The 255991-nt window shown below is 42.0% G+C and overlaps 60 protein-coding genes and 4 long non-coding RNA genes across 68 annotated transcripts in view; 33 read left to right on the top strand and 31 right to left on the bottom strand.

Annotated features, from left to right (window-relative positions):
- LOC145711851 (uncharacterized) overlaps window positions 1-673 on the top strand; it is a 1563-nt gene extending 890 nt beyond the window's left edge. Inside the window, exons 3-4 of the mRNA XM_081789544.1 lie at window positions 1-318; window positions 360-673. The exon at window positions 1-318 is cut by the window's left edge and continues 19 nt beyond it. Of these exons, the coding sequence (XP_081645670.1) occupies window positions 1-318; window positions 360-488 (447 nt within the window). The 3' untranslated portion in view covers window positions 489-673. The remainder of the gene's footprint in view (window positions 319-359) is intronic.
- A 636-nt stretch (window positions 674-1309) lies between these two features.
- Window positions 1310-2412, top strand: LOC145710904 (Golgi-associated plant pathogenesis-related protein 1-like). Its single transcript, XM_081788617.1, has 5 exons — window positions 1310-1470; window positions 1515-1716; window positions 1761-1846; window positions 1890-2137; window positions 2221-2412. The coding sequence occupies exons 1-5, from the start codon at window positions 1421-1423 to the stop codon at window positions 2301-2303; spliced, it is 669 nt and encodes a 222-aa protein (XP_081644743.1). The 5' UTR covers window positions 1310-1420; the 3' UTR covers window positions 2304-2412.
- A 186-nt stretch (window positions 2413-2598) lies between these two features.
- Window positions 2599-4232, bottom strand: LOC145708477 (trypsin-like). The gene is made up of 2 exons (XM_081786150.1): window positions 3895-4232; window positions 2599-3847 (listed from the first exon to the last, which is right to left on the bottom strand). Exons 1-2 carry the CDS (start codon window positions 3897-3899, stop codon window positions 2719-2721), a joined length of 1134 nt encoding a protein of 377 aa, XP_081642276.1. The 5' UTR covers window positions 3900-4232; the 3' UTR covers window positions 2599-2718.
- A 946-nt stretch (window positions 4233-5178) lies between these two features.
- Window positions 5179-6583, bottom strand: LOC145708511 (uncharacterized). Its single transcript, XM_081786193.1, has 6 exons — window positions 6296-6583; window positions 6158-6250; window positions 5925-6114; window positions 5791-5873; window positions 5487-5749; window positions 5179-5443 (listed from the first exon to the last, which is right to left on the bottom strand). Exons 1-6 carry the CDS (start codon window positions 6532-6534, stop codon window positions 5286-5288), a joined length of 1026 nt encoding a protein of 341 aa, XP_081642319.1. The 5' UTR covers window positions 6535-6583; the 3' UTR covers window positions 5179-5285.
- A 575-nt stretch (window positions 6584-7158) lies between these two features.
- LOC145708551 (Golgi-associated plant pathogenesis-related protein 1-like) lies at window positions 7159-8301 on the top strand. The gene is made up of 5 exons (XM_081786239.1): window positions 7159-7406; window positions 7454-7652; window positions 7698-7780; window positions 7822-8075; window positions 8119-8301. The coding sequence occupies exons 1-5, from the start codon at window positions 7309-7311 to the stop codon at window positions 8187-8189; spliced, it is 705 nt and encodes a 234-aa protein (XP_081642365.1). The 5' UTR covers window positions 7159-7308; the 3' UTR covers window positions 8190-8301.
- A 312-nt stretch (window positions 8302-8613) lies between these two features.
- LOC145708500 (trypsin II-P29-like) lies at window positions 8614-10234 on the top strand. Its single transcript, XM_081786182.1, has 2 exons — window positions 8614-8999; window positions 9042-10234. The coding sequence occupies exon 2, from the start codon at window positions 9115-9117 to the stop codon at window positions 10159-10161; it is 1047 nt and encodes a 348-aa protein (XP_081642308.1). The 5' UTR covers window positions 8614-8999; window positions 9042-9114; the 3' UTR covers window positions 10162-10234.
- A 305-nt stretch (window positions 10235-10539) lies between these two features.
- On the top strand, window positions 10540-11755 carry LOC145711764 (mitochondrial basic amino acids transporter-like). Its single transcript, XM_081789453.1, has 4 exons — window positions 10540-10591; window positions 10644-10993; window positions 11034-11265; window positions 11337-11755. The coding sequence occupies exons 1-4, from the start codon at window positions 10540-10542 to the stop codon at window positions 11753-11755; spliced, it is 1053 nt and encodes a 350-aa protein (XP_081645579.1).
- A 363-nt stretch (window positions 11756-12118) lies between these two features.
- On the bottom strand, window positions 12119-13448 carry LOC145708522 (ubiquitin-like domain-containing CTD phosphatase 1). The gene is made up of 7 exons (XM_081786205.1): window positions 13309-13448; window positions 13135-13244; window positions 13024-13095; window positions 12777-12979; window positions 12544-12739; window positions 12298-12501; window positions 12119-12254 (listed from the first exon to the last, which is right to left on the bottom strand). Exons 1-7 carry the CDS (start codon window positions 13433-13435, stop codon window positions 12210-12212), a joined length of 957 nt encoding a protein of 318 aa, XP_081642331.1. The 5' UTR covers window positions 13436-13448; the 3' UTR covers window positions 12119-12209.
- A 91-nt stretch (window positions 13449-13539) lies between these two features.
- Window positions 13540-14582, bottom strand: LOC145708531 (serine/threonine-protein phosphatase 2A activator-like). The gene is made up of 3 exons (XM_081786217.1): window positions 14210-14582; window positions 13823-14172; window positions 13540-13776 (listed from the first exon to the last, which is right to left on the bottom strand). The coding sequence occupies exons 1-3, from the start codon at window positions 14577-14579 to the stop codon at window positions 13540-13542; spliced, it is 957 nt and encodes a 318-aa protein (XP_081642343.1). The 5' UTR covers window positions 14580-14582.
- A 76-nt stretch (window positions 14583-14658) lies between these two features.
- On the bottom strand, window positions 14659-18042 carry LOC145708541 (synaptophysin-like). The gene is made up of 6 exons (XM_081786228.1): window positions 17781-18042; window positions 17558-17738; window positions 17434-17516; window positions 14988-15273; window positions 14807-14941; window positions 14659-14776 (listed from the first exon to the last, which is right to left on the bottom strand). The coding sequence occupies exons 1-5, from the start codon at window positions 18040-18042 to the stop codon at window positions 14872-14874; spliced, it is 882 nt and encodes a 293-aa protein (XP_081642354.1). The 3' UTR covers window positions 14659-14776; window positions 14807-14871.
- On the bottom strand, window positions 17936-19005 carry LOC145708562 (charged multivesicular body protein 1b-like). The gene is made up of 4 exons (XM_081786250.1): window positions 18796-19005; window positions 18446-18712; window positions 18263-18401; window positions 17936-18173 (listed from the first exon to the last, which is right to left on the bottom strand). Coding segments are annotated over exons 1-4 (606 nt in total). The 5' UTR covers window positions 18994-19005; the 3' UTR covers window positions 17936-18171.
- A 25-nt stretch (window positions 19006-19030) lies between these two features.
- On the bottom strand, window positions 19031-20089 carry LOC145708593 (uncharacterized). The gene is made up of 4 exons (XM_081786282.1): window positions 19855-20089; window positions 19712-19812; window positions 19241-19438; window positions 19031-19196 (listed from the first exon to the last, which is right to left on the bottom strand). The coding sequence occupies exons 1-4, from the start codon at window positions 20087-20089 to the stop codon at window positions 19074-19076; spliced, it is 657 nt and encodes a 218-aa protein (XP_081642408.1). The 3' UTR covers window positions 19031-19073.
- Window positions 20090-21677: 1588 nt separating this feature from the next.
- Window positions 21678-25034, bottom strand: LOC145708466 (serine/threonine-protein phosphatase PP-X homolog 2-like). Its single transcript, XM_081786139.1, is given in 4 exon segments — window positions 21678-22204; window positions 23291-23990; window positions 24078-24127; window positions 24173-25034. Coding segments are annotated over 4 exon segments (1263 nt in total). The 5' UTR covers window positions 24537-25034; the 3' UTR covers window positions 21678-22055.
- LOC145711763 (uncharacterized) lies at window positions 25032-26236 on the bottom strand. The gene is made up of 3 exons (XM_081789452.1): window positions 25637-26236; window positions 25226-25589; window positions 25032-25068 (listed from the first exon to the last, which is right to left on the bottom strand). The coding sequence occupies exons 1-3, from the start codon at window positions 26136-26138 to the stop codon at window positions 25032-25034; spliced, it is 903 nt and encodes a 300-aa protein (XP_081645578.1). The 5' UTR covers window positions 26139-26236.
- A 337-nt stretch (window positions 26237-26573) lies between these two features.
- Window positions 26574-27384, top strand: LOC145708572 (uncharacterized). The gene is made up of 5 exons (XM_081786261.1): window positions 26574-26588; window positions 26652-26742; window positions 26781-26971; window positions 27017-27211; window positions 27258-27384. The coding sequence occupies exons 2-5, from the start codon at window positions 26652-26654 to the stop codon at window positions 27297-27299; spliced, it is 519 nt and encodes a 172-aa protein (XP_081642387.1). The 5' UTR covers window positions 26574-26588; the 3' UTR covers window positions 27300-27384.
- Window positions 27385-27885: 501 nt separating this feature from the next.
- LOC145708582 (uncharacterized) lies at window positions 27886-28619 on the top strand. The gene is made up of 4 exons (XM_081786273.1): window positions 27886-28000; window positions 28040-28224; window positions 28267-28460; window positions 28508-28619. Exons 1-3 carry the CDS (start codon window positions 27910-27912, stop codon window positions 28435-28437), a joined length of 447 nt encoding a protein of 148 aa, XP_081642399.1. The 5' UTR covers window positions 27886-27909; the 3' UTR covers window positions 28438-28460; window positions 28508-28619.
- Window positions 28620-36330: 7711 nt separating this feature from the next.
- LOC145708486 (rab11 family-interacting protein 4B-like) lies at window positions 36331-38773 on the bottom strand. Of its 2 annotated transcripts, none has more exons than XM_081786162.1 (8): window positions 38636-38773; window positions 38366-38589; window positions 38118-38320; window positions 37610-37840; window positions 37338-37546; window positions 37092-37179; window positions 36970-37052; window positions 36331-36538 (listed from the first exon to the last, which is right to left on the bottom strand). In XM_081786162.1, the coding sequence occupies exons 1-8, from the start codon at window positions 38671-38673 to the stop codon at window positions 36499-36501; spliced, it is 1116 nt and encodes a 371-aa protein (XP_081642288.1). In that variant the 5' UTR covers window positions 38674-38773; the 3' UTR covers window positions 36331-36498. The 2 variants fall into 2 exon arrangements, with proteins under 2 accessions (XP_081642288.1, XP_081642297.1); XM_081786171.1 differs by lacking the exon at window positions 36331-36538 and adding an exon at window positions 36624-36780.
- A 35697-nt stretch (window positions 38774-74470) lies between these two features.
- Window positions 74471-79057, top strand: LOC145708444 (rho GTPase-activating protein 17-like). Its single transcript, XM_081786118.1, has 8 exons — window positions 74471-74709; window positions 75367-75482; window positions 75526-75674; window positions 75902-76023; window positions 76069-76314; window positions 76541-77459; window positions 77500-77810; window positions 78473-79057. Exons 1-8 carry the CDS (start codon window positions 74634-74636, stop codon window positions 78574-78576), a joined length of 2043 nt encoding a protein of 680 aa, XP_081642244.1. The 5' UTR covers window positions 74471-74633; the 3' UTR covers window positions 78577-79057.
- A 25-nt stretch (window positions 79058-79082) lies between these two features.
- On the bottom strand, window positions 79083-80826 carry LOC145708455 (uncharacterized). Its single transcript, XM_081786129.1, has 4 exons — window positions 80418-80826; window positions 80181-80376; window positions 79321-80142; window positions 79083-79281 (listed from the first exon to the last, which is right to left on the bottom strand). The coding sequence occupies exons 1-4, from the start codon at window positions 80820-80822 to the stop codon at window positions 79178-79180; spliced, it is 1527 nt and encodes a 508-aa protein (XP_081642255.1). The 5' UTR covers window positions 80823-80826; the 3' UTR covers window positions 79083-79177.
- A 202-nt stretch (window positions 80827-81028) lies between these two features.
- Window positions 81029-83170, bottom strand: LOC145711762 (uncharacterized). The gene is made up of 4 exons (XM_081789451.1): window positions 82755-83170; window positions 82517-82712; window positions 81687-82478; window positions 81029-81132 (listed from the first exon to the last, which is right to left on the bottom strand). Exons 1-4 carry the CDS (start codon window positions 83157-83159, stop codon window positions 81029-81031), a joined length of 1497 nt encoding a protein of 498 aa, XP_081645577.1. The 5' UTR covers window positions 83160-83170.
- A 340-nt stretch (window positions 83171-83510) lies between these two features.
- On the bottom strand, window positions 83511-86364 carry LOC145711761 (uncharacterized). The gene is made up of 8 exons (XM_081789450.1): window positions 86333-86364; window positions 86286-86290; window positions 84894-86231; window positions 84557-84850; window positions 84373-84514; window positions 84018-84302; window positions 83919-83980; window positions 83511-83863 (listed from the first exon to the last, which is right to left on the bottom strand). The coding sequence occupies exons 1-8, from the start codon at window positions 86362-86364 to the stop codon at window positions 83511-83513; spliced, it is 2511 nt and encodes an 836-aa protein (XP_081645576.1).
- Window positions 86365-91054: 4690 nt separating this feature from the next.
- LOC145708973 (uncharacterized) lies at window positions 91055-93391 on the bottom strand. Its single transcript, XM_081786668.1, has 6 exons — window positions 93111-93391; window positions 92962-93058; window positions 92785-92918; window positions 92614-92747; window positions 92465-92570; window positions 91055-91282 (listed from the first exon to the last, which is right to left on the bottom strand). The coding sequence occupies exons 1-6, from the start codon at window positions 93155-93157 to the stop codon at window positions 91078-91080; spliced, it is 723 nt and encodes a 240-aa protein (XP_081642794.1). The 5' UTR covers window positions 93158-93391; the 3' UTR covers window positions 91055-91077.
- Window positions 93260-95993, bottom strand: LOC145711760 (uncharacterized). The gene is made up of 6 exons (XM_081789449.1): window positions 95713-95993; window positions 94497-94748; window positions 94132-94221; window positions 93895-94062; window positions 93471-93756; window positions 93260-93395 (listed from the first exon to the last, which is right to left on the bottom strand). The coding sequence occupies exons 1-6, from the start codon at window positions 95798-95800 to the stop codon at window positions 93260-93262; spliced, it is 1020 nt and encodes a 339-aa protein (XP_081645575.1). The 5' UTR covers window positions 95801-95993.
- Window positions 95994-97167: 1174 nt separating this feature from the next.
- LOC145699558 (uncharacterized) lies at window positions 97168-99040 on the top strand. The gene is made up of 7 exons (XM_081776833.1): window positions 97168-97424; window positions 97492-97745; window positions 97818-98179; window positions 98220-98378; window positions 98422-98556; window positions 98597-98707; window positions 98781-99040. The coding sequence occupies exons 1-7, from the start codon at window positions 97246-97248 to the stop codon at window positions 98922-98924; spliced, it is 1344 nt and encodes a 447-aa protein (XP_081632959.1). The 5' UTR covers window positions 97168-97245; the 3' UTR covers window positions 98925-99040.
- Window positions 99041-99223: 183 nt separating this feature from the next.
- LOC145711758 (sodium-coupled monocarboxylate transporter 1-like) lies at window positions 99224-103625 on the bottom strand. Its single transcript, XM_081789447.1, has 9 exons — window positions 103621-103625; window positions 101235-101319; window positions 101051-101183; window positions 100840-100843; window positions 100534-100778; window positions 100145-100491; window positions 99879-100107; window positions 99680-99841; window positions 99224-99639 (listed from the first exon to the last, which is right to left on the bottom strand). The coding sequence occupies exons 1-9, from the start codon at window positions 103623-103625 to the stop codon at window positions 99224-99226; spliced, it is 1626 nt and encodes a 541-aa protein (XP_081645573.1).
- Window positions 103626-104067: 442 nt separating this feature from the next.
- Window positions 104068-107324, top strand: LOC145711757 (uncharacterized). The gene is made up of 6 exons (XM_081789446.1): window positions 104068-104563; window positions 104608-104739; window positions 106636-106672; window positions 107101-107152; window positions 107219-107284; window positions 107316-107324. The coding sequence occupies exons 1-6, from the start codon at window positions 104479-104481 to the stop codon at window positions 107322-107324; spliced, it is 381 nt and encodes a 126-aa protein (XP_081645572.1). The 5' UTR covers window positions 104068-104478.
- A 26-nt stretch (window positions 107325-107350) lies between these two features.
- Window positions 107351-109091, top strand: LOC145712231 (heparan sulfate 2-O-sulfotransferase 1-like). 2 transcript variants are annotated; one of them, XM_081789928.1, is made up of 5 exons: window positions 107351-107596; window positions 107639-107774; window positions 107984-108237; window positions 108414-108687; window positions 108748-109091. In XM_081789928.1, exons 1-5 carry the CDS (start codon window positions 107363-107365, stop codon window positions 108945-108947), a joined length of 1098 nt encoding a protein of 365 aa, XP_081646054.1. In that variant the 5' UTR covers window positions 107351-107362; the 3' UTR covers window positions 108948-109091. The 2 variants fall into 2 exon arrangements, with proteins under 2 accessions (XP_081646054.1, XP_081646047.1); XM_081789921.1 differs by having other exon boundaries at window positions 107978-108237.
- A 7196-nt stretch (window positions 109092-116287) lies between these two features.
- LOC145711756 (uncharacterized) lies at window positions 116288-118479 on the top strand. Its single transcript, XM_081789445.1, has 4 exons — window positions 116288-116488; window positions 116532-117969; window positions 118010-118229; window positions 118268-118479. The coding sequence occupies exons 2-4, from the start codon at window positions 117070-117072 to the stop codon at window positions 118477-118479; spliced, it is 1332 nt and encodes a 443-aa protein (XP_081645571.1). The 5' UTR covers window positions 116288-116488; window positions 116532-117069.
- An 893-nt stretch (window positions 118480-119372) lies between these two features.
- On the top strand, window positions 119373-122536 carry LOC145711754 (uncharacterized). The gene is made up of 8 exons (XM_081789444.1): window positions 119373-119492; window positions 119959-120098; window positions 120319-120379; window positions 120438-120686; window positions 121134-121396; window positions 121493-121589; window positions 122357-122448; window positions 122510-122536. The coding sequence occupies exons 1-8, from the start codon at window positions 119432-119434 to the stop codon at window positions 122534-122536; spliced, it is 990 nt and encodes a 329-aa protein (XP_081645570.1). The 5' UTR covers window positions 119373-119431.
- Window positions 122537-128390: 5854 nt separating this feature from the next.
- On the top strand, window positions 128391-130187 carry LOC145711753 (sodium- and chloride-dependent GABA transporter 2-like). Its single transcript, XM_081789443.1, has 4 exons — window positions 128391-128457; window positions 128499-129117; window positions 129163-129765; window positions 129805-130187. The coding sequence occupies exons 1-4, from the start codon at window positions 128431-128433 to the stop codon at window positions 130185-130187; spliced, it is 1632 nt and encodes a 543-aa protein (XP_081645569.1). The 5' UTR covers window positions 128391-128430.
- Window positions 130188-132549: 2362 nt separating this feature from the next.
- On the top strand, window positions 132550-134162 carry LOC145711752 (uncharacterized). The gene is made up of 8 exons (XM_081789442.1): window positions 132550-132788; window positions 132831-132943; window positions 132983-133056; window positions 133115-133165; window positions 133210-133383; window positions 133422-133741; window positions 133781-133928; window positions 133974-134162. The coding sequence occupies exons 1-8, from the start codon at window positions 132550-132552 to the stop codon at window positions 134160-134162; spliced, it is 1308 nt and encodes a 435-aa protein (XP_081645568.1).
- Window positions 134163-134662: 500 nt separating this feature from the next.
- On the bottom strand, window positions 134663-138187 carry LOC145711751 (dynein regulatory complex subunit 5-like). The gene is made up of 7 exons (XM_081789441.1): window positions 138073-138187; window positions 137876-138030; window positions 137457-137801; window positions 136394-136594; window positions 135227-135352; window positions 134974-135112; window positions 134663-134926 (listed from the first exon to the last, which is right to left on the bottom strand). The coding sequence occupies exons 1-7, from the start codon at window positions 138167-138169 to the stop codon at window positions 134730-134732; spliced, it is 1260 nt and encodes a 419-aa protein (XP_081645567.1). The 5' UTR covers window positions 138170-138187; the 3' UTR covers window positions 134663-134729.
- Window positions 135829-136400, top strand: LOC145695694 (uncharacterized). Its single transcript, XR_014133768.1, has 2 exons — window positions 135829-135983; window positions 136256-136400. It is a non-coding gene; the product is annotated as an uncharacterized LOC145695694 (long non-coding RNA).
- A 30-nt stretch (window positions 138188-138217) lies between the features above and the next one.
- On the bottom strand, window positions 138218-139133 carry LOC145695690 (vacuolar protein sorting-associated protein 28 homolog). The gene is made up of 4 exons (XM_081772693.1): window positions 138900-139133; window positions 138670-138816; window positions 138462-138626; window positions 138218-138420 (listed from the first exon to the last, which is right to left on the bottom strand). The coding sequence occupies exons 1-4, from the start codon at window positions 139111-139113 to the stop codon at window positions 138350-138352; spliced, it is 597 nt and encodes a 198-aa protein (XP_081628819.1). The 5' UTR covers window positions 139114-139133; the 3' UTR covers window positions 138218-138349.
- A 4-nt stretch (window positions 139134-139137) lies between these two features.
- LOC145695681 (uncharacterized) lies at window positions 139138-142749 on the bottom strand. The gene is made up of 8 exons (XM_081772683.1): window positions 142596-142749; window positions 141775-142197; window positions 140909-141349; window positions 140023-140362; window positions 139739-139977; window positions 139483-139666; window positions 139339-139432; window positions 139138-139297 (listed from the first exon to the last, which is right to left on the bottom strand). The coding sequence occupies exons 1-8, from the start codon at window positions 142725-142727 to the stop codon at window positions 139270-139272; spliced, it is 1881 nt and encodes a 626-aa protein (XP_081628809.1). The 5' UTR covers window positions 142728-142749; the 3' UTR covers window positions 139138-139269.
- A 23-nt stretch (window positions 142750-142772) lies between these two features.
- On the bottom strand, window positions 142773-143767 carry LOC145695688 (UPF0193 protein EVG1-like). The gene is made up of 3 exons (XM_081772691.1): window positions 143611-143767; window positions 143034-143396; window positions 142773-142990 (listed from the first exon to the last, which is right to left on the bottom strand). Exons 1-3 carry the CDS (start codon window positions 143762-143764, stop codon window positions 142851-142853), a joined length of 657 nt encoding a protein of 218 aa, XP_081628817.1. The 5' UTR covers window positions 143765-143767; the 3' UTR covers window positions 142773-142850.
- A 62-nt stretch (window positions 143768-143829) lies between these two features.
- On the bottom strand, window positions 143830-144693 carry LOC145695691 (uncharacterized). Its single transcript, XM_081772694.1, has 3 exons — window positions 144533-144693; window positions 144401-144486; window positions 143830-144283 (listed from the first exon to the last, which is right to left on the bottom strand). The coding sequence occupies exons 2-3, from the start codon at window positions 144477-144479 to the stop codon at window positions 143907-143909; spliced, it is 456 nt and encodes a 151-aa protein (XP_081628820.1). The 5' UTR covers window positions 144480-144486; window positions 144533-144693; the 3' UTR covers window positions 143830-143906.
- Window positions 144694-144718: 25 nt separating this feature from the next.
- Window positions 144719-147316, bottom strand: LOC145695682 (CWF19-like protein 1). The gene is made up of 6 exons (XM_081772684.1): window positions 147028-147316; window positions 146382-146882; window positions 146097-146287; window positions 145794-146051; window positions 145233-145482; window positions 144719-144955 (listed from the first exon to the last, which is right to left on the bottom strand). Exons 1-6 carry the CDS (start codon window positions 147311-147313, stop codon window positions 144786-144788), a joined length of 1656 nt encoding a protein of 551 aa, XP_081628810.1. The 5' UTR covers window positions 147314-147316; the 3' UTR covers window positions 144719-144785.
- Window positions 147317-147777: 461 nt separating this feature from the next.
- On the top strand, window positions 147778-149021 carry LOC145695689 (uncharacterized). The gene is made up of 5 exons (XM_081772692.1): window positions 147778-147907; window positions 148220-148347; window positions 148474-148582; window positions 148629-148766; window positions 148809-149021. Exons 1-5 carry the CDS (start codon window positions 147822-147824, stop codon window positions 148990-148992), a joined length of 645 nt encoding a protein of 214 aa, XP_081628818.1. The 5' UTR covers window positions 147778-147821; the 3' UTR covers window positions 148993-149021.
- A 386-nt stretch (window positions 149022-149407) lies between these two features.
- Window positions 149408-151718, bottom strand: LOC145711750 (glycosyl hydrolase YngK-like). Its single transcript, XM_081789440.1, has 5 exons — window positions 151460-151718; window positions 150177-150955; window positions 150054-150129; window positions 149638-149986; window positions 149408-149596 (listed from the first exon to the last, which is right to left on the bottom strand). The coding sequence occupies exons 1-5, from the start codon at window positions 151716-151718 to the stop codon at window positions 149455-149457; spliced, it is 1605 nt and encodes a 534-aa protein (XP_081645566.1). The 3' UTR covers window positions 149408-149454.
- A 357-nt stretch (window positions 151719-152075) lies between these two features.
- LOC145711749 (uncharacterized) lies at window positions 152076-152911 on the top strand. The gene is made up of 5 exons (XM_081789439.1): window positions 152076-152081; window positions 152153-152324; window positions 152364-152641; window positions 152685-152793; window positions 152835-152911. Exons 1-5 carry the CDS (start codon window positions 152076-152078, stop codon window positions 152909-152911), a joined length of 642 nt encoding a protein of 213 aa, XP_081645565.1.
- A 916-nt stretch (window positions 152912-153827) lies between these two features.
- LOC145711748 (uncharacterized) lies at window positions 153828-154378 on the top strand. The gene is made up of 2 exons (XM_081789438.1): window positions 153828-154170; window positions 154212-154378. The coding sequence occupies exons 1-2, from the start codon at window positions 154032-154034 to the stop codon at window positions 154376-154378; spliced, it is 306 nt and encodes a 101-aa protein (XP_081645564.1). The 5' UTR covers window positions 153828-154031.
- Window positions 154379-154467: 89 nt separating this feature from the next.
- Window positions 154468-159436, bottom strand: LOC145695680 (multiple C2 and transmembrane domain-containing protein 1-like). Of its 2 annotated transcripts, XM_081772681.1 has the most exons (13): window positions 159310-159436; window positions 157531-157753; window positions 157388-157490; window positions 157117-157327; window positions 156964-157075; window positions 156658-156916; window positions 156232-156566; window positions 155910-155999; window positions 155654-155864; window positions 155542-155610; window positions 154953-155027; window positions 154767-154911; window positions 154468-154727 (listed from the first exon to the last, which is right to left on the bottom strand). In XM_081772681.1, the coding sequence occupies exons 1-13, from the start codon at window positions 159335-159337 to the stop codon at window positions 154510-154512; spliced, it is 2079 nt and encodes a 692-aa protein (XP_081628807.1). In that variant the 5' UTR covers window positions 159338-159436; the 3' UTR covers window positions 154468-154509. The 2 variants fall into 2 exon arrangements, with proteins under 2 accessions (XP_081628807.1, XP_081628808.1); XM_081772682.1 differs by lacking the exon at window positions 155542-155610 and having other exon boundaries at window positions 154469-154727.
- On the top strand, window positions 157809-159117 carry LOC145700643 (venom protease-like; the record flags this gene model as incomplete). Its single annotated transcript, XM_081777958.1, has 2 exons — window positions 157809-157879; window positions 158097-159117. Coding segments are annotated over 2 exons (1092 nt in total), but the record flags the coding sequence as incomplete, so codon positions are not given.
- Window positions 159437-159612: 176 nt separating the features above from the next.
- Window positions 159613-160935, bottom strand: LOC145695696 (uncharacterized). The gene is made up of 3 exons (XR_014133770.1): window positions 160807-160935; window positions 160571-160704; window positions 159613-159779 (listed from the first exon to the last, which is right to left on the bottom strand). It is a non-coding gene; the product is annotated as an uncharacterized LOC145695696 (long non-coding RNA).
- Window positions 160936-165865: 4930 nt separating this feature from the next.
- Window positions 165866-167315, top strand: LOC145711747 (equilibrative nucleobase transporter 1-like). Its single transcript, XM_081789436.1, has 6 exons — window positions 165866-165978; window positions 166022-166182; window positions 166223-166375; window positions 166416-166892; window positions 166940-167120; window positions 167165-167315. The coding sequence occupies exons 1-6, from the start codon at window positions 165866-165868 to the stop codon at window positions 167313-167315; spliced, it is 1236 nt and encodes a 411-aa protein (XP_081645562.1).
- A 1477-nt stretch (window positions 167316-168792) lies between these two features.
- On the bottom strand, window positions 168793-169650 carry LOC145711746 (uncharacterized). The gene is made up of 3 exons (XM_081789435.1): window positions 169364-169650; window positions 169041-169324; window positions 168793-168815 (listed from the first exon to the last, which is right to left on the bottom strand). The coding sequence occupies exons 1-3, from the start codon at window positions 169369-169371 to the stop codon at window positions 168793-168795; spliced, it is 315 nt and encodes a 104-aa protein (XP_081645561.1). The 5' UTR covers window positions 169372-169650.
- A 1855-nt stretch (window positions 169651-171505) lies between these two features.
- LOC145695685 (uncharacterized) lies at window positions 171506-173254 on the top strand. The gene is made up of 5 exons (XM_081772687.1): window positions 171506-171649; window positions 171766-172081; window positions 172126-172192; window positions 172236-172823; window positions 172900-173254. The coding sequence occupies exons 1-5, from the start codon at window positions 171624-171626 to the stop codon at window positions 173214-173216; spliced, it is 1314 nt and encodes a 437-aa protein (XP_081628813.1). The 5' UTR covers window positions 171506-171623; the 3' UTR covers window positions 173217-173254.
- A 179-nt stretch (window positions 173255-173433) lies between these two features.
- LOC145695695 (uncharacterized) lies at window positions 173434-176037 on the bottom strand. The gene is made up of 6 exons (XR_014133769.1): window positions 175697-176037; window positions 175554-175656; window positions 174922-175455; window positions 174730-174877; window positions 173700-173805; window positions 173434-173554 (listed from the first exon to the last, which is right to left on the bottom strand). It is a non-coding gene; the product is annotated as an uncharacterized LOC145695695 (long non-coding RNA).
- Window positions 176038-177394: 1357 nt separating this feature from the next.
- Window positions 177395-179288, bottom strand: LOC145695687 (uncharacterized). Its single transcript, XM_081772690.1, has 4 exons — window positions 179211-179288; window positions 178868-179111; window positions 177961-178823; window positions 177395-177865 (listed from the first exon to the last, which is right to left on the bottom strand). Exons 1-3 carry the CDS (start codon window positions 179265-179267, stop codon window positions 178135-178137), a joined length of 990 nt encoding a protein of 329 aa, XP_081628816.1. The 5' UTR covers window positions 179268-179288; the 3' UTR covers window positions 177395-177865; window positions 177961-178134.
- Window positions 179289-179663: 375 nt separating this feature from the next.
- LOC145695683 (uncharacterized) lies at window positions 179664-181447 on the top strand. Its single transcript, XM_081772685.1, has 4 exons — window positions 179664-179713; window positions 179759-179966; window positions 180008-180886; window positions 180927-181447. Exons 1-4 carry the CDS (start codon window positions 179708-179710, stop codon window positions 181394-181396), a joined length of 1563 nt encoding a protein of 520 aa, XP_081628811.1. The 5' UTR covers window positions 179664-179707; the 3' UTR covers window positions 181397-181447.
- Window positions 181448-185202: 3755 nt separating this feature from the next.
- LOC145695678 (cadherin EGF LAG seven-pass G-type receptor 1-like) lies at window positions 185203-200556 on the top strand. The gene is made up of 12 exons (XM_081772678.1): window positions 185203-185474; window positions 190318-190446; window positions 191522-192204; window positions 192535-193563; window positions 193611-193811; window positions 193855-194061; window positions 194161-194598; window positions 194722-194991; window positions 195109-195316; window positions 195462-199803; window positions 199849-200039; window positions 200083-200556. The coding sequence occupies exons 2-12, from the start codon at window positions 190440-190442 to the stop codon at window positions 200316-200318; spliced, it is 7812 nt and encodes a 2603-aa protein (XP_081628804.1). The 5' UTR covers window positions 185203-185474; window positions 190318-190439; the 3' UTR covers window positions 200319-200556.
- A 10437-nt stretch (window positions 200557-210993) lies between these two features.
- Window positions 210994-211691, top strand: LOC145695692 (uncharacterized). The gene is made up of 3 exons (XR_014133767.1): window positions 210994-211181; window positions 211266-211370; window positions 211559-211691. It is a non-coding gene; the product is annotated as an uncharacterized LOC145695692 (long non-coding RNA).
- A 171-nt stretch (window positions 211692-211862) lies between these two features.
- LOC145695686 (malate dehydrogenase-like) lies at window positions 211863-213637 on the bottom strand. The gene is made up of 5 exons (XM_081772689.1): window positions 212707-213637; window positions 212542-212661; window positions 212316-212499; window positions 212059-212273; window positions 211863-212014 (listed from the first exon to the last, which is right to left on the bottom strand). The coding sequence occupies exons 1-5, from the start codon at window positions 213107-213109 to the stop codon at window positions 211926-211928; spliced, it is 1011 nt and encodes a 336-aa protein (XP_081628815.1). The 5' UTR covers window positions 213110-213637; the 3' UTR covers window positions 211863-211925.
- Window positions 213475-215622, top strand: LOC145711745 (acetylcholine receptor subunit alpha-type acr-16-like). Its single transcript, XM_081789434.1, has 7 exons — window positions 213475-213505; window positions 213578-213890; window positions 213940-214314; window positions 214374-214469; window positions 214534-214706; window positions 214748-215200; window positions 215243-215622. The coding sequence occupies exons 1-6, from the start codon at window positions 213475-213477 to the stop codon at window positions 214981-214983; spliced, it is 1224 nt and encodes a 407-aa protein (XP_081645560.1). The 3' UTR covers window positions 214984-215200; window positions 215243-215622.
- LOC145711743 (uncharacterized) lies at window positions 215269-225010 on the top strand. The gene is made up of 7 exons (XM_081789433.1): window positions 215269-215418; window positions 215847-215853; window positions 216934-218394; window positions 218448-218821; window positions 219153-219207; window positions 222642-222907; window positions 222953-225010. Exons 1-7 carry the CDS (start codon window positions 215269-215271, stop codon window positions 225008-225010), a joined length of 4371 nt encoding a protein of 1456 aa, XP_081645559.1.
- Window positions 225011-225027: 17 nt separating this feature from the next.
- On the top strand, window positions 225028-229822 carry LOC145695679 (collagen alpha-1(XII) chain-like). Its single transcript, XM_081772679.1, has 4 exons — window positions 225028-225679; window positions 226823-226878; window positions 226924-227015; window positions 227057-229822. Exons 1-4 carry the CDS (start codon window positions 225028-225030, stop codon window positions 229632-229634), a joined length of 3378 nt encoding a protein of 1125 aa, XP_081628805.1. The 3' UTR covers window positions 229635-229822.
- An 89-nt stretch (window positions 229823-229911) lies between these two features.
- LOC145711742 (uncharacterized) lies at window positions 229912-232848 on the top strand. Its single transcript, XM_081789432.1, has 5 exons — window positions 229912-229933; window positions 229981-230261; window positions 231409-231862; window positions 231933-232210; window positions 232816-232848. Exons 1-5 carry the CDS (start codon window positions 229912-229914, stop codon window positions 232846-232848), a joined length of 1068 nt encoding a protein of 355 aa, XP_081645558.1.
- Window positions 232849-232975: 127 nt separating this feature from the next.
- On the top strand, window positions 232976-237753 carry LOC145699783 (uncharacterized). Of its 2 annotated transcripts, XM_081777046.1 has the most exons (4): window positions 232976-233163; window positions 235794-236981; window positions 237220-237300; window positions 237395-237753. In XM_081777046.1, exons 1-4 carry the CDS (start codon window positions 233115-233117, stop codon window positions 237751-237753), a joined length of 1677 nt encoding a protein of 558 aa, XP_081633172.1. In that variant the 5' UTR covers window positions 232976-233114. The 2 variants fall into 2 exon arrangements, with proteins under 2 accessions (XP_081633172.1, XP_081633180.1); XM_081777054.1 differs by lacking the exon at window positions 237220-237300.
- On the top strand, window positions 237741-242246 carry LOC145711741 (uncharacterized). The gene is made up of 7 exons (XM_081789431.1): window positions 237741-238524; window positions 238667-238814; window positions 238860-238978; window positions 239071-239178; window positions 239577-239672; window positions 240076-240192; window positions 240379-242246. Exons 1-7 carry the CDS (start codon window positions 237873-237875, stop codon window positions 242244-242246), a joined length of 3108 nt encoding a protein of 1035 aa, XP_081645557.1. The 5' UTR covers window positions 237741-237872.
- A 339-nt stretch (window positions 242247-242585) lies between these two features.
- Window positions 242586-243556, top strand: LOC145707719 (uncharacterized). The gene is made up of 3 exons (XM_081785288.1): window positions 242586-243037; window positions 243081-243281; window positions 243326-243556. The coding sequence occupies exons 1-3, from the start codon at window positions 242765-242767 to the stop codon at window positions 243506-243508; spliced, it is 657 nt and encodes a 218-aa protein (XP_081641414.1). The 5' UTR covers window positions 242586-242764; the 3' UTR covers window positions 243509-243556.
- Window positions 243557-244263: 707 nt separating this feature from the next.
- On the bottom strand, window positions 244264-245121 carry LOC145711118 (uncharacterized). The gene is made up of 3 exons (XM_081788847.1): window positions 244916-245121; window positions 244554-244774; window positions 244264-244508 (listed from the first exon to the last, which is right to left on the bottom strand). Exons 1-3 carry the CDS (start codon window positions 245047-245049, stop codon window positions 244291-244293), a joined length of 573 nt encoding a protein of 190 aa, XP_081644973.1. The 5' UTR covers window positions 245050-245121; the 3' UTR covers window positions 244264-244290.
- A 97-nt stretch (window positions 245122-245218) lies between these two features.
- Window positions 245219-248261, bottom strand: LOC145695684 (uncharacterized). The gene is made up of 8 exons (XM_081772686.1): window positions 248192-248261; window positions 247993-248144; window positions 247766-247944; window positions 247448-247666; window positions 247067-247406; window positions 246569-246928; window positions 246430-246521; window positions 245219-246386 (listed from the first exon to the last, which is right to left on the bottom strand). The coding sequence occupies exons 2-8, from the start codon at window positions 248078-248080 to the stop codon at window positions 246135-246137; spliced, it is 1530 nt and encodes a 509-aa protein (XP_081628812.1). The 5' UTR covers window positions 248081-248144; window positions 248192-248261; the 3' UTR covers window positions 245219-246134.
- Window positions 248262-251105: 2844 nt separating this feature from the next.
- The window catches only part of LOC145711740 (echinoderm microtubule-associated protein-like 1), a 6980-nt gene continuing 2094 nt past the window's right edge, over window positions 251106-255991 (top strand). The window contains exons 1-14 of the mRNA XM_081789430.1: window positions 251106-251115; window positions 251264-251356; window positions 251436-251470; window positions 251801-251903; window positions 251974-252102; window positions 252628-252812; window positions 252871-253062; window positions 253102-253195; window positions 253423-253542; window positions 253592-253633; window positions 253959-254027; window positions 254206-254295; window positions 254597-254720; window positions 254770-254851. Coding sequence (XP_081645556.1) covers window positions 251106-251115; window positions 251264-251356; window positions 251436-251470; window positions 251801-251903; window positions 251974-252102; window positions 252628-252812; window positions 252871-253062; window positions 253102-253195; window positions 253423-253542; window positions 253592-253633; window positions 253959-254027; window positions 254206-254295; window positions 254597-254720; window positions 254770-254851 — 1368 coding nt within the window. The remainder of the gene's footprint in view (window positions 251116-251263; window positions 251357-251435; window positions 251471-251800; window positions 251904-251973; window positions 252103-252627; window positions 252813-252870; window positions 253063-253101; window positions 253196-253422; window positions 253543-253591; window positions 253634-253958; window positions 254028-254205; window positions 254296-254596; window positions 254721-254769; window positions 254852-255991) is intronic.

The raw sequence follows: 255991 nt of genomic DNA, 5'->3' as shown, positions 1-255991 counted from the left end.
CCAAATTCCGAAGTGCATCCTATGCTCCGAGCTGGCACAGTAATGGAATGCACATCTTGTGAGGACAGAAATGACCGCGCCTATGTGAAGCCTGACATCGTCTTCTTTGGGGAAGGTCTTCCAGACAGGTTTCATGATTTGCTAAACGATGATTTGGAGGAATGCGATTTGATGATTGTGATGGGTACTTCATTGTATGTCTATCCAGTCGGGGGAATCCCAGATGGGGTTGGCAACGACTGCCCGAGGATTTTGATCAACAGGGAGCTCGTTGGAAGCTTCAAGGAGGACAGGAGGAGAACTGCTGATGCATTCTATGTATTTACCAACAGCTTGAATAGGTCTTAATTGGATTGTAGTGCGGCAACGCTGATGATGGTGCCCTGAGACTCGCAAAAGCACTTGGAGTGGAAGAAGAAGTGAAGGAATCGTACAAAAATTTGAAGGCTTCAATTGACAAGAAACGAGAAGAAATCAATAATAATTGAAGATAAGCTCAATTTAACAATGTATAAATTAATTTCAATCAAAAATAAAAAAAACAGTTACAGACGCCAATATTGAATAGTTGAGACGGATAAAGGAGCTGATAGTCGGGCGCTGTCTCACAGCCTCTGTCAGAATTAATTAATCTTCGGATAGAGCGCTTTCGGTTTATAAAGAGCAGGAAAACGCAGGGAAAGCAAATGATGATCAGGGCAGCAGTTTTTCTTCTTTTTTCTTTTTGCTTTTTCACAAAATGTAAGGCCGAAATTCATGAATAAGAGATCATGAATCAAGTTTTTCTCTCAGTGTTCATCCCCTTCAAACTCATAATTTTCATTAGATGCAGAGGCAACTGAGTGCCCTAATAAATGCCAAACTGACCTTAGTGCATGTCTGAGAAGCTGTCCTGGCGGAGAATGCAAGTTTTCCTGCATCACGGGATTCAAAAATTGCGTCGCGAAATGCCAAGATCCAGATTCATGTGACAGCTATTGCTGCGAATTCAGCAAAGGAATTCCGACGTAAGAGAGTGAGAGTATGTTGAAAATGAAGGCCCTTGTTTAGTTGCTCGAAGATGAAGTTTTTCTACGGCGCAAATATTTGCCAAAACAGCTGCTCTTCTGAATGCTTTCTTTGCATGGACCCCTTTTCCAATGGATTCGAGTGCTATACGGCTATGATAAAGTATACTATGATAAATATACGGTCAATGATAAAGTTTGTGACTGCGCAAAAATAAAGTGTTGAAACATCAGGCTTTTCAGTTTTTTGCGAAGTTCAGAGCATTCCTCTGCGGCTCGTTTCCGGTCTAAGCGCTAAAATATACTCGACCCTCTCATTCAGTCTATTTTCAAAGTCACTCGTATCTGGGTCGCTTCCGGTTCACGCACGTAAATACTCGTGGTGCCGGCCGAAGATATCGTTCTCCAGAAAAATGAGCGCCCTTGATACCGTTGAAGCAGTTGTAACAGCGTTAACAACCGCGTAAGACAGAGAACTTGAAATAAACTCGACTAAAGTACTTCAAGCCCAGCCGAGATCCCAGAAAACGGATATATCCTTGAAGGTATGCCGGATGAAGTCCTGCAAGTCGCTTATACCGTGCAAGACGCAATTGAAATTTCGCAGTATTTTCAACTTGACATGGAAGCTATTCAAGCTGGACGAAACAAAGCTCTTGAGTTTCACAACAAGAAGCGCGAGCTACACGAAGGGACAAATCCTATGATTGTATGATTAAAGTATGTCCTTTATTTTTATTTTCAATTGTTAAGCTCAACAAACATGCTAACAGAAGAGCACAAGATTGGGCCGATAAAATTGCAGCCGGTGAAGAATACGGCTATGATCCAGAAAACAGGTTATCGCCTACTACTAGTTACCTAATAATCGATTTTTAAAAGAGTCTGTGGAGAGAACATCGTCTTAATCAACCTGCAAAGTGACTTAGATTACATGACCTTGGCCGATTTCCAACATACTGGAGAAGATTGCGTCAATCGCTGGTACCAGCAAATCGAAGATTACGACTTCGAGAATCATACAAATTTGAACAACAAGAAAGTTGGTAGTTTCACTCAGTTAATCTGGAAAACATCCCAAATCCTCGGTGTTGGAATCGCGCTAGAGAAAGATGGCAATTATATCGTTGGTAGGGGCCGGAAATTATAAACAAAATATATTAATTAACAACATGATATCATTAAATTATTGAATATAAAATTTTATTTTAAGTTGTTTGCCGATACTTCCAAGAAGGCAATATCGTAGGTCAACGAGCTCAACAAGTCGGACAATTAATCGAGAGCTGTTCCTAAAAACCGTTCCTGGAAGTTAGCTACACTGAATTTAATCAATTCTAAATTTTGGAAAAGAGCGAAACCTGATGACTGTTTTTTTTTTCAATAAAATTTCTTGTACTCGGAATATTTGTTTATCAATGCAGTTATTGAATGTTCAAAAAAATACCAACAGAAAAAGAGAGACTTCAAGCGCTAAGACAGTAAACAATTTAATTGAAATTGAGATACCAGCCTGCGTGCAATAAACAAGACTTCTGATAGATCATTTTCATGTATTCATAATAAAGAGGAGCAGGTATGGCTATTTGGGGCCAAAACTAAGCTTATCACGAGACTCCCAAGAATGAGTTTAATTTGCTCGGGCAGGCTTGACGCTCAGAAGTTGTCGATTGAGAGAGAAGTGTTACAGATAAAAGATGGGCAAGTAATCTTAAAGTCCGTTTGCGGCGACAGTCTCTTGGATCCAACTAGAAGTAACGAAGGTCGAAGTGTACTTATTCGGAAATCCTGCCCAGGCGCAGCCGATTCCTCTTGAAACGAGACCGACCAGAGTTGCTTTTCCATTGGTTGGGCAGATGAGAGGTCCGCCGGAATCTCCGTTGCAAGCGGCGGCACCACCATCGAGCATTCCATCGCCATTTAGATCTGGTTTGTAGGCGCAGATGTCGTCAGCTTCGAGGAAGAAGATCGAGGGGGAATTCGCAATGCAGTATTCAGCGCTGAAGACATTCACTCCAACAGAGTGGAGATCTGGATTTGCAAATCCCCCGAAAAATTGAGATCCCCAGCCAGCAACCCAGCAACCGGCGCCATGTTGCTTGTCTGCTTTTGGGAGACAAGCAGCTTGAACTTTGCTGTCTGGGTCACTAGCGATGATGTCGTCGTTGAATTTGATCAGGCAGACATCGTTGTTTTTATCATAGGCATAATGGTCGTACTCGGCATGATTGAACCAGGCGCTGGCTTCGAGCTCGTATTCGTTGCTGTCAGATTCCATCGCCTTCAAATCTCCGAACCGCCCGACGACTCTCTGAACGTCCAGACAACAATGGGCGGCGCTGATGACCCATCTATTGGCAATGACGCTTCCTCCGCAAAGTCTCTCCTGCCCATCATTTAAGTCGAACTTCAACTGAGCAATCCAAGGCCACTCATTCTCGAGGACTTGGACTCCACCGACGATTTTTCCCATAGGACCTGCCAGTTCGGGGAAGTTCTCCGACTCGGAGCAAGTTTGAAGACCAGGGCTGATCGAGTTGCTCAGTGGGGCGAACTCTCTGCAAATTCCTGTCCAAGAGTCTTGCCACGTGATCTGATCGCTCCAAGTCGGCGCTTTGAAAAACACGCCTTTCTTCTGCTTTGCACAGATGACTTCGCCTTTCACAGTTCCATCATCGCAGACAACGTTGAATTTCGCCCTCTTTCGGCTGATTTCTTCCGTCAAAACGAGAGCTCCGTCCAAAATGTCGATCGTGTCAGCTTTGGCTTGACACGGATGAGGTGGCTTGACATCAGGAAGATCTTCAGCACAGGAGAGTGAAGTTTTTGAAGAAAGATTTCTTAAGAAAACATATATGATATATCGTGATCTTTATTTTTATCTTACTTCATTTCGATCTTTGGCGACTTGTAGCATGTTGCCTCAAGTTTCGGTTGAATTCTACTTGGCTTAGTTTGCCAAGTTTTTTAAATCCATCGTTGCATTGTGGAAAGCACTCCATCTTCGACTTGATCTCGTCGAGACTGGGACAGTTCCAATATCCATTTTGAATGAGTAGCTTGTCTCTCGTCTCCTTTATCTTATCCGAGCAAAGTTGAGCCCGCTCCGCTTGAACTTGTGCTGCAAAATTCTGAAATCTCTTGTCGTAATTGGCGGCAACGCTGGTGGCGAGAAGAAACTGTGAGAGCTTCATTTTTCCCTATTTTATAGAAAAATAATTTCTAATAGAGCAAATGTATAAAGATGAGCTTGTGAACGAATTCGGTTGATTATATACGGGCTCAGAGGTACAAGCCGCTGATGTTATGGCAAACATGACGGCGAAACTTCTTTGTTTCGAGCCGCTTAGACATTCCGTTTTGAGCAATCGTTAATTGAGAAAACGCATGTGCAGCACTTGTTAATTCGCTGTTCCAAGGACATGTCAAGTGTTTCACGGATGATTTTTAAAAAAATTTCGCGGGCTCGGAAATCGTCAAAAAACTTCTTGACTAGTTTTGAAGAGCTCTTCGAGACGAGTCGAATGATATATAAAACTCCAGATAGTTTTAAGATTTTCCGCCAAAAGTGATAAGAAGGTGTCTTATCAAAAATTTTCTGACCGGCGCCGTTTTTGTTCGAGAAAAGCTGAGGTGATGCTTGACCCCGGAAAATGATCCTCATGGTCTGGTCTATTCCGGCAAAAATTTCAGCTCGTCATCATTTACCCAGCCGAGTTTATCGTTAAATTTCATTTTCCAAGGAAAATGGGACTGTAAATTGGCCGGAAACTAGGAACGTGCAGCGACAACAAAATGCACTATTTTTTTGATTTTTCGCTGATAAGCACAGCAGGATATGTGAGGACGAGCTGAAATTTTTGCCGGAATAGACCAGACCATGAGGATCATTTTCCGGGGTCAAGCATCACCTCAGCTTTTCTCGAACAAAAACGGCGCCGGTCAGAAAATTTTTGATAAGACACCTTCTTATCACTTTTTGGCGGAAAATCTTAAAACTATCTGGAGTTTTATATATCATTCGACTCGTCTCGACGAGCTCTTCAAAACTAGACAAGAAGTTTTTTGACGATTTCCATGCCCGCGAAATTTTTTTTCTTCGTCGAAGAAACGATGTTGTCAAGACAGTGAAATCATACGTTGTCATACCAAAGCATAAAGTTGTCAATTTTATGCATCATTTATTAATTTAAGAATTTCAAAAATGATCAGGCCGTTTGATATACTGAAAGTTAAAGTCGATTACAGATTTTTATTTATTTCTTTTGTTTTTGATCATCACCATTTTGATTTCATCGCTTTTCCGCTTGGTGGTCCGCTGCTTGGGGGTCCAGTGCTTGATCGTCCGCTGCTGTTTTGATATTGGGGTTTCAGCGCTCCTACATTTCGGAACGCCATTTCTTCGATGTTGCCTTTTTGATAGTATCGACAAACAACTGAAATATAATTGAACAGTTGAAAAAGATCCGCATTTAATACCGTAAAAAGCTCTTCCATCAGGCGAAAGGGCGATTCCAACACCAAGAATTCTGGACTCTCTCCAAATGACCTGGGTGAAAGAACCGACAGATGTGTTCATGTGGCTTTCGTCCATGAGTCTCGATCGTTTTGCGAAGTCGTAGTTGTCGACCTGGTTATACCACGCCTCGACAGCCCATTGCGCAAAGGTGACAAACATTTCTGCATTTGCTGTTCTTACCGGATTCGGTAAAGCTGCACGGTAGATGTTTTCTCCAAAGGGTCTAAGGAAAAATGTTCTTGAATGTTTCAATAAAATTCTCACATATTTGGTTGATAACCAAATTGAGCACCAGATGCGAGTTGTTCCGCCCAATGTTGAGCGCCTTCATTTATTCGATCGCCAAACTTAATTATAATTAATTATAAGAAAAAATCCTTCTTTAAAATAACTCCTACTTTAGAAGCCATATCAGGAGTGTCCTCGTGACGACGACGCTTCTCATTGTGCGCCAATAAGCAGGCCTCTCGTCCAGCATTCAAAGCGTCCCTATCAAGTCGAAGGAGTCTGATCACAGCTTCGGTGTCCAATTCACTCTCGGGAACTTCCTCCGGCTTTTCAAGAACAATGGTACCTCCCAGGACAGTGCTAAAAGTAAGCTTGGTTATTCGTCCCTGGTATTTAAAATTACTTCTCGTTGGTTCCATTCAATCCCAAGGAGTCCACCAGTGCACCCATTCCTTCTTTGTCGTCGTCTAGGTCATTGCCTGTCTCATTATGTGGTCTTAAAATGAGCTTTACTATTTTTAATAAAAATGTATTCTCTTACATTTCATTATTGTACTTTTCATTCAGAGCATCGATCAATGCAGTAAGATCGTTCTTACTCATTCCTCTAGCCATCATTGCTTCAGCCATCTTTGGGTCTGCCTCCATTGCAGCAGCCAACATCGGGTCGTCAAGGGGGTCGGTACTGGTTCGGTTGTCTTTAGAAGCTTTTTCATCCTCTACTCCGGGATTTTTTGGGGGAGGGCCTTTAGGAGGAGGCTTGTTGCGTTTGTCGACCATTTTTCTCTTATTTTTGAGAGAGACGCAAATCAATCTTTCTACTCTTTTAGAAAATAAATTGAATGCGTACCGCAATATTATATATCATTTGAACAGGAAGCGACCCCGATACGTGAGCTTGAATTCAAAAAATAGACTTGATCACGGGGGTTCGTATATTTTGACGCTTAGACCGGAAAGGAGCCGGCAAGAAATGCTCTTAACTATGCAAAAATATGAATATGGGGGGTTCCAAGAGGGCGAAGTCCCCTAGACAAGGAGGTAGGGGTCAGGGACTGCGTACTTTTAAGTTAAAAGTTAAGTTAAAAGTTTTAACAACAGGGGTCCCGGGGAACGGAGGGGGGCTCGAAGCCCCCGGGTCAGGAGTAGGGTTAGGGTTACAAATTCACATCATAATTGGCCGAATTTTGAGGCCAATCAACCTGTCGCCTTATGGACCATAAGTTATGGTTAGGGTGAGGTGCAATTACAAAGAATGCGGCATGATAGAATGCACCAACTCAAGACTGTTTTATGATGTCAATAAATAAACAATTAACCGATTTATTGAAGATTGAAAGATTTTTACAACAACTAGAGATATCTCCGCCGGCTCTTTCCGCTTTACGCGCTAAAATATACTCGACCCTATCATTCAGTCTATTTTTCAAAGTCACTCGCATGTGGATAGCTTCCGGTTGAAAACTATATAATCATCGCGTCTTAATTCCATTTATCTCAACTATCAAAGAGAAAACCGAATCTCTCCATTTCGAGGTTCAAAATCTTCTGAAAATGCCGGCTGGAAATGGAAATTCTGGCAATGCGAATGCAGGCAATGGAAATGCGAATGGCAACGGTCCGAATAATCCCACGGAAGATGCCACTCAAAGGTAAGATAAAAAATAATTCTGGTGCAGATCTGCCAACTCATTTCAAGCAACGTCACGATAACCCTGGGCGAGACAGTTTCTGACTTCCCAGAGCAAGATGATGAAAAAGAAGAACAAGACGTGGAAATTGCTGAAATCATTCAATATTTTCACCTTGACGAAGATGCTTTGAAGGCCGGACGCGACGCCTGCTTAGCCGTGCATAATGCGAAACGTAGTCTTCACCAAGAGACTCCTGAAATGACGGTATAATAAGTTTGAAGAAGAAGACATCTCGTTCTCTTTTCATAGCTCGAGGAAAATCTAACTGCCGACGCACAACAGTGGGCCGAAAAAATCGCTGCTGGTCTTGAAACTGGTTATGATCCGGATACGTAATTATTTATTCAATTAAACTCGCTAGAATAATTTATAGAATCTGCGGAGAAAGCATCGCGCTCGTCCCTTATTCAAGTGACTTGACTTTCATGGTCAAGGGAGACTTCGTCAGCATCGCAGAATTAGTAGCGAACGATTGGTACAACCAGATCGGCAATTACGATTTTGGAACTCACGCAAAGATTGATGCTAATGGAAACAGCGTTTATTGCTTTACGCAAATGGTCTGGAAGAACTCGGAGTATCTTGGTGTTGGAATCGCCAAGACAGCTGATGGAACGCAGGTCGTTGGTAGGCGCTTCTCTAATTTTGCACAGAAGTCATTATTTTTTAGTTGTTTGCCGATACTTTCAAAAAGGCAATATCTCGGGAAGACGACCTGAGTTTGTCAAACCGCTGAAATAAAGAGAGAGAGAAAGCGAGCTGAATAATTCAAATTTCGAAAATTTCCCTTAAATTTGTTCAATTTTAAAGTCACTCTTGAAAGGAACTGTAGTTCTTTATCATTTAATAAACAATAATCAAGCGATAAAGTGTTTCTACAACGTGGTCTTTTCCAGTAATTTGAAAAGGGTACACCGTGTGCTATTTTTTTATCCGGAAGCGTCTGTGCGCCAACCGATTCGGTCAACAACGTGATCACTACATCAACGGCTTCCTTATCAAAGGATTACTTGTTCTCAACACGAGTAATTCCAGCGCTTTATCAAGACTTTCTCTAACTACAAGTACTTTATCAATTGATAGCAGCGTTTTGCGGATGCGTCTGCCCGCCTAATAGCAAGTTTTAGTTCCTCGTCGTGTTTACATCAAACCACAGGCGACTGCTATAAAATCCGCCGTTGTTCATCCACAAGATCACTTTCATCAGCTCAGAAAGAAATTGACTTTCAAGAGTTAGAATAAAAATGAAGTTTTCCCATTTTTTCTCGCCACCAACGCCGCAGCCAAATACGAGGAGAGGTTTCAAAATTTAGTAGCGCCAGTTCAAGCGCAGCGGGCAGCAACATGCTCGGATAAGCTAAAAGAGGCGAGAGACAAGTTACCAATCGAGAATGGACATTGGGATTGTCCTAATATCGATGAGGTAAAACATCATCTCCGGTGCGTCCCAAAATGCGACAGCGGATTTGAACCAACATGGCCTGTCAAGCCTGGTAGAAAACAACCAAAGCTCAACGCAAAGTGCTTCAAGTTCCCGAAAATCGTCAAAAAGTAAGATTCAGCAACAATTTGCACAGCACTTACTTTTTTTAGAAACATTGAAAAGGGAGCTTCCCTCTCCTGTGTTCCTAGAACACCTCATCCGTGTGAAGACAAAGCTGGCTCGATGGACATCCTGGACGGATCACTCGTTTTGACGGAAGAAATCAACTCAAAGAGAGCAAAATTCAACCTTGTCTGCGATGACGGAACAGTGAAAGGCGAAGTCGTCTGTGTTAACAGAAAGGAGCAGGTCTATTTCCAAGAGCCGGAATGGAGCAATCAAATCACCTGGCAAGACTCCTGGAAAGGTATTTGCAGAGAATTCGCACCGCTGAGCAACTCAATCACCGCTGGTCTCCAAACTTGCTCCGAAGCCGACAACTTCCCAGAACTTGCATCAGCTGAAGGAAGAATCGTCGGTGGAGCACCAGTCGCTGAGAATGAATGGCCTTGGATCACTTACTTGAAATTTGAGACAAACTCTGGTGATGAGAGACTTTGCGGCGGTAGCGTGATTGCCAATAGATGGGTCATCAGCGCTGCTCATTGCTGCAAAGAAGTTCAGAAAGTCGTCGGTCGATTCGGAGATTTGAAGGCGATGGAATCTGACAGCAACGAGTACGAGCTCGAAGCCAGCGCCTGGTTCAACCATCCTGAGTACGGACTCATGCAGGGCGATTTCGACACTACAAACAACGATGTCTGCCTCATCAAATTCGTCGACGACATCATCGCCAACGACCCAGAGAGCAAAGTTCAACCTGCTTGCCTTCCAGAAGCAGATAAGCAACACGGCGCCGGCTGCTGGGCTGCGGGCTGGGGATCTACATTTTTCGGGGGTCCTGCCAGCCCGGATCTGCACTCGGTTGGAGTTAATGTCTTCAGCGCTGAATATTGTATCGCAAAGTCCATCTACTTTTTCCTCGAAGCCGACGACATCTGCGCCTACACTCCAGATCTCGACGGAAACGGACAGATGGATGGTGGTGCCGCCGCATGCAATGGGGATTCCGGCGGACCTCTCATTTGCCCGACCAATGGAAAAGCAACTCTGATCGGTCTCGTTTCAAGAGGAATCGGTTGCGCCTGGGCAGGATTTCCGAATAAGTACACTTCGACCTTCGTTACTTCTAGTTGGATCCAAGAAACCGTCGCTGCTAACGGACTTTAATTTTACATGTAAACACAACTTTGTACGGCTTCTATCTGCAACAACTTTTCTTAGCTGCTGCCTATTTATATCAATAATATGAAAAAATCAATCAAAAACGAGTCTTGTTTATTAATTGCAGGCTGTTACTTTATCTTGAAGAGTAAATCACTCATAATTTCATCTTGATATTCGTGCCTCGCTCAAAACGAAAATCAAAATTTCTGGCGTTTTTTCAAAAATGTTAAATAAAAAAGAACAATCAGAAGAAATATCAAATTCTTAATTCCTGTGCATCATCATATTTACATTAGATCTTCAGGCGACTCTCAGTATTCAGAAATTTCGATGCCGCTTTGATTACACAAATTTCAGGCGTTCCCGAGTTTATATTTATCGATGCAGGCTGAGCCGGCCAAGCTATTTACTTCAAAGATCTTCAAAGAGAAAAGTCAGTTTTTGCATATCAGATTTGCTGTTTTTGTCGAAGAGGGATGCCATAGGATTCGTGTCAGCTGCCCGTTTCTATGATAAAAATGTTTCTCGAGGTGTTAATACGCGTCCCTCCCACTTCCAACGATTCAAAATAAACCCTGCGCTCAGGGGAAGTTGCATAACCACGAATCGAGGACTTTTTCCAGAACACCAACGCCAGAGAAATAACAACAAGAAATTTTCCTTAAAAGTGTGCCTGTCGAAAAAGGGGGTGAAAAAAAAAGAGTTCTTTTGGGAAAGTCCGGATGAAGTAAGAAAAAAGAGAAATGGTCGAGTTTATCAATGTCGTCGAGCTGGTCTCTGGGGGCACTGGTGCGGCGACTGGAGCTCTTTGTGGCTTTCCCTGGATACTGTCAAGGTAAGACGTTGAGGGATGTTGAGGGAATTGACCCGTTCAGGTTCGACTACAGTGCCAAAGCTCGAGCGACAGAACAGGCGCTTTTCGCGTCTTCAAGAATATCATCGCCAAAGAAGGTCCTCAAGGTCTATTCAAAGGATGGAAATCGCCAGTTTTCGGACAGTTTTTGTTCAACGCGATCGTCTTTTCTGTCGAAGGACAAGCCAATCGTTTCCTAACAGACAACTTCAAATACATGAGGGAGAACGACCTGACTCGATCTGCGTCTTCAGGTGCGTTCTATTTCTTTATAAGTTGTTCTCATTTTCTCGTTATGTATTTTATTTATATTAACACTAGACAGGAATGGTCGCTGGCGGCGTCCAATCCTTCGTCTGCGGTCCAATCGAACTCGTCAAGACTCACTGTCAAGTCTCTGGCGTTGGATCAAAGGTGCAAAAGTCTGAGATGAGCGTGGCTCGTGAGATCTACAGGAAACAAGGGCTGCGTGGATTCTCGAAAGGGCTTGGATTAACACTGGTGCGCGAGATTCCCTCTTTTGGCGCCTATTTCTGGGCGTACAACACCTTCCATAGTTACTCGATCGCGCAGTTTCCTGATTTTCCGATTCTGGTGACGATGTTTGCTGGTGGCTCGGCTGGAGTCGCCTGCTGGTGCGTTAGTTATCCCTCTGATGTGCTGAAAACAAGGTGGACAGCTGATGGAGTCAATGGGCCTCCCAGATTCGCGTCTGTTAGGAAAGGGATGATAAATCTTGTTTGAGAAATTTTGAATCACATCTTCATATTCAATATTAAAATTAAGCCAATTAGTCCTAATAACCAAATTATCATCCTTCGTAAAAGAGAGTGCTACCAATCAACAGCAAAAGAAGGCGCCCTTTGGGATCCAAGAGGCACCTTTTGGCGAGGTTTCGGAACAACTGCGCTACGAGCCTTTCCAGGTAAAGAAAGTTGTCCTCCATGATTTCGAAAAGAGATTTCAGTCAATGCAATAACCTTCACTGTCGTCAACCTGGTAGCCTCAAACATGTTATACGCAAAAGATGTGTACGATAAAAGATACAGTTAATCACCTCTCTCGCTGCTTATTTTTGTTGCCCCTTGTAAATTATAGATTTTAATAAATAAAATCATAAAATATCTATGGGATAAGAACTGCATGTATCCTTTGCATGCAGCGATTTATTATATTCTCTTTGTATTGCAGAGAACGATTAGGCAGTATCTTCGTCTCGAGAGCGCTTTCGTGATTTCAGAAACTATGAAAATAATTGTTTAAAAACGTCCCTGCTTGATTCTTACCTTTTCCCAGTTTCTGTGGTCGAGACTTTTGAAATCGTCAATATCTTTGAGAACTGTAAGGTATTTGGAAAGCTTCAGGAGCTCTCTATCTGTGGCTTGAGCGGTTGCAGCGTTTTTGAATGGGCGAATTTTTAGACCGGATTGAGGGTTCATCACGAAGTTCCGTCGGAGATCATCGAACATGATCGTGTTTTGTGGCCCCCACTAGAATGTGGTCAGCTGATTTGCAAGGAAAAGTAGAGAGACCTGTTTGTAGTTCTTCCAAATATAACCCAAGGGTTTGACTTCGATTACGCCGTAGGGCTCTGCATGTACCGAAATCATAGCTCTTGAATCGACCATGAAGGCAAGCTTGTAATCTAAATTTCCCGTGACTCCAAGCTCGTCCATTTTCAACTTGATCCATCTCATCGAAGTCGCCGACCAAATTACAATGTCATAACTAGAACAATCAATAAGAGCCTAAGGAAAGCCCTAACTTGTCTCGATAAGCTTTCGCCAGAAATTCGTGAAGATAAGGACGCATAAGTTGCATGGCATTTGTCGCAACACTTCTGTGGTCAAAGAGAGTATAGTCAATATCGAGAACGAGCAGTTTTGAACCAGGTCGAGGTTCGTTCAAAACTTCAATTGGAAGACTTGCGACGCGTTTGTCAATTTTCTGGAGATTTTCAACCCTCAGCTTTTGGTATGATTAGCAATTGTTAGATTATCCTGTGAACTTACTGTAATTGCTTCTTCGACAGCGTTGTCATCAAAATCATCGAGGACTTCCGGTGCATTCTCTGGCTTTCCCGCCTGCAAAAATTTTAAAAACTGGGATCAAGGAAGACTAACCTGAATTTTCGCGATATCTTTCTCCGCGCTACCAACCATCATCACCGGTTTCCCCTCCTTGAAGGACCCGAGAAGCGGATCACCATCTTTTCCTTTGATTCCGAGTAGCTCTCCATCGGTCTCGGCAAGAATTCAACCCCATCATCAGATGTTGCTACTTGCTGAGACCTGACTTTTGGCGACCTGCTAACACGTTTGTTTCTGTTTCTATTTTTGCCTTGAGTTCTTCAATTTTCGCATCCTGCGGTAGCTCATAATTGAAGCACTTTCCAGACCATTTTATTTTCACATTTATTGACATCTTAATCGTTTTCTTTCATTGTCGACAGCTTAGGATTATAAACAGCAAATAAATAATAGCAAGACATTTTGAAACTGGCAGGAAAGTAAACTTTAAAATTAGTTCTAGTTTGGACGAGAGAACACGTGCGTCATTGGTTCCAGGCGAAGGAGAGAGCCAAAGTAAAAGTGCTGCATGACTGGGAATTTTCCAAGCACTTCCGCCTTGTACATTTTCATGAAGCCATTGATTACTTTGTCCCAAAGGAGAACTCCCGAAACGCCCCAGAGAGTGCAGCTATGCTCACAGAATGGTCCGGTTTTGACCTTGTTGATGAAGTCGATTGCTTGAAGAAACATGTACTGAAATGTCGTTAGGAGGGAGATTCATAAACAAGCGTCATTTTACCTTATCTTTATGAGCTTCAACAACTTCTGGTTTAGGAAAATCCGCCGGTTGCAAATCTCCTTGAGAGCCCAACTGAATTGAGCCGTAGAGAAAGCAGAGAAACTGGTAGTCATCTAGCGAGTGAACCCCGTGGCTGCCAGCCGGCTCCATTTTGTAGTCGATTTGAAGGCGGCGCACCAGAACAAGATATCGCTGGAATAGGGCAAGAATCAAGGCTCTGTCGTCGCTTTTGTTTACAGCGCCCACAAGGTCCAAACAACACAAGAAAGCGATGAAATTTGTCTCGTGACCAGTGCCGTAGTCAATTCTTGTCGCATTTCCGAACGATTCGCAGAGGTAAACAGACAATTCTAAAAAGGCTGAAGAAAAGACAGCTGCAAATCTTACCATAATCAGCTCCTGGAAAATCGGCAAGAATATTGGCCAATTTTTCTTTTACAATTTCGTGCATCCTTTCAAACCATTTTCGATAACTCGGATTTCCGAACCTCACTGCGCCAGGTTTCTGTTCTTCCGGAGGAATTTGATCAATCGCTTCGTCCAAGCTGTCGAGTAATTGAATCAAGGACTGCACCGTCGGTGATATCTCCAGCTCTGTGAGCATCGTTGTGTTCACCAATGCTGAGCTCGTTCGACTGATGAATTTGATGAGCGTGTGGTAGCCTTGCGAGCGCTGGAATTTGCCGAAAACCATCGGATTGCTTATATGTTTTGTTGGAAGGATGTATTCATGCTTTGCTTTTCCTGCTTGTGCCATTCTTAAAGCGAGGAAGAATGAATATTTGTAGTTATGTGATTATTAACAAGGCAAAAGTCGGAATAAAAGATAAGTGAAGTTTTATCGCGGGTACATGTCACATGTGGTGTTTATAAAGTTGATAAGAAAAAGAGTTAATAGGTCAATAAAGATGGTGCCATTGGCTGAAAATAAAGCGGTAGAATTTTGAGCCCGGTCTGTGAAATTTCGGAAAAACGGTAGTGAACTTGAAAGAATTCGAAAAAGAAGATGAAGAAAAAAGATGTGAAACGATCATTTGGTACGGTCGGGCTTAGGCGGTAACTGGGGGAGAAGAAGCCAGAGGTGCTCGCTTGAAGAAGGAGGCTTCTTTCCAGACGAACCTAGAGCATTTCTCGTATTCAACGAATTTGATGATGATGTTCTTACCAAAGACTTCCAAGCCACAAGAAGAAATTCAAAAAGCCAAATGCAACCGACGCGTTTAATTTGACAAAAGTTGCCGCCGTGACTGTGCATTTATTCGGGATCTCGCAGAAATCTTTGAGTTCCGCTTCTTTGACGATGTTTCCGTGGGTAAGGATAAAGTCGAGCTGGTTCTTGCCCCACGCCATAGTCGATGTACCAGTAAGCCAGAAGAAGACGAGGACGCCAGTGATGACAAGATCGACGTTGTTGTAAGCAGGGATTTCGTCGTTTTCACGAAGATTTGGTTCTAGAAGAAAATGTTAACGAAGCAACTACCAGCTAGGATCGACAAATGCCCCCGAAATCCGGGTCGGGTTTTCGTCGGATTTTCTTGAAGTCTGATTTTTCCGATCGGGTTTTTGTCGGGTTTTCGTCGGGTTTTTGTCGGGTTTTTATCGGGTTTTTGTAGGGTATTTTTCGGGTTTTTGTCGGGTATTTTTCGGGTTTTTATGGGAGATGGGACAATTGTCCGCACACAAGCCATAGGCAGCGCTACCACACCGCGCTACTACACCTCAATAAGTAGCGCTCGAGAGTCACCCGCGCCAAATTGAAACTCTCTTTCCTCCCAAGAAAGCTTCGATCAAGAATTCAAATTCACGATTATTATTATTATTTATTATTTAACTTTAGTTAATAGTACTGGCTAAAATAAAGGTTAGGGTTAGGGGCACTGGGTAAAATGACAGAACAAACTCACCCGAGGGGGATAGAAATCTCTCCTCTATCTGCTGAAATAAAGACTTTTGCTGATAAGAACTTATTCTAGCTAAAAGTACTTTCTATTTTCGAGGTTAGGGTTAGGGGGCACTGGGCAAAATGACAGAACAAACTTACCCGAGGGGGATAGGCTAGGGTTAGTTAGGGTTACCGCAGGTAACCCTAAGTAACCCTAGACTAGACCCCGGCATCTTAGGACCTAAGGGGCGAAGCCCCGTGGTGAGGGGCACTTAGGTTCTAATATTGTATTTTTGATGATATATGTTCAAGAAATTCTGAGAATCTGTCCAATTCTGGCAGAACAACCATTCTTTATCTTTTTGTTAGGTGATAAATTAAAATTATTTGTTTAGATTGGTACTAGATAAATATATTCAAAACAACGAGAAGTGTTCTTTGAATCAAAGACTTTGATCCCTGCTGATGATTTTGATATCAGCGCGCGCTCCGTTGCGCCCCCATCTCTTGGCTAGTAGCGCGGTGTAGTGCAGCGCCTCATGGCTTGTGTGCGGACAATTGTCCCTCCATCCGGTTTTTATCGGGTCTTTGTCGGGTTCTTGTCGGGTTTTCACAACACTGAAGTTGAATCAAGTAATGAATCTAATTCGGCGAAAAAAAGACATATGTTTTTGGCTAACAGAATTTCGGGTACTGTCTTTAATCAAACTGATGAGTAGATACGAAGAGAAACCCGACGAAAATACATTACAAAAATCCGATAAATGACCCTACAAAAACCCGATTTTATAGGGTTGCCGAAATTTCAACATCGGATTTTTGTAGGGTGGGCAGAATCCTACAAAAACCCGACAAAAACGTCGGTTTTCGATCGGGTGTCGGGTGGGACTTGTCGATCCTAGACTACCAGTCTGAGTCTCCCACAAATATTTGCGTTGATTTTTTCTCGAATCAGAATAAAGCGCTTGAGGTGGAGATTTTTTGTTATTTTTAATATTTTAACTGAGTAACCTAGCTATGGCGTATTGGGGGTCTAAAAGACCTACAATTGAGATTCTCAGTGACATAGAATCGGAAGAGGGAATCCCTTATCTTGATCGTCCTTCTCCTCCGCGAAAAATTGATCCAGATGAAGACTTTTTCGAAAAATTAATGCAAACCTGCAATTCAAAGAAAGTCAAAATCATTGAAGCAAAAGAACAAACAAAAAATCTGAGAAACGAAATCACCTTGAACGAGAAAAAAATAAAATCATACGAGGAAATGACAGCTGCTCTCAAAACTGAGTATGTAGGAACTAGAAAAAGAGTGCAAATTTTGAACGACAACTTCGAGCTCTTCGATTTCGCTGCTGAAGAAGAAAAAGATGATGAGGAATATCTGGTGATTCAAGAGCGAATTGACATTTGCGAAGAGAGAATCCAGAATTTGAAGGATGATATTCATATCAAAGAGCAAGAGCTAGAATCAATCAAACAAAAAATCAAAGAAGATATTTCAACTTCGTCGATAGATTTAATTCCACACTGCGATATTTGCATGGAAACTTACAATACGAAGGATCACTGGCAAGCTTGCATTACATCCTGTGGACATATGTTTGGCCTTGCTTGCATTGAAAAAAGCTTTGATTCCAGCCCGCGCTGCCCCAAATGCAACAAGAAATTCAACAAAGAAAATATCATTTCCCTTTTCTGATCAGTAAACTTTCAAAATAAACTTTACTCACCCATGAAAACGTAGTATCCAAGAGCCAGCATACAATACAGAAACGCAATTACTCCCACAAAAACGTACCAAGACGCAGATGGACTAAAAGCATTCAAGTTTTAGCTATTTCGCTCTATGAATACCTGACATCTCCAGCAAGAGTGACAGGAATTTCAGTTTCGCAGGAATCGTCAAATTTGTGAAAGTCCTTGTTTGATTTGGCAATATTGAACGGGTACTCGATTATAATCTTTTGATCGGTCACTTTTGCTTCAGAATCATCTTCTCCAGCGGGAATACAATGAGACGTAAATGTAAGAGTTTCTAGCGCGATTCTTGAATTATTGGGGAAATGATCTGTTCTACCTGTATAACCAGAGCATGTAGCAAAGGCGACAATAGCCAAAACCCACTGGAGAATCCTTATAAACCCTCTCGGCTCATTCAGCACCCTGAATCTCCCAGCTGCTAGAATACTCTCGACATTCATAATTCTAAAACGAGCAAGATAAAGAGGCGTAAGAAGAATGTAATTTGATTTTTTTGAACTACGAGGTGATGTTAGCCGTAAACAAGAAAGAAATTCGAGAAAAGAAAGGGATGAAAAGGGTTGATTAGCTTTTTTCATGAAGTTTTGCAATTAAAAATGTTCAAAAAGGGATAAGGAAGGAGGAAAATTAACGAAGATGGCGGGAATCCCAGCGTAGTACGGTTACTTGGGTCGTCATCGAGGAAAAACGGTGTAATTTCAAGGCATCTTTCTTAGAGTTTTCAACCAAAAAGAGAGCCTTACCAAAGTGTAAGAAGCATTTTTCCCGTTCTCTTCATTTATTTCAAAACTCCTCCCTAAGTCTGTCTCAAAGCTGCCAATCGTTGGCTCAATTCGTCCTGGTCTCCAGTAGCCGTGGCGATTTGAGTTTGCGCTGCGCCGGGAATCTCCATGTTCAATTCCAGTCCGTGTTCGTCCGCTGTTTCTTGCATCAAAGACTAAAACAAACGCTTAAAAACCGAGCTAGAATCATGCTGAAAACCTGGACAGAAGCTTCTGGAACAGACTGGGCAGTAACGCCGCCGACAGTTTCCTCCATGACCTGCGATTGAACGTCCAAGTTTTCGAAGCTCTTTTCGAAACGGTCGAGCATATTGGAAATCTGCTCGAGATTCATGGATTTGAGCGCCCCTTCCATCGAGCGGACGACCGAGGTCATGTCTTTTGTCACGCGCTGCATCGACACTGCTGTTTGAACTCGAGAAGCTACTGCGTCAACGCGGGATGAAAGACGTAGAAAATTCAGCGCCTTAATTTTCAGGTACTTGTTGTACTGGCAAAGAAAGATAAGGTCAGGGAGAATGGCAAAGTGCAATTCTAAAGGAAGGGTACCTGATTTTTCTGGCGAATGGCATTTTCCGCATGAATTCTGGCACCTTCCATATTTCCCTTTTGAATCGCCTTCTTCAGCTTCGTCTTTTCTTCCGCCTCACTTTTGACGCATTTCTTCGACTCTCTGGCCAAATTTTTCGACGAAAACTTCAGGTTGAAAAGAGTATTCTCCAGCTGTTTGGATTGATCCGCTCCCATGTTTCTTGTTTCAGTCTGAAAATCGAAAAATTGAAAATTGAAGAAGCGGGAATTTTAAATTGCAGTTTAAGGCGCGAAAATCAACGGTTTGAATTTGAAAGTCTTTCGACGCTAGCTTTAATTTCTTCTAAACTTCGCGGATCTTCTTCTCTTTCTCCAACTCGTTTAATTTCTTCCAAATAATTTTCAGCTGGATTGATTTTCTGAGATCATAAAATGAATCAATTATTCAAGAAATTTGAAATACCAGATTTGCTCGACGCCATTCGGACGGCATTACTGATTTATCTTCTTCTGCTCGTTTTTCTTGATACTCGCGTCTTCTTTCTTCCAATTGCTTGTTTAGATAATCTTTCTTTGTGATGTTATTTTCGTAGAGATGGAGGATTTCTGCTTGTTTTTCGTATGCGCGAGCGTTTTGTTCGCGAGTTACGAATGCTCCACCCTGAATGTTATGAATCCTTTAAGAGGGTGTTATCTATCGGAGAGATAGTGCGGGACACCCTTAGTCTGGGCTCGGCAACCTCAGTAAGCGGCGCTCAATCAGTGATTGAGGGCCCCTGAAGAGTAAGGTTTAACCTACCTAAACCGTTAAGGGTTAGGATTAGGACGGTCCTAACTTAGGACCTACTCCCCCTTCAGCCTGAAGGCTTCAGGACCCTGACTCAGATTTCTTGCCAATTGAAGCAAAATGAGATTTGGACCATTTTCTGCTCACCTTATTAACCACTAGTTGATCGAAACAAGCATAAAAGAACCCAGCGGAGAATACTATCGCAGAAACCCAAAATCCAATACGAAACATTTTTGTATTCTCGTCTTAAAAACATGATTTGGAAATGCTTGGCTTCTCCTTTCTACCTGCATCAGGATCGCTCGTTCTAGCAGCTTTGATCTGTCTGAGCGAGTCTTCTACAGAGTCAAATCGTTTTTGGATCTCCTGAACGTTGACTTGCTCGAATTTAAGGGTGTCGATTCCATCTGGTCTCGGAGCTCCTTTGAGTGGCGCTTTTTGCTGGATATTTGATGATGCTCGCTCTGGAACTCGAGATCGAAGGTTCAGACTCGGTCGACTCAGTTTTTTCAGTCTCAACATCTGAATTGAATGTTATAGGGAAGAGAAATTATTAAAAACAAGAACATTTTGACAATTTTGAAAATATCTCTAGAGCAAAACTGTGTTTTTTTCCGGTCCTTCGAAATGCTTTTAGTTGAAAATGTCTTTTTCGGATCAACAGGGATTATACGGAAATGGTCCCGCGAACACCGAAACACCGATTGTTATAAATATAATTCAAGAACAAGCAAAACAAGCACTTCCGAGGCAAGCTACTGCGAATGAGCTTGCACTAGCTGAAGGGAAGCCCCAGCTACGAAGAGTTGCTCACCAGCAGAATCAAAGTTTGAGAAATTATCTTATTCCTAGTTAACTCCAAATTTTTAAGCGTATGGTTATTGCTCCGCAAAACAGCAGTGTGCGCTCATGATTTTTTCTCTGCTGTCTGCTGTCGTTACTGTTACTAGTATGTTTTTAATTATTATTATTTTTTCAGAATAAATTGAAAATATATCAAAATGCAAGAAGCTGTTCAGTTATCTCAACTTTTTGTCATCACAAGACAGATACCCTTATTTTCTTTGCAAAAAAGAAAGGTAAATTCCCCGATATTTCTAGAGCAGAAACTGTGTTTTGGTGACATTTCAAGATGATTTTAGTTTGAAAAATGTCTTATTTCGGGGATCAAGGGGGCTCACCAAGAAATGCTCCCTATCCAGCTTTTTATCAAGCTCCCGCTCAACCTGCTCAAGACAGGGTTCGAAATACATCGAAAAATCATTTCCCTTGAAAAATAAATACTAGTACCAGTTTTATGCATTTCTAACTCTGACCGAAGGTCCTCCAGTCGCGGGAGAAAATTTTGCACAAAATACAAGTCCCCCCAGCCCAGCACCGATCATAATTAAGGGGGTCCCCATTGGATTTTGCGAAACGACCTATTTTTCAACAGCGCTGATCAATAGATGCTCTTATATTTTTGAATTTTTACACTTCTAAACTGTAGATCTAACCTTCAACTAAAAATGTAATTTTGGAGAAAAAAAATTATCAAGCGGTTTGGGCGCTAGAGAGCTCGAAAGAGGTCTTACTCGAGAAATATACCGATTTTGGCTCATTTTCAAACACGCCTCAAGCCCAAAAAATAACAGATTTTTTTCAAACTAGCTATGCTTTTAGAAACAACTAACCTTAATCTAAAAAAGTAATGAAGGGTAGGATTCCCCAACAAATGTTTATGTAATATAGAGGATTTAAAAAAAGTACGATTTTGAAAATTTCGGCCCTTTGAATTGGCTTCCGGGCATGACCTAGACTCTTATTTTTTGGCATAAATAGAAAGCTGAGCTCAATTTGAGCTTTTAAAGCTTTCTAAAAATGTGTCGTATAAGGCATAAGGACTAATTTAAAAATGAGATAATTTTTTCATTTTCACACTTGAACATCAAAATTGGCCACTTCAAGGTCGATTTTCGGGACATTTTCTTGACAAAAGGGAAAAATGGTTAATAAATTTTTTGTTGCTCTTTACCTCAGCTTTTCAAAAATTATCAAAGGATTTTAAAATTCCGACTTTTGCAAAACCAATGGGGACCCCCTTAATGTCGAGCAGACAATTCCAATAACACCGGCGAAACAAATACTTCCGAGGCAGACTACCCGGCAAGAGGTTTCATCGGTTGAATCAAGCAAAGTAAAAGTGAAAAAAGGTAAGACTAAAACTTTGAGAAGTTTTTAATGAAATTTTTAGAAGAAGAGGGTTCCCAAAAAGGTGTTTTTGCATGTTTTTGTTGTTGGCTGTGCTTCGTCTTTTTTGCTCCAATCCTCGCTCCAATTCTGTCGAAGAGTTAACTATTCCCAAAATAAAAATTTTCGCAAGCATTTTTTATTGAGATATGAACAGGCATGTTTTGTTAAACAAAAATAATACAGGAAGAGTACTTGAGGTTTTTTAAAATTTTCAATTGAAAATTTCTATTTAGAAATAAGGCAGGAGGAAAAAAGGTTATTGTTCCATATCTTCGAACTTTTGCAGCGCTTGAACACTTTGGGTACCGAATGAAAAGGAAGAGCCTTGGCCTGTTAATCGAAAAAGTCTTGAGGGCGAAGGATCTCGGGAAACTTGAATTACTTGACTTGTGGGTCTTGAGTTCGCTAAAATACATGTAGAATTTCGGAGACAACGAGGAAGATAAACTTAGTCAAATGAGGATAGGAACGGATAGGGTCAGGAACAGGGTTCTAAACGGACATGTCCGTGTACGGATTTTATCCGTGTCTGTCCGGTCTTGTCCGTACGGACAGAATAGACTTTTAGTCTATTGGTTGAGGAAAAAACGGACAGCCTAGACCGGACTTTTGTCACGATCCGGACAAAATCCGTATTTGTCCGTATTTGTCCGTGAAATCCGGACAACCCCAGACTTTTGTCCGTGTTTGTAAAATCCGGGCAGAATCCGAAAAAATCCGTAAAAAAGCACGATTTGAAATCGAATTCGTTTAAAAAAGCCTGAATCAACGTCATTGTTTGATAAAATAAGCCAGGATTTCAGTTTAAAATTTAAAAATATCAAAATTTTTGACTTTTTTACGGGAAATATTGATGATAACTTGATGATATGTCTTTTTGATGGTGCGAAGCCGGAACTTTGAGGACCGAGTCTCAAGGAAAATTGGTTAAATTAAGAATATTAGGTCCTTCATTATTCCGCTCATTTATTGCCAGTCCTAATTAGGGACTTTCAAAAATAGCAATAACCTTGCGATTCTTGTCCCAGGCCAGTCCCTTGATTTTTTAAAATTGGCTTGAAAGGAACTCAATATTTCGATGTATTGTCTGCCGAATTTAATTTTAAAAGTTTTTTTTTTGGTCTTGTCGGGTTTATTTCGATAAAAATTCGTTTTTTTTCCCATTAAATTTTACGGGCATTAACGGACAAGACTTTTCAGACCAGACTTTTTCTTTAAAAAAAATGTGTCCGGATTTTACGGACAAAAACGGACAAAACGGACATGTCCGGGACTAGAGCGGACAAAAATCGGACACGGATAGACTAGACTTGGGATTTTGGCGGAGGACACGGACACGGACAGACTAAACTTTTAGATTTTGCCTCAAATTTCTAACCCTGGTCAGGAAAATAGGAAAAGAAAAAGAGCTCTATTTAGATAATTTTTCAGATTGAGTAGCGATAACTTCTTTATCGCTTATTACTTTTTTACTGTTTGTGTGAGTCTTACTGTTTAAACTTTCTTGGCCGCTGTTTCTGGGAGTTCCATTTTGCTGCTTTGCGTCAGAATCGAGTCTTATCGTTCTGATCTTGTCATCGTCGACGAGGATACAGGCAGCTGAGTTTGTGCCGCCGCAGTAGGAAGAAGAGGAAAATACAGTCAGGAGGGAGTCGAACTGGATCTTGAAGCCGTTTTGCTGGCATTCGTGAGCGCGGATTACGTATTGATATCCTTAGTGTTGGTTTTGATTGAATTTGACTCATATGATATCAGGTTTTTCAATTTTATAAACCATTCCTGTTCTTTTCAAGAACTGATTCAGCGCCTTTTCGGTGAACAAACAAGAAGTCCTCCTCCTCGTATTCTCCATAAAGGTCAATTCATTCTGCGCCGCTGAATTGTCTCCAGCTGCGTTTTTAATGTCGCCAGCTCTGGCCGGATCTGCCCACATCAAGTCCCAAGCAAGGGAAGACATTCCTTCCGGATCGCGAAGAGGATTTGGAATCGCGTTCACTGCGTTTTCGAAGGACGAAAAGTTTTCGTAAAAACGCGTGTTTGGAATGCCCCCGTGAGTGCAGAAAATCCGCCCGTCAACCACTGCCGAAATCGGCATCACATCGAACACTTGATTAATCAGCTCCCAGATGTCCTTGCCCGACTGATCGCCAAAGCGTTTGATACACTCGTCGTAAAATGTAAAATGCGACTGTCAGCCGAGATTAATTAACATTTATTTTCGTGGAAAATTGAGAAATGATTACGTTTCTTCTGCGTAAATAAATCTTAATCTTTCCTGGACATCTCGATGCTCGTGATTTCCTCTTATGAGGAACACCTTTGAGGGGGCTAAATTATGCTTATTAGGTCAATTCAAATACGCAAATGTCTTACCTAGAATCTTCTGCGCCAACAAATGCGCAACACACTCGATTCCCATCTGTCCCCGGTCAACGTAATCGCCGAGGAAAAGAAACCTTGCCGGCGTTACAGCGACTCCAGAACGATAGAGCAACTTTTCGAACATGTGGAGGTCCTCGAAGTTGCCGTGAATATCGCCCATTATGTAACAGGGCGCTTCAATTTTCAAGAGACGATTTTCTTGGTGGAGAATCGACAGGGCTTCTTTGCAGACGTGTTTGAGGCAGGAGGCGAAATTGCCACGAATCGAGTCTTGAAGAGAGCCCCAACTGAAGGTCCCCTTCGGATGGTCGCCACTTCTTCTTTCTTTGGCAAAGAAATTCAGCGCTTGCAGCATCTCGTTTGCGAACGATTTCTTGTCGAAAACCCGAATCGACTCTTGTTTTCTTATGTCTTTGCTTGAAGGACTATCGGTCGGAAATTTCGCTCCAGCAAGTTTCCAGACATCGGTGACATTACTGATGATTCCGGATTTCTTCAGCGAAATCGAGTGCGTCGCTAGAACGTAGTTTTTCTTCTTTCGCGATTGAATTGGCGTGGAGAGCGAGTCGAAATGAGCGTTGACTGAATTGTCAGATTCTGAAAGGTTGAGTCCATCGAGGCTGTTTTCTTCTTCGAAATCAGGATTGAAAGTCGTCCCGTTTAGTTTTGGCCTTTTGAGACTGGGACTGGAGCTGGAAGAATGATTTAGTCTGGGTTGAGGAAGAGAATCGACGTTTGAACTGGGAGAGTTTTGAACTGGCTCTTGAGAAACGGAGGCTTGTGCTTTCGGAAGGCGGAGGAGCGTCGATGTCCCACGGAATTTTAGCTTTTCGTAGGGTTAGAGATACTTTCAGATATTTTCCATCAGGTAGATAGCTCGAGAACTCCTATTACAGGGCTAGAAAAAACTGGCTCGAGAGTAAGATTAATGAAAATCCGGCCTCTGTGTTTACTCAGGGACTTAGATCAGGTTTAAAACTTCAGTTCAGCACCTAACTGAGGCATTTTTAACTAAAGAATAAACTATCTGGTTTTATCTTTAACCTTTTCTTCCCAATCACATCAATAAATACATCCCTCAGCGGTCCGGATCTGCCAGATACTCCAAACAAAATACAAGTCTGCTTGAAATCCTCAATATTTTCCTCAACGCGGGTCAAACTCTTCGTCTGGCAATAAAAAGCCTGAAATTCTTCGAAAGTCATTTGCTCCGTGTTTCGCGAGTAGAATTTGTACATCATTTTTGTCCGCACTTTGCCGCTTTGGCTTCCGTGGTTTTGTTCTAGATGAGTGGCGCAGAGGCCGCAAATGAAGTCGTCGATCGAGATGAAACGGACTGTGCGGGTTTGAAAGGCGCGCCAGAAGCACTCGATTACAGGACTTGCGAAGGAATGGTTCGCGAAGAATTCTGAAAATAGCGAAAATATGCCGAAGAAACTAAAAAGCTTTTTATACCTTTGAAAAGAGTCTGAAATGCTCGAAAATTGATGAATCGACTTGGATAAATGATCTTTTCGATCGCTTCTTTGAAGGTCTGTCTCTCTTCTTTCGTGTAAATCGGCTGGTCGGGATTTGTCGCTGTTCCCACGAACAGATTCTCCCTCTCGTCGCTTGTGTACATGCTTTCCGGATAAATGGCTAAAAGAATCGGGTCTTCCGAAGAAGGAAACGTTCTCACGCAGAAGTCGAATGGGTGAAGGTCGATCAGCGATCGGTACATGAATTCGTACGGCTCTGGCCCGGCGAACCAAGAAGAACCTTCCCAAGAGCAAAGAAGCTTTTTGAAGTCTTCGAGCAAAAAGAATCTGTATTTTTCGTTATTGTCCATCGTCGGCGAGTAGATATTCCCCTGGCGGACGTATTCGACGATGTAATGAGTGATTTCGTGATTTTCGTTCCAGAGCATTTTCAGAACTCGCCCAGGAACGGGTTTGTCGAACACTTGGACGTCGTCCATTATTGCTCGAATTGATTTTGCTTCGTTCCGACAAAATATTTTGAAAGGAAACCACCAGCCATTTTGCTGCTTTCTCAGCCAGCATCCTTCGGTGTTTCTGAGAACTAGGGTGGACAAAAGGTTAGGGTTGCAGAAGGCGTTCCTTGTATTGTGTAGTTCCCAAATTGGGAATCTCGATCAGAGGACACTTATCGGGCAGGAACGAAAAAGGGGCTTCCTAGAGAAAGGACTCCTAGCCTAGGAGTATGACTAGCAACACGGTAGTTTTTCTATTTGGGCTGAATTCAATCCGGTTTTATTGTCTTCGTTTTCTTTATTCTCTGTTAGTGCGCTTTCTTTTCGCTTCCTACAGGTTCTTTCACCCTTACCCTACCGGAAAACAAATACAATTTATCAATCCACTTTTCAGCTTCATAATCAAAGATCAGACTTGGCTCACACCTATCGGAGGTAAGTTAGAAATCTCCCAAGAGGTACATCAAGAGATTCGAGACAATAAATTATCCCTATAAGATGAGTTCTCCGAACAAATGGGGATGCTCTGGCGAGATGAAGAGGGCACACTTTCGCTGGATGATAAATATTCAATGGCTACTTCTTTCAAGTTATTTTTTTATTAAGAGTTATTGAAAATGAATTAAGTTCTTCTGATTTTGTCAATCGTTGATGGTGTTCGTGATAATAGAATTTGGTACGATGCAGTTGCCATCTCATACAACTTGGGCTCCGTTCTTATTGGAATGCTGGTTGCTGGATTTGGAACAAGCATTTACACTTCTCAGAAACAAGAAGGAATGGACATGGCTGTGAAAAAATCTATGTTTAATTTATTGGTAAGATTGCCATCAAGTTATTTTTGATAAGCTTTTTTTTTCAAGTCCCTGTTCTTCCTTTTTGTTCTTTTCGGCAACATCATATTCGATATAATCCTGAAACTACCATATGATTTGGACTATAATTATTATTATGATGGGGGTTATCTGGCCAAGCCACCGCTCTATGGGCTGAAAATTACCATCGTGGTTATCTACTTCATCCTTTTTATCATGAATCTCGTCACTCTGATCATGCAGGTAAAAGACCAATAATAAACATAACGGATATAAACGAAATTCATAGACTTGCTGCATATGGAACAAGAACGATCGCAACTTAGTTTGAAATGCCAGTCTCTCACTCAACATTTTACAGAAGATAAAAACTGTTACTTTGAATACTAATAGAATTAAAAAGATATCGAAAATTCTTTACTGGTGTAATGAGTTGATAGCAGAGCTTCTGATTGTCTAAAAACAATCTTCAGATAAGCTCAAACATCCATCCACCCTTCATCTTTCCTTGAAACTTTTGCCAACCCTAGCTGATAAAGAGCACTACAGTCACCCGTTCGGAAAGAGGAATCGTCGATCTTTCCATTTCGACCTTCAGCTTTAATTTTAGCTCCTTTGAGGGCCAATGACAGGTTATGATTCACATAAATAGTGGCATGGCCCCGACTCAGTCGGAGACCTGTGGCGGCCCAGTCGCCACAGCGAGGATGAATCACCACTAAAGTGGCAACAGCGAGGCAGATTACTTTTACTTTTACTTTTATTCTGAGGCTCGCTTTCTTCTTAATTCCTACAGTTTCTTTCAACCTAACCCTACCGAAAACAAATTCCATTTTTGTGCTGTTCAATCGAAGATCAGACTTGGCGTACACACTTGGAGGTAAATTCGAAATCGCACAAGAGGTATATGAAGAGATTCGAGAAAAAATAATAGAAATAAGATGAGTTCTCCGAGAAAATGGGGATGTTCTGGCGAAATGAAGATGGCACACTTTCGCTGGATGATAAACATTCAATGGGTTCTTCTTTTAAGTTATTTTTCTTAGTTAGAGCTATTCAAAATGAATTAAGTTCTTGTCATTTTGTCAATCGTTGATGGTGTGAATGAAAATGGGTACGGCGTTGTTGGAATCTCATACAACCTTGGCTCTGTTCTTATTGGAATGCTCGTTGCTGGATTTGGAACAAGCATTTACACTTCTCGAAAACAAGAAGGAATGGACATGGCTGTGAAAAAATCTATGTTTAATTTACTGGTAAAATTGCGACCAAGATATTTTTTGAAAACTATTTTCAAGTCCCTGTTCTTCCTTTTCGTTCTTTTCGGCAATATCCTATTCGATTTCCTCGTGAAACTACCATACGAATATGTCTATGATTATTATTATGATGGGGGTTATTTGGAGAAGCCACCGCTGTATGGGCTGAAAATTACCATCGTGGTCATCTACTTCATTCTTTTTTCATGAATCTCGTCACTCTGATCATGCAGGTAAAAGACCGATAATTAGCATAACGGATATATAACGGACTTTATAGACTTGCTGCATATGGAACAAGAACGATCGCAACTTAGTTTGAAATGTCAGTTTCTCACTAGACAATACATAGAAGATAAAAACTGTTACTTTGAATATTAATAAAATAAAAAAGATATCAAAAATTCTTTTCGGGTGAAATGCGTTGATAAGAAGGTAATCATAAAACGAAGTTTTTAAAAGGGCGCCTCTGATTGGGACAAGGCAAAAATAAGGGGATCTGAATGCCTAAAACAAAAAAAGGGCACTGAGATAAGATAAAAACAAGCACCCACCCTTCATCTTTCCTTGAAACTTTTGCCAACCCTAGCTGATAAAGAGCACTACAGTCAGCCGTTCGGAAAGAGGAATCGCCGATCTTCCATTTCGATTGGGACTCTCCATCCACTTTTCCGACCCTAGCCCTCTTTTCGCTAAATTTCTGAAAAGATCAAAAATGATTTTTTTATGAAACGAAGAAAAGTCTATTCATTCAATCAAAAGATTCAGATTCAAAAATAGAAGAAAAATGAATCAGATAATAAATAAATGAGAAAGAAGTGTATTTTTTTCTGAATAATAAGGTCTGAAATCTAGGAGCAGAATGAAAGCATTTGATGGACTTAGGAAGTTACTGGACAAGCAGGACTTTTAATAAATACATATGCTTAATCAAAATTTAAAAAATCTATCAAGCAGTTACAAATGAGCGAAGAAGAAGTAAAAACTGAAATCAAGGAAGAAAAGAAGTTTTATTTGTAAGAAGCTTTTGTTGATTTTTGCGAAGACTTACTGTAATTACTAATAATAGCCATGCCAAAAACACAAAATTAAGACATTCAACTTTAGGTTTTAAAAAGTGAATACAGAAAAGAAAGGACTGTGAGGTCTAAGTGCTTAAGTCGGTTAGAGATCTGATCAGGATCTCGCGCCGCGCTCTTCTCTGCCACTTTTACGTTCACTGCTTCAGTCCGCGCACAGTAAAAGTGCAGAATACACGCTTTTTCGGAAACTACCTTTCCTCGTGTTTTATTGAAGATACAGTAGAGGCTACGACTAGCTGCAAGAGAACCGTCTAGTATAGAGAGCATACAGCAGTACTTAGACGCTTACATCTGGTGACAATACGCTAAGCTTCTTCTTCACTGGACTCTTCCGAACCCAACGTTCGCCCTCATCACCGGCACTTCCCGCTGCAAAGCTAGAAGTGTTATTAAACTTGGTTCGACCACTCGCCAAGTCGATCGAGCGATCTTTCGCCGTTCCCGTGTTCGATAAACCGCTGGAGCTCGTAAATCAAGTCGCGTCCGCGCGCCGCACAGTAACCCTTCTGTGCGCTCTAACGAGGTCAGTCAAAGTTGTCAAACCCTAACTGCCGCATTTATCGCCGCAACACCGTGGAACTCGTCTCCGACCGCGCCTGAATTGCTCATTTTTTCGCCGCCGGCCACCTGGAACACACACACTACGTGAAAAAGTCGCCACGTGCGCCGCTCAAGGAAAACTCCAGTTACTTGAGCGCTCCGTAAAGGTACAATTTCTTCGTTGTGAACCCTTTACCGCAAATTCCGTTACGCCGCGCCGCCGATTTTGATCAGTCCCGCCAACGAAACCCCGCGAACTTCGCCGATCCATATCTCCAACGACATCTCGGCCCGCCAAAATGTCTTCTACCAGCGCCTGTTACGCGCTCAACCTCTCCGAAGATCAAATCAACTCGTGCACCTGCATCACCATGTTGACCAACTTCTTGTCCGATATCATGGATTATACTATGGAGCTTGCATCGGATCCAACCGAACTCTCAAGCTACACTGACCGGATCAACGCACGCAAAAAGCTGATCAGTGCCCGAATTGTTGCCTTGTCGAAGTCAGGATCTTCTGCTCAGTCCACTGGAATCTCTCGAACTCGCCAAATCGAGATCCAGAATTGTTTGGACAAGCTCGAAGTCCATGATTTCTCCACTGGTTCCGACGCAGAGCAGTTCATTTCTACGCTCCGAACGGCCAGAACCGACCACGTCGCCACTCTTCCAAAGGCTCATCAAGCCGAGGGCGATGAAATTTTGGCTCGCACTGCCAAGAAGTTCTTGGCCAACGATGTCAAGGTCACTTTTCAGCGACTTGGCCTCGAGACCCGGACCATCGAACAGCTGATATCCGCCATTGAAGACAACTTCAGTAGCAAGCTGTCGATCTTTCAGGAGCTCCGCAAGCCGCACGATGTCACTTTCGACGCCTCCAAAGGCCTAGGCGTCTACTTCAATGAACTTCAGGAGGCCTCTAGACACAGCTTTCGACAAGTTGAGCGCATGGCTCGTCGAAAAGCCGCCGAATCCGCCAAAACAGCTTCCGTCAAGGAAGAACCTGAGGTTTCCATAGTTGCCGAGGAGTCCACAAAAGCCGCTGATGGCGAAGCTATTACAGCTTCTGAGCTCAACGATCTCTACGCCGCCACGCTGGGTTACCTCACTGTTTGCCGCGCCTACCCAAATGTCGGAGTTCGACTTTGCGACACAATCGACGAGTGCTCCAACGCCCAGGACGTGTTTGTGAAGGCGAAAACTCTACTTGACCGTCTCCCAAGCAGCGTCACTTCCGAAGAATCTGTCGCCCTCGCTGGCAAGACCTTCGAAAAGACCTCTCAGCCCAACGACGAGATCGCAGCGATGCAGAAATGCATCAGAACCCTTACTGACAAGGTCAACGCGATCTCTAAAGCCGTCGTCCCCGCTAAGGACAATAACAAGTCCAACGGAAAAGGAGGCCAGGGCCACGGGCGCAACAAAAAAGGCAAAAACAACAACGGCAACAAGTCCAACAACAACCAGTCCGAATCCAAAGCCGGATGCGCTGCTACGAAGGATACCGACTCGGTTTTTCGCATCGAGAGTTAGATCGGCGCAGCTCTGACTCTCCCCTCATTTCTTCCGCGCAACTCACCTTCTCCAAACCCTCCAGACCCTGGTACGCTGACTTCACTGTCACCCTCGCCGGACATACTTTCACCGTCAAAAACGGCATGTTCGACACTGGCGCCGACGATGTAATACTGCCAAAACGGCTCATCCCTGACGAACTTTTGAAGCAACTGCAGAGCTCAAAGTTCACCGTCACTGGCGTCAACTCCGAAACCAAGGCCCTAGGCGAGTTCCGCACCACTATTAATTTCAGCGGCATCAAATTCGCTGGAATCCGCATTCTTGTGACAGATGGCAATAACGCGCCGCCACTCATCGGCAGAACTGTCACCGATCACGCCACAAATGTCTCCTTTGGTAGAACTGGTACCAAAGTCATCTTTCAACGACGAGATAGCCCTGGAGCAGAAATCTACACACAGGCACTCGAAATCAAGTCGTACGCTAGTGATCCTTGGAATGCACCTCAGATCGACTCTGGAACTTCCAGCAGCGCAGATTTTCGTAGTTATGCTGACGCTCTTCGATCTGATTCTCTTCAAGCTGCTCAAAAACAGCCCAAACCTTCTGCTCCAGGCCCCAATGCCTCTACTTCGGACCTTCTGAGCTACTTGCGAAGCCAGAAAGAGCTCGATCTTCCAGCCAACCACCACAACAAAAGCGAACTTCATGAACTCGCCCTTCGTTGTGTCCAGTATGAAGACGTCTTTGGAAGTTCTACTGACGAGCTTGGCCTGTTCTACAGACCCGTCCGAATCCCGACAAATGGTGAATCTGTCAGCCGCAAGCAGCACCAGATCCCAGTCAACTTCAGAGGCTCAATGGACACGCACGTCCAAGAAATGCTCGATACTGGCGTCACTGAGCTCTGCTCCGATCCACGTGGATTCAACTCGCCTCTGTTCTGCGTCCCGAAAAAGGATGGCTCCGCGCGTCCTGTGGCTAACTTCAAGAACACGCTCAACCGAGTCCTCGTCGACCCCGACCCGTATCACATGCCCAACCTGCGCGAGCTCTTCAACGAAATGCGCCCGGGCTACAAGTACCTTGCCGGCCTCGATCTGAAGAGTGGCTACTGGCAAGTGGAAATCCACCCCGACGACAGGCACAAAACTGCCTTTTCATGGAACGGTCGCACCTTCCAATATCGTCGGCTCCCATTTGGCCTCGCCACCGCAGGCCAAATTTTTCAAGGTGCGTTGGCGAGGCCCTAGAATCTCTCCCCGACACTTCTGGCATATTCTGCTACATCGACGACGTCTTGGTGGCAGCCAAATCCTTCTCCGACTACCTGGCGAAGCTTACCAGCCTGTTCGAAGCTGCCAGGCGATTTGGACTGCGTCTACACCCGAAAAAGTGCGAGTTTTTGGCGCCCCAGGTGAAATTCCTGGGTAGAATCGTCTCGCCTAAGGGCATGTCCGTGGACCCAGAATATGTCGCTGGAGTTGATGCCTTTGTTCAACCCACAAATCGCACTGAACTACGCGCACTTCTCGGCAAGCTCACCTTCATCCGAGAATTCCTCGAAACTCGAATGTCCGAGCGGATCGACACAAGTTGCTTCTCGCAGCTTGTTTTTCAGCTCAACCAGCTCAACAAAGATGGCGATTTCACGTGGACCACAAAAGCCCAGGAAGCTTTTGAGCGCGTGAAAAAGCGGCTCCGTACAAGCCCAGTCATCTCGTTTCCCGATCCCTCACTCGACTTTCTTCTCTGCACTGATGCTTCTGCAGTTGCCGTCGGCGCCGTCCTACTTCAACAGCAAGATGGATTCGATAGAATCGTCGGCGTCGCTTCTCAAACTCTCACTTCCGTCGAGCAGCGCTGGAGCTGCACGGAACGCGAGGCCTATGGCATTTTGTTTGGCGTCCGCAGATTTCAGTACTTCCTACGCGGCAAGCCCTTTGTGGTGAAAACCGACCATCGAGCTCTTCAATATATTGACTCGGTTGACCACAAGAACGCAAAACTGGCTCGCTGGATGGACGAACTGAGCGCGTACAGATTCATCGTCGAGTATCTCCCTGGCGAGCAAAACGTCTGGGCAGATCTCTTCTCGCGGCCCTTCGGTGTCAAAAGGACCCTCCGTCTGACAATCAGAAGTCAGCCGGTAAATTTGTCGACTTCGGTGGCCTCCGCGCTTACATCCCCAGCTGGTGTACTAAGGATACTGTTATCCCGCCGAAATCCTCTCCTCGAAACCGCTCCGCGAAGGTCTCACTCGCGCACTTACATGCTCCACTGGCGACGAGTTCACCCTCAACCAGAATGTCGAGGATCTACTTCAACTTGCTAATGCCCAGCGCGCCGACTCGGGTTTGGCAAAGCTCATTGATGCTCTTGAAAAGCACAAACGCGACCCAAAGCAAGTTCTACTCGACAAACGCGATTCTAACTACGAATTGTATCGCGTCAACTGGCAGCATTTCCGCATTTGTTCCCGTACAAATGTACTTCTCCACGTGCGCAATGGTAAAAAGCGCCAAGTTTTACCGCCTAAACTCGCGATCGAGCAACTTCGAAAAGCTCATGACAACTCAGCTCACCCTGGTGTACCTCGAGTTATTGAAGCTCTCAGCAGCTACTGGTGGCCTCGCTACATGGAAGATGCACAAAACTACGTGCAGAGCTGCATGATTTGCGCGAAGCGTAAAGGTAACCAAGGGCAAGTGGCTCTACCTCAAATGCAACATGTTCCCCGCGGCTCTAAGCCCTTCGAAACGATCATGATCGACTTCACCGTCTTCCCCAACTGTGCTGGCAAACGCTTCTGCTGCACCGTGCTCGACACATTCACGCGATTTTTCGTCGCTCGAGCTTGCACTGGGGAGCGAGCGATCGATGCTGCACGCACAATCGTCGAAGAGGTGGTTCTACGGCATCAAGTTGTGCCAAAAATCGTCAGTTCTGACCGTGGTACCGCATTCGTCTCTGCTACTATGAAGGAACTCTACTCTCAACTTGGTATCACGCCGCAGTATCACACCGCTTATCGCCCTGAATCTACTGGTAATCTTGAAAGGTCCCACAGAACCTTCAAGGACATGGTTTTTATGTTGACTCATGAGCGAAACATGACTTGGGTTGATGCTATCCCTTACTGCGTCGCCTTCATGAACTCTCACAGGAACAGGTCTACTGGTCAGGTACCTCATACTCTCGTTACTGGCCGTCGTCCTAACTTCACAGTTCCTGAAACTCTACATGACCCCGATGTACGCTCTAACTCGCCTGAATCTTACGGCAAAATCGTCAGAAAGCGGATTCAAATGCTCTCGAAATTGGCGAAAATCGCCAACCGCTCTGCTGACCTGGCTCTGGAACGCCAACATAAGCGTCTTCATCGCGCTCGCCTTCTCAAATACGGCGACATGGTTCATCTCTACAGACCCGTCACTAAGGCTGCCAAGGACTCCAACTGTAACTGGATAGGCCCTTACAAAGTCGTCAAAGCCTCCGAATCCGTGGTTAAAATCGTCGACGGAGCCGACTTTTGTGACTGGGTCCACCGATCTCATCTGCGTCTGGTACCTCCGCGCAAGGATCATCTAAAATCTCCCTCCGACCGTGCTTTAGAACAAGAGCTCATCTGTGGCGATGATCTTGATTCTCCTCAAAATCGACCGGTCGGCGCTTCAGGTTCATATTCCGAACCTCTAGCAAAATTACCAAAGGTTGGGAGGCCGGCTGCTGAAAAGCAAAATACAACCTCTGGCAAATCAACTAGAAAAAAGAGGAAAAGGGCGAGTCCCGACTCGTCACCTGATCCGAAGCGTCAAAATACTGCTTCAATTCCTCCCTCGACTGCTAGAAATTCGACCGCGCCCGCCCCATCAACGTCAACTTCAACTACGCCTCGCTCGACCGACTTGGTAGAAAATGATGTTCAAGATTTACCTGTTGAGACGACTTCTGCTCCTCGTTGTAGTGCGGCAGACTCTCTAAATGGACATCATTTGTCTTCGTCATCTTCGTCAGCTGATCTTTCTTCCATCTTCGAAAATTTGACCGTCCGTGGTGGCCGAATCAGGAAAAAACCTTCTCTGATTCAAGTTGACCCAACTCGCAAGAGTTATTCGTAGAAAAGGAGAAGTTTTCTTAAAAGAAAACTCGTCTCGCGCGAGTCTACTTCTTCTCGCGCTCTGATTGGCTGTCGCTGTCCGGAAATGGTTCGATCTTCGTCCGACTTTTCTCGACTTTTCGTCTCTACGCTGGTGCAATTCCGACGCCGCGCTGTGCTGATTGGCCGCCTTTCCTTTCTCCTTTCCCTTCTGCTCTACTACGATGACTCATCTTCCCGACTTCAACTCTTCAACTGAAGATTCTCGAAACGTCTCTAGAATCTGGGGAGCTGTGAGGTCTAAGTGCTTAAGTCGGTTAGAGATCTGATCAGGATCTCGCGCCGCGCTCTTCTCTGCCACTTTTACGTTCACTGCTTCAGTCCGCGCACAGTAAAAGTGCAGAATACACGCTTTTTCGGAAACTACCTTTCCTCGTGTTTTATTGAAGATACAGTAGAGGCTACGACTAGCTGCAAGAGAACCGTCTAGTATAGAGAGCATACAGCAGTACTTAGACGCTTACAAGGACAGAAAATACAAAATCAAATTTTGACACCAGTTACAATTAAAATTAAGGGTGTCAACAGCGATCTTCATCATCTACCAAAAGCTCTTATTTGATTGCGGACACCCTTAGTGTTTATTAAATACCACGTACAAGTATAAGTGTAGGTTTATTTGCGCTGTATAAATATAGAAATAACTAATTAAAATCATTTGATTTTTCTTAATTTAAAATCGCTGATAAATAAATGAAGATAAAAGGTAGGGAGATCAAAAATCAAGAAGCCTGCGCATAATTAATAATTTTTTTCAAGCGAAACTTAGCATGCAAGTTGTTAATTGCTTATCAAAAATGCATATTCTTGAAATTTTTATTTTTGCAACTGAGAAGAAGGAAGATGAGCGAGAAGATTGATACTTTGATAAATACAAGAAACAGTGTTTTTGAAATATGATTTTTGCGAAGTTTTTTTTCAGAAACGGAAAGTTGGAAAAAAGGTTTTTTCATGCCTTTACTGGGAGTACTTATTTCCCCTCAGTCTTTTCGTGGCGTTTTTCCAGCAAGCTAAAACAACATAAAATAACAAAAAATCGCATAATTTTAAAAATTGTTTTTGTCGAACAACGACGACAATAATCATAAATTACAATCACGCGTGTTTTCTCATAAAACTTTTGGCGTTTTATGATATTTCGGTGCGTTGGCGGGTTTTGGTGTTTCGATTTTTGCTGGATTATTTGCTGTTTAGGCTTCTTTTTTAGCCGAGTTAGGGTTATTTGTAGGGATTGGGTTGTTGCTCGAGGATGCTAAAATACAATGCTACGATTACAACACAATACTACGCTAGAATCAGCTTTCGACTCTCGGCCAATCAAAACCCTTGTTCAAGATGTTAGTCCAATCAAAATACTCGACCAGCTCCTGCTTGGTTTCGATTGGCCAGAGCGTCGAAAATAAAACCCTTAACTACGACTAAACAGCTAAAAAGTCGATACCTCGGATCTCGCTCAAGAATAGTCGTCAAAAGCGTGTCCAAATATTCTTGAAGCTGCTGGTGCTGACATTTCAACTCAGAGTACTAGAAATGGTCAGAGACGAAAACAGGAAGACAAATTACCTTTATTGCAATTTCATCAGCTTCCATGAGGCCGATTTCGTTGGCGAAAGAATCCTCCGCTTCTCCTGAGCGCTGGAAATCTTTGGCTGTTGCAAGTTTTTAAATTCAGCTTGGAGTTTTTCTAGTGAAATAATGAGAAACGAAAAGCCCCTTGGGTCTTCGAGTCTAAAATTATTTGAGCCGCGCAAAGTGCGGCTTCTCAATTTATTAAAGCCTTCTATCAAGCCTATTCTTAACTTGTTTCCTTTCGCAATATGCTGCTGTAAGAGTTGAAGGTTGAGATCTTCGATTTGCTGGGTCAGCTTATCATTTTCATCTTGCAGATTTTGGACTTCTGAAGGTTTTGCCTCGTCCTGAGTTTTGACCAAAGTGACAGCGTCGACCGCTTGTTTCTTCATTTCCTCGTATTTTGTCTGAAGCTGCTTGTTTTCTGCTTCTAGCTGGGCGATATGCGTCTTTTCCCGATTTTTCAAAAATGTTAATTTCAAATGTTGAATCTTGATTTTTGAAAAAAGTGCCTGAAATTGAAGTTTTTCGGTTGTATGCGAAGACAGTTGCTTCGTGTATCTTTCTCTTTCGTTGGAAGTCGACTCGTTGAGTTTCTGATACTTTTCCATTTGATCTTCGACTTTGACATGCGCCGCGTCGAGCTTGTCTTGCAAGGTTTCGAGTTGTTTCTTGTATTTTTCAGCTTTGTGGCGATACTTGTCGTTTTCCTTCGTTATTCGAGCGATTTCTTCTTTTTGTTGCTAAAAATGAGGTAAAAAAGGGGGGGGGCGACAAAATTTTGCCAAAAAAATTGCGTAGGTTGGTAGTCGACGTCTGATTGGCCAGTTAGACGGATTAAACTTTCTTATTGGCTAGGATATTTCGATAGACAAAGTTTCTTAGCCAATCAGATTCACGATTCTGTGAAGCCAATCAGACCTCAGAAAGCCGCCGGCGCATATTTTGTCGCGAATTTTGTGGCCCGCCCAAGCCCGTCAATTGACTCAATATAAGTGTTTTTCTGCTGAAGAGACTTACAGAAATGGTTTGATTAGCGAGTTCCAGTTCAAGATTCTTTTCTTTCTTCAATTTCTCGAGATCGTCTCTCGCCTTCGCTCTTTCGGATTGTTTCATTTCGTCGTATTTCAGCTGCAGATCGTGGTAGTTGTTGTCCAGTTCGTTGACGCGCAGTTTCAATTCCGTGTTTTCGATTTTTACTTGCTCCGTGTGTTCTTGTTTCGCTAAAATAGAGATCAGAAAATCTCGTCTTTTTTCGTTTATTGCACCTTGTCGTTCTTCTTCTATCCTCATAATCCTCCTGGACATCGTCCCCATGGCATCTGTTAAATCGTCAATGTCCGACTCAATCGTCGCATCATTTGGCGAAAGATTGCCATTTCCATTCGGAATCGACAAATTCGCATTTTTATCCGGCCTCGGTCGACGAAATCGCCCAGATTTTCGATTGATCGAGCGACGAAAATTCGAATTTCCGAACGGCGACGCATCGCTAGAAATTCCACTTGAGAAATAAGAAAGAAGAAAATGAATCTTACCCGCCGGAGCCGTAGTCTTCAAAAGATTCTTCAGCCATTTACAGAAGCATTTACAGGCACAGTTTGAATTTCGACTGGAAGCAGCGTTTTAAAAGGAAGACAATGATTCTGAAATTCGTCGGTAAAAATCGATGCCAAAAGATGACTGCTAAATTTTGAGCCAGGACCTTGGCGTTCTGTTTTCAGGGTCAAGGTCAGAGACAGGCTTTTTTAGTTAATTTCCAAAATTAAACTAATTTCAGGAAAACAGGTCAGGGCTTTTCTACTCAGGCCTGTATAACACTCAGGATTTTCACTCAGGAACGCATGTAAGGGTTCGCAAACAGGAATAAGGAGACTTTTTCTCAAATCTTACGCAGGACAGAAAAATAAGAGAGATCACTAGAATTCTCCATTTCAAAGCCTGATTTCAAAAAACAGGGTTCAAAGCAGTTTTTCCTGATCGGAAAATAGACTCTTAGACAGGTTTCTTACGGTATGAAAGGCCTTGAAAAGTAGACTGAGTCTACTAGACTCTCTTTGATGATATTTTCTATTTTCGCATAATTCTTCAGAAAGAAGCAAAAAAGTAGTTACATGCAGGAAGCGCGAGTTGAAGCAACAAAAGAAGGTCAGGCGGCAGTTTAAAATACGCGAAAGTGATTTTTAGTTGAAGCAGTAAAAGTGAAGCCCTCTTTCTTTCTCTTTTCGTCTTTCGCTGCTTTTCGTTGCTAGTAGCCGTCTTTCTCCAATTCTTCGAGAAAGGCGATTCTTTTCAAGGAGCTGACAACGAGCTTTGAAAATGACCCCAGGGCCATTGTCTTCAACTTGTTGATTATTTTTAACTTTTTCTCAGCGAAAATTATAAATTTGGAATAATGCTGAGTCGCAGAATCTCAGAAGCTTCTCTTTTGCTAGCCCCTATCTCCTAAAATAGAGGACCAAAATATTTTGACACCAAAGTCGAGAAGCCGCTTGCGGCTTCGAGCTAAAATAATGGAATAGCCGCGGGAGGCGCGGCTTTCATTTGTGATCATCAGAACAGACCATTACTATTACAATTTGGTCCGTTTTGGTGATCTCAAATGAAAGCCGCGCCTCGCGCGGCTATTCCATTATTTTTAGCTCGAAGCCGCAAGCGGCTTTTCGATTTCGGTATCAAAATATTTCGGCCCCAGTAAAAATTTAAGGAGATAGGGACTTGTAAAGAGAGGAAGAAATCTAAACCTCATTTGATTCTGATTGAAAATGGGATTTTCTCGTTTCAGCTCTTTGCCTGCTCTTTTTTCGGATCAAAAGACAGTTTTATATCTTTCGCTAAGTATCGATTTAATTGGAACTGTCTGCGAAAATCAATACAGTCATTTTTAACGACTAAAAATAATCTGGATCCGATTCCTGAAGGAGCGACTTCAACTTGTCCAAAGTCGCGTTGCATTTGTCCAGTTTTGAAGGCTGCTTCTTTTTTCCCGATTTTTCAGATTTGAGTTTTTTTCTGTCGCTCGTTTTCGCTTTCTTTTTTACCATCCGAAATTCAAAATTCTAAAAAAGACAAAAATTTTAATTTCTCCAATTTTTCAATAATTAAATTATAAATTATTTTTTTTCTTATTTTTCATAATGAATTAAATACAAAGATAACAAACAACTAGTTTAGTATTTTTTTTCTAAATTTCGCGTGTTCTCTCATCTCAATTTCGCGCTTCTGCTTCTGAAGTGCTGCGTAGGCTAATTCTAGAGATTTTCGTTCCTCAAGCAAAAACTTCTCTAAAATATAAATGCTTCGCAAATTCTTTTTTTTTTTCATTTTTTTGTCAATTTTCGCGATTTTTTCAAATTTCCAATTTCTCTGATTTTTTTCAATAAATTCTTCGAAAATCGAGTGAAGAAAAAAAGTGGGTAAGAATGTCAGAAGAAAAAAAAAAGAAGAAGAAAAGGGTTGATTTGGAGGAAAAGCTTTTTTTTCGTCATTTTTTGCGCCACCGTGAGTAGTATAGTGTGTAGATAGGCCTTTTCCAAGATCCATGTAGGTCCCATTGGTCAGATCCTACCTACGCATTTTCAAATTGCGCGCCCATTTACTGTCTATTTTTAGAACTGCCAAAGATCACAACAATGACGCAGATCATCGAAAATCAATATCGACTCATTTTTTCTGCCGAACACACAGCAACTGAACAAGACGTCCGATTTCTCTCGCTCCTAATCCTCTGTCGCTAGATGATGCCACTCCCTCGTCTTTATAATCGCAGAATCTTAATATCGCAGTAAAATGAGCGGAATAATGCCTCGAGATTGGCCGCCAACTACCAAAATTGTCGAAAAATCCAAAGACGAAATTGTATCGCTTGCAAACCAATTGCTTGCTAATCCCGATCTATATAGAGACATTCTAGTCAACTCAGGGGTAGTTTATCCGCCATCTGGCGGTCAATCATTTATTACTCAAGTGGGCTACGATATGACGCGAATAATAAAAGACAATTCCTGCTCCAACTCTGTTTGCCGAGTGAAAGATCGATACCTCGAATCCTTACTAGAGTCCGCGTATGACGATCCTTGTAATCACTATTACAATTACGATCTCATTATTTTCAACGCACTCGCAGCAACTCCAAAGAGACTCTTGCCAGGCTATCAACCAATTCGGTTTCAATCAACCAAAGCAAGTGATCATCCGGATCTCCTAGAAGATTCGTTGGACTAATCCAAGCAATCTGTTTTCCTATCTGTCTTACTGTCGTCATTAAAAAAACAAAAACCATAAATCAGTATTTCGAAGTTTTTATTAATATTTTAAGCAAGCAAGCGACATTGTCAATCTTAAGTGTACAGATAACACACGTATTAATACAGTTATAATAAATATTTATTCAAACTTTCCTCCTTATAATAAGCATCGATCTTATCGCTTGTCAAAAATCTCACCGGCTGAGCATAAAATCTAAAATCAATTCATCCCGCTTTGCGTAACGATTCTTCGAGGGCATTTAAGCAATGGCATGAAGCTTCTTTTCTTCACTTGATAAATATGCACGAATAAAAAACAAAATAGCCTCAACTTTTTTAAATGAGAAAATCTCGGCAAGCTGGATTGAAATAAATTGAAGAGAACCTTATAAAATGAATAACTTCTGGCTTAACCTGAAAAAAATATTCAATAAGAAGCTTCAAATGATTGATAAAATGAGTTCAAAATGAGTATTATGAATGACGTACTCCCTGTTATCTCTATTTTTATAAAATGATAATTCTAAAAAAATGATTCTGATTCCCTTGCATTGAATAGGTTTTCTGTTACATTGTTTATGTACTTTAAAATGAATATCATTATTTTTTACTCCAAAATTGATAAATTCAATGTCTAAAATGAAACAAAATAATTTGCAATCCATTGAAGTCCACCGAAGAAATTTTAAAATGATATCAAAATGCTGTTGATTATTTCGCATCACTTTGTAAAATCCGCTTGACTGTTTAGAAACGCTTTCTTTCTTAAAATGAACTTCAAAAATTCATATGTAATCCAGCCATACTTCTAGAGTAAATAAATTATCCCATTAAAAATGTGTTAACTTTATGCATCCGATAAGTAAAAATCAGCAAAAGCACAATTTGCATGCAGTCTTGCCAAAGAGCAAAATATCGGGTTTTTGTGCAGAAACATTGCCAAAGATAAAAACATATGCTTAAAGAATTGAACCTGCTGTCAATGATCAAAACATTTACCCAGTTTTAAAAAAGTGCTGTCAATGATCAAAACATTAACCCAGTTTTAAACAAGTGCTGTCAATGAGCAAAACATTGGCCAGCCATTATTTTTAACACAAAATTAAGAAATTTTCAGATGACTTTTTTTATTTTTTCGCATTTTATGATGAAAATAATACATAATGAGCGATCTATAAACAATTCGCAGCAGCAGATAAATAAACGCCTAAAATAAAGAACTGTTCAACATGTACAGTGCTCAGAATACAGAAAATGAAGGGTCTTTACTTTTTGTTCGTGGTTCGGACAGAACGTTTTCCCGTTGTGCTATCAGGCGGCTCATCTTGGGAGGGCGTTGGTTTTGATTTTTCTAACTTAAATAACTTTCATAATTTCACCATCTTGCTTACTTTCCGTTGGCTCAGCAGGCTCGATTTCCCCGTCTTCAAGTTGCGTGTCATCTGATTCTGGTTGCTTTGATGGAGGTGGCGGATTTTTCCGTGGTCGCCCCGGTCCACGTTTTGCAGGTGCTGGCTTGGATTTGCGCTCGGTTAGCTCCGCGAGATCGCTGAAGAGATCTTCGCACAGCTCCAAAGCGTAATTTGTGATTTTGTCCGCCACTCGCCCCTCTTCGTCACAGAAGTATTCCCGTAATATATTAAGGGATTCTTCATAAGAGTCTACGTAAAAAAGTTAAGCATGATCGTTTTAAAATAAATTACCGGATTCTGCAAGACGCTCTATTGTTATGTTTTTCTGATCCTTGAATGTTTTTTCAGTTTCCTTCTGGGGATCACGCGAACGTTTTGGTCGCTTTTTGGGCTCAGAACGTTCGTTCATGATAGCAGTTGGCTCGGTTTCCTCGTGGATTTTAATTTCAATCCGAGGCATACTAAAAGTGACACATTGATGTCATCGACAATGGTATTTAAAGGCGGCTTATACTACATATAGTTGCTAATCCGGCAATTTTAATTTACGGTGTCTTCGTCTTAATGTCAAAAATTGAGGATCGGTGGAGTATAAAAGCACGCTGCGAGTACAAATTTTCCGACAATGGCACATTTCTATACACTCAAGTGTCATGGTAGAAAATTGCAAATTGAAAATCAACCTTTTCCGAGAATACGTGAAAATAACCCCTTTTCGGCGCTTGAACTTGTCATCGGTACTTCCTCAACAGACACCGTAAGTCGAGTTGTATTCAGGGTGAGTCAAGAATACGACGAAGAGAAGAAAGCATGGTTCCAGGTCGTTCGTGCGCATCTCAAGGAAGTTTCAGAGAATGTTTTTTAATCACGCAGTCAGTATTTATGATTGCTAGGATTAAGAACATTTTAAGTGCTGCCGATTCATACATTTTTGAAAGGTTTAAATCATGATGAGTATTGGAGACGTACCCACAGGCTAGTGAAATTTGCCCATTGTGATCTCATGTGATAGAATTGGCCACTTTCACTAAGAGACTTTTCACAGTGGCATCAGCGGGCAACCGTGTCGGACGAACGAGAATTTGAATCAGATTTGAGCAGACTCTTTAATACTGACTCTGGATTTTCTGTTCTAAACTACAAAAGCCGCAGCTGCGGAAGTCACGATCAAGTGGTCATTTATCGCGATTTAGAATATCGCCGCCGCCTTGAGCCCCCTGACAACGATAACTTTCAAAACGAATCCAATTATACTGTTGATCTAGTTCGACAAAAAGTGGTGTACCGTTCGTTTACGCACCATTTTGCATGGCTCACAAGATTTTGGACCAATTTAAATTGCCCCTATGTTATAGGGGCGTATGTTTTATTTGCGGAGACAGTTGTTCGCGATTACATGTCACGCGATCGAAAAAAGCATTCTGAAGCGTACATTGATGGGTATATTAAAAGTCTCATTGATGAAATGATTCCCAATTTTAAATTTTTCTCACGAGCGCAATTAATTGGGCATCTCGAGTCACTTAAATATTTACAAGCTCGCCAAAATATCTTGGAAAAATACGCGTTCCCTAAAAAATATCTCGATAAATATATAAAAAAAGTCGAAATACTTGTGAGTGATGCAAGAGTAGATACCGCAAAAAAAGCACCCTCTGCGGATTCCGTCCTTTAAATAACCACTTAATTTATTTTTTTGAGAGTATGAGCGATTTGGTCGAATCAGCTGGTCAACTTGTTCAAAACGAAGATGCCAAGACCCCGGTCGATCCGATCGACGAGCATGTTCCGGACTCGGAGTCGGCAACAAGTGACATTGTAGCGGCTTTTGTCGAAGCATGCGACGCTGTCGATGATGTATTTACTCGCCCAATTGATCCGTCTCCTTCTTCGGGCTGTCAAAAGCCGAAACAGGCGGTCCAGGGGTCTGGAGCAAAGTTCATCCTCGAGAAAGTTGAGGATTTTTTTACAGAATCGGAACTTGAGAACTTGGAGAATTGCTGCCCTGATTGGAAAAGTAAGCTTTAGAAATGTCGACCACTTTCTTTACTTTTTTAAGATCTCAGCCTCGCCCGACGACGAGTCATAATCTGTGAAATTAAAGAAGCATCTGCTTATTTCGCTTATGAAGACGCAAAACGACGAACATTGATGGCGAAAAGCTCCCTGACTTTTTACTGAGTGTTATTGTCTTTTATTTTCTTTTTTTGTCAATGTCAACAATAAAAATGAAAAAATTTTCTAGAACACGGCTTTTGTTTTGATCTTTGGCAGAAATTTAAATCAGTTTGATTTTTGCAGGCTAACAACAACACTAAAATGAAAAAACAGGTAATTTTAGTATCAGTCAGGCAGAAATATTTTTTGTGGTAGAATTTTTCGGAGCTACGAAAAATTGTGGCCGAAACCAAACGAAACCTCGCTCGAATGGAACGTTTCCTCCAAGCCGAAACCCCCGAGATTCCGCGCTTGGATATTCGTAAATCCGGCAAGGAGTTGAAGAATAAAATTCGACGATCTATCGACGCTGTGCAACGAAACTTGCAAAGGCCACAAGGTAAATTTTGCGCTAATTGAATAAATTGAAAAAATTTTAAAGCGTTGGATTACGATCCAAACACAGCCGAGGGTCAACAAAACAATGTCGAAGAAAACGAGCCCGGTCCGATGCAGGGCGGCGAAATGGACCCCGGCATCGGAGAAGAGCCCATCGAATTTGGTGAGGGGCTCGACGCTCTCAACGGGCTTCCGGGAAATGCCATCAACGACCAAGAAGCGCACGAAGTCGGTAAGAATGTCCTTGAAACTTCATCAATCTTATAAAATGTTCAGACTCGCTCGTCAACGAGCTTGGAGCGAATCTTCGAGAGGAGGAGCGTGAGGCAATTCACAAGGAAGCTCTACGCCTCTGTGCACTGCGCCAAGATCACGCTTCCCAGCTGTACGACGATCTTCTGCAGCAACGAGTTAAAGTTCATATTCGAACCAAAGGAGGGCGTGGATTTAGCCTGAATGGCGAGGGTGTTGATTTTTAGCATCTGCAAACAAACTATGCGCTTTTAACACTGTATATCTCTCAAATTTACGTTTTAAGCTGCAATAAACAATAATAATTCTAGAAAATAAATTTTGCCTTTTTATGATAAAGAGTCAAAATTGGTCTTGTTGGTAGTTTATGTGATGTTAAGCTATAGGCATCAGTTCAAAAACTCAAATAGAGGCCATGCATTCATTTTAACAATTTTGTTGAATATCTACTGTGCTACTGTTGTCTCAGATCGATCACACCGTTATGGTTTCCCTTTTTTCTATCGGCAATTTCACACTGCCAATGATCAAAACAAAGCGTTATGCGCTCTTTTGAAGCAATATCCCGCTATTGTGTGAAATCGGTTGTATTTGATGGCGCCATTTTTATTGCGATAAAATGAGAACCAGACACTCAAGAAAGTATGGAACTTTTACGGATATATCGCGTTGAAATTTTTTCAGACTTTTCTGCCCATGTTGAATGGCACACTCCTACTCAAGTCGAGATAAATCTCTTTATGAAGCAACTAGCCATTTTCAAAGAACTTTTTGGCAAAAGTGAAGTTGAAATTCGAAAGCTGCTTATGCAGGAGCGACAATGGAAAAACTACAAGGCAAGGCACACCGTTCCGAAAAATGCAGACCATCCGGTTAATATAAAACTTCGGGCCAGAATCGATAAAGTAGAAGAAGGCTTGAAAAAATTCAGAAAAAGAAGAATCCAGCTCAGCAAGGCTATAACTCGAATCGAAAGTAAATTGTACCGCCTCATTCTTTCCTCACATCCCGACGATCAGCCACTTACCGCGATTGCTAAGATGAACAATCCTGTCAAAATTGATTCAAAACTGTGCACACTCAATCTACCTGCGATAAAATTTTAGCTCTTTTGCCTGCAATAAAACAAAAATATTTGATGTTGGAAGAATAAACGTGTTTTGCAGTATCAAAAGCCAGAACCCAAGGAACACCGTTCAATCCGGGTATTTCACCGTAGACGTTAGTGTAGAATTTCGCCTGTGTTGGTTTTGTAACATCCTTTCGGGCAATAACGTATTGATGCTTTGAAACGCGTTTCTTCTTGAAGAGGTCGATAGCAGCCTTGAATGGCTCGAGTAATCCCATTTTGCTGAAGATGACGCGGTTTGCACTCAAATCGGCTTCACTGATAAACGAGATGACTGCGGTCATGCAAAGACTAAAAATAAATCAAAAATGTTATTCAAATTTAGAGACTTACCGTATTGTTATTGACCTCTTAGATCGCTCGAAGAAATTGTGACATGTAAATGCAAGCGAGATCCCCTGATGCCTACGGCCATAAATTACTAATTGTTCAATTACAGGACTTTCAATACACGCGCTCCACATATCGTCGATAACAAGCATTGTATCACGCGTACTGTCTTTAAAAGTATCGTCTATCCAACTTTGCGTTGGAAGACCCGCCATGACAAAAAGACGCTGATGTGGAGCGGGAGTAATATCTAAGGGTTCTAATCGGGGCATAAAATAAAAAATTGTTTTGATAGTACCTCTGATTCCATTATGCTCTATCGTATTTTTTATAAAATTTGATTTTCCAGCGCCCGAGTGGCCACTCACCAATAAGCAACAGGGGTGCTCAAATCGCAAGTCTTCACAGTAACGAGCTAAATAGTTGGGCATGCTGTAAAAGCCCGGGCAACAAAGAGTCCCTTGGTTTTTCCCTCAGGCTCGTAGCCCGCCTTCTTACGATCCAGGCAGTCGGTGAGCCAGATGACGCCGGTTTTTCGCTTAAACTTCTTCTCAAGCGACTCAAAGTACGCTTTCTCCTCGGGGTTGTTCAAGTTGAAAGTTTGGTCGCTCACAAAGGCGGTGAATTCGACACCTTCTTCAAGACGATTGTACCAGGCAGGTAGTTTCTCGTCGATTCGCAAACCACCCTCAACAGGGGTCGCACGGACAAAGTATCGGGTAGGCCAAAGATCAGTTCGATAACCAGAAATCTCCGCTTGTACGGGCCAGCAGTTTTCTCTAGCTTCAGCTTCAACTGGATTCATTTTTTGACAGTCTTGCCAGATTTGCCGTTTCGCAGGGGTATTTATATGCGCGTAAAGGATTAACACTCGATGGCGCACGTTTATATACTATAAATTCTATGTATATCTAGTTTAACGTACAGACCGGAAGAGAAAGAGAAAACGTAAGCAGCATTAACAGACTAAGTATATAAATACTCGTTTTTTTAGCTTAATTATCATTTTCTAATGAAATGCCAAATCCGTACGCGTGCATCCCGCTTGACTGTATAGACCATTTTTGTTCCGAGTACGAAACAAATCCAGATACCGGTGAAATACGATTTACCGCTCCAAAAACAAAAGGCTCTCCCTATCCAGACTATGACGAAGAGGCGAGTAAAACGGCCGGCTTACTTGGACGAATATGCGACCGAGTTTATCCCGTTGGGAAATCGAAGGCTCTCGGAGAATTTGGCGAAGACTACGACGACTTTTCCGACTGGGACGACACTCCAGACGACCCCGAGTATCGCAAGAACGGGGTCGGTCGAGACACCCAAACCGATGGACAGCGCGTTGGCAAAGATCAAAACAAACGCGCAGCAAGTGGCAACGGGTCAGAACCCACTGGAAATCGCGGCTTCATGGCAAATGAATCTATCCAACAATCTGAACAAGATTGGAATCGGAGATCCAACGTCACCAACAAGCGCTTCGCCGGTAGTAGCGCCCGCTCTGATCACGCGAACCGGGGGAATTTCGTTTCTAACCATGATGACAGGCGAGAGCGAACCCCCGTTGAAGAAATTGAATCAGAGACTCCCAGATATTCAAGAGCTCCCCGAGAGCGACACCGGATGGTGGAATTCGACAGATCCGCTAATCGACGAGAATGGCACCCAACAGTGGTCGGAGAAGCGTCAAGGTTTGAGTGGCTTGCAAGACGCGAATATGCAAAGCGACGCCGACTCGAACATGAACTACGAATCATTCGGCAGTATGCAAACCAACAACGACAACAACGAAGACGTCGAGATGATGGATTTCGAAGAGTCAGATTTGAGCGAAAACGTGCGGCAACCCCAGGCCCGAGAGGCGACGACAGCGACGAAAGCAAGTACATTGTCATCAGTGACAACGAATCCGGAAGCGAACAGCCGCATGTTTCCTACGCAAAGGGACCAAAGAAATCAAAACGAGTGGTTACTGAATTCGAACCGCCCAGAGGATCAACAACTGCTCAACAATCGGACGAATCGGAGCAAAGCGAGCAGGGATCCACGCCTCATGAGGGGTCCCCGATCAGCGATGTGGAAAACTTTTGGCAATGAACCGGGCACAACATCGCCATCTGCAAATCTTTTTTACAATTTGAAAAACGCTTCTGCTTATAGTGGAATGGATCTTGCAAAATTTAAACGTCGTAACAAAACAATCTCAATGCACAAACCCTACAAATCACGTTTTCGCCGTAATCCCATTATTGCGACTGGACTTTATACTTGTCTATTTGCTGATACTTGTGAATGGTTCGCCAACGATGTTGAGATCAATAATGGCTACAGATATATTCTTGTTGTTGTGGATGGTTTATCACGTCAGAGCTTTGTACGCCCTCTAAAGCGCAAGACGGCGGAAGAAACGGCTGCAGCGCTTGAAGACATCATAAAGCGCTTGGATTTACCCGGTCACACGTTTCTTATGGTCGATGACGGCAATGAATTTAAAGGAGCCGTTTTGCCGCTATTGGAGAAATGGCAAATAACTCCTCATCAACTTCGAGGGCGTCATAAATCATCAATCGCAGAGCGCTTTATGTAAGTTTACGTCGCTGTTGAAGATTTTAATAAAATTTAGTCAAACGCTCGAGGGGAGACTGCAGCGTTATTTTGATGAGCACAATGGTTTGCGGCGCTGGATTCATGCCCTTCAAGATATTAATGCGATGTATAACGCAACTGTACACAATGCTATTGATATGCCACCAAAAGACGGATTTTGGAGCAAAAACGTCGAAATATTGGGGCCCGTAAAACAAGAACAAAATTTTACATCGGGGACTTGGTCCGAATTCCAGTGAATGCGCTTGGAAAAAATCCTTTTAAAAAGGGAGCAACGGCAAATTGGTCCGCCGAACTTTATAAAATTGTTAAAATTCATTGGGGCACATTTGTTCCGACGTTTACGCTCCATGATGCACGCGGCGCGGCGCTCAACCGGCGTTTCTATGAAAATGAACTTAACAAAGTCACAAGTGTTGGCGAAATCAATAAAGAATCTGTTTAGGCTGTGTTGGCGCGTTTTCATCAACAATTGCAGGGGCATAAGCATCACGCAAAATGGCAATTTTACGACGACGACGATCAACTTCGCGAGCAAGGAAGCAATTGAAAAGGAAAAAATCGTCCAAGAAGCCGCAGGCGAAAACACGGGTGGCTTATCTTGTGACAAGTGGTGGTGGCGTTATTCCGCTTGGTGGACGGCGAAAGCGAAAAATGCGAAGAGTCTCTTTCAGGCGATGAGAATGCATCCGCGGGATTTGGCACTTGTTATGAGCGCATTTTCTTTAATTATCTTAATTTTGATCCTTGTTGTAACCCTTGATAGCAAGATCGGCTTTTGCCAGAATTTGCTAAAACTGTTCAACGTTTTAAATAAAATATTTTAGGCACATGACAGAAAACTTTGGAAATCTTTTGTTCTACAATCGTGATGTTCGCTGCGATGACGATCCGTACAAAGGCTATAAAGTTCTTTCAAGAGCTGGCCAATTTGACTGTGGAAACCGCGTCCTTTTTGAAGTGCCGGATGACAAGTTTTCGCTCAAACTTTCGGAGTGCATGTTTCGGTTTCGATTGTCAATGCCCGAAAACTATGTACCCGACAACGATGTTCATGGAAAACTTGTAAGAAAACTGGATATCAAAATCCTGGACAACCGTATATTCTCATCATTTGACGATCACGAGCACGCTTTCTTTAGTCAAGCCATCACAAAATTGAATTATTCTCCATTGGCGCAGGATTGCGAGCTTTTTCCATATGGTCGATTCGATAGCTTGGAAGCGGATTCATACGAGCTTGAATATATAAAGCTCGCTCGGAATAATAAAACATTGGCTGAAAACCGGAAGCAATATGGACAAAAACGATGGGAAACTCATTCTGAAGCTGTCGTTTTTAAAACTGGTGATCAACCTCAAAAATACGAACGATGCTTTTACGACTACGATTTCCGAGCGCCAATAACTCATGGGCTTGCGCGTCAACCTCGCGTCTTACCCCCAGGCTCACGACCGTCGCTTGAAGTTACACTCAATTACATTTCGCGCGTGTTGATGGAATTGAGCGAGTTTCAACTGTGCCGAGTAAGCGAAGACGCTGTCTCAAATATGGAATGGCCCTTTCCAACTGGAATGAAGACTGTCGGTGAACCGATGGAGCATAAAACTGCTGAGGATTGCGATTGCACGGCTGCAAAATACGACTCTGGAGAATACACCGATTTGGAACAAGTTTATAAAGCTGGAGAGGCAAAATACACTGATAAATCGCTACTTTATCAAAAAACAAAAATAAACTCTGGTGATGCAGAAGCTCCGTGGAAGGCTCACACTCTTAAAGTCACAACGCCAATCATCTCACCTTGTCCAGAGGATGACAAAAAGAAGTACATTTGGATGAAGCATACACTCGATCCTGAAGATATTGTTGACCCCAAAAATTACATTATGGAGTCGGTATTCTGCGAACCCGGAAAATCGGAAAAGCCCGTTTCGACTGGTGTCAAAGGGGAGGGAGTGCTACCATTCTTTTATCCCCGAATGACGCGAAAATCGCTGTCCGGAAATTTGTCAACTTACGACATTGAGGTTAATACTGGTCCCCTTCCAAAAATGATTGTGCTGACTGGAATGCCTCACTCTCGCTATGAGATAAAATCCTTTCGACAGTGCCTCACCAAAACGACAATGGCCGATCCCGACTTCAAAATAAAGCAGCTGACCGTCTTTGTCAACAATGTGCCGCAATTTCGATCACCATGGACTACGGCGACAGATCATTATACAAATTTTATGAAGCATAATGGAAGATGGGATAACAAAGCTAACGCTCTTGGCCAGGATTTTTTCGTTTTCCGGGATTATTTCTGGATGGTTCCATTATTCTTTGACGATCGCGAAGGAAATACGGCAAACGTCACAATAAGGATAGAATTTGAGACACCGCTTGAAGCTACGTGGGACACGCTCATTTTCCGAATTCCGAGAAACGAACTGTTTCTGGACGCAAATCGAAATGGTAATTGAGCTTTACAGAATTGCGCATGTTAATTTTTTTTTTAGAAGCGACCGTCCTGGAGAAAAACGCCTCTGGTAAAAAACGGAAGTCTGCGGAATTAAAGGCTTTGGAAGAAAAGTGCACAAAGGATACAAAAGTCGATAGCACCACACGCGGCGTCAACAAGGGCAACTCCAAAAGACGAAAAGGATGATCGATAACGTTTCTTATATAAATGTCTGCACGTACAATAAATGTCATATTACTAAAATGAAACTTTCAAGATTCTATCCAGATAAAAAAACAAAAGAAGGTAAATTAAAGAGAAAATGATGTGATTACAAGTTAATCTTTGTAGGCTTATCCAATGCTGATAAAAACAAAAAACGGCGTTTTCTTGCTTCTTATGCGGAAGGAACGAAATTTCGAACTGGCACAGAAATGCGAAACATTGATTTAGAAACGACAAACATTTATCACGCGCTTTTATTTGGGAAAAATTGGTGGAATTTTCTTCAAAAAATTGCTCCAAAGGTGCCAACCACAATCAACCAAGAACTTAAGGACGATCTTTTAAAATGCAACACGTCAATGCTGGAGGTTAGATTTGGGCCTAAACCAACAAGAGCGGATTTGCCAAAAATTGAAGAGTTCTTAAATATTGATTTGTATCTATTGTATGGAGGAAAATACAGCCCACTTGGTATATCATACAGACCGAGTAGAACGGCTGAAGTGTTGAGCATTCGCAACGTTTTGGAAAAGTACGAGTCTGGCCACACCAACAACGAACATGTTGATCGACCGCTTGTTATTCTGCAAAGTGCTCGCCCCTATTTTCATACACTTGGTCCTTTTTACGTTATTCCAACACGAAAAGTCGCTGAGGAGCGGGACCGCGACTGGATAAATTTGTGGCGAGCTATTGTAAAATATCGTTGGCCAAAATTGAACAAAACCGAACAAGACGAAAAAATTGTCGAAGTCAAACGTGAGATGTGCATCGATGATCGCGAAATGTTTAGTATTGCCGACGGTGTTTTTCAACGCATAAGAACACGTTACCAATTGCCAATTCGTCTCTTTATTGGCAAAATTGTCAACGACAATGTTAACAACAAAGTGTGTTTCTACGCCACAAAACCAATCTTGGGAAAAAATCCGCTCAATTTGCTTGTTGGAAGTTATACTCCGGACGAATTCGAGATTGAATTTAAAAAATTTGCGGGAGTTTCCTACAACGAATTACGACGGAACCCGTGGCGCAATCCCGTTCTTGCAGCGGATGGCGAATATCAACGCGAGCGACGCCTTGACGCGGATCGCGGTTTTGCCGCAAATGTTATTGATGAAGGCGATGTGGATGCCGCGGGGCTTGTCGAAGGCGCAACTTATGAAACCGACGACAACGACAATGAAAGTGTTGTTCTTGATGAAGGCGAGTTTGAGGAATATGACGGGGGCCTCGGCGCAAACCCGTTTATTGACTCGATGGCTGCAGAAGATGACTGCAACTCTGACGGGACCGACGATTGTGATGGATATGACTCGTATGATGAGAGGGAAGATGATGCTGTTTATCGTCCGATTCGAAATTTGGCGGCACTTGTGCCAAATGTTTTTAGCGACAACACTCTCTGCCGAATTTTGCATCGTGGTGAAGTTATCGATATGCCTGTTTGCCCGACTAAAAACTGTCTTTACTCTCATCAAAAAGCGTCTTATATGCGTGCACACGTAAAAATTGCACAGCCGAGACATCCTGCAGAATTCGTCAATCAGTTCTTGGACCCCGTGTTATTGACTTTGTCAAAGAATTAGTCGATGAAAACTACTTACCGTCTGTTTCTTATACGCAGGATTATTATTGCACTTATGATATCGAATGTCTTATGAGCGAGGGAATGTTAAAAACGGAAACATGTGAATTTAACGACGAACGAAAATTTCACAACTTGGCGACTCTTGCCTGCATGACAAGTGATGGAGAAAGACGCGCTTTTAAAAGAAAAAACATGGATTATAGCTCGGTTCTTGTCATGTTGGCTGAATTTGTCAATTACTTGAAGCAACTTCGCGACAAGATGATTTCCGAAATCCCGCAAATGATCAAGGATGGAGTCGATTTTTATTCAAAAGAATTGGGCGATAAAGAGCAACGAAGCAAGTATTCGTTTGATGAACTCGTTCCGATGCGCAAAAAGCTAAATTATTTGCGTGATTTTTACAAATTAAAAATTTACTCGTGGTATGGGGAAACATACGATTTATGTGTTTTATATCCAATGCTTGTATCTGTGCTCTACGAATTTTCGGGCAAGCAAAGTCAGCAAATTTCAACAATCAAACGCGACGGTGGTTATATGCTCTTGGATGCGGCTGGGTTGAGCTTTCGCGATTTCAAAAACTACTCTGCACCAGGAAGTTTGGCCGATTTGGCGCGATCAATGGGGCTCAATCCCGACGAATACACCAAGGGTTCATTTCCATATGAATGGTATACCCGAGTTGATCAGCTGGAAGCTGCAAAACGCTTTCCTGCGTATACGTGCTTTTATTCGACAATGGGAAGTGGCGCACTCAACAAGGGCTCAAAATACGCCGCAAAGATCAATCTTATGATTCGGCAAAAGTGCGAAGACACAAGTGAAGATCGTTGGCAACGTGACGAAGCGGTTATATGCCAGCTGTCTGACTGGTTGTGCTTGAGAAATCTTCTTGACGATCCGGTGCTAAAAGAGTGGTGCGATAAAAATAACAGAACTCCACGATCAATTGTCGATGAGCATGTTAGATTTTTAGGAAAGAAATTCATCTACGACCCAGAGGTTCGATGCCATCAATGCGATCCAAACGATCCCGCGGTGCGAGATTTTTTTCGATTCAAACCAAAAAAATACAACGAAAATAAAGAATTGTGGGAGCGAATGGTTGCCGATTTGGAGAGTAAGAACCCCGGCGACGGTGAAAAAATGACAATGATGATATTCCTTATCAACAACAATTTCAACGATGTAAAATTATTGACGGGAAGTATTGACGCTTACGCCGAAAACTATAAGACAAAATTTGGTCTTGGAATTCATGCGGATTTGTCAATAGCGAAGATGGCCCAGAAAATTGCGCTGATGCAATATGACTCCGAGCTCCCGCCAATCTACTCTCCGCCACCAAAGGCGGCGTTTTACTACAAAGATTGTCGAGCAAAGCTTCAAGGTGGAATTTGCCAAGTTCTTCATCGCGCAATATATTTGAATGAAAGGCACGACGATCCGCGCATTCCGAAGGCCGCAACGCATGCGCCAAATGGCGAACGGTACGTCTATTTGGAAGGGCTCGACTTTAATTCACTTTATCCATGGGCTGTAGCTAGAAATCTCCCCCTTGGCCCTGGCATACTGTACACTTTAAATAGTGTTTTTGGTCACGTTAATAACTCGAGATTTCAAGCGCCCATAACAGCGAGCTCTGATTATAAAGATGGCGAAGTTCGTTTTTTCAATGACGGTCTTTACGCGCAGAAGCAAAACACATCTTTGGAATCTATTCGATGGCTTGAATATTTGAATTGGAAAACGTACAACGGTAAAATACAGCACTCGTACAATGGTGAGGAAAAGAAGATTGGCAGGCATCATGTTGACGGATACACTGTTTTGGATGAGTTTATTAGCGGGACAAATCGTCTCTATCATATTTACGGCGACGATGATGCGAACCCAATACGAAAAAAAGTTATTTTCGAATTTAGAGGCTGCTCTTATCATACGTGCCCGCATTGTAAGCGTAAACCTTGGCGAGGATGCAAAAAGAAGGTCGCATCAGTTGGTGGGAAGCCAATCTACAAGGAAATCACTCCAGAGCAATTGCAAGCAGAGGATGACGCCCGAATGCACGCCATTGTTGACACTCTTCGCGAAGAGGCCATAATGGCAGGTTACTTGCCCTTTGAATTGGATCCAATTTTTGGCGAGGACAAAGACGATCTTTTACAGCAAGAAGGTCCTCTTAATTTTCCTCATGAGATTGTCATTGTTTACGCGTGTCAATGGCTGAAAATTTGGACAAATGCTGAATTTGCAAATGAAGCGCCACACTCGCCAACTTATCCATTTTTGTATAAAGGAGCGAAGCCAAATTTTAGCGGCATGATTCCAGGCAAACCTGGTGTGACGGAAGAAGATTTTTTGGCAGCTTTGCGCGCGAAAAAATTCTTTGGACTTGCGCTTGTTGATCTTTCTTCGACGCAAAAAGTTATAGATGAAAATCCGTTTATTCCGCCCATCTTTGCAAAAACGGAGCTAACGACTGACACACTCAATGGTTATATGAAGCGCGTTCTTCCGCAAAAAACCGTGGAGCGACTTTATCCAAGCGAAGAAAATGTGTTTTGCTACAATGCAAAGAATTACATGGCAACCAGCGAAATGCTAGAGTTTCTTGATAACAAAGGCGTCAAGATTAAAGTTCACTACTTTGTCGAGTACTACAAAGGAGCTCCATTCAAAAAATTTGTTGCAAACATGGTCAAGGATCGCGTAACCGCTTTGAGCAAGAAAAACGCGGGTCTTCAACTTGTCATAAAATTAATTCTCAATGCAATGGTTGGCCGCTTTGCTTTGGCCGTCTACCGCTTTCTTTCTTGCTCAATTGTCGGCGCCGATAAAATGTACGATGCAATACGTTCGCCAATGTTAAAATCAACAAAACAGCTAAGAGTCGAAGATGTTGCATTAGATCCGCTGCATGAGATTGTTCGTCGAAAAAAGAATGTTACCGAAGATTTGGCCTTGCCGATTCAAATCTTTGTCTATCAGGAAAGGAGGACCGTGAACGATGGCCGAGTGGATATAGAGCTAAAGCAGAGCGTAAGGCGGCTAAATTTGAGCTGTACTAGCCCATTCTCCTTTCCCCTCTCCTCCCTCTCATCAGCCCAATCCCTGTTCCCTATTGCGGCGGTACTATTGAAGTAACGCGGCGATAGCGAGCAAAAGTACTCTTAGATTGACGCTTGCTGGTCGTAATGCTTACCCTCTATGTTCGAATCCCCTTCTCACAAATGTTTTTTCAAAAACCATAACAACCCTTTAAAAAAGATCTTTATAAATTTTTTTTAATTTCTGGCAATTTGAGTAAAATGATACAGGATGAACAGCAGGAATACCCTGACGCCATTCTACTAGGATTAGAAATGAACCCTCATTATCGGAAACCACGGCAGAATGATTCCTGAATTCTGTTGGTGCAAAATCACAATTGCCAAAGATCAAAACAAAGGCACCCTAGAACCACCAATGCTGCCAAAGAGCAAAACAAAGGCAACCCAGAACCACCAATGCTGCCAAAGATCAAAACAAAGGCAACCAAAATCAACCATTGCGGCCAAAGGTCAAAACAAATGTCATTTTCGACAAATACAATCACCATAACGCGCGCTTGTATTTTAGAAAAGAATTTCAAATTTTGTCAACCCAAACGCCAAAATGCTTTGCTCTACGCCTATTTTGAATAATATTCTGTAAGCTTGAACCCTCAATAACCACCACCAACCACCAAACCCCGCCACCAAACCCAACCACCACCAACCAACCACCCGCACCACCAACAACCAAAACTGCCGTCCTCCCTGGCCTGAACCTGGCTGGTGGCCGTGCCGGCCGTACGGCACGGCACGGCTCCATCCAGGCCTGGCCCGGTCGTCCGGAACCTTGTGCGACTGGGGGTTGGCCGTGCCTTCGGCACGGCAACCCCAGACCCCCGCCGGCCGGTACGGCCGGCAACCATAGCCCTCGGGGGCTCCGCCCCGGACCCCCGGACCCCGCCAGTCTCAGAGTGTCGATCCTCCTTCAAAAGAATTCAAAATTGTTGTTTATGCAATTTGAACAGATTTTGCGCGATTATTTGATGCCCGGCTCGTACAAGTTTTGTTATGCTGATACGGATTCCTTTATACTGGCGTTGACAAAAGACAGCGTGCACAAGTGCGTCAATCCAAAACTCAAAGACAAGTGGGAAAAGGAGATTCGCCCGGCATGGTTTGCCGTCGATGGTGACGATGCTTCACAAAAGGAGCCCGGTCTGCTTAAAAGAAGTCTCAATAAAATCGGGCTGGTTTTTGGCTCCGAGTCCAAAATGTTATGCCATGGTGGAGAAAGAGCCCTGCGATATGGACGGGCAAATTTGTGATCCTAAAAATGAGTATCGCGTTTTGGACATTTTGGCGCAGATGGAGGATGAGGATATTGTGCCAACAAAAGTCGTCAAAAAATCTGCCAAAGGTTGCAAGAAAAAGTTCAACTTGGGTAAGTGCAAAAACTGATTTGATAAATACACTGTCACAGCCATTACGAGTATCTTGCCGCCGTGTTTGGCGCCGATTACAATCGTCAAATCAGAAAGGATGTACCCGTCATGCAAATGGATCGCAAGCGAGACAGAATGCGAACATTTTTAATGAATCGTGCTGTATTCAACAATGTGCTTAAAAAACGTCTTGTAGCCGACGACAAAATTTCCACATCACCTTTGATCTACTCTGACAACACATTTGTCTAATTAAATGTTTTTGTAAGTAAGGTTTGTTCTTTTTTCAGAATGGGCTCAAAGAATACAATTTTCAATTATTTGAAACCGTCGGAAAAAGCAAATGGCTCTGTTGTTGCTGACACAGACGACTCCTTTAACAATAGACGATCATCATCATCATCATCATATGCGGATATTGAAGAAGGCGAAAACATTGTCGATTATATTTTCCGAAAGCGTCGGGATTCAAGACTTCGCGTCAAATTCAATCCGCCTGAGCGCTTCGTCGACTTGGATGAGATTGACGATCCGCGATTTAATTTGAGTCGCCATCAAATGAATTGGTTTTCCTGCGTCAAAAGCGGTGCCAGATTGGAATTACGAAGGCGATTTTCTCGGAACGGGGAGCAAGGCCAATCGCGAATTCTTGGACAAGCTGATCCCGCATAAAAACCCACCCAAGGGCTACTTTCAACCTGAAGAAATGAAAATGCTCACTGCGGCCGACTCATTACGATTTCCTCCAATTTACTATATACGTTTGTTTTGTAGGTTTTTATATTTGGAAACAAATTCAGGGCAATCTTGGCGTGAAAATCAACTCGAGTTGGGTGGCGATTATTATAGCCGCTATGCACAGCTCTGCAACAAGTATACAATTTCGCTGTTGAACGATGCCAATGTTCAAAACATTGTCAAGCAGCTTGCGGAAAATCTAAACGGCCTGTTGCGAATCTCGGTCGACGCGTGGTACATTACAAAAAGTAGCAACACATTTACCGACGAGAGTGGCGAGTCATATGTTGACACGCGCTACGAAATAGTGTACCCGAATACATGGGGAAGCCTAAACGATACAGAAATACTGCGAAACGAAAAGGACCTGGATCAAATGCTTGCCGAGTTGGAGCCGACTGCTTTTGCCGATAAACTGCTGCAAAATACGTTTCTCCGTCGAAATGTTTACAAAGAAAGCAACGTTCGACTTCACCGAATCCTTGGTTTCCAAATAATTGTACTCACTTATCCTCCCTCTTGGTTGAATCAATAAAAACGCTTTTTTATACAACGATTAACATTTATTTTTTCGTGTTTTTTTTTATAAAAGTGAACTTGTCAGGAGCAGGTTAGCATAGAAATAAATGATTTTACTGATAATTGTTGAACATTTGGTCAAAAGAGTTTTCTAAAGCGGCGGCGGCGGCGGCGGTGGAAGTAGAAGGTTGATAAACACACTCGTTGATGTTGTACATGTTCTCGTTTGACGATGGGCGAAAAGGAGGGACAACAGGCCTTACGGTAGGCCTAGACGGTACTGCAGACAAAGCTTGCCCTACGGCTTGCCCTACGGCTTGCCCTACGGCAGGACCTACGGCAGGCCCTACGGCGGGCCCTACGGCAGGCCCTACGGCGGGCCCTACGGCAGGCCGCACACTTGGCGGCGGCGGAACATGTTGCGGCGGCGGCATTTTATTTGAAACTGAAAGTAAATTATGGGAAGGAGTGAAAAGAGCTTACAAGATAGGTCTGTCGGTTGTTCGATTTTTGGAAGCTTGTCCACTCGATGACTGGGCGTGTTGTTTGACCCAGTAAAGAGTCGAAGATTAGAATTGGCGACCGCAGTTTTTACAATTTGGTTCAGCGTACTCTGTTCTGCAGTTGTGCATGCAGTACTGCTTACTGCTGTTGTTACTGGCGTGAGAAGGGACAGCGCAGTTTGTAGAGGCGGCACATGCAATTGCTTTTTTTCTTCACTTGATCGCGCCGCCGCGGATATTCTGCTAAACAAGAATCAAATATTAATTATTTGTATATTTGCACCTTGTGTCGCTTATCGACGGCTCAATGTCCAAGCTGACGTCCTCAATGTCTTGAATTCCGTCGTCTGTATCTTCACCGCTGCTACATATTGGTGTTTCAGGGTGATAATCACCGTCTTGACGTTTCCAGAGCGCATGTTCAATAACACTTCCGCTGGTTGATTCGAGGGGGCGCGCGCGATAAAGTTTGAAATCGGCACTGTCGTATTCACTTTTCTGTAGCAGCAATTTATATTGATGGCGTTTTACTGACAGATACTCTTCGTTTAGAATCGACTTGTGCTTGAGCAGCTCGTTACATCGTTCGTCCATACTCTCTCTCCGGGCGATTTGAAAGGCAACATAACGATGATGAAGGACACAAATTATGCGGCGCATGGTTTGTCTTTTGGGGTTAAACTTATCCATTATTCGTGATAGATAATCGATCGGTATAACCCCAGCCTATGTGAGTTGATTGCATCTTGGCGCAGTTTTTCCAGTCTTTTAAGCAAAATCTCACGACGCAGCCGCTCATCCGACGTCTCTTGATCGCCTTTTAATCGAGTCAAAAGAATTGCCATCTCCGATTTTGTATGTGAATAGACGAGATTCATGTGTCCTCTTTGCTGACGAACATATTCGGTGATAAATTTCCGGCAGACTTTTAGAGCGCGTTCTACAAATTTGTTTTTTTGTTGACAGAATTTTAGTGGAGCGCTTTCCTATTAAAAAGTTGATGTGGGCATTTTTGCACGAATCACGCAAAAGTGTAATCCGCTGTAATGCACGCTCGAGATCTTCTAGCATTTTGTGGACTTTTGGTAAATTTGTTTCCTCGCCTCGTTGTTGTTGCTGATCGTCGACTGTAGCCGTTGCAGCGTTTTCAATCAGCTGTAGCTTTTTGTACATGAGCGGAATAAAATTTTCGTCCTCCACCGTTGTCATATGCGCTGTTTCGGTTAGCGCGTCTGTTATCGCACAAATTGTGAGATAGTAGTCCAAAACTTGTGTTCGCCAAAACGCGGTCGTTTGAATATCGCAGCAGGATGTCGAAAAACTTGGCGATATTTTCGTGTCGTAATACGATTTTGTGCAGAGTTGACGGATTGCTGTAATGCATTCTTCTGAAATATCAGCGCCGATATTAAACTCGCTCTCGTGATGCCGTTCTGTATCGTCAAACATTGATTTTTTTTCGGCAACATCGCGCAGCGCAAATGATACAATGCGTACTTTGTTAAGGTCCGTTGCTTGGCTTCCATCAACAAGATACGACGGGACACATTTTACATCCAATATGACGGAAAATTCAAGAGTCGCGAGAGCGACGCTTTGTTGTTGAAACGGCGGATATTTCTCGCAAAGATTGGCATCAAAAAATCGAAACGAATCTGATTCGGACGCCGTACGGCTCGGTGCAGTGCGGCTCGGCTGCGGCGATGGCGGCAGTAAAGAATCGGTTTCGTTATACTGTCGGCCATAAAGCACACTTCCATCGATCAACGACGAGCCCAAAAGCATTTTTTTGATTGAATCCTCGGGTGTGTTTCTCATGATCGCAAGCGCCCAATTGATCCCACTTTCAGGATAGTAACGATTACCGCCGACGATATTCACGGGACAATTTTCGAATAAACTCGTTCGATTGTAAGCATTGTCCCAGATGGCTTGAAAGTACTCGGGCCAAGATTGTTCAAATATGGGGGTTTTCTGACGTTTACGCAGGGCGCGAATCGACAGCGATTTTGTTGCCGTTTGATTTTCGTCCTTTAATTCTGCATTAGCAATCGAATCGCCAACGCTGGCGCAACGGTTATAAGAAGCGCTAGAAAGACTGTTCCGGCTAATTCGTCCGCATATTGAAGAACTGCGCGAGCTAATAACTTCGCATTTTGCTAAACAGTCGATTATTATAGATTTTTGACAAAAAACTCACCCATTGTTTCGTTATCCAGCGCATCGGCTGCTCGACTTGTTGTTCTTGTTGTAGATTGTTTTGCGGAGGAAAGCTCATAGCCTGATTTTGCAAGATCAGACATTGCTTGATCGCCGCTATTTCCGTTCTTAGCCTGTTGAACTCTTCGTTTGTTGCTTCTCGGAAGCGAACCGCGCTGTCTACTCGCATCATTATTCGACGAAGAGTTCTGGGCGTCGGCTCTTGTTCGGCGGCTCGACGACCTTGTCGTTCTTGCTCTTGATGATTTGCTTGCCCGTTTAGCTGCGGAGGCCCCGCCACTAGCGGTTGCGGTCGGCGCATTCTCGGAGACAATCTCACACTCACCATCGAGCTCGGCCTGGCTCATGCAAAGTTCTAAACAAAATATCCAAAACAAAAATATAAAAACAATTAAAATTCAAAAATGAGAGCGAGAGTGTGAGAATGGAGCTAAAATTGGAGTGAACATAGATTGATGAGAGAGTGGAAGTGGTAAGTTTTCAAGACTCGAATCTTTTTGGTGCTTGCACGCGGCGGCCGTATCGTGAGAAGATAACTTTTTCTTTCTTGGGCGCCGAGGGACACTTTGGAGCCGCAATAACTGGCGACTCGTGATCAGACACAATGTCTGGAAGTGCGCGATGTGGTTGCTCTGGAGTTTGTTGTGGCGTAATTTCGCTGCAGAATGAGACATTGTCGCCGTCGTCAACGCCCTCGGCGGTGGCGGTGGTGTCGACGGGAAAAACGGTTTCATCAAAACCATTGAAAGCGGTTGTGTCTGCAAGTGCGACGATAGGCGCATTTTTCTCGTCAGGGTCGACTTCCGCCAAGGAGAGAGACGGGGCGGAGAAAGTTTGAACAGGAGTCATTTGTTCATTTTCAACTTTGACGCTTGGTTGGGCCAAGATGGTTTCGGCGGTTGGGGGCGACCAAGCAAGTTCTTCTTTGCAGTCTTTTTCATTTTTTATCTCGACTAAATTTATTTTTAAGCAGCGCAATTATGAAAATTAAATTACCTTTTGCGTCCGCTTGATGGACTGGAGCGGGGAGAGCCGGAATTAAGTTGAGTCTAGTGCACATTTTTAAAAATGACAAAGTGGCGGAAAGACTTACGCTTTGCCGAAAAGGTTCGAAACCCACGAACCCTCATTAGGTTCTTTTTTAATATTCTGGGGCGTATCCTCTTTTGTGATTTGTGTGGTTTCTTCCTCCGTTTCGATTTTCTATTAAACGAAATTAATTTAAGAAACAAAAATAAAGGCAGCTACCGTTAATTGAGGAGGTTTAGGGCGCGGGGGTGCCGTACAGCTCGGCGGCTTGTTGAGCGGCGAAGTCTCGCAACAGTCGTCTTCATCGTCCGATTGGGAAAACTCGAATTTCGGCTCATAGGTTTTGGGTCGAGGAAGAACAAGTTGCTTTGGAATGCGTTTGGGCGCGGGCTTAGACGTGCGGCGGCTGGCGCTTTTTCTCGCCGCGCGAGAGCGTGTTGGAGCGGGCGGCGGTGGAACTCGAGGCGGGCCGGAGCTTCCGCCGCGTTCAAATTCTTCCTCGATTCGCGAATTTTTAGGCGGTGCGTTTTTTGAACTTTTCGCGTTTCCTAGTAATGATTAATTGGTGAACAATCGACAGAATTTACCTCTGACGTAATTTGCATTCTCAACTACAGTCGGTCTTCCTCTGTTTGAGCTAGATCGTAGACTCAAGTCACGCGGTTCCAAAAGGTACCCGTCGCCTTGCTCGTCATCAATGTCCGGGCAGCAGGGACACACGGAGTAGATCCAATCACAGCCACTCTCCCAGGCATTGCACGCATAACGCTTGATATCCTTACTGCAGCAACACCAAACGGACACCGCTAACACGATCAGCAGCGTCAATACAATCCAGAAGCCGACACTGTAGTTGCTCGAATCGAAAGAACCGGTTGAAAGGTTGTAACCGGTCGTTTGGTTCAGCCTGAAAAAATTCGTTAGTCAGAAACTTTCTATGCTTTGAGATCCCTCCCTATCAGGAAATTCCTGCACCTTGGCGATACCTGCATACACCTCAAAATTGCTTCATTGATCTACGCGGGGGGATCCCAAGGTGCAGGTGTTTCCAGGTATAGAAGATCCCCAGCCCCCTAGAATTTTCTAGACAAAGAAAAATTTTTTATCGATTTTCTAGATTTTTATTGATTTTTTTAACGATTTTTTAGAATAGATTACGTAGGTTGAGATGTGTGAGTCATAAGAAGTGATAAGGAACCGGAGAGGGAAGAAAGTGAGTACGTGAGCGCGGAGCTGTAGGTTTAGGCGGTTAGGGTGTACGACCAGTTTCGCCCCTCGGCTAACGGAAACGAGGAATGCATGTCCTGCACGGGCCACCGGCGGAGCGTGGCATACCCATCGCTCTTGACGATGGGCTGTCTTCGAATGCAGTAAAGGAGTTCCTCTCTGTCTGGCTCGTTCTTCTTGGGCGAGTACTCGCCGACTTTTTTCTTGAGGATTTTGCCGAGTTTCTTGAAGACTGGAAGGCAGCTCATTGTTTCAAGTTGATCTTGTTCTTGTTTTGTTTGAAAAAGAATCGATTTTGATTTTGATAATTAGTTTTTGAGTCGCTCCCTTTTTATACCAAAGCAGGGCCTCGCATGATGGCGATCTTTGGTGATGCCAAAGTTCAAAACAAATGCGCTGTTCCCCAAAAAAAAGTAGGCCCCGCGCTCGAGGTAGGATATCAAACCGGCTGTTTGTTTATAATGAATTTTATTGCGGGCGGCTGTTTATACATATTGCACAAAAATTACCTTTGAACCGTTACATTCGGACTCGCAATTATTGTTTCGCTTTCCGGCAATTGAATCGTCAATGTTGGAATTGTTTGTCGACCGTCCGAAGCAGCGACTGTTGTTTCCGCCGTAGGCATTTCGGCCGTAGTAACAATTTCCTCCGTATCATTGCCGGGTAGCGTTGACGCGCCCATCACCTGAGTTGGCTCTTGACGGGTCGTAGTAGTTGACGTCGTGCTTGTAGTCGACGTCGTAGTTGAGGTCGTACTTGTAGTAGACGTCGTAGTTGACGTCGCGCTTGTAGTCGACGTCGTGCTTGTAGTCGACGCCGTAGTCGTCGTACTTGTAGTACTTGTGCTCGTCGTCGGCTCTCGCTTTACGACCTCCTCGCCGCGAAATTCGCGACAGAATTCCGTCGAATAATGTCTTCCGATATTGCAGTAGCGCTCGGCCTCTTCATATGTATGAGGTAGCGCGGCCACCAACGGGCTAACAAAGAAAATACTGACAATTCGCATTTTCTAAACGAGCGATTTTTTAAATAAATTTTAGTTTTTAAGCGCTAAATTTAACTTGGCAGACAGAGTGACATCAAATAAGCTAATGCTTTGTAATTGGAGGGCGCGGGTATGGAGCAGAATCTTTATAACGAGGGATTTGGTTGTCTTCAGCCGCTCCATAGTCGATCCGTCGCTTCTTGGCAAGCATTTTTTCGAGCTCTTCGCGCAAGAGATTGCCACCGTTCACCCCGGGTGCAGGTAACAGGGCTTCAACGGGAAGCGCCGCCCACCCCTGCCAGGACACGATATCAGCTGGAATAGTCGGCGCTCCAAACTAATTTATTTTTAGATCAAAAAAAGCAACATCAGATTAAACTTACGATGCGCATAAGCCTTGGATTTTCGGTAAATCGCACGCTAGCCAAACTTTGTAGAAAGCGACGAAAGAGCTCCCGTGAAGGTGCTAGCCCCTTGAGTTTCATAACTGGCGGAAGAGCCTCAAATAGCGTTCTAAACGCCTCTTCAGTGGGTCTCGCTGTTTCCTTGCTCTTTGCTGGAGCGTAGCCACCATCGCTAGGGCGAAAATGTGTCTCAAGAAGCCCAACCAGAGTTTTAAAGCGCTCTTCGATGGGGAATTGCGCGTCGGTTTCGCTTCGGGCGCGGAGAGTTTCTTCTTTAGACACAATCAAGCTTCGATAAAGCATGTTTTCGAGCTCCAAATATATTGTGTCACGCTGATCGTGAGCCATTCCGTGGGGTAATGGGCGAAAGACGCCCAACATTTCGCAGACCTATGGGAAAGATTTTATTCGTGATTTTAATGAGTTTTGTTTACCTCGGCTGTGAGCTTATCGGCAGCATCAGCGTACGGCGGGCGATGTGGAATTGGGACTAGACCCATCGTCAACAAGAGTGCACTTTTTTCGAGTGCGTAATCGCCCTCCTTCGGCCAAGGATACACTGTAGATGTAACATTGTTTAGCCCTGCAAAGGTGACCGCAGGATGACCAAGATTTATGTCGTGCAGCGACAAGAGTTTCCAATTGCTATCATATTTGACCTAAAACATCAAATAAATTTTTGTCAATGATGTAAACATTACCCAGACTCGGAAATCAACGGCGACAAAGTGGCCAAAGCCGTTGACGTTGAAAATAGGAAAAAGGGCCCCAATTTCTTTCCATTTTTTTACTGGAGCTGACGCAGACATTGGCTTTGTGTAAAACGAATCGTACATTAGCTTGGAGGAGCTCTCAAAGATAACTCGAAAGCGCGATTCGGGAGTTTCGTCTTTAAACAGTTGCTTGGATCGTTTTGCCAGATTCCTGGCGTAAATTCCAAGGCGAGTGTCGTAAAGCGAAGCGGCGACTCCTCGCATTGTCCAGTAAGATCGTGCGTAAACCTGGCGCAATTTGAGAACATTCATCGGATAAATAGCCGCATGTTTTTCGTATTGAGCATGGCGCTCTGCTTTTGCGGCTTCATCTGTATCGCTATCTGTCATCTCGGGGTCGAAAAAGGCAGCCACAGCGGGATCAAAGGGGATCGTTGTCGGAAAAACACTATCAGCTCCGACGATGAGGCTCGGTTCGGGCAAGTCGCTACGAGGCAAAACCGTGGAAGCGCCAGATTTGACTACGACAGTCTTGGCTGAATCTGGATGGTTTGTGTAAACGCTGTCGGAGATATGAGCGGCTTTGTCGTTTGTGAAATCTTGGATATCTCGTTGCCACTCGATTTGCGTAATGTACGACTTGGGCACGATTTTTCGGCGAACTCGTTTGGTCTTTTTACGCGCTGACGGGGTCTGATCTTCATCACTGTCTTCCGTCTCGTTTGCCCGCTTCTTAAGAGCTTTTGCCGACTTGGTTTTTTTCTTTGGAGGTTCTTCGCCAGCCGAGATTTTCTTTTTCTTCTTTTTCGAAGTTGGCACTTCTTTTGCCCCGCCGTCGATTTTGTCCTCCTTGGCTTTTTTCTTTTTCGCGCTCTCGTCCGCGTCCTTTTCTACAGACTTAAGACCTTCCAAAGTACGGCTAGCTGCGACTAAGGCTTTACCAGCAGGTTTCGTGGCAGGTTCATCTTGGCCAGTTGTGCCAGCAACTTCCTCTCCGGCGGCTGCCTCGTCGATGAGGAGATCACCCTCTGCCTCTGAATCTATAAGAGGCTAGATCAATCTTTTTTTAAGCACAAAAAAAAACTTGATGTAAGCTCTTACCTGATGAAAGGAGGGGCGCACTTCGCTTTCTCGCCGCCATCATTCCGTTGGATTGTACGCGCACAATGTTGTTGTACGCCTCAAAAGCTGAAGAACGATTAACAGGAGAAATACACAGCGATACGCTACCTTGTTTTCGCCTAGTCTCTCTATCAGCCGAACTCTCCTGTCTTTTTTTGAGTAGATCGGCTTTTGTTCTGGCCATCTAAAAACAAACAAATGAAAATAATATTTTTGTGTCTCTATTCGTAAAACAGCGTTAAAGGCGAGCAGCGAGGAGCAGGTTTCAATATGGAGTAAAAAACAAAAGATGTGCCAAAGTTCAAAACAATGGTTGGCAGGAAAAAAGCGCTCGTCAAAGATGTAAACAAATGCCGGCTGCGGCGATTCGAAGCGGAGTTTTAATCTAAATTCTGCGTAAATTGTGTGCATTTTGACTTTTCTTTACCTAGCTCGATGATGTTTTTGGCCTTCATAAGAGTTCCGCTGCCGGGAACCTTGACACGCTCGCCACCGCGTCGTCGAGATGTCACGGTGCCATCGAAGTTGAGCTTGGGCGCCTTGAATGCGGGCGGCTTTTTAAAGGAAAGCTGGCAGGGAGTGTGCTTGAGCGAGACGTAACCTTCGTAATCGCCGATCTGCCCTCCAAGGCAAATAGCTTTTGGACTATTTGCAAAGTCTAAAAGATCCATGTTTAACAGGCATTCAGTTTTTTTGACAGAACTTACTTTGGGCGGCGTTGAACGCGTCTTTCATCAAAACGCCCACTTTCTTCAGATGCTTCTGAACGGACTTTTTGCGTGGGGGAGAGTGTTGAGGAGAGCCACCGCTTCGTCGTCGCTTGCCTGGAACAGTATTGAATTGAATTCTTCTAGTTTTTAATTACCTCCTGCTCGGCGACTTCCAGCAACAAATGGCGCAGCGTAATGGGTCGCCATTGACGCAACGCTTGAAATCGCTTGCTGGGTGTTACGTCGGCATGCCTTGACAAATCGCCGCTTGTGTCCCACCATTGTTTTCTTGAAGCACGGCTGGGGCCTTAATTTTGATGGTATTACTAGCATAATAATTTTTACACTTACATTCGCGGGATAGGAGTCAAAGCCATGGTTTTTCGACTGAGCTTAAGCCCAGTTTTTGTCGGCTCAGGGGTGCTCACAGGGCGTCGAACGCTTCGGCGCTTTGTTGGAGTCATGTCTTAAGAAATTACCCGTTAACAAAAATTTTCCTTGCTCCAAGATAATCAATAAATAAACGAAAATCTGAGCGGGCACAGGCGAGTTCAGAGAAACTGATTATGACCGAGATTCTTGTCAATCGCATCGTCATGGTAGTAATCTTGACGGATGTTAACGGCGCGGCGATGATCAAGTTTTCCTTTAGCAGTGTTGATCGAGTCCGCTCTGTTAAATGGCGATTTCGGTCAACACCGCTCCTGTGACAAAGCATATTGGCACTTCATCAGTTGAAGTCAAGCAGCCAGAAAGAGAACCGACATACCCCCGAATAGAAAACCGTCGCACTGTTTCGACCACAATGTAGGGAGCTCGGCCGCGAAGATTTCGTCGAAGAGCCGCGCTGGGCACATTTTCGCCAAAAACACCCAGCTGTTCTCTCGGATTGAAATTGTGCAGCTCGAGGCCACTCAGATCAGAAAGACCCTTGAGGTGGGTTTGCTTTTCTCTTTCTTTGAAATTGGTCGCGGGTTCTTTGATTGGCAAAGTCTCGAACTAAACATAAAATTATTCAATTGCTGCAAGTTTTCAAGACTTACCCGTCGTTGACGAGGAATGCGAATATCGCGTGTTTGCCCCGACGCATTTGTGCCACGCAGCGTTTGTTCGTCGGTCTAAATAGGGTTTTTTAATCGACTTTGTCAAGCGGGCGGCATATTATTTAGATTTATGTGCTAATAATCTATTTGATTTCAAAATTGCACTTGCAATTATTACCCGTTCATTTTCGACGCTACGCCGACTTGCGCTCGGCTCATCCGTCGGCTCTTCAATAATCGTTTCTATGAGCTCGTCGTGGGTGGTATCCAAATCGACATTTCCAAACGGATTGTTCATTCTTAAACATTTATTGTCGGCATAAACAGACATGCAAGCGGGGATAATTTAGGGTTGCACAGATAATAAGGCATAAAACGGGAAAATAAGAGCTTTGTAAATGTATCTGTAGCTCCTATAACGCAAATGGTATAAAAAATCGAAACAGTTGCCATAAGGGGGAAAGGTTTTAAAAAGGTCGGTAAAGCTCTGGAATAATAGCGGTGATACGTTTGGTAAGTGGCACATAAATAAAAGAAACAAATTTTGCATTTGCGGGGTTGGGCGAATAACAATGGAACTTATGGAGGTATTTACTTATCTGTGTTTACGAGCGAAATAAAGCGTAAGCGTTTTTTACATGCGTTGAATAATTTATCAATGCACTTTTTTATAATAAGGGGTACAACAATTCAAGAAAGCTTTCCTTGAGCCGAATGAGCTTTAGAGAATGTCGACAGCCGCACCATCACCGGCAGCCCGTTCGTTTGTCTCACCAGATCCGCCTTCGCCGCTGCCTCGCTCAAGCTCTAAAGATTTATTTTTGATTTTGGCCAAAAAAAAAAAAAACATTTCTTACCCGACATCGTCATTGTAGTGTCAGCTACGGGCTGAGCGGTCGTGGCGGGAACGAGGGTTTCGGTCGACGAGGTTGCATATTCTCGGGCGGTCATGAACAAGGTCTCGTTCTCTTCGCGCCCATCGCCGCTGCCACGAAGAGTTTCCGCATACGTCGCTAAATATTATTTTAAGCCAATGGCGTTAGCGCAAGATGTGCGAGTGGCGCTATTACTTACGTGGGTCTTGGCGCGAAAGGACCTCCAAAAGGCGGTCCCTTGTTGTTGAAACATTTTCGCGGGCTGCAGTTCGGAGCTCTTCGACTTCCCGCATCAACACATCGAAATCGTCGGACTCGTCGTCGTCGAGCGTTTCTAATAAGGTTTTTAAACTTTGCTTTTACACTTTAAAAAATTACCGAGAGAGCGTCGTCGGCGGGTGCGAACGGTGGGGAGTTGAGGGCTTTGAACATGATTGAATCGGGACTCGGCTTCCTCAACGTTGACGCTGTTTGCGATGCATCGTCGGCCAGTAAAAAACGGAAAGAGCCACGTCACCAGGAGGACTAGGAACAAACCGAGGCCGACGCCCATCGCAATGTAGCAGATTTCCCGGGTGGTTGGGCAAGATCGCGCGGGCTTTATTTATTTTAAAAACTTGTTCCTTTTTTATTTTACTTACAGTGTAACCAACGCCAAGGGCCATTTGACGAAATTGCGCACGAGTAACTTTTTTCTGAGCGCCAAGATCGAAAAGCGTTTCGTCTCCTGCTTCACGATCAAAGTCGGACACAGAAGAAGGCGCGGGAGTCATTGTGGGCGTGATACTTGACGAGTTGTTATTTTCCTCATTAAAAGGCGACATTTTTACCTTGCAGGTGACACTTCTCTTTTAGTTCGAGCAGAGTGAAGTGAAGCAAGAGACCGGTTTTCTTCCCGAGCGCTGCGCTTGCTTGGCATCAGATGGATACTGCCCTCTTCAGGGTCTAAAATCAAAATCGATAAGAATGTGCTCCTCCCTAAAACCGGCCGTCTTAGAGGCGCCGATTTTGATAAATAACAGTGAAACGGCCGCGCCGATATCTGTATTTTATTATTCTCTCACAGTTTCTCTTTCAAACGGCAATTCTCTTAATCGAGCCCGGCGCCAAATAATCTGACAGGTTGCATTTCTCAATTTCAAAAATCTCGAAATGAAAAATCTCCAAATTGCGAAAAAAAGGGAAAACGCCCGCCGCTCTTTTTCGAGAATTGAAGTTCGCGTGATGACTTATCACGATTTCGTAGGTTTCTCGCATCCGCTTGAAATTCGGAAACAATAGTTCATTTTGATAAAATCTGCCTGCTAATTACTCTGCTAATCGCCTGACAAGGGCTGCTTGATAACGGTTTTGGCCTGCATTTTAGAATTTTTTGCGTTATTTAAAAATAATTGAAACGAGATTCTTTTCTTTTTATAAAAACAAAAGAATATTTTTTTTAACGAATATATCTTTTATTCACTTCTGTTGAAGAAGGGTTTCAGTTGTTTTTTACTCAAAGCAGGGAAAAACGAGCGCTTTTCCAATGCAAATCATCAGAGTTTTGAACTCAAGAACGCAGACGAACTCTCCTTGCTCTAGTTCTTGCTTGAGCTTGGCAAGATCTGCGTTGTCTTTCTCAAACATTCCACGAAGAATGGTCAGCGCATCGTCTAAGGTGTTGATATTGTGCCCTCGAACTTAAAAAAGTTAAAAACGGTTTTTAAACATTTTCTTACTGGGCGCGTTAAAGGGGAATGCGGAATAAGCGGCGCCTGAAGTTGTGTAGGAATCGCTGCACATTCTCTCCGTGAGGAATGGGGGTCCTTCTTCGTAAACCCGGATCAGATACTTGCCGGGTACAAATTCCCGCTCGACAAAGGGGATAGCTGCGTCAATTGATTCGGCCGGACGACCCTTACACAGAATTATTTACAAAATTTTTGATGGAACTACCTGGTTGAATTCTTGCAGCAAATTTCTTCTCGCTCGTTTTGGTGGCGAGGGGGTGTTTATTTCGGGCACTGGCTCGAAAATTGGCGACGGAGTGTCGGGGAGAGTGCTCGAATCCGAATCTTCAATCGCGTAGTACCGAACAATTTTTTTGTTCTTTTTCTTGATCCACGGAGTTACCTGGGTGCGTTTGTGCGCGTTTGCGCGCTCGTCATCCCGAATGGCTAAATGTGTTTTCATTTTTTATTGTTTTATTAATTTACCATTTCGAGCTTCATCGGTTCTATTTCCAAAGGCCCACCGACGCCGAGACATTGCCTGGTACTGTGCGCCACGATCGTCGGACGGTCCCATAAGCAAGTCGTTGTTGCCTTCCATTCCACTTTCAGAGGGCGCAACGTCGGGAGAATCTTGGACAAAAGTCCCGAAACTACGTCGGCTAGTTGGCGTAGGCGCTTGTTCTTAAAACTTAATAAAGGGGTTGAAAAATGCGTTTCAAACCTTCTCCAGGTGACCCGTCGCCAAATAGTTGATTACGAGGCGAGTTTGGAATAAGCTCGACTACCACTTGTCGACGAGCTGGAGTTGCTGGTTGATTTGGAGCCGCATTAGCTGGCGGCTGGTTGTTCGCGTCGTTTGGTTGTTGCGGGCTGTTATTTGCCTGCTGCTCGAGTTGGAATTCGCGATAATATCGCGAGTATTGCTATTTTGTTATTAACTGTTGTTGAACGTCAGCTTACCCGTGTTCCTGCGCGGCGGGGGGTTGGTGGACGATTGTTCGATCGCATTAAACGCTTTCGCCTTTACTTTGATTAAAATAAAACTGAGCTTTTTACTTTTTTTGATAAGATATAAACAGGAGTTCTAGAGAATTTACCTTCAAACCCGAGTTTTGCACATTTGTTGTGATCTTTGGCAAATCAAAGAGTCGTACAGGGTGTTTGTTTTGAACTTTGGCAACATCGATTGCAATGAAAAATGAGTGGAGATGACGTGAATCAAAGCTTATCGGCAACGAGCGTAGGCTTGCGATGCTTTCCAGTTTTTATTTTCCTCAAACTCTCGCACAAACGCACACACACACAACTCCACAGAGCACACAAAACTACAAAAAATGACTTTTTAAAATGAAACAAGATGAACGACAACCACATCTCGATGATTGTAAGGGAGAATAATAACTATATGAAATAAAATGAATAACCTTACTCGCTTACCTGTGTATTACATGTTTTCTTTTGATGGCAAAATGCAAGCACTGCAGAGCATCTTGAAAGGAAAGTTTTTGGAAACCATAAAAACAGATTTTTCGTGATTGAACTTGGTATGTACCTATTTGGTACAAATAAAGCTACCTCATACACCAGGACAGTAGTTTTGTGTTTGATTTATTACGGTAAAAGATGTTGAGGAGTTGCTTGTAGCGCTTTGAAAATGTACAGATAACGATTGTTATGGACATTGCGGAGATCGTCAAGAGAGCGCGGAATCATAGTCTGGATGAAGTCGGTCTTTACTTTGCACATCGGGTTTGAGCATGTACCGTATTCTAAGATTTGAATGAAATCGTAACCGGTCTGGGTTATCCAGGCTTGGCCGCCAAAGGGAGGGTGAACGAAGCCTGAATTCCTCAAAATACAGTTAAATTTTAACTCGTCTCTACACAACATTGCAGCAAAAGCTGAAAGCTCTTGCTCGGATTTAATGACAATTTTTGTTGTTGGCGGCCAGTTTCGGATATTACATCGTTTACTCATTTTTTAAAGGAAAATTGATGCCGATTGCGGATTTATATACTTGCCTCAAATGAGGTATAGCAGCATCTAGCGACAGGGATTAGGAGCGAGAGAAATCGGACGTCTTGCTCAGTTGCTGCGTGTTCGGCAGAAGAAATCGGCCGATATTGATTTTGGATGATTTGCGTCATTGTTGTGATCTTTGGCAGTTCTAAAAATAGACAGTAAATGGGCGCGCAATTTGAAAATGCGTAGGTAGGAACTGACCAATGGGACCTACATGGATCTTGGAAAAGGCCTATCTACACACTATACTACTACCGTGATTCACCAGGCGGAGGCGGCTCTTTTTCGCAAAACAAAAAAAAGGAAAAAAACTCTGGCGCTTTATTTTTTGCTTTCAATGAGAGACTCAGAAGCTCAAGGACGAGAAAATTGATGAGGAGAGAGTAAGAAGGAAAGAAAATAAGAAAAGAAATTCAGAAGAAATAAGAAGAAGTAATGGAGCGAGGAATAAGAAGAGCCCTGGCGAAAGCTGCTGCTGATGGGAAGGATCATCCGCTTGGAGATTATAAAGGTATCAAAGAAATGAAGAACAAGTAGAAAAAATTTAAATCCACAACTGTTCCGCTCGATTACGAATTTTTTCATCGGGTTATCTGATTTGTAACGCGGGTGAAAGTTTATATTCTTGACCTTTTAGCCAATAAGAAGGCTTCATGGAAACATTCGTTATTGAGATCCTGTACCGTAGAGGTGCTGTTCTCAATAATGAATTTTTCCATCAAGATTTCTTATTCGCTAGAAGTCAAAGATAGAATCTTTCCATTGTCTTATCAATCGAAATTCCTGATTAAAAGATTCTTTATACAAATAAACATTTGTAGATTTAAAATTTTTGTAAATACAGTGAAACCAGTAGAGCAATCTCAAAATTTAAAAACTGTATTTCGCGAATCGCGACCTTCGTAGAAAACCTGAGTCAAGATTTTGAATATCTTGCGAATCCTGACCCAGTTTTTCTACTCAGGTTAGGGGCTGGAGGCTTACAAAGCTCATATGGATCGGTCTAATGGACAATCTTTGTGGGGTCCTTTTTGTGTCCATTTTTCCCAGCTGAGTAGACTAGAAGAAGATTCTTTTTACAACGCTGACCGCTAAATCAGGGTCATAAAATGATTAATTAATGATTATTAGTTGTTTATTCGCCCAAACTACTCATGCTTTTTTTCAGTAATCCTGGACGACGTGGCTTCCTGTCGCGAGGGCTTGAAATCCGTGAACGAGTCGCTCTCAAAATTCTCCAAAAATAAATCTTCAGATGACTCTCTTTACAGCCGCCTTGGACAGGTTTTTCGTTTTTAGTTTTGTAATTGTCAATTTTGTAATTTAGGGCTTCGACAAAGCCGACCAGCACTGTTTCAAGCAGATGAGTCGGATTCAGACTTTTGGCCGAATTATGGGATTGATTGGCAAGAAAATGGAGCAAATTGGTCATTTGGAGCAGAGTCACCATATTAGGAGCAGAAATCTTGTTCAGGAAAAGATCAGAAAATTCAGTTTCTTTAGCTCGAAAAATACCGTTCTTTAGACTCTGACCTGAGTACTGTACCTCTTTAAAATTTGGGGAAGAAAAGTGCCTTGAGCTTGTCCCTGAGCTCGTCTAAAAATCAGGAAACAGGCCCTGAGTCAGGGCCCCTGACTTAGAATTTCAGACAGGTCAGACCCGACGACCTCTTGAACTTTTTCTTCCGATCTTTCCGAAAGGATAAACTGGATCCAGTTTCCTCCAAAGAAATTCCGGAGCTGGTGAAAGCTGCGTCCAAGCTGTCGACTTTCGAGGCAGATCACAAAATAAGCCTCGGTAAAGTGGAAAACGCCAAAGCAAGCTGTAAGTAAATGAGAAAAGTAAAAAAAAAAACGCTTTCTTTCGAAGTGGAAAAACTGAGACGAACTGGAAAAGCGACGAGCTCGGGTTTATTTGGAAAAACAGAAATGACGGAAGATGACCATATTGAGAAAATCCGAAATCTTGAAAGCGACGCGGATGCAGCTGAGTCCAAACTTCACGACGCCACGGAAAAAGTGAAGCTTGAGTTACTGGAGTTTGATGCGAAAACGGCGCTGGTTGGGGACTACTTTAGGATTTTGGTGAATAATATGCATATGTTCCACAAAGAAGGTAAGAACCAAATTGCGACTAGCAATCATTTCATTTCCATGAAATAGATCTATTCGACATCCTGTGTGGAAAAGCCTGAGTCAGGGTTTCAGCATCATCTTCGTTTGAGAACCCTGACTCAGGTTGCCAAGCCTTTTTATAAAGAAAGTGAACTTTTTGAGTTCACCATCTTTCCAATTCAATCAAATTTCTATTTTGAAGAATTTCAGTACTAAAAATTCTTCAGCTGCGGCGGCGTTGGAAGAACTCGTCCCACAACTCGACGATGAATTAAAACAATTTCAGCCGCAGTTCCGATTACATTCCGTTTCCGAGAATTGTTCCGAAAAAGCGCCCATTGCCAAGCCTCTTGAAGTGCTAGTCGATTTGTTGTTGGGCAACGAAGGTTTGGATGAACAAGGCATTTTCCGCCTTCCAGGAGCGATTTCCAAGGTCAAGCAATTGATCGCCGCCCTCAACGCGCCCTGCTACAACGAAGCAGATTTAGATGAATTTTCTCCTTGCAATCAGACGCTGGCGTCTGCTCTCAAGCAATTCTTCCGCGACCTGGAATATCCTCTTCTTCGCAATTTCATGGATTCTGGCGCAATTCAACACGCAGAAGGAATCCTGGATCAGTCGGAACAATTTGTCATGATTTCAGAACTGATCTCGAAAATGGCCACTTTTGACCGTTACAACTTGGCGTATCTCTGCCGCTTTTGCCGGGAAATCATGGAGAATCACGAGAAAAACCTTATGACAGCTCATGCTCTGGCAATCTGTTGGGCTCCGACTTTGATCGGCAGTACGACTACCTCCGGCCTAGGAACACTTTTCGTCCAGCGCTTGATCGAACAAGCGCAGTACTTCTTCCCCGATGAGGACTACCCGCTTCTTCGCAATCAAAACCTCGATTTCGGTTTCTCCGAGCGCGCTGCTTTCCTCCAAACTCAGAAGCAAAAGAAGGAAAACGTCAAAAATTCCGACTATGGCTTCCTCCCCCCGACGAGAAGTGATCCAAGCCCAACAAAAGCTAGAAAGAAGGCAGCACCAACTCCGCCAAATGGAATTTCGCTGCATTCCACGCCTCTGAATTCCTCTTCAACGCCCGGAAAAGTACAAATTTTACATTCTTCAACTCCGAATTTATCCGCCCGTCCCAGGTAAATAACCTCGCATGGAGCCATTTTTAACGAAAATCAGAACCAAGCCCCCAGAATTCATCGGCACTGCAAGCCACGTCGCTCAGCCCGTCCCATCCCAACGCCGTCCCATTAAATCGCCCAGTGCCACAACCGATTATACAGGATTCGGTCTCATGGAAGAAGATCCTGTCCAGTCCTCCTCCGAGCCCGCGGAATCATCCCGGGTGGGGGATACCAGCCTCGCCGATGAAATAACGAGCCAACTCGACAACATGTTCCGCGGCTCTTCGGAAAACAAGCCTAAACCGATTCGTCCGCCTAAGCCGTCGTCGATAAAAGAGTTTGAAAATCAGCCGAAAAGACCAGAAGGTGAGGAAAATGGAGATTCAGAGGGGGAGAAGAAAGTGAAACTCAGACACTCGAAATCTCATTCTTTTCAGCGAAAAAGGGATAGTCTTTAATTTTCCCTAAAATTAATTTTGATTGACGAAAATTATCCTCTTTTGAGAACCAAAAAATTGATCAAGAGAAAGGAAAGTCTCTATGTGAGTTTCTCGAGTATTTTCAAAGACAGGACGCAAAAATTTTCTTTGAAAAAATCTTTCTTGATTTCATGATTTTTGAAAAATCTTGCGAAGGGAGCAAATTTAGCCGCAGAGCGTCAATTATTTCTGCGCCTCAGTCGCCGAGAAAGATCGCTTCTGGTGATCCTTTTTTGATGGACTTGAAGTCTTCTCTCGGTCCTGTTTTTGAACCCGACGGGTCTGGCTCAACAGTTCTTGCGGAAGGGGCAGTTTTGGGAAATACAACTGTATTCTCACTTGAGACGAAGGAGTAAACGATCGAAATCGCGGCGACGGAAAAAGTCGAAAAGCAAGAGCAAAGAGTCTGTCTCAACTGCTCTTTAATTTTCTTACTGTGAGGGGATTTTCTAACCAAAGGATATCTAAAATCTATAAGCGGCTCAAACTAACAGAGACACAACGAAACTACAACCGTATTGAATGCCAGTTTACTCATTTTTACTTCAGGTGCACCTCCACCAACTCCGAAGCCGCGGCATCTATCTTCTGAAAGCGGGGAATATACGCAGGAACAGATCGAAAAACATTTTACTTCGGAAATTTGGAAGTAAAACTAACTAAGAATTTCTGTAATTCTGGTAAGTCGTAGATTTCAGATCAATTTTAATTCCATAAAATCCGTTATGAAAACACACCTCAAATTCTGCCATAAAAACTTAGATTCACATTTTTCTTCCAAAAAATCCACCGATCGACTTTTCGATCTCGATTAGCTTTAAACTTTACGCCGAATCAATTACGCTGACCTTCATGACTTCATCCTTCCCTCCCGCCCTCCTGGTTCAAGCCTCTTTCAAAAGTCAATCTGTGCAACATTTCACCAACTAACCTGTTCCATTCAATCCTATCCAAAGCCAATTTCATTCTTGAAGAATTCAATCGAAATCGATTTCACCGCTCATTCGCCTGATTAACCCTATTTCTACTGTACATTTCCTTATTTCTTCCTTATCTTCGTAATGCCGCAAATCAAAAGAAACCTAACCCTAATCAAAATTCTACACTGTGCAAAATAAATATTTATTAATAAGACACATGCCCAAAGATTTTTTGTTGCTTTATTCAAAATAAAAAACCTATAAAAGGAAGTCGCAAAAAAGACTTCGCCTGTAAAACTAAACGGAATGAATGTTTCTATTGGTTTTTGACAATTCAGATGAATAAATGAAGCTTGTTGCCATCCATGTAGCCGATATCAGATTGCTCAGGGTTAAGATTTTCTGACAAATCTTCGTATTTTGTGGTGCATAGTTCATCTAAATTTGTAAATTCTTAGGCGGGGAAAATCTGCCTACCAAGTTTGATAAGTGGCAAAGTTGCTTTCGCCGGGACATCACCAGGAAACCATTGACCAGGAAAGCTGAGCTCGCATGTGAACGTTTCAGCCTCGAGAAGAAGCTTTTTAATCTCGTCTATCTTGATCGTAAAAACCTTAGATTCGGTGTCGTATTGGTCCAAAACGAGATGCACCAATCCCTTGATTCCAATTTTGAGGCCTGATTTTTTCGTCAATTCGCCTCGTTCGAAGAAACAAAGATGCTTCAACAAATCAGGATGTCTTTCAAAGGTGTCAGTTAACCTCTCTTCTCGGTAAAAATATCCAAATACAAGGTATTTATCCTCCCCGCCATATGGATTGTCAGCTTCTCTCAGATAGTAAAGAGATGACTCGGAGAAACCATAGAACGCTGACGAAACAATGAATTGGTACGGTAATTGGTACGACTTCACTTCTTTCTTCTCCAGGTTGAAGAATAGTATCTTATCGTTGCCTTCTACGTCGTAAACATCGATCATCACGAGCCACAAGCCATCATCGAGGAATCTCGTGGTTATATGGCTGGCTTGGTAATATGACCCCGCGCGGACAAAGTCAAATGACCAGATCAATTTGCTCTCGCCATTGGAAAAATTCACAAAATTAATTGTCATTGGCATTTCATCCTTCTCCTTGTCTTCCAGGTGTCGATTCTCCTTTAGAATGGGATGAATATTTCTTTGTGGGTAAGCAGTGAGATTTCGCCATGTTCGTTGTCGAGAAATGTTGTGGTCAAGGAACTTCAAGTTACTGTCAGAGACGCACCAAGTCCATTTGCCATCCGGATTGCTTTCAATGCCTAAAATATGTTATAACTGACCTTGATTTTCAAACAACCTTTAGAAGTCTGAAGATAAAGCCACATTGAAACCATTTCTGATGAGTTATAAGGATTATCTTTAGTCAAAAACCAAGGATGGGCGAGTTCTAGCTTCGGTGCGGTGTTTTCTCGGTTTATTTTGAAGAAAAGCAAATCATCCTCCGAGTTCTTGCACTCGAATCCTTTCGGCTTCGATTCATTATTTGTAACAAGCTGAATCCGGTGATTAAAGTTCTCAAGTAGTTGCTGCTTACATATGAATGAGAGAATCTGACGAGCGGCTTATCCGTGCTGAACTTGATCGTGGTCTTTTTCTCCAAATTTTTCCTGTTGTTTCTCAAATCAATTCTTTTCTGGATGATCTGGGCGACTTCTGACAGTGTTTCGGGTTTTCTCTCGTTTTCTCTGTAAAATTCTTCACCAACAAGCGCCAGAATAGCATCACTTTTGTAATGACGATTGAGAGCGTAACTGGAGAAATCGGGGCTGAATAGAGAATCAAACGTGCCGTACCCATTGTCGGTTTTCTCCAAAACAATCGGCGCCATCAGGGCGAGATCTTCGAATTGCAATCGCTTGAAAATAAGTTCGAACAAAATTTGAGAATTTGGATGATTTCGTATCTTCTGAAGAGTTGACCGACGAAACTCCTCTGTCATTTTCACTCTGAATTATATATTTTTTACAAATATTCACTTTCAAAATCTGTCAAATATCAATTCTGAATTTCTTTCACAAATTTTCTTTTTTTTTTATTCTTTCACAATAAAATAAAAGCTCAGTTAAATCTTAATGCAATAAAGTCGCAAAAAAACTTCGCCTGTAAAACTCAACGGAATGAATGTTTCTATTGGTTTTCGACAATTCAGACGAGGAAATGAAGCTTGTTGCCATCCATGTAGCCGATATCAGACTGCTCAGGGTCAAGATTTTCCGACAAATCTTCGTATTTTGTGATGCATAGTTCATCTAAATTTGTAAATTCTTAGGCGGGAAAAATCTGCCTACCGAGTTTGATAAATGGCAAAGTTGCTTTCGCGGGGACATCGTACCACCAGTCAACATTAAAGCCGAAATTGCACGTGCACTCATCAGCCTCAAGAAGAAGCTCTTTTATCGGGAGTCACTTAATAGCGCCGCCTTGCGCCGCCTAGCGCCGCCTTGCGCCGCCTTGCGCCGCCCTGCGCCGCCCAGTCCTGCTTAAAATTTTTCTTCTCGAAGATTTTCGGCGTTTCAATGATGATTTTTTCTATTTTCTTATCAAATCGTTTATTCTGGTATATTTGAATAGTCTGACCATCAGAAAAAAGAAAACGTATAATTTAGGGTGTAATTAGCAGGAGTCAAAATTATCTCCATATTTTGGCATAAAATCATCAATTTATTAAGCACGCGACGGGCCAAAGGCCCTTACGCGCGCATTTTCTGTTAGAGAACTCATGGGGTTGGCGGGGCCCAACTCTCGCTCTTGTTCCGATCATTAAGTTTGGTCAGGATTTGGTCAGACGTGACCCGGTTTGTACCGAACCGGGCGGCGCAGGGCGGCGCAAGGCGGCGCAAGGCGGCGCTAGGCGGCGCAAGGCGGCGCAAGGCGGCGCTATTCAGTACCCCCCCTTTTATCTGGTCAATTGTGACTGTGAAGACTCGTGATTCAGTTGGGTCCATAACGATATGAATTAATCCCTTTGTTCCGATTTTTAGGACTGACTCTTTCGTCAAATCGCCTCGTTCAAAGAAACAAAGATGCTTCAAACAATCAGGATCAACCCAATCGTCTAGTTCTTCCTTGTAAAAATACCCCAATACAAGGTATTTTTCTCCGTCGCTGAATGAATAACCAACTTCTCGCACATAGTAAAGAGAAGATTCGTAAAAACCATAGGATGCTGACGCCACAAGAAATTGGTGCGGTAATCTGTACGACTTCACTTCTTTTTTCTCCAAGTTGATAAAGAGTATCTTATCGTAACCCTCTGAGTCAAAAACATCGATCATCAGGAGCCACAAGCCATCATCAATAAATCTCATGTTGATATGGCTTGCTTGGTAATATCGCGCCGTGCGGACAAAATCAAATGCCCAGATCAATTTGCTGTCGCCATCGGAAAAATTCACAAAATCGATTGTCATGGGCATTTCATTCTTCTCCTTGTTTTCCAGGTGTCGATTCTCCTTTAGAATGGGATGAATATTTCTTTGCAGGTTAGCAGTGAGATTTCGCCATGATCGCTGTCGAGAAATGTTGTGGTCAAGCAACTTCAAATTACTGTCAGAGAGGCACCAAGTCCATTTCCCATCCGGATTGCTTTCAATGCCTAAAATATGTTATAACTGACCTTGATTTTCAAACAACCTTGAGAAGTTTGAAGATGAAGCCACATTGAAATCATTTTTGATAAGTAATAAGGATTATCTTTAGTCAAAAACCAAGGATGGGCGAGTTCTAGCTTCGGTGCGGTGTTTTCTCGGTTTATTTTGAAGAAAAGCAAATCATCCTCCGAGTTCTCGCACTCCAATCCTTTCGGCTTCGATTCATTGTTTGTAACAAGCTAAATCTGGTTAATTTGAGTTCTGAAGTAGGCGCTGCTTACATATGAATGGGAGAATCTGACGAGCGGCTTATCCGTGCTGAACTCGATCGTGGTCTTTTTCTCCAAAATTTTCCTATTGCTTCTCAAATCGATTCTTTTCTGGATGATCTGGGCGACTTCTGACAGTGTTTCAGGTTTTCTTTCGTTTTCTCTGTAAAATTCTTCACCGACAAGCGCCAGAATAGTATCACTTTTGTAATGACGATTGAGAGCGTAACTCGAGAAATCGGGGCTGGATATAGAATCGAAACTGGCGTACCCATCATCGGTTTTCTCCAACACAATCGGCGCTATCAAAGCAAGATCTTCGAGTTGCAGTCGTTTGAAAATAAGTTCGAACAAAATTTGAGAATTTGGATGATCTCGTATCTTCTCAAGAGTTGACCGACGAAACTCCTCTGTCATTTTTGCTCAAAACTCTGAATTATCCAGATTTTACAAATGTTCACTATTGTCATTAGACTCTATTGAACAGATAATATCAATTATTCACTCTCGAAACCTTACATAAAGAAAAATATAAAAAATAAGAACAGCTCTTTGAAATTCGATTTGATTGGTCGGACTGATTCTCGGCTGAATAAGTCTGACTACTGACTCTATCACTTAGACCGACTAAGAGAGTTTGTTATCAATTTTATGCTCCCACCATGGACAATCATTCATTCGGGCTTCCTCGTCAATTTGAAGAGCTTGAAGTAGGGCAAAATATGTGCGTCAGATTCTCCTCCTTGTACTCAATAAAGTCAAGTTAATTTATTGCATAAGGATAAAAGATACAAAGAAAATGATCATGTTCATTGAGATTTTCAAATAGGCACTGGTTGTTGTTTCCATCGCCGCTGTCGTCTCGATATTTTCGGTGACGGTCGTCGTTGTCGCTGTCGACTTGCACTCGTAGTCCCGAATTTCTCCATTTATCTCAACATCACTGCAAACCATCTCATCGCCGCAAATGTTCGCGAAACTATCACAGATCGAACCTTGGACGCAAATATCCTCGACGAAAAACCATCCTGGCTGATCACAATTACATTTGTAGCTTCCGACAGTATTTTCGCAACTGTTGCCAAGAGGGCAAATATCGCTGTTTTCACATTCATTGATGTCTTCAACGAGTTTTTCAACGAAAATTTACCGAACGAACATTGTAAGACAGAAAACTCGTTCCTTCGCACTGCCCAATTTCCGCTTTTTTGAATCCAGACTTGCATTCACACGAGTACCTGAAATTAAAAACATGTTCTGATTTTCGTTTCTTACTCTGCTGGACCAGCAAACAAGCATTTCTCCGACACAGCATCGCATGGATCGTTTTTGCAAAGATTAATCGGGGAGCAATAGAAGCCATCGCCCTCGAATTTTTCATTGCAGGTGCAGCTGAGTGATGTTTCTTGATTCTCGCACTTTGCGTCTGGATGACACTGGTCAGGGCTTAAGGAGCAGAAATCGACGAAGTTGTCGATCTCGAGAGATTCCTCAACAGCTTCGATGATGATTTCCTCCATATCGGCAAATTGATCTTCGATGCTGTGTTGAGTTTGAAGACTAGTTCATTGTGTGAAAAATATTTGATGAAAAATTGGCTCGATATTTTCCGAAACTCTAATTATCATGCTCAGAAATATTTCGCTTGAAAGCATCTGGATTGAAAACTATGTCTTGTCGGGCGTTTGTTGGATCAACTGGCATCCATTCTTCTAGAGTTCCAGAGATTCCCTTTGTAAAGTAGTCGTAAGCTCTCTTTGAGCTCTCGGATCCTAAATTTTATCTAGTGAAAATGCTTCGACTTCTCTTTTTACCAGCGACATTGAAGTAAAGCTGGTCAATTGCGATTTTGGGTCGGTAAGAAAAGTCGATCCCAGCGATTTCGAGATCACGGATAAAGCCAAAAGTGAAGTCGTTTGCAAGGTCTCTGTCGTAAAAAGTATACAAAGATGAGGGCTGATTTGTCCACTTCCGCAGCGGAGGATGTCGAGATGAGAGAGAATCGTAGTGATAGTCAATATCGGTGAAAACATGGACCTGCTTGATTGAGTCAGCATCCCATTCAACTTCCGGGTCCGTCATTGTGAAAATGATTCCAAGCAATTGATCTGAAAGAGATTTTTTTAACACATAAATTAGAATTGCTCTGACCTTCAGGAGCATCTCCACCACCGTACATTTCATTGATCTTTGCGAAAGCAGCATCAAAAGCACTATCGAAAGAATATTCATTGACATCCTTGAGTGCAAGGCCAGCCTGGTACACTTTGTTTGTTGGCGAAGTCATCTCATTTTGAGTAAACAATCTGTCCGCGAAGAATGTCATTCCCATGCGAAATTCGAATTCATTATATTTTTCGTCTGTAGCTTGAAGATTTTGGAGAAATCGGACTTGATCTTTGAAAGCCTTTTTAGCATCTTCTTGGTAGCTTTTGTAAGAACCAGTGCCGTCGATGAGCCAAACGATGTCGATCTTCTTCTGGTCGCAGCGAAAGCCACCTTCTGTATTGATACAGTCGCCGGGGTTGGAACAAGTGTTCAGCTCTGGATCAACGCACTCATTGATATCAACGCAGACTCCGTCTTTGAGCTCGAATCCATCGGTGCAGATGCATTTGAATCCATCGGGGGTGTCTTCGCAATCATTCAGGCCGTGACCACAAGGAGGTGGATTTTGCAAGCACTCGCTATTTGAGTTGCAGGGATACTTGAAGCTGATTTTGAGAAGGTCGGACTCGGAAAATGGAGGCTGCATTTCGACTGGTGCAAGTTGACTTGGTCGAGAGGGAACATGAACGTTCGGTAGACCTTCTTCATCAAGATACGCCGGGTGATGCATGATCGAGCTGAAGTCGTAGTCATCGTAAAGCGCACCATATTCTTGTGGAAACTTGGAAAACTCAGTTGTCGTGGAAAATTTTTGATTCACGCCAATGTGTTCGTCTCTGTCGAATCTGCTCGATTCATGAGTAAATCCAAGAATGTGCATGAACAAATGAAGAACTCCAGTTCCATCATTCATTTTTGGGCAATCAGGTCGCATGTGAACGGTTTGATTCGCTTCCTGGCCCAAGAAAGCGACGCATGGGTAATCGGGATCAGCGATTTCGTCGATTTTAAACGCGGTTGGAAATTCGGAAAGATCTGTTTCAGAAATCTCAAGGAACTCAACACATGTATTTTCTTTAAATTCTTGCGCCTGTTTTCTGACTTCTGCTATCGCCGATTTCCCTGTGAAGAGATTTTGAAACTCGTCGAAGTAGGCCGTCTCTTCAAACCCCTCAGCGAAGTAGAAGGGAATCACGTACTTTTTGTACTTTGGATCCCAGTGATCGTCCCACAGAGCAATTTCGAGGATGTCAGGAGAAACGCTGCAATCTTCATCGCTTTTCAAGGTTGAAGGGATTTGCCAGCCGTGGTTTTCCAAGAACTTCGCCTGGCATGATTGAAAGTAGATGTCGTCATGAAGTACAGATGATGGGAATTGGGCTTTTCAAGTTTCAAAGAGAAAGCTTTTTTGGGCAACAAAAATCTCTTTAAAACTTTTCCTATCGAAATTCCTAAAAAAGAAGATAAAAGTTTCATCTTGCCTCTTTTGGCGGAATTTCGTTGCATCTGTCATTTTATAGGAAAAGATAACCACTTGAGCATATATTGACTTGCGTTATTGCGCCTTGATAAAAAGGACGCAGCACGGATGTGGCTGGAAAATTGCGCCGCAGCAGAATTGTGACGGCATAACTGCATTTCGAATTTAGTCCTAAGCTAACAAAATATTCTCTTCATGCTGCCATACTGTATTCGGATGTGCTCGACGCTTGAGAACGCCGGTCATTCAAAGTGTCAACATCGAGAATGTTGATGTCAGTTTGTTATCTCATGGGTTCGTTGAGTGACTCTTCAGCTGGCCTTTCCTATATGAGACAATGTTAGCCAGTTTTATTTAGATTTCAAGATTATTTGACTTGAAATATTCCTAAGGTAGGATGCTGAGTGTAAAAAGAAAATCATCCAGATATCCAAACATTTCAAAATGTTGTCGTTCACATGGATTTTAAAGATTAAAGCAAAACAAATACCCAGGCAACTTTCAAATACTGTGATTATCGCTTTTTATTAAGAAATGATCATAAGATAGATAAGATGATTGTTATTTCGATTTGAGATTCGGGCAATTAATTATATAAAGATGGAGAAAATAAGGAGTAAAGTCAGATCGATTCCGTTTTTAATGTCAGCACTGGTTGTTGTTTCAGAAGCTTTCGTTGACGTCGTTGTTATTGGTGTGGTTGTAGCAGAAGACAGTGTAGTTCTCATTGTGGTAGTCGTAATGGTGGAAGTTGTTGTTGTCGAAGCTGTCGTTGAGGTCGTTGTCATTGAATTAGTGGAGCTTGTTGTAGTAGTAGTAGTCGATGTCGTTGTGGTAGAAGTTGTCGTTTGTGTCGTAGTTGTTGTAGGCGTTGTAGTTGTTGTAGACGTTGTTGTTATTGGAGTAGAAGTCGTTGTAGTATTGGAAGTTGTTGTCGTGATTATCCTGCAATCATAGTCCCGGCTTGTTCCGTTAATCTGAATATCACTGCAATACATGTCGTCACCGCAAATATTCGCGAAACTATCACAGATAGAGCCTTGGACGCAAATATCATCAGCTAAAAACCATCCTGTTTGATTGCAGTGACAATTGTAGCTTCCGAAAGTATTTTCGCATGTGTTGCCAAGAGGACAAATATTGCTGATCTCACACTCATCAATGTCTTTCAACGAGTTTTTGATTCAGTCCATTAATGGAGAATATCAATAGAATTCTTATGAAACCCGTTTCTTCGCATCCGCTCCTATCGGCTTTCTTGAAGCCGGATTTGCACTCGCATGAATACCTAAAATGAGACTTTGCTTTTGTGACTATTCAATGAACATGTTACTCGTCGGGACCGGTAAATAAGCATTTCTCCGTTGCAGCATCACATGGATTGTTTTTGCAAGGATTAATCGGTGAGCAGTAGAAACCATCGCCCTCAAATTTTTCATTACAAGTGCAGTTTACAGTTGTTTCGTGGTTTTCGCAAGAGGCATTTGGGTGGCACTGATCAGGATTCACCGCACAAAAATCAATGAAGTTGTCGATCTCAAGAGATTCCTCGACGGCTTCGACGATGATTTCTTCCATTTGAGCGAATTGATCTGCAATGCTTCAATGAGTTACGTAAATTTTTTCATCGAGTATATCGAATTATCAGATAATAAGGGTTTTAATCGCTATCAGATTTAATGAACTCTGGTTATTATGCTCAGATATATTTCGTTTAAATGCATCCAGGTTGAACACGAAATCTTTGTTAGTCCTTGTAGGATCAACAGACATCCAGTTTTCCAAATTTTGCGGAATTCCATTTGTAAAAAAATCGTAGGCTCTTTTGTACGCGTTGTTTGTTCCTTGGCATATAAAAGTTAAGTTTAAATATGTGCTTTTACCAGCAACATTGAAATAAAGCTGAGAAATGGCAATTTCTGGTCGGTATGAATAATCAATAACCGAGCTGCTCAAATTTCGCACGAAGCCAAAAGTGAAGTCATTCGTGAGATCTCTGTCGTAATAAGTATACAGCGTTGAGGGCTGATACGTCCACTTTTCAAGGGGAGGGTGGTCGGACGAGAGGGCCTCGAAATGATAGTCGACGTCGGTAAAGACATGGACCTGCTTGATTGAGTCTGAAGCCCAGCCGATTGTGGGGTCTGTCATTGTGAAAATTATTCCAAGTAGGGGATCTTAAGGTTATGAATACTTCATATCTAATTATCTACATAATTTAGTTATTTACCTTCTTGATCATCTCCACCGTTATACATACTGTTTATTTTTGAAAAAGCATCATCATATGACTTATCGAAGGAATAATCATTAACATCTGTTAATGCCAGATCAGCTTGATAAACTCTTCTTGTTGTGGAAATCATCTCATTTTGAGCAAAACGTCTGTCCGCAAAAAATGTCATTCCCATTCGAAACTCAAACGAGTCATATTTTTCGTCTGTTTCTTGAAGGTTAAGGAGAAATTCGACTTGCTCTTTGAATGCACTCTTGGCTGCATTTTGGTACTTTTTGTATGGGCCAGTACCATCGATTAGCCAAACGATGTCGACTTTCTTTCGACTGCAGCGAAAACCGCCATGGATATTCCTACAGTCCGCAGGGTTTGCACACGTGTTAAAATCTGGATCGACGCACTCATTGATGTCTTCACAGGTTCCATTGTTCAGCTCAAATCCATCAGCGCAAATGCAGGTGAAACCGCTGGGAGTATTTTCACACAAGTTTGAGCTAATGCCGCATGGCGGTGGGTCTCGCAAGCATTCACTTGTTGCCAAGCAGGGATATCTGAGTTTGATTTTGAGAAGATCAGACGCGGAAAATGGAGCATGAAGATTAACAGGTGCTAGTTGACTCGGTCGAGGAGGAGCATAAATGTTTGGCAAGCCTTCTTGATCGAGGTATGCTGGATGATGCAAGATTGAGTTGAAATCGTAGTCATCATATAAAGCGCCGTATTCTTTGGGAATCTTGAAAAACTCCGTTGTTTTGGAAAATTTCTGATTGACCCCAACAAAATCATCTCTATCAAATCTACTTGATTCGTGATTAAAGCCAAGAATATGCATGAAAAGATGCAAAACTCCTGTTCCATCGTTCTTTTTCGGGCAATCTGGGCGCATTCGCAGGGTTTGATTCGCTTGTTTTCCCAAAAACGCCACGCAAGGAAATTCAGGATCGGCATTTTCCTCGATTTTAAAAGCAGTAGGATACTTTGAAAGATCAGCCTCGGAAATCTCAACGAATTTCACACACGTGTTCTCATTAAAATCTTGAGCTTGTTTTCTAATTTCTGCTATTGCTGAGTCGCCCGTGAAGAGATTTTCGAACTCGTCAAGGTAAGTTGAGTTTTCGAATCCCTTCGAGACATAAAATGGGATGACATATTTATTGTTTCTCGCGTCATAATGATCGTCCCATAGATCGATCTCTAGAAAATCCGGAGAAACGCTGCATATACCATCACTCTTCAGCTTTGCTGGTATTTCCCAGCCGTGGTTCTCCAAGAACCGCGCCTGGCAGGGTTCAAAGAAGATGTCATCGTGAAGAACGGACGAAGAGAATTGGCCTTTTTAAAGTTTTGATCCTTGTTCGAAATCGTTTAAATATCTGGTAAAATCTCAAACGTTCCTAGAGAATATCTTAGAAGAAACGTAAAAAGCTTCATTTTCGATCTTTGAAAGAAACTTTTTTTTCTGTCTTTCATTTTATAGGAAACGAAAATCACTAGAGCCTTTGTTCACTTATTCGGCTACAGATGGCTGCAGTTTCTCATGCTGACTTTTCGAAATGGACAAGTGCAGCATATTCATAATTTGATGGTGAACTTGAACAGACAATGTCAAGACGCCAAATAAGAATATTTTTTATAGAAACCTATTCAGGGTTGGATGTTACTGGCTATATTAGAAAAATATCTACGGATATGAATAAAGCAGGTCTCGATTTTGACACCGATCTCAAGCTTATGCGACCATATATATGTTTTTCGAAAAAAAATAATCGAAAAGCCCGAGCTTTTCATTTTTCTTTCCGAAAATTTAATCGTCCGACATTTCGAACTCAATTATTAATTAGAGCTAACATTTACGCTTAATTCACAGTTGACCTTCATATCTATGTCCTTTTTGCTTTACTCCCCTTGGTCAAGCCTTTTTCGAATGCCAATTAGTCGAATTTTAATATCGATTAATGCATAAGTGAGCTTTATGTCAAAGAGCGCAATGGAGTTTTTTGATATTTATTCACAATAAAATACAGTTGTTAATTTGACTGAAATCGCTTTCAAAAAAGCTCCAACGTTGATTATTTTCTCAGTTCGCTCGTAAATTTTCGTCTCCCAGGAACTTTTGAATTTCCGCGTTTGAAAATTTACGGCTGCCAATCGGGTAGGATAATTTTATTTCAATGTAGATTTTTTTCTGGAGGTTATTTACATCAGATTGGCGGCGGAACATGATTTTTTTGGGGGCAGGCAGGCTGTTTGGCGGGGACTTTCGGGAAATGATTTCATGACGAAGGGAAGGTGTAGCTATAGCTGGAAAATGCGAGGATGGAGAAATGTTGTTTTCATTTCTTTTATGGTGTTCAGAATTCGATTTCTTTAATTGTATTTTTGTAGAGGAGGTGAGGCGTTAAATTGCTGATAAAAACGTATAACAAGTATAATTATGACGCGGGGTAATTTGAATAAAAATACAAAAATAGACATTGTAAACACCATTCCTTTCGAATTTTCCAGTCCACTCAAGCGTTACAAGTGTTTCCCTTTGAAATGACTCTATCATTGCAACACTGGTTGAAGATTTTCTCGAAGGTCTTCCCGTTACAGCAAGCTCTCGTGCCCGTCGAAGCGTAAGGCATCCTTTCAGGGTAATTTCCACAGCACTGGTCCCACGGCGGACTTCCCACTTTTTCCGTGCAGGAAGTGGAGGAATCGAAAGCGCCCCACCTAGGATTAATTGAAGGAAATTCATTTTCAAAAAGGAAAATTTATTTTTCCGGTATTCTCCTCCGCGGTGGGAATTCTAAAGAAGGGGGTCGACGAGAATCGGGATTTCCGTGACCTAAAATGTGGGAAAACCTGATTAGATAGGCAAATTCTGAATTTACTGATGAATAGAAAAGGTTTCCATCAGTTTATTGTGTTTAACGTTTTCGAGCAAAGAGCTCTTCTTCAGAACACTAAAGAGAGTAGAAATAATTGGAACAGAAAAGTGGAGTAACCTGTAACCTTGTAAGGATGGGACTGACTGAAATTTTCTAGGTGTCATAAACTTTGGCAAAAAAAACAGAGCGTCTAGAAGATTTTACGTGCGCCGTAGGGGCGAGAATGACAGGGGCACCGGAGCGCGCACGTAAAAGCCCCCGTCATTTTACACAAAGAGAACGGCTTTGTGAGCGACTTGTTTGTTCAAAATTGGGGACTGTAATTTAATTTCAAGTGCTTCAGTGCGTTTTCTTTCTGTAAAAGGCAAATTTCGATGAAGTACCGAAAATCTCGTGCGGAGGAAATTATTTTACTTGCTTTTACGTGCGCGCTCCGGTGCCCCTGTCATTCTCGCCCCTACGGCGCACGTAAAATCTTCTAGACGCTCTGTTTTTGCCAAAGTTTATGACACCTAGAAAATTTCAGTCAGTCCCATCCTTACAAGGTTACAGGTTACTCCACTTTTCTGTTCCAATTATTTCTACAGTAGTCTCTCTTTTAGTGTTCTGAAGAAGAGCTCTTTGCTCGAAAACGTTAAACACAATAAACTGATGGAAACTCATACTTAAAACGTCAACACATACAAATGAATAGAAAAGGGTTGAAAAAATAAACCGGCGAAAAGTAGAAAAATTTTAGCCAGAAAAAATCGGTCAAAAATCCCGTCTGAGTAGAACCATTTTCTCGAAAATACACCAAAAATGGTCATTTTTTACAATTTTCTTAATTTCATCCCCTAAATCTTATTTTTATCGAGTGATTTTGGGCTCAACAGATTCGTCAGGATCTGAAGATTCCAAAAATAAAAGATTCATAGGCAAACCATGTGTGTACGCGAAATTCCGATCGACCCTGAAAAAATTCTCGTCGACCCCGATATTGAATGTGTCAAAGAAAAACCCGACTTTTTAGTCTTAAACTTACATTGGATCGTAATTGATGTTAAAAGTTTCAGTCTGTTTGGCGAGATTCATGGCCATTTGCCGATCACATTCGCAAATATTTCGCTGGCAGCTTCCCATCTCGTTTACTTAAAAACCTGTTGAGCCAAACATAAGTGTAAATAAACTAACGGCACTCGATGAACCGCTCGCCCGTTGTTGGATCTTGCAGGCCCATGAAGTCGTATTGCATCAGCGGGTCGCAGCTGCCGTCCGGATTGTCGTTCTTGATGCAGTGGTAGCACATGCCAAGCTTGCGGCAGGTCCTGAAAGTGTGAAAAAAGGGAGGAAAGGAGCGCGTACTTGTCAATTTCGTCTTTTGGGACGCCCTTGCCTTTCCAAAATTGAGTGTCGAAGGATTGGAAGCAATGGCAGCCGTATTGAGAGAATCGATTCCAGTCTTGGAATTCCCTTGGCTGCAAATACAGCATCATAAGCTAGCGAATTTTGTCAACACTGGTTTTTGAGATATTTTGGTACCTTGAGAAGCTGATACTTTTCGAGCGTCTGAATGCCTTCAAAATCATCCATTCGACCAGCGTTGAGCACCGCAAATTGGTATTCGGCGTATTCAAGACTTTTGGTAAAATTAGATTCACCGAAAAAAAGATGAAAACAAAGGGGCAAACCTATTTATAGTAGCGTTAAGGAAGGTTTCGTTCTCAAAGAAATCCATGGCGTTGTAGATTCTTTCCCTGCCGAACTTTTTGGTTGTTTGACGGGGCCAGGTTTGTCTCGAAACGGATGGAAATTTGAATTAACAGAATGATTTAATGATTTAGTTGTACACCCTCCTTGTAGTGGTTGTTGTTGTCGTGGTGGTTGTTGTTGTTGTTGTCGATGTCGTTGTTGTGATGACTGGCACTGTCGTCAAAACTGTTGGCTTCGTTGTTGGTCTTGTAAATTGGAATGTTCTGATAAAGTTCAAGCTGATTGAAGAAAAATCTGATTTATCAATATTTAAGCTTTTTCAATATCTCTTTTCAAACTCTTTCCTTGAGAAAGTCCCTCTATCCACGCCATTTTTCGACCCCTTCTTTTTCTGTTTCTTCGCATTTTTCCTCTTCTCCGAGTTTTTCTTCCTCTTCTGTCTTCGTTCCTTCCTCGCTTGTTTCTTGTCGACAGTCTCTAACTCAGCAAGTCCTGGAAAAGCTCCGTATTCGTCGTAATCGCCAGTTTCCGGGTCTCGATGAGCAAGGCGCCATTCTTTTCGGCGAATTTGTTCAAGTCGGCGGAGTTCTTTTCTTCTTCGTCGCGCGGCTCGGATTTTTTCACCTGAAAAAATGGTAAAAAGAGACTTCAAAAAAGAGTCAACAAAGAAAGAACACCAAAAGATAAAAAATATTCAAGAATCAAATTTTGATTCTGTTCCCTCCCTCTTTTTTGATTAAAAAAATCGCATGCGAAAATCACGTTGTTTCTGCTCTTCCGCAGTCAGTTTTCGCCCTAGGACTCTTCGATTGAAGCCCTTAACTTTTGGCACATTTCCTTCCCTGTCGCCTTTGAAAGTGATTCCCTTTCCGCCCTTTTCTTTTCTGATTTTCTCAATCAACTGCATCAACTCGTTATCAATCATGGTCACTATTAGTTAATTGAAAATAACGATCCAAACAATTTAATTTCAAGCGCTTGAAATTAAAATTGACAAACCTTCCTCGTCGAGCTTGGCATCGACTTCCTTGAGCTTGAATTTACTCATCAGACCGCGAGCGATTTCAGTTGAGAGTTCCTCGTTACTTTCTAATCCGTATTTTTAGAAATCGAAAGTCGAAATTAAAAATCGGTCATTTTTTTCTCCAAACATAAATTTCCTTTCCAGGATTTGGAAGGTTCAATTGGCTTTTAACCCTTTCGCGCATATTGACCAATTTGTTGGAAAATATCCTTTCGGTGAAAATAATAGAAAATTTTTGAGTCAAAAAGCGTTTTTTTCTCGAAAATTTCGCCTGAAAGAAATTTTTACCAATTTATTGGTCGATATGCTCGTAAGGATATAAATAAGCATAAAAACTTACGTTTCTTCGTGGGTGACTTATTTTTCCAGTATCCAACTTTCTTCTTTTTCTTTTTAATCGCCGATTTCAGCAGCGCGACTTGCCCAGAAAACGGGTCTTTTTCAAGCTCCTTCTTCAGCAATTCTTTCAGCTTCCGGAAAACCTCTTCTTCAGACAACTGCTGCTCCCTCATCGCGGAAAACTCCTTGACCTCTTCATCGTCGAAATCTCCCTCACGTCGGATCCGTGTTTTCGGCTCTAACCAGGCGAATGCTAAAAGAAACGGTTTCGTCATTATTAGGTCGCTGAAGCTGGCCGATTAGGTCATTGCCGATGTTAGAGGACGAGGCGGAAATAATGATCGAAAATCAAAAATGTCAAAAAACCGCAGTGCAAGATTTTGCGAACGCGGCAATTTATATAATTCTTTTTAAAAAAATGATGAAATTATGATTTTGGGCGGTTTAAATTATGAAATTAAGGTTCTACTCTCCATTATCATTTTTTATCTGAAAAAAGGCTGAATCGCAGCAAAGTAAAATTCTAGCTGCAAAAAAAACGAGAATAGTTCAATCAAAAGAACTGAAAAACCTTACATCTATGAGTAAGCTTACAGTAGAACAAGCCAATTAAAAAAAGTGGGAACTAATTAGTCTTTTCAGATTACATGCTTTTTGTGTCTAACAGAGCCTTCCAAAATAGTACCAAATGTCAGAGCGCTGCTCCTCTCTGAAGCTTGTTATTTTTGTATAAATTTCAGGGCATTTCTCACGAAGTCGTCAAAAAACGAAAGGTCAGCCAAAAATATAGCGAAAATTAAACCTTGTGTTTTTCCAAAAAAAACTCTATCTACGACGTTTTTCTCTGATGATTTTAATATTAATCAATATGCATCCCAAATGCTATACGAATTTCTTTATAATTTGATTGACGAGTTTAGTCAAAAATAACTAAGTTTGAAATCAAATTCTTTCGCCTCGATGAGAATCGTATTTAACCGTGAATAGAAATAAAACAATCCGAGCATGACGGTCTGGGGACAATTATGCAGCATCATTTGTGTTACATAAAAAAATTATATAATAAATTATATAAAAATTCTTTCCACATTGCTTCGTTAGCTAAACTTGACTAAGCACAATTTTTTCATCAGTCAAAGTTAATCAGGACTTTTCTATAGAATCTTCAATCATCATTTTCTTATTCAATCAAATTCAACGTTCTACAATCTATTTACCATCATCATTAGCCATATTCAAATTCGTCATATCCAACGACGCATTTGCCGTGGCCATCAAGCCTGCAAGTGTCGGTAAGAGCTTCATTTTTCAGCTACTCCTTCTCTCTATTCTTCTGCTTCTTTCGATTCTTTTGCTTCTTATTCTCTCTCTCTCTCCAAAAAATATATAAAAAATGGTACTTTTTCAACCAGCGTTTAGTTGCCTCTCCGTGGTCGTTTTTTCAGACGCGGGAAAGTCACTGTCTCAGAGCAAAAGGTCACTTATCGTTTCCACAAGTTGTCGGACATGCACACACGGTATATCGGACAGACCGCGGGTCCTCGGTGGCGGTGGTGGCGCACCTGCGTCATAGGCGAAAATTTTCAATGTTTGCTGCACCGAACTCGGATCTGAGTCGCTTTGTTTAAAATTGACTCGATTCTGATTCACTGGTTTACCGAAAAGGTGATTGCATTAAATTAATGATCAATCAAGACAATTTCTATAATTTTTTATTCGTACAGAAATTAACAGGAATAATTATGAAGCACTGTTTTTGGCGAGCTACTATGCTATGCTAAATATGGTAAAATACTGGCTGTTGTGCTCAGGGCCTCAGTATCTGAAGCGACATCTACGATAGTGACGCCCTCGCTTTCTAGCGACATCATTAGGAAACGTACAGAAGGTAGGGTATATAAGCAGCCTTCTACTTTCTTCGACCACAAGCAGTTTTTCTCAAACAAAGCATCAACATTCAAAAAACAACAATCGAAAATGGTCTCAATCATCAAAGCTACTCTCTTTCTTGCATCTCTCGTTGCTGGACGCGGAATGATGCCCAACAAGTGGAGGATGCAAAAAGCATTCCAGGAACGAATCAACAATGAGTGTGCCTTGGACACGATTTACATGATATGCATCGGGGGCTACCGACAGTCGAAGATGCAGAAATGCATGCGACAGAAGATTTCCCGCTGCTCTGGCATGCAATTTCATCAGTAAAAGTTCCAGCATTCAACTTTCTGATTTCCTTCACAAACTTTTTTTTTCATCTTAGTCATCATTATCAATTCCTTTCCCTCAAAACTGACTGTTACCCTCTTTTTATTACAAATTTTAGGACAATAAATGAAAAATCTTAACATTCGCGTTCATAGTTTATTCCTGCGCTTTTCCTAAAACCGTATTGTCAAGAAAATCTTTTATGATTCCGCCGACAAATTTTTTTATTGCCTTTTGCATTGTAAACTTTACAACGTCGCTCAGAAAAAAAGTACGAAAAAGAACCTGTTTTATCGTGAAATCTCATTTTTCAGCATATTTCTATCAATGAAGGGTTTTTTCTATATCTCCTCCATCTTTTTTATCGTGAAAATGAGTAGTTGAAGAATGCCAAAATTTATTAGCAATCGTGAAAAGAAAATGCCTCTGCGTTTACGACTTGAATGATCGCTCACTGGTACTCGTTTATCGCAAGGTTTTCGGCCAAATCGAGACTCTTTGGGTTAATAGCTTTCTTTCGCCAAAACAGCGAGATATAGAGAAAGATGACGGGATTTTTGGACGTCTCGAGATCGGAACGGCTCGTCGATGGGGAGTCCTCTTACCCAGAAGATGCTAACGACAACTTTGACTTTGAGCGAATCAACTGCTATGTTTACAAAGGCGAGCAGAAGACTTGGAGAGTTGGGCCAGATCCGACCAAGTGTGACTGCTGGATGGTCAGGTATGAAAAGAGGAATGGCCAATTTGTCATGAAATTTTGGCAAGAAAAGCGCTCATTTTCATTTCAGCGACTGCGAAGCGGCAACCTTCGACGAATTTTTCCGCCAAGTTCTCGAGTGCCACGATGGCATCAACTGGTGGGAGTACCGATCTGTCAGAGGCGAAACCACTCCGACCGAGTTCCGACGATTTCTGATCAAGCATCACTACGCCGACAAGTACGCGAATGAGTACAGTATCTCTCACAGCGCTTCTTCTCCCTGGAAACAGCCATTGATCGGGTTCTGGGATCGTCGAGAGTCAAGCCGATTCGGGGAACCAGGTGAGGCTTATATAAGAAAGTGAAATAAATTTATCAAGAATTATATAAGGAAAAATAATATTTATTTTCTAGATTATCTTATGCGACGTTGCCGAATGCCACGAGATCGAACCTGGTGTCCTGAAGGAAAAGTGCGAACCCCAACTCCTCCTCCACCAACTCCTTCTCCTGAGCCCGAGCCAGTAATTGAAGAACCAGTGAAGCGAGCTCCCACTCCAGAGCCGCTTTCGGAAAACACTTACGTCTACCTTTATCATCTCGGCGGACGATGGCGAATCGGACCCGACTACCGGGACAAGAACTGCTGGTTGTTCACGAAGAAGATGGCAAAGGAGCGAGTAAATCGATCAACTCAGTGGTACAGAGTTGATGATAATGACCAGATTGTTCCAACATCAGTGGAGATCGACCAATTGGATCAGCCGAACGAACGAGTAAGAAAAAACTGTCTCAATTCAAAAACCCGAACTTCAGATCCCATACTTTGCCGAAACCCCAGAAAACCCCGCAGGAGACTCCAAGCCTTTGCCAAAGAACGTTTCTGACAACCTCCTCGGCGCTTACACTCCCCATCGAGCCGCTGATGAAGTCTGGTACCACGGACCTATCATGTGGAAGGGAAAACGACTCCAGGTTCTTTTTTTAACTCAAGAGCGATCTTTTAACCTGAATGTAGCAATTCCAAAAAGATGTAGAAGACGATGAAATGGTCTTCATTGGCGATCGTAACATTAATCCATGGAAGAATGTCCACAACGCAGGTGTCACTGGCTACTATGATCTTGTTCGGGGCCGATGCATGGGCTCAACGGTACTTCCTTAATCATATTTTCTATCTTTATTATTTTCAGAGCGACATGTTCTACATCGCTCGACATACAACGCGGCCCGAGTACCAGAAAATCTACATTTACCGACTGGGTAGTCGATGGGCTGTCGGCCCTCAGAGAAATGGAGATCAGGAGCAGTTCAAAAAAGTTAAACATTAGAATTAGTTTTATTCTCTTGAAGAGCTTTTTTGATAACTCAAAACAGTCCAAAGTGTGGCTGTACTCGGAAGAAAACAATACTCATGTCACGGATCCAAAGTTGAAGTGGATTGAAAACGTCAAGGGCGAAACTCGCAAGTCTCACAAGAACATCAAAGTCTACCCTTGCGGCGTCAAATCTGCACTTTAAATTGCGGAATTCGAACAATTATGATATTCTTTTTTACTCAATAATCCCTGTGCATGTTTCAATTCGACTTTCATAATAAAAGAAGAAGTTTCTGGTGAAACAATTCGAATTAATAAGAACTGAAAAAATTTTGCGTTGAATTGTTTTCAATTCTTAGTGTTCGGCTATGCTTTGTTATTTTCAAGTGACAGTGAAAATTTGACTCCTTCAGATATCTGTTTCGAGTCCGAGTTTTCGTTCAATGGTTGTTCTTCGCTTCTCTTGAAGTTTTGATTTTTATGGCAGTCTGCATCTGATTTTCACTCTTGATTCCCAAAAAATCTTATCGGGTTTTTGAAAATCAATCCTAGTAAAAACGCATTCCGCAGAAAGTTCGGCCATTTGGGAGACGTAAAGAGAGAAAGTTGCAGATCCGGATTGGGTTCAGAATTTTCGTCCTTGAAAATCTTCGAGACAACAAAACTAACGCCGCCCATAATCGCCATAGAGAGGAGACCATTCCATCCGACTTTTGACACCCAAAATATTCTGTGCCACCAAGGATAGCTCGGTTCAATCACTTCTGGGGCAGGATCGAGAAGAACTGTAACTGAGGAAACATTGAGACAAACATCGGCTGTGTGATGAACCAAGTTTTGAAAAGAAGCAGGTTTGTGGAAGAATAGTTTTTGGCAGGAAAGAAGAGCCAGTGGAATTTGAGAAGCGAATGTCCCAGCTGAATATTGATCAGAAAAGAAAGCTTTTGCGGGAAATACCTATGATTCCGTATTCATTTGTAGAGGGGACGAGAATTCCGAGCAAGAAAATCATCGTCAACGGCGCTTGAAATGAGCCAAGAACCATCAACGCAATTGAAATGATATTTCCGGGCATCCACATAAACAGCATCGACAAACACGTGACACAAACTCCGAAAACTAAAAATATAAAAAGCATCGGATTAATCATTCTTACTGGTAATAAAAATTCGCATGTATAAAATCTGTTTCTCTTCCTTGATTTCGACGTTTCCGATCACAGACTTGAAAAAAATCGTTGCCCCGGAATTCAAAGCGGTTGAGATTGTGGAAAGAGTGGCGCTGTATGCTGAAGAAATAAAGACACCAGTCATTCCGGGAATCTCTTTGAAGATTTCCTGCACCAAATAAGGGACGATCGCGTCGATTCTCGGGATTTTCCCGCTCTAGAATCGCTGGAGAGAGAATTGAGCAAGATCTTACCTTGACTGGGTCGCAGCCTTTGAAGTAAGAAATACTCGCCATCCCAATCATTGGAATAAAAATCCCTCCAACAATTAGCGAAACACTTGCTCCAACCCAAATGCTCTTTTTCGCGTCATTCGGGGTCGCGCAAGAAACGAATCTTTGAACAAAATATTGTCCAAAGCCAATGTGACAGACCATCAGATTGATTTCATTGAAAAACCAAGCTGCGGAAGATCTGGTTGTAATGCGCCAATCGAAGATGTCCCCAAGTTTGTTTCCGCCGGATTCTCCAACGTCTGCTAGAATTTTTTCGTAGCCAAGATCGAACCATAATTTGAAGGAAACGGCGGCCAGAGAAAAGACTGAAAGAATTATAACTTCTCGTTGCAGCTTCTTTTTCTTACCTAAAACTCCAGATTGAAGCACATCCGTCCAAATAACAGCTTTCATTCCCCCAAGCATCGTATAGAACAGCGCTACTCCGTTGAGCATGAACAAACTCATCGGCACCGAAATTCCAGTGACAGTATTGAGCGCCAAAGCAGTAAGATAGCAGAGACACATTGTGTGAAAAATCATGGCAATGATTCCAAGAACGAGGGAAATGATCATGACTGCTTTTGAGCGGTTAAATCGCTGCTCGATGTAACTTTTTTGAGCATTTTAGACTGGAAGACATGGAAGAGTATATTTTGAGCAGTTCAAAATACTTTCCTGAAAATCGAAAAAGTCTTCAATTTATGAAGAAATGGGACAAAAGTTTCGTTCAAAATAATCGCACCAATAATGCCGCCAGCTTCGATTCAGGTCAAAAGATTCAATTGACTTTTTTTGTCATAAAGTTTTGTCAGTTGAAAATTTTGCCACGAGCGCAAATATTGCTCTATTTTTTGAACTCAAAAAAGAGTTCATCTTTTTGACCTGTTTCTAGTCGCCAGATCATTCCATTTCCATAGACGTAGATTTCTACAGGCATCGCGATTACAGTTAGGGCGGAGATTAGGGAGACGAAGATAGAAAGACCAGCGGCATACGGATTCATCGCGTCATTATTCTTGATTTTTATAATTCTTGAGCACTTGATCTTCTACTTTGAGACTCTTACCAAAAGATAAGCTTCCGAAGACTGATTTCTTTCTTGATACGAGAAGTAAATTCCCACGGAAATCGACACAATTAGCAAACATCTTCTTTGAGTTTCGAGCTTGATTATTTTCAAACACACTTTATTCTTTAGTATCAAAACCCTTAGCCAAAGACTGCATAATCCTGCCAGGGCAGACAATCTTCGCAGCTCATTTCCTTCTCTGGTTCTACAAAGACAGACAAATGCCCTGGCACTGCCCCCAACTTCCAAGTTTTGAAGGGACAGTTAAATCTTTACGAAGATATTATTCTTTGTCCGTCTCACTTTGATGCAATTTCCAAATGCAGTTGCTTCCAGAAACAAGCAAAGACTCTTTTATTTAGAGTTTCACAGTATCAGGATTGTATTTAAAATTTTTGAAAGAAAAAACTGTTTCCCTAAAAGGAATAATCATCAAATCATCAATTTCTTCTGTCAGAGTCTGACAGTCAGACAGACTTGCAAATATAGTGAGCTGAGTGAGCTGAGCGAGCAATTTTCAGAAGAGAATTTTCGCTGCTCAGCTCAGCTCAGCTCTACTCGATGAATTTTGAGACTAGTCAGCAGCTGACTGTCAGCTCAGCTCAGCTGGATTCAATGATTTTCTGAGAGGACCAGCTCGGCTCACACAATTTTGCTTCTTTTACTACAGTAAAAATCTGCTCAGCGCAGCTCACTCAGCTCAGCTCATTTCAAAATTGTGTCTGCTTAGTTCAGCTCAGCTCAATAGCCTTCGAAAAGGTCTACTCAGCTCAGCTCAAGTCAATGATTTCTCAAAAAGGCCAGCTCAGCTCAATAAGAGAAATTTCTACTCAGCTTGAGATATTCCGGCTTAGATGCAGTTCCAGCCTGTCAATCAAAGCCTATTAATAGCTAAACCAAGCCTCATTTCCTGTGCACCCAGCTGACTGTCTCGTACAGTCAGCTGTTTCCTTACGCTCCTCTTCTCTCCAATTTTATAATAAATCAGTCTAACCAAAACAAGAGTACTAGCGGCAACTACTCTTAGACTCCGATTCAGGCCAGAATATCACACTGGTGACTGAATAAAACAAAAACTTTTTTGAGAAAACGCCCCGAAGAAACCCAGTCAACCAAGAGAATTAAAAAATAGAGGAAACGATCAACGATCGAGCCAGTCAACAAAATCGTCATATTTCTACTCTTGTTCCAGAACCGCCGGTGCAGCCACTCGAAGCAGCCAATGCAACGCCTGTATCACTAGCAATGATGCTGACTTCTCCTCAAACAACCCTTGCTTCGCCGTCAATGACGACTTCTTCAGCACAACCAGTTCCGTCTCACGATCACATTGCTGTCAACTAAACTTCACAATGGTCAGTAGAAGTTCCCGTTTCAGCACCATCAATGACGCCTACTGCTCTTCCTACTTTCGCTTTATCTTAAGCACAATTATCAATGATGGATAGAGAGAGAAATTAGGATCTTATACACTTGGATTTTTACTATTTAAATAATTTTAGAGCCTTAAGTATATTTTAATAAGTGATTAATTAAAATTTTGAGTGATTAAAATTTTTTCATGAAAATCTTCTATGAATGAAAACGGTCACAAAAAGGAAGAAATGCTTAGCCTTGGATATGAATGTGAGGCTTCCGACCTTGTAGCTAGCCAAATCCTAATGTTCAAACCACACTTGCCGCGCACGAAAGTACTCTGTAATCGACTCGCCGCAGGGTATGATTTTCAAACTCATTTTTGCTGACCATTTTGTATTGCGGGGAGGGGAAAGGCGTGCGCGTTGACTACTTGCCCGACAAAAGTGCTATGTCGGAACCCACGGAACTAGCCACTGGTAATGGCGGGGTTAAACAGTTTCTGCAATTTGGTCACGGGTTTCGAAAATATACTAGCTTCGCACAGTTCAATTACATGGTCGATTTCGGCTATCATATTTATATACATAAAAGGCATTTTCTTAATTTTTATGTCTATTTTCAACAATGTTTTCAAAGAAACCAGACCATTTCTCCTGAAAAAAGATCAGACTAGACTTAACCTTCTAATTAGGCCCTCTTCTCTTTCTCTCTCCCATCTTTCTTTATATTTTCCTTTGATATACATTTACGTTGTCAAATGTTATTAACTGTATTTTCTTTATTTTCAGCCATGATTTTAAACACAGCCTTGATTGTCAAGGCCCTCTTTCTACTAACAACCTTTTTACCAACTAACCTCTGCAGATCATCCTTGTCGCTGATTCAATCACCGCCTCTGGTGCAATGCCCACGTTTGCTGAATGAACAAGATAGTTTACTACTGTACATAACTTCTACGATTATCCCTTATCTACGACTTCAACAAGAAAATCCCTTTTGTGTGCTTTTTGTGTGCTCAACTTACCTCATAGTGACTCACTATCAGTGAGGCTTGTCGACCAAGCTCACCTTTTCCCTTAGTGGGGGTAGGGTGAGATATTCCGGCTTAGATGCAGTTCCAGCCTGTCAATCAAAGCCTATTAATAGCTAAACCAAGCCTCATTTCCTGTGCACCCAGCTGACTGTCTCGTACAGTCAGCTGTTTCCTTACGCTCCTCTTCTCTCCAATTTTATAATAAATCAGTCTAACCAAAACAAGAGTACTAGCGGCAACTACTCTTAGACTCCGATTCAGGCCAGAATATCACAAGCTCAGCTCAGCGAAAAAGACCAAAGTTGAAACTCTTCTTCATAGTTTGGTTTTCATAAGCGACGCTTCTGATGATTTCCTGGTTCTTGATGTCACGATGAAAAAATAACATGGTCTCCCATCAACAAAAATCAAATTTTATGACCAGCCCCAATCCATAAAAGCGAGCACCTTATAATCATAAATAGACCTCGCTTATTAACTTTCTCCAAAAAGTAAAAATTACCTTATGCAACAAAAATAACACGGGTTACGTCTTGCCGGTGAATTACCACCGGCATCGGGCGATTCGGTTTCAGAACCGTTGTCCTAAAAATCCTCGTTTGGTTAAAAATCTCTGAAACAAAATCGGCAGAGGATTAACTTCTCGGCGGCTCAGTTCAACTTTTTTTGCTTTTTCGGAGCATTTTTCATTTTTTCTTTTTTGATAAGAGAGAAAACAAACGAAAAAAAACGAGTGCTGGAAAGATTGAAATTCCGAAAATTAAAAAAGTCACGCATAGTAAGTCAAAATTAATCACTTCCCGGCTAAAACATAAAACAAGAAATTACTTTTTTAAAGAAGCGAGGACAATGGGAAGCTCAAAGCAAGTGGAACAACCGAGTCTATTCGGCAGCTTCTTCAGGAGGTTTAGACGCTCTTTTGATAAATGCCAAGGTACTGTCCGAAGATTTTCTTTTCTTTTAGACATTTTTTGAAAGTTCTCCTGCTCATCATCATTTTGCTGCTGTGCAAAATCATCACGGACATTCAAGACCAGAACACGAAGAAACTGGAAGATATAACTTCGAAGAGACACGTGATCAATAATGAAATTGTTGTTCCAATCGCAGGTAACTGAGACTTACTTCAAGAAAATTTTAGGGTGACAGAATTACCTAAAGATTGACAGTACTTTCAACAGGGCTGCTTGTCGACAAACATGCGACAAAAAATTTGTCGACAAAAATGCGACAAAAAATTTGTCGACAAAAAATGCGACAAAAAATTGTCGACGAATTTTCGCGACAATTTTTTCTAAAATCTGATTGGCCTTCTGGCCGAATGCGGATATCTGATTGGCCTAAAAGTTTGCTCCGAATTCTTGATTTTTATTGATTTAAAACTCTGTTTTTTCCGACGAATTCTTGACTCTTTAGTAAGACTAAAAAAGCGGCCTCTTGAGAAAAAAATTTCTATCATAAATTTATCGCCCAAAGTCTCCCCTTATCCTTCACGTGGCCGAATTTCCCCCTCAAGTTGAGGGTCTCACCAAAGTTAAAAAAATAGCGGCGACCGCATTAATTTACTCTTTTACCAAAGTCGAAAATTGGTGGAACAAACACGCGGGCAAAAGCTGAAGCCGGCGAAAATGGCTAGAATTGAATAGATAAGCGGGCAACTGGTGGAGTTGCTCAGGAGACAGGGGCTCTCGAGATCGTGACGGCAGATTTTGAGTTGTCGGACACCGCCACCGCCATCTTTCGCCAAACATCTGGAAGAGCACCTCTCCGAACATTACGGCGCCAAAACTAGATTTCTTCAAACATTATTTTTTCATTAAAAAGAGAATTTTTACGAAGACAAAAAAGAAAAACCTTCATCAATAAATTCTTATTCACCAAAAAAAATTAAAAAAATCATTAAAAAACAAACTTTGAAAATATTCAAAAATGCCAAGTAAAAACCCCAAAAGAAGAAAGAGTTCGTGTGTAAAAATATCATTTTTATTTTTTCAATAAGAAAATACTAGGAAATCTAATTTTTCATGAACTTGATAAGAAGAAAAAATCATCAAGGCCTTCATTTTGCTTCTTCTTTTTGACTCTTCTACGGGTTGGGATCAATTTTAAAGAATAAAACTTTAACTTTAACAAATAATTTCTTCATCAATCCCAAATCGAAGCGAACATGTTTCGCTACAGTAATGATATCTGTAGCATTTGTCTTTTACATCCGAACAGTTCAGCTTTTGGAAGCCGAAAAAATTTCGAAAAAGTTTCTTCAAGGTAAATTTTGAAAGTAATTTATTTTTCTTGCGCCGGGGTGTTGATGCATGCGTATGAATGTTATCAGCATGTAGGACTTAATCTCGGACTTGGAGAGTAATCCTCCTCCACCAGCGCCTCCTCCAGGCCAGTTTGGGCGGCGAATGCTTTTGAGTTCCCTCCCCCGCTGACATTTATCACTACTTTCTTTTTCATTTCATCTTTTTTAACAAATCAGAGAAAAAAAAATCACAAAAACGCGAAAAAACTTGATCGTTTTTTTTCAATTTTTTAAAGAATTTTTTTAATTTTTGAATTATTGACGATTTTGAGTCAAGATCAGTCTACTCTGAATAAACATCAGAAAAAAAAAGAGAAGTGCTCGTTTATTTTCTTTACGAGCGCTTGGTGGAGCAATAAAAAAAGCAGCGAGAGTTGCAACTTGCACCACACTTCTCCTGGTGGTGCACCGCGGCTCCGCTCCAGCGCTGAGCCCTAGCGATGGGCATCCGTCGCACAATGGCTCACCATTTGCCCACCCAAATACGCCGTTTTTGCAGGCGCAACTCGACTTTCGTTTTGGCCAATTTGCTGGCTGCTGCTTTAGTCTGGTCGGCATACACTAACGGCTACGTGGAGGATATTCAAGAGACGTTTTTTGACACCAGAGATTATGAAAATACCGAAGCCCCTGGAGCATTTGAACGTTAGAGAGACACCCTTAAAATCCAAAGCAACAAATTTTTAACGACTTTTTTTCAGATGGAGCGAAGCACTCAAAACTGCAAGATACCTACAGGTAAGACAAACGTCAAGACAACCAGTGCTACAAACAAAATTACCCCTAACTCCTCATTCCACCCTTTTTTCCATCAAAAGAGAAGATGGTCTGTCTGTGGGAAGGATTCACAGACGGATTGATTTCGTTGTTGAATTTACTGATTTTCATTTCCATCGGCTTAATTTGGTTTGATGTGGTGGAGGTGACAGATCTGTACCACCGCGCCGCGACATTTCGGTAAACCGGTGTTCGTGCCCTCAGGGCAAACGCCTGAAAATTTATTTATCTCGAAATTTTAAACAAGCTAAACAAAAAAATTCATCATCTCTGACTCAAAACTTAAAAATCAAGTGAAAAAAGGTCACTACTAACCCTCCCCGTCGTAGTTTGACTTCGCTAAAGTCGCCATTCTCGGCTCAAAACCAACCCAAACTTAGAATTTCTAGCTATGAACCAGAAGATGATTCAAACCCACTGCCATCTCGCGAAGACTATCAGGTAAGCAAACCCTTCCCATGGGAAAGTATTACTAGAATGCTCAGTACTCACTGTCATCTTATTCAGTTGGAAGTGCGTCCAGTCCCAGTTCAGCCCGTCGCCGCTCAGCAAATTCAGCAGGCCGCAGCGCCCGCTCCCGCCGTTCCTGCAGCTCCAGCGGCAGCGCCTGTAGCTCCAGCCGCGGCGCAACCGGTTAACAACGCTGCACCAATGTATGAACAAGTACCGGCACAACCAGCAGTCGTGGAAGCAGTCGTAAAGAAAGCCTCAGCAACTGGCTGGATCGACCCTCCGAATCGAGGACCACCGGCAGTGGGAGAGGCAAATACACCGCCACCAAGCTCGTTTCAGGAAAATTTACCGGACATTTCAAATGCTGATAAATCTATCAAACCACCACTCAAGGATTTCAGTCAATATCAGTTTGCAACCAACTTTGACAGGGTAAGAACTTGAACAAAGATCATTTCCGATACAAAATTTTAGCCGATTCCAAACGAACAATTTATCTTCCACAACAAATTGCCCAAAGCCGGATCTTCCACGATGAACAACATTCTTATCATGTTGGGGCGAAAGAACAGATTCAACTACCGCAAATTGAACCCGCATAACCTCGAAGGTACTTTGTCGTGAGGATGAAAGGGTCTTCTCTTTTGAGTCAAAAGAAAAATCCTGTTTCTCAGTCACGTGAGTCACGTGGCAAAATTTTCAAAGAAATCTTATTCTTTGCTTTTTACAGTTTGGAGTTGACCTACTGATCTACTGATTTTTGTCCGGTTGAAAAAAAAACTCCATTTTTCAAAAAATCTACCCTTACCAAAGCCCTAGGTGACGGTCTAACTGCTGAAGGCCCGCTCGTCAATTTCGTCAAAAACAACGTCACTTCTTGGCCGTTTCTGCTTCTGAAGCATCACTTGCCTATGGATTTTGAAAAGTACAACATTCAGCAGCCGACGTATATAAATGTCATCCGAGATCCGGCAGATTGGTTCCAGAGCCATTACTATTTCGAGCGATTTGGATGGACTAGAAAAGAGGATGACAGAGGAAGCTTCAATGGAAGTGAGGAGGACAAGCAAAGAGTAAGTGCTGAATTAAGGTCTAATGAAATCGTTGTTACCAACCAAAAACAATAATTTAGGGGTTAATCGCATCGGTTAGGTTTTCATTCAGAAGCTCGAAAACAAATAAGATCTAATTTTTTCCGCTAAAAATTTGTTAAACATAATTTTCTCATAAACTTATTTTTTTCTTTCAGACAATCGACCAATGCGTCGAGCAGAAAAACGATCAGTGCATGGACCCAATCACTTGGAAATACATCGAGTTCTTTTGCGGCAACGCGTTTCCCTGCAATTCGCGCTCTGGAAAAGAAGAAGTGACAAAGCAAGCGATGATGAAGGCGATGCACAACATTGAACACAATTTCTTCGCCGTTGGTGTTTTGGAACAATTCGACGATACATTGAAGCTCTTTGAAAAAATGCTCCCGAGATTTTTTACCGGCGCTACGGAAGTTTATCATTCTGACAGTAAGTCAATAATGTTTTCTTATTTGTTTGGAAAACTCCAAAATTCATCAAACTTTCCAGGAATCGCGGAAAAGCGAGCTGCAACAAAAACAGTTGGCGCTGTTCCAATGAACAACGCTACTCGCCACTTTTTCGCTACGGGCCCGCTTCGCTACGAATACCAGCTCTACGCCTTTACGCGGCAACTATTCAACGAGCGCCTCAAACGAGCTGGAATCCAGTCGGTAGCCAGTCCTTATGGAGTGCCTCCGGTTAATTAAAACAAGAGCTGATGCTTTTAAAAGTCTTTAGAAAAATGATAAACTACAAAACTGCTGTATTAACTCTTTTTGCGCTACTTCTTTTTTCTGTAAATTTATGATGATTTAAAAATTATTCCGTTCTTTGTTCACTTCTGAAAAAATTGCTGTTTCACCATTTTTATTATACTCGATCTTCAATAATAAATATTATACTTATGAAAAACTTCTTTTGATTGAACAAAACGGGGAAGCCGCTGTCGTCATAAGGAAACATTTTTTATGGCAAATATTTGTTTTAATTCGAAACCATCGAGAGAAAAGTGCTTTTGATGAGATTTTCAAAAAATGGAAGTCTCGTCACATCCAGAAGAGTTGACGAGAGACAGTATAGAGACATGGCTGGAGCCATTTATGAAGACATTGAAGAGAGAGACGAGTAGAAATGACTTAGATAGACTGATTTTGTCTATTGAGAGAATGGATTTTGATGATGAGGATGATGCTGGATGGAAACACGTTGTTTATAAAGAAATCAATGGAGAATTTTTTGGTGAAATTTATAGAATTATAAAAGACAGAGACGACAAAGAAGAAGAAATTGCTGGATCAAAATTCAAAGCAACTCCACTCCAGACAGAATTACTTCAGTCTTATCAAAAGTCATTGCCTGAAAGATCATCCAAAATACGTATTGAGCGTTCGATGTTGACAGAAGAGGAAAAGGGAATGTGGGAGATGCGAGACAACGAGGAGAGAGAAAAATCGGAAGAAGAATTTATTTCTGTTGGAGGAGAAGCAATTGTTCTCAAAGCAAAAATAAATGATCTCGAAGTTGCAGTTCGAGTTCACGTTTTTGATCCAATTTTATTTTTTGAACAATGGGAAAATCTCAGCTTTAAAACTCACCTTTCGAAAGGTAACTGTATTAATCTCTGTGATAAAAGCCCGCGCGAACGTTCGATTCGAACGCCTTTTTTTACTAAAAAAACCGGTAGTACAAGGACCGATCGTTACTGCCCTACTTCCATCGAAAGATAAAACAGAATAAGTAAATTTGAGTCTAGATTTTTACATCGCCGACAACGACAACATCGATGAAAGCAAAGTAATTCCTGTTCACGAAAATGTCATCAAAAACTTTGCAAATATCGAGATATTTTCGATTGTAGACCTTTCTGACTGTATTGGATGGGTAACGATTATGGAGCTGTGCGATTCGAATTTGAGAGAAACACTAAAGAGAGGAGATTTGAGCCTGGAAGAAAGGAAAAAAATTGCCATCGGTGTCAAGGAAGGAGAAGAATATTTAGGACAGATTGGACTATTTCACTTCGACCAGAAACCAGAAAATATTCTTTTTAAAAATGGGAAACCAAAATGGATAGACTATGGCATTGTCGAAGAATCAACAAAAAGAGAAAGCTATCGTCAAATGGGTTATGTAAGAAGAGGCAGCAAGTTCATTAACTGGAAATATCTTTGTGAGTATTCTTTTCATAAACTATTGTCTGAGCTGTCTTCTTAGATGCCGGGTCAGCAGGTTTTACTGGAGCTATACAACTAGGATTAAACAACTTGGGCTACGAAATTGAAAGAAGTAAACTTTTCATTCTGATTTTGAGCGATTGGAAGACTGCCTGGAGCCTTGTTTTCAATCCAATTGAACCGACTAAAAGAAAGCATGTTAAAACGATTTTGAAGGTAGATTCATGAACTCTGTATTCTTCATTTTGACGTCAACTGTTACTAATCATTTAGACATGCAACGCCGAATGGCTTTCTAATGCGACTCCTCATTCTCATCAAATTCGAAATCTATCAAAAACTATTTTGTTATCGGATGCGTCTACTCACGACTGCTTTGATGATGAAAATCTAACGAAATCTCTATCGCTTGCATGTCTTAAACACAGATTGACAAAGCAAATGAACGAAATCTTCGAAAACCTGACCAAAAATGTTCTCAACCAAAAAGACAGCAATCTCTGCGTCCCTATTTCCGTGAGTGTTCTCCTTAAATGGGCCATCAAAAACGATTTGAAAGTAAATGATGAAGAGATGAAAAATTTCACAGTCGAGAGAATTTTTATATGTCTGATAATGATAATATATCCTCGAAGTTTAGCAGGACTGAATTATAACCCCGATAAAGAAGAACAATACTATCAACACACAAAAATCGACAAGATTTTGGAGAGGCTAAGACTCGAAACATACTTACACAAAAGTGGCTGGGAAATACTTGCGAGGCTTGGTAAAATTGGGAAAAGCATCTTGAACTGGCATGAAGGTAAAGAAACTTTTTTTTTTTAATAATCATTGATCAGTGCTTCTTCATAATAATTTCCAGTTTGGCCGACCTCTAACAGTAATTGGCTTATGTAAAAATTCACAAGGAGATATCTGTTATCACCAAATGACTTTGGATAAAGTGGAAGAAAAGAAAGGCGAAAGGAAATACGTTCTTCAAAATACTCAGTTTACCGACAAAAATCCTTCTCAGATACGAATCAATCTCAAGAATCCTTATTATGACATTTATAAAGGAGGAAATGAATCAACCTTTAATTTTACCGGTCCAAAAATGGAAAAACTCCAGTTAATAAATGGAGAGCGGAACATGATCGCCGATCAATGGTATCTCTATCCTTATGCTTATTCAATTACTTTGTCAAAAGCAGAAAACAAAGACAATCCCAATTCATCAACAGTCCTCGACACAGATCGAGATACGAACCCTGGTGCGCTTGTTTTCCCAGTAGACGTGAAGATATCGCTTGAATCAATTGTTGCAAAATTGAAGAGAACGAGTTCGCGTGATGATTTAGACAGATTGATACTCTCCATTGAACGCTTGAATTTCAATGACCCTGAAAATGCTGCCAACTGGGAATCTGTCATATTTAGAGAAAGAGGTGTCATTGGATATCAAAAGATATATGGAGAGCTCTTTGACAAAGATATGAAGAGCTTGGAGAAATTTGAGCTTACCCAATTTCAGAAAAAATATTGGAAGAGAATCCCCTCTTTCTGGTCGTCGACTTAGACGTGACGAGCTTAAAGAAGAAACAGGAGAATGGATTCTTGATGAATTTCTAAAACCCAAAGTCATTTCAGTTGGTGGAGAAGCAATTGTTCTCGAAGCGAATTTTGATGGAATTGAGACTGCCATTCGAGTACAACCTTTTGATTCCGCTCTTTTTACGGGAGTCGATCGTAATTTCACAACGAACATCAATGATCTGAACGGTAAAACTTTGATTCTTTGGTCGCGAATTTTTTATTTTTCGAGACAAGTTTTGCCAAGTTTGACCATATTTTGAAGACTATAAACCTGCAGAGAATGACTACAAGAATGCCAAAAATGTTATTCCGCTCCATCCGAATGTTATAAGAAATATTTGCAACATCGAAATGTTTCTTCCCGGCGATATTCACCAGGAAGATTGTATTGGATGGATAACAATTATGGATAAATGCGACTCGGATCTAAGAAGCAGGCTCAAAAAAGAAGATTTGAGTCTTGAAGAAAGAAAAAAGATAGCACTTGGAGTCATGGAAGGAGAAAAGTATTTGAGAAAAATTGGCATCACACATTACGATCTGAAACCCGAAAATGTTCTGCTTAAAAACGGGGAAGCAAAACTGATTGACTTCGGTATCGTTGAAGAAAGAACAGGAAGAAAAAGTTATCGCGAAACAGGATACACTAGGAGAGGGAGCAAGTACAGGGACTCTTATCATCTTTGTAAGATATGACACTAGAATTAAATTTTCTAGATACAATTCTAGACGCTGGGTCAGCAGGATTTTCGAGCAACTGGCAACTTTGTGGATTTAATGGAGGATTTCAATCGAGGCTGCATGTTTTCATTCTCTGTGATTGGAAGACTGCATGGAGTCTTCTGTTTGATCCAATCAAGCCAGATGAGGAGGAGAAAATCAAAGATGAGCTTCGGGTTTCTATTGATTCATATTTCAAATCTTAAGATTTTTCTTAGGATTGCTATGCAGAATGGCTCTCAAATGAAACACCAGCAGAGGAAGATATCCAAAAGCTGTCACGAATAATATCTTTAAAAAATGCGTCTTCTTATTTTAGCCTTGACGATCCGAACTTAACGAAGTCAATTGCGATGGCCAATATTAAACAAAAAATGACAAGACAAATCGATATCGATTTTAACAATGTGATGATGAATGTTTTAGACCAAAAAGAAAGCGACCTTTCTGTTCCTATCTCAGTCACTGTTCTCCTTAGATGGGCTATAAAAAACGACTTGAACTCTGATGATGAGATAATGGAAAGGTTCTTTACCTTGGAAAAAATATTAACAATTCTGGTAATGGTCGTTTATCCGCGAAGTATGGCTGGACTCAATCTCAATCCGCAAAAAGAAGAACAAGATTTTCAAACAAACGAGATTGAATTACTTCTTAGAAGAATAGAATTCAAAACCTATTTGACTGTAAGTGGATGGGATATCATCAGAAAGGCCTTGCCGCGGGATGAATTGAAAGGACACTTCCACTTTGAGCAAGGTATAAAAAGATACTTTACATTTCTACTAAGTTTTTTTATCAAGTCCTCCTTCATGGAAACTTCACATTCTCCCGTCCCCTGACTGTAACCGGCGCTTATTTGAATCCCGATGGATCCATATTTTTTCACCAAATGGTGCTCGACCGTGTCGAAAACTCCGAATTCATTCTTCAAACCACTCTTCTCGACCATTCCGGCTCGCAAATCAGAATTCCTCTTTCCAAAGAATTCTACGTTTCTTACAAAATGATGGAAGATTGCTTTAACTCCTACAAAGATTTTGTTTATTACGGAGACAACAACGAGTTCTTAGCTTTAGTCAATGAAAATTTCAACATGCAAACTGAAAGATGGTATCTACTGCCTCACGCATACTCAATTACTCTCAGTCCGGAATAAATAGTAAGTGAGAAATACATGTAACATGTAGTATTTATTTTCAAGATAAAAAAATCTCGTCAGATCCTTATGAATGTTTTAGCTACAGCCGCTCTTCTTGCCAAGATTCTTGGCTCATCACGTGATTCCTCCATATTGATTAGATCTGTAATAAATTTCGTAAAAATAATCTGAGTCGACTTTTTCAGTTGAACATTGATAAAAATTCCGTATAAATAAATTTCATCACAATATTATAGATTACAGTAGGTTCTTATTGAAAACGGTCATTTTCGGTGCAGCTGGTAGTTTTGACCCCATTAATGTTGTTGATTCCTCAATTGTCAGAATTTAATTTTTTTTTTGGAAAGGTGACCGTCTTGAAAGAATAGTTATGCACTTTGGATCAATACCACCGGTCCTAATTAATTTGAGCGGACATAGAAAAATCATTATCCAATTAATTTCTCATTCGCAGCAATTCTCCTCAGAAGTATGCAGTGAAACTATGAGAGCGCTTTTATTTTATCTTTTTTCTTGCTTCTCGGCCTCCGTTATCGATAAGCTTTTGGTGAATTATGATAAGAGAGTCCGGCCAGGTTATGGTACGAATAAACCTGTCAAAGTTGCCGTTAATATTTTTGTCAATTCTTTCGGCTCAATTTCTGCGAAAACGATGGATTACCGGATAAATATGTTCTTGAGACAGAGATGGACTGACCCACGACTTCGTAAGTTTTTTCATAAGATTACGTAACATCTACCGTGTTCTAGGGCACAATGTGAGGGGAGATCCAATAGCGCCAGATGCAACATATTTGGACAAAATTTGGGTTCCAGACTTGTTTTTCAACAACGAAAAGTCCTCTCGCTTCCATGATATAACTCTCAAAAATAAGCTCGTGCGAATAAGTCGAGAAGGAGAGGTTGTTTACAGTATGAGGATCACGCTCGTTCTCTCCAGCCCTATGTCGCTGACAAAATTTCCGGAAAGTTTTTGAAAAATTTTCGAAAAAAAATTATTTTTCTTTCTTTCAAAAACTCACTTAGATGGATACGCAAGAAATTTACATGCAACTGGAATGTTTTAGCGTCACCAACCGCGAAATCGACTTTGAGTGGGACGAGAAAAAAGAAGGCGGGCCTTTTCAATTCAATGAAATTGTTCTTTCGGAAGGTCTCAGGGTTTGTTGAAGAGTTATTTCTTTGGGAAACTGAAAATAACTCTTGTGAAGGACTTTTCTTTTGATCCTAAAGGGATTTTACTTGGGCAATGTGACAAGAACTACGAAAGTGGGACTTTCAGGACTGGTTTAAAATCTAAACTTTAGATTGATATAACTATAGAAAACGGAGCATTCCGAAACCACAAAAGCTGCATCGAAGCAAAATTTGTCGTCACTCGTCAACTCGGCTATTACATCATCAATATTTTCATCCCCACTCTACTCGGCGTTGTTCTCAGCTACATGAGCTACTGGATTGACCCGAGAAATTCCCCTGCTCGAATTTGCATCGGTGTTTTCGCTAATTTAGGCGTAAATACAGTAGCTACTTCAGGGTCACTTCCCAAAGTTTCTTATATCAAAGCGATTGATGTTTGGTTCTTTGCCTGCCAGGTTTGAAATCAAGGAGGAATACCGTGATTAATGTGCCCTAGATATTGACGTTTATTTGTTTGGTGGAATACGCAAAAGTGAATGTGTACATCCGAGATCATAAATTTCGCGAGCAACAAATCGAAATTGCCAGGAAAAAATATGACGCGCTTATTCAAGAAGAAGAATCTCAGGTTGAAAAATATCTTTCAAATTTTTTTTCATCGAAAAAATTAAGGAAGACCCAGACGACTGGTTATTTGAAATTATCGGCGAAGAACCCCCGAGGAAGAAAACTGAGCTTCCTGAGTTTCGCTACGATGAGCTTCCGCCTGTTCCGGATGCAGAGTGGTTGGATGAAAAATTCAGACTCTGGATTCCTGTACTGTTTTTGGTCTTTAATGTTGGTTACTGGTCATATTATTCATAAATAAAATGAGCTAGAAAATAAATTTGTCCTCATATTTCTTTGTCGAATTTCAAAATAACTTCGTTTCATTTGGCCGAAAGTTTGTTTTTTTCCTAGGATTAGTCCTAGAATAGGAGTGTGGGAACACACAAAGTCAAATTTAATGGCATATCAAGTTTTACAGATTTATACAAATTTGGGCGATAGTTGTCAATTTCGCCGGTAAAGGGAGACTCAACTTTCCCTTTTTGTAACTTGTTTCCGGGTTTTATATAAATTGAAAATTTTTTATGAACAGTTGTTGCGACAATATAAATGGAATTGCAGAATGAAATGCTCAGAGTTTTCTCGATTTCGAAGACTGGAAATCCACCTGCATGAAGGTAAAAGAGAACGTCAACTTCTTTTTTTGATTTCAAAATTTAGATCCTTCTGACTCTTTTTGGGTTGCTTGTTAGGGCACAACAATGCTCCTCAGGAGTCAAGGATCTTACAATGACCCCGGGATCAACTGGTGAAGATGTGGCTCGAGCGACTTATGGAAAAGTCTGGGCAGAGATCTCAACTTGGGATCCGAAATACGTAGATCGTGACTTTTTTGTTCGTTATGCTTACACAGAGAGTAATTTCGGTCATTAACAATTGCTTTCGACTTTTTAAAATTCATCATCTAGGTATCATTGAGCATCAATACGTTCAGCAAATATGGCCAATCGACGAGCAACAATTCAATTCAACCAAAAATTCTGGCATGAAAAGCGCTGTTTCGACTACGTTCAATGTCGACTGGGACGTGCTTGAGTACGATGAGCTGACTATTCCGACCTACTCAATGCTTGCGCTATTTCTGCACCTGGATGATCTTAATTATTTTCCGATTCCTTTCTCCATCGATGCTCAAGGTGCGATTTTCGAAAACATCACTCATCACACTGTCGACGGTTTCAAGGATGCTACTGATGAACTCGATCTGATAACTGAAAGTGAATGCTTGACGAAAGCTCTTGATATTGTCTTCGTCGTCGATCAGTCGGGGTCAGTCAGTTTGTCGGACTTTGAGCTGATAAGACAATTTCTTGAAGACTACGCTAAATCCGTCAATATCGGGAGTGATACAACTCGTATCGCAATTAGGCGTTACGCATCTGATACAACGCTCTACTTCGCATTGAATGACTTCAGAACAAAAATATCATCAATGAAATTCAAAATATGCCTAAAATAAGTGGTGGAACAAACACTGCCGATGCAATCGATGCTGCGCTCTTAGATTTCGGAGCTGACAGACCAGAATCCGCGAAATTCATGGTCACAATTACTGATGGTGCCAGTAACTCATTCGCAGCAACAAAAGCGGCAGCAGATAGAGTCAAAGCAAATTCGAAAAACATTCAATCGTTTGCTATTGGAGTTGCTGGAGCAAGAGAGGATGAATTGGAGGCCATTGCGACATCCCTTGATCACGTTGAAATGCTTGATGGATTTGGGGATTTCGAGCCAATCAAAAAGAATCTTTTGAGCAAAATCTGCACGGGCAATATTGAGAATAACAACGGAGGAGACACTCAAATTGGGGGAAGCACTGGTACGCCTGGAAAAATAACTTATAAAATTGGAATGACTGGAAAAGACAACTTCGACGTGAAAGCTTCTGGTCCTCTTACCTTCTTCTACCATCGAAGTAATCCTCAGCCCGGCCCTGCCGCTTACCAAAAGATGTTCAACGCGACTTCTAGTAACTTAAACACTTGGATCAACCACAATGTTGGCTCCGGTCACTCTTTCGTCTACCTCTCCGCTTACAACTACAGACCGTCCAAAGCTATCGTCTCTCTGCAAATCAAAAGCGGTGGATCATCTGTCCCACTTGACCCAGAACCAGTCATGTGTTCTGCTAATGCTTACTGCGATGGTGGCACCTGTGAATGTTTCCCTCAGTATTCACTAGATGGTTCTGGGAACTGTGTTTTTGATCGATGCGCGAATGTGGATTGCTTCAATGGATATCAATGCGCTGAAGCAACAGGAACATGCTTTTGCCCAGATGATCATCTCCAGTTAGACGGAAACTGCTATCCTGCGACTTGCCCAGATTCCGTTGTCAAAGTTCATGTAAGTGAAGAAACAAAAATATCGAGCTAGTTATTCCTAGGAAAATGAATTCGGCAATGCAATGGGCGAGCTAAGCTCCCCTTGGCGAGAACACGCAGTCGACTACCCGAGTAATTTCAACTGCACTTACGAGTTCGAAACTGTCAGAGCTGAAGGCAGCTGCTATGAAGTTCTGTTGGAAAAGCCTTTCGGAATCGAGGCTTCAGCAAACTGCCAAAATGATCGACTCGAGATTTTTGACGTCTTGAACGCGGATCAAGGTAAAAACAAGAGAAAACTTAGAACTTAACGATTTCAGTGAATATGGATCACTCTTCAACTCGACCTGCAGGTGCAGCAGTTATGTGTGGAGATGCATGTATTGCTGAAGGCGGCTGGGTTGGAAAAATCTGCGGGGACAAACTCAAAATCCGATTCAAGACTGATCATATTGCAGAGGACATTGGCTGGAAACTCAAATGGGTCCTTCGACCAAAAGAAGAATGTGATTGTCTTTGCAATCGACCATGAATTCCTTTTCAGCCTGTCATTTCGAAAAGTTCCTTTGATTAGAAAATTTTCTGCCGCAATAAAAATGCCGATTTTGCATCCCACGTTTGAGCCTCTTTTGGGAATCGCAGCTCATCTGAGCTTGCTTTCGCAGTTTCCTTCCGGCTCAGACCTCGTCTATCCGACAGCTTCACTTCAAGAAATCAATACTGCGTAAACAAGTTCCAAAAAAGCGAGATTTTTATCAACAGAATACCATATTGGGTCGGTCCTTATCAATGTGCAAATGCAATATGCCTAACCAGCTGGTAGTGAAAATATAAGCTCCTCAAGAATAGAAATCAGCACAGAAAAGGTATAAAATGAAATCTTAAGGTTTGCTAATAAATAGCATTGGTGAGTTCCAAATGTACGATACTGAAAATAACGGTTCGATCTCCCCGCTTCTGGGCTGGCACGTGTCAATATGAACAAAATCGGCGATTACCACTTCAAAGTCGACTTTTGGCGACTGGCGCTTCCTTCCGATGTCGTCGAAAAATTTCGTTCGCGAATAAATTATCATATCTTCAACTTGCTCTGTTGACCTTTTTAGCTATCGCTCGTTCTATTTCTTCTTTTATCGAGCGAGTTAGAAGTTCAAGATAAAATATTTTTATGTTAATTCAACTTGAAGAAGCTTTTTCTTTAGCATACTAAGCTTTTTAGCGATTTTCAAGCTTTTTTTACAATCTTGGATATTTTTTCTTTACAAAAAACAATAACGAAAAACCACAGTATTCCTCTGTGAAAGCTACAGTAATTAAAGAGTACCTTGGTTGTAATAATCCCCCTAAAAGCATCACTTTTCCGATAAATCTCATAAGAGTACAAAGTTGGTGGCGCTGTTGGCGCGAGGGCGCAGTGACGCGCCGCGCCTCGATCGTGAAAGTTTACGATCGTCAAGAAGCTGAGAATACAATTTAACGTCTCGATGAGAGATTTCACGAAATTTTGGGCGCTTTTCAATGCCGTCGAAGCTCTTTCTACCAAACGTAAGTTGAAGAGATAAATTTTTGGAAAAAAAATTCTAGCAATAAGATTTTCATAAGATTATTGATTTATTTTTATAAGTCAAAAAAGAATTTGGATTTCTTTCTCCGCCGTAATTAATTATTTAAAAAAATATTTTTTTTGGCGGAAAAACAAACAATTTTAAATTTAAATATTAATTTTAAAATTCATTAATTTGATTTTTTAAAATAAAATTTTTTACGAAATAATTTCATTTTACGTGAAAGGCATTTTTCTATCTCACTCTAGAACTCCTCAAAGTGGCCCTAGAAACACCGCTTTTAAAATTGTGACATGGCGAAGATATGCGCAATAAGTGTAGGGAAATGAGTTGTCCCTTGTCAGCGCAGTCACTCCCTTGTCGCCTTTGGAATGGCCCCCTTTGCGCGTCCTAGTGATAGTCGCTGACCTTCCAAACAAATATTTCGCTATCGATTCTCTTTTCAGCGCAAATTTACGGAAACTGCGGCGGAAATTATGCCGGCGTTTATGGTACTGTTGCTTCGCCTGGGTTCCCGTTGGCGAATTATCCGAAGAATTCTGCTTGTAAATGGACTGTAGAAGTGCCGAAAGGGATGATTGTCGAGGTAAGAGATCCAACTTCATTTTGACGAAGGAAATTTTTTGGACATGAAAAAAATTGAAGCTAAATTTCCGCAATTTTCGAGTTTTTCACACGTGTTTTGGAATCACTTCGGCGCCGTAATATTTCAAGCTCGAGTGTACCCGCGCTGTAGCGGATTTGTTCATTACGCCGAGTGAAAAACTGTTCACCAAAGCAGCTAAACCTAAACGTCACTTTTTCAGGTGGACATGGAATGGATGGATTTGGAGCCCGATCCGAGTGGATGCAATTTTGACTTTCTCGGTATCATTTATTTTCTTATCGCTTCTTTTCCTTTAGACACCCTTAAAATCCTTTCTAGCATTTTACGACCAAGGAACCAAACGAAGAAAAGAAAACACCTTCTGCGGATCCAAGCCAATTTTCCCCATCATTTCAAAAAGCAACCAATTCACGATCGAATTCGGATCAGACGGAAACGAGGAAAAATCTGGCTTCGCACTTCGCTGGATGGCTGTAGAACCGGCAAAAGAAATCTTCAACTGTGATTTTGAACAAGGAACATGTCTCGGGTGGGACTTGACTTCGATGGGAATCAGCGCAGAAGAAGGTGAGTCATCAGTTCTAGCTGTACACGTACAGTCGTAATCGCCGCCGCAAAGCACTTTTTTGTTCCCCACCGCAAAATAACGACCCGCGCCATTGATGTTTTCGGGAAAAAATCGAAATGAACAGAGTTGCTTGATTGACTGGGTTTTCAACAAATTGATGATTCAACTAAACTTTGTATTTGCGGTTCCAAAACTTAAGGAGCCCCCTGACGATAGAAAAATAAAATTTGCTTGAGATATTTTGCTAAATAAACCTCTTATAAGTATTGAGTCAATAATTTAACTCTATTTTTAAACCAAAAATCGAAATTTCATTTAAAAAATATTTAAATATATTTAAGAAACCGTCAATCAATTTAATATTTTTTCTCAGAACCTTTATCCTTGAACCTTCTTTTTACCCTTTCCACGTTTTGATGTGACTCAATAAGCGACTCGATTTTTAGAAAACTTCTACGCTGTGGCCGAACTCGATCTGTCTCCAAGTAACACCTCTTCCACAAGTTTCACCTTGGTCTCTCCCACCGTGTGGCCGACAGCGACCGACAACTGCTTCACATTTCAAGTCCGCCCAGGCTCCCTCGACTCCCTTCAAGTCATCGATTCCAGCGGCATCGAACTTTATTCCCAAAAAGTCGAGCTCGATCGAGGATTAGAAAATTGGTCGCTTGTTTCAGTTCCACTCCCGCGAGTGGTCGAGCCAGTTCATGTAACGTTACAATTTCGGAAGCTGATGATTAAGCTTTTATCGCTTTGAAAAAATATTTGAAAATTGAGATAGAAAATTTGAAGATGTTTGTTTTAGATCCGCATCAAGGGCGAGCACAGGGGAGATAGTCCAGTTCCAGCCGCGCTAGATGATTTCAATCTGGACTTTCAGAAATGCCCGATTCTCCGAGAAGGTAACGTGTTTTCGGAAGGATTTAACCTGTTTTGGGAAATTCACCAATAATTTTGTTCCGTGGAGAAAAGCTTTTTTCAATACAAAAACCTACAAATTAGCCGCTTGCGGCTTAAATTTCACATGAAAAAGCCGCAAATTTAGCCTGCGGCTTTTTTAAAATAATTTTAGCCGCAAGCGGCTAAAATATTTGATTTTTTTTAAATTTTTTTTAATGAATTTCTAAAGAAAAAATTAGGTTTTTTGTAGACTTAAATTCATTTAAAATTTTTCCGCGAAGAAAAATAGTCAGATCCGTTTGTAGAATCAGGAGCAGATTTAGCGGCTCGCGCAGGGCTCATCTGTCAACTGCTGGAGTCGCCATTACATGACAGATCTTTCCGGCGCGAATACGTGCAGGAAGTTTGAATCAGCTTCCCGAATTCTCAGATTTACTAATGACTGTGTTTTTAGCGTTCACATGCATTCATCGCTTTGATTATTTTTTGTTTTTCTTGCATGGGAAATTGAATATTCGAGTAAATAGTATCAATTTTCCTCGTTTTTAGAAATCTCGACAGCACCAGAATTTGAATTTATTATACAGAATTAAGTTAAAAATAAGCAAGTAATTTTTTATCAATAAAAATTAATCGCCATGGGAAAGAAAAAAATTCTAGCGCTAGGTTTTTTCGCTGCGGCTGGCTTTTCGAGTGTCAATTCCACAAATTGGGGGACTAATCATGAAGCGAAGGAATATGGAACAAAAGCTTGACAAAATGTGTTTAGATAAGCCGCCGTGCGGTCTTGGACTCTACAGATGTCAAAGTGGCAAGAATTGCATTCCCACAGAGTACATTTGCGATGGTGTTAAGGAATTGGTCCGAAAAAATATAGAAAATTCAAGATTTCATAAATTTTGTTATAATCTTCTCGGTATAGGAAAAAGGGTATCACTATGCAGCATAGTTAGGGTCAACGAGCAAAAAATCAACCCCCAAACCCCTTCAGGTAACTGCCCGAAACTTTGGGACTATATATATTTTGGCCCATCTTAAAAATTTGTAGTTGAAAATTTTTTGGTATGATAACGTTTTCGAGGGTCAGTAACACGTGATCACGTGGTCAGACCAAAAAATTTTCAATAACAATTTTTTTAGTTGGGCCCAAATACATATTGTCCCAAAGTTTCAAGGCTTTACCAAAAAGGGTTCTTGGGGTTGAATTTTTGCTCGTCGGCCCTAAGCATAGTCAGAAACTGGGCTTGATAACCTGTGTAGAAAATGTGAGTCAGGGTCTTGTCAAAACTATTTCAGGACCCTGACTCAGGTTTTTTCACAGGTTATCGAACCCAACTTTTGATAAAGCATGTTGACACCCTTACTTTTTCATTCAAGGTAAATTTTCTCGAACAAAAAAACAGGATTGCTTTCACGGAGATGACGAAGTCTCCTGTCAAAAACTGGAAATTCCAGCAACTCTTCTCTTCCCAACGCAGCTGGGCCCACAGCTCCCACCACAAGCGCTCCACCAGACACCACCACTCAAGGTAACAGTTTTCGTAAGCGATAGGGATTTACTGACACTAATTGCGATCTAAGAAAAAGAGTTGTTTTGACGAGCGAGCTCGGAATCCGCGAACTCGGAAATGCGAAATATAAAATTACAAAAGCTAAAAAGGACATGAATAGATTCGAAACTCTTAGAACTCAAAAGCTCGGCTAAACGTGAACAGCGCTAGAATTAACGAATCGTCATTATTTTTGTTCAGAAAATTACTGCGAAGAAAACGAGTACTCCTGCTTGGGGCGGGCGGGATGCATTCCAATCTCCTGGCTCTGCGATGGGACGAAAGGATAGGGTTGAAATTATGCCGGAGTTATCGAGGCTATCGCTTGGTCTTTTGGCTTTGATAAAATGCAAGCTTTAGAAAAGGCTTTCAAGGGAATATCTTTGAACCCAAAAATAGAATGCGCACTTGGAGATGACGAAGAAAACTGCCCCGAGAAAAAGGTAAAATTTATGGAAAAAATTCTTTCAGAAACAGAACAAACAACAACCACAACGGATTTCACGACAACAACCACTGTTTCTACATCCATCACAACATCGTCAACAACTCAAACTGCAACAACGACCGTGTCAATTAATGAAACAGAGTCAGAGAAGAGTGAAACGGATGTTGAGCTTCCACCCTTTTTCAAAAATTTCACCGAGTCCGGAATCGAAACAAACTCCTCCGTCATTCTCAAATCGCATCAAAACTCAACAATCATCGAAGAAGAACTCGAAATTGTCCAGCTCGTGCGCGTCGCTGCCCCAACACCAGATAGTGTCAAAGGAACATTACCGTCCCTAATTCTCTCGACAGTCATTCTCGTCCTTTTTTCCATCTTCTAAGTAGTCAATTTCTGCTCATGTAAATATTTTCTACCTCCTGCCCAGCTGTACAAAATAATCGCTCTGAAATAAAAATTTCTTTTTTTTTTCAAACAGTATCCAAATTCATTCAACGGAAACTGTGTCGACGCTCCCGATTGAAGGAAACTCCAAGGGCTGATAATTTCTCCATTTTTTCGTTTACGTCGTTGTCGTCAATCTGAGTTATTTTTTATCAAAATAAGAAAAAGAGACACTCACGGTAGATAAATCTGGATTGTAGTTATTCACGTTCAGAGTCCCATTAGTAGAATGGATCGAGTTTCTCGCGCCATAAAGTGGACCGATGGAATTTCTAGCGCTGTTGAAAGGCGCACGATATCGTTCTTCGGCAAAGTGTCGACCGATCAAGGTTTGGTTTTTGATAGAACGAATCTTTCTTTGGCAGAAATGACTGCATGCAGAGATGAAGTCCGCCACTAAAATTCAGAAACACTCATTTTTCAATAAGGGACAAATTGTCCCGGACAATATACCTGTCAAACCGATCGAAAGCAGACAAGTAATGGTCATGTAAAAGAGCGAGACTTTCTTTTCGGTTGGCTAAAAAATAGGGCAGCGTCAAAATAGCTCCTTTGAACAGGAGACCAAACCTTATTGACAAAGCATAAAATATTTTCATTCTTGTTGCACCACTGTCTAACGTAAACATCCTTCACAGGACAGTAGTACGTAGCTGGTACATCAAAGAGGCCAGCAAATGCGTATTCATGAGCGGCTCCGTATCGGCCAATGTTGTTCATATTCATCTTAATTTTTAATTTATGATAGAGATTCCGAATTACCTGTATCATCATCGAAAACGAAAAGAAAAAAAGCTCGATGCAGATTCTGCAAAGAAGATGGACTAAAAACGCGAATCGGATTTGTGGACTCCAGACAACTTCGACTACTTTCTTCCCCATCACTCGCAGTTTTCGTTTTTCTTTTCTTGCTTTCATCACTTCTCGATTCGTCAGCTTGGATGCTTCTGAAACAGATTCGTCGATTGTATGATCTGATCCGAAAATCGTAGATTTTTCTTCGAGCTTTCTTCTCTTCGCATCTGACAAAATTTCCATTGATCAATGCAAAGACGATACTGTACCTAATCGTCGTTTTCCATCCTCAAGATAAATGTAGCTCGTGAAAACAAAACTTGGAAAAAGCGTTGCGATCTTTTCAATGATTCTTTACGTGATGGAAGTCAAGGAAGAGTACAAATTTGAATCATTTCCAATTGAATTTGCCAAAGCTTGTCCAGTCCGATTGGCATAAAATTATTGTAGCAAGCATTCTGGCAACCGAATAATACCGTGTCACATTTAAAGTCCTCTAAAGAGCCTGTCCAGATCGCCGGACCAATCAAAGCAGCCATTCCTAGACGAAAGCCACCAGTTAGGACGTACCATAGGATGCCAAGACGGGTACTGTACAAAAGTGCTAGAAAATTGTCACGCGGAGAAGTTTATAAAGAAAACCTGTATTGGAGTATTCAATCAGTGTTTCTGCAAGAGCGAGCCCCATTTTAGTTGAATCTGATCAAAATTCGCAGCGTTAGGATATTCTCTCGTCAAGAGAAAAGAGCAAGGATTGAGGTGTATCCTGCTTTTATGGAGCAGGCCGTGGCTATCTAAACGTGTGCGCGGTAGACCGCATAAGAGGAATGAACATTCTCTTCCATTTCTTGCGAAAACAATAAGGGTTCATTATGAGGGGATGCCTCTCCCCAGATCGCCAATTGGCAATTGCCCAATTTGGGTGAGGGTTAGGGTTAGGGAGTATGATGGTCATAATTTTATTCATAACTTTTTTATTCGTATCAACAGAAACTACATTTGCGTTCTCGGTCGAGTTTATCAAACGATGTTCCAGTCGATAATTTCTCAGCTTTTTCGATGGCGGGTGCTTCATCAACCTTATTTTTTTACATTTTCAGAAACTAAAGAGCTCCTACCGGCGATATTTCGTGGTGGAAGCTTTCCCTGAAATACCCGTTTGGGACAGCTAGGGAACTTCTAGCGCTGGCGAGCGGAGCACGGTAACGTTCTTCGGCAAAGTGTCGACCGATCAAGGCACGATTTTTGATGGAGCGGATCTTTCGATGGAAAAAATGGCTGCATGCAGAAACGAAGTCCGTCACTTTAGCCAATGATAAAGGTCTTTTGTACAGATTCGAGAGTACCTGTAAGAGCAATTGAGAGAAGACAGGTGATGGTCATGTAGAAGAGGGAGATTTTCTTTTCTGTTGGCTAGAATTTTTTAAAGGGAGGACCTTTGGTTAAATTACTTTATTGACGAAGCAAAGAATGTTCTTGTTTTTGTTGCACCACTGTCTGACGTAAACGTCCTTGACTGGACAGTAGTAAGTGGCTGGTACATCAAATAGTCCGACAAAGGCGTATTGATGATCGGCTCCGTATCGCCCGATGTTGTTCATATTCAGCTGAATTTTCAATGTTTAGGAGGATAAAAATGGCATTATAATGGCAATAAAGGAACCTGGATCAGCGTCGAAAACGAAAAGAAGCACACTTCAACGCAGAGTCTGCAAAGAAGATGGACCAAAAACGCGAATCGAATCTGCTGGCTCCAGACCACCTCAACCACCTTCTTCCCCATCACTCGCAGTTTTCGTTTTTCTTTTCTCGCCTTCATTACTTCCCGATTTGTGAGCTTCGACGCTTCAGAAACAGATTCTTCGATTGTATGATCTGATCCAAAATTTGTCGATTTTTCCTCCAGTTTTCTTCTTCTCGCATCTGTAAAATTTCAAATCAGGAGAGCTAGACTCGAAAAGCCTAACTGTACCTAATCGTCGTTTTCCATCTTCAAGATAAATATAGCTCGTGAAGACAAAACTCGGAAAAAGCGTCGCAATCTTTAAAATGATTCAATTTTTTTCTGCTAAAATCAAGGAAGAGTACGATCCTTCGAATCCCTTCCAATTGAATTTGCCAAAGTTTATCAAGTCCAATTGGCATAAAATTATTGTAGCAAGCATTTTCGCAACCGAATAAAACCGTGTCACATTTGAAATCATCAGCAGTGCCAGTCCAGATCGCCGGGCCAATCAAAGCCGCCATTCCAAGTCGAAAGCCGCAAGTAAGGGCGTACCATAGAATGCCAAGGCGGGTACTGTACAAGATCGCTACGATACAGTAAGCGGGAAAAACTCATTCTGGCTTGAATAAAAAACCTGTGTTTGAATATTCAATTAATGTTTCTGCAAGCGCCAGCCCCATTTCAAAAATGATCCTGCGAAAATTGGCTTCAGTGGTAAACTCTCTTGCCAAGATAAAATGCAAGGTTGCAGATTCATGCTTGCTTTTATGAAGATGATCGCGGCTATCTAAACGGTGCGCGGTAGACCGCAAAAGTGGACTGTAGCTTCTGTTCTATTCCTAACGAAAACATAAAGGGTTCACTTTGAAGAGAGCGACGTTTATTTCAGAGCAAGACTAGTATTCAAAGAGTGAATTCAATTCTGATACGAAAGCGAGCAATTTCTACTTTCGCGGTATCTCCGGTCATCTGCAGATTTCTCTTTCCATTCAAATTTTATGGAATTCTGGTTGGAATCAAAAGACTTGCTCTCGGCCTAACAGGGTGAGTTTATTTTACTTATTCTGTTTTACGATGATTTAGGCTTCTGATCTTCGGCCTTCAAGAAATCCCAAACAAGTTCGGCTCGACACAATTTTTGGAGTTAAGAAGATTTGGAGTAAGCTTAAAGGAGCAACTTTATTTTCCGGAGATACTCCAAATCGGAGCAAAATTTCAAAGCCGATTTTAATGGTGTTAAGGGCCTCCCGGCCCTGTCAAACCCCGGCAAAAACGCGCCTCCGGGCCCGGACTTTCTTTTGAGCTATTCAGATACCCTTAAATATTTCTGCAACACCCTTAAAATCGGCGTTGAAATTTTGCTCCAATTTGGAGTATCTCCGGAAAATAAAGTTGCTCCTTTTAGCTTACTCCAAATCTTCTTAACTCCTAAAATTGACCATAGCCAACAAGTTCGGCAAGAATGGTTTCGCTGGTGTTTTTTATTTCTTTATTGCTATTCAAGTTCTCATGATAATATTTCCTATCAGATAGGACCTATCTGCTTCGGAAGAAAACTTTTCTCAATAAAAATTCACGCATGAATATTTTACTACAGTACAGTGTATTTTGTCGTCTAGTCTAGTTTCAACTTTAAAGTGAGCCTTTTCGCTTTTCAAATGACATTTAGAAAAAATCCACCTAGACAAGTGGCAGGAATATTATCTATTCAAAGAAATGACTCCGAAGAAAGACTCAGCAACAATGACATCAAGGAAAAAACCCAAGCCTCAAGCAATCTAGGTTGAAAAGCCAATTTCCGCTTACGTTAAATAATAAATAAATTGTTTCAACAAAAAAGTTCACTCACCATTTGCTGAAGAGAAAAAAATTCTGAAAATATGGATTCGAAGCCATCAGCAAGAATTGTAAGAACAGGAACGAGTTTAGATATTAGTGAAATTTTCAGAAATGGACGAATCAAAGAGAATTCGTCTTGACGGTAGCTGGTTGTTGCATTGGACTTGGAAATGTTTGGCGATTTCCGTACTTGTGTTATAAATATGGAGGCGGTGCATTCCTGGTCCCTTATTTTACCTTTGTTCTGCTCGTGGCAGTGCCGACAATGTTGCTCGAATTTTCAATGGGCCAGTTCATGTCGCTTGGAGGAATAAAAGTATGGAAAATTGTTCCGATCGCGAAAGGCATTGGCTTTGCTGGGATGATTCTTTCGAGCTGGTTCGCTATCTACTACGTGGTGATTCTCGCGTGGGCACTTTTTTACTTTCTCCACTCTGCAACCGGAAATTCTCCTTGGTCAAACTGTGACAACTCCTTCAACAGCCCCTGCTGTTCTTCGGAATATAATCAAAACGGAACCCTCGTCATCCCCGAAGCTTGCAACTCTACAGCCCAGTTGCCCGAAACAGAATTCTGGTTTCAGCGAACTTTGAACATTTCTTCTGGTTTTGAAGATGTAGGAAGGCTTCGATTAGAGCTTCTCGGCTGTCTTGTCATTATGTGGGTTCTTGTCTTCTTCTGTGTTTTCAAGGGGATCAAGTCAACTGGCAAATCTGCTTATGTAACAGGTAATTTTCTTCCAAGATTTCTTCCATCAACTTTCAATAATTCAGCAACGATGCCAATGATCATGCTCCTCTTCCTCGTTGGAAACGGAGTCTCCCTCCCAGGAGCTTCAATCGGCCTAAGATATTACCTCAAACCAGTTTACCATAAACTCGTCGATCCAGAAGTATGGCTTGCTGCCGGCAGCCAAGTCATCTTTAGCTACGTCCTCGGCACTGGAGTTCTTACAACGCTTGGAAGCTTCAACAAATACGATTATAACATTTTCAAATGGACCTCTCGGCTTTGCTTCCTGAATTGTTCCGCCTCGTTTCTCGCTGGAATCGCAATTTTTAGCGTCTTGGGAAACATGTCGTACGAAACAGGCATTCCGATGGAGACAGTTGGACGAAGTGGACCAGGACTGGCTTTCATCGCCTATCCCAGGGCTTTGAAAGCACTGCCGTATTGCCACGTCTGGTTCAGTTTGTTCTTTGGAATGTTGATCATTCTTGGTTTGGCTTCGGAATGCTCAGTTATTGAGTCGATTTCGTCAATGATCGTGGACTTCCATCAAAGCTGGTTTGACAAGAAGAAACATAGAAGACCCATCTTTGTGTTCTTTGTTTGCGTTTTGTTTTTCTTGATGGCTCTTCCACTAATCAATCAAGGTAAACCTTTAACGACAAATTTTTTCACTCCGATTTCAGGTGGAATCTTCCTCTTCAATTTATACGACTCATATTCGGTCTCTGGAATCTGCGTCCTCGTTGTTGTCATCAGCCAGAGCATCGCAATGGGCTGGCTTTACGGAGTCGAAAAATTCTACGACGATCTTTTTGACATGTTCGGCCACAAAATGGATCCCCGAAGACGACCATGGTCATTTTTCGGAATCTGCTGGAAATGGATTACGCCTGCAATTTGCTCAGCTGTTTTGCTTGCACAAGTTATTTCGGTGAAAAAGCCAAGTTACAGTCTTCCAAGTGGAATTTATCAGTATCCAGCTTCGGGAACTGCCGTTGCAGCTTTTATGACTCTGTCCAGTATTATTTGCATTCCGATTTACGCGCTAAAGAAACGGTCCCGTTGATTAATTTTCGTAAAATATGAAATGAAGCGACCGCGAAAATAGAAAATTATGAGTGAGATCAAAAGCCCTTACGGATTTAAAAGTTTTTCTCGAGCTTTCGAGCTCTTAACGCTGCCCAATCTTCCGGTAGATCATCCTTCAAGGTTTGTTACAGAGAGAATTGAAATCTAAAGGATTTTCAAGGCAAGAACTGAAGTTAATTGATGAACAAAAGTAACTGAACGTTCATTTACTGATTCAAAGCTTCCGCTCCAACACTTTATCTAAATAAATTTAATTACTGAATTCACAATTCTTTGAATCCAATCGCAAATATCAAACTGACTTGAGGAACGAACTTCATATTTACTGAGTAATTTGCCTGTACTTCAAAAAAAACCATCCAGTCAAATTGTTCCAACTTCAAAAATGAGATTTCCAAGCATTTTTATCTTTTTGGAGGGCGTTTTCGTCGCCGATTGCAGCTCGAAAGCTCGTCAGCGGTCGGATTTTCTTGGCAACGATATTTTTCGCACAAGACCACTTATTTACTCTTCAAAAAATGATTTGTATCAAGAAAATGTTGAATCAGAAGCTGTTGGGGCCAGCAAACCGGGATTCTCGAAAAATGACGATATCGAGAGAAGCTTTGAAATCAAGGAAGACGAATGCCCGTGAGTTTAGTATTTAAGGTTCGTGTGTCAACTCCTATTAAGTGATAAAGCCTTGCAGTCAGAATGCGAAGGTGTTTGCCGAGTCGAGTACAACAGATGCCGTCTTCTCTGCGAAACGGAGTACTGCCAGTCAATCTGTGACAGGGAATTCCAAAGTAAATAAAAATGAATGAATAATTTCCACTAATTCTAAGGTTGCCGCGACAACTGTCCCTGCGGAGAAAACTGCAAAGAAGGATGTTTCAACTGCGACAACGAAATTTGCCGGGGATGTTTTCAAAATTAGTTAGTCTGATTTTTTGTGACACCAAATGTTTAGGAGACAACAACGATAACTGTCATAACAACAACGATGCCATTATCTGAACAAGTAATTTTTGTGAAATAAAAATGATTGGTAATCTTTTCAGCACATTCTGGTAATTGGCGACAGTTTGAATGAGGCTTTCTCGATCTCTTTCGACGGGTCGACAAAGACGCCAAAATCAATCACAGGAAAAATAGACGAATACGTTCGCTCGGCTCCTCATGCTTTAGTCAACGGCGAGTTCTTTATTTTCGGTGGATTCATGGATTCTTATAAAGTAAGCAAATTTTTAAGGCATTGAATTAATTACTGTAATGATTTTAAGATTGCTAAATTGACTGGATGTAACTGGGAAGAACAGCCTCAAAGACTGACGAATAGATTTGGTGCTGGTTCCGCTGCACTCACCATTGAAGACAAAGCATTAATTTGCTTCGATTACATGGACAGAAACAATTGTGAAATTTACGATGGAAAGTCGGTAGTCTCCACTTACTCGGCTAAAAGGCATTACGCTGGCAAACTGGCATTCTTCAAGGGGCAACCGACAACAGTTAGCGGCGACTATAGTTGGTCTTCTGACTCAAAATTAGTGGAGACTCTTAGTTCCACCGGTTGGGTTTCTTTAGGCGATTTTCCGAGGTAGTTGAAAACTGATTCTTTTGAATTTTCATCTTTAGTGTAATCGCTTACCATGTTCTTATCGGGCTTCCGAGTGGAAACCTCTTGCTGGCAGGAGGAGAAATTTATGAAGACGACGACTGGACTACTCAAACAGCAATTTGGCTTCTTGAAAGCGACATTTGGAAAACAATCGGAAATCTTCAAAATGTAAGCTTCAGAATTTATAATTTGATATTCTTGAAGAACTAAGGATCTTATCTTAGGCTGACTACGGAGGATCCGGAATAATGATCGATGATTCAATTTTCATCGTCTCTGGCTACGAAAAGCCACACGCAATTCAACGACTCGATCTTAAAGGAGATTATCTGGTCAATCAAGAAGTCATTGGGAACTCTTTTGCCAGTTGGATTCCCGTTCTCTTGGAAGTTTCTGCTGATTATTGCCTCTAAAGAATCCTCATCAAATAATAAATCTTGACTTTGTTGAATCTCTTTTTTCCCGAGCAGTTTTCATCTGAAACTTTCAGACTGAAAGAACCTGAAGAAAGATTTATTTCTTCGGGCAAATTTGCGATAGACAAATTGATGAAAAAAGACGCTAATTATCTTCAATTATCCTCTTATTTTCTCGGAATTTCATCAGGTGAAGCGCCCGATACACCGATTTTATACGAACGCAAATATCAAATCGACTTGAAGAACGAACTTGACATTTACTGAGTAATTTGCCTGAACTTCAAAAAAAATCATCCAGTCAAATTGTTCCAACTTCACAAATGATTTTTTTAAGCTTTTTTATCTTTTTGGAGGGCCTTTTCCTCGTCAATTGCAGCTCGAAAGCTCGTCAGCGGTCGGATTTTCTTGGCAACGATAATTTTCGCCCTAGACCGTTTTCTAATTCAACTGATTTGTATCTAGAAGATCTTGAATCAGAAGCTGTTGGGGCCAACAAACCTGGATTTTTGAAAAATGGCGAGCTCGAGAGAAGCTTTGAAATCAAGGAAGACGACTGCCCGTGAGTTTATTATTTTTGGATTTCGTGTCAATTCGTTTTCAGGGATAAAGACTTGCAATCAGAATGCGAAGATGTTTGCCGAGTCGAATACAACAGATGCCGTCTCCTCTGCGAAACGGAGTACTGCCAATCAATCTGTGAGAAGGAACTTCAAAGTAAAAAAAAATTAGTGAAAAATTTCTACGTTTTCTAAGGTTGCCGCGACAACTGTCCCTGTGGAGAAAACTGTCAAGAAGGATGCTTTAATTGCGAAAATCATATCTGTCCGGTGCGTTGACGAAATGAATTGTTCATTAATTTTTTGAATCATAACACGAAGAATTCAGGAGACAATAACGACGACAGTCATAACGACAACGATCTCAACATCTGATGAGGTAAAAGTTATCAAGTAAGTAATCCTAATAAATTTTACTTCAAGCACATTTTGGTTATGGGGGAAAGTTTGGAAAAGGCTTTCTCTATTTCTTTCGATGGATCAACAAAAGCTCAAAAAACGATCATCGCAAAAAGTGACCGCTACGTTCGTGCAGCTCCGCATGCCTTTGTCAAGGGCGAGTTGTTCATTTTTGGTGGATTTAGCGACTCACGCAAAGTAAACGCATTTCATCATTTTGAAAAAATATTCTCAAGATTGCTAAATTGAGTGGCTGTGAATGGATAGAACAGCCTCAACAAATGACCAACATTTATTCTGCTGGATCCGCCGCACTAACTATTAATGACAGTGCATTAATTTGTTTCGATTACACGTTCCTTACTCAATGTGAAATATACGACGGAGAATCGGCAATCTCAACTTACTCGACCTCATCGAGGCATTACGGAGGCAAACTGGCATTCTTCAAGGGACAACCGACAACAGTTGGGGGCGACTGGTTTGGCTCTTCTAGCCCGAAAAAGGTGGAGACTCTGAGCTCTACTGGCTGGGTTTCTTTGAACGATTTCCCGATGTATTTCAAAAAATTTGATTCTTAAATAAAAATCTTAAGGATAATTGCTTATCATGTTCTTATTGGCCTTCCGAGTGGAAATCTTTTACTGGCTGGAGGAGAAACATATGAGGACAACTGGGTTGCTCAAACTGCAATTTGGCTTCTTGAAAACGACACTTGGAAAACGATCGGGAATCTTCAAAACGTAAGCTTCAGATTCGAATAATTGTCAGAGTTAAATTCATCTCAGGCTGACTACGGAGGATCTGGAATAATGATCGACGATTCAATTTTCATCGTCTCCGGTTACAAAGATCCACATTCAATTCAGCGACTTGATTTAGAAGGAGATAACCTGGTCAATCAAGAAGTCATTGGAGACACATTTCATAGTTCGATACCTGTTCTTTTGAAAGTTTCCGCTGATTATTGCGCCTGAAGAGTCCAGATCAAATAGTAAAGATTGATTTTGCAGAATCTGTTTCTTTTAATCGAGTATTTTTTTAGCAGTTCTCTCCTGCAGGCTACAGTTCCGCAGCATTAGGTTATCCAAATAAATATAAAAAGCACGGGAGGCTCTAAAACCCAAAACGCAGCTACCACCCGTCAATCGGTTAAAACACGATCGGTGTCAGGGAAAACACACAACCGCGGCCAAGTTCATTGCGCAGAATCAACGCATGTGCATGCCGCAGCCGTTTCACGCTTGCGTGGATTCAAGTCCAAAAAGAGTAAGCCAAACTTGCGCCAAATTATCCCTCGAAGACGCCACCTGAGATGCTCACCTAGCACCTTGATTTTTATATTGAAAAAATGCTCCAAAATTGTATGTAAAGCTCTTTTGATTTCGGCTTTTTAATTCCTGTCAGTTGTTAGTACTCTTTTTGATCTCAGCCCTGGGAAAAAAGGGATGAAAACAGTTGGAAAAGGTGATAAGAAAATAGAATATGTTTATTAGAAAAAATATAGAGCAGTAGAAAAGAGTTTAGCTTCGTTAATATTTTTTTTACAACGTTTGATTTTCTTCAACTTTGAGGAGAATCGCCTGTTCAGAATCAGGCGTGACTCCTGTCAATCTCAAGTCAATCGAAGTCAGAGTCGAGTTGCTCCGCATCGCGTGTTGAAGATTCTTGCCGGATTCTTCCCCAATATTGCAAGAAGCAAGCAACACTTCTTCAAGCGTTTCATTCTTCGACAGCACAGCTAGAAAACGCCGGAAATTGGGCACTTGAAAAATCAATAGTACTTACAGGAAAGTGCCTTTCCAAATCCCTCTCCGAGATTATTCGCAGCAATATGCAAGTTCGTCAGGGTCGAGTTGCTTTCGAGGGCGTCGCAAATGAGCTCTCCACCGATATCGTTGATAAAGTTTTGCGTTAAATTCAGTTTCTACCGATTGGGATTTATTTTTGCTTATTGTTTGCAAAGCTGTTTAGGTTCTTATCGATAACCCTAACCAAAAACTTTTCAAAACACGAAAAATCAAGGGGAAAAATCAAGGAAAAAATCCCAAGTCTTGAGTCTCGTGAGATCCTTCAAAAGCGAATTAGCAATCGCCCCAGCGCCTTCGTCTCCGATCTCATTGTCTTCGAGGATGAGCTCTTCGAGCGTATTCACCGTCGATACAAGCTGAAAAGGGGATTAAATTATCGCCGATGCAGATTACTGAAAAAATCATCTGTAGCGTGAAATACAATTATATTTTCAATAGAAATTTTCAACCGCAAAAGCTTCAAAAACTCCATCAAAAAAATATTACCCGAAATTGTCCCCCTTCCGTAAAATCATCCATAAGTCGCTAAACCTTCTACCCTTCCCATGCCCAACCCTGCCCATCTGTTTCTCAGCCGCTTTTCCTTCTGAGAAAATAAAATCTTCAAATGACAAGTTCGCCGAAACCATCTGCTCACATCCTGTCGCGCTATTAAATTTCCCATAAAGACAGATTTCACCGATCCTGCGAGTGATACCATAAGCGTAATTTCTTATCAAAGGCTTCGATCGGCCAGCACAAGAAACACCTGGCCAGCATCCCACACTGCGCTCCGGCGGCGCTCGAGATCGATCTGTCGCGAATTTAACCGAAAACGCCCCGCAGAGGAACATCACATCTCGACAAACGGTTTTCAATTATTCCCTTTTGCAGATAACAAAAGAGACTTCCCTCTCATTCCTCAAAAACTCCCCAAAGAAAAGCGAAAGAAAAATGATGGAAGCTAACCCAAAAGAGATTAAAAACCACCGATGTCTTCTTTGCGAGGTAAGATTTCTAGTGATCAATGAAAACCGTAATTGTTCAATTAGTTAATGAGATCTATTTATTAGATTTAAAGCGCTTACTTCTCGAGAAATAATTATTAATCTCCATGGGATCTAGATCAAAAGCTTCCACTTTTCTTAGCTCGATTCTAAAAATTCTAGTTCTACTTTTATTCCAACAATAATACTAACAAGTCAAGGAAAACGGAAGTTGTCAACAATTTCCGCTCCCCTTGTCATCCCTTATTTCCGCCTGACCGAGTTTCTTTTTAGGCTGGACCTGGTCTTTGCATGTTCCGCCCTGGTCAACAAATGCCCGAGATCAAGAAGAAAACCCTCCGCGCCCGCTTCTCGCACAAAATGAAGAAGTTTTTGAAACACTAACCGCCCGAGAAATTCTAATTTACGCACCTTTCCGATCGCCCTCGCAGCCGAGCATCTGAGATGATTTCTTCGCAAGTCCAAGACGCGAAGGTTCGGATGTTTGAGAAGAGATTTGATGATGATCCGAGCGTTTCCATCGTCCAGTCGCGATTCCGTCAGTCGAAGTACTTTCAGCTGTGGACAAGTTCCCATTGTCGAAGAAATCATTAAAGCATCGTGTTGCGTAAACTTAAATATTTCTGTAAATAAACGATTCTATTCTATTCAAAAAAAAAATATGTTAAAAAGCATCATTTTGTAACGCATGGGAGCGGAAATTTGAGCCTGTTGGTGATAAAGTTGACTGAAAAAGTAACGTAGGGAGTGACGTAGTTGTTGAAACATTTCAATGTCATGACAATTTCATGAAGCCATAGCAGTATTAAAAGTTATGTTGAGGGAAAAAATTTCTCGAAGAAATAATTCATAATAAGTCCTTTCTGCCATTTCACAGGCAATTGAGCATTTCTACGCATTTCTGGATCAATATAAAAACTTCTTTCATGCGAGCTGATAACTTCCTGAGCTGGCAGCAAATCGATGACATTTGGTTGAGTTATGGTCACCCGTCCGTATAGCCACCCTTCTCGGGCTCATACTGGGCTGCTCAATTAATTGAAATGATTGTTTTGAGCGAAAATAATACTGCTTGGAAATGAACTCATTCAAGAACCCATTGTTTGCGAAAAAAATACTCAAGGGCCATTTTGAAATGAGTTCAAGGGGTCGTTTTTTGGTTTTTAAAAGTAGAAAAATTCAGTCATTCAAATACATGCAAGCGAAACGGCTTTGGGAAATTCCCCTCTTCATAAAAAACCCAACGGTAAACAGTAAACAACGCCATATAAATTTTATCCGTTTGATCGCCGCGATAACAGGTTTATTTAGGGGTTTAACGACACGAGAGTCTGCGGTAATTTTCCGCAAATTTCATCCCCCGTCGCCACCTCAAGCATCTCCGGGGTCAATTTTTATTTTTCGATCAATAGAAAAGTGGAAGTCATGAAATTCCTTTTATTTATTTGCAAATATCTTTACTCCCAATTCTTACCGTGAAAAAGCCCCACTCGAAATTCATGCCGACGTTTTTGACCTGGAATTGGATGCTGAATTCTTCTAGTTTTTTCAATTCCGCGACGATGGGCGACAAGTCCATATGGCTAGGGCTGTCTTCCTCATCGTCGTCTTCTTCGTTAATTTCTTTGATGTCCGGAATCGGGGGTAAAATTTGCTCGATGTTGAGTCGCCTCACTTCCGATTTGGCCAAGTTTACAACTCTTCGCAATTCATCGATATCGCTTCGATTAGGGACAAAATGCTCGATTGCCTCTTCCAGCGTCTTTTCCAAGAACATTCGCTTATAGGAGCCGCCATATCGAGCGATATCGTAAACTGGCTTTAATCTGGTTCAAAGAGCGGAAAATTTTATTATTCAAAATATATCGAGTAAGAGTCAAGTCGAACCAGTGCCCAAATCTCATCCGCCCGCCGTTTCCAGTACGTATTGTCGTCTATCAAAACAGCTTTCTCAAGTGGAACGTCGAGGGCGAGCTTTTCGACGAGTACCGATCGTTCCTTTTCGCCCGGCAGCTCGGAAAAGTGAGGAAAATCATTCCAATTAGCAACTAAAAAATATCATTTCCTTGCCTTACTTCTTTTTTACTTACCAATAGTTTTGAGAGCAATCTGTCTTAGAAACGGAACCGTCTGAAGCGTCCACTCATCATCTTCCGCAATAATTCGCCTGGTCATTATTGCTGCCATGCTTACGTTGATAAATTCGCTCTTTGAAAATGTTTTTATTGATGAAGATTGAAAGTTTGAAAAAGCAGATTTATCAATAATTGCAATTAAAAAAGTCTTGATGATTCATCTTTTGAGCATTTTTACATGATCTGGGAACAGTGAAGAGAGTAAGAACAAGAAATACGGAAGAAGAGAAGGTTAATCGAGAAATTGGCGGAATGCGTTGTAGCTTTGTTCCAGATCGAAGAGCATCTGGCGAGCTTGTTCTTCTACAAAACCGGTTGTTTTGGAAACGAAAGGGTTGGTTAACCTGTGATTTCATCTGACGCAGCCATGGGTCGAAGCTCAGCCTCCCAGGATTTCTGCGATTCTTTAATTCCCTCAGGCACGTCCGTCATTCGATCGAGATTGACAACGAGCTCGCGGAGTTCCGGATAAAGACTGTCTTTCGAGTAGTTTTCCAAGTGAATTCGATCTTGAAAAAATACTTATAATAAGAGTCCTCCTTGCTTTCAGACCTTGCAGCGAGATAAAGCCAGCAATAACGTCGGCGATGAGCACATTTTGGTTTCCTTTATTGTCCCTGTTCGTAATCGGTCTGTCTTCCTTGATTCTCGCCATTGCCAAGCGACAATCGAGACGGTATTTTTGCACAAACTCTTCCACTAAAGCAGCTCTCATTAGCGATAGTTTTCGATAAGTTTTCTATGAGAAACAGCAAGAAAATCTCATGGGCGGAACAACTCACCAGATGTTATCTCAGACTGCGGAAGAGCAGTTTTGTACTGCACTAAGAGCCTTGAGCACTGATTCTCGTACTCTTTCGTGCTGATTGCATCCTTGATATTCGCCTTTTCGAGCTCTTGCAGAGTCTTGATTATTGAATACAATTCTGCCTGGTTTTCGATTTCTTCGCGGTCACGGGCGTTTTCATGAAGTCGAACTTCTTGGTACAGACTCATTCTTTTGAAGATGCATTTAAGAACTTTGAATTTCGCTGAACTTTATTTTGAAAGAGGCTGAAAAGAGTTACAGAAAAGAGTTGAGGAAGGAAAAGTTATAACAGTCGGTATTTAATATTGCACCTAGAAATTCTAAGAAGGTATGAGGCTCTTCGTTTAGCGCTTGAACTGCTTTTTCATCGCTCTAGAATGCAATAAGAACGACGAAACGGGATGAAAACTTACAAAACATCAACTTTTGTGAACTGTAAAATCGTCTCCAGCGCCGCCAGCATCGATTTCTTCTTCGTCCCTTCGGGAGCCGCCAGAAATTGAACAACTAAATCACACAATAGACCTCCCTTCTTATGTAAATTTTCTCAAGCTTACTCAAGTTTCTCATGTACTCCTTGGAAGCAGGCGAGTCGTCACGCTCTTGGGCTTGAATCTTTTCTTTGAAAGAATGAACTTCTTCTTGGGACTCGGCGAGTTTTTCTTGGAGACCGCGGATGCGCGATTCTAGCTCGTTTCGACGGCTCCGATGGGTGTTGATTTCTACGTCTTTTCGGGCTAACTAAACATGATTTGGAAATTTTGAAACTAATCTAAAGTGAAGGGAGATCTTCAACTGTAAAATCGACTGTACCTGTTCGGCGTACATAATCAAGGCAGTATCAATATTAGCATCCCCATTTTGCATCAATTGACCAACCGAATCTGGCTGCTCTTTTTCAGCTCCGTCATTTTGTTTTCTCAGGATTTCGATTTCGTTATCCTTGTCAGCCAGAATCTTCTGACTTCGTTCTCGCATTTGGGCGAGTTCGGCTTCGAATTCGGCGATTTTTTCGTTGGCGCGGTTTTCGGAGTCGATTTTTTGCTGATCCGCTTAAGGAAAGGTTGGAGATGGATTTTGAATTCGAGGAAAAGAACCTGAAATCTTCACTGATTCTAGTTTCATCCTGTGCTCTTCGTTGTTCGCGTCGATTTGCTGCTTGAGCTTTTCTTTCTCCCTCCTGACGGTGATAAGCGTCGCCTTGAGACTTTTGATCTCGTCTTTCAGCTCATCCGCGAATCCGACCGGCTGAGCCTTTGGCGCTGATTTTTCCTCTTCATCCTTTTTTACGAGCTTGATTTTCGTTTCTTCGAGCTCGAGTGACAGCTGTTTGATGTCGTCCTGCGCCTGGATAAATAAACGGAAGTAGTCTTGCTTCTCATCTTGGACCGAGTCTTTTGATGTGTTTGTCGAGGTTAGGGCTTGGGATTCGCGCAGCTAAAAATGAACTTGATCGCTAAAAATAACATGAAGGGAGATAAAAATCGGTCAACCAAGGACTCGGAGGATGGAAAATGGGCTAAGCAAATAAGGTCGATTACTGTAATCCTCCTCAAATTGTCCTCTAACAGCATGCCACATGTGACCTAACTCAGTACGTTAGAGCGCCACCGACGAAAGTACTGAAGTTCCAGTCTTTATAAAGAAACTGAAATCGCTTTCAATTATCAATTTAAAAATAATGATCGAGGATTCGTAAAATGAGAAGACAAGAAATTTACATGAAGTTGATTCAGATAATTTTTGGCTGTGAAGATAGCCCTGAAAATTACAAGATGAAGCGGGGTCCTACGGAAATTGTATCTCTATGAAATGATGCCTTTTGATCAATTTCAGTTTTTCTTCATAAGAAGTTCGTATGGCTGTCTGTTTTTTTTTTGAATTTAATATGAGTTCTGATATTATTTGATAAATAAATGAAAAAATGATTGTCCAAAAACTTTGTAAAGTGATTTCTGAAAAAAAAACAGAAATTGAAAATACCTGTTCAATGAGTTCTTTTTGTGCAAGAGTCTTCTGAACTTCCACCGACTTTTCCCTTTCAAGCTCTGAGCAAAGATTCGTCACTCCAGTAATTCTATCTTCGAGTTCCGAAACTTTTGTCTCATTTGCCTCCACCGTCGACTTCAATTTTTCCCGAAGCTCGTCAACTGTTTTTTGCAGCGAAGAATTACTTTGCGTGAGTTCGGAAATTTTGTCATTTGCGCGAGTTTTGATATTTTTTATTTCTCCGTTTTTCTCCGCAAGTTTCTTTTTCGCTTGTTCTAGTTTTTCGTCGAACTGCTTGGTCAGATTCTCGTTGGATTCAGAAGCCTGTTGCTTCGATTTTTCCTCAGAGCGCTTTTGCAAGTTTTTCAGCTCTTCTTTCAGAGTTGCGATATTTTGCTTGAAATCGTCGGATTTCTTGCGCTCGGAGTTAAGTTGCTAAAAAACACGAATTCAACATGTTATCAGATATTTATTCCAACATTCAATTCTCCAGTAGTAATTTATTCAATGGATTTTTAAGTATCTCCAGGGTCAATATCGGTATCTAAACTTGCAAAAAATGCATCATTTTCTCAAACCTCCGGGGGTAAAATTTTACCTCCGAGAAAGGCTTTTATGCAGTTATCTTTACTCGCGGCATCTAGTGGTACGACAGCTGATATTTATGGTAAGATTCTCTGACGATAGCGTCAAGCCTCACCGTCGATTCGAAAATATAAAATGCCTTGAAACTTTGGTGTAACTTATTGTAGAACGATACTCATAATAGCTAGTCAGAAAAATCTATTTTCATAAAAGTAGGTTTTGTCCAAATGCAGGAATTTTTTCCCTTCGAAAATTGAAATTTCTCTCAAATTTACCTTTTGTAGCTCTCTGTTTGTAATTTTCGAAGCATTCGTCTCCGCCTCCATCGCAAGAATCCTCTCCTTAGTGCTGCTTTTGTACTCGTTCAGCTCTTCAAGATAGCGTTTTCTCTCGCTAACGGCAGTTTCATGATCTTTTTCCAGCTTCGAAAATCGCTCCTCAAATTCTTGCTTCATCTTCTTCCGGTCGTTCTGGAAAGTTTCCTGCATTTTCGTCCTTTCGGCGCTCATTTGCGCGAGGGAAGAGGTAAGACGGGCGATTTTTGCTTGATCAGCTGAGGAAGAGTCGGATTGACTTTCGTTCTCCGAGGAGTCTTTTGACTCGCCATTCTCGGTCGATTCCGGATCAGTTTCAGACTTGGCTGGTTCCGGAGAGGAAGCAAGAGCTGCTAGGCTTTCTTCAAGGGTGTTCTTTTCATCCTAAAAATATAGTTTAGCGGAAATTCAATCGCATAGAATCAATGGATAAATAACAGCTGTCGAAAAAGCTGACTTGCATCTGTCCACCATCCCCGACGGATGAAAAATCAGCTGCTAGTGAAGCATAAAAAGTACGAAGAGGTGTTCAGTTATTACCAAAAACGATGAAATGACTTCGAAAGTACTTTTAGAGCATGGATAGACCATATACGGTTTTTGTCAAAATTTACTGTAATAGTGCTAGAAACTGATAAAACAGAGATCTCTATTGATAAATATACAACTGATTTACTTGAAATGAACCAAAATACTCAATTAGTTCTGAATGGTTTGTCTGAACTGATCTGAAACCATACACATTCTTCTTTTGTAATAAATAAATAAAACCTGAAACGAACCTGAAGTGTCTTGTAAGCAGCAACTAGGTTCGCAAGCCTAGTCTTTGTCTTTTTCAACTGTGCTTCTTGTAATTCGCATTTTTCCGCAAGCTCGCGGGTAGAAATGCTATTTCCACCCTTGAAAAAACTCATCTCATTCTTTTTTCTTCTGAAAGTGAATACTGTTGCTCGACTGTAAAAAAAGAGAGCGTTTATTTAGTAGAAAAATAGAAGCAGATTATATAAAAATAGACATGGAAGAGTCAAACAGAAAGGCTAATTTGTGATGCTAGAATTTTTGGACTGGATCTGAGCGCGTTTTCGTTCCAGCTCTTCGTTTCGTTCCAAATCGATCTTTTCCATTTCGCGGATGATCGAGGAAATTTCGCTTTTGATTCCGGCTTCGTATTTTTGCCCTAAAAACATGTCCATTTTCAGAAAAATAGGGATAAAACCGACCTTGACCGAGCTTTTCCATGCTTTTTAAAAACTCTTCCCGTTCTTTGATTTCGTTTTCTAGCTCAGTAAATCTGTCCGCCGCCTCTTTTTTCGGCGCTTGGAGCTCTTTTGCCTTCATTTTTCGATACTCGCGAACAGGGTCTTCCATTCCAAAAGCGAGCTTGTTTACAAACTGGTCTTTCAGGTGATCTCTGTTGACGCAAACGCCGCCTCTGTACTGGGGCCGTTCGTAGCCGCCGCGTTTTTCGATGTCTTCGCGAGATTCTTTGTTGATGATCGAACGAGAGGTCATATTGAAGGATTTGGAGGGGGATTCTTGGGTGGACAGCTCACTGATGTCGTAGGGCTGGTTTCCTCGTTCCGCTTAATAAGATTATCTTTAATTGCCAGTTTCAGTGAAACAAGTCAACAGAGTAAAGATTTCTCTTTAGTGGTCAATAATGGACGAGAATCTGGGACAATCTGACCTACAAACTTAATTAGCCAGCTTTAGTTCCTATCTTTTGTTTTTCAACTCAATACTCGTCCGTTTGATGAAGAGGTCAAATTAAAGCTCTGAAGAGAGAGAAAAGCTTACGTTCAACTGGAAGAGCCTGGCCGACCCTCATCGCTTTGGTGATTTCCTTCTGCTTTTTCCAGGTGATTTTCTTGTCCTTCATCATTTGGTTTATCAAGTTTTGCGTGTCTTTTGAAAGACCTTTTGTCGGGCTTCTGCGATTTGGGGAGGACATAACAATTCTAGTAAAACAAAATGGTTTAAAATCAAGTCTGCTTCACGTCTTTATTCTAGGGTTAGGCTTGGTAGGGCAAAGAAAAGGCAAATGCGAAGGAAACAGAGTTTTTTTTGTTTCATTTGAGCTTTTATTTTTCAATTCATTTGGCAAGATTCTTGTTTTTTCGGCTTCGTAAAACTCTTCCAGTTGGCTCTTTAGCTTTCTTCGGCTCTGGAATTTTCTCCTGCTCATCTGACATTGACTCTTCTTCAATTGTAGCGAGTTGTTCCTCCTCTTCCTCCACAATAACTGGCTCTGGGTGTTGCATTTGTTCTGATTGAGCAGAAGGGGGTGGGAGAATGGAGGGAAGAGATTGATTAACTTGAGGCTGGTCAGTTGATCCCTCATCAAAGTGACCAGAAGTGAGTTCCAAGTTGTTCGCCCGCTCATTTTCGTCGAACAATTGAATAGAGTATCGGATTCGCCGCTCGTCGCGTTCCAAGATTTTCAGCTGGTCGGCCAGATAACGAATTCCCCCTACAAACATCAGGTAAATCACACGGCAGTTATTGAAAGTGCCCCGCAGAGCGCGGTTTTTTTTTGTTTTTATAGCTCTAAGCCGCAAGCGGCTTCTCGATTCCATCATGAACTTACTGTCAAGCGCTTCCTCTTCCTGCTGTAGGGCTGTCCATTCATTGATTAGTGCTTGCTGGGCGTTCGTTTTTCCACTCATTTTTCAACTTTGAAAAGAAAATTTGTGAGATTTAGTTGGTTCCTTCTCTTTACCTTTTATCCTCTTTTATAATTGAATTTTGAAGGGGAAGAATTGCGGTTTTTGGATCCACGAGCTCATCTAGAGATTTATCGCGAATTCTCGAAGTCTTCTGAATGGGCGAATTTCTAGAGATTCTTCGGGAAACGGCAAAACTCATTCTTAAAAACGGATTTTCAAGCTTTTGAGTTTGATTTTTCGTAATTTTGTGGCAGTTGAACGCATTTTATTCAAAAGTAAAATTTTCCTATTTGCAGAAAGAAAGCTCTAATTTGCTTCAATTTCTTTTGGGTTTTCTGAACTTTGGATCGCTTCTTCTGATTCTTCGTCGCTGCTGTCTTGTTCGAGGAAGGGGTCGAATTTCGCGAAGATTTCGCGGAACTTGCCAGCGTAATGTTCTTCTTGGTCGTCTGAGACGACGCAGTTTTTCCAGTCGCCTAGAATTTTGAGTCAAATTTTGGCAGAACCGGGGAGATTTTAAAAAGTTTTTGGGGTAATTTTGGCCCAAATTATGGGGTCATTTAGGGGTGGTAGGGCCTCTGATTGGCTAGAACAGAAAATGCTTTATTTTGATTTGTCGAAAACTTCGAAAAAGAAGTCGACAATTATGCCTATTTAGGTTTTAGGTTGAAAAAAAGAACGGCTTGAAATTAAAATTAAATGGCTTTTCTTTGAGCTGGGAGATAATGAGTCTAGTAGATTATTCAAAATTACCTTTTTCAGGCTTGTTTATAAGTTCGCAAACTGCTTCTCTCCCAAAATTGAGCGGGAATCCTCCTCTGACTCGATGAAGCAATCTTGTTCCGTCGTCCATTTCGCAGAGAAAGAAGGGCGTTCTAGGGCCAGGAACAGCTGATCGCATGTCCACAAGCATGGGTAGTTCTACAAAGTCGATTTCGATCGGGTAGCCGTTTTTGTCCGTTCTTCCGTGGCCGACTTTTGTCAGAGCCGTTGGGATATGTTGCTGAAAACATAAATTTTATCAAAGGAGATAGAAATGGTTCGGTTCAAGTTTTAAACGAACCATTGGGAAAAATGGTTCAGTTTTGCAGGGGGCCGCGGTATGAGATTTAGCCAGCTGTTTCATTCAGTATTTTAAGCATCGTTTTTTTGACTTCTTATTTGAAAAAATAATGAAATGAACGCCTAAAAATTACTAGCAAGATGCATCAGGCAACGAAGATAACTTTGAAGAAAGAATGATGTTTTATTTTCAAATGAATCCGAAAGCCGTTTTAGTTATGTCTTTATAACCCCTAGAATTTATAACTGTACCTTATATTTCTTGTGAATGGGCAAAACTTGAATCTGCATATGATCTGTTTTGTAATTTCTTTCGTAAATAAACGAGCTCAATCCTCTCGACTTGAACATTTCTCTCAGCGCTTTTTTGTACTCTTCTACTTCCGCCGAAACGTCGCTCGGTAGAGTCAGCGAGCTCTGGTAGTGTTGAATCGGAAGAATCAAAACATGCTGGCTGTTTACGCCGCCTCGTGCTAAAGCTACGTAGCAGTGTTCTCCGACAGACACGACCTCGAATCAATTATCAAGGAGGAGCACTAGAATTTCGCCACTTACCATGTGTTTTCGAACATGTTCTCCTCCCAAGCAAAACCAGCAATCACCGAAATCCCTTCTCTGTCGCTTTCCACCCGCTTCGCCAGTCATTGCCTGCTGCCGCTTTCTCCTTTCTATCGCGTCTGGATCATCTGGGTCGTCTTTCAGTTCTGGTCCGTCTGGTAGTGACCATCTGTAGTTTCCAGCGTTTGCTGAAAATGATACAGTAACAACATGGATTTCTAGTTCTCCGCTAGATAAGCCGCTCGAGGCGGCTTCTGGATTATAAATGACAGATCATTGTACCTTTTGCTCTAGCAGCAGCTTCATCAGGAAACGGCGTTTCCGTACAATCCTCTGGCTTCTTCGCTGTCAACTCTCCGGGAGTAATATTAAACGCGTAGAGATACTTTTCTTTATTCGGATTTCCAACATTCGCCAAGGCAATAAATCTGGTTATTTGCAGCAGTTTCGCGCTCTTGTTCTGGTAAGGTCTTCGTTCGTAGTGTTTCTGTTCGAATCCGGCGAAGTGGTAGCGAGGCTTCAGTTCTCTGGTCGCTCTGGCGATTTCTAAGTTGCCGACTTGGAGCAGTCGCGGGTCATCAGGGCTGTTGCCATTGTTGGTGATGCCGAGTGGCCAGCAGGAAGAAAGAAAGACGTCCAAAGTGTTTCCTTGAACCTGATCTTTTAGCTTCTTCCACGCGTTCGCCTGAACTGGGTATTCAGAAGAACCTTCTTTTCCTTCCGCCGAGCCGCCGAGGTATCCGACTCGCAGTCCATCAGCTGTTGTAAACGTTCCGCAGCGACCTGAAAGAAGAAAAATTGAGAAAAGAAAAATGGGAAGAAAGTTTAAAATTAGCTCTCCACTAGTCAAATCACCAAATGAAAGGTAATCAGAGTACTAATATAAAAATCACTGACGAAGCGGCAATTAATTCTTCAAATTCCTTACCTAAGCACATAATATTGGCACAAAGCTCTCCCCCATTATCCAGCCCGGCATAGAACTTGGACTCAGCCACATTCGCCGGTCCAAGAATATACGTCGAAATCGGAATTCTTTTTTCTCCAGTTTTGTATTCATCCCATTCCGGGCATTCCGATCCATCAGTCGGGAAAAACGAGCCAACGCAGTAAAGTTCCGAGAAAGTCTGGCCTTTCGCTTGTAATTTTCGAATTCGGTTGTACAGCGTGTCCAGTTTTCCTAGGACATCGCCCGTCACTAGAATTTTTACCATTCTGAAAACAAGATTATCGGATAAAAGGAGGGACTTTGATTCAGGTCAGGGCCCGCCAACCTGTGAAGGAAACCTGAGTCAGGCTATGAAAGCTCTCTAAGGGTCCGCCTCAGGTTCTATTCACAGGTTTTCAAGTCCAGATTCCAGCTAAGAAGATAGCCTTAATGACACATGTCAGTATAAATAAACAGTCTGAAAGTAGATGAAGTGAGGGGAAACTCTCCTCACTTTATTGGCGGTAATCAAGACACTACTCTAATTAACCCAGCAAAAAAGAGCGCAAAAATAAAGCGAAAAAGAAAAATGTCAGATAAAAGCTGCGGCTTATCGTGCTTTGGCTCGTTGACGCTTCATAGAAGAAAAAATTACAGTCGATCTAAAAGGTCGAGCCCAAAAAAATCTTCGAGGTAAAAAAATTTCTTATTTTAAAAACAGCGTTGAAAGAATCAGATAAGGGGCGCATTCTCAATTTTTACCGGGCAAATTCAAAATAGAGGAAAAAATTGAAATGAAGAGGTCTCTGAGAAAATCGTTATCCGACTCTTTACGGGAGTTTGCATCGATTGGAAAAAGGGATGAAACGGGAGGCTCAAGGTAATTAAACAACTTAGTTTTAAGGGTGTCAAAAGGAATGAAAAAGTCCGTAAATAAGCCTTTTTCTTGTTTACAATTTACTTTCAAGTTTTCAAATAAAATTGGCCCACTAATCGTTTTCCCTTTTTATTGCTATTTTTTTAAAGAGGCCCTTCCTATTAGGAAAAAGCTCAGTTTCTTTAAACGCATGTGAAAAAAAAAGAGAAAAGCAAATCTCATTACAAATTTCCTTTTGTTTGCCAGGTCTGAAAAGCAAAGATAGATCAATCAGCCCGAGTGTAGAAATCAGAAAAGAAAAAGAAGTGTTTTCAGAAATCGAAGAATGCCAAAGAGTATCAAAGATCTAGCGCCGATTCCTGGCTGTTTGAGGATGCCTGTCAAAATGACACTTAGAAGAGTTCTAGTGCCAGATGCTTCTAATTCTACTGTTCTACGGCTTTGTAAGTTTTTAACAGAAAATTCGAGAAAATTATTATTTTGACGGAAAATTTTGAAAATTACTGTAAAAACGGGAGAAATTCAGAAAATTTTCAATTTGAAAATGAAAAAACTAAACCATTTTTCAGTCACTGATGAAAAAACGACATGGTACATTCAAATCGACGACATCGCTGTTCATCTAACTCCAGACATCAAAATCTGGCACGGATGCATGTCAAAAAGTCAGGATTGCGAGTGAGTTCATGTTAAAAATAACCAACCCCTGTACCATCTTTTGTAGCGTCTGGAAGATCGAACGAAGGGTGGAAAAGACAGATCAATTCAAAACGATGATCATTTTTGAAAGCTGCCCGAAAACGAAAAGATACAAAATTGAAGAATTGATGAAATTTGTTTATCAAAGTGGAGCCATTTTCAGGTATTTCCCTTTTCATCCCCCTTTTTCTAACGAAAATTCTAGCAACACTGAAACGCGAGATCTTGGCTACTTAGATCTACAGGACAAAAAGAAAGCAATCGAAATGACGAAAAATGAGCCCGATGGAAATTTTCTAGCGCCGCCGAGAGCTTCGGAAAAAAGCACTATTTATCTTGATATTCCTTCCAACGATTATTATTACATTCTCCCACCCAAAGAGAACTGAAAACGATGAAGAAAGAATAAAATATTTGTAAATAACGGTTTTTCAAAGCGTTCATATTTTATTGCCCGATTTTTCCGACTTCAGTTTGGACAAATTTCTTCATTTGCTCTCTAATTTTGACATTTTCTTTGCCTTCCCGAAGAAAACTGGGTTTTTCTACGATACCATATATCAAGATGATAACGTCACATTTTAAAATTTAAATAAAAAGTCCTTCAATTTAATTTTCTCATTTTTAAGTCGTAGTGGTTCGTTCCCACGCTTTTCTTCATAGCGGCGGCCAATCAGCGGCGGTCATTTTTCGAGAAGAATTTCTTGAATTCGATAATTGCCAGTGTTTGTAGCGTACTGTAAGGTAAGCGTTGCTGCTCATACGAGAGGCTAGACCTGAATTCGGGATTAAAAAATTCGTTTTTATTCAATTTTTGAACTTATAAGAAATCAGTCAGAGAGTCGCTGTTTTCACTGATTTTCCCAAAGACATCTGTATCCGTACTGATTCGCCGGGCAATGAAGGCATCCAACAGCGTGGCAGAGGTACTCGTCGTCGATTCCGTCCATGCAAACTCGAGCGTTGTTCAAGTCGAAGTTGCATTTCAAGTCACTAAATTTCAGTTAGACAAGAAAGCTTGAATTCTGATTCACCCGCAAGTCCAAAAATCGTTGACAACGATGCCCAAGTGGCAGACTTTCGTGCAGCCCGATTCAAGGCGATCCTTGTTCATCGATTTGAAGCACAAGTTCTTGTTCTGAAGCTCCTTTGGAACTTTATAAACGATCGTTCCTTCGCCGGCGTTTCCAATGACATCCACTAGCAGATCGTTTTCGTAAAGGCCGTAGCTTCGATGATCCCAGCCCGGCTCGATTTCGATTGTCCAGTCGTTGATTCTCAACTGTGGTTCCGAAGGAATCGGAGGATAGCCGCTGAATCGCCACGGAAGAGCGGGAACATTCGATTTGTTGGCGTAGACTGTTGATTTGAGCAGATCTTTTACTCGTTCAAATAAGATGAAATAAAGGCCACACGATCTTTTTTTGGCGATGAAATCAAGGAAGAGAACGAGTTCCTGTGAGACCCTTGGTGTTTTTCTCAAAAGCCTGCATTGAGAAATGAATTTCTCCGACTCCAGTTGAGAGCTAGAATTTTAATTAAAATATTGCCGGTTTTGAACGCGAAATCCGACCTGTTTGTTTCTCATGAGTTCGATTTGATCAACAATCTCTTGCGCCGGCCAGTCCTTGACATGTTCCATCACTCCCGAAGCATAGAGCCCCGTCATCACATGTTTCTTTTCGTAATTCTGTTCATTCCACCAGTCGTAAAGATCTTCAAACGGCTGTCCACTCGAATCAATCGGCCAGTACAGCTGAGGAGCGAGGTAATCCAACCAGCCTTCGTTCAGCCATTTCTTTGAGTCGCAGTAAAGATCTTTGTAGGCGTCCATTCCGACGATTCCAGGCGGGTTTCCCGGCCGCCAAATTCCAAAAGGAGCGACTCCGAAGTTCACATAGCTGTTATGGTTCTTCACGAGCTCGTAGGTGTCCCGAATGAGTTCGTTGACATTCTCTCTTCGCCAATCTTCTCTGCTCATCGCTCCGCCGGCATTGACGTATTTGGCATACGTAGCATCGTCGGGAAAGCCTTGGTAGTTGTTATATGAAGGGTAGGGGTAGAAATAGTCGTCGTAGTGGAGTCCATCAACGTCATATCGGTTGAGAATGTCGCTGATCACAGCTTTTGTGTGGGCCTTGATTTCGTCTGCTCCAGGGTCGAGCCAGATGTACTTGCCGATTTCGTAAGCGTAGTCGGGATATTGATGAACTGGACTGAGAGGGTCAAGATTGTCCTTTTGCGATTCAGCAGCATTCGCTCGGTAAGGATTGAGCCAGCCATGCAGCTCCAGACCTCGTCGATGTGCTTCAGTAATGGCGAATTCTAGCGGGTCCCATCCGGGGTCGACGCCTTGCTGTTTTCAAGTCTCAAAAAATGGGAGAATGGCAAAAAAGCCGTGAAAAAACAATTTTAAGACTTTGAAAATTCTCTAGAAAGAGGGCGCTATCAATAAATCTAGTTGCAGGAAAAAGAACTTTTTAGCAAATTTTCTCTAGATTTGTTGTCTACTTCAGGCCTCGCAAGCTAACGAGCTTCAGTCAGATTGACTTTCAGAGTCCGACCCTGAGAATTTTTCGGTAAGCGATTATTTTTCGTATCATTTTAACGGATTTATTCAGAAAAAAAACAGAATGGCTCACAATGGACTGAGGAAAAGATACAGTCGCAGCTTTCAAACGGTAAACCGTTGACAACCTCAATCAAACCTCTAAAGAGAGCTTTCCTTAAACTTTATCTGAAAATACAGTCGCAACTTTCAACCCATCTCAAAAGAATGCATGTTTTACTCTGACTTAATATGCATTTTCTGTGTCTTTTCGTTCTTGCAGGTTTCCTAGTTTACATTTTGAGGACTTTCCTTGTTCGTAAGCCAGTAGCTCCAAGGCTCCAATTCTGAACGATAAAAGGCATCAGCTTGGGGCCGAATTTGAAAGACGACGACGTTGAAGTTGTTCTCTTGCGCCAGATCTAACTGGGCAATGAGCTGAGCCTGAGCGACTTCGGGCGAGAGACCGCGCTGCTTAGGCCAGTCAATGTTGGAGACGGTGGTAATCCAGACCCCACGGAATTCTCTGGCCAGTGCCTCTGCTGCTAGACATGTCAGAATTCTCATTTTCTGAGTTTTGAGTTGCTGTTTTACGATTTATTAGCCAAGTTCGAAAACATATGCCAGAGTTCACACAAGACGAAACTTTTCGAAAACAAAAATACCTACATACATAAAATATACATTAAATACAAATGTAAATGAAGAAAGCTCTGAATCTAACTTTTAAATAACGTTACGTTATTTCGACCTTTGAAATTCAGAATCCTTATACTGCAACAATTTTCGGAACCATTAAACAATCTGATATTTGCACGTACTTTATGCAGCAGGAGAAACAATTTCATCTCACTCCGAGAATCTATCTTTTCTTTCCGAGTTTTTTCAATAAGAGATACAGTTAAAGCTTTGCGAATTGTTTAAATGACGGTTTCTTTGTAAGAGTTACAGAATATCAGAAGTATACTTTACTTGAACCCGAATCTGTAACTTGGTAAAAGAAGGACGGACGATACGCCAACATCGACAAGGCTCGTTTTGGTACGAACAAAGGAGTAACTGAGGCTTTGGATACAGCAACACGAGAAACCGTTATGGTCAAGGCAATCTATCTTCATGATGCAGACCAGTGGGAAAATGCGCGACAAGAAGCAGCGAATCTTCAAAGTCTCGGTTAGTTAATTTCTTATTTCTTTGTGTTGAATTGTTTAGATCACGCGAACGTGGTCCGATTCATCGACTTTCTGGATCGACAAACTCCAGATTGGGCGTTTGGGTCCATGTGCTTCATTATCATGGAGTACTGCGCTGGAGGCAGTCTTGCCGACTGGATCCAGAAGATGAAAGATGCCGGCCGAAAGCCGACGATGGAAGAGGCGACTCTCATCGGTGCTCAAATCATCTCTGGTTTGAGCTACTGCCACGAGAGGAAGAAGCTTCACCTTGATTTGAAGCCCGAAAATATCTTTGTCCAGTCTGACTTTATAACCGTAAGTAAATATCACAGGAATCGTAAACACATGCGTTTCGAAGGTCAAACTGGGTGATTTCGGCAGCACCCAGTCGGTCCGCTCGATTCAACAAACCATGACAACGTCGAGCGACAGCCCCATAAAGTGCACTCCTCTTTACGCTGCACCAGGTAAACAAGTCAAGTAAGCTTTAATAAATTGACTGCAATAGAAATTTACCACGAGGAAGAGGCAAAAATATCACCAAGACTGGACGTTTGGGGATTTGGTTTAATTCTGCAGGTTTGAAAATTGTAAAAGTCCACTTTTTTGAAGTTTGGTTTTTAGGAAGTATTGACATTGGAGCATGCTTTCGGCCGTGTTGATGGAAGAACAGCGTTTACCGGAGAGATTCGTATGTTTATTCTCAGAAAGCTGGATTATTATTAGCTTGTTTTAGTGACAAACATCCAAACAGGAAATCGAACGTCGCTCTTTGAAATTTTCGGCGAAACGAACGAGTTTGAAGAGTTTGAAAATCTTCTTCAAAAATGCACTTATCTTAACCGCAAGCGACGCCATAGGAACGCGGTCGAGCTCAGGGCTGAATCTCTCTTCGTTGATTTCTTACAGCGAATTGAAAACGGCGAACGACCGAGCAACATCGTTCCCCCTCCCTTTCCAAATGAGAATGATAAGGTTCAGCGACTCACGGAAGAGATTGAGCAGAAAGACAGGACAATCGCACAACTTCAGCGTCGACTTGACACTTTCAACGAAATCATGGAAGATCGACTTAGAGACGAAGCGAAGCAAAAAAATAAAGAAATCGGTCAGCTAAATCGAGTTAGTATCTGTTTCCTCTTATGCGATGCTTTTTGACTATTTTATTAAAAAACTTTGTGAGGAAAATGAAAAACTGAAACAAGAAAATGGAAAATGGCAGGCAGTCGCGAAAATGAAGAAATTGAATTTAGAACTGGAACAAAATTTTAAATACTCGAGGAATATCATTGACGACATGAAAATGGTGATCATCTATTTAATCATCTATTTAATCAATTTTAGCAAAACGAATCTGAAACGAAATCTGCACGACGAGAAATTGAAAAACACGCGTCGATTTTGAAAGAAGAAAAAGAAAAGAATCGCCGCGAACTCGAAAATCAGAAAAGAGAAATTGAGAGATTAGATAAAAAAGAAGAAAAAAAAGTTGATGTGAGAAACGAGGAACTGGAGAAGCTGAGGAAGGAGTTGGGCGCGAAGGGTGGAGCGGGCGAGTTTTATGGACAAGATAAAGCGACTTTTGCTGGTGGAGAAAGAAATGTCATGCTCGAAAAAGAATTGCGAAACGTGCTGAAACTGCTGGCACTCGGCGAAAAACGAATCAACCTCAAGGAAAGAGAGTTTTTAATTTTTTAAAGCGAAAATGAATTTCGAGAAACTCTCCGCGAAGTTTTATCATGGGGATAATTGGGAGGTCGCCGAAGGAGGCTGGCACTTGCAATTCAAAGGAGGGAATGGAAAAGGATCAGATGATTTTTATTACTTGTCAATCTGGAACAAAGGTAAAAAGATAAAATTTCAATTTTTTAAAATTTTATTTCAGAACGCGGCAGAAGATTCAGAGCCGTAGCGCAGCAAATTAATTGGATGACTGGAGAAGAAGTGAATCGACGAGAAATCGAAAGCAAGGCGGATGGAGGGCGACAAACCATCAAATACGAAAGGGAAACTTGTTATATTTATGTGAGATTTAATATTTACTTTCTGTAATTAATTTTTTTATAAAAATAAATAAAATAAAAAACATCATACTTGAGATTTCATTTTTTATTTAAAAAGTGAGGTCACCAGTTTTTTGCTACAATTTCAAGTAAACAGATTTTTGAAAAAGAATTTTATAATTACTGTGGCGAGTTGTCGGTTTCCTCGTCCGAGTCGTCGTGGAGGAACACTTCGGCTTTGTATTTGTACAGGTCAGGGATTGTCGGAATGCGCGAGAGAAAGTCCAGAATCTCGTTGTTGTCTTGGTAGTTGGGCTTGATCCCGTAGATTGTCAGTTTCTTCGTCAGCCAGAGCATCAAAATCACCCGGAAGCCGATGTATTTAAGTACAATGGTAACTAGAACGCTTGATTATTGAATCTAAGAAGGGTTCTTACTGATGATGAGCGCAAAAACAAGCGTAAAAGTAGCAGCAGGGCGAATCCAGATAAAAGTATGGAAAATCTTTTCGAGAATTCCAGCGATGAAGTCGATTTTTCGCTCGACCGATTTGATCATTTCCTGGGTTTTTTTGATGAAGTTCTACAAAGAGATAGATACGATGGAAAATAAAGGGTGTGTACTTGATTGATGGCATCTTCAGATTTCTTCCCACTCTTGTCTTTTTCGCCACTTATCGAGGATTTTTTCGATGAGTTCTGAAATATTTTTAGGAAAAGCGAATTTGACAGTTTCGGGGTCCGAGTTTTAAGATAAAAATTGAGCAGCATAAATCCTATTTTCAGCATTTTACTTAGCGCAATTTTGAACCCAATTAAGGGGGTGGCGGGCGCCCAGGTTCACAATCGGTTGGTTCACAATTTCGGTCAAAAAAGTGACTCAAATAGACTGAAGGCGCGGTTTTAGAGAAAGCTTATAACGTCAAAAATGAGTTTCTCTATGAAATCGGGCGCGGAGCGCATATAGATCCCTTATTTCGTACTTTTAAAAAATTTGTGAACAGGGTTCACACAGATTGTGAACCGGGTTCACAAAATTGTGAACCGGGTTCACAATTGTGAACCTGGGCGCCCTACACCCAAAGATCATCGTTTTCGTTTGTTTTTTAAAAATGAAGTTATTCCATTTTTTATTTGTCAGTTTTTGATTTTTGAAAGGTTTTTTGCAACCCTAACTTGTGACTCACAAGTTGGGCCATTTTGATTTACTCACTTCTTCAATGTAAAGCTTGACATTAAAATTAAAAAGACTCACAAACGTGTTTTCATAGGGGATGAATTTCTACAACAAAGCCGTTTTCTTTTTCGATCTAAAATTCATTCACCTTTTTCTTGACAAAGAGCGAGGGCTGAATTCTGCCAACAACGAGGACTCCAACCAGCGCCGCCGGGATCATCCACGGCTCAAAGCTGTGGACAGCTGCCATCGTGCCAATCCAAATGAGAAAGGACAGCGGCTTGTTTTTCCAGTGGATCACGTCGTGCATTAATGCTAATAAGGGTGCGATGTCAGGCATTTCGAAGGCTTTTAGACGGCTGAAAGAATGATGACAGGGGGACCTTTCATTGGGGAATATTTACTTGACATTAGCAAAAAACGAGTCCATGTTGTATTTTGGCTCGCAGTTCCAGTAAGTCTTGGCTTTTGGCTTGAAGAGTCGAGCATTGCCTCTGAAATTTTATGATAATTAATGATTTTCGGGTAGAGCCAAAATATTGAAGTGATTTTATGGATCAGGGTTTTGATTGGTCGGTAGGCCAAATACAGCAATATTATTGGTTATCCGAAAATGCACTTCTATAAATTGGTTTGGGCCGATTTTCGACCAATTTTCGAGAGTTAAACCGACTATCTTTGACCTCGAAAAATTTCCTTTCGAATCGTGAAATCAAGGAAGAGTACCTGATCGGATTGTAATATCTCGTGCAAGTTACAGTCAGCGTTCCCTGCGTAAAACTATCCAATCGCTTCGTCTTGAGTCTGTATTCCATCTTTTTGTCGTTGATCATATCCGCGATGGGCAAACATAATCGACCAAGAAAGTCATCTTCGTTTTGATCCTCGTCGTAGATGGACAGTGTCAGGCACTCGTAAAGGTCGGCCATTTCGAAGTAAAATGTTCGATTCCACTCTGGATTTACTGTTTTGTCGATTGTGGCAGTACGGAAGCGTTGGTTTCCAAGGTCGACGTAGCAGTAAGGATCGGACGTTCCAAAGCCGAAAGCGCCATCCAAAGCCTAAAACAATTTGTCTATTCTGATTTTAACGACACTTTTCTTTTAGTAATGTGCCCTTTTCCGTTCTTATCCCTGTTTATGCCCGGCTCACCTTTAGATTTGCCGCCGAATGTAAAACAACCTTTAGAATTCCAATGTCCGTAAAATCGCTCAGCGTTCTCGACAAGTTGTAAATTTTCCCGCTCGAGGCTAGTTTGAACTTTTCCTCCATTTCGTGGGTCGCTGCGGCGTCTACTCCAGAAATGGTTATGGCAAGGTTGACTCGACCACGGAGCTTTCCGGCTTCGTTTCGGAGATCGAGGGAGGTATTGTGGAGTGTATCGTGCGCCAATGATGTCAGTTTTATGGTCCTATAGATTCATCAATCGACAAGACTGTCATTTCTAGCGCTCTTTACCCGGAAGCAGTTAAGGTTTTTGAATCAAACATGTCAATCTGCAGACTATGATCCTTGTGCATCACATTCGGCTCCTGCATCAGCGTGAAATAGCAAGCCCGGTTGAAGACAGCTACAAACCTATTCTTTCCTGAGTCTATTTTTACAACTTACGATTGAGGCATTTCCGCTTCGTCTTTGTTTCATATTTCTGTCCTTCTAATTTCGCCTTGAGATGAATGCTTGGAAGCTCTTTGTTGAATTGTTTTACATCGAAAACATCTCGAATTTGAATGATCGCGTTTGCTACTGTTATCTTCTTTTTCTTCGTCTTTCCGTTTGATTTGGACCCTGATGATGCTGCATCACCACAGAAATTTCGAAGCTAGAAGGAAAAGTTTCTAATCAATTCTTTCAAGAGACCATAAATTTTGAAGTAGGTCACCTTAATTGTGAAATAGATCGTCCCCAGTGACGCATCTTCATCCTCTTGGTATCCTCCTCTTAGGCCCATTTTGATTGTATTTTCTTCATCCATATTTAATCGCCTGAAAATAATGAGCCAATTTCCATTTCTTTCTTTTTTACCGCAAGTCCATTGCATTGCAGCCTATCAGATCGTCGCTCGAAAACGTGTCCCGGTCTTTAACTTCGATTCTGAGCTTTTCCACCTGCTCGGCTGTGATTCGGACTTGAAAGAATTGATTCCACAGCGGATTGAGAGTTCGCTTCTTGATCTCGCTTTTGCACAGCGACTCCGGGCCGATGAGAAAAGTCGTGTAGGGATCGGAGAATCCATTAGAATCCATCGCTTCAAAAATATGTCACGTTATTCATATATGATTACGTTTGACATTTAACTCAATAAATGCAAACTCGTTCTTGTTCAATTAACTCTCATTTACAAAGTTGAAGTTGAAAGTTTATGTTCAATTATGTTAATTAATTGGATAAGTTCGGGTCTATTTCCTTGTCTTTGCTTGTAGCAAAAATAACTCTCCGCATAATTTATACCGCGAGCTACAGCATTTTATCATCACTTCAAAAAAATAGTTTTTCGAGAGAGCACAAAAAATGAAGTTGCTACGATTCTTTCTGGCAACGCAAGTTGCCGCTTCTTTTAAAAAACACCAAAATGGGAAGAACGAGAAAAGCGCTGAACACATTTGTGTTGAAGTCGCCGCGGAAACCGAGATTCCAGGTGGAAGTCTCGTTCTTGACAAAATCATCAACAAGAAAAGAGCAAAGTTCCAGATTGTATGCGACGATGGGAAAGTCAAAGGGAAGGTGAAATGTGTCAAAGGTATTTGGAGAGATAAAGGGTGGAAGAGATCTTGCTTGACCGAGGAACCTCCGACACAGGAACCTCCAAAACCGCCACCACCGCCAAAAACAACGTGTTCCGAAGCTGAAAACTTTCCGGATGCTGTCTCTACGGTGAATCAGGACCCGAACGAGAAAATTCTGGGTGGGGTCAAAGTCGATGATGACAGCTTTCCTTGGATTGCCCGACTATATTTCGATACGAATCCTCTTTGGGCCTGCGGAGGAAGCGTCATTGCCAATAGATGGGTCTTGAGTGCGGCTCATTGCTGTGACGGAAGGAACATAATCAAAGCAACCTTCGGTGATAGAAAAGGTTCCATTGTGGACAGTAATGAGTACCAACTCAGGGCTGCTGATTGGTTTCTTCATCCTGGCTATGTAGACGGCAAAAATCTGGATGTATGTCTCATCAAGTTTGATGAAGACATCATCGCGAGAGATCCGGACAATAAAGTACGAGCTGCTTGTCTTCCAAACATCGATAAGCATTCGTTCGTAGATCGGACATGTACTGTTGCCGGCTGGGGCACCATAGCCGTTGGGGGTATATTGAGTTCTGCGTTGCGCGAAGTAGACATTAAGGTTATAAGTGATGCCACGTGCCGTCAAACTTACGAAGATTTGGCAGAAGATGATATCTGCGCAGGTGGCAGGGGTGGCAAAGACTCTTGCCAGGGCGATTCGGGCGGACCCTTGAATTGTCAGAAGGCCGGAGACTCAATTCCCTATCTCATTGGTGTCGTGTCAAGAGGCTACATGTGCGGTCTCCGAGATATTCCTGGGATCTACACTTCTACCTACGCGACTCTAGATTGGATCCGCCAGACTGTTCAAGAGAACGGACTTTAAATCTTCGATGCTAACCAAAACTGAAAGTATACTCAACCAAACTTTTATGCAAAATATACAATTATGTACCCTCGATCTCCTAGTTTGCTTCTCTCAAAGTTCATTTTTATCACTGCAACCAAATATATTCATCCTGTTCTCAATTATTCAGAAAAATCAAAAGTTGAACCCATCGGTAAATCTGTTGCTTACCTTTTAAGTTCTCTCCTCGTGAAAGCATTATGTCGAGCTGGAAGTACTCCGGGCAATCTGTTTGTGAAAGGATTTCTGATGCCGATTTCACCGGAGATACCGTAGAATCATCTCTCTCTGGAGATGGAGAGCTAAAAACGCTCAACATTGCTTTCTTTCTTTGAGAGATAAAAAGTGGGTTGATTTTGATACTTTTAATAATTGAATTCGCCGCTCATTGAATATATTATCGGATATTCCTTTTCGATAATTTAAATTCAAAACAAGCGAGTTTCTGTCTTTTCTCGATTCATTATTGAGCGTGTTCTTGGACTGGAAAGCACCATTGCCTCGGCATTAGCCACAATCAGCGCGGTCGCCAATGATTGCTTTGTCGGGTTCACGACCACCGTGAAGAAATGACCTTCCAACTCGATAGTTGAGGAGCCGGAGAGGTATTCGCCAAGTAATTGCTCGTGCTCGATAGTTGGCTGAAAATGGATTCGGGGGTTAGGTTTTGGGAGGGGTAAATTAGGTTATTTTCTACGATGCATTTGAAGTTACCTCCCGAAGTCAATTGGTTTTTATTAAACTTTTTTTATTTTACAAATATTTAGCGAATCAATGATTCGGAATCATAACGGAAATAAGAAGTTAATTTTGAATATTAACACATTTTAATTGGCTTTCAGGGCCTACACAGGACTTTGATTGGCTGAATATTGTTTTCATTCCGACTGCAAGAAAATTCTTTTAGCGAAAATTGAGCAAAATCTGAGTAATTTTATTGACAGTTTTGGATCCATAAAACCATAAATATTGACAATATCATATTGTGGTTTGACTAGACTTTCCTCAATAATATTGGGAAATGCCACCAGTAATTAACCTTACGCCGCCAAACTAAAATTTCACCCCCCGCCGCCAAATGTGCCATATATGGCACATCATCTTTTCCGTCGTCCTAGGCCCCATATAATGGCCGAACCCGAACCTTAACCAAGATCCGAATTCGAACCAGAACCCGAGCTCAAAAATGAACCCAAACCCAAGCCCAGACTATTGCCCGAAAATGAGTAAAAATGGAAGAACCCGAAATGATGACGGAGAGAAAAATGGGCTTTGGAAAGCCCTTGTGCCATATATGGCACATTTGGCGGCGTAGGGTTAACTTTAGGAGATTAAATTTGTGAGTCTTGTGAAAAAAGGCTTCTACACTTACATGAGCTTGTTCATCCTGAATAATTTATCCTAAAGCTGGCGGCGAAAATTTGTCACTTACGTGTTCCACATTTTTTATGAATGTGCATTTTGCCAGCGAATTCGAATCGAATATTCCATCGAGAATGACGGTTTCCTCGAGTTCTCGGAGACCAGAAGAAACGCCAGCGACGTTCCACGTGACCTTGACGCCATCTGAAAGAGGGGATGTCAGAAACCGACGGATCTGGCCGGCCATTTATTTTTCAGCATGGTCATTTTGGCGAGAATCTGCCGCGATTTGCGGTAAATTTGTACCTGGCAAATTTGTCTCCTTGATCTGAATCTGAATTTGCGTGAAGGTCCCTGCCGATTGTGTCTCGTCGAAACCGGAGTCAATGTCAGCTTTGGATGAGGCGGATTTCGTTGGAGATCGAAACTCTTAATCACTCATAAACGATGCTTATTGGCTCAAGGAATAATCCCTCCTGATTCAATCCATCGTGCTTGATTTTCTTGTCAAAACAAGTTCAGAACCTGTCTGTCTTTTCGAGCATGCCAGAAGATAAGGCCCTTTTAGATCGAATTTGAAATGTTTCTTGACCAGTTAAACCTACTAAAAATTATTGAACAGATAAGGGGTTAACTCCGGCAAGATTATTTTTCGTGTAAAAATCATCTAAAAGAGATCCCTTTCCCTCACTAAAAAGAGGTATTTTTTAATATAAAAATGCGCCATTCTTGAGGGTAGTATGATCTCAAAATTCGGCCAAATGCCGAATTTTCATATACTCATATTTTGAATGAATAATTCGGCCAGAGTGGCCGAATTTTTCGACCAAAATTGAAAGATTTTTTGGATGAAAAATTCGGCCCCAAAGATTAAAGGCCGCGCCCCTATAAAGCCACTCGTTTATTAAGAGTCTCCATTTTATCAGTATATAAGTATCTAATCTAATGGTTCCTAACCTCGGGGCTCCGCCCCTTCGGTCCTAAGATGCCGGGGTCTAGTCTAGGGTTACTTAGGATTACTTTCAGTAACCCTAACTAACCCTAGCCTATCCCCCTCGGGTAATTTGTTCTGTCATTTTTGCAGGTGCCCCCTAACCCTAACCTTTATTTTAGCAAATACTACGGTCTTAATTTTCTTATCAAAAAAGTCCTGGGGAGCTGCAAATTGCTCTTACCGTGCAGACCAGTTGTTATTAGAACGAGGTCGACCTGAATTCTTGTGGTAATGAAAAGCCCAGTTACTGTCCTAAAAATTCAAATTATCAGAATTGATAACAAGCATTCATAGCGATTGCGAAAGCCCTCAAAAAAGAAAAATGACTGTCCACGGAGAATTTCACTGGCCGAATTTTTCACCAAAATACTTTGTAGAATCCGCCCAATAATTCGGTCAATTTGGCCGAATTTTTCATTCAGAATTCTTGAAAATATTGACGAATAATTCGGCTATAGGTGGCCGAATTTTGAGATCATACTACGTTCTTGAGCGGCTTTTGATTTGAGCCAAAAACCGCATCAAATTTATCTTAGCTCATAAAATTAAAAGTCTCATAAGGCTAGGTGTTTATAGCTCATCAGCTTTAAATCCATCAAACTCGCCAAGAAAATCAAAAAATAATAAAAGTCAGCATTGAAATACCTCTTATAAGTCCGCGCCCCTTTCTAGTGATATTTTTGATGTTCCATCCCATGAAATAGCTCTGCCCTCTTTCAGCCGATCTCTCTCTTTTGCAGGAGTCAAAAAGACCAATTTTTATATTTTAATTTTGTGCCCGGCGAAATGGAGGAATTCTCGCCCCATTTTGCGCCGAGGAAAATGTAGAACAAAAAATGAGAGAGAAGAGACGGAAAGAATGATAGATGCAGAGGCATGGCACTTTAGTTATTTATATCAACGCTAGGCTCAAAAATGAACAAGAGATGACACCAGGACCAGGCTAGGTTCCCAGGGGAAGGGGGGCCACAAGCGCCGTACGAAGATTATTTTGATAAAAAAGTGGGAAAAGATTTAATTCATTAATTATTGACAAAGCTATGCGCGAGTAAAGCAACCCACGCTTTTAAGTTTATGAATTCAAAAAAATTATAATTTACCATTAAAATTGAATCCTTTTTCGTCAAGGACAGGATGTTTTCCACCCTGGTCAAGGAGGTCCTCACTGCCATATCTGCTTTTGATCAAATTTGACGAGCTTTTTAGCCTTCTGAAGCTCTTTTTAATCTTATTCCGCATCAGATCTATTGGCCTCTCTTTATCTGGCATGTCAAGCAGGTCGTAGGATCTCCATTTTCTTTTTGCGGAGACAATCGGTTGCCCAAGTGGCACCTTAATGCTCGCCATGTCGGGAGAAGGGCTTCTCCGGACAAAAAAACCAATATTCAACGAATTGCCCTGGTTAATTAAAAAATAACTGATTTTGGGTAAATTCTGAGTTCTCTTTCTTCAATTTCTTACTACTTGTTTCTTTGAAACGGGAAAGTATACATCGTAAAGAGATTTTTTATCATCACATGAAGCGTGAGCAGCTTAAGACATCAGAAAAAGATAGAAAAAAGTTGGGTTGTAATTTTATTCCTTTTACGGGCCGTAAAAAGCATGCTCAGAATAGGAAGTAGAAGAAAATAAAGGGAGTTTAATTAATTTGGGTGAAAGACTGCTTTCGATTTAGGACCACCGTGGTTTTATGGGGATCATAATTCTTAATCAGATGATTTATTAAATGATTTGAAGAAATTTTGATAAAGAAAATTTTCATGCAAAGAAAGAGTAGACTTTCAAGGTTGGCTTAAGGATGGCTTTACATTTTGTGTCGAAAACCTGACTCAGGAATCCTGACTCAGGATTTTGACCCTGTCTCAGGTTTTAGGAACAAATTGCCGAGCCATGGAGCAGAGCATTTATGAAGTTAAATTTAAGAGTATCCCAGAGAAAAAGCGACTGAAATCAAGGAAGAGTACACTTACTTTTGCCAATATTGGAGAATCTTCTTGAAAAAGTCCGCTTTAGGGACATATCGAGAGTCATTTTCTATTTACGTTTTTCAAGAAAAAAAAGTACTCGAAAATCGCTCAAATCACTCTGACTTTTTTGTTCGTCAGAGCTGTCCGAACAGGCGCACCTGCTCGCTCAGGCAAAGGTCAGGACGCATAACTCCCCTTCCTTTGTCGGACTTTCTGGCGGCGGTGGGGATCCGTTAAATACTTAAACCGAGGACTCGAATCGTAAAAAGCATAGATTTACAACTGTTCTTTCTTTTCTATTTACAGTACTTTGAGTCCCGTTCCTAGCGGCTAAACATGTTTCGTTCTGATTATTTTCATTCTGTTTTGTACTCTCTCATTTTAATTTTCATCTGATGAATGGGCAGATTCCCATTCTGCCAAATGCGCGAAAAAAGAGCATTAACATTGGCCATAAGAATGAGAGCGCATGCATTAATATTTATTGGAAGATTAGTTTTTAATTCTCACATTAAAGCCACTCATCAATTATCAGCAAAATAGATTTATAAATTTATATAAATAATTATTATTATAAATAAATTTATAGGCAAAATAATATTTTTATTTTTTTAAAGTTATTTGTTCAAAGTAAAATGCCAGGAAAAGTTTTATTTGGGGAGGTTCTTTTAGTTCTATTTTTCGTAGACCTCACCGAAAGAGGTTAACCCTAGCCCTAAATTAAAAGAGTGAATCTAGCCAGAATTTGTGGTAGAAACATTTCTCTGATTTCGCTTTTATTCTCCTTGAAATTTTGTTAAACATTTTCACCAAAAATGCATCACCAGAAAACCTTCGTCAAAGATATTTGTCTGTCTCTCAGATATGCGGTGGACGAAAATGTCGGATGACCCCTCTTCGTAGCATGAGGAAGTTTAGATTAGATTGCTTTACGACACTTTGGAGTCGTTGCTGCACTCAGTCTGATCAAGCCTGTCATTATTTACCTGGAGGTATTATAAACTAAGGCGTTTTTATTGCACCATGAGGTGCATTTTAGTAATCTTTACAAGTTATATACAACAACGCAAGGTCTGTTGATCATGATAAGGCGCTTGTTTTCATGGATTTGGACGGTAAATGAAATTTTCGTCGGTGTACCCCACAGAAAAGGAGGAAAATTTATTTAAGTGTGAATTTTATAGTTCTGAATCGTTTAATGACACTTATAGACACAGTAAATGAACTCGTTTATTGAAGACTAAAAGTTTTTGGAAACGTTGTTTCATCATCAGAGTCGGTGGTTGTCTTGTTGAAAAGTTCATGATGTAAAGGACGTTCATCGATTGTTGTTGAAGTAAAATTCGTAGAAGAGTTCGTAAAAATTATTTCCTTCAACAAAGATAATATAAAATCAAAGATTTGCATCAATACAGCTTTTAAATCATTCAAAAAACTATTGTTTCTCTTAAAATTCAGATAGATTAGCTTCGATTTTCAGTTTTCAAGAGAAAACTTACATTATTTATTTTCTGATTATCATCGCTGAGATCGAAATTTAAAAGAGATATCCAAGTATAAAAAAATATCCCGGACAGAACAAACAAAATAAGAGAGCAATCTCTTTCGTGATTTTTCCATCTCGTTTCAATCATGGTAAGGTTATAAATGAGTCGAGTTCAAAATATGTTTCTCAAAAATTTCCTCGCTAAAGAAATAGCTGTAGGAATACTCTACAAGCAATATTGACGTTGCATAGTTACGGTAATCATTTGATATTTACAGTAGGTGTGGTCGATTTGGGAGATTTCGGCCGACATCAGCAAAATTTTAAAAGCTAAGTATTACTGCTTTTGAGATCATATCCTTTGAAACCTTTCGCATCGTTCCTTCAAAAAATACAAGCGGTTTATTATCTATAATAATGCCATACCTTACCCGGCCAAGGTAAATAAATTTTCTTTCCATGACACTTCTATTTTTCAGAATCTTATAGCGGCTTATTATAGCCTATAAAGACTTTTTGAAGTGTGTCCTTGAAATTTTACAATTGACTGAATTGCAAGAAAATTATTTGATAAAATGAGAAAATTTGACAAAAATCAACAAAATAAAGTGACCCATTTCTATTCACATCAATCTTTTAAGGAAGTTCTGGAGCCAATGTAGCGGATAAAACGTTGGCAAAAGCGAATTTACGCTGGACACAAAAATGAGAGATTTTCTCATTTCAAATGGAATATCTTTTTTTCTTTCGATGTGCGAAGTGCTCTTCTATGCCGGCGTTGTTTATGGATTCGGCTTTGTTCAGTACATCTTAGAGTTGGGTCAGAAATAGAGATAAGAATTGAAGGAGCTCTTTCGATTTTTTGATCCGCAGTGAGAGCTTGAAGGAGTTTTTTGGATGGAACTATGTTACGACCCAATGGAGCCGGAGCACATCACAAAATGTAATTTCACCTGCGAAACTACCAACTGCGACAATAACGCTCTACATGTCAGCTGCCCAGAAGAACTAACAAGAGTTCCTTGTCCAGAGTAAGTTCTCTTTCGAGACTATCATTACTGATCTTCTTCAAAGATCTCAAGCAGAATTCAACTCTATTTACACATGGTTTCTTCTCAGTACAAGTTTAACTGTGCTGATGCTCGACCCAATTTTAAACCGATTCGGAATATTTGTTTGTCGCTTTATTTGCGTTCTTTTCACCACTGGGGGACTTGTCTGCATGTGTCTTTACGGTGAGACTTGGACCAAGCTGGCACTAGCGTTGAATCTTAGAGACGAATCCGTACTTGCTTTGGGGAGCATGGCAGCTGATGGGTGTCTCAGCGACAATGTACATCGTCATTAATATCCGTGAACAATGCGCACTTTTTCCCAACGCCTCTGGAATCTCGCTCGGCCTGATTAATGGTTTCTTCGACGCTTCAGGTGTTGGAGAACGCGCTAGAAACTTTCTTTACATTTTCAGCCGGCGTTTTCCTTGCCTTCAAATTCATCTACGACGCAGATCTTCCCAGCGTGACAGTACCACAAATGTTCGCTTACTATACAATGGGAGTAAGTCTCATCTGGGTCAAGCTTTTCTTTTTCTGTCCTCGCTTTGATGTTCGAAAAGAAGAAAACTACACTGTACTATCAGACTCGTTTGTTGGCGGCCTCTGCAAAAGCACCAAGATCGAAGTCGCCGAGACTAAAACTGAAGAAGCGAAGCCGGTCACGTGGCAGGAGTACAAAAAGTCCGTCTTCAGTCTCAATTTTCTACTCTTCAACATATTTTCGATCATCAGTACCGTGCGAATTGCATCATTTCAAATCTGGATTCTCCCGTGGCTCAAGTGGACATTTCAAGATCTGCCTGAAGACGAAGCAAGTGAGCTAGTCTCGAAAAACATGGACATCTATGGGATCATGTATTTTGCCAGCATGGTTATCTGTCCACTGCCCGGTAATCAACCATGTTCAAGGCATTTCAAAATAATTCCTTATCTGAAGGCATGTTCTTGAAAGCGCTGGAAAAATGGATTTGCAAGGAAAAACTGAAAGCCGAATACTTTGGCCTCATTTGGTTCTCTCTTCTGACTGTCTCGCTGTGCGCTGCTCTTTCCTTTCAAATGTGCATTCTTGGCTCAGAAAGTAATGCCACGGCTCTGGTCATCGAGTTCTCTTTTTTGAGGTGAGCCTTTTTGTGTTTCTCCTTGCTTGAATTTGGAACTTCAGGACAATCTATTTCATCTCAAGAAGCATGTATCTATTCCAGCAGTTTCCAACCGAGCACTTTGGCCTGCTATTTGGAATCGTCATTTTCATGCTTGCTGGGACTCAATACACGATTGAGCCCTTATTCACACTCATCCAGGAACTGGTTTAAGGAGGTAGATATCAAGAATCGGGATTTTCTGGCAGACTTTTCTCCCAATCCTAAGATAATGACCGATGATTTTTTTGTTTTAATAAAGAGTTGAGGCCCTTAACTCGTGCCTATGGAAGGCCGATTTCCAAATCTCCAGAAAAAAATCGTAAAAAATGGCGTTGAAGATTCGGAAATCGCTAAAAATGACCGTTTTCTTGGCAGACTTTTCTCGAAACCCTTATATTGGGCGGAATTTATTTTCTTCTGAGAAGTTAGATAAGACCCTTGTCTAGATCCTATGAAGGCCAGAATTTAAAATTTCAAAAATTTTTTTAGAAAAAAATCGATTTCCTGTTTTTCGCGATTTTCAACGAAAATATAAAATTTTGAATTTGTATTCAGCAGTATTAAAATCATTCTATAAATGTTCCCAGGGGTTTCTGTTAATGTTTTTTTGACGAAAACTAAGTAATTAATTATTTAATTACTAAAAATTGGTCGATCTATTATAAAAAGGGCAAATTTTCGAGATTTAAGAGGCGATTTTGTGAAAAATCACGTGGTCTAATTAAAAAATTTTTGCTTACAAGTTTTCTCCTTGACCTCGAAACTATACGTAGAAAAAGTTTGAAGCGAAAAAATTAAAAATTTTTTTCTTGATATCGACCTCCTTAACGGCCTGAAAACACGAGTATTTTCAGTCTTCATTAAACCATGAAAGGGAAGTGATGGCGAAATGGATTTTATCCCAGTTTCATTTTCGCTTGGAATTGCCTGCGCTGCCTGCGTTTTTCTACCGATTTATAATCTCGTTGTTGCGAAGAGATTTTTGGCGAGAGACAACCCTAACAATTCTGGTGACTCCTTCACGTCGAAAAATGATACTTCCTCCGATAGAGCTATAAATTGACATGTTTGTCAATCTCACTAAAATAAATGATCGAGAATGTATTTCAAGAATTATGAGTAATAATTTGTTACTTTATTGCAAGAAGAAGAACGGAAAGTAGCGTGAATGAAATTTTTGAACTTTTTGATGCAGAAATTTTTTGAAACACTTCTCTTCGCATTTTTACCATCGAGTTTTCAAGCTCGTCTGAAATAACTATAATTATTAAAATCAAACCATTGAAATGGCTCGAACCGTAAAATAATAAGGGATCAAGATTGAAAAATTCAGCGGTTCGATCTTTATCAAGCCTTATTTATTCAGCTTCGGTCTGAAATTGATGCTTCAAAAATGATTCTTTTCGGTTTTTTAACTGGATTTATGAGAGATTAAGGGGGTAGAAACAGCTTTTTCCCGAAAAAGGCGATTTTTGACCGGCGCTACAGACAAGAGAATGTTACATTTTTAAATTTTCTCTTCAGATTTAGATAGATACATCTTAGATCTAGGAAAATCTTCCTCGAAATTAGTTTTAGTTATCAAATTTTTGAGTAGACGGGCTCAGAAGCAACTCATCTCTCCGAAATTCTCGATTTTCGCCACTTTTCAAACACGAATATCTCGTGTCACTTAATAGTTAAATAAATTTCATTCACAGTTTTGTAAACCTCAACCCCTTTTCTACGAACATTTATGAGGAATTTCCGTTAACATTAATAAATCTTATGTTTTCTTTTATGTAGCTACAGTCCAAAATCGAGAAAGCTGTTTCTACCCCCTTAATAGTAAAATGAAATCACAACGAATATCAGTTGTTCCATCTATATGAAATGTAAAGAAAATTATTGATTTACCTTGCCACTGATGAAATGTCTTTCCAAAATAAAGTTCCCGTTTTCTTTCTTCCGTGTTGCACAAATCCTCTTCGCAGCAGAAAATCCTCGAGAAGGAGCAAATATTTCGTTCTTCCGAGCATTGATGATTTCTTATTTTACTATTGTCTTGGTTCCAGTCAAGTCCGGTGCAGATAGGGTCGCAGTAAGAAGCAAGGGGCACATGGGCGATCCCGGTCATTTCGAAATCGCGTTTGAGGAGAAAAGACCCGTCTTTTCGTTTTAAATCTTCGCCGTATTTTCCGCTGGCAGAATCGTTAATGTTGATAAATCTCATTGTCTACCTGCACATATGCTCGTATCCATCATTTTCTGTCTCCCTCTTCGCGCAGCCCTTGACGGAGTAAAGCTGGACAGAGCAGTTTCTCTCGTGGCAAGGATATCCATTTTCATCGAGGGTTCTGTTTATCGGCCTCCAATGCGACTTTTCAAAGCAGAATCCGTCATTGACTTCGCAAAAATATTTTTTTGTTTCTTCGTCGAAAAACGAAGTGATTCTGTTTTCGTCGTGAGGATCATCGGAACTACTGGCAGGGGTGTAAGGACAGGAATTGTGAGTTGTGTTGATCACTTTTTTCGGTCACTTTCCGACAAGAAATTAAGGCTATCACCAATGAAAATGACCTTTCCTATTTTTCCGGAAGACTCGCTCGTAAACGTATTAGACAAACACTCGCATTTGATACAAGACCCGGCTAAAATTGAAAGTTCAAATTTCGTTACCGTCTTGCCGGATTTTTCCGATCATAAAAATACCTCGAAAAAGAAAAACGAAAATCGTTAAAATCATTTTCTCTCGTTATTTGAATTGTTGGACAAGGTGCGAATCTCTTCAGCCTCTCTTTACAAGATTTAAGAGTCACTGTAGTTGGTCAGCAGGAGCGAGCGCAGACTAGTAACTTGGAAGAAAGTGAGTCTGATTGCCGCTATTAAACAGAATTCGTCTAAAACTCTTCTGAGCCGGTAATTTCAGAGCTTACAATTGTAGGCCCCGCCGCGCCGCCAAAAAATCACCGCTTGTCGGAAAGTCAATTCAATCATAGGATATGCTAACCGTAGCCAAAAAACCGTACATCCAAACAGCCGGCGGATCTGCAGGTAGACAATGAAATAAATAAAAATGTTCTGCAAAGGCGATGGTGGCAAAATGAAAGTGTTTGGAGTGGCCTCTTTGGCGACGAACGGTCCGGCAATTGACCTTCAAAAAAGATTCATGGGCTCCTGTTTTCTCTCCAGAGGCGCAGAAACATCTCGGCCAGTGGAATCCTCAAAACAGGCCGCCGAATGTGAACACTTTCCAGGGCTTCGACAAAATGCTGGAATATTATTTTTTCAAGAAAGAACTGCTGGACTGGGCCAAAGGTTCTGCATCCTCAGGCTCCTCATCAGGTTATTCAACTGGTTCTTATCAAAGTGGAAGAAGTTCTTTCTCTGGATCTTCCTACCAGAATCAAAATTCGCGTTCGCAAGGCAGGGCTCAATTTTTATGAATCTTCTTTCGAATAGCATAAAAATATAAACCCACAAAAGGCACGACCGGTGGAAAATTGCCCCGATGCTCTTATTGCCCTCAACGAAACAAGCCTCTTCAGGCACCCAAGAGAAGCCAATACAGTCAGCCTCAGTACAAGCCACCCCCTTCATATGCCAGAAATCCCGCTTCTCGATCGCCGTATTCCAGCCCTTCTTCATCGAACAACAGATATCCCTCGAGAAAACCAGTTTATAATTTTCGCAATTCTGGTTACGCTGGCAATTCCCGATCTTATAACTCTGACTCTCCCTCTGGCTCATCCTACCAGAATCAATACTCAAAATATTCTCCGAGGAAACCATCTTACAATCCCGGGGACGCTCGATTCGTGTACCAAAATTTTTTGGTATTCGAATACCAAAAATTGGTATTCGAATGCCATATTTTTTTTACCGGATCATATTTTTTCCTTCAAAAAATTACTTAACTACTCCCAAAGGTTCCTACAAGATAGGCGCGGAGCGCATAGGGTCTCTTTAGGTACATCAAATTTGGACTTTTTGAGGAAATTTGGTATTCGAATACCAATTTTGGTATTTGAATACCAATTTTGGTATTCGAATACCAATTGGTACACGAACCGAGCGTCTCCCTACAATCCTCCAAAATCTGCCTACGGTTCGCGAAATTCTGGCAACTCTGGATCATCAAGCTCAAACGCCAGGCCAAACTATCAAAATCGAATCAGTGGTCGATACAGACCCGGAGGATAGGAAATCATGCTATCTGCGAATTTCACTGTTTTCACATTTAAACTGCCCTGTTATCAAAAATAAATATTTTTCGGAAAATTCAAATTTGAAATTTCAATTTTAACTCGTAAAAATCTCTAGAAAAGCTGTTGTCCTCTCGCTAAAATGTCCCCCAGCGTCAGAAAAGAGAGACAAAAAATGAGATTGTTGAGCGTTTTTCTACTTTTTCTTGCGGCTGATGCAAAGAGAAAGAAACGAGGAAGAGTCAGGGGAGGAACGAAAGTTCGCAGTGCAACCAAATATCCCTCTTATGTCGCGATGTTGCGGTTTAATCAGCATTACTGGTAAAGAAAAACAAAAAAAGAGGGATTTTTTCCCTTTTGAATTTCTCGAAAACATGGATGATCAAAAATATTTGAGAACAACAACGAGTTCGACAATTTTTCAACTCAATTTCTAGCGGCGGATCGATTCTGGACGAAACAACAATCCTAACCGCTGCTCACTGCAAACCCCGAACTAGTGATCTCGTCGCCTTTGGAACGAACAAGCGAGCGGAGCACCTTTCAAGCAGCGAAAAACGCACCAACACGGTCGGAATCAAAAGCGTCAAACTGCTCGGCAGGAAGCTCACGGGCAGCTCGCACAGCAAATGGGACGAGAAGATTTGGGACAATGACTGGGCAATCGTCAAGTTGGCGAAACCGATTCCCCTTGGAAGAACTGCTGCGAAGGCCGAGCTTGCTACTTGGAAAGAATTCGAGGAAAATTTATTGGTAAGCTCGATCAATTAGTTTTTTGCTCCAAAATAACTTTTAAGAACGGATCAAATAATAAATGCACAATTATTGGCAACGGCATAACAGATGTCAAAGGTCAATTTTCAGGTACGTACCTATTCTATCGACCATTTTCTTAACCCATTTCTAGAGGTTCTCAAAGAAGGAACAGTGACCTTCGTCTCCGAGAGTCCAAAAACATCCGGCTTCCGAACAATTTGGAACTGCAACAAGAGATCCGGCAAAAACTGTCTGCTCTTCAGAAACAGCAACAGGGCAATCGTCGGTGCGGGCGACTCCGGTGGGCCGATTTTCTGCAAGGGCGAGGGTGGCAAAATGAAAACGTATGGAGTTGCTTCCTGGGCTTCGAAAGATGGCAAGTCAGATGATAATACCTTGACGATGGGATTTGCGCCTGTTTTTTCACCAGATGCTCAGAAACACTTTGGCCAGTGGAATCCCCAAAATAGGCCGCCAAATGCCAGCACTTTCAAGGGTTTTGACGAGTTGATGAATCACATGTTTTTTCCGGAGAAAATGGGCCCTTTCCCTCAGTGGGCCAAAGTTTCTGGATCCTCTTCGCGAACGAAATCCTCCTCCTCATCATCATCAAGATCGTCCTATTCATCAGGCGGTAGATCATCGTCATCAGGTTATTCTCGTGGATCTTATGGCAATCAAAGAAGCTCTGGGTCATTAACTGGGTCTTCCTACAAAAGACCAAATTCGAGCTCACAAGGCCTGGGTTCAATTTTTCCTTCACAATTTCTTTAAATTTATAAATAAGCATAATATAAATATTCACCCCTAAGAAGCTTCATCTAGAGGAAACTCGCCCGAATGCACCTGCCCCCAAGAAAACAAACCGTCTCAGGCTCCCCAGCGAAAGCAATACAGACAGCCTTCATATGCTAGAAATTCCCCTTCTCGATCGTCGTATTCCGGCTCTTCTTCGTCGAACAACAGATATCCCTCGAGAAAGCCCATGTATAATTCTCGCAATTCTGCTTATGCTGGCAATTCCCGATCGTATAATTCTGGCTCTGGCTCCCGAAATTTTGGCAACTCTGGATCACGTTCGAACTCTCGGCCCAACTACGGAAATCGAATGAGCGGACAATACAGAGGATAAAAATTATTTCTTTAAATTTTACTGTTTTCACATTTAAACTGCCCTATAATCGTAAATATATTATTATTCTTCTTTATTTTCTATCATTAATTTTGCAGGCAAACCTTCAAATTTGCAAAAAATTGATATTGAAGGGTTCATTTTGAACTCATTTTTTTAGTGCTCGAATTAGACCTCATATTTTTGAACAAAATTGGTGATTTTTAAGAAATTTTATCTCGAATTCATTTATTTCGTTCTACAGAAATCAACAGAAGAACTAAAAATAATTGGGTCCTCAATGGTGATATCTCGATAATTGACCTGAGCAATAATGTGACTTGAAATAATATTTTCTTCTGTATCTTTTTGAGGTTCCAAATGACCAAAATATTGTAATGTTATAACGCATGAACAATCATTTCCATGATAAGCATTCAAGAAAGATTTAATTTTAAGAATATCTTTTTGATAAAGAATTTTTATAACAAAGATAATTTTAACCTTGCCCTAATTTAATTTGTTGTATAGAAGCTTGGATTTCATCAGTTGAGCCAGGGAAAACAATAACAGAATCGCCTTTTAAAATTGCCGCTGAGTATCGAACAGCCTTAAAAATATAACAAAATTACAAATTAAGATTAAACTACTCAAAGAACACCCCCGGTTGAAACTTCGAACAGTTCGGGATCCCGAATGATTCCGAATGATTTCCCGAATCATTGGAAGAGAAAATGGAGGTTTTTGTCTTCGAACGATTCGGAATTTTTTGATTTTTGCTGTCCCTAAAGTAAAGTAAAAAGGGAAGAACGACTTAGTAGTGATCTGTTCGGAAGTCAATCGATGCTCAAGAGCCAAAAATATATTTTTATAACGAATGAATAAATCACCCGTAAAATTTCCTACAAGACAGGCGTGAAGCGCATTCAAGCTCGTTGACTTTAAAAATCATCGGAATTTGAAGCTCTGTAAATTTTTGTTAATGAGAATGACTTCATTGTCTACAGTAGGCCTTTGATCTCATTTAATTATGCGAAAATTCGACCCTTCTGTTAGATAAAAGTTCCGTTAACTCCCGAATCATTTGGAGAATCCCGAATGGTTCGAGAAAATCCCGAATGGTTCGGGGAAATCCCGAATGGTTCGGGGAAATTCCGAATGGTTCGGGGAAATCCCGAATGGTTCGAGAAAATCCCGAATGGTTCGTGGAAATCCTGAATGGTTCGGGAAAATCCCGAATGGTTCGGGGAAATTCCGAATGGTTCGGGAAATCCCGAATGGTTCGGGGAAATCCCGAATGGTTCGGGAAACCCCGAATGATTCGGGATCCCGAACTGTTCGAAGAGACAACCCCCGCCAGCTTTTTTCGAAAAATCAAAAATCAGAATTTTAAAATTTTGACCCCGGAATTTATTTACTACGGAATGTATACTACGGGTCAAGATACGATTTTAAAGCTCCATTTTTTGGTGTCTATTTCAATTTATTCCCGCCTAGAATCACATTTGAAAATTTACGGTTTGAGAAAATTTACTTTTACAAGGTAGTCTAGTAACGACCACTTATTGTCCATCAATCGCCAAATTTCATTTAATCGTTGATATTCCCACCCATCGTAGCCTCCAATAGTCAGAAGACGTCCAGAAGGTAGCCCAATTGCAGAGAAGCCATAATAAATTGACCTCAATTATTCAGTATAAAATAAGGAACCCCCCCTTATGTTTACCTTGGATGCCTTTGTAATGATACCCAGCCATTTTCAGTCAATGTTTCAGTTTGTCCTCTTGCAAAAAACCGAGCAAATTCCCATAAATATCTACATAACTTCGCTATAATAAAAAACAAGAAAAATGAGTTATATACTATTATGGTATTATGGCTGGCTATAGTCTATATACCGATCAGCTTTGGTAGCTACGGCAGCCACAAATCTGGGTCTGAAGCCATCTTAAACCGAGCGAGCGAGGGCTGGTTCTCATAATGAGAACCAATTTGGTTAAATCGAAGGCCAGGACATCCTTACCGCCGCAATGGCCACATCTGATCGATATCTTTTTGTAAGATTCTCAAGAACTACCTAGGTATGATTGAAATATTTAAGGGAACACCCTCTCGTATGCTCCGATTGCAGTTGGGCGACCATTGTAATAGCCTAACCCACCACTCTCATGTGTTTCTCTTGTTGAAAATGTCGATTTTAATTTAAACCCATCGAATATCTCGCATTTTGTATTTCTCGAAAAGTCGAAACAAATTAACGCTTAAATAATATTTTTATCTTGAAGATAAGACAATTCAATCAATGAATTCAGAAGAAAGTAAACCCTCTAAAAAATAAATTCAAATATTTTACAAAACCTTTACTTCCTCCGTCAATAGTTAAAGCCGCATGAGTTTTTTTGAACTGATTTGACAATCGAACAGGTAACATCTTGAAAACGCATGAGTCTAAGCGATGAATCTAATCAAAATAAGGTCTCATTTTAAGATATTATTATTACTCTGTCATAATAATAATCATGATTTCCTCCAAATAAATGGAGATAATCATTAATCAATGCGTGCTTTGCACCATAAATAAAGTAACCAATAGTGTCTTCTGAAAAGTCTGGCGGATAAAAATGAATATTATTGTTCACTGATCCATAAACAAGAGAATACGGCTGAAAATCACCCCACCACGGCATCCCCCCCAGTAAAACATTTATTTGGAATGATTCGGAATAAATCAACTTTTTAATCATTATTAGACGATCAACCTTGAAAATCCGGATTTTTTTGTTTTCGATATTTTTTATTGCCGTCATCTTAATCTTATGTTTATCTTGATGATTTGCGTTGCGGTTCTTCACGAGTTTTCATAAAAATGTTTTCAACAAATATGTTCATTAAGCTCAAACTCTTCCTCAGAAATTTTAACCAAACACGATTCAGGCGAATGATCTGAGTCAAACTCGAGTCCTTAAGAGAGTTGCAGAATACGTTACGTTTTGCTGGGCTGAGCTGAAATAACCTGAGTGGAAATTGCTCCGAGCTGAGCTGACCTATTACTTATATATTTTGAATTAAGCTAAGCTGGCCTTTCTTGAAGTAGTTGAGTTGATCTTAGCAGGTATTGAAAAATTATTGAGCTGAGCTGAGTCATAATTGTCTGAGCTGAGCGACATCCAAGCTCACTAAGCTAGCTCAGCTCACTCACCTTGTTGCTCAAAAAATTGCAACTTTGATCCTAATTGTATTAATTCAGAGGCATTTGACTTAAGAATAATGCGCTCATCGAAGAAATCCGAGTCTATTGATAAGGAACCATTTTTACCAATTCCAAAGGTAAAGACTTTCTTCCCATTAAATAACTGGTACTCAAGAATTTTCATTTCGTTTCTGACAGCTGAGTCGTTGTACTGCTGAAAATCAATGTCGAATTCGAAAGTTTCTGTTCCATTTAATTTGAGCTCCGCTGTGCAAATATGATTTAATTCTTTCAAAGAAGAAAAGAATTTATCCGGAATAATTGTCTTGAAAGACGGGTTAGGCGGAGGAAACCGTTGTTGGGAGACAGCATTTCTGGGAAAAGCTGGAAAGACATCGTCGTGAAATGCAAAGAATGGATTGCTTGTTACATGCATTTTCTTTTCTGCTTTCTTTTGGACGAATTCGATCTCAATCTTTTCTTTCAAAATGGATTTTTATCAAAAAATGCGAATTTTTTAAACAAAAATATGATTTCAATCTTTGATCCCTTGCAAAATTGAATGTTACTTCAAATATTGCGTCAAAAACATAGCTGTTAATGAAAATCTTCTCATCGTTGACGAATCCATTTACAAAGTACTCGCATTCGTCGTTAATGACTCCACCTTGATTCGTAAAAAAAGGATCATTGGCATTTAATAGTCTCGAATAACAGATTGACTGCTCGTCATATTTGACAAGAGAACCTATCCATTCACTGCCAACAGTTAAAAACTTTCCTTCTACTTCCAATAATACCGTGTAGAGTGTATTTGAGAGGGGAATACTTCTTGTCACAAGAATTAAAAGCAATCGTCGGACATCTATCTTTTTTTGAGTTAAAAATGCTCATAGATTAATAAGTAGGGAGTCCGTACTGGGGACTTCAAAATATTCGAAAGAGTCTTGTTATGGCCCATAACTTATGGGTCTTATTTTGAAAAGCAATATTTGACTCTTTTCATAGGAATGATATGGACGGGATCCAAGTCTCTGTATTCTTGCGGCAAATCGATTCCGCCTTTTCTCCACCCTTTCTCCAGTTCTTCACTTTTTCGAATCCTATTCAAGGCAAGAGTTGTTGAGAGTTTGATGTAGTGGTCACCAATCTTGACGCTCATCAGATAAAACACTCCCTTGAAACTGACGGAAGATAATTTCGCGTTGAAATGGTTGCTAGCAATATAACCCTGAGCTTCTTCAAAGCGGTCTAAACTATAATCCGGAGCGTAATAAAAGCATTTTTCTAATCTTCCAGTTGGAGAGCTTTAATTCAGTCAAAAACATTCAAAAATATTTTTACATTTATTCGTATGTGTTCATCTTTTTGACCTTTTCAGATGATGACAACGGGGAAAATTTTCCTGTTTTTGTCTTTAAGGCGAATCTCAATTTGGTGAGTTCCGATCGACGAACCAAAGTGGAATACGAAAAAGCCACTAAAGAGTAAAAAAAAGATGATTTTTAACAATTTTTTAATCGGGAACAAAATTTTGCCCAAATAGGCGGGCAATGAGTGAATTGCATAACTTACATTCCTCTGATATTGATTTTATTTGGAAAGAAAATCGGAGAAGCGCCGTTTTCTTTCAGTTTTATCATGTTTCCAGTCGCATCGACCAAATAATGCTCGCCATCGAGAAAAGTAGCACCAATTGACTTTGCCGTTTTCATTAACTATACTTTAACTTAAATCAAACATTTCTTATCAGTAAAAACTTTCATATTGGTCTAGGGAATCAAACGTATAATTCACTTGTTGAGCAAATTTTCCATTCAAATTAGAGAAAATAATTGGAAAGTTTTGCTTTTTGATTTTTCTTTTCGTCCAGCGACCAGTTATTGATTTAAATTCTTTTGTTTTGGAAGTCCTAATTTTCTGTGTTGTTATATTCTCTGTTTCAGGTTTTTGTAAATCGAAAACAGGGATGAATTTTTGACGCAAATCGGTTTTCTCACACTCGTAAAAAGGGCAAGGACAGCCATTTTTACAGTATTTCTGACCTGGACAAACTTCTCCTGCAGATTCAGAAGATTTAGTGAGCTCAAAGCAAATTGACTCACAGGGCGAAATCGGGTTCGTCCATGTTGTCGTCAAAACGATCGTTTCAGAACAAAAATGGCGGCAAGATTTTTGATCGTAAAACTGTTTTTTCTTGCAACGCATCAGATTCACCTGGTTGTCTTCTTTATCGAAGTAAACTTGATCTTGTTTTTTCAATTCAACTTTTGAGATTGGTTCAGGAAGAATGAATGTTCTAGTTTCATAACACTGCTTCATCAGATGTCCACAGTAGTCCATTTCCGCGGTTTGAACACATTTCTTGTAGTTTCGATGACATGTCGAAGTTAGAAAAGTGGTAACCGCTCGTGAATTTTGCAAAGATGCGAAATTCGCTTATCATATTAATAAACAGTTAAATATTATCAGAGCTATGTACCTATCACCATAACAGTGATCCAAAACATAGAACCAAGTGTTAGGTACGTGTATTGTTGAGGATCGGTTGCGTTTCCATGCTTGGCGAGGCTCATTTTTTCGCTGACTTTTTTCTTCCATGTTTTCTCACTTTTCAAATCCCGTTTTTGTGTATGCATGCTTCGAGTTGTCAAAATTTCCTCTGGAAAAAGGTATACTTTTCCATCTTGTTGATTGAGAACGCCAATGCAATGACAATCCAAACACTTATAAAATTATGTTATATAAATAAAAATCATATGAATCCAATTTGTTCTTCTGTCACTTTTACGAATTGAAAATTATTCGCATATATCAACATTTACCTGAACTCTCGCCTGATACACAATCTTTGCATTTGCCTCTTCCTCTTCGATAACCATAGCGAGTGGTCGCTCGTTGAAAAAAGCTAATGTATTCTGGAGGTACACGGTAAAAAGCTCGCTTATGAGAATCGTCGTCGCTGCTTCTTCTGACAGCCCGACAGTTTCGTCTCCGTTCACGGTTCTTGTTGAATGTCACCGCCGTATTTGAGATTCAAGTTGCTTTTTGAGAGTTTTTAAAACTCTGTTTATGAGTTGATTTTGAAGCATAGAAATGATTTTCCGTTAAATAAAGTTCATTTTGAATTTCTTTCGCGAAAAATCATTTGATGTTGTTTGAAGGTCATGAAAATCACTTCTGACTTTCAATTTGGCCATACGTAAGCCGGTTTAGAAACGTTTCTCTACTGAATCTTAATTCATTGATATTAATTAAATGCCGATCTGACTGTTTAAAATCGAGCGTTTCGCGAGTCAAGCTCAAAAATTACGGATCAGAGATGAGGGTAACGAATTAATTTTGATTTAAATATATTTACTTTTTTTTTTAGCTTCTTGCTAGCATCTTTGCCATAATAACTGCTTATGAGCAACCAAAATATGGAGATTTTCTCCAAGCAGTGAGTCAAAGAAAGAGTGGTTGGGGAGCTCCAACTGGCCGAAAAGGTGCTTCCTTTGAGAAATGCCCAGCATTGGCCAGTCCTGAGAATGGTCAGATTGTCTGCGACCAAGCTACCTGCGCCCTCGTCTGTGATCAAGGTAAGTTTGATAAAGATGTGCATTACTCCCGCTTTTAAAAGGTTTCATCGCGATCGGCAGACGAAGAACGAAGTGTCGCTTCAGCACTGGGCAGCAGCATCACTGGAAGCGAACGCTCGGCTCCTGCGACACCTGTGCCGATTTAGCTCCTCCTCCGCTAGGAATCAGCGTTGATTGCGAATTCAAAGCGTCTGGAAAGAAGAAATGCTACTACACGTCCAAGGACGTAAGCCGAGACGTCGTTTTCGATCCAACCGGAGAGCGATTCAATAAGATCGGCGCGACATGCAGTTGTCCACGCAAGGGCAATGCTCGTGTTTGTGGATGGAAGGCGCCTAAGCTTGGAGGAATGATCACCGATGCTGATGTTGCCGAGCTTCGACAATCACTCCCGTGCGATGCTAGAAGCGATTATGTTTGCCCGTATTCGGAAAACTTCAAACCAAGAACACATGAGATCAAAGAGGGGCTGAAGACATGCAAAGACGGATATCCGCTCGAAACCTCTGGTCGAATCGTCGGTGGTATCGAAGCTGATCACACTCGCTGGCCCTGGTATGTTCGCCTGAACTTCTTCGCCGGTGATCATTTCGCAGGCTACTGTGGTGGCTCTATCGTGCGTGAGAACTGGGTTTTGACCGCTGCTCACTGCTGTCTTCTGAGGCACAACAAGACTGGTCCACAAGTTGATTATGTAGACGCTTACTTCAACGACCCTGACCGAATCGAGAATGATAATGAAGGGGAGTTTTGGCTCAACGCGTCTAGGACCCACTTTTTCAACCACCATGACTACACGAACGAAACAGGAGACGGAACTCACCAAGCCGACATTTGCTTAATCAAATTCAAGGAGAATATAATAGCTAAAGGCGAAGGAAAAGCTAAGGAAGTCTGTCTTGCTGACTACTATCCAGAGCGTAAGTCGAAATTATCAGCAATGTTGGTAAATTTATTTAGATGGAGAAGCATGTTGGGTCGGAGGCTTTGGTGGCTTGGGTAGTGAAGGTCCAGGATCTAAGAAATTCAAAAGTGCTGGTGTTTCGATCATGTCTCAAGCGTACTGCAACATGAAATCAAATTACACCGGTCGTGTTCCTCCCCATGATGTTCGAACATGGGATATTTGCGCAGGTCTTCCGGATCAAGACTTAGACGGTTGGACCGATGGAGCTAAAGTCGGTACAGAGTGGGTTGAAGGCCAAAGCCACCAGTTCAATGAGAACCAGTTCAAGAATGGAACTGATGCTTGCCAAGGCGACTCAGGCGGACCACTTGTTTGCAACGTTGAGGGAGTAGCCACTCAAGTCGGAGTGGTTGCTTGGGGAGAAGGATGTGGCTGGGAAAAATTTCCCGGTATCTACTCGTTCGTCAACTACGATCACTGGATCCGAGAGACTATCGATAAAAATTCCTCGCCTGATAACTAAACATATTGAATTGACTTCGACGGTGCTCAATAAAGTTACATTTTTATAGAATTAATCTGTTTCTCTTTGTTTAAATTTCTTGCATCAACTTTGCAGATGGGACTGAGAAGATTAAGGGACCACATGTGGTTTTCTTACAAATTATCTGGAATAAAAATGTCGGATTATAATCTGAGGGTTAACCGTCTGAAATGATCAATTAGGGATTATATTGATTATTTAATTTTAACCGAAACTTTTCTCGAAGTAACTCAATCATTGTTTTAATAAAGAAGGGAGCTAAAAACTCAAGTTCTATATTCAAATATTTAGCTCGTGCTCCTTCCAGGTGTTCCTAGAAAAAGGCAAAATTGAACCGTGCTCATTGAACCGGGACAAAGTTCGCGCGCACTCAAAAAAAAACTGTTGCCACGAAGTAAACATAATTATCGAGGTTAATTACCTCTCCAGTTAGCAATTTATTTGGACTTTTTCCAGATAAACTTGACAGCTGATATTTTTAACCCTTTCTAGCAAGAGGGCAAATTACTCTGCCGGATACAGTAACGAGTTTGTCGAGCTAATGATTGACAAGCTAAGAGCATATTACATCGTCCTTGCCCTGGTCAGCGATAACAAGCCATTTTTATCTGTTGACATTTTAGCACAGACATTTGACTACTGATACATCTCAAATCGTAAACGATTCTGTCGCTTCATCAAATACAGGAGCTCGGGATTAAAAATCGCCCGTGAAATTCGACAACAGGTGGTTCTCGCTACTTCGTGAAATTTAAATGCTTTTTTGATGAAATTTCATTCCACTTCCGGGAGATCCAATTTCTCCAAAAGCTCGATTTTTTTCTTGACATTGAAGTTCTAGCTCTTAGTTCCGGGTACTTGCCACAAACTTGCGGAACTTGACGGTCCGGTTCCTGCTTTTTCTTTCGCCGATAATCCGGAACCCTTAATTGGCCACTTTCGCTAAAAGCTGATAAGCGTTCCCATTTCAAAGCGAACAGATCTTCCGGGTGATGGAAAACTTGTCAAACTTTCAAGATGAAAATTTTGTTTGAAGGACTTTTTGAAATCGCTTTCAATTTAAAATAAAATGGCTCTTTGATATATTTAGTTTCAACCCTTTTTCTGATCGATGAAAACTCCGCTTGATCCGAAAATCGGATCCCAAGATCAAGCAAAATGCCACTCGAATAGGTCAGAAACGTCACACCTAAGAACCCTCACCGCTCGTTATATAAAACAGACAGTTGCGATGATTTATTGTCCGTTTATCTTTTTTTTTCGAGGCAAGCATTTTAATCCATCATCGTACTTTTGCGAAGGAGACAAGGCATAATGATTGAAACAAGCCAAGCTGAACATCAATAGCACTAGGGTTGACTGCGCTTTTGAATTTTGTGGGAAATGAGCTCTTGTGAGAGTTTTGAGAAACTGTCTTCCGCCTTTTTTGTTCTCGTAAAAACTCGGGGGAAGTTGCGGATTTTTTTTATGAACCGGGTTTTTCAGAATAAAGGTCTATAGATAGGTCTATAGATTCCTAATTTCAAATAAGTTATTTTGATACAACGTACCACTGTATTCTTTGAGTGTTGAAAATGAAGACGTGACAACGTAAAGATGACTCATTATCGATGTCACGTCGCGATTTTAAATACTTAAAAATATAGAGGCACGCCATATCAAAAGTTATGGGTCCTCCCGAATTGTCAATAAAATATCAGAAAGCAATATTATGTTGTTGATTTTTGGATTCAAGATTTTGAGCGTTTGCTTCCTTTTCCTAAAATCGCTGAAAACAAACAAGGAAATAAAACGATCGAACAGAGATTCCCAACAAGCTTCGGTCTTGTTTTCAATTATTTCCAAAATAATCCCTTTTAATTCCGCCCTTGTTTAATTGTTTGTTGTTTATTTCTCGTTTTAATTTTAACGGGTGGTTTGGCGGAAATTGAAGCCCCTTGAGATTCAGGATCAAAGCGAGTTTTATGCTAATTTTTGTCTTAGACATTTGAGTGTGTGAGCTTAAAGGGGACATTTGACATTCAAACATCCGGCGCTGTGACACAAGACACGAGCAGATTCGCGAGTTTACGAGTCCATAATGGGCCCATATGGACTCTTTGTAGGTCACCGTGTCGAATCGGGAAAGGTCAGTTCCTCGCTCGTTTTTTTGTTTGGGCTCAGTTTTGTCATCTGTGAAAAGCGAGTAACGAGTACCAGATGGACTCGAGAAATGTCGTGTTACTGTCAAATCGATCACTATTTCGTTGGCGAGTTTCGTTTTTCAAGAAAAGTGAAACTTGAAACTATAAAATGCAAGGAAAATTGGTGCCACGAAATCAGAACGCCCCTGTTATGTCCCCAAATGTCCCTAAATGTCGCTGTCCGCGAATGTCACGAATATCCCGGATGTCCCCGGGACATTCGGGTCATTCGGGACATTCAGGGAAATTTGAAGACATCCAGGGACATTCGGGAACATTAGGCACATAACAAGCGTCTACCGCAAAATCGAAAATTAAAATAATCGAAAAAAATGAAACTCTCAAGGAATGAAAATAATCCGCGTCAATAAATGTTGTGGGAGCGGCCTGAATCCTGTCTTGCGGTGAAATGAGCGAAACAAAGCATTTTGATGCGCATATTTTTGGTCTCCGCCACCACGTGTGAATTTTCCTCCTCCAAGGCGGCGGAATGTCCTAAACGCTTTTGCCCCTATTTTTAAAATTGCGGCTTCTCAGTGAAAAATTTAAAAAGTGAGAATTTTCAAAATTCTGGGAATTTATAATTTTTTTCTTTGAAAAATTGAAAATTGACTTTCTTTTATCTTCAAAAACTTAGAAACACTTTTATTTTTTGTCGTGAATTTGGGGTCTAGAGAAAAGTGAAGAATCAGATCAGATTTGCTCGGTGAATTGAGAAGTTGTTTTTTTTGAAAAGATCACACGCGCCCCAGTGAATCTAAATCAAGACCACCTTGATTTTTCATTCAATGAAGCGTTGATTTTTTCCTGATGTGGAAAAGGCCCTCCATTCATTGATACTAGAAATTTTCTAGTGCATGAGCGATTCGGGTCCCGGGTCACCATAAAGTTATTCTTCCTTGATTTCATTAAGATTTTCATTTTTGATTCAGGCTGAAACACATTAATAATGAGAGAAAGAGTTTTCTGGTAATTATCAAAGCCCAAACATAAGTTTTAAATTTATAAAATGATATTGTCATTAAATCCTATTTTTTGAATACTGCGCTTACTAATCAAAAAATTAGGCTCGACACAATTTTTGGAGTTAAGAAGATTTGGAGTAAGCTAAAAGGAGCAACTTTATTTTCCGGAGATACTCCAAATCGGAGCAAAATTTCAAAGCCGATTTTAATGGTGTTAAGGGCCTCCCGGCCCTGTCAAACCCCGGCAAAAACGCGCCTCCGGGCCCGGGCTTTCTTTTGAGCTATTCAGATACCCTTAAATATTTCTGCAACACCCTTAAAATCGGCGTTGAAATTTTGCTCCAATTTGGAGTATCTCCGGAAAATAAAGTTGCTCCTTTTAGCTTACTCCAAATCTTCCTAACTCCTAAAATTGACCATAGCCAAAAAATTATTTTATCACTAATAATATTTCTCCTTTTCGATGATAGAAATGATAAGAACGATGAGTATCTCGGTAGGTGGGCAGGTTTACTACGGCTTAGCATGAGCACCAATGGAAACGGTGGCGTTTGGTGGAAGGGGCGGCGCCAGAGCGCTTCCTCCGCGGAGTGGAGCCGCTCGCGGGCGAGTCCACCGCCGAGCACCTCCCGCCGACCCGAAACCGAAAAAAATTCTTCGGAAAAGAAAAAACTGAAAATCTGCGTCGAATTGTAAAGACTGCCGTATTTTACGAGAGAGCGAGCACTGCAGAGTTTTACAAAGAGTTGAAAAGATAAAGAAAAAAGAAGATTAACGAGATATAAAAACGAAAAAATTCACAAAATCAGAATCAGAGAGATACGAAATCAGTAGAGAGTGAAAGAAGAAAAAAACAGCAAAAAGAAAGAAAAAAGAAAGACTTTTCTTAGAAGATAAAAATCGTTTTCGGTAAGAAAATATTCGGAAAAATTAAATTTTATCCTTTAAAAAAATCAGTTGAAAATCAATGCCAAATGTAGAGGGCCCCCTTAATTTATTCAAAGTGCAAAAATCTGGCCTTGAAAGTTGATCGAAATTCTCAAAGCCTAGAATTAAAAATTCCTAAAAAATCCATTCCGCTGCCAAAAAAATCGGACAGGTCGCCCTTGGAAAGGAAAACAATGGCCACCTGCTTGGCGGGCTGATGTGTTTGAAGGGTGTTGAGTGAGAAATCGCCCGGCGATCTCAAAGAAAAAAATCATTTGTTTTTCAAACTAAAAGGTCATCTTCGGCTTCTTTATTTAATGTTTTTAGTAAATACGCGCGTCATAAAAGGGAGTCGAGATTTTCACATGAGCAAAGAACATTTTTCGAGGGTGGCAAATGATTGCACGCATTCTGAGCTTTTTTGAAAAAGAGTAGCTTTACAAAATGAATTAACCTTCTAGCCAGAGTTGTATATTTGAGAAAATTTTCTCGTAGCGGAGATAGCGGAGCTGACCTGAAAATTTAGCGGAGCTGACCGAGAAAATTTTCTCCGTAGCGGAGCGGAGCGGAGCTGACTAAAAATTTTCTCCCCGTAGCTAAGCGTAGCGGAGCTGACCAATTTTTTGTAACTCCGTAGCGGAGCGTAGCGGAGCTGACCAAAAAAAATTTTCCCGTAGCGGAGCGGAGCGGAGCTGGGCGGAATTTTAGCTTAGATAGCTAAGCTAAGCTGAAGTAGCTGAGAAAGGCTAGAAGCGTAATTTACACTGACTGGGGACTTATTTTACACAGAAAAGGGCCTTATTTTACACAGTGCCTTATATCACACGGGTTACGGCCTTATTTTACATAGAAAAGGGCCTTATTTTACACAGAAATGATCGGAAGCTTGTTTAGCTAAGCGTAGCGGAGCTGACGAAATTCTTTTTCCCCGTAGCTGAGCGGAGCGGAGCTGACCAAATTTTGTTCCCCCGTAGCTAAGCGTAGCGGAGCTGGCCGAAATTTATTTGGCCGTAGCTGAGCGTAGCGGAGCTGAACAAGAATTTTTTTCATCGTAGCGGAGCGGAGCGGAGCCGTCAGCTCCGCTATCTCCGCTAGCTCCGCTACGCAAATGTACAACTCTGCTTCTAGCGAGATTCCGCACAAAACGGACTTTTTCCACAAAAGGTTAAAAATGCCTATTTTAATTTTAACCCACCATAGACAGAGGACCCCAAATATGTCAATAAGCTTAAAGAAACCCCTTTATTTTTGATTGTCACTAGAAAATTCAGGATTTTATTCAATGCAAGCTTATTTTTTGCCTTTTTTCCGATATGGGTTAAAATTGAGGAAGTTTTTTTAAACCCATTGTCGTAAAATATCCATTCCATGGCATTTTATTGAAAAACGGCAACTTTTGTGATAAAAAGCAAGAAAAAAATTTTTTAACAAGAGAAGAGTCATTTTCGGTTTGATGATTCTTTTTTTTCGAAATTTAATGGGCATTTGAAAACTTATCTCAAAACAAATTTGCGAGCGGGTAATGATGTACTGTGACATTTGCGTGCGGTAAATTCAATTTCGAATTTTAGTTGCAGTCTTGTCCGCCTCAAACTTGCCTTTCAGAGTTGACAAATTTAAACAGACTCTGATTGTCAACAGAAACGCGACAGTTATCATCCGGCTTCAGAGGCTATTCTGCGCATAAGTTTGAAACTATCGGAAAATCAATGATTCCCAAAGCGAAGTGGATCTTTTTGAACTTGCGCTAGAATTTTTTACTTTCAGCAAAATCAAATAGAAAAACGAACTGAACTTACTATTCGAGCACAAGGGCAAATATTTGACAATTGGATACTCAAATACGCGAGAAATCACGCGCAAACTGAAAAATACGAAACTAAGGTTGTCTCTACGGTAGAGACTCTACCTAAATTTAAGATTGTTGAAAAACAAATTTAAACAAACAAAAAGAAAGATTCATTCAATAATTACATATTTTTAGATTGTTCTTCATAAATTCATAACAAAGAGATACCCTTATTGGATCAATAAATAAGGGTGTCACTTTGTAAAAAGAAGAAAACTCTTTGAAAATATGTAATTATTGAATAAATCCCTCTTTTTTGTTTGTTGAATATTGTTTTTGAAAAATCTTGGTCGGAAATACCTTGATCTGGCCCCGGAAAACAACAACCCATTACCGGTTGTTTTGAGCTCCCTTTCCGGGCGATTCGATTAGCAGATCTTCATGATCCCATTCTGCCGGGTATTCTTTTTGAGCACCGCGACGCATAATGTGCTCGGTCCGCCGCGGTAAACGGAATATTCTATTTCCAACTAATTTCGCGCAGTTCTTTCTTCTTTTGTCAAGAGAATCGGTGAGGTCACCACTGTGTTTAGTTAGCGGCTTAATCGGCCGACAGCGGACTACATGCGAGATTTGAGGCTTTGGAGATATGCGACGAGCTGGGCTAGCCAGAGGGAAAGCTAGTTGGATTAAGCTAAAGCGGCTTCTCGCCTTTGAAAAGGGTAATTTTCAGCTGAAGAAGGTCAGTTTTTTCAGGCGCCTTCTTTCTTGATGAAATCCTTAAGGGACCCCCTTTTATTCGAGGCAATTTCCAGGGACAAAGTGAAGTTCGGGAAGATCGTTTCTCAAAATGTTTGCATGGAAAATAAATGAGCTATTGCAGCATTTTCCTCATTTTTCCGCAAATCTTAATGACCCTCTTGAGGGTTTCTCTCGCGTTTCGGACTCGTGCAAAGCCAAACAGTAGCAACTACATCCGGTCTCAGGGCGCTGGGTTAATATTGAATCTGACAGTTGAATGGTCAGGCCCAGCTGTGCTTGAATTTCGACGATCTGGAGCGGTTTTCGGATTTTATCAAAATGGAAGGGGCTTTATTCAAGCACTTGCGCGGTTAATTGTTCATCAAATCGGAGACAACCCAAGAGCTCTCCAGGAATTTAACAAAGGCGCGATTTGCATCTCAAACAGCGCTACGTTTCCACCGCCGAACCTAAAATCTAAGCCTAAATCTAAAGCCAAGGCTCCAAAGCTTCAAAAAAGGGGAAAACAAAGATGGAGTTTTGCATAAATTAAATAAATAATTAGGATTCGAAGATGGCTATTTAGACAGAAAGAGAGCCCCTGTTTCTTAGTTTTTAATAATAAAGAATAATAATAATTTTATTTATTAAAAATTATTATTTATTATTTTTATTTAAATTTTAGTTTTGTCGAAAAATTCTTGAAGGACTTGTCTAAGCTCTTTAAATTCATGATCTTTTGCGTCCAATCGGCAGCTGTATGCACATTTGACATGGGTAGACATGTCCGGTCAAGCTGTCACTTCCCAATCTATATATAAATAAGCAAGCTCCGATGTAGGGTTACATGGCTTTTGGGATTTTTATCTACCCCGGCGTCACACCTGCGCGGGCATGAGCTCTCAAAATCCGGTACTTTGGCGGCTCATCGGATTTGCCGCTTCTCTCCCACTGCGACCGCAACAAGGAAAACCTGAAAATCGTGAACTCAGTTCCCGGCGAAGCGGAATAAGTACTGATTGATCAAATTAGGGCGAAAAAGTGACGCGGAACCTCCTTTGGGAAATAATTTTTCCCCGCATCGATTATTAAGTTATCGTGCCCTACTTTAGGTGGCTCGACAAGAAAGGGGGGCTAATTGCCCATTCCCTTAATTTTTCGAGGATCCACAGCTGGCAGGCCGACAATGAAGAGGCCTCTTTTGTGAGGGGCTGATATTAAACACGCGCCTGATTGAATAAAATGGATCGTATAACTTGGCTCAGAAAATGCGCTAGAATCATAGAATATAAAATTTTGGCCTTCACCCACTTTTTCCTTTTGAAAAAAAATTTATATTTCAACTGGCTTTAGTTTCGCTTACAAAAAGCTTGTAAAAATACAAAACGGCGAGTTTTCCCACAAAAAGGGCGGGCGTATAAATTCATTGTATAAATATTAATATGCGAGTATAAATGGCCGCCCGTATGTTTTCCTGCGGGAGCGGTCAAAACCTAAAAAGTGTCAAATTCAAAAATTTGGAATATTTCCACGGGGATAAGCCGCCTCTCTTGGAACGGGCGAATTCCAGACTTATGTCGAGTTATGATATTTTACAAGAAAAGGACTTGGGAGCTCGAGTACCTGCTACCGAATTCCGTGTTTTTGAAACATTACTTTTTTTAAGGATGTATAGACTGGTTTACAAATTGCTCAAAACAGAAAAAGAGGGTTGAAAAAAAGAGAGCTTTTTTGATAAGAAAATGATAAGAGTTCAAAAACTTCCGAATTTTCAGCCTTACAAGGCCCTTTTTTAAAAAACTCACAAACATAAACAGCCCTTTTATATTTACCGATTGCTCGCTTTTTTGGCGATAACACTTATCAGTTCGAAGCTAGAAAAAAGGCGGGGAAAAGCAAAAAAACTCACCGCCCCGGCCTCTGAAATCCAAGCCTAAGCGCCAAGTGGTGCTAATTAAAGCCACTTTGGTGCACCAAAGGAAGCACTTGAGTGTTTGAAATTTTTGAAATTTCAAATTCAAATTTCAAACTTTCAAATTTTCAAAGCTACAAGCTCGATAAGCCTCAATTATCCAATCATTTCCCCTCGTACAAGTCGTGACAGTATTCGAGAACTCAGATAAGGAGGGCTTAAGCGATTTGTTCTCTAAATTTGCTTCCGCTGACAGCTCTAGGCCTTGATATAAGCTTTATGCAAATCCAATCTCAAAATCACTCAGGTGTGCCTGTTTTCTTGGCTCCCTAAATTGCCTTATTCCAGCTTCAGCAGCTTCAATCTTAACCTTCTCTTTTCAGGCTGCTGGCATTTCCAACCGACGAAACAGCACGAAACACAACAAGCAAACACGATGAAACCAGCTTTTCGGAACCAGCTTTGAAATCGTCCGAACCGAAAACGGACGAGCCAAATTTGAACCATGACAGGAAGCGTTGAAAAATACAAGGCATAGAATAACGCGTATCCGGCGCAGTGGTCATCAACATCCGCTCATGCGTGGATTATGGAACTAAACTGGGGTCCTAGAATAGCACTAGCACTACTAAATTTATCACGCTTGACGGATTTATGTAATTATTGCTCTTGCCCCTTCGAATTTGCGCAGGTGCTATCTTTTAAGTACTATTTACCCGCGTTTCTCTAGAAATCTGATTTCTCAGATTGCCAGACCGGAAAGTTAACACTCTTTTGTCGGGGTGCCTTTTTCTTCGGGGCAGCTGATAAAATTCTTTACTTTCTTTATCACTTCGAAACAGTTCCGTTCTAGTGAGCCCGAGACGGCGGGAAAAAAGCCTCGAGTTTGGCATCACTAAAATTTTGCATCTAGTAATTAACGCATTTTCCAATCACGTGGTTGATCAACGGATCCCATGGGTAATACTCGCCCGTATAAACTTTCAAGTTAACCTGCAATTTGGTGAAACTAAAAACCTCCCGGCGCGGGTATAATCATTTTTACGCCGCTCATTTTTCACAAAACTGAATCTGATCCGAAGATTAGGAAAAAAAAGGATTTCCCGGGAGCTAAAGCGCTGTACTTGAAACTGACAGGAACTCGAGTGCCTCGATAAGAAATTTCCAAAATCCTGTGAAAATTTTGTTTTCACAAAGAAAAAAGAATGTTGTCGAAAATTCGAACTTATCGGAGAAACACGGAATAAGTACCGTAGCAAATAGAAGAATGACTTTTTGACCGCAACAAATTATTCTTTCGAGTTGTCTTTTTTTTCGCAAATAGTTGCGCGCATGTCAATCGCCGCGGAAAGGTACATCTGTGTTTGCAGGCGCCCGTAAAAATGTTCAGCCGGAAACAGCACCGCCTCGTGCGAACCTGAGACCGCAAAAATTTTAGCACTAAATAAAGTTTATCGTGATGCGGTTAGCCTCCTCCCCTGCTGCTTGTTGGACATCTTCAGTAAATACTCATTCAATAAAATATTTACAAAAATCAACCCTCTTTTACAAACCCTCTTTCAACCGATTTTTCAACGCATTTGAAAGCTATATCATGGCTCGGAGGACTCCTCCCTTATTTATTCCTCGCGGAATATTCCTACGCGCTCAGGCCTGTCTTCAACTACCCAAATAACATCGTCGAAGAAAAGGTCGATGAGAACTCGAAAATCGGATCCGTCGTCGCGCACATCCAGGCTTTCAGCGAGACCGACTCAAATGTCAACTACTCGATGCAGGCTTGGAGGGCTTCTGTCGAGGAGCAGCGCAATCCCGTCTTTGTCATGGACAAATCTGGCGTCGTTACAGTCGCAGCTGAGATCGACCTGGAGGATCCCGAAGGAAAGACGAAAACGCAATACAAATTCAAAGTCACAGCGAGCAACACAAAGACCAACGAAGCCAGTTTCTGCTGGTTGCTTATCCACGTCAACGACGTCAACGACAACGAGCCGGTTTTCGGCCAGAGCGAGTACAAATTCTCGGTTCACGAATCCACTCCCACGCGGACAATCGTCGGCTCTGTCGATGTCACGGACAAGGATCTGATGGATCAGGGCAATTTGAGGCTCTCTCTTGTCGAGAAGAAATCGCGAAAATCCCCAACTGCGTTTACAATCGACAAATACGGGCGAATAATGACCCACGAAAAACTCGATCGCGAAAAAATCGCCTTCTATAAGTTCTACGTTATCGCCAAGGACAGTCAAAGTCCAATTCATCAGAGCCAGGTAAAAATACAACTAGAATCGTCAAACAACAAACAAGTTCACGGGTGTGTTTGGGCACACGCCATGTTGCCCAGCTACTGGTTGATCACCATTGTTTGGGAATTTTCACCTGCGTTGGTGTCTCAAAGCTTCTTTGACTAGCATTGTCTTTATTGAAACAAATGGAATTCCAAATTCCAGCAAAATTGAACTTTTGGCGCGTCCTTTAAGGACCTCGATAAACGCAGCTCTAGTCAAGTGCTTTTCCAATTTACAGCAAATAATAATTTCATGGCAGTGTAAATAACCCTAATCAAGTGGCTCTCACAAACCTAACCATTTGTTTTAAAGACAAGCGTGGAAGTAACGATCCTCGACGACAACGACTCGCCACCTGTTTTTGCAAAAGACGAGTTGGAAGTTCGTCTTTCCGAAGGAACGAAAATCGGGACCAAAGTCATTTCAGTCAAGGCAACAGATGCCGATGAAGGGGAAAATGGCCGAGTTACCTACGCGTTGATGAATGACAAGGATACCTTCGCCGTTGATGCCACTTCCGGTGATATTAACTTGATCCGCGATTTGGACTTCGAACTAAACCGGAAGTTTGAGCTCCGTGTTCGTGCTCAAGATCATGGTCGACGGAGGCAAGAGTCAATCGTGACCGTGTCGGTCATTATCGTCGATCTCAATGACAACGCGCCGCACTTCAACATTAATCCTCTCGTCGCCCGGGTCAAAGAAGACGCTAGAATCGGCCACACAGTTACATTCGCCATTGCCTCGGACAAGGACGATCCTAACAGCCCAAATGGGAAGCTTTCCTACGAGTTGATTTCTCCCAAACTTCTCCCTTTTGCAATCGACAGTAATACCGGCCGAATAACTTTGGTCAAGAAGCTCGATCGCGAGACCATCGACCACTACGAATTCCAAGTCAAAGCTACCGACGGCGGCGGCTTATCCGACATTGTCGACCTTCGAGTCAACCTGATCGATGTGAACGACAGTCCTCCGAAATTCAGCCAGAGCAGTTTCAGCGTCAAGGTAGCGGAAGACTCGCGTCCCGGAAGCGTTGTTTTCAAAATTTCGAAAAACGATGTTCTCGTCGATTTGGACTTGGCCGACCAGATCGAGCTGGAAATCGATGAGCGATCCGACAACGGCGTCTTTTTCGTTCAATCAGATGGGCTTGGTGGCGGAAATGTCATTCTAGGAACAAACCTGGATTATTCGGACCATAAGACCTACGCCCTTACCCTCATTGCTACCGATCTTGTCGGGCACCGAGCGAGAGCTATTCTGAACATTCATGTGCAGGACAAAAACTCCTACGCACCTGTGTTTGACAAAGATGTTTATATTATCAACGTCTCAGAGGTAATCTTCATAATCCGCTAATAGTTTCTCAATTTTGTTGTCTCAAGGATAAAGCGCCAGGGCAGATAATCGGCAAAATCGCTGCAACGGATTCTGATTCCGGCGACAACGCCCGTGTTAGTTATACAATTGGCCAAGGAATCGCGCAGGAAGAAATCGAGAAGCTGTTTAAATTGGATGAGGAGAGTGGTGTGATTTCGCTGCTTGAAAATCTCGATAACGAACAGACTAAATACTACAGCTTCGAGGTAAGTTGTTGATCCTGAGCTTAATCCTCATCTTTTACTTCAGATCATTGCAAGAGATCATGGAATTCCTCAAAAAACCGACCGCGCCAAGGTTGAGATCAACGTCATGGACGTCAACGACAACCCTCCGGTCTTCGAAAAGCGCGAAATCAAAGTCACAATTCCGGAAGACGCACATGTCAATTCTATCATCACTACTGTCATTGCACAAGACGCGGACGAAGGTCGCAACGGCGCCATTTCCTATCAGGTAATCAGCAGCAGATACAGTAATCGCGAGGCGCCCGTGTTTGCAGCCACACTGATATTGTTGAAAATGTCAAATTTGTTTATTAAAAAAATCCTCTAGTTGTCGCGTGTGGATCCAAATGAACTCGGCTACTTCCTGATTGATACGTACGACGGGACGATTCGTCTGGGCAAGCCGCTGGATCGCGAAACCACGCCCTGTTATGAACTGGAAATTGAAGCTCGCGATCATGGAACACCGTCCCTCTACGCAAAGGCTACAGTAATGATCACTGTTTTGGACGTCAACGACAATGCGCCCCACTTTGAATCGAGCAAGAAGCGCTACTACGTACGAGAAGACAAGGATCCAGGCACGATCATCGCGAAAATTGAAGCGGATGACCGAGATATTGGGGATAATGCGAATCTTGAGTACTTTCTGCTGCCGAATCAGGAGACGAACAATATGTTCTATTTGGACTCGGCAACGGGCGAGCTGGAACTGCGCCAGCCACTGGACTTTGAAAAGAAGAGAAACTATACAATCACAGTTCAGGTAAAATTTACCTACCAAAGGAATGATATCATACTAGAAGATCAAAGAAGTTTTTTATCATCTTAAAAATTTGTGAAAATTAGATATTCTTCCTTGATTTCACAAATTTATGGTTTCATTTAGGTTTTCTCCGATTCGCTCCAAACAACCGAAGACCTCACAATAGAAGTCCTTGACATCAACGACAACACTCCCACCCTCAAAGACATGTACATAACATTCAACAACTTTGTCCAGAAAAGTACAAGTAGCCGGCCTTCCCTGATGGAAGACGTAGCCGGAGACGATACTGAATTTCCAATCAACCGAGTTATCGGCCAGTTGAACTTCTTCGACCCCGATGTGATGGACATTTTCGAGTTCGGGCAGGAGGGACAGGAAGAACTTGTGAAGGTAAAGATTGAGCAAATACAGAAATTCTGCATTGTTTGAATGATAGTCTTGTTTGATCTTCAAACGAAAAGAGACAGTAGTAAAATTACGATAAAGAGTTTACAATTGTACGTTCAGGTGAACAAAACATCTGGAGAACTCGCGGTGGGCCCAAATTTAGCGGCGATTCGCGAGTTTACAGCGCCAATCCGAGTGTGGATCAAAGACGGCCTTAACAAAGCTGAGGCAACACTTACGATTGAGGTCAAGATGGTGACGGACGAGGCGCTCGAAAATGCCATCGTGTTAACAGTAGTGCGACAGAACCTCGAGCAGTTTCTTCAAGGTTTGTTTATTTTTCTACGAGTCGAATCATTCTAGTACAGTCGATTGCATCATTTGACGTTTGTTCGATGCCAAATTTACTCGAGAGTAAAAAGCGCTCTCGGAAGTGGCCTTATTTATCTTTTCCGCTAACAAAATATTTTCAGTGGATTTCCAGAACTTCCGCTCATCCGTCTCAAGGGCTGTGGGAGTCAGCAAATCCGATCACGTGATTGTCTTCGATGCGCAGCAATCCAAAGACAACGTCGAAATCATCCTCGCAGTGAGAAAAGAAAACGGCGAGTACTTTTCTAGCTCAGAGCTGAGCGCACTGGTCTACCTCAAACAGCGCGAAATCAGCCCGCGAATAGCGGATCTAAGCGATTCCGAAACCTGCTCTAGAGAGCCTTGTCAAGCTTTCAACATTTGCGTTCCCGGTGTTGCCTTTGCCAAGAAAGCTGAGTTTGTCAAATCGCGCGATGTTATTTTTCGCCGTCTCGTGATGCAGAAACGGACCCGCTGCGTGTGCCCAAGCGGCTACGGCGCTGGGCAATTATGTCAATCTCCCGTCAACTCTTGTTGGTCCGCGCCATGTCAAAACGGCGGAACTTGTACGCCCATGGAAACTGGCTACGTTTGCCAATGTCCCGCAGGAACTCGCGGGGAGCACTGCGAACTCGTCGAGGGAAAAGGCCGCTGCGATGATGGCCCATTAACTTGCGGTGGTGGAGCCAAAAGCTGCCAAAATCTTCTCAAAGGTGGCTACGAGTGCAAATGCCAGCCAGGTGTAGAGAATAAGTTCTGCGATGCAGATACGAGAAGCTTCAACGGCAAAAACTCGTTCATCATGCTCCCTGGACTGGAATCACGCTGGGAACTGACGGTAGAATTCGAGCTCAGAACAGTGGTCAAGAATGCCATCGTGCTCCACAACGGCCGATTAAGCCCAGAAGGCGATCATTTCTCAGTCTTATTGCGCAACGGAAAGATCTATGTGGAACTTTCTACTGGCGGTAAAACGCATTCTCTTCACATAAACAGAAACGTCGCTTCTGGAGAGTTCGAAAAAGTCCGTGTTCAGTACCGCCATGAAGCGCGCCTGCTGAAAGAGACCAAAGGAGACTTTCATCTTCTCGACGGAAAGGGAAAGAAACGAGTTTTGAACATCATGATCAGTGATTGCTTCCGCTCAGATGGAAATGAATGCGCCGCAGAATTGGTCATTTCGGACAAGGAACCGGCGACAATGGATTTGACTGGACCGCTTTTTGTCGGAGGCGTTCCGGAATTCCTCAGAGACGATGGATTCACCGGTTGTCTTCGAAACTTGAAGATCAATGGCAAATTCAAGGATCTCATGACGCCTCTTGCTTCGAGCAATTCTCAAGTCGGCTGCGACATGTCTTCTACCTCCTGCGACGACAAAATCTGCAACAACGTCGGAACTTGTACCAAGCTCGGCGGGCAGATTCAGTGCTCTTGTCCAGATCATCTTACTGGCAATCGATGCGAAACCAACACCAAAAATCACGCAAAACGATTGGTCAACGGCTACATCCGAGTTCGCAACTTGAAGAATCTCGTTGATCGACAAGACTTTGAAGTTTACTTCCAAATCAGAACCGAATCCACTTCAACCTCGATCCTTACTTTCGAAAACGACGAGAGCGAACTTGTCATTGTCGATGGCTATCTTCAACTCCATACAAAACGCTCGAGACATTCTTGTGCCGACCAGTGCATCACGGCTCTTATCAGCGACGGCGAATGGCACCAAATCAGAATCAAAGCTTCCACCAGTCGAACATACATTTTCGTGGACGATCAATTGATCATCAACGCTAGAAGTGGCACTGCTACTCCCACTGCTGGTCTCATCATTGGCGACAAAGCAAAACACAAATTGGTAGGCTGCATTGCTGGCGTCAAAGTCACCGATGTTCGATCTGGCGTTTCCGAAAGCCCGTTAATGTCCCAAGTCGGAACTATTCTCGACGGATGTAATCCGCAAGAACGATGCAAATCTTCCACCTGCTCCAAGGGCGCTGAGTGCAAAGAAACATGGAGTGGCACTACGTGTGAATGCAAAGACGGTTTCTTCGGGCCGAATTGCTCTGGTGTTTGCTCTGTCAATCCTTGTCTAAACGGAGGAAAATGCGAGCCTTTGGGCAAAGACGGCTTCACTTGCAGCTGTCCAACTGAATTCAGTGGCAAGTTTTGCGAACGTCAATCTTCTTGTCCAAAGAGCTGGTCTGGTTCTGTTCCTGGCTCTTGTCGACCGTGCAATTGCACTCAAGAACTTGGTTTTGCCGAATCTTGTTCTGAAGACATAAACGACTGCAAGTGCAAAGACAACTACTACCGCCCAAAAGATCAGCCGTGGAAATGCGTCCCTTGCAATTGCGATAGACTTGGAGCAGAATCACCAACTTGCTCCGATGAAACAGGCGCGTGCTCTTGCCGCAGGGGAGTGTTCGGCCGCCAATGCGACAAATGCTCGAATCAGTTCGCAGAAGTGACGCTCAAGGGCTGCGAAATTCTCGGCTCAGAAGTATGCCCTCGAAACTCAGAAGCAAACGTCGTTTGGGACCGAGTCAAGTACGGCGCCACTGTAACGACCGAGTGTCCAGCTGGCAGCTCTGGATTAGCGACAAGAGATTGCACTCGGTTAGGCTGGGCTCAGCCAGATCTCGATAATTGCCAATCAGACCGCTTCGGCGAACTGGCTCGTTTCCAGCGCGCGCTCAAGTCCAACAACAGAAACTTGTCCACGCAGAAAGCTGTCAACCTCGCCGAGCATCTCTTCCTGGCTCTAGAAGACCCCGATGAACGAACTCTCTTCGGTCGGGATATTCAAGTCGCTTTTAAGCTGCTGCTAGAAAATTTCGCTTTCCAAAACTCGCATTCCGGCTATGACTTGTCAATGACCTCCAGTACCGATTTTTCAAAACACCTCTTTGCAGCTAGCGCAAGAATGATCCACCTCAGCGACGAAGAGTGGAAATCGCTCGACCCACTCGCCGCCGTCCACCTTCTCAACGCTCTCGCCGCTTATGCCGAAACAATCGCCGCCAATTTACCAAGGACATTTACATCCAAAATCAGCGCAAAGCACCCGATCGATTCTGGCGACGATTTGGCGTTTTTGGCGATCAACGGCACTTCCAACGAAATCATTCCTTCCGACGACGCGATGATCTATTTCGACGCTTCCAAGCTCGCGGGCGATGTTCCACGAGCAAGCTCAGTTTTCACTTCTAGAAGACTAGCCTCGCTTCTTCCGCTCAAATTCGCTCCTGAAAAGAAAGGCTTCAAAATTCCTCCGCATCCAGTTATCAACTCCGCCATCATCTCCATCGCGCTTTATGAGAACTTCACGGTTCTCGAGTCCATTCCGGATGAGCCGATTCGAATTCATTTCCGTTTGCTCAAGTCAGAAGGTCGCTCCCGTCCCCAATGTGTTTTCTGGCACACGGAAATCGACGCCTGGTCCCCGCATGGTTGCTACATCATTGTGGAAAACCGGACGCATGTGGACTGTAGCTGCGCCCATCTGTCTACCTTTGCCATTCTGATGGACGAGGGCGAAGAGTCTGTTTTCAATATGAATCCATTGAAGACCATTTGCATTGTTTTGCTCTCGATCACCATCGCCATCTTGTCTGGCTGCGCGGGGGTCTTTTCTTGCCTCAGCGAAGTTCGCTCTGCCCAGGCTCATCTTCACAACGCACTCAGCATTTGCCTTATCTTCCTGCACGTGACATTTTTGCTCGGAATCGACAAGACGGAGAACGAATACAGCTGTATGATCGTCTCCATCGGTCTCCACTACTTCTACCTCGCCGTGTTCACATGGGTGGCGCTCGAAACATTCCACCTTTATCGCCGCCTCGCTCAGCCTCAATTTCAAATTGCTCAACGAGCTGATCGCCAAGCCGTTCAGTTTTACTACGGCCTTGGTTTTGGTGTTCCAGCAATCATTGTCGCTACCTCTGTTGGTCTCCAGCCAGCCGGGTACGGAAACGCACGTTTTTGCTGGCTCGATTCTTCTGATCCCCTGGTTGGTGCGATGATTGTGCCTGTTTGTCTGATTTTCATCGCTACTTGCTCCGGATTGGTTATGAGTATCCGCGAGTACTTGACCGTCAAGCGCGTTGACATCATCAAGGAAGAAGTCCGTCGTGACATCCGCTTACTTTCATTCCTCGCACCAGTTTTACTCTTCGCCTGGGCCAGCAGCCTCGCCGCGGTTAACCTCAATTCGCCAGTTCTTTACATCATCACTTGCATCCTCCACCTTGCCGTTTCGCTGTTCATCCTCGTCGCTCATGTTCTTCGATCCGCAGAAGTGAAACGAGCCTGGCAACTGGAGCGGACGAAGAAAGAACGCCAGGAACAGCTCAAAAATGCAACGATGGTGACTGGGAATAGATCGATGGTTCATACGCATAAGTACTTGAATAACACTGGCACTACTTCTTCAGACACTTCCAAGCCTCCATCAGAACGGTGAGCTTACAACTAAATCATCGGATTTTCATTCCTCATTTTTAGATTCGATCGCCACGAAGAAAAAATGTACCAAGTGAAGCACCAATCCATCGGCCGGGTAAAATCCTCGGACAGCATGTCTGAATCCGACGGATACTCCGACTCCGACGGCGAGTTGCTCAGAAGAAAAGCGAAAAAGGCCAACAAAAAGCTTCGAAAACAGAAACTTCCTCAAGAAGCCGACACAATTTCTGGTAAGAGAAAATACTTCGATTCATGATTGTAATTGATTCATAGAAGGAGGAACGCGCCGCACTAGAATCATCTGGCACGATCAAGCAGATGGAACTCTAGCCTCAACTGCTCGCTCTACCCTCAAGTCTACAGCAGAAATCGTCGTTCCAGATGTCATTCCAAGCATCGAGAAAGAAGCTAGTCTGAGCACGGATCTAGACGCGGGCTCAGCTCTGCGAAGACAGAAATCCATCCTGAAAAACACTCCCTCTTCCAGTCAAGCAACTACGACATCGTAGCCGTAACATAACTCTTTAGACTTCTTAATTAAACTGACCTATCCCAAAAATGAAAAAGTTCACAAACCAAGGTCAAGTCTGTATCTACTAAAACACTGTATCTACTTTACTTCCAGTACTATCTTTTAAACTAACTTTTGTACGAAGCAGCAAATACCTCTTTTGTTCAAAACGATAAAAATCTAAAAAGACTTTCACTATTCCTGCCATGAAAAATACATTCGCTGTAAATAAAAAATAACAGTACTACATTTTAGTCCATATTTAATTAATTTCTGGTCAAGTTAAGAAAATAAGGTGAAAAAGCTGTTCTTAGTGATTTCTATTACAGCTTTTCAGACACAGTAGTCGACAGGGACCTCATACAGAACAGGCATCATACTTTTGTCAGTATATTCGATAACTCTTTGATTAAGCATTTCGTCTTCTTCAAAGTCAAGTCGCTCAATTTCAAAAGGAGCCTCCATTCCAGAGACAATAAAAATTGAGTTTTTGATCATTATAGCGGATCCACTACTGTCAGGCTAAAGGAAACTAAATTCAGATTTGATTTTTTTTAAATTTACGTTTTCAAGATCGCCGATTTTTTTCCAGATGTCGTTTTGAAGAAGCCAAATTGCTGATTGACTACCTTTCAAATAACCTGTTCCCCCGGCGAGTAAAAGACTCCCACTCGGAAGGCCCATCAAAACATGATAAGCTGTTTCACTTTTAAATATTTTAAGAAAGAAATTATTTTGTTCAAAGACCTTTCAGGAAAATCGGATAAAGACGACCAGCCATTAGAGTCCAGACTCTCAACTTTGTTATTTCTAGAGCCATAAAAGTCTCCAACTGTCGTTGGCTTTCCTTTGTAAAAGCCGAGCTTGCCAGCCCTATGTCGAAACTTTGAAGTGGAAGTTGCGTGCGAAGATTCCCCATCAAAAACTTCGCACTTGTTGTTGTACCAATTATCAAAGCAAATCAATGCCTTCTCTCCCTTTTCAATTGAAAGTGCAGCTGAGCCAGATTCATATTCAAAGAGCAATCGAGATGATAGTTTTTTCCACTCGCATTTTTCGAGTTTCGCTATCTAAGTACAGATAGTATCAATTTTTTTTATTTTTTCCTACTCGTTTTTCATCTATTCCGCCAAAAACGAAGAGCTCATTTTTAACAAGAGCATGATGAGCATATTGAAGATAATTAACACTTGGTGCTTCGATCGATGCTGCCCTTTTTGTCAATCCATCGAAAGAAATTGCGAATGCTTTATGCAAGTCCCAGCCCATAATCAAGATCGCACTTTTCTTCTTAGATTTTGAGAAAAAATGTTTCAGTCTCGAGCGTCGATCAGTTTTGAAAATCCGGATTTTTTTGTTCTTTACGTTTTCAAGGCCGACCATCGGTAGTTCTGAGTAAGCAATTTTCTTTTTCTTCTTCTCTCTTGAGATCTTTCTCGAGTTAAAATATTTGAGCCTTTCCAAGTTGGGAAGCCCCACTCATTCTCTAAAATTTAACTGTTCCTCGAGAACGCTTAATTTAAATGATTTTGTTGAATCAGATGTCTTAAAATGAAGAGTCAATTCTGTCGATTTCGCAGCATTTGACTGCAAAATGAACCGTTTATCGTGAAAGTCTGACTCGATCCAAAGAGAACCATTTTTGAAATTTCCGATGCTGAAGAGACTCGTAGCATCAAAGAAAATTAACTCAAGAATTTTCGTTTCCTTCAAAACAGCTGAATCTTCCCGAAAGTCGATCTCTAATTGAAAACTATCGCTTCCATCAAGTCTCAGCTCGACAGTTGAGATATGTTTTAATTCTTCAAGTGAGGAAAACAAATTATCAGGAACAATTGTCGTGGAGTAAATATTGGCTGGAAATGGCCGCTGGCCGACAGAGTTTTTGTCAAAAGCAGGAAAAACATCATCATGGAACGCAAAGAACGGATTGCTGGTCACGTGCATTTGTTTCTTCGCCGGTTGTTGGACGAATTCGAGCTCGACGGCGTCTACGAAGGATACAAATTATATGGATGAATTGCTGAATAACGCAAAATAATAATTGAATCCTTTCCGAAGTGAAATTTGATCTCGAATGAAAAATCGAAAACATAATTGTGGATGAAGATTTTTTCATCATTGGCGATTCCGTTTCCAAAGTACTCGCATTCGTCATTGTTGAAACCCTGAAGGTCTGTGTAGTTGCCATCGTTTTCAAACATTTTTGAATAACAAACAGAATGTTCTTGGTATTTATCAAGCGAACCAATCCACTCGCGACCGAGAGTCAAGAACTTCCCTTCTTCCTCTAACATCACCGAGTAAAGGGTGTTTGAGAGATCGATTCTTCTTGACACAAGAATAAGTATGAACTTGTCTAAATCGGTCTTTCTTGGGTTTGAATATGGCAATTAATTTCCACAATATTTCTTTATAGAAAAGCTAGGTTAGAAATTTAACCCCATTCCAGAGGAACCACGTGAACAAGATCCAAGTCTCGGAGTTCTACTGGAACTCCAAAGTCGCCTTTCTTCCATCCTTTCTCCAATTCTTCGCTTTTTCTTATTGAGTTCAACGCAAGCGTTGTCGACAACTTGATGAAATGTTCACCCAGTTTGACGCTCATCAAGTAAAACACTCCTTTGAAGCTGAGTGAGGAGACTTTTGCGTTAAGGTGGTTGCTGGCGATGAAACCCTGTGCTTCTTCAAAACGGCGCAAATTGTAGTCGGGAGCGTAGTAGTAGCATTTGTCTGCTCTGTCTGTTGGACGACTTTGAAGGGTCAAAAGTTATTGTCAATAAATAATAATAATGTTAGGAGAATATTTTTCGACCCTTTTCAAATGACGACAACTGGAAACACATTGATCCCCTTTTCTTCGTTTCGAATCTCGATTCGATGAGTTCCGATTGACGACCCGTAATGAAAAACGAAGAAACCACTTTTGAAAAAATATGGCGATATTATCAACAAGTGTATACAAGTGTACTTACATTGTTCTGCGTCTGTTTGGAATGAATATCGAAGAATCGCCCATTTCCTTGAGTTTCATCAGATTGCCAAGTGCATCGACCAAAAAGTGCTCGCCATTGAGAAAAGTGGCACCTGTAGACTTTCAAAGCTTTCTCTCATTTTCAGTGCAATTTGACTGTCAAAAGATCGAAAACATTCATAAGGAAAAAAGTTTGTCGCTAGAAAGTCGTCCATGAGAACTTCAGTTCTCCCTCTAAGATCAGAAAAAATAATCGGATACTTTTTATACAAAACCCTGCGATTGTCTAGTCTCTTTGTTATCAACTGTCGAGTCTCGGGAGCTCAAAAAGCTGGCAAAACGATACTCGAGCTAATTTTTTCGTTAAATTTTGTCAGCTTTCCTTGAATAACCTCGGGCGTCTTCAAATCCCATACTGGAACAAGCGTTTTCTCATTCTCGATTTTCTCACACTGATAAAACGGACAAGGACATCCTCCATTGCAATATTTTTCAAAAGGACAAATTTCTCCAGCAAAATTGTGCGATCTCGTCAATTCAAAGCAGATTTCTTCGCAGTTGTTGAACGCCTTATTCTTTGTTGACTCCAAGACAAGAGATTGAGAGCACAAATGCCGGCAGATAAATCTATCTTTTCAAGGTTTTTAGTTTTTTGAGAATAGATGATAAAAACACAAAACATTAAAAAACCATGGCATAGAACTTTTTTTTCTTGCATCGAACTTGATTGATCTCATTTTCTCTATCCGTAAAAGTTAACGCTGGCTGAGTCACCCTATTTGGTAAAGAAGCCGCATCTGGTTGAGTAAAATTTCCGGTTCCAATGCAACCATGAAGCAAGTGCGCACAGTAGTCCATTTCGTTCGTTTTGATGCATTTCTTGAATCCGAGCTGGCAAATGTTCGTCAAATATGTTGGTTGAATTTGAGATTCAAGGAAGGAATAGTAGTTTGCTGAAATTTCGATCTTATTTTGAAAAATAAAGAAGAATACTTATGCCGACGATGCTTCCCCAAAAGAAGCAACCAAATGCCATGTAAACTATGAATTGTCGCATTGTCTTGTTCCCACTAAAATACCGGTTATATTTAAAATTTTACGTTTAATAAACTTACTGAAGCGAAAATCGTTTTTTCGACTTCCAAAAAGCATGTTCTTCGAACTCGTCTGAAAACCAGCCGATAAATTTATCAGGTGCTGGTGTCTTCACCATTTCCGCCTGAATCATTTTTGGCAGTTTCATTTTCTTTCTGGGTCTAGTATTCTCCATTCCTCTAGTGATTTTTTCTCGAAAAATTCGGACTCTTTTTGTTGATCTTTTGAATATTCCTCTGTCATTTTCGACGTTTTCGACGGTTCGATTGAAGCCTTCAACGAAGTCCTTTGCTTTCTTATTGACAATCTTCACTGTCGGTTTCACTTTATTCACTTTCGGCATGAAAAACCCTCCACCGAGATCAAAAAGCGTCTTTTTAACAGTATTCGGACGGAGAACTACTTCATCCTTTCTTTTCATAACTGTTCCGACACAATGACACTCCAAGCATTTTACATTCGCCAGTGGCCCAGTTTTTGATTTTCTTGGAGTCTTTTCTTCAGGGGGGTTATTCTCTTCCTCGAGACTTGATCGCATTAGAAAATGTATGATCCGTCCCTTGAAGAAAGCAAAATGAACTTCTACTCTTTGGTAAAAACTCTGCTCGTTATAGAGTAAATCTTTTAAAAGAGCTATTCTTAATGCTCCTTGCTCGTCAGAACATCGCTCTCTAGGATTACTCGAAGCCGGTTTGGTATTCAAGTCAATCGAGAGTCAAATATGACGGAAAATCTGGCATTTTGAAGACTTACTCTGAAAGAAAAAAAAACAATTATCAGTTCTCATAATCACTTCTTTTGGCCGGAAATGTAAATTTTGTTGGAAACGCGCGAAAGTCGTCAACTTGATATTTCAATCGAACTTTTTCAAGTGAATCCACGTCTGCAATTGCAATAAATGTTTTGATAATGCTCGTTGCTGCTTTGATTAGACCGATGTTTTTTCCGTAAAATCCCGGGAATTATCTCCGAAAATCTCAGAATTCAACTTGTCTCTCAATCGGTCTTATTTCACCAGATCGAGAGAGCATTTCCATGTTTTGAAATGAACCATTTTCTTTTTTTATTGCTTCTCAGAAGAGCAGTCGAGGCGGAGCATTTCAGAGCAGGAAGTTTGCAGTTTAAAAAAGACGAGGACGGAGTCGTCAGTGTAACGAGAACAGTCGGCTTTCGTCGATATTTAGCTGGCTGGGGAAAAGAAGGATGCGACGAAGATGACATTGGTCAAACATCAGGCAAGATACTTAGCCACAAGAATTTCTACCTGCCAATCGGGGTTGTCGATAAGAACGAAGAGAACCTTGCAAAGGCAAAACTCGTAAAATACGAACTGCTGCAGATCGAGAAAAGTAGCTCCCTCCCTGATAATGAGCATTATTGCTACGGAAAAACTTTCGATGAGGCGCTCCCAGCAGCAGTTGAGGGAAACCAGTTCACAATGACAAACGGCTTTCATAACGAAGGATGGACAGTGTTTTTAACTCACGACAACGGTAACACCGGAAAGGGCAAATATCAATATACGGCGCATGTCTACGAGTACGACAACAATTCTCCTCAATTCGAGCTCCCCGCGATTTGGTGGATCATCGACGGCTGCGAGGAGCAAACTTACTACTTGACGCCGCAGGACCCGGACGGCGACCAAATCATCTGTAGATGGTCAACACTTGAGGAAGCTTCATTTTTCGCGCACGACAAGGAAGGCTACAAAAACCATGGCGGCAGCATAACCCACTGGCCACTCAATCAGCTTTCTCTCAATTCAACCAGCTGTGCGGTAACTTATCACCCTGAGCACGACAATGGTGGTGGCTACAAACCTATTGCTGTTCAAGTCGAAGATTTCGACGACAATGGCAATATCAAATCTTCCGTCCCAGCGGTTTTTATCGCGCAGGTTTTCACTCCGGATATGGACGAGTCGCTTTTAGACACTCCATTTACAGTCACTAATCGAAGAAGAAGAAGGCACGGCGAAGATAATGGCGATAATAAATTAATAGAATGGAATCAGTACAGGCCGAACATCAGACTCCAGCCGAGAAATACTGATCATTGCGATGGCCTGCCACTCTGGGTTCCACCGACTCCGCCCAATGAGTCCTTGTTGATTTACGAAGCGACAGTTTCCTACTACCAAGTCTGGGCAGCTCGCTTCCTTTTTCAAGGAAATTACTACACGACAGTCCATCGCGCTCAATTCTCCCTCCCCGATGGGATGACCTGCACAGAATTGCGAGAAGATGGCACTGCGACGTGTAATTGGACTCCAACTGTAGAACAAGTCGGCTTGCACACAGTTTGCGGCCTTTGTTACGATGTTTTTGAGCGACCAAGTAATAGAAACTGTGTGAAAATTGAAGTGATTCACAAAGAACCGCCCACTGAAAACCCGTGCACGACAAATCCGAAAGAAGGAATGGAACGGTTCGAGTTCACTGGACAGAATATTCAAAAAGATTCGATTTTGCTACTGAATGCATTGGAATCTGATTTCGTGATGTTTGAGTCAAGAAATTCGACTGGCGCATTCCACGATTTCAAGGTCAAAACTTACGGCGACCGAGACATCTCTGATTTACCGCGCCTGTTTGACAATAGCCCGTACACATTTTACCAGTTCGATCAAGCATGTGGAATTACTGAGTCTCCCCAGCTGATTGAGATTTACTCGATCGAAGGGGGAAAGAAAAACAAGTTGCGAAAGGTTCTCTTCGATTATCTCGAGCTAACTGTTTACGGTGATACACTCAGTCTTCCTCGAGCCAATCTCAGTGACAGTAAATGGGATGAACTTCCGGACCAAACCCCAGTCTTTCAATACAATCAAATGTACTTACTTCTCGCTGACGAGAAAATCCAAGCTTTTCAGAATCCTTTCAACCCTGGATCCTTCATTTTCAAATCGAAATCCGGTCCTGTTGTCACCTCGCGAATCACTCTAGAATTTCACTCGAAGCATCTGAAATTATCGAAGATTTCACTAAACTGGTTCGAATGCGAAACTACTGGCAAACTAAACCCGTCTGTTACAAGCGGAACTTTCGTGGACCCGGAAGACACCACGCATCCAATGTGCTATCGATACACTGGGGAAGACAGTTTTGATGATGACTTGTACACAGGAGATTACTGGAAAGAGGCAATTCTTCCTGGATTTTTTAATCCTGCACTTGGATCTCATTTTGACAGGAGATACAATTTTGCTGTTGTGAAGAAAACAAGCGGCGATTTTTCAGATTTTGACGAGGTGAAAAATGCCTGCTCTCAATTCGGTATGAGTTTGGTTTACCCATACAATGCCGATGCCAATGATTTCTGGCTTGCACGACTGATTGAGCAGCAAGCGGCTACTCCTGGATTGCGTCTCATGATAGGACTGATCTAAACGCTCTATTCGACTAGCTCTGGCGCGCTAGTTCCTTCCGAAAGTGCTCTGCCGATCGCAAATAATACAGCCGATCCAAACGGCTTCATCAACTTTGATGGACTGACGTATCATCAAGCATTTACAAAGATGAAAAATAATCAAACTCAATTCATTATGAATTCGAGCAACGGCAAATGGGCTGCTTTTTCTTCAGTTCCAGCTGGAATGGACGCGACTTTTTGCTTCAAATCAGAAGAAGTCACCACGATTTGTGGCAATTCCCTGTGTGCCAATCCGGCCACGGCTCAGTACGAGTGCAAATGTCCTGATGATGGAAGTTCGCTGATCACTGAATTCGGCATCGAAAAGTGCGTCGATCCAACTCCACCCTGCGAAGTAGACGATCCTTGTATTGCCCCGGCTGTCTGTAGAAATGCATTTGATTCCGCTTTTTGCGAGTGTCCAGATGAAGGTGTTACTAAATTCTTGTCTTCTGATGGCATTTCTTGCGAAATCATTGACCCGTGTTCGACTGGTCTCCACAACTGCAATCATCCAAGTCTTGAGTGCGTACCCACTCAAATTGCAGGGGAGTACAAATGTGAGAATATATTTGAATGTCCCTGCGAGATGGACTGTTTGAACCCTCCTTGCCTCGACCTCGCTGATTGCTCTGGTCTTGGTTCCCTCACTTTGTGCCCGGAAATTGACTGCACAAGTATCGGAACATACAAGGGGCAGTACAGGTGCCCAGTTGGAAAAAATGGAAATTGCGTTCGAGCAAATGACTGCGAATTTTTCTGCGAAACGATCGGGCCTGGATGGACCTGTCTAAAGGAAAAGTGTCAAGCATTTGAGGACTGTTCCTTTGAATGTCTTGAAATTGAGCAAAAAGGTTGCCCGGATGGGAAGGAATGCAAGAATGATCAGGATTGCTGCCCTGTTTGTGGACGACGCGAAGGAATGGATAAATTCTTACATTTTTATGAACGGATTTTCAATTTTAAAATTTATAAATCACCGAAAGAAAATTAAAAAAATTTATTTTTTACCGATAATTAATATTTTTCTTCAAAATGAAAAGTCGAGGGTTTTTCGGAGAAAGTTCACCAAGTTCGAAGCTCTCTCGCCTAAGTTTTCACTTTTCTGCTTTAAAAAACGAACAGTACTCGAAATCGGATAGCGAGTTCTTTATTTTTAGGAACTAAGGACGTCCCCCTGTCGCCCGGCTAATTCCCGGGTTCGAAAAGACGGTCGCCCAGTTTCGATAAAAACGGGTTTTCGTCTTTTTCGTTGCATCCGCGCTCTTTCAAAAATAACAAATTAGTCTTTTACAATTTGTCAGTCTCGTTTTGAAAGCGGTCGAAGCGGGCTCAAACCGCGACAGAAACCGCTGCGAAAATGCGCATCGAAGAGGTTGAGAGAGCCATAAGGTCGGAAGTGAAAATGACCGACTCTTTTAAGAGAAAAATGAATTATTGGTAAGCTTTTTTTTCTTTATTTAGATTACGAATGATTTTAATAAAAAATTAAAAAATAAAAGTTAATTTGTCTTCAAATTTTTAGAAAACTATTTATGAAAATATTCGTTTTTGATGAAAATCTCAAGATAAATCCTGTCTGAAACTCGAAGCCCTTGGGCATCAAAAATATTTATACAAAATAGAACGTATGCTACTTCAGCTCACGTTATTCCTCCCCGCTGCTCTTAAAAACCTGGCCGTTCCTTTTTCCGTCAAAACATTTTTAAAAGAAAAATTGAATTTGCTGCGGGAAAATGTGCGGTTTCTTCTGTTGGAAAAAACTGTGAAAAATTATACGGCGGCGGTGTACTGCGGAATTTTCGCAATGGAGCGCCCGCGGCGGAGGTGCCCGATCCCCATTCGGGGCCCTATCTGCCACAAAGAGCCACAAAAAACGTATTGCCACCAGTATTCGCACTTTTTTGGAAATATCGAATTGACAGTTTGAGTTTTTCAGGATGAGCAAGGAGAGAACAGGACCAGTGGATAGAGAACACACGGCGAACGTGATGAAGAGTCTTCATGCTCTCAGAGCTCAGGGACGATTTCAAGACTAAAATACTGATTTAGCCTTATTCATCTCATTTTTGTTTTTGTGTTACTCAAAATTAAAAAAAAAACTTGCGAAAAACAGATTGATAAAAATTCTTTCTATTTTTTGTTTAAAAAAGTCTAACCAATCAGATTTATAATAGTTCACAAAAGCGCCACCGAACGGGTGGAATTTTTAAAATTGAAATTTCCAAAATATCTTGAAAATCTGTATCAGGACATTGCTACGGACGTAACTCTACATTGTAAGGATGGTGAGTTCCGCGCGCATTCTGTGGTCCTCCTGACAAGCGCGATTGCTGATAAGGTGAAAGCGCGCAACTCCGAAATTGTGGACCTCAGTTTCGGTTGAAAAGTTATTCTCGAGAACGCTTGATTCTGCGTACTTGCGCAAGTGTTGTTAATTTCAACCTGTTTTGACAGCGACTTACCGGCATCAGGCGTGGCCGTTTTGCTGGATTATATCTACCTCGGCAGAGCGCGGCTATCGCTAGAGAATGGATTAAGTGCTCTTGAAGTGTCGAGACAACTGAACGTCAGGGACCTGTTCGACAAGTGCCGGAAATTCATATGTCCGTTTATGATTGACCCGACCAAGGAAAATGGTCGAAAACAGCGTGTTTTACACGTGTTCTGGAGCACTAATTGAGCAAATTCGCTACCGAGGAAAAAGTTTATCAAGAAAACATCTTCAACAGATTTTTTCTATAGTTTTCTCACGAAATTACTTTAGTGACACCCTTATAGAAATTGTTTTCCATGAAAGTTGCCGATTATTCGAAGTTCGGACTTTATTTATTTGAACGTTTTCGTCTCTAGAAAAAACGCTAATTATTTTAAGTAGCGCAAATAAATACTTGTTGAAACGACCACTTTAGCAATTTTACAAAGTTCAACTAAATTCTTGCCAAGTCGACAAATATTCAAACCATTTGAAAGGGATTCGGCGGGCTGGATCAGCCGGTTGAAGCTCCCGTTCCGATTGCAGGTGTTTCGAAACGAAATTCCGCGACGAGCCTAACATCCAGTACGAGTTCGAGATCGAAGGAGTGGCTCCTTAATTTCTTTGTTTACGGCGGCGGTGGCGATAAGCTCCTTCCGTAACTGCATACATTTGCTTATCTTATCAGCCTTTTTGGAGCCTGTGATTAGCTTGACCTCTCTGATATCGGCATCAACAAGAAAACTTCGCCAGAACCTGAGAAAAAGCCGCTACCAGCGAGCAGTCCAGAAAGAAATCTTTCAAGTCCGCCGGCGAATATGCAAAGCTCCGTGCGCAGAATAGTTGTGAAACCGCCAGAGCCGCTTAGTACTGTCAGCGATTACCTTAAACCTGTACCAAAGGTACAACTGTTGCATAACAAAAAGTCAGCTAATTTTTTAAACAACTTCTTTCTTTTAAATTCTAGCGCTAAATTTCTTGTTCAGAAATCATCCCCAACTCCCGAAGAAATCCCTGAAGACCGATCTGAAATCGAATCCATCGCTTCCAGCTACACAGAAACCACAATCACTCCATCATCTTCAGATACGGTAATTACAGTCATTTTTTTCTCCGAATTTATGGACGCGTTTTCTACCCATAAATTCATTGTCCGGTTCTTAATTTTACAGGTTCTGAATTTATGGGTAGGAGACGGTCCTGGAGGCGTTTTCCTGCTGATTGAAAAAGCACTGGCGCCACCTTTTGGGTTAAAATTTTCGAATAAGAGACCCTTAAGGTGCCCTGCGTGCTAAATCAGCTGGCAGAGTGCTGGATTGAGACTTTTCTTGAGTGAAACAGGACTCGAAAGACAACGAAGATAGCCGACTATCCGATCAGAGCGACAAAACTACAAGCAGCTTAGGAAAGTTTTCTTTGTCATAATTGATTGTTATTTCGAAAATGTTTGATGAAGATAATGTTGAAAACAAGAAGGAGGATCTCTGGGCGAGAAGAAAATAAGACGAAAGAAGTCTGTAAAATGGGTCTAAAAAGATCGATGCTGATATTCCAACTAACAAAAATTTTCCTTTATATTTCAATGCTAATAAACTGCTTTATTTCGAAACTTCTGAACAACAAAAAAACATAGAATTACTTGCAATTTATTCTTCTTCTGGCTCGTAGGCGAGAATCTTTCGATGGAGTTTTGGACTGTGAGGCGGGTTGCCGACGTATTCTGATCGATCGACCTCTAGAAAATCATTCATTCATCAAAAATGTCTTTTCAAGACAAACCAAGATATCCTGTCAGTCCTTCTCTCAATTTCAGTCGTCGCTGAATTCCCTGAGACTCTGTCGCCAGCTCTAGAAGTTTTTGCTTTTCCAGATCTCCGATCACGACAGTTTCATCGATGACAGTTCCAGCAATTGAAACTGAAACTGGAAGGCCCATGACGACTTCTTGTTCGCAAATGTCGAATTGCCCGTTGCACATGATTGAAAGCGTCATTCTTCAGACATGGCTTTATGTCGGAGAATTTACTGTAGCTTACCGTTTTGGGAATTCTGAGCAGAGCGCGTGAATAATTTCTGCGCCCGCTACTCCAAGCGCCGGTGCTGGAACACGAGCAGGGCTGTAGCCAGTTTTCAAGAGTTCCTTGAATTTTTGACGCTTGTGAGCATCGCTTTTCGTGTGTTCGATGACGGGAATGGGTTTAAGCGATGTCCAAAGGGGAACTAAGGAAATAACATACATCTGTATATTGAAAAAAATCTCACTGATTGACGAGTGCTTGTTTCCAATGACCATTGCTTCTTGCAAAGTGGTATCTACTCCTTTCAGCAATCGCAGGAAATGGGCACTTTCGATGACTGTTCCGGTTCCAACAACTTTGATCGCTAAAATCAATCTGTAACGACAGTAGAATAAGAGATTTCACTCACATGCTTTTGTCAACTTAGCGAGAGCAAAAGTAATCAAATCTGCAGGTTCGCAAGCAACGACAATTGTAGATTGTCCAGCTCTGAAGCCAATTTCCGTCGCCATTTGTCTCAAAAATGGGAGAACTTCGGCAAGTGCTTCATCACTCGATGGAGCTTCACCAAAAGGACAAGTGAGAAGGAAAAAATCAGCGTCGTCGATTTGAGCGAATTCGATTGAACCGCGAATGTCGATGAAGCGCCCGAGAACATCGGACGAAGCTTTCAAATCAGCGATTTTAGACGGCAAGGTTCCGTCATTCGGGTCAATAATGATCAGCTCCGAAGCTAGGTCTTTCTCGATGATACTCTGGGCCGCAGCGAGTCCAGCCGGGCCCGCGTGAAAAATCACAATTTTTTTCTTCATCTCAATAATCCACTTCTGTTCCTTTTTCGCTGAACATGCTCAGCAAACCGCTTAGCTGCAACATTTATGCTAGAGCCTCATCCAATTTTTAATAATGTAGCGTGTGGGTCTTCATCCCCGAGCATGTTACTGGGACAATATTTGATATTCTCGCCGACAAGCGCTTTCTAAATCAACCGTTTCTCGAAAATATTATATTTTGGCAAAGTCTTGATCTCTTCCCTAATTATTCCGCTCGTAAAGCAATTTTTAAAATTCCGGAGGCGAAAAATTGTGAGAAAATTGGATGTGATCGTAAAATTTTGGTATTTCTTGGTCGTAGAAACTAATTGTGTTGAGCAGCTAAAAAAAGGCTGTTCACGAGAATGCGGATTTTCTTTGCCTTTATTGGCCTTGGTAAATTGAAGAGAACCTATTTTAAAGAATCTGAATCTTGAAAGAAATCAAGCACCATAAATTTTTATTAAGTTTTTGGGCGCTTCAACACAGGGATCCTCTACGATCGTCTGCTGAAAGGCTGGAGCTATGTTCTCGACATGAATCAAACAGGTTGCACCATGGATTATAATGAAGCAGTTGAAGCATTCGAGGAGCATCCTTGGGATTCAGAACTTGTGCCAGACGAGTGCGTCAAATACATTAGAGATGAATCAGAAGCAGCGAACCCGAGCAGAATTCCGACTGCGTTTACGGATTCACCGATGCCCATGGAAATGGACGTCACTCTAGAGCAATTTCATGGAATCAACGCGAGGGAGCAACGAGTGTACTTCACTGCTATGTAAATGAGACTTTTTGAAAGGGATTTATACGCTCATTAATTTTCTTAGAATGGACTTTACTTGGCGAGACGACTTTCTACATTGGAGACCAAGTCTGAACAACGGCATCAAACACGTGATCATCGCCCCGGATAAAATTTGGACGCCGGATGTAGTTTTGATCGACAATCTATCCGACGACTTCGACAAAAAGTACCAAGCAGGAGTGACAGTCGCCTACGATGGAACATGCCACTGGGTAACGATAGTTAATTTCGAGGCTGGCTGCGTTTTCGACATGACCTTTTTTCCGTACGATACTCAGGCTTGTCCTTTGACCTTCGGGCCCTGGACGTATTCAAGCAGAGATATTTCGTTTCGAATCAAAACTCCGACGAATAATATAACTGGTCCTGGTCAGACAGGACAAATGCTTGTTAGTGAGTAATGCAATCATTTATTTTCTGATGAGTCCGCATAATTCCTTCTCTAAAATAATTCAGGCCCAATGAAACCGAATTCAACGGAATGGAATATTCTCAGTACGAATGGAATTATGAGGGAACTGAAATATCCTTGTTGCGAAGACGAGTTCCCAGGCATGGTTCGTACTATTTAAAAATAAAGTCAAAAGCGATAACTTGGCTTTTTTTAATCATTTAGGTATGCAAATAAGACTTTCAAAAACCATCCAAAAGAAATCATCTACGAAATAGTTTTCGAGCGGTACACTCTCTTGCCCACCCTTTCCATCGTCGTTCCCTGCATTTTGACGGTAATCCTGATCATTCTCGGCTTCTTCCTGCCCCCCGATGCTGGCGAAAAAATTGGCCTAAGTAACCAAGCTCAACCAAGAGCTTCACAAAACATTTTTCAGATATTACGATTATGCTTGCTTTGGTCGTTTTTATGGACCAGTTGACTCAGCAAATTCCACCGATGCCGTCCAAGACACCTCTGATCGGTCAGTTTTTCGTCGCTTCTCTTGTTCTTGTTGTTTGTTCTCTTATTTCGACCGTTTTCTGCTTGCGACTTCATCATACTTCTGGAGAGGAAGCGAAGAGAATGGCAAAATGGGCAACGGATGAATCTATTTCAATCTGTCTTATATAGCTATCAATCGTCCCGAAAATAAGTATAAAAGTCCGTTACAAGATAAGATGCGTTTTTATCGATTCCTTGCCAAAAATTCTTTTTACCTTGGGCCCTCCACCTGATCGTCCACAAGAAAAGAGCCATGAAGAAGAAACTGCCAAAGCTGAAGAAATCAACAAATTCGTCGACGAAGTAAAAACCCCCACTGAACGTCTTTTGATGGAGATTCTAAAAGGTGAACGATTTGTTTGAATTTTTTTCATCGAATGAATTCTAGAGCTCGCTTGCATTAACAAAGCCACTATGGATGGAGACCTTGGCGCGGCGTACGAAGAAGAGTGGAGATACGCTGCGACTGTATTCGACCGAGTAATGGCGTATTTTTACATTTTGGCGCTGATTGTCTTGCTTCTCAGCACCGTGTTGACTCGCTTCTGGAGAGACACCAGTCCCGTAACTTCTGTTTGAAAACATTGCAAATTTCTTCTGAATTTCCTTTTTGTCACTACAAATCAAGACATGATTTCCAGGAGATATGTATTTTGCTTGTATATATTGTACGAAAGAAGCGCTCGTGAAGTCGCGTCTCAGCCAGCTCGCCAAGGTCCCTTAAAACCTATCAGTTACAGTATAAGCCTCTTCCTTGACTCCATTCTTCCGAATCTTCGAAGAGAATAAAACCTGCGAAATTAGGGTTTTTATGGGAGACACTGAATTGTGCCGCCCTGCGCCACCTTGCGCCGCCCTGTGCCGCCCAGCCTCATCGGGTTTGAAGATATTTGGTCTTTCAAAGGCCACAATTTAAGCTTTTTATGTCAACTTAGTTATTCTCACTTATTTATATAGTCAAAATGTTAAAATAAGTAAAACCTTTAATTTAGGGTGCCAGTAACGAATTTCTCAATCAAATTCAGATCTTGCATAAAATCACTAATTTATTGAGCACGCGACGGGCCAAAGGCCCTTACGCGTGCATATTCTGGTAGAGAACTCATTGGGTTGGCGGGGCCCAACTCTCGCTCTTGTTCAGAACTCTTTCCTAGGTCATGGTTTGACCGATTGATAGTCGATTGGTTCCGGACCGGGCGGCGCAGGGCGGCGCAGGGCGGCACAATTCAGTACCCCCCGTTTTTATTGTTATATGCTTATGTTTATTTTATTCTGGCAATGGCCGATAAATTTTCATTTTCAATTTGAATAGAACAAAAAAAGTCGAAACTCATAAATCAAGCATCTATATTTTTTCCTACGTTTTTCTTTCGAAAATACAAGACTCTAACCCTGATTGAGATTGTTCGGAAAATTTTCATTTCAATAAAAGTTAAGCGATGTTTGGCATTTTATCTCTTATTCATTCTCACGAGAGGCTCTAAAAGAATCTACGCGTCATGGCGTGTTTTGGCGCCCTGCCGAGCGAGCCGCTGATTATGTTGGTGGAGGAGGTGTTCAGCGAGGGATTCATAAATTCTTGCGTATGACTGGCTCCGCCCGCGGCCAAGCTGCCCTAGTTCCGAGCAAGTTGCCCGTTTTGACGTTTCTTTTTTACCAATTTCACGAAATTACTTTCACCTAATGATCCTCAGAGAGTGACGAAACAAATGCTCGCGGTTGTTGTTGTCAGAGAAAAGCAACTGCGCCGCCGCTAGAAAAAGAAGTTGTTTATTGAATTAATCGCTGACGCAAAAGTTCACGCCTTGTTGAACACCACAAAGTGGTTCCACAAGTGACCAACACTTGACCTTATCGAAAATGCTTACTAGAATATTTTTAACATAGTTAAATGAAATTCAAAAATTTATCTTTTCTACCGGTTCTGCACGAGACCTTAAAAGTAAGGTTTCTTTATGAATAATTAGATTTGATAGAATTCAAAACTTCTTCTCTGCTATCTTACTGTCAAAATTTGTGAGCAAAAAGAAGTCTTTTTCCTAATTTTTAATTCTTTTTGATTAAAAAATTTCTTTTCAGACTTTGAATGGGAAACTAAAATGATCTGGGTGATAGCCCTGCTCCCTTTTCTCGGGGCAATAAAAATCCCTTCCAAAGAAGAAAGGGAGTCCTACAAATGCCTCGCCTCTGCGGAATGCGTCAAAACCTACCTGGAAAATGAAAACAAACTCCTCGGCCTCAAAAAGCAAGGAGGCCTTCCAGCAGGAGCTCCACCGATTCCCGGCCTTGGTGCTCCACCTATTTCGTCGAATGTCTCTCCAACTGGAAACCAGCCGCCGATTTTTAAAGGACCTCTGGCCGTAAACGTTATGTTCGGTGAAAAATTCGAGATCCAGCTCGACTGGACGGATGAAACGCCAGAATCCGTAACTGTCTCCATTCCTCCAGAAGTAAAAGCCGGTACAGTGACGAGAACAGGCAAGTTTCACTACTCCGCGGCGCATTCGCAGCCGTTGGAAATGCTCAGCGATCTCAACCGCGTCGTCTTCATCCTCGACGACGGAGAGCATACCACTGAGTTTACTCCTACTTGGAATTACTGTGCCTGTCGCAACGGGGGACTGTGTAATTATGATACGAAGGCGAACTTTGACAGTTTTTACATGGCCAGTTGCATCTGCGGCGACGCTTGGGGTGGCGAGTTTTGCACGGAGGACAAAGACGGCTGCGAAAACCCGAACCCATCCTGCTTTCCTGGCGTTCGTTGCATCGATCAAGCAGCGCCGCTGAGTGGTCACATGTGCGATGATTGTCCCCCTGGTCACTCTGGAAACGGCTTCATCTGCGAACCTGACTCAGACGAGTCTCGTGAGCCGATTTGCTACGACTTGCCTAAAATCCCCCACGGCTCTTTTATCATCCCGAATTCCTTGGTCGACTTTGTCGATTCGGGCGAACAAGCGTTGGCGGAAGGAGAAACTCTCCGATACGAATGCGAGGAGGGATATGAAATGATGGGCTCTCGGGATCTGATTTGCATGTCAGGCGGAATTTTCTCAGAAGTGCCTCCAATCTGCCGAGACATCAACGAGTGCCAGCGTTCGCCCGCGCCCTGCCATCCGACTGCGCAGTGTCGCAACTCTCCGGGCGGTTACGAGTGCGAATGCGGCCGCGATTGGATAAATGTCGAAAACACCAGCGCTTGTGAGCCGCTCGTCGGCTTCCTGAAGCTCGATGAAAACAACGAGGACACAGCCTCTTGCACGCCTTCTAGCGCCAATTCAGTCGACGTCTATTGGTCGATTACGAAAAGATGGCAGTTTGACCCGGAAGTGATCGACAAGTTCATCATCAGTTGGTTTCCTTACGAAACGGAAACAGAACAAGCTGACGAGCGATTCAAACTAATCGGCATGGACCGTGGCTCGATCACTGGAGGCAGCATGGAGTACGAAGATCTCATGGCAGAAACGAGCCTGAGAAAGCCGGATTTCGAATACATCGTTTTGGATCATTCCTACAACGCGTTCATCATCGACGGTCTTCAACCCGATACAAACTACAATATCGGCGTCAAACTCGAAACCAAACAGGGTGCTCTTATTGGCGAAAAATTTTCTGCCGCGCTCAGACTCTCCCGGGCATTGCTTCCCCTCCCCAAGCCGCTGTCGTTACAGAAGTACTGGGAACTAGCTTTGAAGTCAAGTTCCTCCCGCCAGCTAAGCCAATGGGCTTTATCGAAAACTACATCGTTGAGTCGAAGCTAATCACGCCAGAAATTTGCCAGAGCCCAGTGGCCAAGGAGGACGAATGTCTGCCAAAGTACAAGATCGTCTCTGCAAGTTCGAGCGAGCCGTCTGGCCAGATCTCGGCAGTGATTCAAGGGCTCAACTCCGAGGCCGACTATGAATACCGCATCAAAGCGCTATCGAAATCGACCGAGGGCAACTGGACGGCGGCAAGCAGGGTTCGGTAATTTGAGCTCAAGCTAAAACTCATTTTGGCTAGACGCTCAAATTTCCTCAAATTGAGAACTCAAAGTGACTTGAGAAATCATTTTGAGAAGATTTGAGAGTTTTGGGAGTTTTGAGTTTTTGGGAGATATGAGAGTTTTGAGTTTTCAAAACTCAAATTAAGCGAGCGCTTCCTTGATTGGCTCATGGATCGCCAGAATTGATTTCTCACGCGAGCTCTCATCTCTGAGTTCTCAAAACTCAAATTAAAAAACGTGAGTCTCAAGCTTTGTTTCCTTGAGTTTTAGCGTGAGCTCAAATTACCGAACCCTGGCGGCAAGGAAGATTACGACCACGAGAATTTTGCCAAACGAGTTGCCGGCAGCTGATGACAAAATCGGTAAGCCAATTCGAAATTTCGTTTTTTCCTAAATTGTTTAATTTTTGGTCTAAGTCGGCTTCAAACATAATTTGCTGGGTTCTGTGACTTACGAAGGGTTAATTAGGGCGAAATTACTACAAATTCGAAGATGGGGCAAAGTAAAACCCACTGATTTTCCCTGCTTTATTCCAAAAAAGCTTTGTTTTGGTCAAAAATATTGACAATCACATTTTTATTGTTGGGCAAAAAATAAGTCCTTGGGCAACTGTACGGAAAACATCTTGTTATACACGCTTATCATTATTTTTTTTAAACGGCGATAAAAAATATTTAGATCCTCTAAGTGGCTTATTGACTCGATAATTTGTTATCTGTTAGTAATTCGTTTTCACGGAGACAAATTTTTTTTTTCTTCGATAAAGTGAGTTTCTCTTGTTTTTATTTTTTCTCTTCAGTTTTTTGTTTTGCCTTTTCTTTTCCCTTCTTTTTCTCAAGTGGGTCGGTGTGATAGGGTTTTAAACAGATCCCGGAAGTGAGGCGCAATTTCGGATTTGCTCTCTCGGATTTTCTTCATCGCGGCGTTTTGCTCGTATAGCGCCCCCTGAGCGTTCTAGTATCAGCGCGCGCCCCTGCACTCGAAAGCTCGCGGGCCACTCAGCTGAGGTATTCAGCTCCATACACCTCAATTTTCACATTCCACGGATTTTTATTACTATTTCCGATCGAAAACCGGACTTTTGCGTAATGACTTGATCTTTTACCTGTTGCTATACAACAGAATATCCGAAGAAACAAAGAGAATCGCGAGAAAGAGGAGATTTTCACCGGAAATAAGTGGAAGAAGACGGAAAACAATCGGCCCCACGCCTCCGGGCGCGGATCAAGGGGGATTTCTGAGGATCAGTCACCGGCCACGGAGAACTGCACCAAGCCAAAACACCACCACCATAGCCGTTTCCACCCGAGCCGTTACATGAATCACCCAATTACTCCTCTAATGATCCTGAATTAGGCCCACTTTCGATCCTTTTTCTAAACCAAAGAGAGTCAGAAAAAGAGCAATGCCAAAAATATGAAATTCTTTGCCCCTTTTCTTTTTCTCCTCCCGATTTTCCGGGCCCAGTTCTGTTTCGACACAAAACGGCCAAAGTGTTCAAGTCCAAAAAGAGATAACAAAACCTCCACCTTATCGAGCCAAAGTGAAATTCAAAAAAGTAAAGGTAAAAAACCCTTTTTTTATTTTGAAAAATGATAAGCCGGAAGTTGTGACAGAAACACGTGTTCGAGCATGCTGTTCGCGGGCGAGCGCAGTTTTTGGCAGTTTTTGTAATAATTGAGCCGCTGCCGCTTTTTCCGCGTTGGCTTGAATCAACAAAATATTGCGCCGATTTTCACCAAATTTTCGACCAATCAGATTCGCGCTGACGGCTGTTTGGCCAATTAGATTTCAGAAAAAATTGTTTTTATTTCAAATCATTTTCTGAAAACGTAAATATTAGATCAGCTCCATTTCGAGTCGTTTTCAAAAACATTTGACAGCTATTTTTGAAACGAGCCCTAAAAATAAATCTACAGCGAGTTTTTTTTCGCCAAGACACAAATTCTTGTTTTCTTAGCGCGCGATTCTCGCAAGTGTGAAAGTTTCGTTTATCTTTCTGCAATCCGGCTTAGCAAAGTGGCTGGCGAAGCCGATTTTCAATTTTAAACTTCAATATCAAAAGTAAGAAAGGCGGAGAGAGGCGATTTTCTGGCAGTTAGACTTTCTGGCAGTTAGACTTTCTGGCAAAGGCGATTTTCTGGCACTGCCAGAAAATCTAATATGCCAGAAAATCTAATTTCCAGAAAATCGCCTCTTTTGATTTTGAATCTACAGTTAGTGATCCTGGAAGGTAAAAAAACGGAGAGGGTTTTCGACAGTACCACCAATTTTTTTCTTACATGTTTTATAAAAATTCATTGACAAAAGCCATTTTTGACCCATTTATTCAAGATAATTGGCTGTAGCAAACATAAATCAGCTTCTTCCGGGAATTTTCACCCGGTGTTATTTGCATCTGATTTCGAGTACTTGGTCACAGTGGGCACCCACTGAGATAATGGCGCACGCTCATGCTTTTTAAAACTGAACTTGTTATAAAACTCTCCTGAAAATTCTTCCTCAGAAGGTGGTGGAATCGCTGTCATTTTCAATATTTATCTATACGATTTTTCTTCCTTATCATTCTCCATTTTCTCAAAAAATCAAAATCTAACTTTTCAGCTGCCTGTGAACCCGTTTGTCACTCCGAAAACAGCTAGAACGAACTGCGGATGCTACCCTCATTCTATTTTTAGCGCAGAAATTTCAATTCCCAATTCGTAGTCTTTTACCGCCCTGAATAGTCGGCTTTTAGATCAAACGCTCCCGTCGAAAGGTGCAAACTCCTGCTGAAACTGCTCCGAAATGAAATTTGTGTGATAATCACCAGTTTTTCGAATTTATAAAATGATTATTATTAAGAGTTTCTTGCAGAATTTCAAATAATATCCATCCTATAAAGGCGATTTCACCACCTGAGGAAGAATTTTCTGGAGAGCTTTATAACAAGTTCAGTTTTAAAAGCATTAGCGTGCGCCATTATCTCAGTGGGTGCCCACTGTGACCAAGTACTCGAAATCAGATGCAAATAACACCTGGTGATTAACACAAAATTCCCGGAAGAAGCTGATTTATGTTTGCTACAGCCAATAATCTTGAATAAATGGGTCAAAAGTGGCTTTTGTCAATGAATTTAAAAAAACATGTAAGAAAAATTGGTGGTACTGTCGAAAACCCTCTCCGTTTTTACCTTCCAGGATCATTAACTGTAGATTCAAAATCAAAAGAGGCGATTTTCTGGCAGTTAGACTTTCTGGCAGTTAGACTTTCTGGCAAAGGCGATTTTCTGGAAGTTAGATTTTCTGGCAGTGCCAGAAAATCGCCTTTGCCAGAAAGTCTAACTGCCAGAAAATCTAACTGCCAGAAAATCGCCTCTCTCAGAAAGGCGATTTCTTTTCCTGTTTTTGGCGCGTTTCCAAGGAGCGAGTGGTGAATACAATCCGCTTCGGCCTAACGTTATCAAATACTCTTGCTTCAATTTTATGCTCCAGTAGGTGTATATTTCCGACTTTGCCGAAATACGCAGTGAATATTTCCGACCGCAAAGTTTCACGAGCGACGCTGAGAAAATAATCAAAGCCTAATTGAAATTGACTCGCTTTGTTCAGATCAAATTTAAGGGAGTTTATCTCAAATCTCTTTTTTGCCTTTAATATAACCCCAGAAAGAAAATCGTGACGCTCTCGTTTTCCATCGTCTTATTATTTATAAAGAGATTCTTTAAGGGTATCTTTTTGATAATTAAAAATTATAAAAACGACTTGCTTAAGGGCTTCCTGACCTTTTTTTTTATCAAGCTGACATAATTTTCTAGCGGCTGGCTGCATCGAAGCGGAGCTATTTGTCTTCGACCCTGAAAATGGCGAACTCGAATGGACTGACGATTTTAACGACCCAGCTTCTGTGCAATACATGATCTGGAACGATCTCCTTGTCGGGCTTGTTCCAAACGTTCATTTCATCGATGGAGAGGACGCAGTTGTTGCAACAGTGGAAGTGAAACTCGCCGAGTTTTACGAGTTCAACGATCAAGTCGTCTTCAGATGCAAAATTCACGTTTACGTCGATGGAAATTATCAGGTTTGAATTTATTTTCTCAAAAAGCGAGAGTAAACCTCCATTCAGGTCAATCTTGCCACTGTGGCCGGTCAGGTGTACGGAAACTTCGAGCCCTATCGCTCGCCAGATGACAGCATGACCCGGATTATCCCTTGCGACCCATGCGATGGAAACGACTGCTCCGAAAACGCAAGATGTATTCGAAAATCAACAACGTTTACCTGCGCCTGTGATGCTGGTTACAAAGACATTGGCCGGGGAAATGGCCTCCGAGAAGGCCGACTTTGCGAGCAACTGGAAACTGGAATGCCTTTGGCTCCGCGACAGCCATCAACTGACGATTTAATGTGTCATCTAACCCAGGCTGATGTTTTCTTCCTCGTGGACATGTCGAGAACTGTTTCAGAAGAAGACCTGATCAAGGTGATCACCTTCATCCGCGAGTTCATCAAGCACTACACCGTCTCCCCCGAAGACACACAATTCGGGCTGGCCGTTTTCGCCGCCAAGTACCGCGTCGTGTTCAATTTGGACGATTTCGAAGATAAGAAAACACTTCTGAAGTCGCTGCTCGACCTTGAACTCAAGTCCTTGGGCAAGGGTACAGCACTCGGCAGCGCGATAAACGAAATCATTCGGACGATGAATTACGCGCCCAACGGTCGCCGACCGAATCACCCGCTTCACGTGATCATTTTCGCGGATGGAAAATCAGCTGATCCAGTCGAGGAACCCGCCTCAAGGCTGAAAAAGATCGCGCACAGCGTCAAAGTCGTTGCGATCGGCAACGGCGTGGACCGATCCGAAATCAGTTCGATCGTCCACACGCCCGAGGACATCGTCTATTTGAAGAACTTCAACGACATCGAAAAGCAAACCAAGCAGTTAGAAAAGAGCATTGCTGAAAATCTGTGCCCGCGGGACGCCTGCCCTCTGTTTTCGCAACAGGACGTAATCTTCCTTATCGACGTTTCGATAAAAATGGAAGCGCAACTTGACCAAGTAAAGAAGGCGATTGTCGACTTTGTGGAGCAAATGAACATTGCTACGTCTGGCGTCCGAGTTGGACTCGTGCTCTTTGCTTCCACCTCTTCGATTGCTTACGATCTCGACTTGCAGCAACTGCCCAAGGTCATCCAGAAAGTTCTGCAGTCAAAAGTGACAATCATCCCCTCTGACAGTCAAAATCTCGGCCAAGGTCTCAGAACAATCGTCCGAATCGCCGAGAACATCCAATCAGCAGGCTTCCAAGAGCTCATCATGAAGTTCGATGGAAAAGGCTTCCCGGTTGGAAAAGACTACACTGGAATCGACACTCGCGAAATTTCCAAACGAGCGAAGATCATTATTCTTTCCTCTGGATTTGTCTCTGACGAGGCAGAAATGGTCCTGAACATTGCTGATTTGAAGGAATCCGCGGATATCGCCGTTGTCAGCTTCAACAACAATTACGACTTTTCCAGCGTCGTCGATCCGAAAAACATCATCGAAATCGACACAGAGTCGGAAGAAATATCCCAAGAAATCGTCAAAGCATTCGGACGGATCAAAGTCGACATGCTATACGGAGGCTGCGAGAATGAAATCATCAGTCCTCGCTGGGTTCGAGTTCTTTCCGAAAACGAAGGCGAAGCGGAGATTATTTGGGAACCCTTGGTCGGAGTTGACAGCTTTTTGCTGACAAAGAGAAACGATTTTGGACAGACTGAGACATTCCCGATTAATAACGAAGACCCAAGCTTTACTCTATCTGATCTGGAGGCTGGTTCTAGTTATGATATTTCTCTGACCGCGATCAAAAACGTCGACCAAGAACAAGTCGTTCGATCGCGAAATGTCCTTCCTTCTCGAATCTTCACAAAGCCTACAGCGCCGATTATGCTGGATTACGAATCAACGGAAATGAGCGCGGCGTTGAAAGTGAGCGATCTTGTGCAGAACCAAGCGGATTTGCTGAGAGTCGTCCTCAAGAAAAAAACACGAGTCCATTTCTGGACGATTTTGAGGTCATCAACGTTGTTGAATTTCCGCTTGAAGAGGTGGTGGCGAATGACTTTACGCTCGTCTTTGATCAGTCGAATGACATTGATCTCGAACCGGCGACCACTTATGTCGCCGAAGTGACGAGTGTCAAAGGCCCCATGGAGTCCGATTTGAAGAAGTTCAAATTCGAGACGAGAAGTTTGGAAGCGCCTGTTCCCCAAGGAGTTGGAATCTCAACAGTGAGCAACAAAGAAGCGACGATCACCTGGAAGCCGTCAGATGCCGTGAGAAGCTACAGCTTGAAAATACAAGATATGGACGGTGAAGAAGTCTTCGAAATATCGGATGTTCCGGCGGAAGATCTGATGATGACTGAAGACGGAAAACCAGCCTTCAAAGTGGACGATATCCTCGAGCCGGGAACAGCCTACAAAATCATTATGCAGTCGACGAACGAATGGAAGACATCGGAACCCTCCGATCCAACGATTTTCATCACTGAGCCGGAAGAAGTGTTCTCTGTTGAGCAATCGCAGCAGTACATGAACAAAGTCCGCTTTACCTTCTACCCGCCAGAGGAAGGAAGTGCTGAGAACTTTGTGGTCAAGCTTTATGATGACAAAGATGAAGCAATCAGGGAAGAGATCAACCAGCGAATTGTCCCGTTCAAGGACGGACAGAGCCAATACGTGGTTACTTTCGAATCCTCCGAAGACACACCAATCGAGCCAGGAGCAGAATACTACGTCGAAGTCATTTCTCAAGCCGGCGAATCAAGATCCGCCCCTGTTGGCCGCCAACTCCTCACAGGTACAAATCTCGACGAAAGAAACATTGTCTGAGAATTTAACCACGGAGTGTAATTCTTCACTTGTGGTTGTGTTTTGGTGAGAGTGTTTTATTTAGCGAAATACCGACGCTTGCCTCGGCAGCGTTTGAGACGCCAGATCAGAGAACGTAAGGCGGCATCTTTTGATTCTAGTGCTGCCTGATGTTTGATTTTCGATGTTTTCTAGAGGTTTGTCAAGAGAGACGATTCTTTTCTTGAGAACCAAGACGGAAATTTTATTAACATTTTTAGATAATTATTTTTGCTAATTGAATTCATAGACCTACCTTAGTCGTACATGAACATGTGTAGCATCGGAAGTTCAGCAAAAATATTATGTAAAAACCATCTGGTGAAATCACTTGAAATTATCCCATCCTAATTAAATTGCATGATAGAAAACATAATCAGTCGTACGGAAACGGTGCTAGAACAGTCCTCAACACCGATACCGACCACAACAATGACAACCAGTGCGACAAGCACGACATCATCAAAAACCCAATCACGAGCCACGATCAAGACTAGTCCTTTGCCCCAAAGCTCAAGGACGCCTAAACTCTTGGGTAACCTTATGTCACAAATCTCGATGTAGGTTAGCGCTAGAACTCGATGTTTTTGGATGTTCAGCATATTTTTCGATAATATGTAATTAGTAGAGCCTTGTTTTTCAATGCTTGTTGTCGCTTGGTGATGGAACTCGTTTTTTTCGCATCATTTTTCTAAACAAAAATATTTGAATGAAACAAAAAACTGCATCTTGGAATGAGCCAAATGCTAGGAATCATGCTTTGATGTTGTTGACATTACAAATATTTTGAAATTTTTATCTTGAACATTATTTTTTAGAAACCGGTACGTACCTCACTCTCCTTCAATCAACCACTCTAGAATGTGCATGTGATTTCTTTAACAATACTAATTTGCATGTAACAAACACTAATCCTAAGAAAGAACTAATTATGTATATGCACCTGAGTTGCATATACAGTAGCGCTCGAATTCTGACCGTTCAAGTTTACTGGCGGTGTAGAATTGGAGCTGTAGCATGTAGATTTGCATGTAGAAAAAATGTTAACTAATTGTGCTTGAAATTGCACGTCACTAAATCCATCGCACGTTAGATATTGATGCACCCGCACTTGTCAATATCGTCGAAGTCACAAATGACACCATCAAGGTAAGCATCGAAAAACGCGATGACGACTAATTCGTCTCTCCCTAGCTCGAGTGGGAGGATGTGCCAGACGCGGATGAGTACAGAGCAATGGTTTACGAGTCGATGGGAAGCGACTTCAGAGTTATTGATTCGAATCGGTAGGTGGCGAATTCTCTTCCTTGATTTCAAAAAATTCTAGAAAAACCGTTTCGTTCAAAATCAACCAGGGTCGAATCGTCGGCCTTCAACCCGGAACTGGCTACACAATTCTCGTGCAAGGATCTCGAAAAGGAAACGCTGGCAAATCGAAAGCAGTCCGAGCTTGGACCAAGCCCAATCCCGTCAATCCTGATTCAATCGTCTCCTCAACTCGCGTTGATTCCGACGCAAATCACCAGATCGACATTTTCTTCGATCCGCCATCGATCGGCGGCCACGACAGCTTCGACTTGATCCTCAGAGATCCAGACGGAAACTGGCAAGAGGAAAGAAAGGTTCAAAAGCCGGATGTTGAGTTTATCGGGAAATACTCGGCGAATTTCGTTGATCTCAAACCATCGACAACATATTTGCTCGACATTATCACATACCGGGGCGATGAAAAGTCTCTGACAAAAGACGTCGAAATCATTTCAGCTCATGCGATTCCACCGACAAACTTGAGAGTAAAACGCATCACACCAACATCAGCAGTTATCACCTTTGATCCGTCCCCGGACGCGGACGAGTTCTACTACGAAGTTTACCAGCTCGTCGATTCAAATGATCGACAGAAGCAACTTCGAAAGCGAGAAACTGTTGACAGAAGTGTTCGCGAAATTGTCGTCGAAAATCTCGTCCCTGGTTCCCCTCATGGAATGACAATGAGTTCCATCGCCAACGGGGTCTACGGCAAGCGCTCTAAGGAATTGAACTTTTTCACTCAACCGGCTGTCGTGGAGAATCTCCAAGTCAAGTTCGGAACCACTGAGCTTCAGGTCAGCTTCGAGCCACCAAGTGATGGAGGAGTGGACTATTACGACATCATCGTCGAGCCCAGCAACGAGCCAGGGCGAATCGTCGATGTCAAACAAATACGCGCCGGGGAATGGCTCGTCTGGACCTCTCAGACTCAACTGCTTCTCCCAGGACAAGACTACACCGTAACCGTTTCGAGTTTCGCCGGAGCTGATGGCGAAAACAAAATCAGCAAGAGCGGCAAAATGAAACCTCCACCAAAACCGACGCTGTTGAAAAATTTCGTTGATGATCGAAATAATTTGCGACTCGTTTGGGAAGTAACCGATCAAAAACTCGCTCCACTGGTGACTTACGATGTGAAAATCGAAGAAGCAGGACGGGAAGATGCCGCTCCAGCGCTAGAAATCGACAACATCCGACAAACTACCATCACTCGGCCGGAATTCGACAGTACAAGACTGTACATTGCCAAAGTACGAAGTAAGCTGAGAAAGATCTACTCTGAATGGGAAGAGAAGGAAATTCAAATCTCTTCAAGCCTGGTTCCAACGGTGCCTACTTCACCTGGCGAACAGCCTTCAGTCATTGACGTCAGTGAGTTGTCTGATTCCTTGGTGGACCCTCTCCCGAGCTTCATTTGTGAAAACTCGACAAAGGAAGTTGACATGATTTTCTTGCTCGACTCGTCCGGTTCCGTCGGAAAGCCAAACTTCCAAGTGATGAAATCATGGATGAGAAGACTCATTAGCGGCCTCAACATCGCTCCAGGCAGAACGCAAGTGTCGGTCTACTTGTACAACAATATTTTCCGAACAATCTTCGACCTGAACGAGCATCAGAACGCGTACGACATGATCACTGCCATCAACAAAATGGTCTACTCTGGAAAAGGAACTCGAATCGCCCGAGCGCTGCAGAATGCCATGTCGAAAGTTTTAATCCCGGAAAGCGGCTTACGACCGAATTCTGAAATCTATCTTTATTTGATTACCGATGGGAAGGAATCCGACGTGGCTGATGTCAACAACATGGCAAACGATATTAAGGATGCTTTCGGGGAGAGAATAACGCTCACTGCCGTTGGTATTTCCCGCTCCGTCGAGAATGCTGAGCTCTATGCGATCGCTTCTATGCCTAAGAAAGACAACGTATTCTTGTTGGAAAACTACCGGGACTTGGACACAATCACAAAAGTCGCAAACTACCATGCGGGCTGCATCCCGCGCAGTGCTGTTTACACCGACGTGGAACCAGATTCATTCGACATCGAAATCGGCGAGAACTTGCCAGACGCCACGAACAAGCCTTATCCTCCGATTCCGAAGCAACTGCGCGTCAGTGAAAAAATGACGCCAACGGGGAAGAAGGCCACTTTGACAGCCGAATTCGCCAAGTCGCGGACGAAAAAAGCCGCAACTGAAGTGGTTTTGGAACAAGTGAGGACCTCGACTAAGGAGATCGTGGAGATTTATTTCCGCGAAGAAAAGGGCGACAGCTCCACATTTGACGATCTGCCTCTTGGTTTCGAATATCACTGCAAGGTGCGATCCAAGCACAAGGTGTCCCGGGAGATGGTTTATTCCGAGTGGAGGTACTTCAACAACTTCGTAAGCTTGAGCCCGCCTTCGGTCGAGACCGATGACATTGAAGTCTTGGAAGGCAGTACTAGCTTCACCGCTGCTTTTCCAATCGATGGCCATGTTGACTTTTTCATGGTCGAAGCGATCCGACAACCAGAAAGCCGAGGGCAAAAAGCGATCGTCAAAAAGTTGAAACAACCGATCCAGAAAATATCGACGAACAAGGAAGATACTTGATCAAATTCAACGCGGAAGATGGCATTTCTTCATCCTCAACCTACAAAATCCGTGTTGATTCGTTTGCTGGTAACCAGAAAACGGAGAAGCCAACTGAATTCATAATTCAAACGACGGATATAACAGCGAGAGTTATGCTGACGAAGATCGAAGAAAATACCATTACGGCTAGGGTCACTGCCTCTGAAGGAATCCGGATAGAAAATAACCATAAAACAATTTAAGGATCTTTCTTTTTATATTATCAATTGCTTGCGCTAATCGACTTAATTACATAATGCTTACTGCACGCGTAGTGGGTCTCCATTGCGAGAAGGAATTTTCTATTTATTTATCCTTTGAAAAGGAATTGACGGAGTAGACATCCAAGTCCTCAGTCGGCTTACATTCGGCGATCAAGGAAGAGTAATCGACCTCGGCGACAATTTGTACCAAGTCGTCAATCTTGATTTCAACGGGCAGTACAAAATCACGGCGACGCCTTACATTCTCCGTCCCAATGGCGAGAAGAACTTTGGGCGCAGCGACGAACAACCGTTTTGGACGCCGCCGGCATCGGTCGACTGCGAAAGTATCGATATCAACGCGTACGCGACCAAGATTGATCTCCAGTGGGATCCAGTTTGGGTAACTCATGCATGTCCAAATTTTCTACCCGAAAATTTTCAAAATCGTTCTTTATTTATGTCAATTTTTCTCTTTTTTTAAATCGAATATTCGCTCGAATATTTTTGAAGTCAATATTCAAAGTCGCCCAAAAAGCCGTAAATTCCAAATAAGCCGCTCATCCCGCTGTTGAATGCCAAAAAATGCGACCTTCAGCAGTGGAATGGGCCGAGTGACATATTTGTTTGTTAATGTTTACATGTTCCTAAAGCTATGTTAGCGCAGGGATAGAAATCTGAGCGGCACGGCACGGCACGGCACAGCGGCATGGCACGGCACGGCACGTGCCGTACCGTGCCGTGCCGGAGAGTAAAATCTGGTAACGGCACCGCGGCACAGTATAATTGACCGTTCCTTGATTTGTTAATTAAAGGGGGCCTTCGGGCCGTTTTAGCCCCGTTCCTTGATTTGCTAATTTAAGAGCTTGACGGCCCTTCGGGCCGTTTTAGCCCCGTTCCTTGATTTGTTAATTTAAGGGCTTGACGGCCCTTCGGGCCGATTCAGCCCCGTTTCTTGATTTGTTAATTTAAGGGCTTGACGGCCCTTCGGGCCGTTTCAGCCCCGTTCCTTGATTTGTTAATTTAAGGGGCTTGACATTGGCTGGAAACATTGCTATCAATCTCAGTGTTGTCTTCAACCCCACCCTCACCCATTGTTGAAAAATTCAAATTATCCAAGACATTAACTTTATTATGGTTTTCATTTAATTTTTTCAAAATTTGATAAGTTCACTTAATTTTTTTCATTTTCATTCATAAGTTATATGAATCATATAATATGATTCAAATTTGTGCCGTGCCGTGCCGTGGTGCCGCGGCACCCCATTTTCGAATTTCGTGCCGTGCCGTGCCGTACCGTGCCGCGGCACGGGTATTTTAGTTGTGCGGTGCCGTGCCGGTGCCGCCGGAAAATTTTGTTATATTTCCATCCCTGTGTTAGCGCTTCACGTTCGAATATTTTTGAGATGACATATTCGCCTACACATCTTTATTTCTGTTATCATTATCCTTGAAGAAGAAATAGGGGTTTATTTTTATGTTTTGCATGTTTGGCGTTTTTTCGATTTCCCGTTCGTCCGGAAAGCCACGTGCAAGTCGGGTTCTTTTAGACGATTTGGGAGTTCGACATTGTTACCCAGAAGCTAGTGCCTCAAATGGACATGGTAAACACGCGCTATTCTCTTGAGCTTTTCCGCATTTCGGAAGATGGCGAAAAGACGCGAATTTCGGAGCAGGAAACGCGAAACAACCGTTTCTCGTTTTACAACACGCCCGAGGAGGTCCTCATCGAGCCGCTGAGCAACTACCAAGTGACGCTGAAGACCAAGTCGATCTCGATGCGAAGTACAGTGATCTGCGAGCCGGAAATCGCCACTCCCGATGTCCCAGAAATGTCTGAAATTGAGGTTTCGGAAAGTATTCCGGAGGAAGGAAGATCCGGCTTTGTTTCGATCGACTGGAAACCCCTCGTTGTCGAGAAGATTGATGTCGAGCTGTATGAACTCAGTGACTCGCAGAACTCCTTGATTAAGGATCTTCCTGATCAAATGATCAAAGGAACCGGTTTCTTTTATACGAACATCGAGAACAATAATGAAATCAAAGATATCTTTCTTTTAAAAACCGTCTCAAGACCTTAATCTTACGGATTTCACCCTTTCCACCACGATTTCCGACATTGACGGCGAGTCAACCTCAACCGGTCCAGTCGCTGACCTGGTCAATGGCTACAGTTATCTGCTGAACGTGATCCCCTCCGTTATCGGTCGCCAGGGCGCCTCAATGACCAAACGAGTGACAATAAGTAGGTTCCACTTGATGATTCCCGGCCGCACCTGCGCAGTACTGCCACTTATGAAAAAAAGTTACCCTCCCACTTTTCTCCGCGAAATCGATAACTTTCACCTTTCGGTAAACCGCGATAATGGGCAAATTAGACCTTTTTGGTACATTCTCCTAATTTTTGAGGTAACCCTGGAATCCGGAAAAGGAGATTTCAATTTTTGTTGAAGATTTTTTCCGCTCTAGAATCCAGAGAGATCCCATAATATTGGTTCAAAAAATAACAAGAAGACATTCTTTGTTCTTTGCAACCGAAAAAACTGAAGCCGCAGAAACCTTGAGCGCTCTTGTTTGTTTGGCGCGAGTTCAGTAATACGGTGCCGCCGCGCCATTTGAGCCTTTTGAGCTTTTCGCGCCATGCGTGCTTAGCAGGCCGGCTTACATTGCTAAAACTCGATCTGTCACGGGATTAATTGCATGCTCCTTTTCTAGTTCCGTTGATGATCTATTTTCTCCTTAAATTCGAGAATCTTGTCGGTCTTATTGATAATGCACTAGCAGATACTGTTTCTCACCAAAGAAAAAATTATAAAAGCAACTGTAAGCTGCTTGCGGTTTTTGATTTCAAAAAAATATTCTTAATCTCTTTGCTTTTATAAAGCTGCAAGCGGCTTTCCAGAAGCTAAAATTGACGTAAATCGACAAATAATTCTGAATTTGTAATAAGTTCCCAGACAGACAAAAAGAGCAAAGTAGCATTCGTGTAATACTCAAGAAAATAAAATAAAGCGGGCTGGAATGGAGGAGGCGCGGCGTCGCGGCGGCGCTCGCGCTCCAGAAAAAACGCGCGATCACGCACCGATCGCTTTTCAACCGGTCGATTCTCGTTTTCGAAGTCAACAAAAGAAAATGTGCTAATATCTCAAATAATGTAGTCCTCTTTTTCCCAGTGCAGTTTTACTTCAATCGAAAAACCCAATGAAATTCATATGTTCATAAATCAGAGAATAGTACAGTAATTTATAAAGAGAGCATGCTGTTTTTGAAACTTGCGCTTTTGGCCTCCGCTTTTGCACAAATAGGTAATTTTTTAGAGGAAAAGTGGGCTTTTTGGAAGGTTTTTTGTACTGTTTTCAAGTTTGAAATATTCATTCATTAATTTGAAGGTGAATCTTAAGGGTATCCTCAAGATAACCATTTTTTGCACTAGAGCTTTTTTGTGCTACATTTCGATACGAAAATCACCTGGAAACTTAAGGGTGTAAGGGGAGAAATCGATGTTCGAATTTAGAAGAAAAAAGCGCTACAAAACTCAAAAAACTCATTTCGCGGAAAGGCGCGAACGAGATTATACAGAAGGCGGGCGTCAAGTTGGAAATTGAAGCCCTCTTTTATTCAAGTATTCGTAAAATTCAACACCTCCTCAAACCGTCGAGTACTTCGCCACTCAACAGCGAACTTCGCAATTCGAAAAAAACGCGAAAAATATTTCAGAAAATTGAAAATTGGGAATTTCGCGCTCTTGGCCGGAGTAAACGTTCTGTCACAAATAAAAATTTCCGAGTGTCTCCGCCCGGCTAAACACTTCATCATCCAGCGCGTTAAATTTAAGGATTAATGTCTCCAACACTCGAGCCTTTTTTTATATTTTGAATTTTTGCCAAAAATTGTGAATTTTCGAAAAGTTGATTTTACGCTTAATTTTGTCAGCTGTAAGGACTTTTTTTTGAAAGAATATTAAGGGTATAAGGCATGAAATCGCTGTTTGAAATCTTAGTTCCGCATTTCGAGTGTGAAAACTTAAGGGTATCCCCAAGCAAACTATGTTTTACACTCAAATCTGGTCTTCTTAGAGTTAAAGTGTAGAAATCGCTGTTTGAAAATTCCGTCAAGGTCGACGGGGGATCCTTAAAATGGGGCAAATTCGTCAATCTACCCCTCTACTCTAAAAAGCACGTGACCAGTCAATTCAAAATTCGAATCAGCGCCCAGACGTTTTATGAATTTTTGCCCGTCTCTTTTGGAAATTGAAAAATTGAAGAATTTCCACCTGCTTCGTTTTCAAAGTAGAGCGCCGCCCTTTTTGTCAAATGAATTTTTCCTTGCCAAAGAGTTCAGATTTCGAGAAGGCAAAAAACGAACCACCAGGTCACGGTCAATTTCGCAGGTTTACTCAATCTCCGCACCGGTGATTCAAACCGCGAGGTGATTTTTTCCTCGGGTTTTACATGCCAATTACTGAAGGAAAAAAATCGCTGAGTAGAACTGTTTCTTCGAGTTTTTTCGCGATTTCTACAGAAGTAACTCATTTTAAGATCACCTAAATACTATTAGTTGGGTTGGACCGAAGTAAGTGTAACAAAAAAGGCGTGGCTTTAAAATAATCAATTTTCTTAAGAAAAATTGAGCTCAAAAATAGTCTAGCAATTAAAAATAGACATTTGAAGCGAAGACACTTGAATAAAATGTGTTTATGCGAAAACATCAATTGTCGATTATTCAATTCTTTGGCTGCAGCCACAAGGCCACCTGACATTTAGGCCGGCGCATTCCGCCTTAATTGATATTATTAAACGTCCGGCAAAAAGAATGATAGTTTTCGGCGGCAACACCATTCGAAAATATGAGTTTAACACAAATCGCTTGTTGTTACTCTGCAGGTGTAGATTCAATTTACTGCGAAAGAAAAACAAGTATTTTGAGCTTGGGAAAGTTGGTATTTGGAATCCGCTATTTTTTAAACTAGGAGCCATTCTTTCTTTTTGATTTTGGACAATTTTTCTTTAAAAGTATTCAACCATTTTTCATATCAGGAAGAAAATATTGCTCTGTTTTTTCAAAGATCAATAAGTTTTATTGATTTGAAAACTTTTTACTAGGAATAACAGGGTGGCCACAAGAATCGCCATAAATGCCGAAATCTTCAATCAATCAGAGTTCCGCTTTAGGTCGGTAGGCCAATCAGGTTTAAAAAAAGTAAAATCGAATTTTTATTCGCTTTCAATCGCAATACCAAAATTATCTTACATAGACCATCCCCTTGTTAACAGGATAAACGTTTAGAAATATCCCGAATCATGATTCATGATGGCTTCCTTATTTATCCTTATCTAAAACAATGTACAGTTTATACAGGGCTATCCTTCAAAAATCTCCATATCTGGGCGTGGGAGGCGATTGATGCAAAACATATTTTTTCTTATTTATTCAAGCTGTAGCAATTTTCAACGACGAGTCATATTTAGTCCTCGCCACGACTGCCTGGTGAAAAAATAATAAACTTGAATTTTAACCGCGAGTAAAGATAAATCCAACGAGTTCTCAAAAATTATCATTTCTACTTATGGTCGGCAGTTGTAAAAGCAAAGATAGCTCATTTGCAGCCAAAGCAAGAACTAGCGCTAGAACACTTTTTGACCGCGAAACTTGAGATGTGTTCTTATTTGCAAATGAACTTCCTTATCTAAGTGAGCATCGTCCGGGGCAAGGGGAAGAAAGACACTTTAGGGCTATTGAAATGATAAAACTCGGAAATTTTTTCAACTTGCAGATCAGTCCGAAAACCTCTTCCAAAATGACCCAACTTCTTCTTTCACCTCTTTTTTCTTTTCTCAGTTTTTGGTCGACTAAAAGTGGCAGTACTGCTTGAACCCGGTGCGATGAATTTTTTCCTTTAAAAAATTCAAATTCCTTTATTTATTTTTTCCACTAGAACCTTCGGTGCCAAAGGTCAAGGTCTCGCCCGTGCCCGCCGAGGAGAAGGTAATTTTTTACATTTCTCCCGGCCCCGGTCGAACAGAAGAATACAACATCGTCATCGAAAACGACGAAACTGGCGAGGTCATCTTCAACGAGCCCGTTGAGGCGAGCGAAACTGATACGAGACATGAAATTCAAATTCCGCTTTCCATTGGGCAAGGCTTCAGCGGCTCTCTCGTCGCGAGAAGTGGTGGATCTGACAGTTCTCCCGTCGAGTTCAATTTCGAAGTGGAGGACAAAGCGATCGAAGGAATCGAACTTTTGCACATTGGAAAAACTTCGGCCGAGCTGGTTTGGGACGGCGGAGAAGCCGAGTTCTTCCGAGTCCAGATTCTGCTCGACAATCAAATCGTCCAAAACTTGACAAAGATCACGGAGCCTCGAGCGCTAATCAACGGATTGAAGAACAACCACGAGTACGACGTCGTCGTCCAAGCTTTCAACGGACGAACCATGATTTCAAGATCGAAGACGCAGATCAAAACGGAGCCGCTTCTCATCCGCGATCCAAAAATCATCAAAACAACGGAAAACTCTGCCACTCTCGCCTGGACGCCGGAAATCGAAGCTGCAACTTACAAGCTCGAGTATTTCCAACTTCGCGGAAAGCCCGGAGATGGGGATGAAGAGATAGTTTCTCAGTCGGAGTTTTCCTTCCCAGTTCGTCGCGCGGAAGATGGCTCGGTCATCACCAACTTCAACATGCAAACTTTGGAGCCGTCGACGGAATATTACGTCCAAGTCTCGGCCCTTGACGAGGAAGGAATAATCGGACCACCGGTTCCTGGCCCTGGAGAGCTGAGAATCGTGACGAAGCCAGCGCCCGTCAGCGACTTGATCGTTTCGAATGAAAACATGGAGGATTTGGTAATTTCCTGGATCGATTCTGAAGGATACGTCGACTACTACGAGGTCCAATTCTTCCCCGCGGACGCTTCGGACGGCTTCGCAGCTGTTTTCAGCGACGTTGTTCAACCCCAACAACGATCTGGGAACCGACAAGAGTACCGCCTCAATCTGAGTAGACAAAGAGAGCTCTTTTCGTCGAACAAAGATTATCGAATTCAAGTCTTTTCCGTCCTCAACACTTTGACCGACCAGTACAAGTCTTCTTTTGCCTCGCGAATTTGGTCACCACCACGTAAGTCTGCTTCTCCATCCAATTATTCGGAAGACCGAGAATTCAAAAATGCTGCTTCAATTTTTCCATTTTCAAAACCAAATTCGCACGCGTAATTACTAAATAGTAATCAAACCCAGTTTTTTCGTTATTATCGATACAACAAATCAAAAGCTGGAAAAAAATTTAATGTCTCTTCCTTACTCGCTTTGCTTCGCTAAAAATTCATTTTTATAATGTCTTAAACTTTTAAAATTAGCACTGACCACCCAGCCCCAAACAACGACAAGTAGTACTGTAGCAACAACGACATCAAGTTCTGTTGTGATCAGTAGGGACCGTAAGTTTTGAATAAATCTGCGATAGTAGGAAATCTTTCTTTCCTAAAAAGCAGCGGAAAAGCCTCCCTCTTCTCCTTGTTTATTTTTTTCTAGCGGTCAACATCGAACCCGAAACAACTCTTGGTCCCTTTCCAAGCTTCACGACGGACGCTTTCGTCTTTCCTGGATTCGCAACAGAAGATCCTTTCCCTGACCCCAGTTTCTTCCAAACCGAGCCAAGCATTCTCTTCCCACCAACTGAGCCTGCTTTCTTTCTCCCAACAGAACCAGTTCAAAATTACGACGCATGCCAAAAATACGATGTCGTTCTTCTGACCCAGAATTCTAACTCCGTTCGCCTCCAGCCAATCAAAAAGTTCATGAAGAATTTCTCCAAAAGATCGTCCTCCACCCTGATGCTGCTCGAGTCGCTGTCGTTCCTTTCGCCCGGGCTCCCATCTCCGAGCAGATAATCGGCTTCAATGGGTATGCAGATCGAGAGGGTTTGCTGGAGAGAATCGACTTCGAAGTCGTCAAGCGATCGCTCCGTGGTCACTCGGTCGACAAGGGCTTGAAATACATTTCGTCCGACATGGAAAACGACTTCCGATCTGACGCAACAATGGTCGTCATCATCGTGATGACGTCATCATCCCGCTCGGACGAAATCGAAATCGCCGACGGAATTCGCGCGCTTGGCCGAAGAGCAGTTTCTAACATGCGCGGCTTGAAGCTGTACATTCTTCATTCTGATACAGTCCCTCCCTCGCAAATCCGCGCTCTCATGCCGCGAATGGTCGAGCCGGAGGTAGAAATGATCGCGATCAACATCGGCAACGGCGACAGACCTCAATTAGACGTGGCCGGAAGGATAATCGAGGAGATAAATGCCTGTGCAGAAGACGTGGTTATTGCGACGACTCAAGGAATGCCCGAATTCATCACCACTCCTGAGCCCTTCATCGAGCTGACGACTGAGCCGATCGTCGACACTTTCGCCTTCACGACTGAATCGTTCTTCCCTCCCTCTTTCCCGACCCTTTCCACATTCGCCGAAGAAATGACCGAGTTCACGCGCGTGATCACCACCATGGCCTCGATCATCGACTCGACGACTGGAACAATAGCGACGATGCTCCCGCCTCCGCCACCAATGAGCCCGCCCATGTTGCCGCCTAGACTCGAAAGAGTACTTTTGGATGCCAAAACTAAACCCACGCTTGAACCAGTAGCTACTACCGCTTGTAAGTGCATGCAGTGAACGCATTTTTCAACTTTTTGAAAAATTCAACCCCTTTTCACTAACTTAAAAAATGAACCAAAAACTGAAAAAATATAATTTCAATTTCTTTGCATCTTTTTCTTTTTCATTTGATTTCCAAATAGCGCCCGTGGATGCAACCACCGCTCCGAAGAAAAAGAAGCTCCGCCCGCCGCCGCCACCGCCAATGCCTCCACCACCAGCGCCACCACGCGTCACTTTCGATGTGGTCAAGCCTGCCAAGCCGGACGAGGGGAAGAAACCACCACGACGGTTCTCAAAATACCAAACTAGCACTCCTTTATTTTCGATCTTCAGATTCTTGCCTCCGCCACCGCCTCCTCCACCACCACCACCAATCCGTCCAACTGCTATTTTGGTGGATCCAGCGCCGACGAAGCCCGTCGATTCGACCACCACTGCGCCGGGAACAACAGGTAGGAAGCGAATGCCTCTTGGATTTCCAAGAATCATTCATTTATTTTTTAAAACTTGCATGTCAGAACTGCATGAATTCATTTCATTACAGATCTCTTATTTACAATTTCTTCCACTCTTCCTACAACCACTTCTTCGACATTTTTTATTGGAAACGAGACGACAACAGAAATGTTGCTCGGCTTCGTTCCTTCTACGGGTATTTAGCTTTAAAATCCGCTTTTATAGAAGCTCAGCGATTTTAGTCCAAAAGGCCTTCTTCCAGATTTGTCGACCAGTCTGGTAGACAGTCTTGGAGACTGGCTTTTGTTAGCTGCTGAGCTTAGCTTTTAAAAAGTAGATAGAGCAAATTCCTATCGAAATTGAGCAACCCTTGTTTTTGAAATTCGTGAACTATTTTTTCGCTGCTTCATAAAAATCTCATTGTATCCATGAGCATTTATGAATAATCATTTCCGAATTTCAACAAAAAATGGGGATTTCTACATTTTTTTTGAAAAATAAAAGGTGTGTCTTTTCTGTACAAAAACGAGCGGACTTTTCGGACGACCAAATTCTGCTCAAAAATGTCCAAAAATTAAACGATTCTTCAATTAGCCTTTACTCCAACAGATGATCCTTTAACTCGTACCACAAAAGCCATCGATCTTTTGCCCACGACCGATGGTTTTATATTTTTCGAGACTACCGAAGGTATGCCACGATCGGTTCTGCCGTTCGAGCTCGCCAAAAAAATAAGAAACTGAGAATGATTTTTTAAAATACTCTTTTCTTCCTCGCTTCTGCTTTTCTGGGTGACGATTCTGGTGATTTCGCTGAAAATATTTTCAAAAATTTTCTTCCTTGATTTCAAAGAAGAAAAACTCATATTTTCGCGGTTCATATAATTATAATTATTTACATCTTTATAAATTATGATTCATAATTTATGCCAACTAAAATATGATTTTGATAACGGAATGCCTCAAAATACCAAATAAAGTAGACACAGTGTGACAAAACAGTAGAACCACCTGTCAAACGGTGACTAGAAAAATAGGTAGTTAATCGGTGTCTTGAAAAACGCCGTGTTAGCATGGTTGAGATGAAAATTCAGCCGTGCCATTTGCCACCGAGCCCGACGAGGGCATACTACTAACAACGCCTGGTCAAACAACAACCGATCCAGTCGCTATTACAACAGCCGAGACTGAGATTCCGATTGTTACTACTGGTACTAATAAAAACCAAAAATTAAACCATCAAAATCGAAAATCGAAATTCCAAAATTCATCATTTCAAATTTCATTTTCACAAAATTTTCTTTCAAAATTTTACTTCGCATGATCTTTTTACTAATTTTTAACACCATTATTTTTTAACACTCTTTCCCCAGAACCCCCGCTCACAATATTTCTAGCTGCTCCCGTGTTCGTCTCCTACCTCGCTCGGTTAAATGCTAAATCGCCGCTTATCGCTAAAAAAGACAAGGTCGCTCTCGAGCGCCTTCTCCTGGAAGACCAATCCGAAGCATTCAAGGACGTCGAAAATGACCTCATGAAGAAGGTCGACAACATTCTCCCCTCCTCCGCCCGCGTCAGCCTCGATTTCGTCGACTTTGCCGCTGGAGCTCAACTCAACGAGTCGACTATTTATCCTCAAATGACGATGCGGCTGAGCGACAGTTTGAACGTTTCGGAAGTCGTCGACAATGCCAAACAAGCGCTTCGGGACAACTTTGAAATGGTCGGCGACGACGTCGAAATCGTCATCGACAGTCTCGAAATCTCCAACTCGATCCAGCGCCAGCTCGCCGTCCAGGTCGTCTACACTGATTACGAGCTCACCTCTCCGTCTGATTACGTCTCGCCGGACATTCCCTACACTCAGCAAATTTTGACCGAGCTCGGCTCCAAACTCGACCGGAAACTGCGCGTGACCAGCATGGACGGAATCCTCGAACTAGTCGATTTCTCCCCTCCTACTGACGAAAACCAAGAAAATCCAGTCAAAGAAGTCTGGCTCAAGATCACTCTCCCACCTGGCTACGTCGCTCGAACGGGACTGGGCGACGAAGCAGCTACTCCTGCTCATTTCGAGGACTTCTTCAGAACACAAAACACCGCAAACAGCATTGTCGCGAGAATCTCTCAAAACGACTTTAGCATTCCCACCGACGGCATCAAAGTCTATCCTTTCGGCTGGATCCAGCTTCAGCAAACTCTCGGCGCAGTAGTTACTCCTGTCGAGCCGACTGAAAAGACCTTTACTGGTACCGTCGAAGTGCACAATTTGGAGCCACAAGTGATCAGCGATCTTTACCGCGGCAAATTCGGCCCCTTCGAAGAAGCGATTCGGCAGATGTTCAAGCCGCTAGAAAACGATGTGACTTCCCTGCGCGTTGATTATTTCCAACCGACCAACTCCTCCAGCGCTCTTGGCCACTTCGCCTTTGTCCAAAACCCGCAAAGCGAGAAAACATCGACGGATCTTCAGCGCGCGCTCGAGCAAGGACTCGACGGAATCAACAACGAGCCACTCGATGGCGCATTGTTACGAAATCCACAGTTATCTACCTCGCGACAGTTCAAGAGCAGCGCAACGTCTCCGCTAGGCTTGGAAGCAGTAGACGAGCGTTTGCGCACGGAAGAGTTCGCCAACGAATTCGACAAGATTCCGCAGTTCAAAAGAAACGAAGAAAACAACACGATCGAGTTCGACTTTGAAACGAGCCGCAATACAGCTGCGACGCCCCGTGATTTGGAAAAAATCATCAACGAAGAGTTGGGAACCAGTGATGCCAAAGTTATCATTCCCGGTGGAGACCTGCTTCTTCCCAAGCCTTGGCTTTCTCTGCTCTACGTCGATGTTTCAAACGAAACAGCCCTCGCAGTCCTCGAAGACTGGAAAACGACTCCAGTCGAAGCTACCCAAGTCATGGAGCGCCTTCCAAAGGGATGGACTTTGGACTACAACGCCGCCCGCAGCAGCAATCAAATCTACCTCGCCATCTTTGCCGAGTTCGACTATTCGGAGAGCGCCGCGCGCGTCAACGAAAACTTCATCGGCGTAGAGGGCATCAAAGACTTTAGAACTCAACTAGGACGAAAATTCACTGGAAAAGTCGCCGGCGCCAACGAAATTCTCAACGGAGAAGGCGTCAACGCGACTGTCAATGGACTGCTAGTCGAGATGAATTCGAGAGGATTCGCTGTTTCGATTTATTACTTAGAATATATAAATAATGAAGGAGAACGGTTGACAATTGTCAACTCAGGAAAAGGTTAAAATTTCTCGAAATATTTCTAAGCGCCACAAAATTTGAAAATGAGCTTTTTTTTCAATTTTTTTCTTTGCGATTTACCCGCGACTAAAAAAGTCATTTAGGTGTCAATTAATTTCACAAAAATATTTTCACCTACATGTATTATAAGGCAGCACGAGTAGTTATTGTAAAGCGTAAAAACGCGTAAAAACTTGCGGGTTACCCGGAAAAAAGTCGCGAGTAATTTGAAAGGACTCGAAATCAACAGCCCTTGAGACTCTCAAGATAAATATCTTTTCTGTTTCTTCGAACCTGGCTTTCCAGACTTTAAAAATAACTTCATAAATAATTAAATTAACCTTCAAAAGGCAACCGAAAACGCCGCCAAGCCACAACCGATGAACAGAACATCATCTTCAAGTTCTCTGGCCAGCCTGGCGTCCGACTTATTCCAGGGGAGCTCGAGTCCGCCGGTCGAGAAATCATCGCCGACAAGTTCTCAACCGAGCTCGTCGCAGATTCTCTCACGATTGAGCCAGAAATGTACGAAGAAGGCAAAGTAATCGACATTCCTACCACACTTGCGCCAACTACTACTGAAACTCCTGTGTCTCTTTCTCCCGCGGTGACTCCCAGTGTCATTACGAAAACGAAGCTTCCTGCTGTTTCCGTTTACGAGAAAGAGGGCGAAGTGACAGAAGATGAGTTGAAAGAGCTGGAAAAGACGATCAGCGATCGACTCGGCGACGATCAAGATGTCAACTGCGATTCTAGAAGTGACACCAGTGGCGACACTTTGAAATCCGTCATTCAGGTAAACGGCATTTTCCTAGCAAATCTATCAAAAACAATTCTAGTGTAAATTCATCATCGAAAGCGACGAGAAACTCGCAGTCACTGAAAACATCGAACCCTTCACCGACGTGGTCCAATACATGGACAATGCGAACGCCAATCTCTGCGAGAATACTTTCCTCAATGACTGCTCAGCCGATGCTTCCTGCGCCACTGAAGGAGGAAATGTCGTTTGCACTTGCAACGAAGGTTTCGAAGATCAGGTAAGATCATCCATCGCCATTTCACTTTCGAACATCAATTTCAGAACGCCGAGAAGCCGGGAAGAAGCTGCGCCAAGAAAACCGACGGGATCCTCATTTTCCTCATTATCCTCATTGTTGTCCTGTTCATCGTCATTCTGGTGCTCTCCTACTTTGTCCACCTCAAACGGACAAAGACTGGAATCTACCATCCGTCGAGGCAAGAAAATAGAAGAAACAACTCTTAGAATCTACTTTTACAGCATCCCTTGCAAATAAATTAACAAAGAAACAAATTTGATTGTTGTCTAAAAATAACGCAAAGGTTTTTTTCGAAAATGTTTTCAGACCTTGTTAAAAAAGCCGAATCAGCTGAATTGGACATCAAGGAAGAATACAATTTGTGTGAAAATGAATATTTTTTCGAACCTGCAAAGAACGCAGGTTTTGCAAAAATAATTAAATTTCAAATTGTGAAATTAAAATTTCATTATTTTCAGCATTTCGAGGCAATTTGGGCGCGAATCTAGATCAAAAAAAATTAGAGGGAAGAAAACGGAAAATATTTTATAGATGTGTTTCTTCATGATTGCATCGAAATTCTAGTCACTTTGATGATTTTATTCCAGGCTGACGTATTTTAAATAAGATTCCAGCGCTCAAAGTCGCATGATAATAGCCTTAAAATTTGAAGTCTTTTTTGAACAAGGCGCTTTGCGTGCCTTTTCGAAGATTCGAGCATCTGAGCCAGCACTTTCCTCGAAAAATAGCCAAGAAGTTCACATACGGCTCTGCGACAGAAGAGTTCACTTCGAGCATAAGACGCTTTTTCTGCTTCCGGCGGGGCAAATCCGACAGGCCAACTTTCCTAAAAAGCATTAACCCACTCGCGCTTGTCCGTTTTGTCAAGTTCGACATGGTCAGTGACGCGAACTTTCTGCATCCAAAAATGAAATTAAATTGTCTCAAAAAGGAAAACACTGTTGAGTTGTTTTGTCGGAATATTAAATGTTTATTTACAGAATCCTTTTTAAAATGGAAGGTGAAGCTGCTTCTCAAGTATTTCGATCTTCTTTATTTTATGAATTCTTGTGTTGAGTCCCAGCGCTAGCCCGGAAATGACAGAAAAGAAAAGCGCGTGTCCGAGCGGCAGAATGACGATTGTGTAAAAGAACTGCTCGGACGGGGACTTGACAAAGTAGTTTTCGGGGTTTTGGTGGGCGATTCCCTCGATCCGCGCCAAAACTTCTGAAAAGCATCTTTTTAAAGAGACAAATAATCGGGAAAACGTACTTGCGACATTGTCCAGAATGACCATCGCGGAGGATAAAACGACGGAAATTACCAATGCCACGCTAACAACGAGCCCATACGCTTGCAGCGTAATTCTGGACTTGCGCTTGAGCATTAGGTGAACGACGACAATAATTCCGACGATGCTGAGCGCGAAATTGCACACGGACGTGCAAAAATACACAATTTCCACGATTGGCAGCTCTTTATCCACCGAAAATCTGAAAAGGTTGTGAGAGATTTCTTAGCTAACGAATTTCATCAAAATTGAAATGATGACTGCACTATAAACAGGCAAAGTCCTCAAAGACGACCAGAATTTAAAATTTTCTGAAGTAACACTTTCAATTTATCAAACTTGCCTGTACTCATCCAGCCACCAAGCATTGTAGCCGAGTGCTCCCCCTGCGAACAAAAAGTACAGAATCGAGACGAGAAACAGAACCCAAGTCCAGAAAATAACCGATCTCCTGTCAAGCTCGCTTGATTTTGCCATTTCTAGATCTCTTTACATTTTTTTATTTGAAAAATTCTTTTGTTTTTTTTGCGAGAAAACGATTGAGCCCGCCGAGCGTCCCAAAAGGATCGATAGAATAGGCGCTTTGCGAGGGCGGCGCTTTCAATGGCGAGTTTTTGCTCGTAAAAATAATTTTTGAAAAGAATAATTTGGTTTCGTAAAGCAAGGTTTATTTTATAGCACAATGGGTAAAAGAAAATCTTGGATTTGCACAAGATTTTCTTTCGCGTGATTTTCGTATTTACAGATTCGCTTTGATCCTTCCCTCAAAAGCGAAAAATTTTATTTCAAAGTCTCGTGGCACTTTGAGCGACGGCTGGAGCATCATTTCTTCAATCGTTTGGGCTCAGCGGAAATAAGGGCGTTTTCATCCCTTTTGAAGGCTTCTGATCGTTGGTCCTTATCGGTCCACACGACGATTTCTTGGCGGAAATTTTTCCACGCAAGAAAATTGAAATGGCAAGTTTGGTAGTTTGCAAGCTGTACATAACATTACTGTAGCTACTGTATCTAAGAATATCTAGTGGTGTCTTCTTTCGATACGCGAAAAGTTGCGAGAAAAATTGCGAGTTTAAAATTGACAGTTTTGAGCATTTTAGAGTACTGCAACGAAAGTTAAACTGGTTATTTACAGAGTTACGATAGCCTAACCCGAAAGGAGGGAAAAAGTTTTTACCGAAAATTCTAGAACAAGAACTGAACGCCTAAAGCGTGGAAAAGCCGGTGAGTAGGGTTACGTCGAAATGTCGCTTTCGAAAAGTTCGACTTTGGACCGAGCAAAAAGTTTGACCTGGCCGAGGCCACCCCCTTTGGGTCCCACATTTCTGGACGAGGTCTTAGCCTCCAACTTTTGGACCTTTTTCGTTCACGGAACGTTGTAAAAATCAAAACGTAAAAACGCTTCAACCCCATTCGCAATCAGCGCTATAACGCGGAGTGGCCCCTCGAGGCTTCCGAAAATGAGAATTTCAATTAATTTTTAAATAATAAGGGTTTTCGTGGTTCAAACCGCGAAGGTTCGATTTGAAGAAAGTCTGTGACGAGCGAAAAAAGAGGCCGGGAAATTATTTGAGGCAGACTTCGTCGCAGAAAATGCTAGACAAAGTGGGCTTTTGGAAGGCTCGCTCGAGGAAGCTGAAGTTGTCGACGTAGAGGACGTGTCGCTCGGAGGGATCTGAGGCGATTCGGTTGAGTTCGACGTAGTCGATCTGCTTGCCGATGCCGAGGGCGTAGACGGTCGACTGCTCCTGGAGGCGGCCGGACTGGACCTTGAGCACTGGTGGATCTCGGGCTCGACCGTCGGTAATAAGGAGAACCTAGAAGCAGGTTGAAGGGGAAATCGGAGGAAAGTAGGGTAACCTTGTTGGGGACTTCTGGTCGATCACCAAACTCGGGGCGGAAGGCGTTCTCGACAACCCACTTGATGGCGGCGCCGGTGTTCGTTCCTCGTCCTTGTGAAAGTGTTTCAAAAATAAGTCAGTTTGGGAAGTCTACTCACCTTCGTAAACGATCGAATCGACAGCGTTGATGGCTTGTTGGTGGTTTTCCATTTCGTTCATGTGGAATCGAAGAGTTGGCCGTCGGTTGTAAGTGATCAAGCCAACTCGGACACCATGCTGGCCGAGATTCGACTGCATCAACAGGTTGATAACGAAATTCTTCATTTTCTGGAAATTCTCGTCGCCGATCGAAGAGGACTGATCGAGAATAATGAAGAAGTCGAGCTTGTAGTTGGGATCTTTGGTGTCGCACTTTCGCTTGCAGCAGGGAGTTTCTTCGACTGTTTGGCCGAAAATGTTGGTCCAGTCGCCAGTCTTCGGATCGCAAGAGGCCTGGTCGATACCGGCAAGATCGAATCCTAGAAGAATGATTAGAAAAAAAGTCTAGTCAGAGAGGAAGGGCCGAGGTGTTGCAAATCAAATTCAAGGGCGTGAAGCTAATAACTGCGAAAATCCAAACACGGCGGCGCGCGCCTGTCAAACAAAGAAAAACTCACCAGTGGGGCAGGTGAAGTCGCAAGTGGAGCCGTGGTAGACGCTGTTGGTGCAGCTGAGCTCGACGATGTTGGTGGTGGGCTCGGTGACGCAGGTCTGCGACTTCCAGCACTTTCGCTTGTTCTGTTCCGTGTTTTCGTAAATGTGCCAGCTGCCGTCGGTGCACTGGCCGGCGGACTCGTCGCAGCAGAAGTGGCTGGTGGTATTGTAGACGTGTCCGCAGCAACAGGCTTTTCCGGGGCCGAATGGCTTTCCATCTTCGTGATTTGGGCAGCAGCCGATTGGTTTGATGTGGATTGGCTGTTCACCGGCGCCGATTCCGCGCTCGGAAGCGGATCTCGACTGAAAGAATCGTCAAAAATGATTGGAATCGCGTTTCTCACCTTTTTGCAGAGCAGAGGTCCTTCTTCGTAGACTGGATCGTAGAGATCAGAGAGAAGGTTTGGTGGAAGGCTGATCTTGGCGAGACCAGAGGGGTTTCGGTCGAGGAATCGCTTGAATTCCTGAGAGGATCGATCAGCTCGGAGGCCGATTTCTTCTGGAAGGGCGACGGGATCGTCTCGCTTGTTGTCGAAAATTTCTGAGACGAACGAGTCCATTGGCTAGATAAAGATTTTTAAGGGAGAATCAACGGGAGTTTCCTCTGTTAGTTTTTAGTAATATTTTTTGAAAAACGAGAGATTCCAGTTTCAATGACTCACCTTGAATGGAGTGTTCTGGATGTTGGGATCAGCGATGTAGGAGTTGTACAATTCTTCAGAAGCCTGAATTTGTTCCTCTGTCATCATTGGCGATTCGCCGCGAAGTTCAAAAGCTGGATCGTCGTCTTCGTCATCATAATCACGAGTATCTCGTATCATGCGGGGCAAATGTTTGAGCACTGAAATCATTACTCAAAGTCATCTCGTTTTGGGGGATGTTTTCTTACCGTCTTCGGTTGATCTCTTGTTCAGGCTGCTGACCCGTGGGAGCTCCATGGAGGAGACTCCGAGGGCGAGAATCTGTAGGAGCTTCATCTTTGAGTTAAAATGTTTTGCTTTCGTCCTTGGCGCTTGTATCAGCGTTTTTGTCTTTTTATTTCTGAAGAACTCGTTAGACTCTCTTTCTCTCGAAGCAAGAAAAACTACCTTCAAAAAGTAAGGACTGCGGGTTTTGTGCGTGTCGACCCCGTTGTGTAACTCGGCGATGCGTCCAAAGTCAGAATTGATCATTCTCCTATCAGTGCAGGTTTTATAATAGCGCTCGCTAGCGCCGCGCCGCCACGGTGCCGCGCGAGAGGTGCCACCAAAGCCAGGCGCAGCACCATCAACATCAGCGTCAGCGGACTCCGTGCACCAAGCATACCTTTTGCTGATCTGACGATTTGCGCAAACTCTGGTTCTTCTGAGAATTTCGAAGATTCTTATTCCTCTTCCATATCTGCAATAAGATATTGGTCTCTTTTCCAGTGTCATTTTAAAATACGAAATAAGGATAAAAGTCAACAAACTTAGATTTAAGTTAATAAAAATTTCACTTTCCGAAATCTCTCATTTTTTCTCAAGAAGGAATCTTAAATATCTTCTTCAACTACATCTGTAAAAATGATGTCGATTCAAGTATCGAAGAAACAGAGAGTCTAGTTCCTACTAAGATACATGTAACATGTATGGCACTAGAAGAGAAAGTTGTTTCAATTAACGATGAAAAGGATAAGGTAATGAAAGAAATCGGGGAACTGAAAAATGTACCGAAAAAGGGAAAATGGGAACGGCAAATCTTCAGGCACTTCGCTGCTAAAAGAAGACATGGAAAGCACGAGAGTACTGAGCAACTCTTGTTAGAAACAAAAGATAAATTGATCGAACGGGTTCAAAATCAAAAAGCGAATATGGAAACCGAGATTCAGAAGAAAAATGCTGATATTGGTAAATTTGTGCGGGAAAATGCCCCAGATTCTGGCCGAGAAGAGAAACAAAAAGAGAGTCAAAGTGAAACAGCTAAAATTGTTTCTTAGGAGGAGAGAAGAAAAATTGAAATTGTAAATATTCAAATTTTCGAAAGTTCAATTGATTAATATAAAAGTCTGTATATAATTATCCGGCCGCAGTGATGGTTTTGGCGCTAAATCAGACTCATCGAAAGACAGCAAATTTCACGGCGAACAAAAACTATCGACCACAAGATGTTCACCAGAATTTAGAAGCCGCCGAATCGGGCGTCCTGCAAATCACAGTTCACTCCTTATTCCTGTAGTTTTTGCTCGTTAATCTACTGCAATAAATGGCCTGATTTCGAAATCATGTCCGACCACGTCACAATCAAAGCAGTTTTTGTCGCCTCTATTTTGTACGTCGGTGTAAAATGTAATAGGAGTGTTTTCATAATCGGATTTATTTTATTTTTGGCGCGAGTAGCCCAGCTAGCACTGCTGCTAATCCAAAAACAGAGTTATGTCGTGGAACAACATGTTCAAAACGAGAAAAAGGATAAACACAGGCTTCAGTTCTATCATTTCCAAATTTCTTGGTGATTCTTGAGAACAGTATTCACGGAATATTATTCTGCTTCTTGACAACCTTGTGAATGCTTAGGATCATCGAATCTAGAATCGGAACCGACTCGGTCAGGTTAGGTCGGGTTTACCAAAACCTTAGCCTAAGGTGACCTTAGGTACGCCGTAGTACGCATAAGAACAAGGTTGTCTCAATCGTTTGTCATATTCCTTATTACGTTTTTGCAGTTTGAGCAATCTTGAGATTTTCGTTGACTCCGGAATGGCCCATTCCGAATGGGTGAGAATGAAAGAGTGGTAATGAGAAGTGCGTGTTATCAAAGGTGCTGAAGAGGTTCGCACCAAAAGCAAGACGTAGCCAAAAGCGATAAAAAACCAAAAAGCACTTATGTCCTTGTTCGCTCAGTGATTTTCCCTGAAGAGGAGGAGGCAAAGGATGTTCATTTCGTTCCGGCGCGATGCATTCGTAATGATGCTCGGAAAATGACAAAAAGACCAGCTGGTGTCTGGCGCCGGCACTCATTATTGATGATGCTCAATCGCTGCTCGAGCTTTTTTGCATCGTCAGTCAGTCTTCTCCCACGAGAGATAGAAAAGAGAGCAAGCTTAACCGTCTTCAAATCAACTTAGCTGAAACATGCCGCCGAAAAACTCGAATAAAAAGTAAGATTCGCGAGCAATCCATTTCGGGTGAAAAAAAAAGAAAATGACTGAAGTTTTAGACAGGGGCTGCAGAGCGTAGAGTAATGTTTTCTTCCCTAAAACCATTATCTTGATTTAAATATTAACAAAAAATTCAGAGCGAAGCAGTTTCAATATAACGAGGCGGATAAGACGCTTCGGTTCTTCCTCCGAGGGCGACCGATCGTGCACCATGTGCCCGAGGATTACGATCCAAAAGGGACGAGTTTATCAAAATTAGCCCTAGCCCGCCACGCAAGTCGAAACAAATAGGCCTGATCTAAAGTTACTCTCAGAAATGTAATTTGCGATTTTTGACTTTTGAATTTTTATTGATGATTCTGTCCATCGTCAGCGCTCATAATCTCCAGGAAACTGATTCCTGATCCAAAGTTGGCTGCCCACTGAGCCGGATGAGCCGGATTTTCATTCTCGCGGGGAATCGTCGCCTTCAGAAAACAAAAACCGGGCGAGAATCAGAAATTTCAGATCGAGCGTTCTGTTTCGAGAAAACGCGTTTTCCAGCGCTAAAGACTCTTCAACACTTTCGGTGGATAATCGCTTTACGTAAAATGGAGCATTAGTGGGGACGCAAATTCAAGAGGCGCGACTTTTCCAGTTGAAATTTCTACCACTCTCTTGCATTCTCAAATTGAGCTGCACTTTTTAAATCATCATTTGCAAGAATAAGAATAAATAGCCCTTCATCACGAAAATAAGCATCTTTAGCTGGAAACAGGACTTCTCCGATATTCCCCGAAATTGAATCAAGATTCTAGCACAAAAAATCTAGAATTAAAATCTAGAATGAAAATCTAGAAAATTCCCAGTTAAAACGGGTTAAACCAATTTCAGGAAGTGATTTTATGAATAAGCGTTTTGATTGGCTGGTAGGCCAAATACAGCAATCTTATTGGTAATCCAAAAATGAACTTCAATATTTAATTGGTTGAGTCCGTTAAAACCGCTTCGCCACTGAAATTATGATTTCTCGAATGGGCGCGTTCGCTAAACTCTTGAAAAGGAGCGAGCCGCCTTCCAGAAACAACGTTGGACTTATCCTGGGTTTACGGGTACCGTGGCAAAGACTGCCGTAACAATATTTTTCTCCTTCCCAAGGAACGGATTCCTCCTTTCTCTTTCGCGGCGTGTTGTTTCGGCGAAGGGAGGAAACCCGGCGCAGTCAAACGAAGACTCGGACGAGCTGATTTATTTTACAGCGGCGGTGGCAGTTATTTTGTGCCCAACCAAGCAGGGAAGATTTCAAAAGATAAACACATTCTATTGCGACGAGATTCTCAGACGAGAAAAGGCCTATTTCTGAGCTCGGCAATCTGAGAAGAAAACCTGAGTAAGGGTTAAAACGCGACTTTTCATTTAACTCTTTAAGAACCCTAACTCAGGTTTTCTACACAGGTTGCCGAGTCCAAGCCTTTTTGATGCGCAGATTTGCGTTTCTTTAATAGTCAGGGTTTTTGGAATAAGCTGTTTTAAAAAACTAAATTTTCGACTAAGAAACTATTACGGCCCTAAATTTAGGGGTCTCTCTTTTGATAATAAGTTGAAATCTGAATATAAGTACCAGCGGCACTATCTGGAACACACCGACGACATCAAATGCCTTGCCTTGCATCCAGACCCTTCGCGATGCCTTGTCGCCACTGGTAAGTCAGACGATCGCAGTTTTTCGCCAGAACTACGGAAAAAGCGCTACTTGGAACGTCCTCTTTTCAGGTCAATGTGCGGGCAACGGCAACGGTGTCACGCGACCGCCACACATTCGCCTCTGGAACTACAACACTCTCGAGACCTTTCACGTTATAAACGATGCTTTCGCCAGGGATAGACAACCTTACAAAATTTGTTTTTTCTTTGGTTATTTTTGATTTCGCAAAAATATCACCGTTTTCAAACGTGAGAAAAGCCCATTTTTATCGAGTTATCAGTTTAAGTTATCACAGTTTTCTCCGTGCCCTTGTACGTGAGCTTTAATATTATCCCACTCGTAATTTCTTGCGCCGAAATGTGCAATAAGCGGATTTTTATTGAAATTCGCGCTCTCTAAGCACCCGAAGATCGCATTCAACCGCGCATGAAATTTTTCATCTCACAAGGCGGCTCCATTAATTTCTTCCCAGCTGCCAAATCTCTTTCTTTTTCGGGTAGAATTATTAAGGCTCGACTCGGCAACCTCCGAAGAAAGCCTGAGTCAGGGGTCTGAAAGAGTTAGGTGAATGAAAAGCCGTTTTGCGGATTTTTAGAATCTTTATGGCTTTGTATTTTGAAAAAGCCGCTACGAGGCTTTCCATTCAGACCCTGACATAGGTTTTCTACACAGGTTTCTGAGGCCGCATTTAAGAATTGAGAGCACTGAAAAAGAAATATTAGGTGTGCGTTTTTCGTCGGAATTTGATTATTTTCCAAAAAAAATAGTCAAAAAGGTAGTATCCCTGGAAACAGATAAACAAGTGGTTTCTTTGGCGTTTTCACGAGCCGATCTGGGCGCACACTTGTTTGCGACTGACGACAGCAGTGATCATGTTCTCCGAATTTGGGCGATTTCCGAAGACGAAGCGTCGCCGCCCGAGAAGGCAAGGACCATTGTCAATTTCTATTCACTTGTTTATTTAGCTCCAAGAAGGAAAAATCACCAAGGACCAAATCTTGGGAGTGACGCCACATCCGGGCAAAGCGAAGCGTCTGGTCGTTTATGGCCGCAACCACGTGATTTTCGTCTCCTTCGAAAAAGAAAAAATCGCCAAAAAATCTGGCGTCTTTGGCAACGTCGAGAAGCCGAAGTTTGTCACTTCCGCAGTTTATACTGTACGTTTTTCGAATTAAACTTTTGGTAAATCGTTTTAGCCCTCTGGAGATTTACTAACTGGCGACTCGAACGGAGCTGTCGTCGGATGGAGTGGAAACCAGACGAATTTCTGCATTTCAAATGTTCACCAAGGTACTTCACGGATTTTCCCCTGGTTATGTCCCCAAATGTCGCCGAATGTCGCCATTTTCGTGTTTTTGTTCAAAAAATAGCATTTTTTGCGACATTCGGCGACATTCAGCGACATTCGGCGACATTACCAGTGTTGCCCGAATTTTCATTTGATTTCCGATGTTTGCCGAAAATATCGGTTAAAAGCTCATCTGTTTGTTTGAAAATAAGAATCTCAACAAATTTAGGCGGAATCTTTTCGATTGAAATCGACCCTGAAGGCGACATCATAACCGGCGGGGGCAAAGACGGAAGAATCGTGGCCACGAGTCCGGAAGGCGAAGTTCTTGACGAAACATCACTTCCAGGTTTTTCTCTTTTTTTTGATTTTTTTTATTTTGACGGATAATATTTTAGACTACGTCGGTGGCTGCCGCTGTGTTGTCCTTGGCCGCAATGGCAAGTTCAATTTCTCGATTGCTCGAATTTGAATTGGTTTTCAGGGACTATCTACGTGGGAACTACCAAGAACTCGATCATGAAGATGAATTTCGAAGAAGAATATTCGACAATTATGCAGGTTAGCGGCTTCTCGATTTTACGCCGAATCACGGACCAGTTCATCACTGTCGCATTTATCGGTTTTATTAGGGACATTTTGACTCGCTTTGGGGACTTGCCACTTCCAAAACCAAGAACAGTCAGTTTCTTACAGGCAAAAGGGTTCAAAAACTGTCAAGAGAAAACCATAATTAAAAATGTATCATTTTTTCAACCCAAAAAGCGTGTTTTGACGGGCGAGTAGTGCTGTGGGACTTGGACTACCACAAGCCCGTGTGGACGAAAGTATACAGTAAGTGGAAATTGCTGTTTACCTGTTAGGAATCGTCAAACTCGTGTGTTACGTAAACTTGTGAAAGGGCGGCGAAGAAAAGGGGATTAGGCATGAACCGGTAATCAGATCAACGTGTGCTTGCGTAATTGCCCGATCCGCCTCACTTTTTCGCAGTTGAAATTGCTTTGCTTTTTAGACTTGGCCTTCCGCTGCGCTGGAGTGCACCCGACGGAGAACATAGCCGCAGTGGGAACGACGAAGGGCGAATGGCTAATCATAGAACTCGGTAATGTTGAAATCTCGGCCTTGAAGTTTGGACCTCGGCGATTATGTATCTTACACAGGGGACAAGAATGGGCACCCATGTTTTGAGCCGGATTTGCCGCTCGTGCCAGGAGGATAATTATGTTCCATTTTTTCATATTTATCAGATCGTTGTGGCTAAATATCGCTAAACCTTCTAAATCGTTCAACTTTGGGCGCGGCACGGGCTTTTTTCCGGTCATAGACTATCGCAATCCGAATTTAGCTTCTGATCCTCCAGTTAATGTTTTTTTAGCTGAAAATTTTAATTTTATTTTTTTCAGAAAACGGGGAAATCCTCCAACGCGGCGCCGACGGAAAGAAAGAGCCGATTTCTGTAGCTTCATTTTCTCCAGATGGCAACTACTTGGCTCTGGGCTCACACGACAACAACGTCTACCTTTACCAGTAAGGAGACCAGTATTGGTGACTATTGGTCTAAGCTTATCAAATTAAGTGTGCCTGGCTTCCGTCGCGCTGGCCGTCTCCATGGCCATTCAAGGAGCGGTTCACCAAAAATGGATCCAATTATTGTTTTCGCCAAAATTTAAGTTAAAAAGAGGAGATTGAACATCTCCAGCGGTCGGCCCCGCGTGGTTAGAGCTCATCACCTAATTAGCCGCTAATGTGGCCACGGCTCCGAGCAGAAAATCGTGATCGGACATTTGCCGCTGGATCCGGTTTTAACAGCTGTCTCCCGTTTTGAATTGTAGCACGTTGAAGCGAACGGCTCGTGAGTTGAGATGGAATTTGCATTTTCAGTCTTTGACTGAGAGTCTCAGCCAGGAGACGCCCTTAATCTAGTCGTGAACCTCACCTAATCATGCGCGATAATTGGGTTCGAAAACACCTGCCCCCTCTTTCACAGATTCTTTTACGAAAATTAGTAACCGGAGACCCTCCCTTAGATTCCCTCGGCGGTGATTATTACGGTCGAAATTTCTGAAGTTTTATTGATCTTGGATTTTTATAAAAGTTCTAAAATAAGTTTCTTCAGCAGTCAGCGAGTACTCCCTCAGTGACAGTATTATGAGAAGGGGTTGAGGAAGCCCCTGGGTGATCTGATTGAGTTTGATCAAATAATTAAATAATGATCTCCTGGCCGGAGATTGTTGGACACGAAAAAGTTCCTTGTGGAGTTGATTCCACGAGCGGAACTGACGAGAGCCTTTGCGATAAGGCCGGATTTTCTTAATTGTTGCGAATTGAGCCGCCATTCTAAAGTCTTTATCTCTCCTCTTAGAACCAATTTTTCCGTACAAAGGTACATCGAACTCGTCAATCTGTAAAATTTAGAAGTTATGCAACTCAATCAACAAAATCAGCATAAATCTGACAGATTCTGGCGACATGCCCATCCTACTCATATAAACAGTTTATAACTCGTTTAAATCAAAGTCCTCCCAAGCTGTGGATGACTGGCTGCGCTGGACACTCACCTGTTCGTTAGTCGTTTTTTCGTGACTAGATTTTTGAGCAATTCTAAAATTTTTGTCTCTTTTAATCCGGACTCGGCAACCTGTGTAGAAAAACTAAGTCGAGTGGCTTTTCATTCTTGTTCTGAGTCAGATTTTCAACAATGCTTGCCGAGCCCTTTTTTCATCAATATCGGAAGCAGAAGTGGAAACAGAAGCCTTTAATTTAAACAAATTATTCTAGTTTCTCTGTGTGGAAATGAC

Source organism: Oikopleura dioica, chromosome 1, assembly GCF_907165135.1.
Source record: "Oikopleura dioica chromosome 1, OKI2018_I68_1.0, whole genome shotgun sequence".
Taxonomy (NCBI): domain Eukaryota; kingdom Metazoa; phylum Chordata; class Appendicularia; order Copelata; family Oikopleuridae; genus Oikopleura; species Oikopleura dioica.
Note: the sequence above shows the minus strand (reverse complement) of the source record. Positions and strands in the feature narration are given on the sequence as shown.

What these genes read in the sequence shown, in the direction of transcription:
- LOC145711751 (XM_081789441.1), bottom strand. Translation starts at nt 138,169, where the DNA reads ATGGCAGCAATAATGACCAGGCGAATTATTGCGGAAGATGATGAGTGG. An exon ending in GATTGCTCTCAAAACTATTG is followed by an intron (nt 138,031 to 138,072) that starts GTAAGTAAAAAA and finishes GATATTTTTTAG; the next exon opens with TTGCTAATTGGAATGATTTT. An exon ending in CTGCGAGGGCGATCGGAAAG is followed by an intron (nt 135,353 to 136,393) that starts GTGCGTAAATTA and finishes TCCCCTTTTCAG; the next exon opens with CTTGTATCGACGGTGAATAC.
- LOC145711762 (XM_081789451.1), bottom strand. Translation starts at nt 83,159, where the DNA reads ATGACAGAGGAGTTTCGTCGGTCAACTCTTGAGAAGATACGAGATCAT. An exon ending in TCAGATTCTCCCATTCATAT is followed by an intron (nt 82,713 to 82,754) that starts GTAAGCAGCGCC and finishes AACCAGATTTAG; the next exon opens with CTTGTTACAAACAATGAATC. An exon ending in GCCCTGCGCCGCCCGGTTCG is followed by an intron (nt 81,133 to 81,686) that starts GTACAAACCGGG and finishes TTACAAATTTAG; the next exon opens with ATGAACTATGCATCACAAAA.
- LOC145708572 (XM_081786261.1), top strand. Translation starts at nt 26,652, where the DNA reads ATGAGTTCTCCGAACAAATGGGGATGCTCTGGCGAGATGAAGAGGGCA. An exon ending in TCAATGGCTACTTCTTTCAA is followed by an intron (nt 26,743 to 26,780) that starts GTTATTTTTTTA and finishes AAATGAATTAAG; the next exon opens with TTCTTCTGATTTTGTCAATC. An exon ending in TCGTCACTCTGATCATGCAG is followed by an intron (nt 27,212 to 27,257) that starts GTAAAAGACCAA and finishes CGAAATTCATAG; the next exon opens with ACTTGCTGCATATGGAACAA.
- LOC145708522 (XM_081786205.1), bottom strand. Translation starts at nt 13,435, where the DNA reads ATGTCAATAAATGTGAAAATAAAATGGTCTGGAAAGTGCTTCAATTAT. An exon ending in CGTGTTAGCAGGTCGCCAAA is followed by an intron (nt 13,245 to 13,308) that starts AGTCAGGTCTCA and finishes AGACCGATGGAG; the next exon opens with AGCTACTCGGAATCAAAGGA. An exon ending in AAGATATCGCGAAAATTCAG is followed by an intron (nt 13,096 to 13,134) that starts GTTAGTCTTCCT and finishes AAATTTTTGCAG; the next exon opens with GCGGGAAAGCCAGAGAATGC.
- LOC145708593 (XM_081786282.1), bottom strand. Translation starts at nt 20,089, where the DNA reads ATGTTGAGACTGAAAAAACTGAGTCGACCGAGTCTGAACCTTCGATCT. An exon ending in AACGAGCGATCCTGATGCAG is followed by an intron (nt 19,813 to 19,854) that starts GTAGAAAGGAGA and finishes CATGTTTTTAAG; the next exon opens with ACGAGAATACAAAAATGTTT. An exon ending in ATCAACTAGTGGTTAATAAG is followed by an intron (nt 19,439 to 19,711) that starts GTGAGCAGAAAA and finishes CATAACATTCAG; the next exon opens with GGTGGAGCATTCGTAACTCG.
- LOC145711118 (XM_081788847.1), bottom strand. Translation starts at nt 245,049, where the DNA reads ATGGCAAAATCAAGCGAGCTTGACAGGAGATCGGTTATTTTCTGGACT. An exon ending in TGGTGGCTGGATGAGTACAG is followed by an intron (nt 244,775 to 244,915) that starts GCAAGTTTGATA and finishes CAACCTTTTCAG; the next exon opens with ATTTTCGGTGGATAAAGAGC. An exon ending in CATTCTGGACAATGTCGCAA is followed by an intron (nt 244,509 to 244,553) that starts GTACGTTTTCCC and finishes GATGCTTTTCAG; the next exon opens with AAGTTTTGGCGCGGATCGAG.
- LOC145711758 (XM_081789447.1), bottom strand. An exon ending in AAGGCTGCGACCCAGTCAAG is followed by an intron (nt 100,108 to 100,144) that starts GTAAGATCTTGC and finishes CAGCGATTCTAG; the next exon opens with AGCGGGAAAATCCCGAGAAT. An exon ending in AAATGAATACGGAATCATAG is followed by an intron (nt 99,640 to 99,679) that starts GTATTTCCCGCA and finishes ATCAATATTCAG; the next exon opens with CTGGGACATTCGCTTCTCAA.
- LOC145711756 (XM_081789445.1), top strand. Translation starts at nt 117,070, where the DNA reads ATGCCTAAAATAAGTGGTGGAACAAACACTGCCGATGCAATCGATGCT. An exon ending in ATTCCGTTGTCAAAGTTCAT is followed by an intron (nt 117,970 to 118,009) that starts GTAAGTGAAGAA and finishes AGTTATTCCTAG; the next exon opens with GAAAATGAATTCGGCAATGC. An exon ending in CGTCTTGAACGCGGATCAAG is followed by an intron (nt 118,230 to 118,267) that starts GTAAAAACAAGA and finishes TAACGATTTCAG; the next exon opens with TGAATATGGATCACTCTTCA.
- LOC145708486 (XM_081786162.1), bottom strand. Translation starts at nt 38,673, where the DNA reads ATGGCTGAAGAATCTTTTGAAGACTACGGCTCCGGCGG. An exon ending in GAAGACTACGGCTCCGGCGG is followed by an intron (nt 38,590 to 38,635) that starts GTAAGATTCATT and finishes TGGAATTTCTAG; the next exon opens with CGATGCGTCGCCGTTCGGAA. An exon ending in ATTCTTGAGCGAGATCCGAG is followed by an intron (nt 36,539 to 36,969) that starts GTATCGACTTTT and finishes ATGTTGTTTTAG; the next exon opens with CTTGCTGGAAAAACGCCACG.
- LOC145695685 (XM_081772687.1), top strand. Translation starts at nt 171,624, where the DNA reads ATGTTGCGGTTTAATCAGCATTACTG. An exon ending in TGTCAAAGGTCAATTTTCAG is followed by an intron (nt 172,193 to 172,235) that starts GTACGTACCTAT and finishes ACCCATTTCTAG; the next exon opens with AGGTTCTCAAAGAAGGAACA. An exon ending in ACCAAATTCGAGCTCACAAG is followed by an intron (nt 172,824 to 172,899) that starts GCCTGGGTTCAA and finishes ACCCCTAAGAAG; the next exon opens with CTTCATCTAGAGGAAACTCG.
- LOC145695680 (XM_081772681.1), bottom strand. Translation starts at nt 159,337, where the DNA reads ATGCTTTCACGAGGAGAGAACTTAAAAG. An exon ending in TCAAGCTTTACATTGAAGAA is followed by an intron (nt 155,028 to 155,541) that starts GTGAGTAAATCA and finishes AAAATATTTCAG; the next exon opens with AACTCATCGAAAAAATCCTC. An exon ending in TGTTTTTGCGCTCATCATCA is followed by an intron (nt 154,728 to 154,766) that starts GTAAGAACCCTT and finishes CAAGCGTTCTAG; the next exon opens with TTACCATTGTACTTAAATAC.
- LOC145711745 (XM_081789434.1), top strand. Translation starts at nt 213,475, where the DNA reads ATGCGGATTTTCTTTGCCTTTATTGGCCTTG. An exon ending in CTTTGCCTTTATTGGCCTTG is followed by an intron (nt 213,506 to 213,577) that starts GTAAATTGAAGA and finishes ATTTTTATTAAG; the next exon opens with TTTTTGGGCGCTTCAACACA. An exon ending in GGACAAATGCTTGTTAGTGA is followed by an intron (nt 214,315 to 214,373) that starts GTAATGCAATCA and finishes AAAATAATTCAG; the next exon opens with GCCCAATGAAACCGAATTCA.
- LOC145708562 (XM_081786250.1), bottom strand. Translation starts at nt 18,993, where the DNA reads ATGGGAGCGGATCAATCCAAACAGCTGGAGAATACTCTTTTCAACCTG. An exon ending in CCATTCGCCAGAAAAATCAG is followed by an intron (nt 18,713 to 18,795) that starts GTACCCTTCCTT and finishes CTGAAAATTAAG; the next exon opens with GCGCTGAATTTTCTACGTCT. An exon ending in TTCCAGAAGCTTCTGTCCAG is followed by an intron (nt 18,402 to 18,445) that starts GTTTTCAGCATG and finishes CGTTTGTTTTAG; the next exon opens with TCTTTGATGCAAGAAACAGC.
- LOC145710904 (XM_081788617.1), top strand. Translation starts at nt 1,421, where the DNA reads ATGAGCGCCCTTGATACCGTTGAAGCAGTTGTAACAGCGTTAACAACC. An exon ending in GTAACAGCGTTAACAACCGC is followed by an intron (nt 1,471 to 1,514) that starts GTAAGACAGAGA and finishes AAGTACTTCAAG; the next exon opens with CCCAGCCGAGATCCCAGAAA. An exon ending in GGCTATGATCCAGAAAACAG is followed by an intron (nt 1,847 to 1,889) that starts GTTATCGCCTAC and finishes GATTTTTAAAAG; the next exon opens with AGTCTGTGGAGAGAACATCG.
- LOC145695681 (XM_081772683.1), bottom strand. Translation starts at nt 142,727, where the DNA reads ATGAGTTTTTTCAAGGGTGGAAATAGCATTTCTACCCGCGAGCTTGCG. An exon ending in CAAACAGAGAGCTACAAAAG is followed by an intron (nt 141,350 to 141,774) that starts GTAAATTTGAGA and finishes CGTGTTTTTTAG; the next exon opens with CAACTTAACTCCGAGCGCAA. An exon ending in TGATTATGTACGCCGAACAG is followed by an intron (nt 139,667 to 139,738) that starts GTACAGTCGATT and finishes AATCATGTTTAG; the next exon opens with TTAGCCCGAAAAGACGTAGA.
- LOC145711742 (XM_081789432.1), top strand. Translation starts at nt 229,912, where the DNA reads ATGCTTACTGCACGCGTAGTGG. An exon ending in GCTTACTGCACGCGTAGTGG is followed by an intron (nt 229,934 to 229,980) that starts GTCTCCATTGCG and finishes TCCTTTGAAAAG; the next exon opens with GAATTGACGGAGTAGACATC. An exon ending in TCGATAACTTTCACCTTTCG is followed by an intron (nt 232,211 to 232,815) that starts GTAAACCGCGAT and finishes ATAAGTTCCCAG; the next exon opens with ACAGACAAAAAGAGCAAAGT.
- LOC145711764 (XM_081789453.1), top strand. Translation starts at nt 10,540, where the DNA reads ATGCAGGCTGAGCCGGCCAAGCTATTTACTTCAAAGATCTTCAAAGAG. An exon ending in AAAGATCTTCAAAGAGAAAA is followed by an intron (nt 10,592 to 10,643) that starts GTCAGTTTTTGC and finishes GGGATGCCATAG; the next exon opens with GATTCGTGTCAGCTGCCCGT. An exon ending in TTTCCCTGGATACTGTCAAG is followed by an intron (nt 10,994 to 11,033) that starts GTAAGACGTTGA and finishes TGACCCGTTCAG; the next exon opens with GTTCGACTACAGTGCCAAAG.
- LOC145708455 (XM_081786129.1), bottom strand. Translation starts at nt 80,822, where the DNA reads ATGACAGAGGAGTTTCGTCGGTCAACTCTTCAGAAGATACGAAATCAT. An exon ending in TCAGATTCTCTCATTCATAT is followed by an intron (nt 80,377 to 80,417) that starts GTAAGCAGCAAC and finishes CACCGGATTCAG; the next exon opens with CTTGTTACAAATAATGAATC. An exon ending in TTTGCCACTTATCAAACTTG is followed by an intron (nt 79,282 to 79,320) that starts GTAGGCAGATTT and finishes TTACAAATTTAG; the next exon opens with ATGAACTATGCACCACAAAA.
- LOC145699558 (XM_081776833.1), top strand. Translation starts at nt 97,246, where the DNA reads ATGACGGGATTTTTGGACGTCTCGAGATCGGAACGGCTCGTCGATGGG. An exon ending in TGGATCAGCCGAACGAACGA is followed by an intron (nt 98,180 to 98,219) that starts GTAAGAAAAAAC and finishes CCCGAACTTCAG; the next exon opens with ATCCCATACTTTGCCGAAAC. An exon ending in CTCAGAGAAATGGAGATCAG is followed by an intron (nt 98,708 to 98,780) that starts GAGCAGTTCAAA and finishes AACTCAAAACAG; the next exon opens with TCCAAAGTGTGGCTGTACTC.
- LOC145695691 (XM_081772694.1), bottom strand. Translation starts at nt 144,479, where the DNA reads ATGAGTGGAAAAACGAACGCCCAGCAAGCACTAATCAATGAATGGACA. An exon ending in GGAAGAGGAAGCGCTTGACA is followed by an intron (nt 144,284 to 144,400) that starts GTAAGTTCATGA and finishes TGATGTTTGTAG; the next exon opens with GGGGAATTCGTTATCTGGCC.
- LOC145711741 (XM_081789431.1), top strand. Translation starts at nt 237,873, where the DNA reads ATGGAAAACGACTTCCGATCTGACGCAACAATGGTCGTCATCATCGTG. An exon ending in ACCAGTAGCTACTACCGCTT is followed by an intron (nt 238,525 to 238,666) that starts GTAAGTGCATGC and finishes ATTTCCAAATAG; the next exon opens with CGCCCGTGGATGCAACCACC. An exon ending in CGGCTTCGTTCCTTCTACGG is followed by an intron (nt 239,179 to 239,576) that starts GTATTTAGCTTT and finishes TTCTTCAATTAG; the next exon opens with CCTTTACTCCAACAGATGAT.
- LOC145711763 (XM_081789452.1), bottom strand. Translation starts at nt 26,138, where the DNA reads ATGGACGACGTCCAAGTGTTCGACAAACCCGTTCCTGGGCGAGTTCTG. An exon ending in ATTTCAGACTCTTTTCAAAG is followed by an intron (nt 25,590 to 25,636) that starts GTATAAAAAGCT and finishes CGCTATTTTCAG; the next exon opens with AATTCTTCGCGAACCATTCC. An exon ending in GATGTGATTGGGAAGAAAAG is followed by an intron (nt 25,069 to 25,225) that starts GTTAAAGATAAA and finishes GCCCTGTAATAG; the next exon opens with GAGTTCTCGAGCTATCTACC.
- LOC145708444 (XM_081786118.1), top strand. Translation starts at nt 74,634, where the DNA reads ATGGAGCGAGGAATAAGAAGAGCCCTGGCGAAAGCTGCTGCTGATGGG. An exon ending in AGCAGAAATCTTGTTCAGGA is followed by an intron (nt 75,675 to 75,901) that starts AAAGATCAGAAA and finishes TTTCCGAAAGGA; the next exon opens with TAAACTGGATCCAGTTTCCT. An exon ending in GGAAAACGCCAAAGCAAGCT is followed by an intron (nt 76,024 to 76,068) that starts GTAAGTAAATGA and finishes TTTCTTTCGAAG; the next exon opens with TGGAAAAACTGAGACGAACT.
- LOC145711760 (XM_081789449.1), bottom strand. Translation starts at nt 95,800, where the DNA reads ATGAAGCTCTTACCGACACTTGCAGGCTTGATGGCCACGGCAAATGCG. An exon ending in TAAGTCACCCACGAAGAAAC is followed by an intron (nt 94,222 to 94,496) that starts GTAAGTTTTTAT and finishes AATACGGATTAG; the next exon opens with AAAGTAACGAGGAACTCTCA. An exon ending in TGCGGAAGAGCAGAAACAAC is followed by an intron (nt 93,757 to 93,894) that starts GTGATTTTCGCA and finishes CCATTTTTTCAG; the next exon opens with GTGAAAAAATCCGAGCCGCG.
- LOC145712231 (XM_081789921.1), top strand. Translation starts at nt 107,363, where the DNA reads ATGTATGAACAAGTACCGGCACAACCAGCAGTCGTGGAAGCAGTCGTA. An exon ending in TTGCAACCAACTTTGACAGG is followed by an intron (nt 107,597 to 107,638) that starts GTAAGAACTTGA and finishes ACAAAATTTTAG; the next exon opens with CCGATTCCAAACGAACAATT. An exon ending in GAACCCGCATAACCTCGAAG is followed by an intron (nt 107,775 to 107,977) that starts GTACTTTGTCGT and finishes CCCTTACCAAAG; the next exon opens with CCCTAGGTGACGGTCTAACT.
- LOC145695687 (XM_081772690.1), bottom strand. Translation starts at nt 179,267, where the DNA reads ATGGTTATCGAAGAGGAAGAGGCAAATGCAAAGATTGTGTATCAGGCG. An exon ending in TGTATCAGGCGAGAGTTCAG is followed by an intron (nt 179,112 to 179,210) that starts GTAAATGTTGAT and finishes TAATTTTATAAG; the next exon opens with TGTTTGGATTGTCATTGCAT. An exon ending in GATCACTGTTATGGTGATAG is followed by an intron (nt 178,824 to 178,867) that starts GTACATAGCTCT and finishes TAATATGATAAG; the next exon opens with CGAATTTCGCATCTTTGCAA.
- LOC145711753 (XM_081789443.1), top strand. Translation starts at nt 128,431, where the DNA reads ATGGATTCGAAGCCATCAGCAAGAATT. An exon ending in CGAAGCCATCAGCAAGAATT is followed by an intron (nt 128,458 to 128,498) that starts GTAAGAACAGGA and finishes TGAAATTTTCAG; the next exon opens with AAATGGACGAATCAAAGAGA. An exon ending in CAAATCTGCTTATGTAACAG is followed by an intron (nt 129,118 to 129,162) that starts GTAATTTTCTTC and finishes TCAATAATTCAG; the next exon opens with CAACGATGCCAATGATCATG.
- LOC145695686 (XM_081772689.1), bottom strand. Translation starts at nt 213,109, where the DNA reads ATGAAGAAAAAAATTGTGATTTTTCACGCGGGCCCGGCTGGACTCGCT. An exon ending in CGCTAAGTTGACAAAAGCAT is followed by an intron (nt 212,662 to 212,706) that starts GTGAGTGAAATC and finishes GATTGATTTTAG; the next exon opens with CGATCAAAGTTGTTGGAACC. An exon ending in AAACAAGCACTCGTCAATCA is followed by an intron (nt 212,500 to 212,541) that starts GTGAGATTTTTT and finishes TTATTTCCTTAG; the next exon opens with TTCCCCTTTGGACATCGCTT.
- LOC145695688 (XM_081772691.1), bottom strand. Translation starts at nt 143,764, where the DNA reads ATGTCCTCCCCAAATCGCAGAAGCCCGACAAAAGGTCTTTCAAAAGAC. An exon ending in CCAGGCTCTTCCAGTTGAAC is followed by an intron (nt 143,397 to 143,610) that starts GTAAGCTTTTCT and finishes AATCTTATTAAG; the next exon opens with CGGAACGAGGAAACCAGCCC. An exon ending in CATGGAAAAGCTCGGTCAAG is followed by an intron (nt 142,991 to 143,033) that starts GTCGGTTTTATC and finishes ACATGTTTTTAG; the next exon opens with GGCAAAAATACGAAGCCGGA.
- LOC145695684 (XM_081772686.1), bottom strand. Translation starts at nt 248,080, where the DNA reads ATGAAGCTCCTACAGATTCTCGCCCTCGGAGTCTCCTCCATGGAGCTC. An exon ending in GACCTCTGCTCTGCAAAAAG is followed by an intron (nt 247,407 to 247,447) that starts GTGAGAAACGCG and finishes CGATTCTTTCAG; the next exon opens with TCGAGATCCGCTTCCGAGCG. An exon ending in GACCAGAAGTCCCCAACAAG is followed by an intron (nt 246,387 to 246,429) that starts GTTACCCTACTT and finishes ACCTGCTTCTAG; the next exon opens with GTTCTCCTTATTACCGACGG.
- LOC145711746 (XM_081789435.1), bottom strand. An exon ending in GACATTTCATCAGTGGCAAG is followed by an intron (nt 168,816 to 169,040) that starts GTAAATCAATAA and finishes TTAACTATTAAG; the next exon opens with TGACACGAGATATTCGTGTT.
- LOC145711757 (XM_081789446.1), top strand. Translation starts at nt 104,479, where the DNA reads ATGGGAAGCTCAAAGCAAGTGGAACAACCGAGTCTATTCGGCAGCTTC. An exon ending in CTCTTTTGATAAATGCCAAG is followed by an intron (nt 104,564 to 104,607) that starts GTACTGTCCGAA and finishes ATTTTTTGAAAG; the next exon opens with TTCTCCTGCTCATCATCATT. An exon ending in AAACTGCAAGATACCTACAG is followed by an intron (nt 106,673 to 107,100) that starts GTAAGACAAACG and finishes TAGAATTTCTAG; the next exon opens with CTATGAACCAGAAGATGATT.
- LOC145695683 (XM_081772685.1), top strand. An exon ending in CGCCCTCGTCTGTGATCAAG is followed by an intron (nt 179,967 to 180,007) that starts GTAAGTTTGATA and finishes CGCTTTTAAAAG; the next exon opens with GTTTCATCGCGATCGGCAGA. An exon ending in TGCTGACTACTATCCAGAGC is followed by an intron (nt 180,887 to 180,926) that starts GTAAGTCGAAAT and finishes AAATTTATTTAG; the next exon opens with ATGGAGAAGCATGTTGGGTC.
- LOC145711748 (XM_081789438.1), top strand. Translation starts at nt 154,032, where the DNA reads ATGAATTTCGAGAAACTCTCCGCGAAGTTTTATCATGGGGATAATTGG. An exon ending in CTTGTCAATCTGGAACAAAG is followed by an intron (nt 154,171 to 154,211) that starts GTAAAAAGATAA and finishes ATTTTATTTCAG; the next exon opens with AACGCGGCAGAAGATTCAGA.
- LOC145695690 (XM_081772693.1), bottom strand. Translation starts at nt 139,113, where the DNA reads ATGAGTCTGTACCAAGAAGTTCGACTTCATGAAAACGCCCGTGACCGC. An exon ending in TGGCTTTATCTCGCTGCAAG is followed by an intron (nt 138,627 to 138,669) that starts GTCTGAAAGCAA and finishes TATTTTTTCAAG; the next exon opens with ATCGAATTCACTTGGAAAAC. An exon ending in TGCGTCAGATGAAATCACAG is followed by an intron (nt 138,421 to 138,461) that starts GTTAACCAACCC and finishes CCGGTTTTGTAG; the next exon opens with AAGAACAAGCTCGCCAGATG.
- LOC145708511 (XM_081786193.1), bottom strand. Translation starts at nt 6,534, where the DNA reads ATGGTCGACAAACGCAACAAGCCTCCTCCTAAAGGCCCTCCCCCAAAA. An exon ending in GAAAAGTACAATAATGAAAT is followed by an intron (nt 6,251 to 6,295) that starts GTAAGAGAATAC and finishes GCTCATTTTAAG; the next exon opens with ACCACATAATGAGACAGGCA. An exon ending in TTTGGTTATCAACCAAATAT is followed by an intron (nt 5,750 to 5,790) that starts GTGAGAATTTTA and finishes ATTTTTCCTTAG; the next exon opens with ACCCTTTGGAGAAAACATCT.
- LOC145711750 (XM_081789440.1), bottom strand. Translation starts at nt 151,718, where the DNA reads ATGAGAATTCTGACATGTCTAGCAGCAGAGGCACTGGCCAGAGAATTC. An exon ending in CAAGGGTCTCACAGGAACTC is followed by an intron (nt 149,987 to 150,053) that starts GTTCTCTTCCTT and finishes TATTTGAACGAG; the next exon opens with TAAAAGATCTGCTCAAATCA. An exon ending in AACGATTTTTGGACTTGCGG is followed by an intron (nt 149,597 to 149,637) that starts GTGAATCAGAAT and finishes ACTGAAATTTAG; the next exon opens with TGACTTGAAATGCAACTTCG.
- LOC145695679 (XM_081772679.1), top strand. Translation starts at nt 225,028, where the DNA reads ATGGAGTCCGATTTGAAGAAGTTCAAATTCGAGACGAGAAGTTTGGAA. An exon ending in TCACAAATGACACCATCAAG is followed by an intron (nt 226,879 to 226,923) that starts GTAAGCATCGAA and finishes GTCTCTCCCTAG; the next exon opens with CTCGAGTGGGAGGATGTGCC. An exon ending in AGAGTTATTGATTCGAATCG is followed by an intron (nt 227,016 to 227,056) that starts GTAGGTGGCGAA and finishes AAAAAATTCTAG; the next exon opens with AAAAACCGTTTCGTTCAAAA.
- LOC145695678 (XM_081772678.1), top strand. An exon ending in GTCCAATTCATCAGAGCCAG is followed by an intron (nt 192,205 to 192,534) that starts GTAAAAATACAA and finishes TTTGTTTTAAAG; the next exon opens with ACAAGCGTGGAAGTAACGAT. An exon ending in ATATTATCAACGTCTCAGAG is followed by an intron (nt 193,564 to 193,610) that starts GTAATCTTCATA and finishes TGTTGTCTCAAG; the next exon opens with GATAAAGCGCCAGGGCAGAT.
- LOC145699783 (XM_081777046.1), top strand. Translation starts at nt 233,115, where the DNA reads ATGCTGTTTTTGAAACTTGCGCTTTTGGCCTCCGCTTTTGCACAAATA. An exon ending in GCGAATTTGGTCACCACCAC is followed by an intron (nt 236,982 to 237,219) that starts GTAAGTCTGCTT and finishes TTTTAAAATTAG; the next exon opens with CACTGACCACCCAGCCCCAA. An exon ending in TGTTGTGATCAGTAGGGACC is followed by an intron (nt 237,301 to 237,394) that starts GTAAGTTTTGAA and finishes ATTTTTTTCTAG; the next exon opens with CGGTCAACATCGAACCCGAA.
- LOC145711761 (XM_081789450.1), bottom strand. Translation starts at nt 86,364, where the DNA reads ATGACAGATGCAACGAAATTCCGCCAAAAGAG. An exon ending in TTCAAGCGAAATATTTCTGA is followed by an intron (nt 84,303 to 84,372) that starts GCATGATAATTA and finishes ACAATGAACTAG; the next exon opens with TCTTCAAACTCAACACAGCA. An exon ending in TTGTTTGCTGGTCCAGCAGA is followed by an intron (nt 83,981 to 84,017) that starts GTAAGAAACGAA and finishes TTTTAATTTCAG; the next exon opens with GTACTCGTGTGAATGCAAGT.
- LOC145708531 (XM_081786217.1), bottom strand. Translation starts at nt 14,579, where the DNA reads ATGGCACAAGCAGGAAAAGCAAAGCATGAATACATCCTTCCAACAAAA. An exon ending in TTTTCCAGGAGCTGATTATG is followed by an intron (nt 14,173 to 14,209) that starts GTAAGATTTGCA and finishes CAGCCTTTTTAG; the next exon opens with AATTGTCTGTTTACCTCTGC. An exon ending in TTGAAGCTCATAAAGATAAG is followed by an intron (nt 13,777 to 13,822) that starts GTAAAATGACGC and finishes ACGACATTTCAG; the next exon opens with TACATGTTTCTTCAAGCAAT.
- LOC145695682 (XM_081772684.1), bottom strand. Translation starts at nt 147,313, where the DNA reads ATGGTAAAAATTCTAGTGACGGGCGATGTCCTAGGAAAACTGGACACG. An exon ending in CCATTCACAAGAAATATAAG is followed by an intron (nt 145,483 to 145,793) that starts GTACAGTTATAA and finishes TTATGTTTTCAG; the next exon opens with CAACATATCCCAACGGCTCT. An exon ending in TATAAACAAGCCTGAAAAAG is followed by an intron (nt 144,956 to 145,232) that starts GTAATTTTGAAT and finishes TCAAAATTCTAG; the next exon opens with GCGACTGGAAAAACTGCGTC.
- LOC145711749 (XM_081789439.1), top strand. An exon ending in TCCAGTCTGACTTTATAACC is followed by an intron (nt 152,642 to 152,684) that starts GTAAGTAAATAT and finishes TGCGTTTCGAAG; the next exon opens with GTCAAACTGGGTGATTTCGG. An exon ending in TCCTCTTTACGCTGCACCAG is followed by an intron (nt 152,794 to 152,834) that starts GTAAACAAGTCA and finishes TGACTGCAATAG; the next exon opens with AAATTTACCACGAGGAAGAG.
- LOC145711743 (XM_081789433.1), top strand. Translation starts at nt 215,269, where the DNA reads ATGGATGGAGACCTTGGCGCGGCGTACGAAGAAGAGTGGAGATACGCT. An exon ending in CAACGCGTTCATCATCGACG is followed by an intron (nt 218,395 to 218,447) that starts GTCTTCAACCCG and finishes GAAACCAAACAG; the next exon opens with GGTGCTCTTATTGGCGAAAA. An exon ending in GGCAGCTGATGACAAAATCG is followed by an intron (nt 219,208 to 222,641) that starts GTAAGCCAATTC and finishes ATAATTTTCTAG; the next exon opens with CGGCTGGCTGCATCGAAGCG.
- LOC145711754 (XM_081789444.1), top strand. Translation starts at nt 119,432, where the DNA reads ATGAGAGATTTCACGAAATTTTGGGCGCTTTTCAATGCCGTCGAAGCT. An exon ending in CGAAAGGGATGATTGTCGAG is followed by an intron (nt 120,099 to 120,318) that starts GTAAGAGATCCA and finishes TCACTTTTTCAG; the next exon opens with GTGGACATGGAATGGATGGA. An exon ending in GCGATGGTGTTAAGGAATTG is followed by an intron (nt 122,449 to 122,509) that starts GTCCGAAAAAAT and finishes TTCTCGGTATAG; the next exon opens with GAAAAAGGGTATCACTATGC.
- LOC145708551 (XM_081786239.1), top strand. Translation starts at nt 7,309, where the DNA reads ATGCCGGCTGGAAATGGAAATTCTGGCAATGCGAATGCAGGCAATGGA. An exon ending in ACTGGTTATGATCCGGATAC is followed by an intron (nt 7,781 to 7,821) that starts GTAATTATTTAT and finishes AATAATTTATAG; the next exon opens with AATCTGCGGAGAAAGCATCG. An exon ending in TGATGGAACGCAGGTCGTTG is followed by an intron (nt 8,076 to 8,118) that starts GTAGGCGCTTCT and finishes ATTATTTTTTAG; the next exon opens with TTGTTTGCCGATACTTTCAA.
- LOC145707719 (XM_081785288.1), top strand. Translation starts at nt 242,765, where the DNA reads ATGTACGAAGAAGGCAAAGTAATCGACATTCCTACCACACTTGCGCCA. An exon ending in CTTTGAAATCCGTCATTCAG is followed by an intron (nt 243,038 to 243,080) that starts GTAAACGGCATT and finishes AAACAATTCTAG; the next exon opens with TGTAAATTCATCATCGAAAG. An exon ending in ACGAAGGTTTCGAAGATCAG is followed by an intron (nt 243,282 to 243,325) that starts GTAAGATCATCC and finishes CATCAATTTCAG; the next exon opens with AACGCCGAGAAGCCGGGAAG.
- LOC145695689 (XM_081772692.1), top strand. Translation starts at nt 147,822, where the DNA reads ATGAAGAGGTCTCTGAGAAAATCGTTATCCGACTCTTTACGGGAGTTT. An exon ending in TCAAAAAGTCAGGATTGCGA is followed by an intron (nt 148,583 to 148,628) that starts GTGAGTTCATGT and finishes CATCTTTTGTAG; the next exon opens with CGTCTGGAAGATCGAACGAA. An exon ending in CAAAGTGGAGCCATTTTCAG is followed by an intron (nt 148,767 to 148,808) that starts GTATTTCCCTTT and finishes CGAAAATTCTAG; the next exon opens with CAACACTGAAACGCGAGATC.
- LOC145708973 (XM_081786668.1), bottom strand. Translation starts at nt 93,157, where the DNA reads ATGGATTTCTTTGAGAACGAAACCTTCCTTAACGCTACTATAAATAG. An exon ending in CCAAAAGACGAAATTGACAA is followed by an intron (nt 92,748 to 92,784) that starts GTACGCGCTCCT and finishes TCACACTTTCAG; the next exon opens with GACCTGCCGCAAGCTTGGCA. An exon ending in CGAGCGGTTCATCGAGTGCC is followed by an intron (nt 92,571 to 92,613) that starts GTTAGTTTATTT and finishes CAGGTTTTTAAG; the next exon opens with TAAACGAGATGGGAAGCTGC.
- LOC145711752 (XM_081789442.1), top strand. Translation starts at nt 132,550, where the DNA reads ATGATTTTTTTAAGCTTTTTTATCTTTTTGGAGGGCCTTTTCCTCGTC. An exon ending in CTGTGAGAAGGAACTTCAAA is followed by an intron (nt 132,944 to 132,982) that starts GTAAAAAAAAAT and finishes ACGTTTTCTAAG; the next exon opens with GTTGCCGCGACAACTGTCCC. An exon ending in GCGAAAATCATATCTGTCCG is followed by an intron (nt 133,057 to 133,114) that starts GTGCGTTGACGA and finishes CGAAGAATTCAG; the next exon opens with GAGACAATAACGACGACAGT.
- LOC145711747 (XM_081789436.1), top strand. Translation starts at nt 165,866, where the DNA reads ATGGAGCCGGAGCACATCACAAAATGTAATTTCACCTGCGAAACTACC. An exon ending in TGTCTGCATGTGTCTTTACG is followed by an intron (nt 166,183 to 166,222) that starts GTGAGACTTGGA and finishes GTTGAATCTTAG; the next exon opens with AGACGAATCCGTACTTGCTT. An exon ending in TGGTTTCTTCGACGCTTCAG is followed by an intron (nt 166,376 to 166,415) that starts GTGTTGGAGAAC and finishes TTACATTTTCAG; the next exon opens with CCGGCGTTTTCCTTGCCTTC.
- LOC145708582 (XM_081786273.1), top strand. Translation starts at nt 27,910, where the DNA reads ATGAGTTCTCCGAGAAAATGGGGATGTTCTGGCGAAATGAAGATGGCA. An exon ending in TCAATGGGTTCTTCTTTTAA is followed by an intron (nt 28,001 to 28,039) that starts GTTATTTTTCTT and finishes AAATGAATTAAG; the next exon opens with TTCTTGTCATTTTGTCAATC. An exon ending in AATCTATGTTTAATTTACTG is followed by an intron (nt 28,225 to 28,266) that starts GTAAAATTGCGA and finishes ACTATTTTCAAG; the next exon opens with TCCCTGTTCTTCCTTTTCGT.
- LOC145708541 (XM_081786228.1), bottom strand. Translation starts at nt 18,042, where the DNA reads ATGAAAAAAGCTAATCAACCCTTTTCATCCCTTTCTTTTCTCGAATTT. An exon ending in TACATGCTCTGGTTATACAG is followed by an intron (nt 17,739 to 17,780) that starts GTAGAACAGATC and finishes GAATCGCGCTAG; the next exon opens with AAACTCTTACATTTACGTCT. An exon ending in TGGATACTACGTTTTCATGG is followed by an intron (nt 15,274 to 17,433) that starts GTGAGTAAAGTT and finishes ATTTTCTTCTAG; the next exon opens with AACCAAATCTTCGTGAAAAC.
- LOC145708500 (XM_081786182.1), top strand. Translation starts at nt 9,115, where the DNA reads ATGGACATCCTGGACGGATCACTCGTTTTGACGGAAGAAATCAACTCA.